The following is a 274,021-nucleotide window of genomic DNA, read 5'->3' as shown; positions in this document are numbered from 1 at the left end:
TGAAAATCAAATATGGTATAGGTTAGACAGTTCAGTATTTTCTACTTGACAAGTATTGATCAGATTGTTTAGTTTCAGCTGTTCTTCTAAGACAAAAAGCCATTTCATTGGATTTTAGCCAGCAGGTCTTTGACGGAAGATTGTTTTTGTCATGACAACAAAAACCTTTATGTCTGGAGGACCAACTAAATGGCCTCTCCAGTGATTTCTTTCTCACGTATTTAAATTTTTGTGAAGAAGTCTGATTGTAAACATTGACTTTATAAGAGACATGGACAGAGAGAGTGTAACATCATCCATAGAAAATGATTGCCTTTGGTTCCAATGGAATGAACTCACTTTAGTTGCCATGTCGGTACCAGAAATCATCAGTAAGCAGTGATTGGTCCGAGTCATCTGAGTCAAGGTTTCTATGGCAACCATCAGTCAGGAGTGAGCTTGTTGGTTGTCCACACCCCTACCACTTGAAAGCGTGCTATACAAATTCCGTCAATCAAGTTGGTAAGTTAAAACCAAGTTCTCAAATAGAATTTAAAAAAAGCGGGAGCTTTGAGGTGTGGTAAAGACAGATCTGGTCTATTGCTACATTCACACCATTAATGCGAAATGTTAAAAGCTCCTTCCTAAACACACATTGAGCATTTGGTGTTCACATTGGACTGTCGCTACACGATACTACAGCATAACCACTACTTACATCTGAAAGAGACTTGGTCCAATATGTCAAAGCGGTGCAAATCTTGTAAATCTTGCTTTAGGCTTTTTCTTTCACATCTCTGTTCTGATAAATGAAAGACTTGGTGTCATAGAATTCCAGCCAAGCAAAAACCGCTATTAATAATTTCTCATTTATGAACAATTTTCAAACAGTTGGCCCTTCTGTGAATTGAAAGGGACGCCATCCATACGTCACTAACAATCTGAGTCCCCGATTGGTCAATGTTCAACCTTGTTTTACTTTCTATGCGGACTCAACAGCCGCACGTTTTATACGTAGAGCCTAAAAGCAGTCATTGACACTTTGAGCGGCACGTGAATGTAAGAGTTTTGAATGCGGAAGCCCAAAACATGCGTTTACATAGAGTTTTCATTGAAGGTGGTCGCTGGGACACGCATTGCCAAGGGCAGCGTGAACGTAGCTTGAAAAGCAAAACTTACTATTTATAACATAATCTACATTGTTATCCACATATACTGTATATGAACGTAACTTTAGAAACAATATCTGGAGCTGGGTTGAGACCCTCTGTCCTTTTTAGTGGGGTCCTTTTAGGCCTTCATAGAAATTACCCCTCTTGACTGCCTTGGAAAGATCTTGGTGTCCTCCCTAGAGCAGCTGGAGGAGCTTGCTGAAAGAATGTGTGGGTCTCTGCTCAAACAGTTGCTCCTGTGACTTAGTCCCAGATAAGTGGTAGAGAATGGATACATGGATGCATCCAACCATGTAGTGAATTTTGCATGAGCATTTCCAGGCCTTTTTCCTGTTATCTTAATGGCTTTTTGGCATTCCCTATACTTAAAGGTCAAACTTTTTCTTTCTTTTTTTATGTTTTTTACCTTTCTGCTTCATTTTTGTTCAGTGTCATGGCACCTTTCTCCTTACAGTAGCTGTCTCTGCTCATTGCCAAACCCTTCCCTCTTGTCGTTGTCATTTCAACTTTGGAACAGATTTAATTTTTTCTTGTTTTTGCTCCTTATTCAATGTACGTAAGATAAAAGCCATGTTTATGATTTTTTCTTATTTGCGGTTTCTTCAAACATGGAAACTATTGTATCAATTTGACATGATCACTTCTGGGGGCCTTAAATCGTGGTTTTTAGAGACTATTAGTGACTCTCATGTAGTGCATGTTGTACTGGTCAGATTCATCTCCAGGAGCAATGATGGGGTTCCTCCCACATTTGCTGCATACTCACAGCTCAGACTCTGAACTGAAAGGCAGATCAGTCCTCCTGCCGCACTTTCTCCCAGGAAACATTCTCAGCTCTGTAGGTACCATTAGCCCTTGATTCAAAGTATAAATGATGGCATGCAAGATGCCACTAATCCTGATTCAAGCAGAATGTAAATATGAAAATGTACAGTTCAATATAAAGCTGAAAAACTAAGAATTGTATGCATGCAAAACATGTGCAAATTATTTGATACACAAGTAAATGTGTTATAAAAGGGAGGCATTGAATATGAGACAGAAAACAGAAAACAAACCAATAAGGACAACCCAGTTACTTTCCTTAAAGAAATTTATAGTCGGTAACTGTCACTTCAGCCCTTTTAGCCTCTCTCTCTCTCTCTCTCTCTCTCTCTCTCTCTCTCTCTCTCTCTCTCTCTCTCTCTCTCTCTGTCTATCTATCTATCTATCTATCTATCTATCTATCTATCTATCTATCTATCTATCTATCTATATATATATATATATATATATATATATATATATATATATATAGTAATTTTCCTTACTTATGTGGGCACAGAAGGCGCTGTACTGTAGATTTGTGAATCAGTACAGTACAGCAGTAGAGAAGAAGATGCGCCACCCAAAACAAACACACAGGAGAATCGATTATTCCCCTCTGAATCCCGTTTGGTGTGAGCGCAGCATTACGCCAGGCTTGGCGGAGTTGTTTAGAAACATCAGACTTTTCCCTCCAAAATGTTTTATTGACTTGACTGCAGCTTGGAATTTACTTTCAGAGCATTTTTTGTGTTTGCTTTTGTTTGTTTTTTTAAATAATATTTAACTTACCTAATTGATCGAGACTTAGTTTTAATCTGGGTTAATCATTAACATTCAGATTTTTTTCCTGCAGGAGAAGAATTGACCTCCAACTTCCAAATTCTCATCATTGATCTGTTTCCCTGAAGTTTATTTGTCTGAGTCAGTTTGTTTTTGTTGTGGTCTTTCATCCTTCCATATGTGCTCTACGTGATCTGTGCTGGGTAACGATCCTCTGCTCACTTGTCCTCTCGTAGACACGATGCAGTTTTAATGCACAGGTTCCTCTTCCTTAACTGATGTCTTTTAATTTACTCTCAGTCGACTTTATGGCAAGAAGCGTGGAAGTTCACCTTGGGGGTAAAAAAAAAAAAACGACTTAAATTTGGTGACCAACATGCCATAATAAAGAGAGATGTCTGTTATTAAGACCAGATTAAAACATAAGCTGTATTAGGTCATTAGAGTGTGCATTGGTCCTTGTAAATATGAGAACATGACTGATGTTGAGTACGGATACGCTATATAATGAACATCTTTAGACGCCGTGAAGCACAAGGTTCTGCTGAGAGGACAGAGTCACGGGGAGGAAGTAACTCTGCAGATTGTGCCCTCCATTTCCGAATTCTATTGTCAGCACTCCATATAAAAACATAAAATATTGAAAGGGTGCATTAACATGGGTCAGGAATTGATGGCTTTCCTGGTGTGTTGCAGAGTGAATAAAGTGGCCCAAAAGGCAGCAAATGCTTCAGCTGGACTGTAAGTCAGCTACTAAATAACTTGACTTTACTGACTTCAAGGAAAGTCAGTCTTTGTGATGCAAATGATGCAATGATTCAAATTTAAAAAACATAAAATCTGTGTTTTGAACTGTGGACTTTGGTTTTTCATTAAAACCTGCCATGAAGTGACAGCTGAATTCAAAGAGCTGCTCTTTTGCAACAAAACATTTTAAAAAGCCTCAAAGTGAAAATGGTTTTTAACATGTACTTGTAGCATTTTTCTGATGAGTGAGGATATAAATTAAGAAAATTAAGCTTTCGCGCACAGACAGCACGCACCCACCTTTAAGGGCATTACCAAAAATGTTTTCAAGTTAAAATAAATTTGACTTTTTTTGTTAGCATTGGGGTGCAGAGGTAAAGCAGTTGAGCTCTGATCGGAAGATGGCAGCTTTGCTTTCATGACCGCCCATGTGTCAAAGTGTCCTTGGGCAAGACACTGAACCCCTCGTTGCTCATGGTGGTTATAGGTTGGCGCCAGCGTTCGACGGCAGCAGTGTGTAGGGTTGGGGGCGTGCATGGGTGAATGGGACTGTGTCCGTAAAGTGCCTAGAGGTGTCTAAGAAGGTATATACGCTAGCGGTCACCAACGCAGTGCCCGCGGGCGCATGGTTGCCCACAAGGTCCAATTTAACTGCTCGCAGGGTTGCTTTAAATCTGAATTGGAATTCAATATAATTTTTGAAAGTTTCAGTCATGTTTGGAACAAATTAGGAGTGCAACAGCTCATGTACCGTGTGCATAGTTTAAATCAACTGTTTGTTTACAACGCAATTCGTGTCTCAAATTCACATACACCGTCTTTGTTTTAACATGTGTCAAAGTTACTGCTTGTCCAAAAGTGTGTTAAACCGAAGCTCCCGCCGTGTGTGGGAGGAGCTTCCGTCAAAAGCTTTTGTCAGCCTCATAGCTGAAGACACGGATGATGGGAGATCAGGTTTCTTTTTTCTGCTGTTCCTATGGAATCAGTGGGAGGGGCTTAATAGCAGCAGGGGACACAGTTAATGAATGTACAATTCTGATATCCCCTCATTCTCTTACTTTAACATAAAAAATGTCTTCAAGATTTTATGTCTAATTGTATTGCAGACTTTTTTCATGAGGCCTGTGAAAAAATCCAAGAAAGTAAATGAAGCTTCGTTTAGAGCTGCACGCTTTTTGATGAAGAACAAGAAAGCCAGTTAGGCCTTTATGTAGGCCTCCCACCTGCAGAGTAAGTGAGCAGACAAATTACAGATGAATCTAACAGCATTCATTTAAAAATGTTGCACAAAATGTAAAATTTGTTCAAAAAACTCCAGAACTTGTTTTGACAGGAAGATTTCTGATTTCCTTTTTTTTTTTTTTTTCTTTTCTTATTTTTTCCCTCCCTTCTGATTTCCTTGGCTTAAAAATGTTAGAAGGGATTTTTTTTTACCATTAATACAACTAGTGTCCCTCCTGACTTTCAAATGTTTGAGCAGAGAAACAGAAATAAATCAATGTTTCATGTTTTTCTCGTCGTTTCTGTTGTGTAAATCATTGCTTAGAATTTAGAATTTATTTGAAAAATTAATGAATTGGGATAAAATAACAACTGCTAATTATTATTATCATTAGGATTTGTAAACAGGTCCCGTGTAGCCTTTCGTGCTACTCAGACCCCATAAAATAGCCCTCGTCCTCAAAAAGGTTTCTGATCCCTGCTGTACGCCATTTGGCATTCTGGTGAAGCAGCTACAAATATCCATATTTATGACATTTTGGGGGACAAATCCCAGTGACCGCAATTTAAAAATAGAAAATAGATGATATTTTTTCCATGACACTTGAGACTGAGAAAATGCAAATAAGTCTAATGGTATTTACAAACACGCTTATAAAATACAGGTTAAAAAAAGAAATTGTGCTCAAAACATATTAACAAGATATCGACAAGTGGCTCGTTTGTATATTTTCCTTGTTCGTTTAAGGCTGCACATAGAATGTCTATGGGAACATAATGTGTTGTGCTCCAGCCTAATGTTTTTTGGTTTTTTTCTGTTCCAGTCAGGGTCATCCGTGTGATTGCTCTTTTTTTTACTGCCTGCACTTTGTGAAAGTTATGGCCTAAGTGCAGCACTGACAGGCTATCAATGAAGCTGGAGCTAATGTAGATGCTCTGCTGTCCTCTGGTTTCTCCTGTGTAGCCACTTCATGATAGGTTGTCCTGTGAAATCCACAGAAAGAGGGCAGGGGGTGCTGGCTCTGACTGCCCACGTCTTGTTTCTTTAAGATCCATTTGTGTCGACCTTTAAAAAGAAAACAGCGTCTTTTGCTTGTATTTGACGCCGATGCATGATTATTCTTTCTCAGTTCCCGTGATTGACTTTTTGGTGGGGAAGCAGCAAAAAAAATGCGATGCAAAATGAGACCTTTTCTTTTGTGCCTATCTGAAGGCCGTTGTGCATTCTCACATGTGATTTGGTTTTGTACAGTCAGTATTTGTGTGCGTGTTGCTTGCTTGGTAGCTGCAGGGACATGATGTGAAGTCATGCTAAAGGCCCAGCCTTTTTTCATCCGTTTTCTTTTTTTATTTATTTATTTTTCAATAGGAGAGGAGGATGAGGAGGAGGGAGGCTGAGTCCAGAGTGTCGCTCTTGGCTCTGCTGCATCAAGCTTCCTGTAGCTCCTAACAAGCCTAGCTAGGAATCAAACAGACTGCCCTGCCATCTGCTGACTGATGTCTAAACTACAAATTTGCCCTTCCAAAGCAAAAAAAAACAAACACACACACACATACACAAAATCATAACAACATTAATAGATGTATCAACAAATGTCTGACAAACACAACTGTGATGTGCAGAAAAGTCTGTCACCAGCAAAGAATAACCCCAGTTTGGATCATGTCTTTCTCTGCTTCTCTCCCTTTCGTCAGTTTGCCAGCAGGGAAACAGTATCCATGGTGGGTGGATGATTAATTCTGTGGAGGTATTACATGGAAACCTGCTGGAAGTATGAGCGGGGCACAGTTCCCAGCCCTTCAGCAACCTTCATTTGACTGTGTGAAACAGTTTAGCTCATGAGGATTCACTGTTTGTGCCATCCTCACCTTTAAAGGCAGGTGGAGGCGTCACTGGAGCAGGACGCAAGTCACTCCAATGAAAAATGGTGTTTTTGGCACGTGATTGTAGCACTTTTCTAATGATTTGGGGACAATTAAAGGAAATCAACCTTGAAATCAGATTTCAGGAATCAGGACAAGCTAAAAAAAAAGCTGTTTGAAAAAGCTTGTAGTTGTCTTTAAGGTAACTACAATTGTCAGTCCACAATATCCCTGCTTTGCTCCATTCTGATGCATCCACTTGCAGACAAATAGATCCACATACGTATTTGTTTTCCTCGTCTGAGCTGAAATCTGGATCTAAACTGTACGGCTGGATAGCTCCAATATTCCTCACCTTTGTTGTTGCTCTGCTAATGTTAGGTTGGGGGTGTGAGGGGCTGTAAGATGGCGGGAGAGAGTGTAAACAAAAGGATGATGGGAAAACAAGGCACGCTCACTCAGCACCAACAGTCCCGCCCACAACTCAGAAGCCAATTTCTAAAAAACTACTACTGCTCTGCAGAAACTATGTCCTCGAAAACAACACAGGTGTTTTAAAGTTTGGCTAAAAAAGCCGTAATCAGAATTAAAAGACCACTGGGAACACTTTGAAAATAGATCAAAAGAAGATCGGATTGGCACTTTAAAACTTCAGAACTTCAAAGTGGTTTCTAAGGAAACAACAAGGATTCAAAAACAGTTTTGCTCAAAGAAAGACTTTATGTAGCAAAAAATAGGATCACAATATGGTATTTTTCACTCTATAAGGTTCACCTAAAAGCCTTAACCTTTTCCAAAAAACACAAGTGGGCCTTATAATCCAGAGGACCTACTATGTGGATTATTTCCTGTTATGCTTACTGATGCTGAAGAGATCTTGAGAGGTGCATTTTTTTATGGTTGACGGTTTTTATAAATACGAGAATGCAGCAAACATGTAGTGCTGTTGTACCTTTTTTCTTACGTGTTCCTAACAAAGTTGAGAGTTAGCGCAGTCACAGTGACGTTTGTTTTAGCGATCTCAATCTGGATTTTTTTATGTGTTGCAATAAGGTTGGGAGTTACAGCTTTGTAAATACGCTAACATTTCTAATGTGGCTAACGTGTAGCGTGTTACAAACAAATTCTAAAGTTACTGTGAGCGCAGGTAAAAAAGTCTGACTGATATCTTTGACTCTTTTGTCTCACTTAATGCGCCTTATTGTTCAGTCGACCTGATATATGACACAAAGACCATTTTTTTGACATTGTATTTTTTTTGCATTTGAATTTTATAATCCAGAGTGCTCTAAAGTGCAGAAAATACAGTAAAACATACAGTGGTACATGTTGAACCTTGTTATAGCTCTGAAAAGCCTATTCTATTATCTGCTCTTCATTTAGACCACATGTACTTTGCTTACATTATTCAAACTCAAGGCAAACCAGTGTCAAATTACTTCTCTTTTCCTAAAGTTTGAGCTCTTTTTTAAATTAATTGATGATTTCATTTAGAGGCAAAACCTATAAGTAAAAAGAAACACAAACGAACAGTGCTTTTGTTGCTCAAGAAATCACTGTCATTCATGATTTTTTGTCACTTTACATTTGTAAGATTAGGTAAAGACCCACTTAAATGAAAATGGTGTTTTGGTGTTTTTTATGTGTTTTTGTGGCATTTTTCTGATGATGGAGGACACTTGTAAAGAAAATCAAGCTTAAAATTGCATTTCTGGGTATGTCTTCATTCCAATTGGGAATCAGCAGCAGTCGTAAAAATGCTGTTTGAAATAGAGTTTATCTGTGACATTGACAAAGTAAGCTGTACGGCTTACAAGCAGCTTCGAGCTCTCAGTAACAGAGAGGGGAAGGGGGGATGGGGTTGCTTCTCACCAATGATCCTGCCTACAACTTAGAGGCCAATTTCTGCCAAACTACTGCTGCTCTGCAGAAACTATGTCCTAGAAAATGACACAGGTGTTGATTAGATGACTAGAACACCACTGGGAACACTTTTAAAATAGATCAAAAGAGGATCAGAGTGGGAGTCTCAATTCAGCGTTCAGGACACGCTGGAGATTCTACAAGCTTGACTGGCCTGAGTTTCCCCAGAGGAACTTGGTCTTGGATGAGCGGCAAAAAAGAAATGGATGGATGGATGGATGGATGGGTGGATGGATGGATGGATGGATGGATGGATGGATGGATGGATGGATGGATTTATGTCTTGTTTATATCTCATTTTAATAATCCTACCCATTTGTGACTTTGGAACATCTCATTTTTAACTATTTGCATAAATCCAAATAAAAGTCCAAAATAGCTGTCAAAACATGGCGACCGAGAAATAATGATTTGTGTTTGTTTTTATGTTTTTTTTTTGCATCCTCAAGTTGCGAGCGCCTTTTTTTCGTGACAAAACCATTGTGAATATTCCTTAGTCAAATGTGCCCTGCAGCTTATAGGCCTGGCTACCACTGGGTCATGCAGTGGGACAAAAATAAACATGTGAGCTGGTTATGAGTCACGCTGTTGCATTTATTTACAGCCCGGCCCCTCGTTGTGTCAGTGTGGAGTTCTGCCCAAACACACAGCTGCCAACACATGTTGTTTTGATCAAACTAATTCTAAAGACACTAAGGTCATCTCACTTCCAGGCCTACAAGCATCTTCTGGATAATGAGCTCTACATGTCTCCCTCCACCTCCCACATGCCTTCTCCCCTCCATCTCTTAAATCCCCCTTCCAGTCACCCCTGATCAACGCTTTTCACATTGTTAATCAGTTTTGTCGGCTGCTGGTAATTACAGACAGTGATTCACTGTCTCCTCCTCCATCAGCAGTGGGCTCAACGTGAGCGGCAAACGTGAAAGTGTCTTTTTTTTTCCCATCTTCTTTTTTTAAGTATGAAGCAGCACCAAAGGGAGTGCACTCGGCGGCGATAAGCAGCGTGTTGCTGTGCGCTGGCTTACACTTCCTCCAGGCGAGCGGAAAAGGCAAGGTGGAGACTAAATTACATTAATTCCTTTGCCAGAAGCTCTGACCCAGAATGACATACAAGACGAGGAGGATGAGGCATCGTGAAACTACTGCCAAAGCACCGAAAAATGAATTATCCTGCCACTTACGGGTGACAAACACACAGGGCTATTTGAAGGACATTTGTTTAAATTAAAATCGAATTTGCTCCATTGGATTTATAGATTTAAAATCAGATAATTGTCAGTAATCAAAGCACAGTTTGTGATGTGTTTTTGTTAGACACACAGAAACATGCAGGCATGAGAGGGATTGTTAGGAATTCTTCTGTGTAGAAATAAAACAAGCCTTTGCACATTTAAATTCCCACTCTGATCATCTTTTGATCTGTTCTCAAAGTGTTTCCAGTGGTCTTTTAAATCTAATTATATTGTCGTTTTTACCCAAAATCCAAAAACTTGTCGTTTTCTAGGACATAGCTTCTGCAGAGCATCAGTAGTTCATTAGAAATTCACCTCTGAGTTGTTGGTGCAAAGCAACCCCGCCCACACTCCCCGTCACACATTTGTTTATGCACTCTCCCACTAGCTTACAGCCCTCACACTCCCAACCTAACATTACAGGTTCCATTACCAGTTAGAGAACAATATTGGAGCTATCCAGCCGTACAGTTTGGAGCCAGACCAGGAAAACAAAGATGTACATGATGAAGTCGTCTAGATAGTGGAGTCAGAATGGAACAGAGAGGTTGTGGCCTGCCCGGCATACTTTCTACATCACAAATACACTCTTTTACAATCTGTATTTTTTTTCCATCCGCTCTTGATTCCAATCGATTTGAATAAAGAAATACTAAGAAATCCAGTTTTAAACTTAATTTCCTTCATAAATGTCCTCCCTCATGAGAAAAATGCAAAAAGGAGTTAAAAATACAATTTTCATGGGAGTGGGTCTTTAAAGTGCTTTGGTTTGTTTGCTGCTCTAGCCGCTGCAGTTTAAAGGTTAGAAAAACCATTTTCAATTGGTTGAGAGTTCAGGGATCCACTGTTTGAGAAGTTGGGGTTAGGAGATGTCATAAATTAGATATACTCATTGTTATAACAATAAAATAAATGAAACAATATGGATTTGCAACATGAAACATGATGTAATTAGCCATTTCTCTGACTTTATCATTACACCACTGACTAATAGGGCTGCTAAATAAACTCATCCTCCTCTCCCTCCCTCTCATTCATGGGGAAGAAAGAATTAAACATAACAGGGTACAATAACTCGGCTAAACACAGTAAAACAGCTACAACTAAACATATTTAGACAAAAACCCAAATCCGTCCAGACAGGCAAAGGGAATGGTATCCCACAATTCCTTGCGGTGCAGATCTAACAGCAGCACCAAAGTTACACCTACTTAATTGAATTAATTTGAATGAAAGTAAAATAACTGTATGATAACTACGTGTTATTTTTAAGCTGACTTAACTAAAAATAATTGATATATCTTAACTGAAGCAAATAATGAAGTTAGATCAATGTAAAAAAGTTTATCTTTCCAACATCCAAACGTGGTCTTATCATCCTCTCACAGTGGAAAAAGTACTATCTGAGCTTCTTCATCCACTAAATCATCTTCAATGGACACGCCATGCTGCTTCACCTCTCTGTAAACAAACTAACCTTGAACTAAAAAAGGGGGGTATTCCAGGAAACATGTTTAAACTAGCGTGACTTTAAGCCTGAACTCTGGCTGAAATCCACCTGAACTCGCTTACTCTGGGTATGTCGGTTCCAAAAGACCGGGTATGAGTTGGCGTAATTGCGCTCGACTTGGTAACCCTGGGTTAATGCTAGTGCACGGAAGGTTCATAAAGACATTCTCAATAGATCGCCGATTTCCGGAGTCACCATGGAAACACGTGGAGAACCAAAGAGAGCGCAATACTTTAGTGAGACGGAGTCTGAGATTTTAATGACGGCGTATGAAGATTATACGTCCATCAAAAAAGTAACATGGCTGCATCATCAGAAGAGAGAGTTTCTGCTTGTAGTAGAAGAACAGACAAAGTAAACGCACAAGTTTCTGATCTTATTTCCATTTTCCTTGTGACGCATATATATATAACTTATCCAATTTTGCCACCTTAAATGAAATACTTCTATTGGTAACAAATAATTGAGTTAAATTTAATCAACCTAATTTCTTACGTCTATAAAACTCAATAATTGTTTATACAACTCAAATTTATGTATTTATCCAACTAAATGTCATATTACTCCAATTCAATTAATATTTTTTCCATCTTAATTAATTATATTTCTTGATCTCTCATATGTCTAAGTATGTGCCGGCAGATATACTCATTTTTATAACAATTAAAAGAACGGGGAAAAAATGCACATTGCGCTCAAATTCATTAAAGAATTGTCCAACTTTGTTCATCACCCTAATGATTGGTAGGGGTGCTATATAAACTCATCATCCTCTCCTTCACTCTTACTCATGGTGCAGAGACATAAGCACAGTGGGACAAGATAACTCAGCAAAACATGGCAAAACACAGTAAAACAGCTAAACAACTAAAAAAACTTGGTCAAAAAGCCACAATTAAACCAAAATCCGTCCAGACAGGCAAATGGTATCCCACAATCCCTTGCGGTGCCGATCTAACAGCAGCACCAAAGTTACACCTACTTAATTGAATTAATTTGAATGAAAGTAAAATAACTGTCTGATAAATACGTGTTATTTTTAAGCTGACTTAACAAACAAATAATTTATCTTAACTGAAGCAAATAACTAAGTTAGATCAAAGTAAAAAAGTTAAATTTTCCAACATCCATATGTGATCTTATCACCCCCTCTCATGGTGGAAAAAGTATTATCTGAGCTTCTTCATCCACTAAATCATCTTCAAATGGACACGCCATGCTGCTTCACCTCTCTGTAAACAAATTAACCTTCAACTAAACCTGCTCCCGACCAGGTTATGTTCAGAGCATGAGTTGCCATGGCAACTTGACCTACCCTGAAACATACCTCAATTTCTGAAAACCGAAAACTGAGGTCATCAACTTCCTTAGCCTCAAACTGACCGTGGTAGCTAGCATAACCTGCTTCCTGGAATACCCCCCTGATCCAGACCATATCCTGAAACATACCTCCATTTTTGGAACTGAAAGCTGAGGTTATCCGCTTCCTTAATGCTCAAACTTACCTTGGTAACTCGCATAACCTGCTTCCTTTCTGGAATACTCCCCAGGTTTAGTTTAGTTTAGTTTAGTTTAGTTTAGTTTAGTTTAGTTTAGTTTAGTTTAGTTTAGTTTAGTTTAGTTTAGTTTAGTTTTAGTTTTAGTTTTAGGTTTGGTTTTAGTTTTAGTTTTAGTTTTAGTTTTAGTTTTAGTTTAGTTTAGTTTAGTTTAGTTTAGTTTAGTTTAGTTTAGTTTAGTTTAGTTTAGTTTAGTTTAGTTTACTTTAGTTAAGCATTCAGCCATTGTATTTCATAACTGATTTTAGGTTTTTGTATAATTACTGGTGTGAGACAACTGTGTTGTGACATTGGACTATATAAATAAAATTGAATTCAACAGAATAAAAAAGACCTAAAGTCCTTAGTTGTCTTTTTTGTTTAGATTGATAAGGTTGAGATGACCAAAGGTCTGCTTCTGATTTGAAAAAAAAATACTCAGAAATGCAATTTGATGCCTAATTTTCTTTATAAATGTCCTCCATTATTTAAAGAAAATGCCACCAGAACATGTTAAAAACACCAAAAACAAGGGGGGCACCAGTCAATTTAATGGCACTTTCCTGCCCGTTTCTGCTGAGGGCGTCTGATTTTTTTTCAATCTATAGAACATCACAGCAGAATGACTTTCAATGATCTGGAAGTTAGCTCAAGTTTTGAGGTGAGCTGTACGTTCAGCCACATGAATTTTCCTTTGTGTTACCTCTGCTCGTGCTCTGAACCACCTGTCCGGACTTGAGCAAACACACGTGTGTCCGTCGTCGCTCTTCCAACATGAACGCGGCTGCCCTGAGTGATGCGAAAAGTAGTGGTGCGTTCATTCAGTTGGAATCATTTCATTCACTCGGTTACCAGGACAACGTGGTAGGCAGCCCTCAGTATCTTCAGTAGTTTCCATGGTTACTCCAGCAGTCTCCTCATTATCATTGCTGGAAATTAGAAGAAGGCTGCGACTGCAACCTTGTTCTGCATACAGAACATATATCAGCATCTGCTGCATGCTAACCACAGCATTTTGTCTGAAACCGTTCTGGAGGCAGTTTGCTCTCTGAGTGGAATGCATGTCATGAATATGCATGACTGCTCTCATGCTGATTAACATGGGATCAAGGATGATTTGATCAACTTATTCCTGCATACAATTAGGATGATATTTTGGAAAATGAGCTGTATTCCATGAATAACAAATATGTATGTAAAGTCCCTGCAGGATGTCAAAAATGTTTGAAAAAGGAAAAAAGAAAAACAACTAAAAATAATCAAACAACTTGACTCTGGAGAGGACGTGTTATGAAACCAAGACCCTTTTGTCATGTAGGCAATTATTTTAAACCACTTTTGGCTCAACAAATGAATCTGACTGTCAATGTCGCTTAGTTATTTGTTTGATTAGCAGAAAAATACTTAAGCTGTCCATCTCTGCATTCAAACTTATTCAGCTTTAACCCTTGTGCTATCCTATGGGGTCCAGATGACCCGATCCTTACACTGACGTGTTATCCCTAACATGACAAAGGTGGATAAAGGTGAAGAGGATTTCATGTAATCCATGGAAACCAGTGAAGATCACAAATCATTGAAGAAAAAAGGTTCAGCGCACTGTCTAGTGGGTCTAGATGACCTAACTCCCAATGTTAAAGTGCCTAGGATACCACAAGGGTTAAATTATGCTGCATTCACTGTTGTATGGAAAAAAAACCATCCCCTTTCGTTTTTGTTTTGCTAAAGGGAAATTAATATTCAAAACGCATTATTGGATCAAAAAATGTGAGCAAAACTAGACTTTAAATTGTCTGAAAAATTGCTATGTTTTTGCTTTTGCATGATCATATTTGAACTTTCAATGCAGCGTGGTGGTGTAGCCCCTATCCAAGGCACTTTAATATTGGAAGTGGGTCATCTAGAACCCACTAGACAGTACGCTGAACCTTTTTTCTTCAATGATTTGTGATCTTCACTGGTGTCCATGGATTACATGAAATCCTCTTCACCTTTATCCCCCTTTGTCATGGTAGGGAGAACACGTTAATGTAAGGATCATGTCATCTGGAACCCATAGGATAGCACAAGGGTTAGTGTTAACACTTTCACTTCACAGCAAGAAGACTCTGGTTTGAATCCCAGCTGGGTCCTCTCTGTGTGGAGTTTACATGTTCTCATGCTGTGGGCTTTCTCTGGACACTCCCACAGTCCAAAAACATGCTTCATAGGTTGATTGATCATTCTAAATTGTCCCTAGGTGTGAATGTGTGGCCCTGCAACAGACTGGCGAAGGCACACCCCACCTTAATCCATCTTTGTCATGGTAGGGAGAACACGTCAATGTAAGGGTGGGGTCATCTAAGACAGCACAAGGGTTAAAAACATGAACAGTGTCTGCGGCCCTGAGGCTCTCTGGGAGGCTGTTAGACATGCGAGGTCCGTAAAAACTGAATGTTTTTGTTCTAACTTTTGGGATAACCAAAAGGCCTGTATCAGAGGACCTCAGGGTCCGCTAGGGCTCATACTTTAAAATCATGTCTGATAAATATGAAGGCCCGAGACGATAAAAACATTTACAAACCAATAAAAGAACTTTAAAATCAGTCCTGAGGCGCACAAGGAGCCAATACAGCGATTTTAAAATGGGTGTAATGTGTTCCCGCCCCCTAGTCTTCGTCAATACGCTTGCTGCTGAATTTTCTAGCAGTTGAAGGTTTGCTATTGTTCTGGGAAGACCAGAGAGCAGGGCATTACAATAATCTAGTCTGCTGGTAATAAAATCAGGCATTAGCACCTCTGTGCTGGCAAGAGAGAGAAATGGGCAGACTCTGGCTATATTATTTAGATGATAAAATCCTGTTTTCGTGATATTTTTAATTTGTGGGATGAAATTCATCTCAGAGTCAAAAATAACAACCAGGTTTCTCACACACTGAGAAGTTTTGTAATTATTTCTCTTGTCTTCAGAACCGATCACTAAAACCTCTGTTTTGTCCTGGTTTAGCTGTAGGAAGTTCTCTGCCATCCATGACTTAAAGTCTAAAATGCATTTTAATAGTGTGTTGACCGACTCTTCGTCATCAGGAGACACAGCGATGTAGAGTTGAGTGTCATCAGCGTAGCTATAAAAACAAACGCCAAGCCTCCTGATGACGTCCCCCAGTGGCTGCATATATAGATAAAGTAGTGGGCCTAAAATTGAACCTTGGGGGACCCCACAGTTTATGTCAAAGACCTTTGAGGAGCAAGTATCCATACTTCGATCTGTGGCACCAGAAGAGAGAAAAACTAAGCATAATGTTAAAAAAAGTCAGTTTTATTCTTTTTTTCTTTTCTTTTTTTTGTCACATTGACAGCTCTGCCTTCATTAATTTAGTTTCCATTTCCCCTGTCAGTTATATCTGTAGATTTATACACAAAGCTTTGTCTGATTAAATGGGAGAAACAACCCGTTCCTTCATGAACGGTTTAAACGTGGAGTTGATTACCGGGTATGTTGACCACCAATAAAACCACAACAAGGAAAATGACTTGAGTAGTTTTACTGCACCGTATCATTTGTTTGCTGGATTTCTGATGACAAACTGCTATTTTCTCCACTAATCCACTGAGCTTGATTAGTCATAGGTTTCCCAGTATTCTATTCAAGTGTTAGTATTTTATTTGAAAAAAGACAAATAAGAATTTGCTAACTTAAATTATTTTTATTGTATTATTTTGATTGTATTATTTATTTTAACTTTTCAGATTGTGGAGAAAGTGGTCGCTAGACTTGAAATCTGCTTTTGACACTTGGATCGTAACATTTTAGTAAAATGTCTTCACAATGACTACAGACTCTCTGGGTCAGTTTTTATATTGGTTTATTGCCTATCTTAGTGAAAGAACTTTCAATGTGGCTGTTGGTTCCTCAAGCTTTGTATATGAAAAAAACAACTTGTGGTGTTCCCAGGGGTCTGTACTTGGAACTATTTTATTCATTTTATAAACAAAACAAAAAATGTATTGAATTGCTTAACAAGCATTAAAAAATGGCTGAGCAATCATTTATTCTCTATTCCAAGAAATCTGAGACATTAATTTTTGCCCCAGATCATAAATTCTTGTCATCAGACACCGCCTCGGGTCTCTGAGCTCTTCTGTCCAGTCAAGCCTCAGAAATCTTGGGGTGTTGTTTGACAAGTCTATGTTCCTGGAAGGTAACTCGAAACGGATAATAAAAAACAGTTTTTATTATCTGAAGAACACTGCAAATCTTTTTACCTGTTTTAACAAACGTTCCCTAAACGGTCTTCAGCTTGTCCAAAACTCTGCAGCAAGGCTTTTAACAGGAACCAGTAAACAGACACGCATCACTCCTCTGTTGTCTGCTTTACATTGGTTCCCTGTCAAATTTCAATTTGATTTTCAGATTCCAATTTTAGTTGTTACAGCCTTGCATGGTCAAGCTCCGACGTGCATATCTGACCTTTTGATCCCATACTCTTTGGCCCAATCCTTGAGGTCTTCCAGCTAAAATCTTTTAGGCGTTCCAAAAACCTGCTTTAAGACTGGAGGAATCTCTCATTCCAAGCCGTTGCTCCTCATCTTTGAAACTCCCTCTCAATGTCATTGAGTCAGACTGACTCCGTTGAGTGTTTTAAATCTCAGGTAAAGACTTTTTTTTTCAGTAGAGCCTTTAGTTTATTCCTTGCTTTACTACGAATTAATGTGTTTTGTTTTATCATTTTTATTGCATTTTATTATCTCTCTGTGCTTTGCTTTGATGTTCCTTTTGTAAAGCACCTTGGCAAAAGTGCTATATAAATAAAGATATTCTATTGTCTTCCATTCTAAAAAAGGAGTTCTTGCCAAGGTATAAAGGATCTTGCAGGACCAAGGACACAACATTAACTCCATTTGTCCACTAGAGGGAGCGCTCGTCCGGCTCAGGAGTCTTCAGATCTCCACGGCAACCAGTTCAAGCAACCTGCATGCTGAAAACCCACTGAAATCATTGATCGAGAGCAGCTCAGTCCTGTTTCCAGGGAGCTTTTGCCATAATTATTGTAATTTCATCAGTTTTTTTTTTGTAAAGTATATTCTGATATTAATCATTTGATTGTCTAAAATGTCTGATTTTCATTGTACACAACAATAAAACCCATTTTATGAACAGTATGTTTGCACTTGGGGATGATGTATGTTAACTATGATCTAGTGATGATTCATGCTCAAAAGATCCAGCTCTGAGACCCGATGCTTTGGCGTAACTCCCAGTTTTTGTTTCCTTTCGCTGCTCAGCCTGAGTTCTGCTGAAGGCAGAACTTGGTTTTGATTGATCAGCAATCACCTCAAGGCTCCAGTTTTTCCATACCGAAGGAAAGTGATGGAGGAAAGACTGCACTGTGGCAATATCTGTTCCTTCTGAGAGAAGGTTCTCAAAAACAGGGCAGATACTCACTGATTAGCCAGTCCATCTCAGCTGACTTTTTGGAATTCCAGTCCTTACTGACGACATTAATTCTGTTTGAGTTTAATTCTGTTCTGTGGATTTGTTTGCCGTTTTTGTTCAGTTGTGCAATAAAATACTTGATTCAATATTAAACAAAAAGGAAAAATTGAATAAATGTACAAATTAGACTATTCTAAGGCTGTTATAAAAACTAGAACCAAAAAAGTTTGGTTCTAGTTTTGTTCTGTAGACGTATTTACAATTTTGTTTTTAGTTGGTGCAACAAAATGTTTAAAAGATTAAAATATTGAACAAAAAAGTGTTATTTTAACAGAAGACATGCAAAAAATTGGGCACAAACTGCTTTTCATAAAAATGTTTTAAAAAGGCTTTGTCAACACACAAACCACAGGTTTTGCAAAGTTATGGTAAATTAAAGGTCTAAATAAAAAAAAAACTAAATCAGGAGACATTGAGGAATCTGAACTTGGTCCCATGAAAATAGCCCATCAATACCATAATCATCCAACCAAGTATCAATTATGTTTTATTGATGCAAATAAACATTTGGATTATTATATCAGATATAAAAAGTGATCTAAATCTTTGCCATGAAACCTTTTCATACTTTCTTGTAAAGTTACTGCATTGACTCTGAAAATATGTATTTTCTTTAAAAACCAGTTATTGCATTTTTGCCTTTTTCGGTCACTTTGAACAAAACACACACAAATAAGAATAATGATACCATGAAAAGCATGTGATTTATGGAGCAGGACCAGAAAATGTCAATACTAGGAAACAGACCAACCTTAAAAAATGTCAAATATAAAAACAAATCACAGATTTTATGAGGATGAAATATATTTTAAAGCTTTTACTCTGACTGACAGCTACAGTGTAAACACAAAGCTCAGTGAAAAAATATACCCACACAAGATTCTTTATAATAAAAAAACATGGATATTCTTGATTGAACTTCCAGTTTGAAAGTCTATTTAAGATCATGTTTTAGTCTGAGATTAAATAGAATGTTTTCCTCCTTCAGGCCACATTTTGTCTGAAGGGTTTTAATTCTGTAACCGGACAAGAGAACAAACAGGAGTCTCAGTTACATTAATGTAGACTCATAAAATACATTTTAGAGGACAAATATTCAAAGAATTCAAATGTTGACTCGAGTAAATGTGAAGAAGCTGCTGTTAGTGAGGAAGATGTCATTAACTCTGTGCTGAATGTGCGCTCTTTACAAATGTGGATGCATTTAAAATAGGAACAAAAAGGATTAAAGCTTTATTGACAAAAGGGTGTGCTGCAACAAAAAGCCATTTCCAAACAGTCATTTCTGAATTTGTATTTTGGCAAATGCTTTCATCTCTTCCTGTCCTCACTTTGCATTTTTACTGCAGACGTCTGCACTTTTAAGTCCTCTAACATTTATCAAAGGTATGTGAAAAATTGAAATAATTAATATTGTATTTTATTTTATTGTACATTATTATTTTTACTGTTTTATTATATTTATTTTGTATATGTTATATGAAAAGTCTGTGACTTTAGTCTGTAAATTTGCCTAATTAATTGGTTACCTTACCATTTAATAAAAGCATTAAAGAAGTGGTTCGGATAATAAAAGCACAGGTCACTGATAAAGAAAAATTAGGATTTATTGCTTTAAATGCACTTCAGGATACATTCGCTACCTGTCATTTCATAGGATGGGTCCTAAAAACCAAAACAAGGATAAACGTAATCCAGGAGTGATTTAAATATCTTGGAATTTAGTGCCTGCTTGTTGATGGCTGTGCACGTTCACACGTGCAGTCTGAAGCCACGAGCCCTGCTCAGGACGTCATCTCTGGTCAGGTAACAGCCACAGATCTGTCTCAGGCCGGTGAAGGACTCCCTCCCGTGCAACACCCTCCAGTTATCCACAAATATCACCTTCAAAAGACAGTCCAGCGTTTAGATTGTTTATCCTTTAAACACCAGGAATGGTTGCAGCTTGTAGCATTTCTGGAGCTCTTCAACTAGAAGTGTTGAAGCTCAGTTGGAGTTAATATGGTAGATTATCAGTTTACCCTATAGATAACATCTGATGTCTGTGTTTGATGCTTTATTTTGAAAATCTAGCAGTTTCTCCTTCTCTTTCTGCTTTTCTCCCACTTTCTTCTACAAAGAACGTCAGGAATGACAACCTTTCTCAACTGGAACTCACTGCAGCCGTTCCCCATGAATTTGAGCTCTAACAGTGATACTGGAAGAGTTTCTGATGGAACGCTTTCCTTCAGCCCCACACCACTGTCTTTACCTTTCCTGGATTGAGTTTGACCCACAGCTCGTTCTCTGGCCGCCTCAGTTCTGTGGTGAGCTCTCGATGGGCCTCGTACCACCGCTGGATGACGTCATAGGGGACTGTGTTTATGACCGAGCGGTCATAGTTGTTATAGCTGTAGATAAAGGAGGCTTAGACACAACAAACCACGCAGAAGCACAGAATAACATGAAGAAAAATAGAATAAAAAGGTGGATTCACCAATAAAGATGTGAATGTGTGAAAGGATTGTGACAAAACTGGGCCAAAAGAGAAAGAAAAAATGAATTAAGGTCAAATGAAATCAAATAGGAATGTTGCTGCTGTGTGAAAACAGCTTCAAGTAATAATTTGGCTCTAGAATGAACTCCCATCATGCATCAGTTCGATTTGGTGGGCTACAAAGTGGAAATCTTCACCAAACACAAAAATCTCGGCGGTCAAACCCTCAGATTGTGCAGTTTGATGTTACACATTAAAAAAGTGTCACAGTTGGTGGATCCAGTTGATGAAATGAGTACATGAAGAAGAATGGGCGCACCGGATCAGGTAGAGCTCGTCGTTCCACGGGTAGACGTTGAGCACAGGGCCGATTCCTGTGATGTGGTTTTGGTGGCCGTCTGTATTTTCGATGTACTCGTGGCCGATGGGCACTTGGGTGAGCAGTCGGAAGCTCCGGGGCGAGCGCTGGCGCAGTTTCTCTGCGGCGTGGAAGCCATCCACCAGCAGCGTCCGTCCCCCGGTCCCCTCGTGTTTGAGACAATGAAAAACCTGAATGCTGCAGCAGGACCAGGGGTCAGAATCAGAGTCAGAACCATTGTTGTCACACCGCTAAGGGAGGATGGGGGTGTGAGGCGGTGTAAGATCGTGGGAGAGAATGTGTTTTTTGGAAAAAAACGTCATTAAAAGACCACTGTGAACACTTTAACCCTTGTTCTATCCTCTGACCCCACCCTTACATTGACATGTTCTCCCTACCATGACAAAGGTGGATAAAGGTGTAAAAGATTTCATGTAATCCATGGACACCAGTGAAGATCACAAATCATTGAAGAAAAAAGGTTCAGTTTACTGTCTAGTGGGTCTGGATGACCCAACTCCCAATGTTAAGGTGCCTAGGATAGCACAAGGGTTAAATAGGTCAAAGGTGATCATAGGGGGTCTTTAACTCTTCGGTTAAGTGAAGATGTACACTGCATCTCTCCTCCACATACCCACATGGCTCCTGGAAGTATGATGTGTCGGTATGGTGGTCCAGAGCCAGCTGGCTGTAGGCGGTGTCTCCTCTGGAAAAGTCAGATGTAAAGGACCACATCCCCCCATATGTGGTCTGCCTTATGGTGACAGAAATGTCCAGATTAATGGTTGCTGGCAGAATAAAAAGGTTTCACTAATTGCAGATCAGCAACCTTACCTGATCAGACTGATCCTCTGAGTGACGGCCTCCGTGGCCTCCACTGTCGCGGGGACCCCATCAACAAAGGCGATGCCGTACAGGAGGTAGTTCTGCAGGAACTGCCTCAGCTCAGCATCACAGCTCATGAACTTCTCCCATTCGGCGGCTGGGACGTTGGCACCTTCGTAGACGCCCGCGTTCCAGAGGACCCGTGGCTGCACCACGCCCTGCTTCTTCACTTCATAGCTGTTCGCTGCTAGCCAGTCGAGGCTGAACTTTGACACGTGACCATCCGGCCCTGAAAACGGCGGACAAATAAGCTCAACAGACAGGACGGTCGGAGCTGATTTTAAACAACAGTTGAGATCAACAAAATGAACAATGTCTGAATGTCTATGATACTACAACACCGGCAGGAACCACTGCAGAAGACAGTTTGGTCTCATATATCAAGCAAAATCCCTTCAGAAAAATTACTGCAGCTGCATTTTGCAAGATGGAATAACATTCAGCAAAGCACATCTGGAAAAACCTCACACAGGAAAGCGTTGGAGAATCTCCTGTGGGTAGTGGGTGACTCATATGTGCTTGGAGGAGTTTTCACAGCACAATTTATTAACTCTGTTTGATCAAAGCGCTCCTCCAACAGCAGCTGCGATGACTGCAGAGGGTTCAGTCTGCTCTGATAAGTGTGAACTTTAAAAAAAAAAAAACCATGTTGAAAAAGTCAACACATTCTTTGAACCTATCTAGCTCTGGACAGACAAACCCAAAATAACATTACACCACAAAACCGTCACAGTCAAACACGGCAGTGGAAGTTTCATAATTTGAGCTTGCTCTGAGACATATTTGCAGTCCAACAGTCAGACGCAAACTCACAGGTAGAATTGTGGAGTCGGTTCAAGGCCACTTGTTTGACTGCTTCCATGTTTCGGTCATGGAAAAGACAAATGAGACCAAAGGCGCACAGATCCAACCAACGGCTCAGGCTAAAACTACAGTATGAGGCAGAACCAAGAAAGAGTTGTGCGTTTGGCCACTTCAAGGTATGTCATGAAACTGGAATGTACAACTGTGCATGTGGGAAGTACATCATAAGATATTCCTAAGACTAATGTAAGTGTCTGGCCCTTTTGACGTACGATGATGGTGTTGTTTGAAGTCTATATGCCACACTCTAGTCATACGTAAGGAGCTAAAGGCGGTTCCTTACTGACTGTGTACAAATGCTGCATGTGATACGTTAAGTGGCCATAGAACACCTGTAGGGTGTCCACAAAAAACACACTCCGTGCATTTCTGCAAACAGGCGTGTGTAAGAAAGCACGGAGCGTGGGTTTTAGCACACGCTAGGGCTGCACGATATGAAGAAAACTCGCGATATGCGATATTAGTAATTAATATTGCGATAACGATATAATTTGCGGTATATAAACAATTAGCAAAACAACCAAAAATATTATTCCCATTCCATTACAACAGCTTAAAAATTATACTACAAATGACCCTTGTTGACATAGGAGGCGAACATACAACATAATAGGGCGCCATCCGATTAGTTAACAACGTGAAGGGGTCCATCTGATTGGTCAAAGGGATTCTTTCAATCCATTAAACACTTCAAGCTGCCATAAGATTGTTTGGCCACATCTAAGGTAACCATTTATTGCAAATTTGCTGTCTTTCGCGATATGCATATTGCACAGCTTGATATTGCGATAACGATAAATTTGCGGTATATTGTGCAGGCCTAGCACAATATCTTCGCCACTGGACTGTCGTATCGCTACCCGATACGACAGTCCAGTGGCGAAGAAGGTGATGAAAAGATGTGAACGCAAAATCAAAGACAGGGACAAAGCGAGATGTGAGACGACGTATCTGAAAACATTTGTGTCGTGAAAGCAAAAAAAAATGGGTTTTGAAAGCAGATGTTTAATATTTTCATTTGATACTTTGAAAGTTTGCTTTTTAAAACTGAACATTATGATTGCAAATGAGGACATTTTGATCTCAAAACTGTGACTTTTGTTCTCAATGTGGTGTCACAAATTTCCCTTCATATAATTCGGAATCTGAAGACATCATATGAAGTATATTCTATGAGTCATTCCCCGCCTCTTCTAGGCATTAGAATCTGTCCAAAAAGGCTATAAAATCTTGGGATTTGAAAAAAATAAATGACTAACTTGCTGCATGTATAATCTATAATCTGAAGGCAAATATTTACGGTAAGGAATTATGTTTAAGGCACTAAAAATCAGGTATTTTGCCTGCAGAATGCAGAGACTCATAGAAACCCAGCTGACCTTGACTGCGCTCCACTAACACGAGGAGACACACTTGAGTGTAAGCCTGCAGAAGCATGTGCATCATCACTAGCCCCTGGGGGGGGGGTCACTTTATGTAACACACAGCGCAACTCTCTTGCGTGTGCACACTGACAGCGGGACGGAGCCAGACACCGTGAGAGCAAAGAAATCCCAGAAAAACTGCTTTAGTAAGGATAAGCAGCGCTGAATAGGAAGGCTGCAGGTGTGTGATTTCTGTTTGCTTTTGGCACACCTGGACACCGTGGGGTGTTTTACCTGTCCTATGAAAACGAAAGTAGGCATCTCCTGAGAGCTGCACACTGTGCTGTAAGTGTCTACTCCATCGGAGAGAAAAGTTGGAGGATGAGGAGCTAAAGAGGGAACAGGGAGGTGGATTGCACCTGCTCTGAGAAGATGCTGGGTTTTTTATTCTGTAGCTTTAGGGAGGGACAAAAAAAAAAAAACATCTGTGGAGAAACACAACTACACATTTAAAGTCCCACTTCCATCATCTTTTGATCCATTTTCGAAGCATTCCCCGACATCTTTTCAATTTGATGATGCCATTTTTAGCCAAAAATGTTTTAAAAACCTATGCTGTTTTCTAGATCCGTTTCTGCAGAGCAGCAGTTCATCTGAAATTCACCTTTAAATTGTGGGCGGGACTATTGGCAGGGAGTAAGCCACGACTCATTTCCCATCATTCCTTTGATGAAGCCACTTGGATGAGCAGCGAAACGTTTCAACGGTGAAATAGATGTAGGTCCAGTTGCTATGACTCAACCTCAAGACTTAACTACGAGCTTTTTCAAATATTATTTTCTCATCCACTCCTGATAGAAAAGGATTTGAATAAAGACATTCTCAGAAATGCGATTGTAATCTCAATTTTCTTTATATATGTCCTCCATCATTTAAAGAAAAGGCTACAAGAACATGTTAAAGACACTATTTTTATTTAAGTGGGACTTTAAAGGAGGCAAAAGAGAAGGTAGACTCTATACCATTCAAATATTTTTTGTTGCTCTTTGTCAGATCCTTCTTGTCACTTTTGTTTTCTGATACTTGTTCCAGTTTTGATGTTCTGCTTTAATCCATCTTTAAATCTGTTATATTTTAATAATAACAATTATTTAATAAATGATTTAGGGTTATTTTCCATTCAACTCTTTTGTTTTTTTAACCAACCAATTCTATGACACTAATGAAAGCAAATGGACCACGATATTGAAATGATTTTAACTTTTTTCTTAACCTTTTCTTTTATATTTTCTTCTAGATCTGGGTATCGCTGACAATTATTTATGTTTATTTAATATAATTTTTAATGGATTTTTCTCCTTCTACCTAAAACAGTTTTGAACGGCTATGACGAATAAATTATATCATAATGTTCTGAACATAGATGCTACCTGCATAGGGAAGTTTTTGTTTAACAAATTAAAACGGGAAAGAAAAACCAAGAAGTGTAGAAGATCGTATTATATGAGTTCATATTGCATGTTGTAAAATAGCTTTAATCCTTTTAGTCTGTTTTTATTACACGGGCCTATCCTTTAACATGTACAATGTCCAGGACAATGTTCTGTACGCATAAACTGAGCTAGAATGTGAACTTTTATGGTGACATAATGAGACAACAGCGAGAATCTTCAAACAATAAAAGCATCCTCACAGGACAGGGCAAAGACCACAGCTCACTCAGGTACTGCTAGTAGTGGTTGATGTTCAGGCACATGTGGTTAATAAAACCAAACATGCAAAAAATAGGCCCCATTGCAGCAAACAAATTTAATCAACCAAAGTTTTTGCATTAGAAAAAAAAACTACATTTTAGCAGTAATAATAGTTTTCATACACACTGGATCAGTTTAATTATTATTTGGTGAAAATTTGTGAATTCAGAGTCATGGCTCCATCTGAATGATGGTCTTTTTGTTTTATTTTGTACGGAGCCCGTAAGTACGGTGCCTGAAAAGGGACATAAAAAACTTTTTTTTACCCTCAAGTGCTAGTGCCACGAGAAAGAATGTTATTTGTTCTTTTGTTTACTTCTTCGTTCCTTTAAATGCTGGATCTCCTGCTGTACTCACAGGTCAGGACGACATGCCCTTCCTCGATCCGGCTGCTTTCTGGGCGCACGCGCAGGTCTATCTCCGCGGTGTCCAGGCTCCTCTGGTTGGTGGCGGGGTTGTAGGAGCTCGCGGAGCGGCAGTGGTCCCGCAGCCACACGTAGTTAAAACGCATCGGCGTGTCTCCATACTTGAGTTCTGTGGACGTGACGCGTTTTTGGAGTGAGAGCGTTTCTGGCGGAGCAGAAGCGGTGTGTGGAAACCCCCAACTCACTCACCGAGGCAGTCGTCGAGGACACGCAAACTTGCAGCGCGAGCGTCGGCGCACGCGCGGACCTGCAGAACCCGGTGTCTCCACTGCAGCCGCGTGGCCGAGAGGGCGGGCAGCCGCCGAGCGTGACCCACCGCAGCCCTCAGTGTTCTGTTAAACATCCCAAAACTATTTGGATCGATAAATCAAACCAAATATCAGTAAACTAATACATTCGAATTCTAGGCGGCAAGTCGTGCAACAGACCGACAGCTCTCCGCTTTAGCGTATGTTCCAACCCAAGTGTAAAATTTACGGACGGCTTTATCTCCCTAAATATCTTCGTTTAACGAGAAAGTGGATGGTTAATAATTACATGAACAATGGATCTCATCTGTTGCCTCAATCTGTACCTGGATTTGATGTTTATTATAAACGGCTTAGAAGAGTTGACGCATGCGTTGTTCCTTTGTTCCAGTTTCCGGCTGGAGCACTAAAAAAAATACCAAATAGTTGACTTCTGTTATATTCGGATATTATGACGAAGTATTAGGTCCAGCATATAAGAAAAAAATATATAGATAAATATATTATGATAATTTCCTCAAATTGTATGTCAACAGTTGGCCATAATAAACATAGTGAATTTTGTCTTTGAAAAGTCACAATTTATTAAAATAAAGTTCATTTACAAAGGAAAAACAGATCCAGTAAAATTCTGGAGCATTGGGATATCCATGTTATTCATCTAAATTGCAACAGAAATTAAACAGGAAATGTTTGATTTTCTTTGTTGAAATATATTAAAAGATGCTTTTATTTTCACAAAACGAAGTCATTGAAGGGCTCAGTTGGTTAAGTGTGTGAGTGGAAACCAGGTTTCAATTCCCACAGAGCAAGATTAGCTTCATCCAGTGTGGGTCCTTGGGCAAGACCTGTTAACCACTACCCAACTATGTAGTTACAAGAGTCTTGATGAACTGCAGGGAAGGGCATTGTACATAGAAATCTCTACCAAACCACCTGTGAGACTAAGTAAAAGCTGAGCAATATGCTGAAAGGTGAACAACATTTAATTTTTTTTAAAAAGCACAACTTTTTCCTTGTAAAAGTACAACTTTTTGAAGCATAATCTTACGATTTATTCTCAAATTTATTTTTGTATATTTATTTTACACTACTACTGTACATACTCTCTTGTTGGGTAGTTTTAGTCAAAGGTTTTTGGTTAAATATAAGCGATGTGTACATTTATACTCATAAAATATATTTTTGTTCCAACTGGTAATAAAGATCAGAGGCATCCTCAAAGGTTGCTGTCCTATTATGTGAGACTTCTTAAAGAAATTGATTTTGATCTCAGGGGTTGAGCGGTCGACCTCTTATCAGAAGATTGAAAGTACGGTTCCTGCCTTGCCCACCCATGTGTCGAAGGGTCCTTGGGCAAGACATTGAACCCCACATTGCTCCTGGTGGTTATAGGTTGGCAACATTGTTCTGCAGCGGAGCCGCCATCAGTGTGTTAATATGTGTGTGTGGGTAAATGGGACTGTGACTGTAAAGCACTGTGGGCCACCAAGGAAGGTGGTAATGTGCTATAAAAGTCGGCTACACACCATTTACCATTTTAATATTTTTGTTAGTCTAATGTTTATCTTTGCATTATCTTAGAAATAGAAACAACAAAAAAGAATAAAACCAAAATTTGATTGCTTTAGGAACATGCATTTTCATCAATGCATCTAATTGGAATTTTTGTTATTATACCTTCCTGAAGGAGGAATTTGGTAAAAACACCTCAAAGAACCACCTTAAAGAAGAATGATATATCCTCAAAGATCCGGATGAACTTCTGTTGCTGCAGTACTGAGAACATTCTGTCAGGCACGGGAACTGCACTGTTTCAGTCCAGAAATCTCTGCAGAGGGTGGAGAAAACCAATGCATCTCAGGAATTCCACTTATACTCAAGAGAACATTTACAGTAAGCATTGACTCACCATGACACGCAAAATTATAAAACAGCTCTATCACGCTCCCAATAAGCTCCATATACCAGCGGGGTCCAAACAAAAAGATAAAGTGTGTGATGGTCTATCAAACCATTCAGCATGCATTTTTTAAGCCATTATAATAACATTCAATGCAAATAAACCATTTAATTAATATATATATATATATTTTTTTTTGCAATGGGATACTTTTTATTTTGTCACATAAACAGAAATATATCCACACAATTTTACCAAAATTACTTAGAATTTCTGATTTAAAAAAAAAACAGAATTCAAATGCAGAAATATTCTAATAATAAAATAACTCTGGGTTCATATAAAATGATACATATTCAAGAAACCATGAACAACTTTTAAAAAGTGCTGGAAGCCGCTAATCATTGATTTTATTGCAGGAGCCTGCAGTTCCAGTGGGAACACCGACTGGACTTTGGACATGCCTGCTCTATACCTCCTGCTGTCTGGGAGGGGCTATATGAGCCTCCAGAGCAAAAAAAAAAAAAAGAATTTTCCTCCACAGCTGTTTCTTTGCTGAACTCCATTCGGTCATACACACAATGCCTGAACACTTTTTCGCACACTGACATATTATTGTGTTGTAGTTTTTTTCTGTATATCACCCGTTCTGTTTTTAGTTTACACATTGAAGTTACTCATCACTATTAAATATCCTCCCTGTATCAAATGCATTGCACTCACCTTAGCAAAAAGCAGTGCGGTGAAGTTTTAAGACTTGTGGTTTTTGCCTCACAGCGAGAAGGCCCTGGTTCAAATCCCAGCTGTGACCTTTCTGTGTGCAGTTTGCGTGTTCTTCCCATGCATGAGTGGGTTTTTTTCTCTTACCCCGGCTTCCTCCCACAGTCCAAACATGCTTCATTGGTTAATTGGTTCCTCTAAAATGTCCCTATGTGTTCATGTGCGAGTGATAGTGTGCCCTGCGACCGACTGGCGACCTGTTCAGGGTGTACCCCAGCTTTGCCCATCAGTTTCTGGGACAGGCTCCAGCAACCTTGTCACCTCGAAAGGGATATAGGGTTAAGAAGACGGATAAAGTTTTATTAAGGATATTAAAGTTTTAGGTTTCTGCCTTGGTTTCTTGCCTTTTCGGTCCGTAAGACTAGTCACAATATTCAGCAATCAATATTTGCATTTCGTTTAACCTGTTTGGTTACATAGCTGCCGGTGAATATGAAATGTCGGGCTGCCAATTTAACGTTGACAGAAGAAACCGTTCAGTGGGGCTGGACCCAACATTAAATCATTTTGACAGACAAGCACTAGACACTAATGCTGATTTATGATTTTTTTTTCTCCCCCCATCTTAACAAGGATAGGAAGGGTATTACAAAATATCCTCACAGTTTAATAGCTTGTCAATCTTTAAAAATGGTAACACACATCCAATGCTTCAGACTAACAAAATTATAAAACACTTTCTGAGGAGGCAAACCCTACAATCAGATTAAATCCCAAATATCTTTGTTTTGTTGGATTTGAAAAGTCATGGAACGAAAAATGATTTATTTACTCGGAAAACTACAGATTGGAAGGGGGGGGGGGGTTGAAAAGGTAATGAGCAATTCTAAAGATTTCTGAGAAGGAAAATTCTGAATTGCTCATCATCCTCTCTTTTCCCCCCATCCTCTGTAGAAAACCTACTATAGAAAGAGTTTTAGTCACATCTTTACACATAATAGTAAAATGTTCTTAGCAAAAAAGTGTTTGAATGTAAATCAATTCAGCTATCAAGTTGTGAAGAGGAAGCTAAACATTTAGTCATGACAATCAATTGAGCAGGGCTTCGAAATATCTGAAGTGATGGGATTATTTCCTTCTATTCACACCTTCTATCAAGCTTTTGGATAGCTTTCATTACTTCCGGGCCATATGGGCTACCCTGTAGGGCTGAATGGGATATCATAAATGATGCATTTAACACCTGGACAATTCATGTCCTCCTTTCTTTGCAGTAACTTCAGGTCTTCCCTTGTGGTATCCTAGGCACTTTAACATTGGGAGTTGGGTCATCTAGACCCACTAGACAGTGCTCTGAACCTTTTTTCTTCAGTGATTTGTGATCTTCTCTGGTGTCCATGGATTACATGACATCCTCTCCACTTTTATTCACCTGTGTCAAGCTAGGGATAGCACGTCAATGTAAGGGCCGGGTCATCTGGACCCAACAGGATAGCACAAGGGTTAAAGAAAACTGTCATTTAACTCAGGATATGTCGTCAATCAGTCTTTTGAACATTTTGTTCCATTCACGTGTCCAAAAATAAAATAAAAAACCTGATTTGGGCACAACTTCACAAAATTCACATTTTATTGACTACAATTTTTGAAATTATTGTTAAATCATTTCTTCGTAAATTCAAATCCTCCCACGCACACTCTCGGGTGATAGTGCGGGTGACTGGGTTGTTTTGCTTCCCTGTCTGCGGATTGAACAGCCCCCTCTGACAATGCTGCGGTAATGTTGCGTTCAAGGTTCCCCGAACAGTTTTTAAATTAGGGAGTTGGTCAAACGGCCCCTTTCCTTTAACGTAATTTGAACCGTAGATTTTGAAAATGCATCGACAGCAAAAGTCTCATACTTTTTTTTCAGAGCATTTCTTAAAATCCGGGATGGGGCAGTTGTTGTTTTGTTAAGAAAAAAACAAGGCTACATATTGTAATATGTGCTCTTAACATTACCGCAAATTGATTCTAATTAAATAACTCGAATTTTTGTTGTTTTTGTTGAAAGTTTTGAAAAAACAAAAAGCACAACAACAAAAAATATGTGTAAAATATCCTTGATTAATTTGCAGGAAGGAAACATAAGAAACACAATAATAACATAAAGGGGGGAATCCGTAAACATTGAAAATTTTCGAGAGCGTGTAAAGATTTTATTTAGTACTACAGCGTCGGAATGCAGAAATGTCCGAGTTCGCGTCATAGCTTGAATGGGTCATAGCCCCGCCCCTCCTGACCAGTCTCATGTTTTCATGCTTTGTCAGCGGTGCCCCGCGGTACATATCTCATGTTCTTCACTTGCTAACGATCCAAACTTTGGACTTTCATCTCCAGGAGTGACTGGTGTCATCGTGGAGACTCGTTATCAGCTGTTTCATCAAGTATCTGGCGGACCTTGAACGGGGGGGGGGGGAGGCAGACCGGGTTCACAGTTGTTTTCTTCTTGCTAACTCTGTGCGCGATGACGTTAAAATACAATAAAACCGAGCCCGTGCTGATACAGGAGCCGGTGGCCAGCATCCGGACAGCCCTTTCTGATCTCTACCTGGAGCAGCTCCTTCAGAACAAACCGAAGGTGGACAAGGTGAGCTTTCTGTCGGGTTTCCGCCGTGTTTGTTTTCGTTTTTCATGGCTTGCTCGTGTGCTTCCGGGAAGCAGATAAAACGGGCTACAAAATTGTGCGCAACATCCCAGGATATAAAAATAGACCCCCTGAGAAGTTCCGTTGCGCAAACTGGTGCAGGTCAGCTTTTTGCAGTCTCAAAAAAATGACGTGGGCGCTTCCCAGACACTGAGTTGACAATTTCACTTCGTCTTTTCCTCACATGTGAACGTGGTCCAACAGGGTGGTGTTGTGGGGAGAAATGATCCCCTTCTCAAAGTTGATCACGAATCCTCGGGACGTTTGAGTCACATTGATCTGTGGAGCCGCATCTGCAGTTTTTCCCTCATCAGGATTTGCTTGTTTCCTAATCTGTTGGTGGGATTAGAAAAAAAAAATCTGTTTTGAACTTTAAATCTGGTGGAAAGTTCCACAAAAAGGATTAAAAAGGTACATCGGCTACAAATTAAAGCAGGATTTTTCATGACGAGGGCAACTTTTCTTTTGTTCTGCAAATCTCTGCTTTTGAAAAGTCAGCATTCAGACTGTTCTAGGGACAGAAAAGACGGAAAGCACTTCCCCTGATATCAGCAGTTTGCAAGTGTGTAACCTGAAGTTGCAGTCACACTTGTGAGGTAGCACTGATTGCAAATCAGTTTATCCTACTTTAGTCTGTAAAAGACACAATCATGTTGTTGTTGTTCTTGTTTTTTCTTTTTGTATAGTGGCTCAAAATTTAAGTTACAAGTTAGTCTGATGTGCCTCCCCAGGCTCCATCTGAGGTTTGTTTTGCAGCCTTGAGCTCTGATCCTCTGATCTTCACTTGCACTACAGGCTTCAACTGTCCTTTGACCTACATAGACTTAAATGGAGACTGTTTAGGTCTTAACTAGTCCTAAACATACTTTCAAGTCACATCTGGTTACTCCAGCTGACTGAGATCTAAGGTGTCTCTTGGATCTGAGGTTTTCTTTGTAAAACAGACACAATAAATATATTAATAAATATATTTTATTTGGAGTGTTTTGGGAGTTTTAAATGTTACTTATGAAGCGCTCGTGACTCCAAAAAAAAAAAAGAAGGCTGGGCATCACCAGACAGATCAGTAGAAGATGGAATGTTGCCGTTGAACATCAACAAGCCTTAAGGCCAAGTTTGTTCTGAGAATTTGGACTCTTTTGACTCGGGTTATCTTGATTTCTTATTGACTCAGTTCTAAATAGAGAGGACACCACAACACCCCCACCGTGGGTCATGCTTTCTGAATGGACTGTTTGGTCCAGAGCAGAGCATGCTGGGATTGCTTGCTTGCCTTAAAAGTGGGAAAGCTAACTTGTACTTCAGAGCAAAGAAGTTGAGTTGCAAGTGGATCCTGGTGTGGTTCACTTCAGTGTGAAATGCAGATGGGCTGTGCAAGGAATCGGTGAGGAGAAGAACGGGCAAACGTTAACATTTCATTGCCGAAAAACAGAAACACACAAATCCAACGGCAAAAGCTTTTAAAAATGTCACGTAAACATGATCTAAACGTGCATATATGTGAGATTTTATAGTAACTGAGTGATGATTGGTGACAGTTTGGTTCACCCTCATGACTGCAGTGAGAACACCAACTCAACATTTTCTAAACCAAATGTGTCAAAATTACAATGTTTCCTTGTTTATCATAGGGGTTATGTTCTAAAAATAACCCACAATAGGTAAAATGTACAGATGATTTGCGGCTGTAAAACCCCTCAATACACACTTTATACACTTTTCTCAGGCATGAATATTTTCCCACTTTCCTCTGTTGTTTAAACACTCAAAGTTCCAACCTTCATAGAAAAACACACCCGGTTTTAAATAATAACAACAGAAATCTTCTCCCGATAAGAGATTTGTGTAGATTTATACAGGAGACACGTCACAGAGGAGACTGATTGACGAGGTCTATAGCCAATCAGGATGCAGAACACAGCTTGTTGTAAAAAAAACAACATCCAAAATTGCACTGCAAGAGGTGAAGCGTGATATGACGAGGGACCCCTGTATCGTAACTGAATGATGACTAGTGACAGTTTGGTCCACCCTTATGATTGCAATGTCAAACCCACTTGACTTAACATTTTCTTCTCATTTATACCAATTTTTTTCCTAACTATCCTGTTCTGAAAGATTCCTTACTGACGCACATAAGACGACTACTATTTTATTTCCTACAATAAGAGAGAGATCTGATTGGTCTGAAAAAAAATCAAAAATTTCGAATTTTATTTTGTAAATCACATAAGTCCTTTTTTTTCTAATGTCAGGTAGAGGTGTGCATCTCTCTTAATGTAGCTTTTTTCTCCTCTGGGCGTCATTAGGAACCCTGTTTAGTACTTTGTTTTTCCCATCCAGAAATCCGATTTCCTCCTCTCAAATGACTTCCTGCTTCCACTCGTCCCTGCAGGGCAGTACACGTCAAACTGTTCATCAAACCTATCAGTCCTCTAAATAGAATAAATCAAAGAGTGCTGTTGTCTGTAGAGTTCTCTTGGCTCCCTGATGAAACCAAACAGCGTGAGTTAATCAGTCAAGCAGATTTCTCTTATCCAACCATTCTCCTCTGCTTAACGGTTGTCAGGAGGGAAACCTCCACTCTTCTGAAGTGGATAAACATCCGTCTTTTCCTGTGATTTGGACTGGACTCGTATAAATTACAGCTCTTGTGGACAAACTTATGGACTCACAAAAATAAATCTCTTATTCCGTAATACATGTTTAGGGGCTGACTTCCTCCTTTCAGGGGTGCATCTCCTCTTGTGCTTGTACAAAACTCTGACATCTGTCGCAGGGAAATTTCAAGTTTCATGAAAAGTTTACAAAAAAATAACACCCCCCCCACCCCCAACCTGGACAGCTGACTTTATAGGTGATGTTTATCGGTTTATTATTGCGTTGGAGCTGGAGGGCAGATAACGGCTTTTTGCTGAGGCAGCGCTGATGTGTCATTTTAATGCAGAAGCTGATGTGCTGATGCAGGTTATTTGACAATTTTGGTGATTCATTTATAAACTCTTTCATATCCACCGCATTCCACTCATTCCCACTCCTAAGCCCTGTCTTATCAAAGAACACTAAGGCAGCTCTTTGGTCTCATTTAAAGGCTTTCCTCTGATTCAGAGGAAGTCGCAGAAATACAAGTGTCCGTATTTCTGTTCCCAAAACGTCTGAACACTGCTGTGAGATTTTCCGAGGAGGCTCGGTCTTTCTTAGGTGGCTGCTTTCGCCCTGCGTAGGTCCTGCTGATGGTCTCCATGACCACATGAACCTGTTGGATCAGATGACTGCACGTGGTTAATAAAGCGTGAGAAACGTTGGGTTAATTTTCAACCGCCAACCGACATGGAAGCTGCAAATAAAGCACAGCTGTTGGCACACGCCAGCAGAAACTCTCTGCGCTTATTAGAAATATTGCAGAGATTAATGATCTGTCCAGATTAACTAGGGAGGGGTCTTTTTCCTCCCTTTTCTCTCCGTACAGGCAGCGATGCAGACCTTTGAGAGCAAGGGGGCCGAGGTTTACACCAACGGTTGCGCTGGACACACGAACGGCACGGAGCTGACCAGGATGAAGGAAGTGGTTTTTGAGAAAAGCGCCTCAGAGCCGATGGTATTTGACCTCCTCTGCAGACACAGAGTGGGTGTGGAGTGGAGCTGCTGATGGTGTGGTGTTTGTGTGCAGGGCGTCACTCTGAAATTCAACGACAAACAGCGGTGCACCGTGGCCAGAATACTGCACGGAGGGATGATCCACAAGCAAGGTATTGTGGGAAAACCAGAGGATTCCCAAGAATGAAAGCGCGCTCATGACAGGAGCTGATTTGCCCTTTTTGCGTTTTTCCTGCAGGGTCTCTACACGAAGGAGACGAAATCGCAGAAATTAATGGCAACAGTGTTGCGAACCAAAGCGTAGACCAGCTCCAAAAGATTCTAGTAAATTTCAAATCTGGTCACCTGTTTGGATATTTTTTGTCTGCTTAATAGAAAATCTTTAATTCAATGCTTCTTTACGCAGAAAGAAACAAATGGAGTCGTGACGATGAAGATTATCCCCAAAATGCAAAATCGCTCCAGGATCTGTCAGGTGAGGACGAATGGGGGACGCATGGCTTTGAGTTTGGGGCGCAGAAAGTGTTTCTGTTGGAAGGAATCCGAACATTTTCCCTTTTAAACTTCAGTTTATATGTAAGGGGAAAAAAACCATTAAGCTTTGTAAGTTAAGGTATTTTTTAAGGTTTAAAATGAACATATTTCGAGCTTTTGTGCTACTAAAGACCGCTGTCTACAGTACCACAGATTTGTAAACCCTTTAAAATCAAAGCTTTAGCTCCAGTGTTTACATCCTCTCGACGACTGTAACCCGTCAACTGTTTACGCAATTTGGGTAATTCCAGTGAATTCTGAAGCAGAGGAACTTGCTCTTGCGCTGATATGCTACACCTTATGGATGTGTTAACGCGATCAACGTAGATCAGCTGACCCTGTCGCAAAGTGTTGCCTAGCGGTGCAAACAATATGAAAAGCCGCTGTTGTTGTGGGAATTGTTGTTGTGGGAATTGGGGTGAAGGTTGAGGAGTTACAGTAGGTCAAAGAGCGTACGCTATTTAGTTGTCTCTGGCGACATCTGCGGTAATTAAAGGGTTAAAAGCAGCCAGTTTGAGCGGATTCGGCCATCTCATACTCTCTGATCCAAGCATCCTTCCTCATCCAACGTGGTCTTTTGACATCCTTCTCATCTTGTATCTCAGTTGAAGGCACAAACTGTTTTTGTTATTTTTTTATTTGATTTATTTTTACAATGGGTTGATGTTGCACAAGTATTGCACAAATTCTGCAGTTGAGTGACTGGTGAGTACTCGCACCAGTGAAGTTTATGCTGGGATCACAGTCACCAGTATGAGGGGCCGTACAAAACGTATTTCATTCTGAACCACTCACAGACCACACAAACATATATATTCACTTTCATCCACATACATTCACTCTCGCATACATACATTCTAATAACATGCGTCTAATAACGAACTTTCTTCAACGTCAATGTGAGTTCACCATTTGAACGTCGGATTGACATTTTTATCAGACGTCAAACGGAGCTGCAGGTCCAGCAGTTTTGCTTCTGTCTGTCTGTCAAAAACCCAGTCCTGGATGTCTATAGGCCTACAATGTGTCCACTATTTTATGTCCAACAATGACCTCATTTGATGTCCATTTTAGTTTAACAAAAATGCCAGATAGACATTTTAATGACCCATAACAGGAACATGCGGGACCAGGGCAGGATTTGAATTTATTTAATTTTTTTACATTTTCATGTACTGTTTATTTTATCTTCTTATAATGTAACGATTGACTGATATGTGGTAGAAAATTATTATCTAAAAATTATTTTATTTTTATTTATTTATTGAGACTCAGAATTTATTTCCCCATTTTCACTGCAGGCGAGTTATGCGTCAGTCATTTATGCTTAACTACGTAGTCAACTCCACTCTTGCTAAAACGGCCCGTCTGATCCGACCGTGCAGTTTAGGGTCTGACTCTGAACCGTAGACGTACATATGACTGGACGGAGCATCTCTGACGTCACCCTTTGACTTCTACAGTCCCCTGCTTGAAGCCTAAATTGCCAGCTCGCGGGCGCAGCTGGCTGGAGTTAACTCCGCCCATCTGGGACGTCCCAAATCTGGTGAAAAGAGGCAGGACTGAAGGAAGTTGTTTTTTTTCCCCACGCCCACGGTTTATGCCAATCCGCGATCCGCTTTAGCTATAGTCTCCGACTCGCCAATGCTGAAGTGGACCAACGTTTACATCATGAATCGTTATCAGTAAGTACTTGGTGTTTTACTCAGAATATGCAAATCTTTTACTGTATAGCAGTGCAAGATTTAGACAGCAATAAAAACATATTTTCATGTGTTTGAACAGCCGGCTCTAACACATAACACGTTCAAATATGTTATTTCTGTGGTCCTAATATGTAATATCAAAATATACTATGTTATTGTACCCTTTATATATGCAGTTTTTAAACGATACATGAAAACAGTGATAGATTAAGGTGTAAAACGTCTTAAAAGTAAGGAGTTTTTTTTTTCCCCCTTAGTTGAGCTGAATATATTATCATCAACGTCTTAAGACTCGAGCTAATATTTGACTTAACCCTCTACACACCGTCACAGGGCTCCAGTTAAGCACAATGCTGCTCTGCTGCTGACAATCCAATAGAGCGGACTTAAACATTTTTTATTTTCTGGCCTACAAGGAAGAGCAGCTTCTGATTTTCTCACTGCTGAGGATGTGAATGGGCGATGTCAGGAGCCTGGAACTGGTCACCAGGACAAAAGAGGACGTCCAGTAGCTTTGCGGTGCTCAGCCCTGATTTCCCCTTTTTTATTTTTTTTATTTTTTTTACATTTCTTTCTGAATTTTTGTTTTCTTTGGGTAGAAATGTACTTTAGGATGATTTATTAGGGACTTCAAATGTCAAAAACAGTTAGTGATGTGATAGATGATGCTTTGTAACCATTACATTGTTCACAAAAAGCTTTTTTCTCTTTTATTAATTATAAATTTGAAATATTTTTTACTCGACATGATTGAAAATAATTTCATCACACCTTTGCTCTGCGGCACACAGCCATCGTGTCAGGTGATTGCTAAAAAAGGTCCCTACTTTCTTTCAATGAAGGATAAGATGTACTGAATTGTCAGTGGTCAATGGCCATGACGTTTTGAATAATTGAATCTGTTTCAAAAAGAAATAAATGTTCAACAGACTTGACTTTGACCCAGATTACCTTTTGCTTTTCTTGCATATTGAAACAAACTGAATCAACAGAGGTGACTGGTCACTCAAATATATAAAACTTACTTTTTATTGAATCACCCTTCAGCAGGATTTCTCTACAAATGTAACAATTAAACATTGTTCTGCATTAAACTTGTAAATGTCGGATTGTCTTGGTTTATAAGTCGACTCAACACAACACGACACGTACCTGGAGAGGAACATACGAGACAAACGTGAAATTGAAATCACAAAACAATAAGTAAAAAAACTAAACATGTATTAATTGATTGCTTAAATTAAATTATATGTTCCTGTTGGAGTAGACTGAACTATGTTTTCATAGTTTTACTTCAAAAATCTGTGTGATGTCACTTGCTTTATGAGATAATTAAATATGAATTGAAGCAAATGATTAAATATATTAATGTAAAGACATTCAGCCCCCGCTTGCTAGAGTTACCACTTGGTCTATTGATGTGAGCATGTGGTGGCCTCTCAGCCAATCACAGCACGTCATCATCTGCCACTATACTACTTCTTTCACAAACATATTTACTTATTTCACACACATGTATATACATATATATACTTCTTTTGCACATATTTCTTTCACATACAGCTCTCAAATTGTCCCAAAAATATTTAATCTAAAACAACACATTCGAATTAATCAATTAAATCGATTAATCGCCAAGCCCTACTAGATACAAATATCAATTCTGCCCATATTTGCAAAATATATCTGGGAACTTTAGATTTATTTCATGGACAAAGTTAAGCTTTGTGCAACATCTGTGCAGTCCCAGTTCAGTAAGATGAAACCCAGAATTTTCACTTGTTGGCAAATTTTCTGAGAAATGTGTCCAATTTTTTTGTTGTTGTTTTTTTGTGGACTGTTGAAACCCATACAGAAACAAGGCTGTATGATTCTCAAAGGCTAAAATCCAGAAAAAAAAATACACCAACAGCCCTGTGAAAATTCTGCAGCTTTTTACCTACAATTTATTCCAAAATTAAGGAAATTGTTAGATTTTAATGTGAACAAATACTAATAACCACGTTCAAGGCTGGGTTATTATATTTTTGCTACTACATCTTTGTTGGTCTTTGAAGGCTGCTGCTGATGCATCTGTTGAGCAAAAAAAAATTCAGAAGAGCTTTTGGTTCTTTGTCCAACACAAGCACAAAAACCCTTTACTTTTATTCATTTATAAAATGTGTTTTTCTTATTTAAAAGATAAATTGTACCTATATTTGATGAGAAATTGGACAAGCATGTATCCATTTTTTATCTATTTTATTCATAGAAATACATGAAAACAGTCTTTAACTGCTGAGTTTTTAACCTTTAAGTTATATTTGTTTCCATAGATATAAACTGTGAGAACACTGAATGCAATAAGAACTGGTGTTGCAGTTGGGTGAACATGAATGTGCTGCGTCTGATGCTTCCTGCAGCTTTTGCATTACAGAGCCCTGCAGGTCTGAGTGATGCCGATTGAAAGCCTGAGCGCTGCAGCCATTCCTCTTTTTAAGCCCTGAAAAAGTTCCTTTTTTTTTTTTTTTTCTACTGTGTCTTCAATCAAACCATCTTCCATCTCAGAGTGCATGCAGAGTGTGACCAATTCTTTTCTTAACACTTGTTTGAAATGATTTTGTTCAGGAGAATCTTCTGTTAGTGTTTGAGCATCCAAGGTGACTATAATACTCATTCAAATTTTAAGACCTATCACTTACTACCGGTAGTTTAGTTCAGTAGAAACACATTAGAGACGCGTTTCTCACTGCCATCTACTGTCCACTGTATTTGTATTTAGCACCTCCCCCCCATGGCAGCAAAATGGCTGCCTCTGATTAAAAAAAAAAGAAAAAAGAATATTAAAATACTAAAGATCTGTCGCCAAATTTTATTTCATATTTGTTTAGTAGAACGTCCTCTACCTCCCATGTGGTCAGTGATGGCAACCCGCCTAAAGCTTGTAGTCTGACCATCCTGTAGCTGTAGTTGATACACTGGTGATCCCGGCGGCTCCAGCACATGCCGTGCACGTTCACACGTGTTTGTGTGTTGGAGAGTCCTGGGAAAGCCACGAGTTCTACTAACTACTGCATTAATAGTAAAAAAAAAACAGAATGCAACCATTGAAATTATTTAAAAAAAGAAACCTTAACATATTTAAAGTAGAGCATTTTTAACAGCTGTGATAGTTTATTCTGTCATCTGCGATGTTAGTACTTTATGTTTGTATGTTTAGTATTTTATTACATGTAGAAGACAGAAAAATGTGTTTTATTGAAACATAGTTTTAACTTTTCATAACTTCTGTAAAATCCAGCCTTCTGTTGTCCGGCCTATTCTTCACGGATGGCGGAAACTTTTGAAGCTTCAAAAATCTTCAGTTTTAAAGTCTTTTAAGGTCTTAAAAAATGTTAACGTTTCAGAGACCTTTGAAGCTCCAAAAACTTTTAAACCTTTAAAGACCTTTGATGTTTTAAAAAACTTGTTAGGCTTCCAAAACATTTCGGGCATCAAAGATTTTTGAAGTTTTAAAAAGTTGTGAGGCTTCAAAAACTCTTGAAGCCTCAAAGATTTTTGAAGCCTTACAGACTTTTAAGGCTTCAGAAACCTAAAAGGGCTTAAAAATTCACTTTTGACTGATCATAGTTTTTTCAGCCTTCAAAACTATTTGTGGTATCAAAGCTCTCAATGAAATGGTGACGTATTTTCCTCCAGATAATGTTCTGTTTTGATTATTTTAGGATCAAACCCTACTGAGCATTGATTACATGGCGGGTCTCATCAGTAAAGTAGCGGGGACTCGAACGTGTTTGCTGCTGTTTGCAGATATGACCATATGAGAGCATAAAAATAAAAACAAGACCATCTGGAGAAAATGTTGCCATCATTCTGATGTAGGCGATTAAGGTAGAATAAAAATGCAAAGAAATTCGAAAAAGATGGTCGTTTTTTTCTACTCTTCAATTCTATTGTGTTGGTTTCTTTTATTTCATTCTCCAAAATTCACCTTTTTAAAACAATTGCATTCTGTTTTTTTGACAAAGCATTTTGTTATTTAAACAAATTTATCCTGAGGGGAATCAAAGTCTGGTCTATATGTGACCTGTGACAGTTTAGTTTAGCTTCCATTTGGTTACATTGAAGACATTTTGTCCCCACAGTGTTGGAATTGGCAAAACTTAATAACTTTAAATCTAACTCAACTGTCCAGATCATATTAGACACAGAATTCTGCTCATCGATAAATTAATGGGTAACTTTAGAAATCCAGAAAAGGCTTAATAATTTCTAACGTCTCGTCATGTGGCTTTTTATTCTCCTTTGATGTGCTTTTGTGTGCAGGTCTGTGAAGCATTTATGTTTCAGAAAATTCCTGCAGTTTTCCCCAGCAGGCTGCAGCTTTTAAAACTGCCTTAAGGAAGACAATAAAAAACAATGGGCCCAATGATTCAAACACGTTTTAAAGCTGAATTTGTGCTCGTGTAAAACAAAACTTTGAGCTCATCTGCTCTAACTGATCATCGCACGCCGTGTTTTTCATCTGACTTACCTTATCTTCATCTGCAGATGTTCATGAGGGCACAGTTTGATTACGACCCCGCCAAAGACGACCTCATCCCCTGCAAAGAGGCCGGCTTGAAGTTCAGCACCGGAGACATCATCCAGATCATCAACAAGCAGGACCCCAACTGGTGGCAGGGCAGGGTGGAGAGCAGTGCTGCGGACTTCGCCGGGTTGATACCCTCCCCTGAGCTCCAAGAATGGTAAACGTCGCATCGCTGATCGGTCCTTTCTGGACAGTCCTCGACTCAAAAATGTTTAACTGTTTGGGTTTTTTTCTTTTCAGGCGGGTGGCCAGTAAAAGCAAAGCCAAAGGGGGGAACCCGTCTTGTAGCCCATTTGGAAAGAAAAAGAAGTGCAAAGACAAGTACTTAGCTAAACACAGCTCTAGTAAGTAAATCACTGGATTGTACTGGAAAAGTTTTAATCTTAAAGATCCACTCCCATCATCCATTGCTCTATTGTAAAACGTTCTTAGTGGTCTATTAGATTTGATAATGCAGTTTTTTTAGCCAAAATCCAAAAATCTGTCGTTTTCTATTGGACATAATTTCTGCAGAGCGGCGGGAGTTCATTAGAAATTCACCTCCGACCAACCACGCCCCCACTTCCCCAGCGAGCTTGTGGCCCGCCCAATGTATTTTTATGTCACAACTACTTCTCTTCTGCTCCTGATTGACAATGATTTGACTAAAGCAATACTCTGAAATGCAGCTTAATTAAGCTTGATTTTCCTTATTTATGTCCTTCATCATCAGAAAAACGCCCCCAAAAACGTGTTTAAAAACAGAAAAAGCACAATTTTCATCGGAGTGGGTCTTTTATAGAAACATTTTACTAAGTTACAATGACTTTTCTAAAATAAATATCACATAAATCCTATATGTTCTGTTGGCAAATGTATGTTTTTCCTTTTTTCAACTAAAAATACTCCTTTTGATATGCATTTCAAAAAGCAAGTCATTCTCTCAGTGAAGTAAAGCCGCTTTAGTCTCTGCGTCCTATAATGAATGTGAAAAATGAATTTTTTGGGGGTTAAAATGTATTTTGACCTTTCTTCTGCTACTTTCCTAAATGATTAAAACGTTTGTTTTCAGTTTTTGACCAGCTGGATGTGATTTCCTATGAGGAAGTGGTACAGCTTCCTGCTTTTCAAAGGAAAACTCTTGTGCTCATCGGTAAGCTCCGAGCAGGCATGCCGATCTACTAAAAAGAAAAAAAAAAAAATCTGAAAATTACTGATGCAGAATATTTGATCGGACTCATTCTCCCCTTCAGGTGCACCCGGTGTCGGAAGGAGCCACATCAAAAACTCACTGTTGACGAAATACTCCGATAAATTTTCCTACCCTGCACCACGTAAGTCGCTTCGCCGTTTTCCTTCCAACAAAGCAGCCGGCTTTGCCGAGCCACCCTAATACTCCAAATGTGAACAGATACCACCAGACCCCAGCGGAAGGATGAGGAGAGCGGAAAGGAATATTACTTCATCTCCAACGACGCCATGACCAAGTGCATCACTGGAAACGAGCTGCTGGAGTACGGCAGCTTCCAGGGGTACATGTTTGGGACTAAATTTGAGACCATCCAAAAGATTCACGAACAGGGGAAAATAGCTGTGCTGGATATTGAACCTCAGGTTAGTCTGGACTCAATTCCTGCACTCACCTCAGAAGGAGGTTTCCTTTTACTGCGGGAAATACGAGCTTTTTCGTCTGCCCCTCTCTCACAAAGATTCGATTAAAAAAAACTCAGAAATGCAAATTTAAACTTAATTTTCTTTATTTTTCTTCCTTTTTCATCAGATAAATGCAGCAAGAACATGTTAAAATACAAAAACACCATTTTCATTGGACCAAGTCTTTAAAGGGCCTATATCATGCTATTCTTAAGGTTTTCAGAGTAAACAATATCCATATATATGATAATATACATGACCTTTGACACACTAAAGAGGGATGTTTTTAAAGAAATGTTAGTTATTTTGGTTGCTAATTTTCCTACCCAGAGGTAAGACAACTCGATCTCTGAGGCTCCGCCTTTCTCTCCTTGTGGGTGTCGCCCATTTCATGGCGTCAAACAGAGAATCAGCCTCTGCAGCGGGTCTGCGCCTCACCCACAAAAACAAACATCTTTTGACAATTTTTTTTCCAGTATATTTTGTCTATAAAAGGAAAGCGTTTATTGACGATCACCGCTAGCTCTACGGAGAAAGTGGGTGTTTGTGTTACCCTGGGGGCGGGGCTGGCAGTGCAGACTCTGTCCCCACTTTGTGACATCACAATGTGAGAACCCTTGTTTTCGTGGGTTGGAAGGGGCTGGTGCTCAAAGATCAGGTTTTTAGAGGAATACTCAGAAATGCTTGAATAAATTAAAATACCACTTTAAGGATTGTTTTTCATGAGGAATTAACATCATAATGCACTTAAAAGCTCAAAAAAGTTGATATTGCGTGATATAGGCCATTTAAAGCAACTAGTGGTTGACTATTAATAGGAAAAAGCAGTTTTTAAAAATCCTTTATTGATTTATTACATCAATGAAATAGGCCCTTTAAGGCATCACTTGTGCATTTCTTACTGTTATTCATCAGTTGTTTTGTTCAGTAAGCTGTTGATGTTTGTAAAGAAGTTGCAGATGTGTACTTTATCATCTGCATTTCTTCTCACAGACTCTGAAACTGGTTCGGACTGCCGATTTTGCTCCTTTAGTGGTTTTCATCGCTCCAACCAACTCTGCCACACAGGTGCAGCCCCTTTTTAGAGAAAATGGTGTGCTCCGTGAACAATTGAACTGCAGACTCACCTGCTTTTTTTTTTCTGTCTTGCTTCTTTTTCTTCTTCTTCTTCTTCTTCTTCTTTCCTTCCCCCATGCCACAGACGGAAAACCTACAGATGATCCAGAAAGAGTCGGACGCCATCCTGAGCACATACGGACATTTCTTTGACGTGGTTCTCGTCAACAACGACGTAGACGAAAGTGTCAAAGGGGTGGAGGAGGCCATCGAGAGGGCCACCTCCACCCCACAGTGGGTGCCCGTGTCGTGGGTGTACTGAGAGGTGCCCGGCGTCTTCACTCCTGCTTAAAAACAGAATAAAAAAAATAAAAAACAGTGCAATATTACTCCTTTGCCATCAAAGACGCCCTAAGTACCGGTATTTACTTTTTGATTATCACAAAGATCATTTTTTTCACACATTTTGTGAAAAATAATGGGGGAAAAAAGCAATATATAGTTTCTCTCAGAATATGGAGATGCTCGATTGTGTCCGCTTTAGGCTTTTCAGGGGCTTTCAGATTGTGAGAAGTATCAGCAAAACTGGACCACAACTGTGAATGAGACCACCACTTTGACGATCGTTCTTTCTGCTCCCATCAGTTTCAGCCATGAAGTCTTTGCAGAGTCTTTGCTCGTGCTGTCTGTGTAACTGCACTCAAACGTTTCTGTCAACCACTGACCCCGTCACAGGACTCCCATCTGAATGTCACTCCGTACGGCGGTGTGGAAAAGGCACTTTGAAAGTGAATAAAGACAGACCTCCCTCTGATGCATCTTTGTCTTTTCTTCTTGATGGATCTCTGCTATTACCACTTCACTGCAGAATCTGAACCTTAAGAAAGTAAAAAGACCCGTTTCAAAAAACATTGTCTTATTTTCTGTCTTGCAAGAAAAATCATATCAAGAACGTTTTTCAATAGTAAAATAATGTAAAGACAACATAGTATGTTTTTTCTTTCTAAGACAATTTTTCTAACTCCACTGAACGATTTCTTTTTGCCTATTTGACGAAAATTTGATTTGACATATTAACTTTATTTTCTCTTGTTACAGCCATGTCTAGGGGCTTGTGACATAAGATAAAAAGAACAAATTAAATACCCCGATGACTCAAAAACTCTCATAAAGAAAAACCCAGGCTGAAAATAAGCTGGCCATGATTACAGAAAAATGACATATTTAAACAAAAACAACCAAAATACAAGGACCAAAGCCTGTAACAATCAAAGTAAATCTCTGCAGCTGCCAGCCGGGGTGCCAACAGACAATGTTGCTGTACTTAAACTCTGAACTGAAGGTCCTCATCCAATCGGTCAATTTGGGCAGCAATCTGCAAAGTAAAACGGACAGAAACACCTCCCACTGCGGCAGAAAGCAGACAGAAAAACACTCCAGAGGTACATGAAAATAAAATGATGGCCTCAGCCTTAGCACTGTTGATAATCAGTTAAGTTATATTCTAAACGTGGGACAGACATTTGTACTTATGAATTAAATGAAATTGTCCATAAGTACATACAGCACAATGTGTCTTCTTGGGTTTTATTGACGCCTCAAAGGCATTTGATGGATTTAATCAAGCTTTTTCTATAGATGATCAAACGGGGTGTACCGCGGCTACTGGTATGCTCATCAGAACATGCAGGTCAGGTGGAGATCAACGATGTGAGGGGAAAGGGTCCTCTTCGGTCTTTGTCGATGACTCGTCAGATGAATAGAATGCATGTAATACTGAATGCATAATTAGGAGTTTTAAAGTTAATCATTTGATGAACATGTAGTGCTTTTAGTCCCAGCCGTTTTTAAACGCTTGCTCCAGTCATGGTTTTAAAAATGATATTTTATACATTATACATTTATACATTTTTACATACATTTGCTCTACTGATTCGTCGTACTGAGGCTGATGTAACAGAGTTTTCTTAATTTAAGTAATACCGAGCTTGATGTCTGTCATAATGTTAAATCTCATTTTATTAATGACGAAATGATGACGATGTTCTTTACTATTGGCTCAGGCAGGCTTTGTTCATGTTCTGATCATGTCAACATTCTTTTATTCAAATCTTACTGCACTGCTTTGTACACGCCACACCTGTGGATTGACTACAGGAGGATTGGATTCAAAAGATCACAGTGGTCCGGTGCAAGTGAAATGTTTGTTTGTGCAGGAATTCACACTCTCCACACTCTTTTAAGACATTTTATCAATGGTTTTATTGTTGTTCACCTTTCGGCATATCCCTTCAGGGGTCGCCACAGCGAATCAGCTCACACTGATTCCCACAGGTGGTTTAGTGGAGATTTTCAGGCCGGATGCCCTTCCTGACAACCCAGTGCGCTATCCGGGCTGGGGACCGGCACCGGGGGATCTGGACTTGGACCCCCTTGTAGCTACATAGTTAGGCAGTAGTGTGAAGGGGTTTTGCCCAAAGACCCACACTGGATGAAGCTCATCGCGCCCCCTGGGGATCAAACCCTGGTTCCTTATACACCAGTCCTACATGCAGCCAACTGTGCCATCCAGCCGCCTGTATTTTGTCTATGATTTTATACGTCTTAATCCCTTGGAGCATGAAATTATTTTTTCACTAATGTAAAGCACACTACTCTTAAATATCAGTCCCTAATTTGGAGGTACTGTTATGGACACGTATATATTTCAGATTTTACGGTTGAAATGTGTGTTTTGTTGTTCTTAGCATTTTTAGATTCTCTGTTTGATCGTACCTTTTACTAACGTCAATTATTTTTGTTTGCCTTTATGGTCTTGTCATTTACACATTATTCATTCATTCAAAATGTGCCAATGGGGTAGGACGTTTTGACTTATTTCTAAGGGGCCTGTTTTTGCAGGGTTCAAGAAGAGACACTTTTTTAATAGCTTCTTTTTTATTTTTTTCTCAAAAGGGAAATGGTTAACGATTAAGAGCCCGTATCTGTTTAAAGAATTTAGAGAATTCACTTGGCCTCATAGAACTCCTCTCACATCCACAATGCAGAAGCAGCAGCTACAAGATTTTCACATCTGAACAAATACCTCTCTGCCTCCATCCAAAATCACATCTACCTAAAGCGTAAAAATGAATGTGTTACGGTTGAAAGACATCACAGACAAAGGGATACAACATTAACAGCCTCAAATTTATATGGAATTCCATGATTTTTACCTCAAATCTTCATTTATTTGATATTTTTTCTGGGTCCTCAGATTTGGCAGGAAAACCAGGTGTACTTTAGAGCCCCCTTGTGGTGAAGACCGGAATCTACTCTTAAGTGTCAGAGGAAGAACAATGTTCTCTGATTTTTTTTTTTTTTTTTAGGTGAAATTAAGATTTACTGAAGAAGAGCTGTTGGTAAACTTGCCCAAGAAAAGTCAGATCTTAAGATTTACCCCTATACACCTGTATTTATTTCCAGCAATGAAAACAAAATCACCTATTTTTGTTTTCATGTAGAAACTGAATTAAGGTAATTCTGGAGAAGGGGTTTGATGCATGTTTGCATAAATGGGTGTCAGGGGGTTAGATGCAAAGCAGCTTCCGTGACTTCTACCTGTAATATATGAGCACATTTGAAGTTTATTTTGCATACTTTAACACATTAATACACAATTTTAAGGCATATTAACACTGATGGAGTATATTTCATACCAAAGGTCACAGAGAGTCTTGACACAAATGTAATCAATAAATAAAGAACGTGTCAACTCTACTTGTAATTTACCTTTAATACAAAAACAAAAAGATCAAATGTGTATAACACTATTGTCTATTTTTTTTAAACTCATTTTGGATTTCTCCAACATGAACAACCTGTCAAACAGCAGAAAATGTAAAACAAGTAAAACTGAGTTACTTTGATGTTACTGTTTCTTATAATGCATGCAGGTATGCAGAGATGTGGAAATGAGTGTTTTCATTCATCTGTTCCTGTTATTGATGGTAAACTGCTGCTGTTTTCCTCGAGTTTTTCGTCTTGAGGATCCATCAGTTGAAAACTTTACTTCACCGTAATGTTTCAGTTTGATTTGTCATTTCCTGAAGACAGTTGTGACAATAAAGGTTGATGAGTTTGGAATTAAAGGTTGATGGATGATTAAAATATTCTGCAAGTGTTGGACAGGACAAGTAAAAAAGAAAAAAAAAAGATTCTGCAAGTTCACCAGGTTTATTGAGTATGGTTTATTCTTATGTTAACTACCTACATCACAAAAAATCATAAATAATGGGTCAAAAGTCAATAATAATAAATCAGTAATAAATAATGGGTCACAAGTGGGGATAGTTATACATTTATCCCATTTATGTAAAAATATCAGCACTTGTGATTATATATTAGTGTAAATACTGAGTCACCTTTAGAAAATGTAATAAAAAGATGCATTTTCTTTGTAAATTTTGTAAAAAATCCTTTAACTTTTAAAATGTTATTTTTTGTTTTAAAATGCTGGGGGGAAAGACCCTGATGAATTGATTTAGCTCAAACAGGAGCCGCAGGTAAACTGTTAAAAATGCAGCCTCGACATTGGTAATTTTCCTTTTAAAGCTTATTTTAAGTCATTCCACTTTTTGCTGTTTTTTTTGTTTTACTTTTTTCCTACATGTATTCAGTCAAATTAAACAATTTTAGAAGTTCTTGTGAGCTCTCCTAACATTCGTTGGTCTTTTATTTAAACAAGTTACTAAAATATTTACCAGATATTTTAGCCAAACAAACTTTATTTAGTACCTACCGTTTTTTTCTCCACTATCTTCATTTGTTTACTTAATTTTGCAAACTTTTCCTTTTATTTAGTTTTAAGTATTTGAATTTAGGGGGAGTTTTCTTCTCCCCAGTTTTCTATTTCTTGCTCAGTGTAGAGAATCACAATTTGTTGAATTGAACCGTTCATCTTTTAAATGGACCATAGTCGAAATAAAGTTTCATAAAACTATTTAGATAATCTGAAATAGATTTTAAAAGTGTTTTCTTATTTTGTTTTTATGAAATAAAAATTGTTCCCTTGAATAAATCCTCTTGTAGCCTATTTTTTGTGCACAAACTAGTATTTTTTGTCAAAAATGACAATTTTACTAACATTTTGTGGGCACAAGATGCTCATTTGAGTAAATAAAATGACCATTTGTACCCATTTAATGCTAAATTGTACCCACAAAATGATAATAGTACCCTCATAATGCTACTTTATGATCAGAAATGCTAATTTGTGCCGATTTATGCTCATTTGAGTGCACAAAATTTCAATTTGAGAGAACATTTTTTTTTATGTAATGTCCAGGTCTCCGTAAGTATAACTAAAAGTTTTTTTTAACATTATCCTATCTGGCAACTTCTTAGTTTGGCTTATTTTCTTTTAAAAAAAAGCCAAACTAAAATGAAAAATTATTTTTTCATTTGACACATTTTTTAATTTCCTTAAAAGCAGCAGTGCTAGAAAGAAGCCTTTTAAACCTTTGCAACATTTCTTTCCCCTTTTTTTTTACATTCTTCACCATAGAGATTGCATTTATTTTACACTTCAAGGTTAATTAACGACAGATTAGGTAAACGTTTTAATCTGTTGCTGTGGAACAACAAATGATGGGAACAATTATTCTAGGGCATTTTTTAGGCATTACAATATAAAGATGTCCTAAAATTAAATTATTTGGTGTAAAAAAAACATCCTAAAAATGTTACTTAAATGTTAAAAAAAAACATCCGTGGAAATGAGATTAGTCTCCCACACGTGAATGTTTACTATGAATGACATGCTCACGCAAGGCTGGCCACGCCCCCTTTCGACGAACGCCATTTTGTTGACATTCAGTCTCGAGCTCAATATAAACTCCTTTTAACCCGCTTTAAAGTCAACTTTGGGTCAAATATGTTAGTCCCGTTAACGAAATATTTGTTGGCGTCCATCTGAGGCAGACAGAGATCAAATAAACGCTGTCTGGAGCTGTGAAAAAGCGGCTTTGAAGGCTCTGCGCCCCCCATCTCAACATGACACTCGCCGCTGCTGACGTCACCGAGCCATCTTTGTCCACCTAATCCAGGCTGTTTGTTCCACCTTCATCAGACCCGGACAGCGCCAGGCTCCGAGCTCAGGTGCCGCAGACAGAGCAGCCCCATCTAAGAAGGACGACGGAGAAGAGCAAACAGCCAGGAAGAGGAGGCTCTCGACTGGGAAACAAAGTCGTGCTCCTCCGCGGAGAGATAACCACACGATAACCAAACCCACGGCTGCCAGAGGGTAGAGAGGAGCGCTCAATCCGCGGCCATCTGCCAGCCACTTACGCCCGCTAATATTTCCACCTCGGATTTCAGCCCAGCTGTCCCGCTAATACTGCCAGGAAAATGTAAGCACCGTGCCTTTTTTTTTAATGCTCCTAATTCAGCCTTGAAACGTGTGATAAATCTGGGCTCGTTCTTCTGGCTCGTGCCGCTGATGCGGGCGGGCTCCTCGGTATCTCGGAAACGTTTGAGTTGGCACGGAATGGCCTTTTCGAGGCATTGAAAAATCGAGTTGAATAACAGAACGTGAGCCGGGATGCTAACACGGCGGCCTGGCGCGTGACCACAGCGGGACACCCGGTTTATCTGTAATTAGCCGCATAGTGAGCCTTATTTTTCCGTCTAAACGGGCTAAACTCGAATCGTGTCGTTTGCTTTCGCCTTACTTGAGCCTGGGTGGGCACGCGTTGGTTTTTATTTTTATTGTTTGTGTTTTTCCTCAGTTTTGTTCGGATTCTTCATGGAAAAAGGACACAGTCTGTGTGATTAACAACGACCTAATTTATGGCGCATTTGAAGAAACAATAAAAAAAAAGACATTTAATAAACCCATAAATTCTGGTCTCGACGACGAAACTAATTCTAGAAATAGCGAGGACATCATTTTAAGAAATCTAAACACAACCTGTAATTTGGCTTTTTTCGCCAAATCTTCGAAAAATTCGTACGTAAACGTGACCATATCGGTGATAGTAGCGTTAAAGGAGGCTTAGGCCTAGTTTATGTGGTATTTGTAACCTACAGCGTGGGGGGGGGGGGGGGGGGGGGGGGTTATAGCCTAGCCTCCTACTGTATCATGTCGTCGATTGTCATGCGAGGGCGGGCAGCTGGGTTTGACAGTTTACAGCTTCTTCGGTTAAACCGAGTTTAAAGACTTAAAAATACTTTTATTCGTGGTTGCTAACGGGAATGAGGTTTATAAAGGAGGGGTGGACCCCCCCCCCCCATCTGTCAACCTTTCCTACGGCGAGCTGCTGCGACGCCGAAATAAATAGCCTTGTGCCAACAGACACGCCAATCAGCCGTGACACCGCGCGTGTTCACGGCTCCGCCGTGGATGTGATTTGCTGTGGGGTTTGATGAAAAGGGTCGGTGGTGGTCCGTGTTTTTTTTTTTGGGGGGGGGGGGGGGGGGGATTACGAACGATTCTGAATGAGACCACACGGTAAAAGTGGCATCAAACTGGTGTAGCTGCTGAGGCGCTGTCCAAGTGCTGAAATGTCGCTGTCCAGGTCCTGAGTGTCACAAAACATGCCTGACAGCCATAAACCCCTCACACGAATTGTTGTCCACTTGAACCCAACACGGTTAAATATTTTAAACAATTTTACGTTTTTTTTTTTGTATATATAGTCTTTTCAGTTATTATTTCCCTTTAGGGTCCATAAGACCTCTAAATCCACTCAGCCTTGTGTCAGATTTCTTCAGAAACCATAGGGAAATACTATTTTCATTCTCAGTCATGATAAAAGGCTATATTTAATTAGTTTGCATAATGAAGCTCACTTTAGTTGACTGGGAGGATTCTGAAGGAAATCCTAAATCCTTGAGAGCATGCTTTTGTCCGGCGTTTTAGCTTCCTCCTATGTGCTGAATTGTTTTCTCATGAATAAAACGGACCGCTGGAATAGTTGGATTGAAATAATAAAAATAATGGAGCGGACAGATGCTTTGGCATATTCAGGGATTCTTAAAAACCTACCGTACTCCGATCATTTTTGATCTATAGTAAAAAAAATCCCGGTGGTCTTTTAATTATGACTATTCTATTTTTTTTAGCCAAAATCAAAAAACCTGCGTCATTTTCTAGGATACAGTTTCTGCAGAGCAGCAAAAGTTCACCTCTGAGTTGTGGGCAGGACTGTTGGTGCCGGTCATTTTCCCTTCATCCATCAGTTTACATGCTTTCCTTACAGCCCCTCTCATCCCCAATCTAACATCACTGGTGTAAATGTCTAGCAATACTGGAGCTATCAACCAGTAAAACTTTGATCCAGATTCCAGCACAGATGAGGAAAACAAAGACGTACATGGATCAATGTGTCTATAAGTGGATGCATCAGAATGGAGTGGAGCAGAGAGCTTGTGGCTTGCCTTAGTAGCTTTAATGTCACAACTACCGGTACAAGCTTTTTTTAGGGATTTTTTCATCTGCTCCTGATTCACAACGATTTCAATAAAGAAATACTCAGAAATGCAATTTTGATCTTAAATTCTTTTACATATGTCCTCAATCATCAGAAAAACGGCATAAGAAAATGTTAAAAACACCTAAAAACATCGTTTTCATCACAGTGGGTTTTTGAAAAGTCTTAAAATGTTTTAAATTAAAGTTAAATAAAATAAGGCATTCTGAATTATTAAATTGTCTTAAATTCTGGGTAAATTATTTGTTATCAATGCAGTGTGACTTCCTGTCACCAAACAAAGCCATTTCAAGTGCTGTTTCATGAGGTCGGTTACTAGCTATCTAGCTCATGCTCGTCAGTGATGGAAAATGGGAACGTGCAAACTTATGGAGAATTGGCTTGGAAATAGGGACTGCTCCTTGTGGTTAGAAGAGGTTAGTGGTAATCCTTGTGAAGCAAACGGCACTGTTTGCCGAAAAATGTTTACACTTGGCATAATGGAGAACAATGGGGTCGAAAGCAGAATCTAGTTGTTTCATTTTCTTTGTATATATTGCCTTAAATGAGAATGTAAGTGTTCTTAAAATCTTAAAATTTGACACCAGTGAATCAGAAGACACCCTGAAAGTGTTTTTCCTTTTTTAATGTAAAAATACAAACCTAACAAGAAGCACTAATGAAGTTCTATTTGTCGCTATCTGATATAAAGCAGAAGAAAACTCTTGATTTATGTTCCCTGATCGAGACCGTCAGTTTTCACAGGATGTGGAAGTGTCTTAACACTGAATTAACTGTTTCCGGTGCTAGTTCATGTTTGATGGTGAATTTCTGCGACCGTCAATTCTGAGTGAAAAGACAGTCGACGGCATCACGATGAGTCCAGTTATCCTGAAAGATTTGTTACAGGATTAGTGCTTTGTGATCTGCAGGAACCGATCCTTGTCATCACATGGAAACCTAAAGCTTATACATAAATGGGTATTTTGTACACCAAAAATGACATTTTGGTTGAACTAATCTGTGATTATCCTGATCGTTTTGTGTTACTGCTGCTAGGGTTGTGGGGTCAGATTCAGCTCAGTGTAATCTGCTCCTGAATGTTTGCTTGTCTGTGTTAAAAAGACACCTTTGCTGGAGTTGTTAGTCATCTGTGCAGTTTAGCCCACAAAACGAGCTGCTTTAGAGGACTGGAAACAATGTTTTCATCTACTTTTAATAGAAGAAATCCATTTTATTGGATTTAAGGCTAAATTCCTTACAGTTTGCTTCTTTTTTGGCATTTGTTTTTATCCAAAAAGCCTTAATATCTTCCTAAAAACGCTAAATTTAAAAAGAATATATTATATAAGCAGACCTAAATTTCATATAGCTGTCTTTGAAATCGAAATAATCTCTTATGTATGAATTTACTAATAATTTGAAGGTGTTAAACATCGAGTAGAGGTCAAATTAGTTTCTTTTAACATTTTTTTTCTAATTTATTCATTTAATCTGTGAAAGTAACTAATTTTATTTTTTAAATGATTCCTATAATAAGAATAAATAGAAATGAAGCTCAGATTATCTTTTGAGTCCTCAGTTTAAACATTTAAAGTGAATTTTCTTTGGTTTCAGACATGAATGAAGAATTTGTTTTTGAAATAAGAGGACATTAGTTTAAGTAATTTCCCATTTATCTGCTTCCCCATCAGGTCTGCCCCAGCTGCCCCTGCACCAGAGGGAGGGAGTCAGGCCCCTCCCAACCTCACCAGCAACCGCCGTCTCCAGCAGACGCAGGCGCAGGTGGACGAGGTCAGTGCATCTTGATTCACCTTCACAAAAACATCAGGATTCCCAAGAAAAACCTCTCCCCCCAGAATTCTTCTGATTCCTCTCCTCTGCTCCACCCCCTGTCTCTGCAGGTGGTGGATATCATGCGTGTGAACGTGGATAAGGTTCTGGAGCGTGACCAGAAGCTGTCAGAGCTGGACGACAGGGCCGACGCCCTGCAGGCTGGAGCCTCTCAGTTTGAGACCAGCGCTGCAAAACTGAAGAATAAGTACTGGTGGAAGAACGCCAAGGTGAGGAGCTGGACACATGACCGCTTAGGACAGTCTTAGGAGGAAGTTCAGGGGTTCTTTGGGTTGAATTGACACAAAGCTTCCTGAAGATTTCATATTACCTTTGTACTCCGTTCACAACCGCCATGTGATGTGCGTTCCAGAACGCGCTGAACGGCGGTTCTTGAACACACTTTTAACAAATGGTGTTTAGACCGGACTGTTGCTACCCGATACTAGCGCATGTACCTACAGATGGAAGGCTTGGTCTTAAATGTGTGAATCTTGCTCCAGGCTTTTCCCTTTACAGCTCTGCTCTGATAAATGGAAGACTCGCTGTCTCATCATTCCAGCCGCGCTCAGAACGCAATTATTCATTTCTCCTCTATGATCAATTTATAAACAGTTGGCACTTCTGTGACTTGAAAAGGGACGCCCTCCCCACATCACTGCCAAATCGGAGTTCCACCGGGTTTCTCTTTTGACTCACGTTCAGTGACCGCATGTGTTGTACATAGAACCTGAAAATGGAGTCAAAAACTATCCCGAAAACCGTGATTGTGCCCGTTTACATAGACTTTTCATTAGAAACGGTCACTTAAACGCGCATCGTGAACGTAGCATAACTGTTGTTGACCAACCTTTGAAATGTTTGTCTTCTCCTCACAGATGATGATTATCCTGGGTGTGATATGCGTGATTATCCTCATTATCATTATTGGTAAGCATCGGGTAGTTTAGCGCCCCCACCTGTTGATTGGTGACATTTGTCAGGTCCAGGATTGGGATTAATCTTCTTCTTCTTCTTCTTCACAGTGTACTTCAGTACCTAAGAAGAGTCGCTCCTACCCCAGTCTGATCCCAGCTTACTTGCTACAGAAAAAACCCCAACCAAACCCCTTCAATCGACGACAAATTTAACCACAGATGATGAATTAATTCTATGTACGTATACCCCCCCCAAGTTAGCCTCCATATAACCCCCCCGTAGGCCCTTCAGGGCCCCCGTGGCTCCCCCACTTCCACCACCTTCTCAATAATTGTTCTGTGAGTGTGCCCCCCCCCCCCCTCCACTGCCTTCTTTCTGGGTACTCTTGGCTTTTCTAACCTGCCATGCTGAGAACCAAGCACCTGTGATGACGCAACAGCAGAGGCGGAGACAATTGGCGATAATTGTTCCATAACTGATTCTGATAGTTCTTTGTAGACTATTATTCTGATATATAATGTTTTGTAGGTGTGTGTGTGTGTGTGTGCGTGCGTGCGTGCGTTGATTTTGTACTTTTTAATTTTGGGTTTATTTACTTGTATGCTTCAGCGTAAACTACTGCCTATGAATAGAAGTGTGTATCATGCATGATTCCATCCCCCTGTGTTTTGCACAGAGGAATTCCAATCCATCTGAGGAGTTTTCCGACGGCAACACAGCTGTCAAGATTCCAAAAGAACCCAGGAGGCTGAAACTGGGGTTTAAAAAAACAAACAGAAAAGATTGAAACCTTAAAAACACACCAGAAAACTCAAGTTTCTCTTTCCCCCTGCTTGAAACGCTCAACGTTCCAACCCTCACGAGGGTTGAACTCCAGCGACCGTCGATCGGTTTCTTTTCCCGTCATCCGAGCGGAATTTGGAGTCTCTCGAACATCTGTAGTGTCTTTATACGGCCTATGGGGGGCGCTGTCTGGGCATGCTTGGGCGCCGCAGTCTCTAATGATTTAAACTGCCATAGTAGAGTTGGACCAATGTCTGTAGATGTTGCTTTGATTTCACTGTTAACGTAGTGTCTTATTTCGAGAACATTCCTTCATTGCAGTCTAGTGCAGATGCTGTTTCTGTAGCACATAGAGGGGTCAGAGATGTTGGTTATGCAAACAGAGGAGGAGAAGGTGTGGTCTATAGATGAGCTTTCAAACTCCCCAAACCCTTTTTTATGCATTTATTTCTTGTTGCTTTAGTACTTTTACACACATGAGCGGGTGGAGAAAAGCGGTCCGGTCTGAAGCCTGAAGCAGAAACGACGTATCACCAATTCCCGTAGAGCGGAGCAGACGCACAAGCCTTAGTCCTCGGGTCACTTCTTGGTTTCCAGTCAAACGCCGCCACCACGCCCCTTTTAAACACTTTTAGATTGTGCGTTGGAGGAGTGTCAAATGCACATTTGTTTTGGATGGCAGCTGCCAAAGGAAATAATGCAACCCTCCACAATAAGAGCACATCGGACTAAAACAAAAAACAGTTTAATCTTTAAATCCCAAAATAAAGGACAGATTTTCACAAGGAAGCCAGCAGCTCCCCCAACATCGATGCTGGTTAATACATTTTTAGTCGGCGCAGTGATTCCGTCTGTTTCTCCTGATAGTTGAGGCCTTTTTTTTTTTTTTTAATATAATAGATTCTATTTTTATTACAGTATATTTTTGTGTGAAACTGATTAAGAGGAGGTGTGGAACCAGAAGCCACCAACGACAGTAGTGAGCTCCTCTTCGTCTCCGCTGTGTTTTTTTTGTACTCCAGCTCTGTGCGTTATACACTGCCAAGCACTGCAGAAGGCGCCATGTCTTACTGCCGCTGTTTCTTTCAGTGGGGCCCCCCCCCTCCCAGCTTTTGACTCCTGCCAGGAACCTCACTTTTTACTTTTTTGTTTTATAGGAGAAGTCCCTTAAAAAGGTCTGCAGGCTTGAATTAAAATCATGGAGCCGCTGGCGCTCAACTGCCTTCCAGAAATATTTCAATCAAGCTTTAAATTGACCCGCAGTTTCTTTAGTTTTCTCCGGTCTGTTTGCTCAAACCACAAACTCCTGCTGTGTGTGTGTGTGTGTGTGTGTGTGTGTGTGTGTGTGTGTGTGTGTGTGTGTGTGTGTGTGTGTGTGTGTGCGCGGGTGTTTTAGTTTGTCTGTTAGAATAGATCTGTCTTGGGTTATCCTCAGTTTATCCCGATGGATTAGGCCGATTAAATCTCCGAGCGACAACACGCCGTTTTCTTGTCCGGGCCGAGACGCAGCCAGTCCTATTCGGAAACCTGGAGAAGAGTACTCCTCTTCCTCCCCTCTCTTCCTCCCACCGCTACCTTTTCCTCCGGAAACAGAGAAAAGAAAGGTCAACAGCAGATGATTACCAAAGACTTGTGCTAACGCTGCCAATTGCCATCAAAAGCAAGCAGAAAGAAACATTTCAGCCGTTTTCTTTATTTTATTTATTTCCTCCATCTTTCTTTTGGACCTCAGTCATCCCACAGTTTTAAAAGAAGTTTGGTTTGGGAGTGCCACCCTAATATATATATATATATATATATATATATATATATATATATATATATATATATATATATATATATTATATATATATATATATATATATATATACACACACACACATATACACACACACACATATACACACACACACATATACACACACACACATATACACACACACACATATACACACACACACACACATGCACGTTTAAGCAAAACCTGAGGGCCACATGCTTCACATCTCAACCATTTCCTTTGCATCCAGGTCTGAGGGGCCTCTGTAACTAAACAGCACAAATCTTTCTTTTTTACTCAAATCAGCCAGTTAGGGAAAACCCCATCTATAGAGTGTGGTGTTGTAATGTGGGGTGTTTCGGGGTATCCTGAGGTTTAAGGGATCTGCAATTTCCCCAGATATTTACGAGTATTTCAAAAAGGTAGAAGACCAGTTCCTCCTGACTAAAAGCGTCACAGATGTGGTCCTTTGAGCAGCTGAACAGGACTCAAACCAGCCGATTGGGGTAGGACCTCCGCGTCGTCATTAATCCAACTGTCGTCCTGTGAGTGCTCAACCCGTCCGGTCACAGTGGTGGAAATGAAAGCGAGTGCTCTTATTCTGTTGCTTTCTCGTCTGTCAGGAAAGAAGTGCACATCCGTTCCAACACCACGGCACTTTCTCCGTTGTGGTTTTGTTTTGTTTCTAGTGAGATGACTGATGAGAAAACTCGTCTTCTGTCGCCTTCTAGAGCTGTTCGGTGATCTCAGTGCTGTGTTCACGTCATTGCCGGGACACTGATCAGATCCACATCCAGGTTTGAATCCCAACTAAATGTCTCCCACAGCCTTCCTTCCTGATCCTGAGATGATCTGAACACAGCAACAGGAGGGAACCTATGAGGCACCAGATCTTCTCTAGATGGCTTTGAGATGTGTAACATTCGCCAATCTGTTCACTTTTTTTCTTTTTTTTTATTTGAAAAAGAAAGTTTTGCTTCTGGTCAGAAATAACTTTAGATGTCAATAAATGTGTTTGTTTCAGGACTGATAAAGATAAAGAAAGCAGGGTGTAAATGGGAGAAAAAATATTTTTTTCCTTCAAGTGTCCAGACTGCTTAGAATGATTTCAGTTTACATCAAGTAACTGTATCAATTTATTTATTTTCTTTGTTGAAGTTGATTTTATTTTGAAGGGACTATTTTAGGGGGAGAGTGGGCTTTAGGACTGAAGGCTCACATCGCCTTTGTTCCTCCGGCCTTACAGGAGGGACCTGACCGGAGGATCACCGGCAATGTGCTGGAATTCCTTTAATGTTTTTGCTTTTATTTATGAATAGTTTATTGTGCTGTCCTTTGGTATGGGATTAGAAATGACAACGTTGATTCAGCGTACAGGAGTCTGAATGAGAAAGTACATGAAAAATAATTGTAGTGTAAATCTATCAATGTCTTATTATATTGAGGAACATCATGAAATATATGTATATTGGAAAAACAGTACCTATGACAACTTGTACTTTTGTGTGTGCTTCGTGTTCTCTGTGAGTGTGCCCCAATGAGACCTTTACCTGACCTGTGTAAACAAGCATGGATTTCTATTCAGTACTGACACAGACCCTTTCCCCAATCATGACATGATGTAAGTGTGCCAAAATACATGAAGACCTGGAGCCATAAATTGCAAATTTCTGCATTTGTCCAGAGTCTTGTTTATAGTGCATCATTAGAAGGACCCAAAGTGTCTCTGAAGTTCACATAAAAATTACACAAACATTCAAACTGTAAAACATCTAAAAACAAAAAATGTTTTGACGTCAAAATGTGCGTCAAATGTCTGAATCCGGAAGTGAATAAGGAATTTCCGGTGAGTTTTATTTTGAAGTAACATTACGTTTAAGGATTAAACATCAATTAACCCACAATAACTAGTGTTTATGCTTGTTGCCACTTCCTGTCAGATAAACGTTTATACGCTTTTACAAAAACAATTTTAATGATTGCTTAATTTTGCACATCAGTTGTGCGTAGTGTAAAGTAGTTTAATTTATACTACTTCCGTAGTATAAATTACGCATGCGCAGACATTGAAGGTAAAAAATAAATAAATAGAATCAGAGCAAAGTAACACGCAATAAAAACATAATTTTACACGACTAAATAATAATGACTGTGTAGGTTTTGGTACCTACACCGCCGGATCTACTTGTGACAGGAGTTGAGCTAAACTGCACTAACGGGAGTGCAGTTTGACATTTTCACCACTAGATGTCACCATAGTAGCGACAAAGCTGCCCGGCAGCTCTGTACAGAGACAGCTGTTGATTAGCTGATTATAAATCCCAGCATATTCCAGTCACTTACATCTCCATGTGCTGACTCACTATTGAAACCTAAAAACACAAGATGGGAAAATATTTTCCTACCTTGGCATCTGGATCAGAGATTCCATTAAGTACAGCGCTCTTGCCAAATAGTTCCACTAAACAAAATCATTCATGAACGTGTCTTAAGTGATCTCCAAAGACAAGTATAACGCAATTTCTAACAGACATCCTTTGGATTTTAATGATGCCAAATGTGAGGGCCAACTCGGGTCCTGTGAACATTTATGAACTGTCACAACTCACTAAAATTGTGGTGTTTTCCATCTATCAGTCAGATGAAGGGCTAATAAGGCACAAAAAACACTTTAAGTCACATCAAACTGCACTTCTATTTGTTTGGCTGTATGACATGATTGTCACAGTCGTCGTTTTCTGAGCTGTGGGAGGGAATTTGAGAAGAACCACAATTACAGAGGAAGGCCGTGATGATCTCCAGACACAAATGTGCAAATCTTTATCAGGATTTCAACATTTTTAGGAAATAGTGTCATGATGTTGCCCTGGAAGATGATGAGAGGTTCTTTAGCAACTGCATTCGACTATGAGGGATTTAACTGGCAGTCCTCATCTGCCCCCTCGCTGCCCTCTGAATTCCCTCAAAGGAATGTGGGTCCAGCATGAAAACGTTGCCAGGAGTTATTGCAAAATCCCCCACTTTTGGCTCTGATTACTACTCAGCGAAAAGGTCACTCCGTCTTCCTCCCACACATGTAAGTGAAAGAGCTCCCCCACAGTAGACTCGCTGCATTCCTCTGCTCCTGCTGGTTTTTTATTTTTTTGCAGGTCCAGCCTAACACATCTCTAAAATCTTCTACAAAAGTCGAAGGTGCAGCCTTTTCAGGCTTTCATCAAGGTGTTTCCCTCTCTGAGGCCTGTAAAAGTCCTTTTGGGATTGTAAATCCCACAGGCAGACCTCAGTTATGTAGGCCAGAGGGTTGGCTCATCACCAAACGTCAACACGGAAAGAAAACTCCCCCCAGAGTCCTGTTCTCGCCTCGGTTTTATAGGAAAGGAATAAAAACTGTCTGGTTCTCGTGGACCCAAGTAAACTCCAGTAAAGTAAAGAAACAGCACTTAAAGGCTGCTGTTTCACATCTCTCTGGAACCTGATTGACTCTGATTTGCAGAAGAATGCAAAGGCTTAATGCCCCCCTGAGCTCAGTGTGCTGCAGGCTGCCCCTCCACCTGTGTAACCCGTTTAATGAGCGGGCGGGCACGGCGTGGAGGTAATGGCCAGCTTTCCAGAATATTTCGGAACCGCTGAGGCCGGACGTGGATTCTTCCCGTTCGATGGAGCTGATGTCCCCCCTGGAAACATCTGGCTCCAATTAAAGTCGTCTCCACCCTCCTCTGCTCCTTCATCTCACCCCCCCTCACGGCTCTTTTATTATCCTTCCAGCATCTCTGATTTTAGTCTCCGCCTACTCAGAGCAAATAGCCTCCTCTTTCGTCTCACCTCCTCTGTCCCGAAACAGTTTTCTCAGCTTTGTGTTCACCACAATGCACGCGTTCTGCATCTGTGGACTCCTGCTCGCCGCGGCGGGATGGACAACAGCCCAGCAGGTCAACCAAACCAGGTGAGGAGACGAAACACGCCCACAAGTCTGACGTTAGCATTTATAGAGCCAATTCCGAGTGAGGAAAGTTTTAGCAGGAGGAAAAGTCCTGGAAGTGGGATTCTCTCATGACTGTGTGTGTCTTTTTCCCCTCTTTGTGCTGAAAGTTTATAGTTCATGTTGCGGGTCTGCAGAACTTCAGCCGCCACAGATGTTAACACTCTGTTCTGCCCAGGGGGTCAAATCTGGACATTTTGAATTCCCTACTAAACAGAAAATTTCCCTTTGAGCTCTTTCCTTCTGTTTTTATCAAACTTTAGTTGTTTTTTTTCTAATTGTGAAGCACATTTTTGTTTAAAACAGAAAAGGTCCTCCCTGTGAGGCTCTGTGCTTCAAAATGACGTCAGCAGTAGAGGCTTCGTTCCTCGTTACAGACCAGCCTCCAGGCTGTAGGCCTTTCAGCTGCAGACAGAAGACATTTTTATCCTCGCCAATAAAAGGATTACAGTTCCTGGAAAGCTAAAGAACTTTCCAAAAGGTTCTGTCAGAACTGGAGCGTGCCTTGTCCCCCAAATTTTTTTTTTTTTACATTTTATTGTGACAGAAAAAACATTTCTCTGCTTTATAAGTTGTTTTAAATCAAATTTAATTTTAACTTTATAAAAATATTACTTAGCAAGCTATAAAATTTGATAAAATAAAAAAACACCTGTTCATCAACCTTCCTGAAGACACCCCAAAACTTTTTACTGAATGAAATAAAAAATCTGAAAATTTGAAAATTAAATAAAACTGTATTAAAAGAAGGAGGTGTTACTTTTAATGATTTGATTTAGCCTTTCTGTGTTTTTCCTTTTGGAAAAAAACACAAGAATAATGTTCTGGGTTTTTATTTTGAAGGTTGAAAAGAATTTTGTAACGATGACAATGGGAATGAGAAATGAAAATCAATTGAATAAAAATGTGCTAAAAGTGCAATTTGTATGCATTTATTACAATCCTATTGATGAGAGTCTGGAATGAACAACACATTCATTCATTCATCCTCTACTGTTTTTTCCCTTTCGGGGTCACGGGGTTGCTGGAGCCTATCCCGGCCACATGTGGGCGAATGCAGGTACCCTGGACAGGTCGCCAGTCTGTCACAGTGAACAGAACATTTGTGGACCAAATATTTACCAAAGCATTGCAACAAAACTTCGTTGAAGACATGAAACCTCCCTCACACATGGGGCAGTAATTCAAAGGTTCAAAAGAAGACTGGAAAATGTATTTCACATCGCTGAGTTCTCTCTGCACAAATATGAAATGTATTTTCACTCAAATTTAAATCTTTTCAAAATGTAATTATTGAATACGGCGGTTTTCTTACAAAAAAGGAAATCCCAAAGGGGCCTGTCTGACTGTAAAAATAATAAATAAAAACATTTAATTTCAAATATTGTAATATGAAATATAAGCAGGGAAAATAAGAAAATAGACCAAATAAATTCAATAATTTAATGCATTTTTAGATTAACATTTCGAAGCTCTTAGTCTGTCCTTTTGTAAGGAAAACACTTATGAAATGCAGGAAAATCCAGAGATTTCTTCACTTCTTAAGATGATTTTTTATTACTTACTCACTAGAAAAAATTTAAAACAGCCAAAAATACCTCCGATCCTCTGCATCAAATAAATAAAGCCAGATGGAAAAAATAAATAAATACATTTCTGACTTTACACTAAGAAAGACGCAGGTGTTGATCAAAGCTCTAGAAACCAGGTATAGAAAACCAGCAGACAAGAAAACTCTCCTTGTTTCCAGGCTGTGAACACAGATGAGGAGTAAATGAGCAGCTGTCATGCCCTGCAGGACATGAATCCATTTACATTCACTCTAAAAATGAGAACCTCCTCGTGTGACAGAAGTAAAACGTTTGAATCTTCCACCAAACTGCAGTAAATCTGCCTTATTTTGTGTTTGAAATAAATGTGGAGCTTTAGTCAGATCACATACAGAGGATAAAGGAGGAGCATCTCTGTTGAAGCAGCTTTGTTTCCTCACAGGCCGATATTCCTCTGTGGAGGAGACCTGGTTGCAGAGTCCGGTTTTGTCGGCAGCGAAGGTTTCCCGAGCTCCTACAAAGCCAACAGCCGATGCACCTGGCGCATCACCGTGAGTCACTTCCCGCCGTCCAAACGCTGAGCTCGCTCCTCCAGGATGTGACTCGCTGAGTTCTATCTGCTTTCCAGGTCCCCGAGGGAAAAGTGGTCACCCTCAACTTCCGCCTTTTTGACCTGGAGGCCGACTCACAGTGCCGCTACGACTATCTGGATGTGTACAGCGACCACTCTGCTGTGGGGAAGAAGCTCGGCCGTTTCTGTGGAACCTTCCGGCCCGGGAATCTCATTTCCTCCTCCAACGCCATGATGCTGGAGATGGTGACGGATGGGGAGACGCAGAGCTCAGGATTTGTGGCCTTTTTCAAAGCAACCCAACCCTATGGTTAGATTACACATCTCACATTGCAAAGTGATGATGAAGCCCGTTACTTTAAAAAGCATCACATTTCTCTGAAGGAAAGACCCTGAAGCTGTCATTAACACTAATTAAATGATATTTCGGATGAACCGAGAAAGGACGGGTTTATCTTTTTTTTTCTAGGAGAACCTCTGTCCTTGAAATCTGAACGGTTGACCTTTTAACCCCTTAACATCTCTTGATCCAGATATTCAGCAAACCACTTCGGCTCCAAAGTCCCCTTAATTTAGCATCAAGGAAAGCAAAAGCCTACGTGATCTTTTTTTTTTTTTTCATTGCTGGAAATAAATTCAGGCCTCAAAGGGTTAAACATAAGCACAGAAAGGACACAAAATGTTTAGAGAAGAGAGTAGAGCTCCAAAAGCATGACTGAGGGGAATGAACCGGCAACTTCCCTAAGGAAGCTCATTTAGAGGTTTCATAATAAGGAAAGTATTGAATTTCAACGTGAATAATAATATAAACAAAAATTTCATTTGAAGCGACGTTCAAGCAGCCACTTGCAATGTAAGCACGCGTTTCGGGCTCCCAAGTTCAAATTTCTTATGTTCACGGGTCACTATGCAGGGTTCTACGACCGTTTTCAAGCTCTGTGTTCTAAATGTCATAGAATGCACATGGAAATGCGCATTCAAAGTATTAAACCAGGTAATACTTTGACCAATTAGAGACTCAGATTTGGTAATGGTGTAAGGATGGCGTCCCTTTTACTTCACTGATGTGCCCAGCTGTTCAAAAGTTGGTCATGGAGGAGGAATTACAAACAGCGGTTTGTGCCCGACGGGAATGATACAACACCAAGTCTGTCAAAAATTGGAATAGAGCTGTGAAAGAAAAAGCCTAGAGAAAGATTTGACCTGCATCGTTATTTTTGCACCAAGTCTCTTTCAACTGTAGGTGGCAGACATGCGGTGGTAAACAGTACAAAAAAGAAGAATAAGCCCCTCCCTACTCGTCCAGTGTGAATGGCATACGCTAAAAGCAAGTTCAATGATGAGCATTTAGCGTTTTGTTGAACATGCGTCACATGCTTCGTGTGAACGTAGCTTGATATGCTCTTTATTTCAGTTAACATTAAGCTTTAAAGACAATGTAAATAGTGCTTCAACATGTTATTGTGGCTGTTTTCTCATGATAGAGGACACGCAGTAAGAAAATCTGCCTCAGACTTCATTTCTGAGTATTTCTTTTATTTTTAATGATTGTGAATCAAGAGCAGATGAAAAAAATTAGAAGAATTGTTTGTTAGTGCTGTAGAACATACACTGGGTGGGCCACAAGCTAGGGAAGGGGAAGAGGGGACGGGGTTGCTTCACACTAACTGTCAACATAAATGCTAAACTATGTCCTAGAAAACAACACAGGTTTTTGGATTTTGGCTAAAAACGACATCATCATCTCTGGTAACGCTTTGAAAATGGATTAAAGATGATCGGAGTGGGACGTTGTGGCCGTGTTCCAATAACGGTTTGGTTTACTTTCTGTCTAATTTCCAATTTTGGGGAAGGGCTTTTCTCTTTATTTTGTAAAAAAGTGGCTTCCAATCAGATCATCACAAAACGGCATTTGGGTTTAACCGCGTGAAACAGAATCCGCTGTGACATCAGTTCAGTTATTTAGCTCTCAGCTTCTCGTCTTTATGTCGCTGCTTTCAGAATCCCAGATCTGCGGTGGAAAGATGACAAAAAGCCAGGGAGAGATCAAGACGCCGAACTGGCCTGACGGGAAGTACCCTCTCGGGGTCAGCTGCTCTTGGCTCATCACTGTGGGACCGGATGAGGTCGGGAACTCCCTCTATTGACTTCCTTTGACTCTGAGACGACAGTTAAAGCTCTTGTTTGTGTCCGGCCTGCAGGTGATCCAGGTGAAGTTTGATAAGTTTGTGGTGGAGGCCGACACCGAGTGTCGCTTTGACTTTGTGGCGTTCTTCAACGGCAAAGAGACAGACGATTCACGTCTGATTGGGAAGTTCTGCGGCGATCAAACCCCAGAGTGAGCTGCGTGAAAGCTTTCTGGGAAAGATCTGGTTTTCAGCCTCCATGTTCACCTTTTCTCCCATCTCCTCCAGACCCATCGTCACCAGCAGCAACGAGCTGCTGGTCCAGTTTGTGTCTGACTACAGCGTCCCATTGGACGGCTTCCTCGCCTCCTACACCAGCCTCCCTCGTGGCTCTCAGCCACCGGCGGTGGGCTCCGGAGCCAGATCTGTCCCCCCAGAACCTGTGGTCAAACCTGTAGCCACGGTAAAACCCCCAATTCCCACCACCACTGCCCCACTTCCCCCCACGAAGCCACCAAGAAGGAATAATCCTAGAACCAGAGGCGAAAACCAGAGGGTGACCCCCTCCCGGCCAAACGGAAATAAGCCGAGTAGGTTCAGATTTCTGCGAGCATTCCTCCATGAGTTCCGCTCTGGATCTGATGAACATTTTCTCCACCTGTAGATCCCCAGAACCCTGTGTGTCCCAAAATCTGCAAAAGAAACGGGACCGTGAAGACCGGCTTCTGCTCCAGCGAATTCGGTGGGAAGACCCTGCAGACGCAGACCCTGCAGACGCACACAGACCCTGCAGAAAAACACAGACCCTGAAGATGCATACAGACCCTGCAGACACACACAGACCCTAAAGATGCATACAGACCCTGCAGACACACACAGACCCTAAAGATGCATACAGACCCTGCAGACGCACACAGACCCTAGAAAAGCACACAGACCCTGCAGACACACACAGACCCTAGAGAAGCACACAGACCCTGCAGACACACACAGACCCTAGAGAAGCACACAGACCCTGCAGACACACACAGACCCTAAAGATGCATACAGACCCTGCAGACGCACACAGACCCTAGAGAAGCACACAGACCCTGCAGACACACACAGACCCTGAAGATGCATACAGACCCTGCAGACGCACACAGACCCTAGAGAAGCACACAGACCCTGCAGACACACACAGACCCTGAAGATGCATACAGACCCTGCAGACACACACAGACCCTGCAGACACACACAGACCCTAGAGAAGCACACAGACCCTGCAGACACACACAGACCCTAAAGATGCATACAGACCCTGCAGACGCACACAGACCCTAGAGAAGCACACAGACCCTGCAGACACACACAGACCCTGAAGATGCATACAGACCCTGCAGACACACACAGACCCTGCAGATACACACAGACCCTAGAGAAGCACACAGACCCTGCAGACACACACAGACCCTAAAGATGCATACAGACCCTGCAGACGCACACAGACCCTAGAGAAGCACACAGACCCTGCAGACACACACAGACCCTAAAGATGCATACAGACCCTGCAGACGCACACAGACCCTAGAGAAGCACACAGACCCTGCAGACACACACAGACCCTAAAGATGCATACAGACCCTGCAGACGCACACAGACCCTAGAGAAGCACACAGACCCTGCAGACACACACAGACCCTAGAGATGCATACAGACCCTGCAGACGCACACAGACCCTAGAGAAGCACACAGACCCTGCAGACACACACAGACCCTAAAGATGCATACAGACCCTGCAGACGCACACAGACCCTAGAGAAGCACACAGACCCTGCAGACACACACAGACCCTAAAGATGCATACAGACCCTGCAGACGCACACAGACCCTAGAGAAGCACACAGACCCTGCAGACACACACAGACCCTAAACATGCATACAGACCCTGCAGACGCACACAGACCCTGGAGAAGCACACAGACCCTGCAGACACACACATACCCTGAAGATGCATACAGACCCTGCAGACACACACAGACCCTGCAGACACACACAGACCCTAGAGAAGCACACAGGCCCTGCAGACACACACGGACCCTAAAGATGCATACAGACCCTGCAGACGCACAGAGACCCTAGAGAAGCACACAGACCCTGCAAACACACACAGACCCTAAAGATGCATACAGACCCTGCAGACACACACAGACCCTAAAGATGCATACAGACCCTGCAGACGCACACAGACCCTAGAGAAGCACACAGACCCTGCAGACACACACAGACCCTGCAGACACACAATGACCCTGAAGATGCATACAGACCCTGCAGACACACACAGACCCTGCAGACACACACAGACCCTAGAGAAGCACACAGGCCCTGCAGACACACACAGACCCTAAAGATGCATACAGACCCTGCAGACGCACAGAGACCCTAGAGAAGCACACAGACCCTGCAGACACACACATACCCTGAAGATGCATACAGACCCTGCAGACACACACAGACCCTGCAGACACACACAGACCCTAGAGAAGCACACAGGCCCTGCAGACACACACAGACCCTAAAGATGCATACAGACCATGCAGACGCACAGAGACCCTAGAGAAGCACACAGACCCTGCAAACACACACAGACCCTAAAGATGCATACAGACCCTGCAGACACACACAGACCCTAAAGATGCATACAGACCCTGCAGACGCACACAGACCCTAGAGAAGCACACAGACCCTGCACACACACAGACCCTGCAGACACACACAGACCCTAGAGAAGCACACAGACCCTGCAGACACACACAGACCCTGCAGACACACACAGACCCTAGAGAAGCATACAGACCCTGCAGACACACACAGACCCTGCAGACACACACAGACCCTAAAGATGCATACAGACCCTGCAGACGCACACAGACCCTAGAGAAGCACACAGACCCTGCAGACACACACAGACCCTAAAGATGCATACAGACCCTGCAGACGCACACAGACCCTAGAGAAGCACACAGACCCTGCAGACACACACATACCCTGAAGATGCATACAGACCCTGCAGACACACACAGACCCTGCAGACACACACAGACCCTAGAGAAGCACACAGGCCCTGCAGACACACACAGACCCTAAAGATGCATACAGACCCTGCAGACGCACAGAGACCCTAGAGAAGCACACAGACCCTGCAGACACACACAGACCCTAAAGATGCATACAGACCCTGCAGACACACACAGACCCTAAAGATGCATACAGACCCTGCAGACGCACACAGACCCTAGAGAAGCACACAGACCCTGCAGACACACACAGACCCTGCAGACACACACAGACCCTAGAGAAGCATACAGACCCTGCAGACACACACAGACCCTGCAGACACACACAGACCCTAGAGAAGCACACAGACCCTGCAGACACACACAGACCCTAAAGATGCATACAGACCCTGCAGACACACACAGACCCTAGAGAAGCATACAGACCCTGCAGACACACACAGACCCTAAAGATGCATACAGACCCTGCAGACACACACAGACCCTGCAGACACACACAGACCCTAGAGAAGCATACAGACCCTGCAGACACACACAGACCCTGCAGACACACACAGACCCTAAAGATGCATACAGACCCTGCAGACACACACAGACCCTAAAGATGCATACAGACCCTGCAGACACACACAGACCCTAAAGATGCATACAGACCCTGCAGACGCACACAGACCCTGCAGAAGCATACAGACCCTGCAGACACACACAGACCCTGCAGACATAGACCCGGCAGAGGCATGTCTGTCTGCTCAGCTGCAGCCGTCTAACGGAGGATGCTTGATCTTTTTCAGTCATAACCGGTCAGGTGACCTCCATGGCTCCTGGGCCCAGAGGAACTCTGGTCGTCAACATCTCCCTCATCAAAGCCTTTAAAGCCGGACGACTTACCATTACGCAAGCGGGAGAAACCATGGCGGTGAAGCTGGTGTCCCGGTGCAAGAAATGTCCCCTGTTTCGCCGCGGTGAGAGCTCTGCAGACTGACATTTAGTACGGGGTTAAATCAGGATCAGCTTCAAGTGAATGAAAAAAACTCGTAAATTATCATTTGAAAAAAGTTTTTAACTCAAAGTAAACATTGAAAACTTAAAGGAATTATTGCAAAAATCTAAAAAATCAAATTGTAAATTTGAAATAAATATATTTAAACTTTAAAGTGAAATTGAAATAAAAATTTAAATTAATTACTTTGGTTTTAAAAAAAACTTTCAACCTAAAACGTAGTTATAACAGCTGGTAGTTTGTTTTTACAACTTTAGTTTTTTTTTTCTTTTCTTTTTTGCTTTCAGTTGTAAATTTAAAATTTAAGTTCAGACTTTTTGATTTCGGAGTTGACCCTCGTTTCATATGGGGGTGGGGATGTCAGCCCATTTGCTACTGGGACATGATTGAGATCGGGTGAGAGAGAGTATGATGATGTCATTTTCGCTCCAAAACAGCATCTGTTGTTGGAAGAGCCTTGCCACTAATGTATGCTACATCCCATTTTTAATATTTCCATCAAGTTTACAATGTTTAAAATGTACAAATGTTCTAATTTCTTTTTTTTAAATTCATATTTACATATTTCTAGTTTTTTTTTCACCTCAAGCCGATCCTGATTTGACCCCAAACTTAAAAACCAAAATGTATATTTTTTCTCATTTCACAAAAGAGTAACTTTGCGGCACAGAAAAAGAAGAATGTATTTTATTATTCTAATGTAAGATATTATTGTGAATGTAATCTGATTACTTTGTCTGATTTGAAGGCTCCAACTACATCATCATGGGTCAGGTGGACGAGGAGGGGCGCGGTACCCTGGAACCTGGTGCCTTCACCGCTCCATACAAAGCCCCTCACCAGAAATTACTGATGAACATCAGTAAGCAGCCATGTTAAGGCTCACCTTGAAACACTTTACTCTTATTTTAATTTTTTTTCACATACAGTTTTAAATTAACTGTTTTATACAAGCTTTGGTCAAACTTTGTGTTTGCTATTTATACCTGAATAAAGACTATTTTATAATCACTTTGACAAACTTAGATCAAACCTGTTTGTTCTAATGTCCATGTCAGAGCGGTGACTCTGGCTCCACCTGCTGGACGGGAATCGTGGCAGCAGGTTGAGTGACGTCATACCTCAGCAGTGTGCTGCACCTCTGTGAATGACTGACCTCTGATCTTCTACGGGAATGAAGGGCACATTTTAAAAATAAAAAAGCCTTTAAACATGGTCTAGTAAAGTCTGCAAAACAGGAATCATAAACTGGATTTTCACTCCAGACGGGTTAAAGAGATGAAATAAAAACTGCATCTTACATCGAGAAAAGGCAAAATTAGATGAATACGCAATTTATTTTATGTTTTTTTTTTTTTTTTTTTTTTTTTTTAACTTGTCCTGTCCAACAGCTAGGCAAACAGATGAGAGCTGAGGGCCTCATGTGTTGGACATATTTTATTTTAACAAGAGGGGTTATTCATCTTCAGACAAACCAAAGGTATGTCTGAATAAACCCCTTTTGTAATTGAGGCCAAAATTTATTAATTTCAATCATGTCTGAAAATCTTTGGTGTTGGACCGGACAGAAAAGAAAAGAGGGGAAGAAGAGAGAGGGACGCTAGAGAGATGGGGGGGGTAGGAGGGTGATAATAGGAGGGGAGGGGGGTAAGACCATGAAGCAGCATAGAGCAGACAGGTTTACTGGTTGTTTATCGTTACGGTACGGTTCAAATGTAGTACAAAAAGGGCGGGGCCTGTTCACACACACTCAAATATTATCAACACACCTGCTAGCCGCAAAAATGTCCACATGTCAACATGCACACAAAACAGATAGTGTTCACGAACGCATACCTATGCCTTTAAACCAACTAGTGTGAAATCTTTCATTCATTCAATCATGCAAACTATTAGTGCAAAGGTGAGCTAACACCTGTGCTCAGGTGAGTGTTTATGTTCTTCTAAAATGGATGGTGGAATGTGAAAAGAAGGAGGAGGAGCGCCCAGCCACCCCCACACCCATACCCCCGCCGCAGCAGCAGCGGCAGTCGGAATTCCCCCAACGCCACACGGGAACAGGCAGGGAACAACCGCCCCCCGGGCGACCAAGACCGCCACCCAGGCCAGGGCCAGCATTGAAAACATTGAACAGTGGGTCCTGACACGATATTCTGAGAAAGTTACATTTTTTGAACAGAATTGTGGAAATGAATGCACTTTTCTATGATTTTCAAATTTTTTGTGTATTTTGTTTGTCTTCTGTAATATTTTTGTTTTGATTGCTTGAAATAAACCAAATCCAAATCTGAGGTTAGGGGAGATCCCGGCAAAACAAATAATAAAAAAAGACTTTTAACCTGCTAAGATGCAACGACAAAAGCTTGTTGCTTTTGAGAGGCATGTTCTCACAAGAGAACTAGAGGAAGTGGGACTAAAACTGTGCAGCTTCAAGAAAAGCACCCAGAAATTATGGATGATGCACATTTATAAGATTTGGAGGTGATGGAAGAAGAGGAGCTCAGGTGAATGGGTGCACCTGCAACCATCCTTCAAACCCAGAGATCCATCATTTGATTGATTGTGAAAACATTTATCCAAAACTCAGCATTCAATAGTCAGTGAGTCACTTTATTATAAAAAAAATGTATAAAAAGGAGTTAAAAAAAGGAGATACAAACAGGATTTTCAACAGCTTTAGAGGGATCAGTGACAATCTACACATGACAGATATTTAAAACAGATTTTTTGCAAAGAAATCCAGCACTGATTGGCTTTCCAAAGGAGCCGTGGGTGGGGTCCTCTCCTAAACCCAAACACTGCCCTTCCCATCCCGCTTCTTCACCTGCTGATGCCCCCAGCAGCCGGGCTTTTCCTGGCGCGGAGGCAGGTTCTTGTAGACGGCGCGGCTGTAGGGGATGAAGCACATGCCCAGCTGGAGGTGGCGGGCCAGGCGGCAGTAGGCGGCCAGAGCCAGGACCAGCAGAGGGGTCAGCAGAAGGAAGCCCACCACCAGCAGCGCCACGCAGGCGGTGTCGTCCAGCAGGTCCGAGCAGAACAGGGACGTTCCGCTGGGCTGGACCTGTAGGCGAACAGGGGACCACAGAAATCTCAGAGGATCAGTCGGTCTGCCCACAATGCATTGCTGCAAAGAACAGCTGCAAGGAATTACTATCACCCCCCCCCCCCCCACACACACACACACAAGACAAGAAATGTCTGAAAATAGTGTCAAATGGCTGAAAAAACAGAGGTTCTGCTGACATTCCACCGCCAGACGTACAGGCTTCAAAATACCCCAGAGGGGGGTGTTAATCACTTCAGTGTGGGGGTGTCTGCTCTTACCGTGGAGTGGCAGAGGAAGCCAAAGATGATCATGGTGAGGGCGGGAGTGAGGATGATGCCGAACAGAAGGCTGGCCAGCGCGCCGTTGATCAGGGCGATGAGCAGGTTCTGCGCGGTGACCAGAACGGAGCAGGCCCAGCAGTCCAGGGACCCCCGCAGCTCCAGGGGGGCGTCCGCCGCCTCGCTGCCACCCAGCGAGTAAGGAGGAGGCACCACGACCCCTGACCCCGCTCTGGAGGCAGAGCGGGCCTCTGAGCGGGCCGGCTCGGACGCCGTCTTCTCCAGCGTCCCGCTCCGTGACAGACTCATGGTGGCTGCGGTCCAACCTGCAGGAAAAAAAACGGCGGTCACGCTGCGTCCACGCAGGGCAGAGCCCCCACCAAGTTCCCACCAGAGTCCAAACTCTGCCAGTTTTCAATGGCTTCTTACATAAAGCGATGAAATGTATGGAGAGTCAACACAGATAAATGGAGTCGCCGTGACTGAGGAGGAAATGGGCTCCATGACTCCACCTTCCCAACCCACAGGATAAGCATAATCCAGAACAATGAGGGAGAGGCAACAAGAAAAGGCCCGCTAATCACCAAAGTGTCTGAGAAAACCGCCAAAGACTTCTTTCCACATTCCACTCCACTCCCTCTGATATGCTAGAATCCATTAATAGACAGTTTTCCTGTGACGTAACCATCAGAATGGAGTTTCAGCAAACTTCCTTCAGTGCGTCGCTTTCTGTTCAGGAACCATGCTGCTCATTTGGGAAAAAACTACACAAGTGGCAACGTCTGATTTAGAGAAACAGTTAAAAAAAAAGTGGTAACTCCTTGCTTTCCATCATCTGCTTCCTTTCCTGACGTCATCAGAGTAAGCTGGACTCCCCTCTGCATTCAGATTGTGTGTGGGACTCACCTTCGACTGTAGCTGCAGATGTTGGGAATCTGAGGAATTTCCTCCCGATTTGAAGAGTTTCCCTTTGTAAATTCCCAGATCTGGAGGGGGTGTGTGTGGTTCAGTCGATCCGTTTTTCCAGAAAGTCCACAGACGTTTGCCCGACTCCTGCCTCGGACCTGTGCGTCAGAAGAAAAGCCACAGATTTCCCACTTCCTTCCCTGACATTCTGCTTCCTTGCTCCCAGTCCAGATGGAGAGTCGGTGCGGCTGTATCCTGTGCTGAGCAGTCTGAGGGACCCGCTTCTGGGGGGCTTTATGTAACGACCCCTCACAAGCAGGGGGCGGGAGGACCAAATGTTTATTGGCACAGATCAGAGTAGTCAGGTTAGGCAGCCCACTTTTCACTTTCCCCCTCTTCTGCTGAATCTCCCAAAGGAGGAGTCAAACCTTGGAGCAGGTTTTCAGCCGTCTTTTTCACAGGGAGTCCAGCAGCTCTGCAGGATCTGCATTTACCTCGGCTGCTCTGCAGTGAGGCTGAGGTGACAGAGCGGTTTGTAGAGCCAAGCAGCAGCTTTGGCCTCTGACCTCGTGATGGAAAACAGATCTCCCATGTCAGAGGGACCTAAGGAAATGAGGACGAGGGAGGGCGCTGACTAATTTGGCCATCAAGGGACTGATAAGAAACCAGAGGGGCTCAGTTCAAAGAGGGAAAAATTAAACTTTCTTTTGAGATTTCATCTTATTTTTTAACTCTGTTTATCTTTTTTCTTCTCTTTTTATATACCCTGATGACAATAATGGAGCCTCAATATCTGCTGCAGAGGAGAGATGATCAAAGAGTTCATGCCAGTAGGGCTGGAGGACGTGGGAGCAGAGGGTGGGTTTGTCATTGCCAGAGCGTCCGTGTTTGTGCGGGTGCTGCTGTCTGAGCGGGCCGGTGGAGGAAGAGCAGGCTTCCTGTCCTTGGAAGGGGGATATCCGCTGCTCCATCCTCACAGTGGATCTCATCTGCTTTCAACCCCCCAAACTCTCAGAGTTATGGATCACCTCCTGCGCTGCTTTTCAAACATGCTATAATTGGATGTGTCACTGCTTTGTGACTTTAGTCTAATGCAGGGGTCTGCCATCTTCTATAGGTCAGGACAGCAAAATTAAAAAACATTTTGACAGATTGTTCCACAGAAAAGCAGTTGAATCAGTTAGTTCAAAAGGGGCCCAAGTCCACAATTGTTCAAAATAGAGATATTATATGTTCTATGGTCTTCAAAGGAAAAGCTATCTGATTATTTGCAAAAAAGTCCCAAGTCCGTTGTAATGAATTGACTATACTTGACATTTAAATTGCATTAATTGCAAAATTCCTAGACTTGGGTCTCTCTTGCATGGGTTTTGTTTCAGGGCCCAAGTTCAGAGACTTTAGTTTGCTAGTCCTCTGAAATTATAAAAGTCATATTAGTATTTGTAAGCTATGAACTGGTGCTAAATCTGGGTAAAGTATTAATCATTTGGTGTAGCCTCCCTTTAAGCTATGCAATTAAAATCATTTCCTGGAAAAACAAACCTCTTGGACTTGGGCCCCTTTTGAACTAACCGATTCAACTGGAGGTCGGTAACAACCAGAATTAAGGGACACCAGATTAAAAACAGATTCTGTTTTTGAACAAATGTAAGAAATTTAAGTGCATCTTATGGTTAAAAAATACAGCTCTCCTTTATTGCAGTAAGATAGTTGGTAAAATATATATATATTTTTAATAATCATTGCTGACATCAAACTACCTACTATTACATTTGTAGCAGTGAGATGATCCTATGTGACACAGGGTGTCTTTTATTTTGAAAGGAAGTTTTGTGAACATATTTCAAAATATTTCCAAAAAGGCTTTTTTTTCTCTTTATGTTTATCATAAATCTTAACAGTAACATTGACATAAATGCAAATAAGTGTTTTCTTTTCTATCAGTGAGAAATCGACCTGAATTGGGCTTTAAGTGTTGACGCTTGCAGACTCCTGGTCTAGTGGAAGATTTAGGTTAATGGAGAATACGTTGAGCAATGCTTTAACCCAGTGGAGCCACTCAGTGGTCATGACTGTAACAGAAGAGCAACCCGCAAACTCAACCTAAATCCATATGTCCTCCAAGAACTGAATAAACAAATTTGCAGATATATATATATATTGTTCAGTCCATGAAATATTCATTTTATGGATGTGAGAAAAAGGTTGCAAAGGTGTTAACATTTCCTTTACATAAAGCTACTCAGTTTATAATAAAGTTATTGTAAATATTTTGCTTTCAGATGTTTCTAATCAAATGTGAAAATTTACTGATCTGATCAGAATAGAAAGGACAATGAAAGGAATGTTTTAAAATGCTAATATTCTCCATCATTCCTTTGTTTGCACTCTCTCCCGCTAGCTTACAGCCCCTCACATCCCCAACCCCAACATTACAGGTGCAACAAAAATGGCGATCAATATTGAAGCTACAGTTTGGATCCAGATGCCGTCTGGGATGAGAAAAACAGACATGGATCTAGTTGTCTACAAGTGCAGGCTCTTTTTCAAACGGCTTTTTTTTTTGTCTGCTCTTGATTCACAATGATTAAATAAAAGAAAAGAATCAGAAATGCAGTTTTAAGTGTGAATGTCTTTCTAAAGTGCCACAACAACATGTTAAAAAACACCCAAAACACGCCTTTCATTGGAGCGGGTCCTTAACTTCAGTTAGCCTATTTCAGTTTTACTTTCTGCTGTTCTTACCTAAAGGATAAATCCCATCTAACCCTTGTGCTATCTTAGATGACCCCACCCTTACATTGACGTGTTCTTCCTACCATGACAAAGGGGGATAAAGGTGGAAAGATTTCATATAATCCATGGACACCAGTGAAGATCACAAATCATTGAAGAAAAAAGGTTTAGCGCACTGTCTAGTGGGTCTAGATGACCCAACTCCCAATGTTAAAGTGCCTAGGATAGCACAAGGGTTAAAGACCAAACAGAATCTGAGATCTCCAGTTTGAAGATTGCTAAAATTTACAGTTTCGTTAAAATTGTAAAGAGTATCTGTTTCAGTTTTAGTAAAAGTACACTGCTTTTCAGATTGTTCCCACTAGACACAGACATCTATTAGATATCTAAATCGTGGCTATTTCAACGTTTACATGTACAGATGTGCGTCAATTCCTGGAGGTCTAATGCTCATCGCTGTTTAGACAACTTTCCCACAGCTAATTTTGATGCAGTCCCATCATGCTTTGGGCCATTTTTCTCAAGATGGGTTGGGTTAACCCTTGTGCTATAGGCACTTTAACATTGGGAGTTGGGTCATCTAGACCCAGTAGACAGTGCGCTGAACCTTTTTTCTTCAATGATCTGTGATCTTCACTGGTGTCCATGGATTACGTGAAATCTTTCCACCTTTATCCACCTTTGTCATGGTAGGGAGAACACAAGGGTTAATCCATCTGTCCATCCATCTTCCCTTGATAGCACAAGGGTTACAAAGTCCAAAGTGGACTTTTGATCTGCAACATAAAAAAAAAAAAAAAGATGTTGATTCCTCTGAATGAGTTTACTATTCACACATGAACAGAATTTAGTGATTACTAGTTGCCTTTGATAAAAAAATAAAACTAAATATAACATTGCAGGCTGCACGGTTAGTCTCTGGTTCAAATCCCAGCTGAGTTTTTTTTTTCTTTCTGTGTGGTAGTTGCATGTGAGACTTTTTTCTGAGAACTCTGGTTTCCTCCCACAGTCCAATGTTCGTAACCCTTGTGCTATCCTAGGCACTTTAACGTTGGGTCATCTAGACCAGTGTTTTTCAACCAGTGTGCCGCGGCACACTAGTGTGCCGTGGGAGATGGTCAAGTGTGCCGTGGAAAATTGCCCTCATTAACTGATCTAAAAACATTTCCCATCTCCAGGATTTCAGCTCTGTGTTCATCCAAACAGGCCCTGATAAAACACTGAGGAGTTAGGAATATAAAAGATCGTAAAATACTTTTTCTTTGCGTTTATTTTATTTTATTAAAGACATTTTGATAAGAAGGACGGCAGCGCGATTCAGCTGCAGCTCCGGCTGTATTTAGGAAAGGTCCCGCCCCTTTACCTGTCTCCACCAATCATTCTTGAAGGCTTGATCACATGTCATCAGTCTGCCCAATCAGAAGTGGTTAAAGTCTTCACTTCCTTGTCTCGATTTAGCTCGTAAAGTCGCTCAGTTCTAACAAAAATACCAGCTAAAGCTCGTCTTTAGCGGTGTAGCTTTCCACAGAATCCGGTATCAGACCGTGGAACAAGTGAACAAAACCATGAAGCTCCGAAAAGCGATATCCGCCGGCCGTTTTTATGCACTACATCTCCCATGATGCATTGGGTTGTGAGAGTGACAGCGTAAAAGGAGTTCTGTTGTTAAACGTCTTGAAAACAACGAACACACTTCAAACTTTTTTTAAATCTTCTTAACTTTTATTGCATCTTTTAGAAAAACAGCTGCAGCTTCCAGCTTTTTCTGCAATAATTATCACAAAAATGCATGTGAGATTGTGGAGGGGCTGTAGATCAATACAGACTATGAGTTTCTCCTTTTTTTTCCATTTTTGGATGCTGGTGTGCCGCGGGATTTTTTTAAGCTTAAAGTGTGCCGCGGCTCAGAAAAGGTTGAAAAAACACTGATCTAGACCCACTAGACAGTGCTCTGAACCTTTTTTCTTCAAGGATTTGTGATCTTCACTGGTGTCCATGGATTACATGAAATCTTTCCACCTTTATCCACCTTTGTCATGGTAGGGAGAACACGTCAATGTAAGTGTGGGGTCATATAAGATAGCACAAGGGTTAAAGACCCACTCTAACGAAAAAGTCACTTTTGACATCTTCTTGTAGCCTTTTTTCATAGTTAATAATTGAAAAATTGAAATCTAAAGATATCTAAAGATTAGACGGCTGCAGGTAGATGTGGAAAGGGAGAACTTTATATGCAGAAATCTTTCAGAACACTTTTGGTACAATGCAGAGACGTCTTTATTCCATCATTTATCAAAACATTTTTATTTTTATTATCTTGAACAACAATACAATATGTCACAGAAAATCACAGAGGGATTTAAGACAGGTCTGGCTCAGGTTTTCTTTTTTTTTTGTCCATGTGAGAATCTTTTGGAAACAAGTGCAGCATAAATCAAATAGACAAACAAAAATAGTTGTTAGGTCCTCCAAATAATACTGATGAGGAGGACGAGACGGGAGGAAAACCTTGACGCCATTAAAAAGTCAAATCCCTAAAAGTCTCTGCAAAAGTGTCAAGAAGTACAACTACGGTTAATGCTCATCGTAAAACCACTAATGCCACAGAAGAAGGTTATGAATTTCATACAACAGAAAAGAGATTTGAAAAAACCATAAGCGGGATCTGGTTGTTATACAGTACAAAGACGTGGTTCCATTGGTGTAATGGCTGAACTGCACTAAAACAGCTCCAAGCACCAGATTGTTGCTTCGAATAGCATCTTCTGTCGATGAAAGGGGCATCGGGGCAAAGAGGGGGTCTAGCACCATGAAAAAAAAAACCAATAAATTCAACTGCCCCCCCTGATTGCACTGCCCCTGTCCACACTACCACCACACTACAGCTTTGAAAATACCTTGTAGCCCCTCCTCAAGTGAAGCGTCCTTTGATATGCAATAAATATTTCAGAAACCAACCATTTACAGTATAAATAAATGTGACCATTTACAGGGTGTTTTCATATTCTCCATGAGGAAAAAATAATAATCCAAAAGACTGAGAAAAACAACAACAAAAGGAGGTATAAAGGAGGGGAGGAATGCCCCCCCCCCCATGCAGTAATTTAAACAGGATCATTTCCAGCTCGTGTTAGAAGAGAAGAAAACAAAATAACTTTCTTTTTTTTTAAGGAAACAGATCCAGTATGTACATGACAGGATGTGCACGGATGAAGGAGGGGGGCAGAGGTGTGCTCACAAACTCACCGATGAGGGGAATTCATCCAAACTGCTGCAGAAAAACAACAACAACAAACAAACAAAAACAGCCGTCTGTTCAGTTTATCCAGCTGTTTTCAGAACGTCTGAGGTTCCAGTTCTGAAAACAGGAAAAGGGGGATTCCTGGTACAAAAGAGGACTGGGGGCTGAAAACAACTGCATTTGTTTATCAGATCTTAAAAAGCTGGATTCTGTTTTTCACAGATGCAGTTGGCTTTTTTTTTTTTAAACATGAAATGTGTTAAAAAGCACGTCAGCAGTGGATCCCCTCCCCTCTGCACCCCATCCATCCACACCACAGTGACTTTCAGCCACAAGTTACAGTTTCTCACTTTCTACCGGAAGATTCCACACATGGAGAAAAAGAAACTCGTTGTTAGGAAATTCTGACATTTTAATCAGATTTTTATTCTTCCAAACTAACTTTTTTCTCAAAATTCTTGGATTAAAGTCAATTTATGATCATTTTTCCAAAGAAATCTTAAACCAGAGACAGATTTCTTTTAACTTAATCCCAAAATTCAGGGATTAAGGTCAATTTCTTAAAAATTTTCCCTAAAAAACTAAAACCAAAGTAAGAATTCTAACTTTTTCTCACCAAAATTCTTGGATTCATTTTTGGCCATTTTTCTTAAAAAAATCTAAAACCAAAGTCAGATTTTTTTTAACTTAATCCCAAAATTTAAGGATTAAGGTCAATTGTCTTAAAAAGTTTTCCGAAATAATCAAAAAAATTGGACTAAAGTTACATTACTCACTTTTCACCCCAAGATTTTTAGATAAAGGTTATTTACTTGTCATTGTAATGAGGAAATCTAAAACTTGTCACATTTTTTTCCCCTAAAATTCAGGGATTAAGGTCAATTTCTTACATTTTTTCACCATAAACCATTACCTGAAGTTTGATTATCAATTATTTGTTCAAACGTTCTTGGATTAAAGTCATCAAAGACCAATTTTCTTAATAAAATCTAAAACTTAAGTCCTTTTTTCTCAAAATTCAGAGATTAAGATCAATTTCTTACACATTTTTACCAAAACCCTAAAACCCAAGTTATTATTTTTTACTTTTTTTTAAATCAATTTATGACCATTATTAAAAAAATTAGAACCAAACTAAGATTTATAACCTTTTTTTTTCTCCAATTTCTTGGTTTAAAGTCAAATTCGGATAATTTTTCTACAAAAACTAAAACCAAAGTTGGATTCTAAATTTTTCCCATGATTTTGAGCCTAAAGTTTAAATTGTTAAAATAATTGTCAAAACATGTGAATAAGATTCTCACTTCTATATTCATTCATTTAGTCTCTGACATTTAGTGACTCTGACTCTAAATTTCCTTTTGTAAACGTTTCTTCAGATTTCTCAAATGAAATTAGAAATCATGACTTTTTAATTAGAATTTTGAGAATAAAGTTAGAGTTAGAACTATTCCTTTAAACTCTTTTTCTAAAATCTTTAAAAAGAGAAAATCAGAATTTCCTCACATTTGTTTTCTCCAGTGACTCTAATCTTCCTCCGTCATTTTGTCATCTAGAAACATGACCACTGTAATAAAAGAAAAGAGGTATAAACTTGGGATGTTTTTCCCCATTTTAAGAGTAAAAATGACACAAGTGTACGTCTGTTTTCTTTGTGTGCCATACAAACCACATTGAACATCACTTTGCTGGACACCAAAAACATGTTTTCTCGTTAAATACTTGATTTCCAACTAAGAATTTTAGTCCTTTAGGTCACCCGCATTTCAGAGAAACTGACAAAAGGTTTCCAATTCTTTTTTTTTTTTTGTGTCTAATACAAACATAACACCTCATTTGTGTATTTGATCTCCTCTAAATACAGTTCACAAGGCCAATGTGGTGTACTTGTAGGCTGGTAAAATGTTTTTTTTTTTTTTTAAGAAGAATAAATAAGATTAGATTAGCACCTCAAAGAGAGTTTACAGACAGGAGTTAGAAAATGTCAGAATTACCTGAATATGTAAAAAACAAACCAATAAAAAACATGAACCATTACGATGCTAAAGGTGACAATCAGCTACTTCTGTGTGAAGCCGTTCCCCTGCTGGTACGTTAGAATCACAGCCAACGAATGGACATGTGGAATAACTAGATTGGTGTCAGAATAACAACAATATTAAAAAGTTCTACTGACTTTGCATAAAAGTACCTGAATCGACACACAGAACCAGCTACTCGATGCTTCTGAATCACAGCAGTGTCCGTTGAACATACAGTATTTGACCTGATATTTCTTGGTTGAGGGGAACCAGTCTAGTCACTCCAATTGAAATCAGGCGTCCGGACTGCAGCTGGAACGGGGAAGACAGTGAGCTGCAGCCGGACCGGCTGAGTCTCCGCACCAGGATGTGAGATGTAAACGTGATTGGCTGATTGAGGAGAGTGTTTGCAGGAACGGAGGGAACGCAACGCAACGCTTGTGCTGCCGTTAGAGTTTTGGTTTATGGCTGAGAGGCGTGTGACGCTGGAGGCTCTCACTTTGTAACCGGGGGAGGAGCCTGAAAAACAGACAGCATAGTGGAGGAGTGGTTACCAACGGAAACAAACGCCTTGGATTCACATCAGTAAAGCCCAAAAGACCCACCAGCATCCACTGGTACCTCCTAAAAAAATGTGCTTCTCATGATCAAACAAACACTTTTAGGGCACAGGTTCGTTACAGTCCCACTCTGATCATCTTTGGAGTTATTTTCAGAGCGTTCTCCAAACTGGAACGCTCAAAAGTCCAGCGGACGTTTGGTTACGATATTACCATGTTTAGTCAAAAAATAAACAAAAACTGTTTTCTGCAGTAGTTCTTTCCAAATTCACTTCTGAATTGTGGGCGGGACCTTTGATAGGGTCAACCCCATCTCGCTTCACCCTTGCTGTTGCTGAGAGCTCTCTGTTTACACACCCTATCCGGCCGTACAGTTTAGAGCCAGATACCAGCCCAGCGGAGCAGGGAGCTGGTTGCCCCACCCATCGTATTTTCTACCTCAAAAATAAGCTTTTTTTTTCTAACAGCATTTTTCGTCTGCGCCTGATTCACCATTTGAACAAAGAAATACTCAGAAATGCCATATTCAGCGTAGTTTTCTTTTTCTGTGTCCTCAGTCATCAGAGGACAAACAAACTATGTTTTGTATTTTGAGCTGGAGGGTTTTTCCTAAAGCTGGAATGCAGCAGCCAATAAAAACAGCCTCTGTTGTGTTTTCTGGTATCCATAGATTGAAAATGTTGACATGACCAAAGGTTAAAAGACTAACCTGGATCCTATTAGGAGTAAGCTGGTATGTTAAAAACCTTCTCCTTCCATCCAGACCTCTAGCGTATTTGAAAGCAGACAGGAATTCCTGATGGGATCTTTGGGGGTCTGTAGATGTGGCCTTGATAAGCCTCTGCTGCACTTCTGCTTCTCTGGATTTGGTTTCACTTCTAAACTTTCACCGTCAATCAAACATCTTTGCTGAGAAGATTGACCTTCTTCAAAAAAAAAAAAAACTCCAACATTTAGATAAAACGAACCTGAGGTCATTGCTCTCTGCGTATTTGTTCAGTGCAGCTAAAAATAAAGGTTTGGAGCCAAACTGCTTCTGTCAGCCTACAACTTTGGGAAGTTTCTGATAGTTGGCCAGTGAGTTTTATATCAAAGCCGTAACAGTACTGCTGGAGTCGGTGGTTCAACGCCACAACTGACTCTACTGAGGTTCAAAGACACTAAAAAAAAAAGAGGCTTTAAGTGCAGAACAATAAAAGACTTTTCTTCTAAACAAGAGCAGCTTTTGAATAATTGTCCAATTATAAACAATTATTCTGTCTTCTTTTTCTGACAGAAGCTGACCTGAAGTTGCACCGAAAGTCATTTTATAAAAATCCCTTTCAGCATTTTTCAAACATTTGTCAATTGAAATAAAATGATTACACAAAAAAATGGAAAAAAAGAAGAAACAAAATAACTCAATATTTAACTAAATTATGAAAAAAAAAAAAAAACGATTCTAAAAAGTCTTCAATTTTGAAACACGGACTAAAAGGTACAGAATCTTTCCAACCCATAGAAACCCAGATCCAGTTTTCCTTAAGAGGATATGGAACAGACGACAGACCAGGTGGAGACCAAAGAACACATTTCTGATGCTCTTCTGTTACATTCAGGTCACCATGGGCTGAAAAGATGGAAAAATTAACAAATGATAATGTCTAAATGAAAAGAAAAGGGATGAGCAGCTGAAACGATTCTTATTCAATTTAAACAGTGCTTCAAAATGTAGCTAGTGCCAATGCTAAAGCAGAAAAAACAAATATTGAAATACTAAATATGAGCCGGAAATTGAAAATACATTTGAAATTTGTATAAAAAGTTCCAAAACTGCTTAAAAAAATGATCCCTAAGTTTCAGCAAAGGCACGAAAGACTTTGTTAAAGAAAGTTAAAGAACCTCTAGTGCACTAAAAACTAAAAAATAGTTCATGTGAATAAAATTTCAACAGCAGAAGTTCAGAAATGGTCAAAAGTTGTTTATTGATTCGCACTAAGAATAAAAAATGCTAAAGGTTAAATTAGCTTTAAACCATTTTCCAAAAGCAAAAACAACAACGGCAGCTGAGAAAAGGCTCCATGAAAGACTAAAAATGAATCAAATGATGGAGGAGAGTTGAGGACGGCTGAAGGAAGCTAAAAACATTTGAAATACATGCTCCCTGTGTCCAAATGTGTTTATTTTTATTGAGAGTTAAGTAAGGACACAGAAAAATATCAAATTCTCTTGAAACAGTTATTAGGCCAATGATAAAACAAGTTAATCACATCTGAAATCAAAGTTTTTGAGATGAAAATGTCAAAACCCGTAAAAACATTTAGTTTTTTATGACAAGGCAGAAAGTAAAAATGAACATTTTGACAATATTTAACCTCCAAACTCCATTTGTTTGGTACTAGTGTTGAAGTTCATGCTTCATGGGTTTTGGACACTGCTAGCTTGAATCAGTAGCTTATGATGCTAAGGAAGTGAAGGGACACGGTGATACTAACCAGCACAAAGTTGTCGTAGATTCTCATCAGATCCTCCGTTCGATATTGTTCTAGCACCACGACTCCAGCCAGAGAGGAGCTTTTAGCTCGAGCGCAGTCCTCACAGTGCACCTCGTAGGTCCTCTTAGTGCTGCTGTCAGTGGTCACAAACAGCAGGTTGAACACCTCCACCTGCACAGAAACAGCTCTGTTTGTGGTGCATTCAGGAGGAGGATGATGATGATGATGGAGGAAGAGGAGGAGGAGGAGGAGGGACTCACATCGCATTCGTTGCAGTAGTAGGCTGGTTCGTCCTTCACACGGGGCTGGAAGCAGATCTTCTTTCCGGCTGCCACCAGCTGCTCTCTCAGAATCTGGATGTGCTTGATGGACTGCATCAGGCAATGTCTGCGAGGAACACGAATGAGAACCAAGCAGTTCAATCATGCAAGAATGATGCAGATGAACGCCTTACTTTATCATCTTGAAGGTGTCCTCATCGGTGATCTTGACCAAGCGAGCCACATTCCATGAAACGTGGATCATGGGAACTATTGACTTGACCTTTTTCACTTCATTCCACTCAAAGCGCTCCAGGGCCAGTTGATATTGGTACGCTGTGGGAGCAAGAAGTCAAATAGTTTAAAGATAGAAAAAACCTTTTATCTAAAGATGTATGTTTTTGGATCTTCCTTGATGGAACTCACAGTTGAGCGGTCCGACATTCCAGGCGATGTTGTTGCACCAGCCGACAGCCTGAACCCAGTGAACCGTCCCTGCATTGATCCAAACCAGGTCCCCCGGTCTCTGGATGAAGCGGTACACGGGGATGTTGGAGCTGTAAAGATCCTCAAGTACTGGCCACCAGGACCCTGTGAGGTAGTCCACTCCATGCCTGTACAAAAAAAAAAAAAAAAAAAAAAAAAGCATTTGAAGAGGTTTATCACTGCTGTAATTACAACACTAAACACCAGATGGCAGTATGGAATCTTTTTCTGTTTCCAAAGGAACCTAAATAAAACATTCATTTAAAATTGAAAAATAATCAACTGATAAGTAACTATTAATTGGTTTGAGCAGTTACACCAGAAACTCTTCTTTCTAAAAGCCATTGTGGGATTTTTAAATTTGTATCATTTGTGTATTGGGGGGGGATTTGGTTGTTTTTGGTGCTTAAAATTGTACATTAAAAGTTACATTTAAAGAAGTAAATATACTTCTTCTTCTAAATGAATGGGGTACGCAGAGCGCTGATCGCATGGGACGTTAAAGTCAACATTAAGAAATAGGCATATTGAGAAAATAATCATAAATTGATCATTTATTTTACAAAACCAATAAAAACATTTTAGACCAAAAATAGTGTGTAAAAACAAGACAGCGTGGCCAAATAAGTCACTTCAATTTTTGTTTGGCTCTTTTCCCTCCTCTGACTTTTGAACCTATTTTTCTTTGCTCATTAATTGCGATTAATTACAGACAAGTTAGCGCTCAAAAAAAAAAAGTTACTTTAATCTAATTTTTAATCTATAACTATTTTTGAGTTGTCAAATATAAGAAGCCTAAGGTCCAGCTGTTTACTTGCATGAACGTTTTAATTGAACTCAGCTGATCTCAGTGCACGTCTGTGTCCCTGTCAGTGGTCCGTGTATGCAGCATGTGCCGCGTCGCTGCTGTGCCCTCATCAATGTGCGACTTTGTAGTTCTTCACAGAACTCCCTCAACGCCAAAAATGTTATCTATTATGTAAGGAGTAAAGCCCGATAAGGTGTTCCTTCTAAATGAATGGGGTACGCAGAGTGCTGATCGCATGGGACGTTAAAGTCAACATATATTTAAAAAAAAAAAAAAGTCAACATATATTATGGATTTAATGTTGTAGTTTGTGGTCAATATTCTGTGGATTGCTCAGAAAGATTTCCAACTGTTTTTATCTGTTAAATTAGAGCACTCTATGCCTGATGTTTTGTTGTTTTTTACTCCTAAATATTTGTGATAATTAAAAACCCTTGTTGGTGTAAAAGCAAAGGTTGAAAGTTGCTATATTAAGAAAACTTCATAAAGCCACTTTTTTGTTGTAGTTTGATCTTTTCCTGCACCACAATGCCACAAATTTAAATGAAAAGACCTCAAAATTAGGCTTTTCACAGCAATTATTAGGTTAGAATTAAAATAGTTTTATTAATCGCACAAAAATGTATTGCATGACAGCACTACAGTATCGATATATCTTAAGGCTTTAAAATATAGCCATTTTTTAATGTGGGCGACAGTTCCTTAATAAAAAGAGATTCCCTGTCTGAAATATTAGTATAAGTCGGTGTTTGATTTATGGCACAACTTTGAGCTGATTTTTTCTTGCAACTATGAAGTAACAGAATGTCCAGAAGCTGAGTCAGCACTTTCTGAACTCACTTTTCACAGAATTTGTTTATCGTCTCCCAGTAGTTTTCATGGACCGCAAACCACTCGCAGTCGCCAGGTCCGATGTTGATGTTGACGGAGCAGAAGTTGTTGTTCTCCTGATGACCTGGAAAAAAAAACAAAGCTGCTTAATGAACAATATTCCTTTTTATACACTCAAACAGACAACACTTTTCGCTAACCTGGCGTGCGGCTGCCCGGCACCTTCATGTACAGCTGAACGGTGTTCATGCCCAGGATGGTTTGTCCGACCAGACTCAGCATGTTGCTGTTCGATTCCACTCTCATGAAAGCCGGCAGCTTCAGCAGCTCCTGCAACTGAGCCTTCCACCTGAACGAACAAACACGCTCAGTAACGCGATGAACAAATCACACCGCAGTAAGCTGGGCAAAGCTGGTCTCACCTTTTAGGATCAGAAAGGTCGATATTGGTACCGAATTTAATGATCTTCCTGCTTGTTTTCTGGTCAGAGAAAAAGCTGCGGAGAAAAGTGATTTTCCCGGTTATTGCTGCATTCAGAGAAGATTCGGACGGAGCGGCGGGTGAAGGGGTCTAACCTGGGCGTGCTGGTCACATGAGGGGCAGAGGTGGCCTTGTTGGTCACTGAAGGGGGATTGCCTTTGCAGATGGTGAGTGTTAGAGCAGCCTTCACAGTCTCCTCCTCTTCATCTTCACTCTCACTTCCTTTCTCCTCCTAAAACACATCTGCATGAGCTTAGCGGATTGCTGAAAACTTCCAGCAGCTTTGCACTAAAAACCTACATCTGTGTTGTGTTTTTTTATATAATCTGGTTAACATCTAAAGAGATTTCAATCTCAAAGGAATTGTGGGTAGATTATGGGTCATCAAAAATTAACCAAAAAAGATTTGTTTTTTCCCCCCAATTGTAGTCAGCCAATCTTCGTCGCCCTGAAGTACGTCACTTCATTGACGTGTAGAATGGCACACGCGTGTTCCCACTACACTAAACGCTCCGCTAGTATATATGGAGTAAATTCCAGAAAGGTGTGAGCGTTCAGCGACAGACTCCTGACAATGGATGTTGCCACTAATGTGCCATGATTTATTCTTTACTGATCCGCTCAAAATGAACCTCAAACATTATCAACAAGCTGTTTAAGGAAAAACAACAGAGGACTTTATGTTGTAATCTCAAATATTCATCAAAATTGATCAACCTAAATAATTCAGAATATATGGTCTGACTCAGTTTAAAATCTAATTTTCATAATAAAGCAGTGTAATTTATTACATAAATATAGATAGAGTGGGTCAAAAAAGTATTTTCTGATTTTTACAGAATTTACATTCTCCAAATCCTCTTCTGGATCATCCAAATGCTCTCTAGCAAACTTTAGACGGGCCTGCACATGTCCTGGTTTTAGCAGGGGGACACGTCTGGCACTGCAGGGTTTGAGTCCCTGGTGGTGTAGTGTCTTACTGATGGTAGCCTTTGTTACTTTGGTCCCAGCTCTCTGCAGGTCAGTCACTAGGTCCCCCTGTGTGGTTCTGGAATTTGTGCTCACCGTTCTTGTGATCATTTTGACTCCATAGGGTGAGATTTTATAGGGAGCCCCAGAGGGAGGGAGATTATCAGATTTCTTGTATGTCTTCCATTTCCTAAAAATTGCTCCCACGGTTGATTTCTTCACACCAAACTTCTCATCTATTGCAGATTCAGTCTTCCCAGCCTGATGCAGGTCAACAATTTAGTTTCTGGTGTCCTTAGACTGCTCTTTGTTCTTGGCCATAGTGGAGTTTGGAGTATGACTGTTTGAGGTTGTGGACAGGTGTCTTTGATATAGATAACCAGTTCAAACAGGTAACATTAATACAGGTAATGAGTGGAGGACAGAGGATCCTCTTACAGAAGATATAATGTACAAATAAATTCTGTAAAAATCAGACAATGTGATTTTCTGGAGTTTTTCCTTTTGTCTCTCATAGTTGAGATTTACCAATGATGAAAATTACAGGCCCTTCTCATCTTTTTAAGTTGGAGAACTTGCAGGATTGATGGATGACTAAATACTTTTTGGCCCCACTGTAAATTTATAGATTTTTTTGGAGCAGGTCATTTCAACAGTAGCTAGGACGCCAAAATCAAGCAAAATTTGATCGATTTCTAGCGTTTGAATATAATTGGATCCAGTTCATTCCAGAATAAGTCTAGCATGTATAAAATGTTTCATTATTATAGGAGACAAGACCAGGATACACCAAATGTACAGCATGCACGATAAAAATGGTTGATTGTGTTCAGTTAAAGACAGCTGTGAAGGGTCTGGCCTTTTTTAGGCCCTAAAACCCCAAGGATGTGGGAGGGGGGAGACGCAATACAAGTTGCTTGGTAAGATAAGTAAAAGCCACATTTGCTTAATGTGAGAATGACTAAAAGTCTCAGATAAAGCTGCCAAATGTGTTCCTAATCTGCTCTTTTTTATTTCTGGACAGAAGTAAAAACTGAAAACAGTGATAAATTCAGGAACTTTGCAACATGTCTGCAGACAACAAAACACACTACGTTTAAATCCTAAGAAGTAAATGCACTAATTTGATGACTCAGGATGAAAATGTGCTTGGTCGGAGAAAACGTCTTTACCTGCAGGCTCTCCTGGAAGCTGGAAGCCTGGTATTGGGCGTATTTTGAAATGGTGGTGTGCGAGCGGCTGCTTTCACAGGGCCACGTCTGCACAGAGCCACTGGTGTTCCAGTTCTCATCAGCGGGTTGCTGAACTTGAGTCCTCACCTCCACGGCGTGATCCGAATTAGCTTCCACCAGAGATTTGGTGGAGAACAGACCGAGATCTTAAGTAGAAAAACATTCATATAAGTTAGGAGGAATCCTTTACTAAAGACAAATACAGCGCTCCCTCTTTTATAGCAAAGACGTCAACTTGATTTTTTTACAATTATTACTGAAGTTTTAAAGTTAAGACAGACACGAACATTTTCACACTTTTCTCTCTTGTTTAAACTCTCAAAGTTCAAGATTATAGAATGAAACCCTGATCATGATAAAAGATGTATGTAAATGTGTTAAATTCTTACAGAACATAAGTGCTGTAAGAATAAAAACAATCAGCGAAACAGACCTTGAAAGGTGAACCGTGATACAGCGAGTGAACCCAGTATGCCCTTCTCATAGTTCAAGACACTGAAACTTTTTCTAGAGCAGATTTATCAAAGATTCAGGATTTTCCATAATCACCAAATAAACCTTCCTTCTTTATTTTTTATGTAAATCAAAGACATATTGTGGATTTAATGTTTGGCATCGTTTTTCTTTTGCAGGTAAAATCTCTGGAATTAGATGGGCAGGGTTTTGGTTGTTGTTTTGGCCTTGGTTCACCTTGAAGCCTTTTTGCTTCACCTCCTTAAGTTAATGTTTGTTATATTTTATCATTTTCCTTGTAAATAAATTTCTCACCATTTCATGGAGACAATCTTTTGGTGGTTTTTGTTAAAGTCAGGACGAAAATTCTGACTTTAATAAAGACACAAACTGAAAGCATGGAAACGCTGCACCAAATGTCTTCAAGTATGAAGAGACCTGGAACTTTTTAAGACCAAAGTGACCCTTTTTGGCCCTTTGTTTTGGTTCCGCTTGGTACCACAGGGGGGAGATGTGGACCAAACATCTTAATTGCACCTTTCTTAGATTAAGGAACTTCATGAACCATTATTGACTTGAATGGGACAAAGCTTTATGAGACATCAGTCAAATTTTGTGCCAATCTTTGCATTCGGATTGTTAAGAATAATGTGATTTAAAAAACAAATAAACAAAAATTGGTTCTGTAAAAACTTACTAAGGCGGAGGGACCCAGCCAACCCTCGGATGACAGTAACAGGATTTTTGGGATCGGTGCAGAACTGAAGCAGAATGGGAGAAAAGGCGTCCCTCTTGCTCTCCAGCTGCAGAAACAGCAGAACACAATCATAAATTTTACGCAAACAGACATGCATTATGGAGATGTTACTGAAGATATTTACGTCTGAACCTAACTTGGAACAGGAAAGAAAACCATATTTTGGATATTTTTTAAACTCTTTTTATTTATTTGTAGTGTTTTAAAGTCACACTAACCAGTCTTAACATCAAAACAGGGGTTCACAGTGTTATTTTAAAACTTTATATTGGTTGTATTTTCATTCGCAAAACATTTATTCTTGTCAACAGTGGATGCAGAGATTGGAAAGGATGAGGTTAGGAAGGCTCTGAAAAGGATGAAGAGCGGAAAGGCCGTTGGTCCTGATGACGTACCTGTGGAGGTATGGAAGTGCTTAGGAGAGACAGCAGTGGAATTTCTAACAAGGTTGTTCAATAGGATTTTAGAGAGTGAGAAGATGCCTGAGGAATGGAGGAGAAGCGTTCTGGTCCCGATCTTTAAGAACAAGGGTGACATGCAGAACTGCAGCAACTATAGAGGAATAAAGTTGATGAGCCACACAATGAAGCTGTGGGAAAGAGTAGTGGAAGCCGGGCTTAGGAAGAAGGTGGACATTTGTGAGCAGCAGTATGGTTTCATGCCCCGTAAGAGCACCACTGATGCCATTTTTGCTTTGAGAATGTTGATGGAAAAGTACAGAGAAGGTCAGAAGGAGCTGCATTGTGTGTTCGTAGATTTAGAGAAGGCGTATGACAGGGTGCCGAGGGAGGAGCTGTGGTACTGTATGAGGTCGTCTGGAGTGGCAGAGAAGTATGTCAGAGTAGTTCAGGACATGTATGAGACAAGTATGACGGTGGTGAGATGTGCTGTAGGTCAGACAGAGGAGTTCAAGGTGGAGGTGGGACTACACCAAGGATCAGCTTTGAGTCCTTTTTTGTTTGCTATGCTGATGGACAGGCTGACAGACGAGGTAAGACAGGAATCTCCCTGGACAATGATGTTTGCGGATGACATTGTAATTTGCAGTGAGAGTAGAGAGCAGGTGGGGGAACAGCTAGAGAGGTGGAGGTTTGCTCTGGAAAGAAGAGGTATGAAGGTCAGTCGTAGTAAGACAGAATACATGTGTCTGAACGAGAGGGATCAAGGTAGAAGCGTTAGGTTACAGGGGGCTGAGGTGAAGAAGGTGCAGGAGTTTAAGTACTTGGGGTCAACAGTTCAGTGTGATGGGGATTGTGGAAAAGAGGTGAAGAGGCGAGTGCAGGCAGGTTGGAGCGGTTGGAGGAAAGTGTCAGGAGTGTTGTGTGACAGAAGAGTGCCAGCAAGACTCAAAGGAAAGGTGTACAAGACAGTGGTGAGACCAGCTCTGCTCTATGGGTTAGAGATGGTAGCAGTGAGACAGAGACAAGAGGCTGAGATGGAGGTAGCGGAGATGAAGATGTTGAGGTTCTCCTTAGGAGTGACCAGGTTAGACAGGATAAGGAACGAGTACATCAGAGGGACGGCTCACGTTGCCTGTGTTAGCGACAAAGTCAGAGAAGCCAGACTGAGATGGTTTGGACATGTTCAGAGGAGGGATAGTGGATATATTGGTAGAAGGATGTTGGAGATGGAGCTGCCTGGCCGGAGGGCAAGAGGACGGCCAAAGAGGAGATATATGGATGTCTTAACAGAGGACATGAAGTTGGCTAACGTTAGGGTAGAAGATGTTCATGATAGAGTGAGGTGGAAAAGGATGATTCGCTGTGGCGACCCCTGATGGGAAAAGCCGAAAGAGAAAGAAGAACAGTGGATGCAGTTTATTTTTCAGAGGCATGAAGGTTTTATTGTTCATTTGGAGCCATACGTGAGAACTGGACTGAGTGACCCCTCCCCCCTCAAGTTCCAAATAGGAAGTACCCACCTAAGCAATAATTCCACAGCCTTCTGTAGAGAAATGATCGGCTGTCATTCTACTCATCAAAATAACAATTCTTGCAGATACCTTTTTTAACATTCTCTTGATAATCCTACTTTTTTTCGTGATACTTTTTGTAGTTCCAGTTACTCAAATTATAAACTGACCAATCCGATGCCTCAATAGAAGTAGGTGGTCCCACATCAAAAAATCGAAACGTCGGATTGACATATTCTCCAGAGCCTGCTTCCAACAAGCTCACTTCTGATTGGAGAGAGTTGATGCCATAGAATTGTTGACTCAGACAAACTTGGACCAATCACTGCTTACTGACTCCAACATGGCGGCGTTCACAATGCCAAGAAAGGCGACTAAAATGAACTCATTTGGTTGGAGCCAAAAGTATGGGTCTAGTTCTCATATACAGTCAGTGGTTCAAACTCAAAGATCAACAACCATAAGTCAGAATCCCTAAGATGTGGAGCGGACTCACATAAATGCTTGGTGTTGGAGGGTTCAGCTTTTCTCGAGGGATTGGCGTCTTGACAGCAAATATGGGTTTCACCGTGAGGCCGGGAAGCAGATACGACTCCTTAAATTTCCCCTCCTTGACTGCCCCCCTGCAAAAGATAACATGAAATTAATAAAAGATCGACGACACGAGAATGTTTTAGGAAAATCCCTCACCTGCATGCTGTGATCAGCTCCCTGGCTGTATTGTCAATACTGATTTCGGAAAGCGGGATTTTTCGCTCCTCCAGCTCCGATATCTGGAATGTTTGCCTTCCGTTGTTTTTCATTTTAACCAGGACGATCTTCACCTCCTTCAACAAGCCCATAGACGCTGCTTTGAGTTTCAAGGGATCCACTGAAGCTGCTGAACTGGGAGCTCTGCTGGACGATGACGGACAGCCCGACTTCAAAGTGATCGTTCCAGATAAGGCAGATTCCGAGGCGTTGGTGTCCGAAGTGGACTTCTTCTTCTCTGATTCTCCAACCTCCATCTTCTTATCTGCGGCTATTTTTTCATCGGCTCTGCAAGCCTTTGATGTGCTATTGGGGTTTTGATTTTCCTGAGGAATCTGGCCGTTTGCGTCTTCAAAAAGACGTTTGGAGGACTTGACCCACAGCAGGGACACAGCACGCTTCGTCTTCAAGTCCTTCGTTTGCTTACGTTTAGTCTTGTGTTGCTCAGATTTTGTCTTGTGTTGCTCAGATTTTGTCTTAATCTTGGCGTCGTCTCGTCCTCCACTGTTGGCCTTTTGTTTTCTCTTCCTGTTTGTGGCTGTGCTTCCCGGCTCCGCTCTGCTTTTTCTCTCTTCCTTAGTGGTGACGGTGATGACGCTAGTTAAGGACGCCGTATGTGTTGTGGTCACTCTTAGCTCTGCACTCAGCGACCCTTCCAGAAGAGACGAGTCGGCTCGCATTTTCTTGGTGCCCATCTCCTCCGGGTTCATTTTAGCGTCCATGTCCATTTCTCTCTGCTTTTCCTTGATTCCAGTGACAGGCTCACTTAAATATGGCAGACAGTAGCTTTTCAGATGTGAGTCTGAGGTAGTGTTTGGTGGTGACTGATTACTGGAGTCAGAAGACGATGTGGGGGAGGGTTTTAGGGCGAGTTCCTGATTCTCATGCCCATTAATCTTTGGCACTAGGGTGGATGAGAACTTGCCTCCTCGTCCCTGTGCTCCACCGAATGGACCGCCTCTATACGTGACCCTCTGGCCTCCGAGGAAATTGGCGAGGTTCTTGAAGACATCATCCAAACCATTTTTATGTTGGTGGAGCTCAGTCAGAAGCGTTCTCTTGCTGTTCTCCTCATCTTCCTCTTTTATAACTTCTTTGACTGCACTGGGCGCCTCACAGAGCTCAGTTGTGCTGTCGTTCGAGTCATCATCAGGTGTTCCCTCGAAGGCCTCCTCCTCTTCCTTGCTTCCGTTCTCCGGTGGCGAGGAGCAATGGGTGGGGCTCGGCTGCAGAACAGGTCTGCTCATCATGCCCTTTTCGAGCTCTTCCTCATCTTCTTCCAGATCGGACACCGGCGAGCCCTGCCAGCTGAGGACAGGAGGAGTGTTGGCCAGGCTCTCCCCAGGTTCTGCTGAGTTTCCCAGCACAGGAACAGGCTGAAGATCTGGAGCACCAAGACCTCCTGTCCGTGGAGCATCTGTGCCGTGTGCGATTTTCTCCAAACTACTAGGCGGTTCTGCACTAACGGGTGCAACGTTTTTACAGAGGAGGGACGGGAACTTTATTTTTGGCTCTTTGTCTGACTGGGAGTTGTTGGAGCAAGGATCCTTCTTTGGAAGAGGGCCGTTTTTCAGTTTTGAGGTCTTCTGTTGGAGACCACGGCTGGGTTGATGAGGTTCTGACTGCATGGGATTGGGTTTACAGGTCGGCAGTCCTCGACTCCGTTTGGCGTCTGTTGGAGCAGAGGAACATGCAAACTCTTTTTCTCCAACTTTATTCTTCAATGCTAGTTTTTGCTCTCTCTTGATTGATTTCTCTTTCTTGTCTTTCTTCTCACTTAGTCTTTTCTCTAATTTTTTTCTCCTCCTTCTTTCCTTCTCCTTCCTTTTAAAGTCACTCCTTTTTTCTTTTTTCACTAACTTGTCTTTTTGTTTGAGCTCAGGTTTTTTGAGTTCCTCCACGTTTTTCTCAAGCTTGTTTTCCTGGAGCGTTTGAGAACTCGAGAACATCTTCTTGCTCTTAGGATCTGAAGACCTAGATTTTGACCCAGTGTGGGACGTGTTTGGTGCCAAGCTGGGGCTTCGATTGGGGCTTGCTTGAGATGTCTGTTGTTCGCTGAGGCTGGGACGGCATGGTATGATGTCAGAGGGGTATTTTCTGCCGCTGGTCGCAGGGTACGAAGAACTGGTTGGAACAAGTGGACTGCTGGGAACAGGACTTCCATCCTTTGGACTGCAGACTTGAGATGAAAAGGGATGAAACTCTGAGACCGAGTTCTTGGGGAGGGATGGATCCTTCGAGTTTCTTTTTGGGTGTGTTTCCTGCAGATGTAAAATACGCGTGTCATTATTTGTTCTTTTGAGTTGTAGTTGTAAGCTTAATTTCAGTTCAAATCAAGGCCTGCTGAATCCCGATCCTCGACCAGTAAGGTGTGTGACAGTGAAATGCAAATCTTCTTAACTATCTTAGGAAAAAACAGGATTTTGCTGATAATTAAAAATTGTCTCTCTTTGAGGGGAAAGTAGAGAAGGAAGTCAAGTTTCTGAGCTGCGCTGTGTTTAAGGATAAGGATTTGTAACAACCACACTGTCACTCTGTTGCTATAGACAGTTTTGGACCATTGTCTTACCATATATTAGTACTTGGGGACTAGTTCCTAATGTAAAGCTGCCCCATATCATGATGCTTCCACCTCTGGGCTTAAAAACTGCCTTTTTTTATTTTTATATGCGGGTAAGTTTTAGTTTCTGAGGGAAACTAAAAGTCAGTTTGCAGGTGTCCATGCACTGCAAGAACCTCACATGAAATGCTAATTTACTAAGAAATTTCAATCTACACTGGTTATGAAAACCAGTGTTTTAAAGAAACCAGATTACTCGGTTAATCTGGTTACTTAACCGCATCTAACTGCACCTCATGATGATTATACCAAAGAGTCAGTTCAGCCAGACCACAGGAGATGTTTACAGTCGTGCGTTTGAGCATTTCACACCATGGTTTGTACTTTTGGGATGCATTAGTCATCACGCTCCCCAACAGTATAAGAGCTGTGTCCTCCAGCTGTTTGTTACTGTTTGGACAGATGCTTCTGCAGGTACCTGCAGACTTTACTGTGCATCACATTTAAAAAAAAAAAAACATAAAAAAGAGAAGACATGTCTGTGTGTAGGGGAAACCGCCTAAGCCTTTTACTGAATGTCAGATGACACTGCATCCCTGTTTGGGATGATTGTGTTAATGACATTCCTAAATGATCCCGGAAACTTCCAGAAACCACTGACAAGAAACACAATTTAAAGAATTATGAGCTGGTCGTTTGTCCAGAAGAGTATTTTTGCGAATAAAGACTCATTCAGAAAAGACAGTGTGGGAAATGGTTCAACCCTCAGAATCAAATTAACGCTTAAACGTCAATGGTGGGGGGTACTTAAGGGTCTACAGAAAAGACCAAGTTGCATATTTTCTGGCAGGAACATTGCATCCTGAAAGACGGCCTTCAGCAGACAACTTCTATTCAGGAGAAGTCGAGGTTTGACTGCAGCTAGAAGAGCGAGGCTCGCTGCAGAAGAGTCCAGGGGCCTGAATCTACCTCACTGCAGAAACAGGCCCTCCAGAAATCAGTCAAAAGTTTTTCCAATTTGTAAAAATGTCTTTAAATAAGCACAGAAATCCCCAAAAGGGGTAAGAAAAAAATGGTCTTATATCGATTCTTAACAAAATAATTCTAGCCACTATGACATGTATTCTTAAACTAAGATTTTTTTACCATTAGAACACTTTTTTGCAAGACAGAAAATAAGACTTTTTCTTAGACAAGGGTCTTTTTACTTCCTTCAGATTCAGGCTTTGCAGTGCTGCAGTCTTGGCCTTTAATGACACAGAACATTCAGTCCATCTGAAACTACCAAACGTGTCAAAGACAACCACCGCTGGAAACAGTCCTCAAGAAAAAGAGGCCAATGACGCCACACTGCGGACTGAAACTCATTTAGTGGCTAGAAGTTTGACTCGTTTTAAGTGTGTTGGATGGTGTTTATGTTCTGTTGTGAATATAATATTCATATAATTTGATAGTGTCTTTTCAGCTGAGTTTTAGGGCCACCAAAACAACAAAAGCAAATTTACGAGATTTAAAGTCAAAGTCCGGCAAGTGAACGCCATGCGGCAGCAGAGCAGACCGACTAGACTCAGTTGAACAGGTGAGCTGAATGTTTATTGATAACGTTCCAAATGGAAGATCATTTGTTTGATTTATTAAGGTTTAATATATTGATTGGTGGTTTGCAGGATCCCTCTGAGAAGGCGCACTTTCTCAGAGGGATCCTACTCTGGACAATGCACAACAGACTATTTTTATTCATCTTTGTTGTTTTATGTTGAAACGAGAAGTTTCCTTTGGAGGAGGGGACGTGTGTAGCACTGTTTTCCTTCCCCTTTGGTGTGCCTTGAGGAGACAAATGGACTTCTGGTTATGTGAATGAATAGGGAAAATACAGTAGTGGTTCTTTACACCCAAACGTGTCTCTGAGCTCCTTATTTTACATATGAAACTCCACTTTACCGACACAGAACACCGGAAAGCCGGAAAACCTAACAATAATTTAATTTTGAGTCGACAAAAGGTTCAGAATTTCTTTGTTTTTTAAACCTATCTGGAAATAAAACTTCTCAAAATGCTCCACATCTTTCATCTTCAAGCACGGCTCCAATAAACAGACAACTTTGGTGTTTTTTGACATTTTTCTCTAAAATGTACGTGTTTTAAAGTCGTACATTTACAACTTTTCTCGTAAATTTAAGACTTTAAAATTGTAATTCAAATGAAAAAAAAGTTTGTAAACTGGCCCTAAAACTCTGTCGCTTGTCTTCGTTTTTATTTTATTTAAATTAAAATCTGTCCCAACACTAGTCTGAACAGTTAGTAACTTACAGGGATGGATACTGTTTGGATTTTATCTGGTGCTCAAACATAAAAAAAATACCAGTTTTTTCCCCAAACCAATTTAAGCTCGTTTTTCGTCACCCATCGCCGGTGTTGGCTTCTTTTTTTCGGGGCACTGTACACGTCCCTCTCATCCATCAAGTCACTAAATTCGAATCTTTTGCTGTAAAGAACAGCTATACCAGGGGTCGGCAACCTTTTTTACTCAAAGAGCCATTTGGTACCGCCCCTAATAAAAAAGAAAGCACCCGGAGCCACAACCCGTTTTGACATCATTATATATATTATGCATGTATATATTATTCAAAGGTGCTCATTACGTCGATCGCGATCGACCGGTCGATCTTCAATTACATGAGTGTTGATCGCGGGCCAGAAAAACAAAAAAGAAGTACCGGTACTTCTTTAAAATCCACCAAAATCCTCACTGAGAAGTACGGGACTTTATTGACATGTAGATTGGCCAATCGGACATCGTCTTAAGCATACGTCGTGCAAATGCACATTGTGTTCTTTAAAGGGTGATACCGCGGCCGCAGCTACTGGTTCTGGTCTGATCGCTGCATGGAGCGATGTGTTTATCAATGCATGGAAGACACTGAAAATGTGGAGAGATCAGGTTTATTATTTTGAAGAGTTCTACTTGGTAATCATGTTTCCATGTTTGAGTTCATAAAATCATCCCAGGGAAAGTCTCTGCTTCAACTCCTGGAGGGAAAGCCGCGTCTCAATCTGACGCCCGTGTTTTCATCTCTCTGAGAGTTTGAAGCCAAAGCCCCTCCTCCGCCTCTCCACCTGCTTTTCCTCTCTACCTGTTCACCTGTTCACATCCTCTGTAGCTGGGATTTGTTTCCCCCGCGCTCCTCAGTGTGTTCTACACAGAGAGCACAAAATACGGTAGTCGGGGCGCTCCAACAAGGATGAAAGAGCCGGACGCAGGTTATAGCGGGGATAGAGCGGGTTAAGAAAATGAATGGAAGAAGGCGGCCTGCTGAAGAAATATTCAATATTGTACACATTTTATTAATAGTCAGAACTATCTTTTATTTAGAAAAATCTTTTATTTTATCAGTCCAGTATGAAAAAGAACATCAACAAAAGCTGTGCTGGGCAGTTTTTGGCTGGGTCTGGCGGTTTTCAGATGACTTTTCGGCTGGAAAACTGTGACTCTATCTGGCAACACTGGCGCGAACTCTCTGTCATCAGCGAGTTGATCTCTGCCCCACGGCACGTCAAGTTCCCGGCAGAAGATCGGAGTGTTTATTGAAGCCGCCCCGCGTGCCTCTCCTTGCTATCAGCTCTGCACGAAGCTTTACGAAGCTGTTTTTTACGTGGCTCGCGCTTCGTACGGAGCCATCAGCGCCTTTGAAATGCCATGAAAAATGAACAAACTAAAATAAAATTTAATTATTATAAAATACTCATTATTTTCCAAAGTCACAGGGAGCCACAACAGAAGGATGAAAGAGCCACATGTGGCTCCGGAGCCATGGGTTGCCGATCCCTGAGCTAGACCTTCGCTCACTTCTCTTTTTGCATTTTTTGAAGCTCTGCCCACCCTCATGGGTTCACCCATTCTTGTATGAATCGTGGAAAGGTAGGACGATTGCCTAGAACTGTTCAACAAAAGTGAGCAGAATTCATGTTTCCGAAACACAGCACCAAAATGAAGTACAAGTCCCAACTTGGCACAGAGTTTCAGTAGTTCAGTAGTCACTCATTCGTCTTACTGTGCTTTGCCGGTGGTGATGGTTCCGTGAGTCCCTCTCTTCCGGGGGGCAGGGTGGGGCGCTGTGCTGTGCGTCTCTGGGGTGGCTTGGGTGCCTCTGATGGTGGTTATGATGGTTCTGCTGGCTGTAAGGCACACGGGTGTGGTCTGCTGGTGAAGGGGGGCTCTTCCGCTCTACCCTCCCTCTGTCACCGTAGTGCGTTAATCTGCCGCCACAGCTCTGGTTCGGAGCTTCGAAGTTACCGAAGCCTTGGCCTCCCATTCGCAGCTTTGCACTTTCCTGGTAACAGTTTACAGCTGTTAGACTCCATAAGCGCGACGTTCTTCTTCGGATTGTTCCCGTCATCTTACCTGTGGCTGTGCTGCTGTGGTTCTGTGGTCAAAGAAGTTGTAAGAACCGGCCCTGTTGTGAAGAGTCTGCCTGTCGTCTTGGCTGCAGCGGTAGTGGCGAGGGGGGGTTGTTGGACGGACAGGTGTAGGCAAATTCCTTGATCCAAAATGAGATGACTAAACAGAGAAAATAGTCCTATCAGGAAAGATTTCACCAATAGGTGGGGCTGCTGCACCGGAAGAAGTCTTGCCTGATCTGGGTCCGAGTCCCTTCTCCTCTTGGCAGGACATGCATCCCGTGGAGACGAATGGTGCTGTGGGGGTGGACTGTGTCGCTGGTGGCAGGCCGGCCGTTTCCAGGGTCCCGGTCTGTTGTTCACCATTCTTCCTGGGAAGTTTCTTCGGCAGTCGTACGAATCCCATCTCTCCTGCTGGGACGGGAGCTCCCTGCTGTTGCGGTTCAGCCGCGGACCTCCATGCTATAAAAGAAACACGCGTTACCATTATCAAACTGTCCGGCTCCTAGTCGGCGGTTCTCACCACAACTGCTGACATTGCTGTCCCAATCTGCATAGTGCTGTCCTGCAGCTGTTAGGTAGCCGTTGCTACTCCCAGCTTGACTCTTGAAAGGGCGCGTGGAGTTGGGATGCCAGTTCTGGCCCTCGAATTGCGGTCCTTTACCATCCCAGATTCGAGGTGGATGTCGATGACCCTTTGAGATTCCCTTGTCCTGCGCATGGCTGACTGCTCTGTCTCCCCTGGACAGAAAAACACCCAAACTCAGCGTCTAGTTGAGAATAGGTGTCCTGCCGCACAAACACAAGCGGTACCCAATAGAGATGCTAACATTCACAGTTTTATGCCGAACTGTATGTTGCATTGTGCTAAATTGAACATGTTCAACATTGTTTTATTATGACACCAAATTTAATAAAAACCAACTGAAGGGGCTTTTGTCACTTTAACTTGCTTAATGGCGAATTCAAAAGAAGATTTTTCTGAATTTTTATATTTTGTTTTGTAATACAGTGTTCCCCCGCTTATTCATGTTTCAAAACGCGCTTGAAGGGGAGCAGAGATGAAGAGCACGTCGGCTTCCTTGCCGCCTCCTGAAGAATTTTTTTTACAGCTATTTCCACCGGTTCCGGAATCGCTGTAGCCGAAGTTTGTGCCCTTGCATGGAGAAATGACATCAGCTGACTCAGAAACGTCCAGAAAATACCCTGATATAGTGAGAAAGATGGTCACGGAGAATAATTAACATCAGGAAAAATGAACGATGGATGAAACCGGCCTCTTTCGGAAGAAGCGACACTCAAAACAGGCTGCTGCCGCACCGACCCGCCATGCCAGACGCTCAAATCGCGCCGTCGAGGACCTCTTGCACTTAAGTAGTGAAGGTGGAAGCACGGACTACTGGTTTTATGGCAGTGACACTCCTAATGTGCGTTATGAAGTACACTACGATATAGTCTATTGCTCTAAATAAAAAACAAAAACTCTTTATGTTGAGTAATATCCAATGTTATTTAATAAACAAAGCATCATAAATGTTTCAGAAGGGTTTTTGATGAGTAAGGATCAATGACTGACTTTCTATGGCCGTGGGGGTGGGGGGTTATCCGTATTTGCGGATTCTGCCCGTTGGCAGGAGTCTCTGGTCCCTAACCCCCGCGAACACAAATCATCAATCAAAGCGGAATAGAACCATTTCCCAAAAATTGAGGTTTGAACCGAACTGTTGGGAAAGATCATCGTTACATTCCGAGTACTCACATCCAACATAGCGTTAAGTGAAGAACAGAATACTTTTAAAGTAAAAACAGGAGCACAACAATCCTGTCTTTAAATTACAAAAACACAAACCGACAGGTTTACACTGACCTGATGACAAGACGATTAGACAGTGAGTGATGGGACTGATCACGCCCTTGTACGCATCTGCAGAATAAGACACAATAATGTATGAAATACAAGATTAAAAAAATGACATTGGAACTTTTCCCAAACATCATCATGGCTTCTTCAGTTGGCCAGCAATTCAAACGGAAAAGACTATCAAAAATTCGGGTAATCAGAATTTAGCCTCAAAGGTTGTCATTTTTTAAATATATTTCCAAAAACTTCTCATGCTCTCTGACTGATTGAACATCTTTGGGAACGGTCTGAGACCCTCCTGAGGAAATTAAAAAACTGCAAATGTGTTTCTATGTTTAAGAAAGCTGCACTAAAACATCATTCTTAATAACGTCTGCTGAAGACCCGTCAGACAAAAGCCTCACATCTGCAGAGTTCCATGTGAACACAACCTCTTAGTCACATGAACGCATTAGTGTATCCGAAGTCGCTTGAGGTGTCCCACAGCTAAAATTAGATCAGAAAACCACTCACTGAACCAAAACAGAGGAGTAGAGCAGGTGAACAGAAAAAGAATGAAGCGTGGTTTCTTTACAGCTTCATAGTCAGAACATGAAAAAAAGGTTTTGAATAAACAAATGGCAAACTTCAAAGGGTAACTTTGAACAGAAAAGGGCGACATTGTGCCTCCTACACAATATTATTGAGTTATCTCTGCTATAAATGGTTTCACAAACTGCTGTGGGTTTTTCACACAATATCTTCACCTTCATTTTGCTTTGAGAACATCCCATACTGTTTCAAACCCAACTAATTATCTGCCCGGCCTCAGATCTGCCTTTATAGGTTTCTTCAAACCTCATTTATATAGTAAACAGAAACATTCTTGTCCCCAACAATAACTATGAGCACCTTTCTATGGCAGTCTTTAAACTAGCAAAGAATCAGACACATGGGTGTAAAGGCTCGGCTATGTCATTGAAATAAATATAAAAAAATAAATCACAATTTAGAAAGAATATATTTGTTTTTTTGTGAGGTTACATAAAATTGCATATTAATAAACTGAAGGGAACTACAGGGTAAAATGTCAAATAATTTAGTTGAAAATTATTATGGAAAACTAACTTAACTTTTATTACAACTTTTAGACAAAACAGCAGCAACTTCCATCTTTTTTTGCTACAATTATCACAAAAAGGCATGTGAGATTGTGGAGAGACTGCACATCAATACAGACTATAGAGTTTCTCCTTTTTTAATTTTTGGATGCTGGTGTGCCGCAGGATTTTTGTCAAGGATAAAGTGTGCCTTGGCTCAAAAGAGGTTGAAAAACACTGATCTAACCCTCACTAGCTTCTTCCACAAATAGAGCATCTTTTTGTTTGGCTTTTGTTAACTTTTAGCTTTGGGCTTATGACTTAGCTAGCGCTCCACGCGACGCGGTAAGAAAACAGGATGTGGTGAACAGAATCCGGTATTTTTCCAAAATAAAACTTCCTTCTGAATTAGAAAATAAAAAGTGGAAAGAATCAAAGCATTTTTTTTTCCTGTCTGCGTCCCGGTACCAAGCGACCCTTGAACTGCGGACCAGTACCAGTTTACGGCCCGGGGGGACCCCTGATTTAATAGGAACAGGCAGCACGTCGAAAAACGATCAGTCAGGGACACCTTAAACATCAAAAAGTGACGTGGAGGGAGCCCCGAAAAAACATCCATAAATGACGAGTTGGGAGTGAGAATGTTGATTGCAACGACAACAAGAGCTGCGCCATTTAAAGTAGAGGTGCCATTATATTAGTCAGTGGAGCTTCAGGTCCAGAGTTTGTATTCTTTCGACTAATGTATCCGTCTGCGGAGGAATCAGCTGATTTACGCTGATTGCATGGAGAAAAGCGGCTTTGTATCGTTTTGCAACACATTAGTAAACCGGTGCAAAGCTGATATAAAAAGTTGCTTTTCTTGATCTGACAGACCGGCTGATTCACGTTAATTGCGTAAACAGTCAAAGATGTACAGTATGTCAAAGGGTGTGTGTTATTTAGGTGTTGCCGGCAAAATCTATGGTGTTAATGGGTTATTAAATACTACTGCATACCATCAGAGGTTACTTTTAACCTACTGTTTAGCAAATATATAGAGCTGTAAGGATAATTCTAACATTTTGTGATTTGAAAATAAATTCTGAGACGACAAAGGGACTTCTATCTTTTTTTCTCTTAGCAGTGGCAGTCCCAGAATTTCCATTCATCCAGAACTAAACAGTATTAGAGCTGAAGCTCTAGTCAGCTGCTGCCTCCTTCACCAGAGCACTGCTTGTTGATGCTAAACATGGACTCATTCTTCCAGCTGCAGCTGAAATGGAAGCTCCTCATGAATGGGCTCATCAGAGCATCAGCTAATCAGTCATCCTAACAAAGTGGAGCTTATCCTCAATCAGCCCAGACTTCAAACTGCTCTACTCCCTGGAACAATACTGGAAGTTGGCCCAACTTCCTCTGATTTTCACTGATGTTGCTTAACATATAGGCCACAGTGTCACCCCTAACATTTACGCTTTTCTCATCACAACAAGCCAAAAAGGTTTATCATTCTCTTCGAATGGGGGCCGTGTCATTTTAAGCAATAAAGGCTTGATCTTAATATATGTGCTGGTCTGATTGTGCGTGTTTTGACAGTGTTGCTGACCTTTGTGTTTGGTTCCAGGGACGAGCGTTTGCAGGCCCCCACTGTCCTCTGTTAGGTCCTCCAGCTGGATAGGAGTCCCATGTGTTGCGGCCAGAGTAGAGCTCTGCTGGGGGATACATGCAGCCTGGAATACAAATGTGGCTCTGTGAACATGGTGCACGTCGTAACGATGCTCAACCTGAATGAACATGTGGCAAATGGCGTCAATGGTTAGCAGCTTAAAGACACACAAATTGTAGAATAAATGCATTTTAAACCGTGATATGATTCCAGTGTGTATAGTAGGACTAAAAAAAGGAAACATTCGTGGTGTGGGGTGATAACATCTTTCAGGAGAATTGCTTTAGGAATGCATTCAGTTCAGGGGCAAGTGAAGAAACTGGTGCAGTTACCAGTCTTGGTCCGTGTTTTGGAGGCCCTCCACTTCACACCTGAGAGCAAGAGGCAATCTGCAGGGTCAAAGAGACAAGCCTCTGCTGTGACAACCACTCATTGTACCAGACAAGGAAAGCACACATCCCTGACCCTACCAGACGCTCCTTCCTGTGCTGGAACGTTATTTATCGTGCAAGTCTGTGTTTGGGCTTCATGTAAATGTTGCACTTTCCGCTGTATCCGTTGGAGCGGTCATATCATCAGTCTGCCAGAGCAGAGCTCTGCACTCTGCCTCTTTCTAATCACCGCTTCCCAGCAGCCACCGCAGCCAGGGGGCATTCAGTGACAGAGAAAAAAAAAATGTATGGCAGTAAAACCAAAGCCCATGGCAACCTCACTACAAGATAGAAAACAACATGGTGCTGCGGCTTCCCCGTGACATTTTTCTTCACCTTTGGCTCCAGTCTACCAACACAAAGCTCGCATTTTTGGGATCAGGCTGATCGTTGTTGTCGTTTACGCCAAATATTCTGCTGCAAGTCGTCCACAAACACGACTTCCTGTCGTCACTGAAGTTAATGCATTTGTGTTACAGACCCACTTTGTGCATACCGCAAACACACACGTGCGCTCCCCAAAGCTATTTATAACTCACACAAAGAAGAGCCGTGAACTGCCTCACCACTTCCCTTATTGCTTCGCACGTTTGCTCCACAGGTTTGCTTGTGGAGAGGCTGCTGCAGCTGTGCTGCGCTAACATTTGTCTGGATGCTGAATGAGAGGAGGAGAGCAGCGTCTCTCCAATTCAATTCCAAACTGTTGCTAAAGCAACCAAAAGCCAGACAGTTTGTGGCTTTGGGTTAGGGCTGCACGATATGAGTAAAACTCGCGATATGCGATATTGCTGCTTAATATTGCGATAACGATATAATTTGCGGTATATAAACAAATGGCAAAACAACCAGAAACATTTCCATTTCACTGCAACAGTTTAAAAATTAGACTCCAAATGACCCTTGTCGACGTAGGAGGGAAACATCAAACATAAAAGGGCTCCTCTGATTGATCAACAATGTAAACGGGTCCTTCCTATTGGTTAAATGCATAGAGGGATTTATTTCATTTGTTCAATATTTCAAGCTGCCATGAGTTTGTTTTAGAACATTCAAGGTAACCATTTATTGTGATTTTCGCCATCTTTTGCGGTATGCATATTGCACAGCTTGATGTTGCGATAATGATAAATTAGCGGTATATTGTGCAGGCCTACTTTGGGTGTTTTAGGCTGCTCTAATCAAAGGAGGAAATAAACAGCACAATGGAGAGCCAACACCAATGAGTGCACTTTAAATCTTCAGATGTGCAGATGACAATACTTCATGTAAGTCCCACTCCGGTCTTCTTTTGATCTACACCCAATGGTCTTTCAACCATAATTATGCAGTTTTTAGCCAAAATCCACTAATCTGTGTTGCAGCGTAGCAGTAGTTTATTAGAAATTCATGTATGAAGCTATGTTCACGTCGCCCTCTGCTACACGCATTCAGGCAGCCACACGTATGTGCTCGTTTAGAACTTTTTGAGACAGTTTTCAAGCTTTGTGTATTCTTTGGACGTGCGTTGAAAGTTAAACCAACCACGGACTCAGATTTGGCATTAGCAACAGATGAGTAGTGTCCTCTTTAATTCACAGAGGTACCAACCGTTTAAAAATACATAATGGAAGAGAAATTAAGTATTGCACCCGGTTGGAATTCTATGACACCAAGTCTTCCATTTAACAGAAGAGAACTGTGAAAGAGAAAGCCTGGAGCAAGATTCACAAAATTTGCACCACTTCAACATTTCGCACCAAGTCTCTTCCAACTGTAGCTACATGTGCTGGTTTTACGTGGCTACAGTCCCACCATGTGCTAAATAAACACGCCTTCTTGAATGCGCGTCACATGCCCGGTGTGAACGCAGCAAGAGTTATAGACGGGACTGTTGACGCAGATCAACCCTGTCATCCATCTCCCTCTAGCTTACAGCCCCTCACCACTCCAACCTAACAATACTATATTGGAGCGATCTAGCCGTACAGTTTAGAGCCAGCTTAGATGAGGAAAACAAAGTGATACGTGGATGTATTAGTCTACAACTGGATGCATCAGAATGGAGCTTGTGGCCTAGCTATTTTAGCTTCTATGTCACTGCTACACGCTATTTTTAAACGACTTCTTATCATCTGCTTCGAATTCTCAACAATTTGAATTTAAAAAAAAAAAATCTCAAGTTTAATTTTGAGCTTAATTTTCATTATAAATGCCCTCCATCATCAGAAAAATACACGTTAAAAACATCAAAAATACAATTTAATTAAGACTCAGACAAAGCATATTTCAGACATTCTCATCCAAAAATAACAGACATGCATCGTGCTGCCTTTACAGTGGGTGGGATGTGTGCTCTTCAACATGCAAACCAAGCTGACTGCACATGCAGTTTCACAGGCAGACAAAGGCATGCAGTTGCAGCACGAGGAGAGACCAGGGCCGACCAGCTTTGGTGCAACACTGCACAGACAGACCATCTGTTGTTGACTCTGCTGCAGACTAGAACACAGACTTTTGTTACAGTGTTGCTGGGGGTGCTGTCAGTCAGCAGCAGCTTCAAACCCACTCTGTGCACTGCAATGGTGTGTGTGCGCCTACAATATTAAACCCATGTGTGGCGGGTTGATGCAAGACATCTGGACTTCAGCTCTGAGGCCAAATGATGTCATTTGCTAAACGGGTTAACTTGATGGGGAGTGAACATCAGCATGCACAAATGATATTCCTGCACAAAAGGAACTTTAATGCAACTGCTTGTTGATTTAGCAATCCAGCTTAGAGCCCCTGACACGCCTCTCTAGGTTATTTGTCACCCAGCAGTTGTTGCTTTGAAATGCAACACCACGGGGGCTTTGCCAGTCTTACCTTGCAATGACTGCTGAGAGAGAAGGGCGACAGACAGACCCCCAGGTCCGAATTCAGTGACGGCGTCAGTCGGGGAAAAGGAATATAACGGATCTGTGCAGACTCTTCAGGCCCTGTGAAAGGCTGGCACAAGCAGACAGACGTGGTGAGGAAACACCATGAGCTTTTTACTGTTTTCAATCAAAAGGGTGCCTCAGGTGTAGCTGTAACTATTCTTATCTCCATTGTTACAAAACTGTCCCCTCCAGACAAAGAACCAGACTAAAACCAGCAACTATTGACAGGCTTGCAGGCATTCTTCCTCACTCATGCCTTACTACTTGTTTCAATGAGTTTTTTTTCCCCCTCTGATACCCAATATCTCGGCCTCTTGCTTTCCCTTTTTTTTCCCCCCCCCCCCCCCCCCTCCTCTCCAAGGCAGAGTGTATGGCTCTGCCCATGCCTCGCCCTCCCTTTTTCTCTGCACGCTGTGTCCTCGTATCCCGGCAACCGATGATATCATTTCGTCCAGAGCTGGGAGGAAGGCCTCCAGCAAAGAGGGGAGTGTTTGCATTTGTGTGTGATTTTTGACATGGAGAAAGCAGGGGGGGGGGGGGGGGGGGGGCAGCCAGACTGTGTGTGTGTGTGGGGGGGGGGGGCTTTACATGTTAAACTCTGCTCAAATGCCGGTTGCATCTGCAGGGATAAACACTGCAGGCTGGAAGTGCAAACTTTGCAGCTGGTGTCACATCTACTGCATTGTTTTAGCTGCGTTTGTGCATGCACTAACTGGCAACTCTACCATATAAGGAAGCAGCGGCTGCAGCAGACCAGTCATGTCTCTAGTGGCTCCTTCATAGACCAGCAAGAAGATTCAACTGCTGTGGAGCAACAATGTTCAGTGACGGACCGGGCAGCAAATTCCACCAGGAGCAGGAATACGCATTTGTGAGACGAATATCAAATTTGTTTCTAAAAATACCACCCTGAGCCTGATCCCCTTTCTCCATTTTCTACAGCTTCCCAGCTCCATAAAGCGGAGCCCTCAGAGGGGTGCTGGAATGTACCAATGCAAGGTCAGGAAAGACAGAAAGAGGAGCTGGAAGGAGGAGGAGGAGGAGGAAGAGGAGGAGGGCAAACAATGCAAAAAAATATATACTCATTTTAGTGAACAAAGAGGCAGGTTGGCAGATTTAGGTGAGACTGGATGTGCGCGCGTGCAGTGGTAACCTAGAAAGGAAAGTAGTCCCCCCCCCCCCAGCTGAAAGAACACAGCTTCCTGACACTCACCTTCTGTTTTTATGCATTTTCACTTAAAACAAAATAAAAGCAGGCTTTTGTCGCAAACGGAAGCGACATTAAAAAGCGTTGCTTAGAAAAATAAAAGGCCCGGTTTTCGTGGAGAATGAGTGCGCGAGGCGGCGTTTTGAGTGGAGTCTGTAGTCCCGTGCAGTACGTGACACAGTTCAGGCATCACTCTGAAGGAGGGTACTAGCTTCCACTCACTGCTGTGGAAGCACACCGGCGTGTCACACTCATCAACAAATACAAACATGCGATTTATTACAAGATTAGCCAGATAATGCCGCTGCTACATCGAGATTTTTTTTTTTTTTTACATTTAATGTGTGCTTGTGTGTGTGCGCGTGCGCAAAGCCTTACGCTTGAGTGTGCAGCAGTTAGCAGACAGACACCCGCAGTGTTGCTCACTCAAGGCTTAAATAAGGCGAGAGTTTAACCAAATGTAAACACACACCGCACGTCGGTCGGAGCGCGCGCGCGCACAGTATATTTCATCCAACTTTCCCCATCTTTCCACGGCCCAGGGTTTACCTCCTTCACTCCTCTTTGTCTGTGGAGCCCTCCTGCTCCCCTTTTCACTCCTCGCCACCTTGTCTAACCCGGTCCTCTCCTCTATCTCCTCTCTTCCCCTCGCCTTCTCTTCCTGTTTCCACTCCACTCCGATGCTCGGGCTCAGGCTCTCATAGCAGAACAGACTAATCCACGTGCAGCGGCCGAGGGGGCGGTTCCAGAGACCTGCCAATCAAGAAGACAGTCAATGAGAATCGAGAGGGGCTTTAAAAAGAGGAGGTGGGAGGGGGAGTGGGCTTCATTCCCTTCCCGTGTGTGTTGTGTGAACGTTCGCGTGTGTACATGAGTGTGTACAGTTGTGAGTGCGGGTGGGTGGGAACACAGCCAGTACAGTAGAAGAGATATTTAAAATCCCTCCGCAGATGTGAGATAGTCCCGGCGAGTTGATACTGACAATTCCCGCATTGACTTGTTCGTTTTATTTTGTACACTAGTTATTCACGTAACGCTGTTCAAGCAAGTATCTCCTGGTTTTTTATAAAAAAAAATTGTGGGTGCCATGTTTTACGACAGGAATCGCTAAAACCTTCACATAAAACATCTTTCGTGTATTTGTCATATGTGACTAACAATGCGCGTGCTGTGGTTAATTATTACGCCTTTATTAGCCCTGCACATTCCTTTTTTTTTTTTGAAAGGAGAGACAAAAATGGTGACAATATGGACTGCTAGTCTGAGCTTGATGAGAGGTGACGGGATAACCAGCGGGGGCGGGGCTACGGCCTGTGTGGCACACAAAGCAAAGGAAGCGGTGACTCCTCCGCTAATTCCACTCTGTGCCGGCTAATTAAAAAGCAGACGGAGGCGTCGGGCTGGAAACTCCACCAAAAGTAAAGATATATGGAGGGCGGAAGAAAACATATTCATGAGCAAGTGTGAAATGATGGAGGAGCCTTATCACTTCGTTTTTATCCTTGAACTGCCTTAGCAACAGCTCCTAATCAGCTCAAACTCCATTGGTCAGCTTTCAACCCCGTGCGGGTATTTTGACCAATCAGCAGGCGCTGGGGCAAAAAGAACTGTAGGACTCCTTAGTACTGAATGTGTCTCAATGCTCCCCCTGGTGGTTAATTATTGTACAGCACCTACCTCCCTGTTGAGGTGTTTTATAGTCATTTTTAAATAGAAAATATATTTTCGTTTAACAGCAAATCTTAAAGATCCTCCTGAAACGCCTTTTGTCCTAATTTGATTCGAGTAAAAAAATATCAGTAAGAAAAAATAGATATTCTAACCTTTAAAAATATGTTTTAATTAAAAAATTATATTATGCAGAGTAAAAAAGAAAACTCATTTTAACTTGACAGCATTTAAATCCGCAGGAGTCAACATTTTTTCATTTTTTTGTGGAATATTTCATACTACCGAAAAGAGCAAACCCTGCATCTTCTTGTCTGACATCGTTTTTAATGGTGTCATACATATATAAAAATACCATTTGTATTGGAGATGTAAATGTGCTTTTAAATACAGCTTTCACTTTGAAATGTGGAAACTTATATTCAAGACTTTACTCCCTCCATGAGGAGAAAATGTGGAATTGCACACAGTCCTTTAAGCAATTTGACATTTCCATGGCAGTTTTTTAATGCATGAACTGCAGGATTCTATTTGTTCTTAAAGATTTTTCTGAACAATACTTTAACCATATATAACCATTTATATTATATTTGATACATGCATTTCTGAGACCCCTTTATCATTAACATGATCCAAACTTTCCCTAAAAAGCCATTTTATAAAGCTTGTTCTCTGCCCTGTAGTTCATCTTCATTCCACTAGGGGCAGTCAAAGGGCTTTTCATGCTCATTTTAAAATGGCTGCTTCCATGAAATCTAAACTCTTGGTGGGAAAAGTTGAGCTAATTTTCATCTTTTTGTTATTTATTTTTTAATAAATACTATGTGTTGAAAGAATGCAAAATTTGTTGATTCTTCATATTACATACATTGATCAAATTTGAAACTGTGGGTCACCAAGGAGCTTTTTTTCCTGAACAAATGCAACATTTTTGCATCTTCAGTTAACACTGTGCTGAACAAAACCTGCCAAAATCACACCATGTCTCATAATTGATACCATTTATATCTCAAAAAATAGTATTTTGCAGAATTTTCTTATATGGAATAAATCAAAGGTTTCTAAAAAAAAAAAGTATTATCCTGAACATTTCAAAATTTCTGTCAAGTGTTTGACCAAGTGGGCTTTATAGGATTAGGCTGCACAAATTCGACACACCTTTGGTCACAACTGCCCTTGGATACGAGCTCTCTGAAGGCAAAACATAGGCAAACCTGTACAGGGAACCTGCATTCCACCTTATAGAGGCCCCTGCTCATTGAGCAGTCGTAGACTGCTCTGTGAACCCGTACACTGACAATGTTCATGCACATTTTATTCAACAGACGTACTGTGAGTGACAGACCCTGGCAAACACCGGGTGCACACCAGGCTCAGAAACATGCATTGAAGCAACAACTTCTAATGAAAAAGTCCATGTAAACGCGTGTATATGTGCATTTCAGGCTTCTGCGTTCAGAGCTCCAGTATTCATGTGTTGCTATAAGCAATTTTTTAGTCCGTTTTTGTGTTCTACACACGAAATGCATGGATATTGAACATGCATCAAAAGTTAAAACAATTGAATTTTGACCAATTAGGGACTCAGGTTTAGTAGTAATGTATGGATGGTGTCCTTTTCAGAACACAGAAATACCAACTGTTTGAGAATTGATCATGGAGGAGAAGCTATTTATTGCGATTTGTGCCCGGCGAGAATTATATGACATCAAAACTTTTATATATCAGAATAGAGCTGTGAAAATAAAACCTGAAACAGGATTTACGAGATTTTCACCGCTTGTACATTTCACGCCAAGCCTCTTCCAGCATATGTGCTAGTATTGGGTAGCAAAAGTCTAGAATGAACACCGTGTGATAAAAGAACATTCAAGGATTCCCATTTAGCATGTTCAAGAACAATGAGTTATATCGCTAGAAGAGACACGCCCGCTTTAGAAGTCTGGCCGACGGTGGCGGAGCGCTACGCCATCTTGGTGAGGTCGACGACGCCCACATGACAATGATTTCTATTGCTTTTCTATTACTACTACTACACTACTAAAAGCAATATTTCTATTGCTTTTAGTAGTGTCTACGTACTAACTATATATATTTTTACATTTATATATATTTATACATATATGTAAATATATTATTTTTATATAGATAATATATATATATATATATATATGTACATATAGATACATCATTTGTTGTTGTTAAAGAAGAGAAACAGTCAGCCTTAAAAGCTCAAACTTTAATGAAAATGCATTGTTGCAGGACTTATTACAAATAAAAAAATTACAAAGAATTTTTAAAAAATTATTTCTAAACATTAAGAAGTTTCAGACCTCTTTTATTATGTAATTTAAATTATTTAGAAAAACGCAACAATAAGTCAATAATAATAATAATAATAATAATTCAATAGTAAGTCAATACAAAAAATAAATAAAAACAACAAATAAATAATAAGTCAATAATAATAAAAACATAAGTCTATTAATAATAATAAAAAATAAATATTCAAAAGAAGTCCAAAAGTGAACAATAGATTTACCCTAAAAAAAAACAAGAAAAACAATAGATTTATACTGATTCATGTGAGTGATCAATTTGTTTAACACAAATGGTATGGTGTCGGATTTCAAGCAAGAAGTCTGGCCTCTCATTAAAATCTGTTTCCACAAAATGTTTTTAACATAGCCAGACTGTATTACTAGTTGGTACCACAGTGATCCATCTGGGTTAGCTCTTTTTATTGCTAAGGCCCACTTTTTCCTAAAGTCTGAATCCAATGGAAACCTGCAAGAAAAGTTCAGTCACTGAGTCAGAAATGTATAAATCTATATTACTATAATAGCCTAGTATGCTGTATACAGGTTTAGCAAAATAAAATGTACATTTATGTCGTCAGCAAATTATACGTACATCATGCAGCATGTTGATAATAGCCCTGCAGCGTCATGCATGTCAACATGTGTACGATTAATGAAGCCCCTGCAGCATAAAAAGAAAAAAAAAAATCAAAATACTTACCGGTGAAATGATATACCTTCCTCCTTCATGGACTCATTTCTCTGATTTTGGCAGTTGAAACCCGCACAATGAACTGGTATTATGCAGAAAATGTGTTCACATGCATGCACTGCAGTAGTAACTTGACCTCACCAAGATGGCGGTGCTCTCCTCCCATGAGGAACCACATGATGTCTCCTCTAGCGATGTAACTCATTGTTCAAGAATGCGCATCACATGCCTGGTGTGTATAGCTTGACTGTTGGAAATGAGCCAGTACACACATCATACTAAACGACTAGAGTTTGGTATTAGGGCACCGTGCGACAGCATCACCTGTACGTCGTAAGTGCATGCAACTTAGATTATCTACAAATACTTTCTGATACACTTACCACATGCAAACAATGGAACATTCCATTTTCATGACGTCCCTTAAACCCTTGTGCTATCCTAGGCACTTTGACATTAGGAGTGAGGTCATCTGGACCCCACAAGACAGTGCGCTGAACTTTTTGTTCAATGATTTGTGATCTTCACAGGTTTCCATGGATTACATGAAATCCTCTCCACCTTTATCCAGCTTTGTCATGGTAGGGATAACACGTCAATGGTCATCTTGACCCCGTCAGGTAGCAAAAGGGTTACGGTGGCAACACGCTCCCATTAAGAGATGACTGCATCTGTCCATGACCCTCTACGGGCCCAGACAACACAAAACCCACCTAACAGGTCAACCACACACAGGTGCATGTGACTTGGGCTTGAAATTGATAAACTACAACCATTCCAAAGCATATTTTTTTCAACTTAATGTTAAAAAAGTTAAGATCTCCTCACCTCCAGCAGAAGAGCTGTAGTAATGCTGATGACTGAAATATCTTTGCCCTGCGACGGACTGGCGACCTGTAGGACATCCCCTGCCTTCTCCCATTCTCCATGTTTTAGACCTTTGAAATCTTCTTTATGTGTCCTTAATTGTGAAATGTTATTGATCAGCAAGCTTTGGATCAGGTGCCAAAAATCCACTACTGATCAGTTAACCTGGACACAGAATACTTTGGTTGTAAAACTACCCAAAAATGAACTAACTTATTGATAATAAGGATGATCATAACTAGCAGTGCTGGAGAGAAATGTGTGTGTAGCCTCAAGGCGTGGAATATGAGGGGATGATGAAAGAAAGAGCAATGCAAAAAAAAAAAGAGGAGAAATGTTCGCAGTAAAGCTTGTTCTGTTGAAACCTTGATGATGAGACACCCTGGAAACAGGAGGATGCCTTCAGATGGTTTAATTGCTCTGCATGCAGAATGACGAAGAAACAGGTCAAGGAGCCATCCGGATTACAAAATCCACCTTTAACTGACTTCAAATTAAGGCATTTTTCTTTACAAGTCGTTTGAAACCTGTCAACATTTAACGCAATTCTTGCTTCTTTGGGTTGGGAGACAAAATGATTTCAGCTGGACCTTTGCTACTTCAATGAATGGAGAAAAAAAAACTTTTCGAAAAAACAATAAAAGTTACTGATCTTCTCATTTACTCTGATAATTTCTTAGAGCAACAGCAGGTGATGAGGGATGCACAGAGTTTTGCATGTCAGCACTATGAAGTGAAACTTTCATCCTTTATCTTACTTTTGTGAGCTTATCCTCCGCTCTTGCTGAGAAGCAGCGTATCTCTGAGCCACACTGGCCTTTTGTTCAAACGCAGACAGACAGGAAGTTTTGCATTTTACACGTTCAACCGTGTACTACATGCCCTCATATGATGGATGAAAGAACTATGTGATCCTATCTGATTTTGTAAGTTTTCTCACCAAAAAAGAAACTGACAGTCCATCATCTTAATGGAAGGTTCATCTGAACAGTGAGAGATAGAAATCAACTTTAAAGAATTCATATAAATGTATCTGCATTTTATTGAGGGAAATAAGCATTTGCCGGAAAAGACTTAGCACTTTGTGGAAAAACTCCTTAGAGGTCAGTTGTTTCTTGTACTTGATGATCAGGTTTCTGCGCATATCAGGAGGAATTTTTGGTCCACTCCTCTTTACAAATGACTTCTAAATCACTAATATCTGGTGGCTGTCGCTTGGCAGCTCTGAGCTTAAGCTCTCTCCACAGGTTTTCTATAGGACTAAGATGGAGACTGGCTGGGCCACTCCATGACCCTGATCTGCTTCTTCTTCAGCCATTCCTTGGTTGACGACCTGTTTTATGCTTATGAAAGGAAGGAGGTTCTCACTCAGGATTTGACTGTACATGCCTCTTCATCCTCCCATCCGCACAGTAAAGTAGACCTGTGCAGGAAAAAACACCCCCAAAGCATAATGCTTCCACCTCCATGCTTATGGTGTTCTTGAGGCAGCATTTCCTTTCCTCCAAACATGACAGGTTGAGTTGATGCCAATGAGCTTAACCCTTGTGCTATCTTAAATGACCCCACCCTTACATTGATGTGTTCTCCCTACCATGACAAAGGTGGAAAGCTTTCATGTAATCCATGGACATCAGTGAAGTTCACAAATCATTGAAGAAAAAAGGTTCAGTGCACCGTCTAGTGGGTCTAGATGACCCAACTCCCAATGTTAAAGTGCCTAGGATAGCACAAGAGTTAGTTTTGGTCTCATCTGACAAGAGAACCATCTCTCAAACACTCTCTGAATCCTGAAGGTGTTCATTGCTAAACTTCAGGGGGGTCTACACATGTGCCTTCTCAAGCAGGGGGACTCTGCAAGATGTGAAACCAGTACGACATAAAGTCTTACCAATGGTTTTCTTGGTGACTGTGGTGTGCAGCTGCTTTAAGATCATCAACTACTCACTGTTCTCATGGTCCTTGACACCCAGTCTGGTGAGATCTTGCTTGGAGGCCCATACCCAAAGATGGATTGATGGTCAAGTTGTTATTCTTGTTTTTTTTGCTGTTATCACCTTCCAGCTCCTTACTGAAGGTTTTGTAGTCCATTCCGGTCTGGTGCAGGTCTACACTCTACTCCCTTAAATCCACTGAAAGTTCTTTAGTCTCCATGTTGGAGAGTTTGGAGTCTGACTGATAGAGTGATTCTGTGGACAGGTGTCTTTTCTACAAGTGATCAGTTCAAACAGGTGTCTCTAGTTCAGGTGACAGTTTGATCAGGTGAGTCCAACCAGTCTGTGTGAACCGGAACTCTTTATGGTTACTAGAGGATTAAATACCTTTTTCCCCTCAGTGAAATGTAAACACTTTTACATCCATTCTTTAAAGTCAATATCTTAATTTTCTATCAAATACTTATTTCCTCCACTGTGTGCCTTTTTTTCTCACCAGTTTCCAGTAAGTTCATTAAAGTTAGGCTTTTGCTGCTGCAGGTGTTAATAAAGTTTCCATCTTTATTATGAATCCTCACAGGAAATATGTAGGAAAAGAAAACACACAAAAATGCAAGACATTTTAAGTACCTTGATGTAAATGAGGAGTTTAGATGTTGGACACTTTTGCACACTGATACCCATATTCATGCACTGGAGGCCTGTCTGATGGCTTCCACTCCATCTTTGCATATCAGCAGGAACATTTAAATCCTGACTGCAAACGTTTTGTTTCCTTGTCCCAGCTTCCACATCTCTCATTTCCAGAGCTTTGACAAGAGGCCGAGGATGTCGACTCCCCTGGTTTTGACTCTTCTGTTTTGTTATCCGGCCTCAGCGATGGTCGTCAATGATTTTAACCAGGTGGAGCAATGCAAGAACTCCCTGTACATGGGGACCCCACCGCGGGGATTCACCAGACCCACGCTGAAGAAGATCTGCCAGTTTTACGCAGACAAACCTCGATATGTGACCCTGTACGATCCTCACGACAGGATCCCGGTCTATTCGGCTTACACCTTCAAGAAAACCGAGGGGGACAGGCGTGTGGATTATCCCTGGATGTACGAGCCACAGGTTGGTCAGAAACACGAAAAGACTTTTTAGTTTTTCAAAGTTTTGTTATGTTTATAAAGTTGTGTTTGGTAAAATTCTATGAAGACAATCAGGGCCATTGAAAAAGAAGAATGGATACAGATTAAAAGATGATATAACTTTTCCTCTAAACTGAAATTCTCACATTTGAATTCTAGGGAAAATAGGTTTGAATTCTTTTAGAAAAAAGGAAGGACAATATCTACATTTAAAGTTCAAATTCTGATTTACAAAAAATAATTGGAACTTTGACAAGTATAGTTAGATTTTTCAGGGTGGAAATTATTTATAATAATAACAATAATAATATTGGCAAAAAATGTATGTAGAAAAAATTAAACATAGGAAAAAACATCATAATTTGACAGAATTCTAAGAAAATAGGACAACATTTCAGAATAAGAGACAGAAATCAAAGCAAAGAAAGACTTACTTGTACACAAATAAAGTCTGAAATTAATTTTACAAAAGGCAAAATTTCAAGATTATGAATATTTATGAACACTTGTTTCTGGTTATTGTTGTCAAAATGTACACATTTTAAAAAAAAGGTAGAATTCTAATCAAAGAAGTAAAAATTTGAAGAAAAAAAGTCTGAAATATGATTAAAAAATTGTACATTTTGTGTCAGACTGTTGGACTTATCAGGGAAAAACTCAGAGTTGAAAAAACCCCCAAAGATGGTCCAAATTCAGCTCTGTAGGAAAACACTGAATATAGAAATGTCTAACATTCTAACTGTAACAAACAAAACATCTCAGGATGTCGAATAGGACGCCATTTTTTCCTACAATGTTTTGAGTGTCAGTGCAGTGAAGGAGTTGGTCCTCTATCTCCCTTCAGCTTGCAGAAATGGACGGAAACGGAAACATGCTGCCCTTCCCCACCGGTTACCTCCACATGAAGTTCGAGGACAGCCAGGCTGTGCTGGATGACTACTCTGACGTGGTTCTGTACGAAAGAGGCCACCTGAACCCGGACCAACACCAGTCCACCCCCCACGACCGGGCTGCCACCTACACCCTGACCAACGTGGTGCCGCAGATTCGCGAGTTCAACATCGGGCCCTGGCGCGAGTACGAAGAGCGGATCAGGGTGCGCCTCAATAACTTCTGCCGTGGCACCGCCTTCATCGTGACCGGAGTGACCACCACGGGTCACGCCATCCACCGCAACAACCAGAGACGCGTGGGCATCCCAGAGGACATGTGGTCCGCCTACTGCTGCACAGACTACGACAGAAACGCACCACACGACGTGCGGACCCTCTTCCCATCCCACGGGGCCATGGCCAAAAACGCCAAAGAGGGCAACAGCATTCACGAGATGACAGTGCAGGAATTGGAGATGTTCCTGATCAACCACGTTAATGTGGATAAGAACCTGCAGATCTTCTATGACAACTGCAGAGCTCCGTCACCTCTTCCTGTGTACCTGCAGCACACTATCTAAATCTCACGTACAACTCCACCCTTTTGACCATTTTGACTTGCCGTACTTTCTTCCATTTCCTTCTGTCTTTGTCCTGAAGAAAAACACTTTCAAAGATGCTGAAGAAAGAAAATACTTGTATATGGGAGGAGACAAGAATTGACTAATTTAATAAAATTTCTTCATTGGCTCTCTTGTGTTTTTCCTTTTTTGATAGAAAGATATTTTAAAAGATTTTTTTTTAACCAAATACTGAAGGACAATTCCTCTTTACTGTCCACACAAGGGGGAAAAACAATTTAGAGTATCAATAGTAATGTTTTTTAAAAGTATGTGAGTTTCGTCCAATTTTTCACTTTATCCAAGTTTTCATTTTTTTAAAAATCTTGGACCAGAGCTATCATTTAGATAAAAAGGTATCTCCATTCAGCAAAGAAAAAAAAAAAAAAAAGGGGGGGGGGGGGGTTTGCTGGTCGATTTAATTTAAATTAGTGTAAAGCATTTGTTTAAAGCTCCACAGACACTTTAAATACATTCCAGTTATCCTGCTGACCAGCATATGCATTTTAAATAAATGACCAGGGGCATAACTGTTTTCCCATTAGGGTTTTAAAACTGGATTAGACTTGTATTGCTGCCTAACTGGGTGTCTTCTATTATTGAGGTTATCTACAAGTGATTTAAAAATTAATAAAACCTAAAAAAAAAAATCAATTGATGACCTTATAAATTTGTTAAAAAGACGTACAAACCTATTTTCTAAGAAACCAATAAAATTGTCCCTGTGGACTGCACAACACTGCCATCTGGTGGTGAAACGGAAATACTACCTAAAATTAATGATTGAGGTGATGTAAAAAGACTTATACTCCTGCAATGTCAGCTAGTGCTGAGAAGAAGGAGCTCAGTTGTTGCTGGATTACATTTAGCAAAAGTATGGATATTGAGAGGGAAGAAAATAGTGGCATGTTTGCTGTTATTTTGTGCAGCAGCTGAATAAACACAGATGACTGGACGGTCCTCAGCACAAAAGCTGTGTTGCCAGGTTCTTTGGAAATTAAAGTCATTTAGACATGAACAAACAGCATGACAATAAGAGTTTTATTTGGGTAAATGTCTGTCTGGAGGCCGCAGCAGTAGAACTGAACTTGAGAATTTGTTATTGTTTTTATAAATGACTTTTATTTTTGTCAACTTGACTGTTTTTTAAATGGCTACAATCCTCTCAGTTTTACTTAAAAAACCTCCATCTGAAGCTTGGGACGCGCGTTCTTGAAGCTAGCCCAGGATTTTCACACAGATCTGTGGCTACCCAACACTAGTGTACATAATCACAGTTGGAAGAGGCTTAGTGCAAAATGTCAAAGCGGTGCAAATCTTATGAATCTTACTCCAGGCTTTTTTGTTCACAGACATAGGTGTCACATAATTCCAGTAAACCTTGCATAAACATATATTTACATAGACTTTTCAACAGAAGTGGCTGCTTGAAAGTACGTTTAGCGTGGTGTTTTCTCTCAGCCCCTTGTCAGGGTGGGGCCCACCTTCCTAAATTTCCTAAATCACTTTGAATTATGGGTAAAAAAACTTCCACAGAGATGTCACTGTTCCTAATCTCAACACGTCTATGACATCCAACATGATCTGTTCCTCTGATGTGTTCATTCCTGATCCACCTTTCTTCTCACTCGAGCGAGTTGACACTCTTGTCATACATCCTAACCTTCCTCCACCCATTCCAACGTTCTTCTGCACACCTCTTCTCTTTATTAATCTAATTACCTAAAAGTCCTCCACCTTCTCCACCTGTAACCTCACAGTTTCACTTGAGTTCCTCTCATTCACACATGTGCTCCGTCGTGCTGCATCAGACCTTCATTGCAAACCTCCAACTGTTTAGATCTTCCTTCACCTGCTCCCTGCTCCTGTCTAACCTCATCTGATGATCAAACTTTGAGCCATTTGGATTTCCTGTAAGCACTGACATGAGAGCAGAGAAGGCTGCACGTTGAATTTTTGGAGGGCAAAAAGAGGAAAATCTTTACAGACAATGATTTTTCTTCTCCAAAAAATAAAAATAGGTAAATGAAGCTGCCCTAAAAAAGAATCTTATTACTTTAACATTTGAGTTTCTTCATTTATTTAAAAAAAAAAATTGTCTTCAAGTTCTTCAGGTTCAAAATAATTGTTGAAGCAAACATTTTCAAGCTTTAAAGCTCAAAACAGTCAGTGTTGCACTTGGAATAATGAAATCACTCCATATCAGAATCAGAATCTTTTATTGTCACCGTGCAGTGCACAAATTAATTATTTACCAGCAGCTCTTTTCAATAGACACCTATACAGGTAAGAAAGACAGCACATTAAAATATTAAAAGTGCCACCAGAGCATGTCACAGTGTATTGGCGGGGATCAGTGGGTTATGTTAAGTTTGTGTGTGTGTGTGTGTGTGGGGGGGGGTACAAGTGTGTAATTGGGGGAGGGGGGGGGTGGATGGACTTCACAGCTCTGGGGAAAAAGCTGTTTCTCAGTCTAGTAGTGTGAGTTCTGATGCTCCTGTATCTCTTTCCAGAGGGAAGAGGTACAAATATGTTCCGGGTGAGTGGGGTCTGCAGCTATGTGAGCCCTCCGTCGGACCCGGCTGTCATACACTGAGTCGAGTTGTGGGAGAGGTCCTCCCACAATCTCCTGTGTGGTTTTCACCACCCGGGCTAAGTCCTTCCTGTCTTGAGTGGTGCAGCTTCCGTACCACGCCGTAGCACTCAGACAGAGGATACTTTGTAGAAGTTCCCCAGAAGTTGTTTTGAGAGTCCAGTCCTTTTAAGCTTCCTGAGGAAGAAGAGTCTCTGTTGAGCCCTCTTTCACCAGATGGGATGTGTGAAACAACCAGATGAGGTCAGAAGTAAAGTGCATCCCCCGGAACTTGATGCGGTCCACCCGCTCCACCTCCTCCCCATGAATGAGGAGAGGTGTGTGTACCACCTTCTAAGACCTTCTGAAGTCCACAATAACCTCCTTGGTGGTGGTGTTCAGGTCAAGGTTGTTATCGGCAGACCCTCCTACTATACTAGACCTACTACGGTGGTGTCATCAGCGAACTTTACAACCATGTTTGTGGGATGGATAGCAGAGCAGTCATGGGTGAACAGAGTGAAAAGGGCCAGGCTGAGGACACACCCCTGTGGTGTTCCTGTACTCAGGATCAGTGCGAACTGATGACTGTCCAGAAGAGCAGGGATGATGTCCTTGATGTGGCTCAGGACGATCCTCTCGAAGCACTTCACGATCACTGGTGTCCGAGCGAGAGGCCGGTAATCACTTAGGCAAGAGACAGAGGATTTTTTCAGCACAGGCACAATGATGGAGGACTTGAGGCACACAGGAACTGAGGCGAGCTGCAGGGACCGATTGAAGATGTCCAGCAAAACACCAGCCAGCTGTTGTGCACATAGCTTCAAAACACGACCTGACACCTTATCTGGTCCTGCGGCTTTGATGGGTGGAGTTCACCTGATGTAGCTGCAGGACGAGAGGCTGGGACTGTTCTCCAGCTGTAAAAGATGACCAGTGTCTCTGCTGCCAGGCGTGTCAAAGCGTGCAAAGAAGGTGTTTGAGGTGTCAGCCAAAATGGGGTCATTGCGCATTGTTCCTGTGGTCTGTGATGGTTCTCATGCCTCTCCACATCTCCCGTGGATTGTTATTAGCAAAGTGCTCCTCCATGTGTTGTCTGTGCTTGCATTTGGCCTTGCTCTGTGCGTGCCCTGCTGTAGGCCAGCTTGTCACCTGACCTTTAGGCTGCACACCGAGCTTCGAGCAGAGACCGCACTGTGCCACCAAACCATGGTTTCTGGTTTGGATAAACTTTGATGGAGTAGTGGGCAAAACATCTTTGGTGCAAAACTGCACATAGCTCAGACAGACAGATGTTGTGGAGGCCTCAAGATCTGAGCCATCTTTAACCCTTGTGCTATCTTAGATGACCCCCACTCTTACTTTGACGTGGTATTCCTACCATGACAAAGGTGGATAAAGGTGGAAAGATTTCATGTAATCCATTGAAACCAGTGAAGATCACAAATCATTGAAGAAAAAAGGTTCAGCGCACTGTCTAGTGGGTCTAGATGACCCAACTCCCAATGGTTAAGTGCCTAGGATAGCACAAGGGTTACACACCTTCCAGTCAGTAAGTTGATGAAGAAGCCTCGTCAGTCCATTCCTGAACTGTTTTGGTGGTTGGTTTAGTCCTGCTGATCAGAGGTTTGTATGTTGGTGATTAGCTCTACAGAGATGTGATCTGAGGTGAGGAGCTGCTGCAGCCTTGTATCCACCTGGGATATTGCAAGTAGACTTGATCCAGTGTGTTGTTGTCTCTGGTGGGAAAGTGTATAAACCTCTGAAATTTGGGGAGCACTGCTTTGACTTCCACGTGATTGAAGTCTCCTGCCACAATCACAGCTGCTTCTGAGTTGGAGTTCATCTGCCTGCTGATCAGACAGTAGAGCAGTAGTTTGTTGGCGGGTGATCTGATGTTGGTGAGGAGGAGACTAGGAAGAGCTGGTCGATATAAGCAGTTGGACCATATTAAAAATGTGTGGTTTAAATTTGAGACACAAAAAACTTACCAAATCACCCAACATACCATAGTTGATACTTTCTAGATCTTATATAATATATATATATATATATATATATATATATATATATATATATATATATATATATATATATATATATATATATATATATATATATATATATATATATATATATATATATATATATATATATAAAACGCTTGTGGATATCAAGAAAAGGGTTTAAAAAAGCCATTTAAATATAAAAAAAGGGAATTTTCTGTCAATTCTTTGATGCAGTGGCTTAACATGGTTAACTCTGTGAAAGAACAACTCAAGAAACACTAGTTTAAGAATGTCTTTTAATGTTTTCCGGTTCAGATACACAACATACAGTGTGTAATAGCCTCTATTTGAAATAGAAATATGAATTTAAATTGGTTTAACTTCCTCCTCTCACAGTTTCTTGCTCCTCAGGTTACTGTATCAGACTAAATGAAACAGACAAACAGGTGCAAGCTTTCATTTCAACACTCCGCCATTAAACATCATAACAAGAGGATATTTGGATCAGTGGGATGCCTCCCCCCCCCCATCATAAGCCAACATCACATTTGGCGTGTAAACATGTAAACTTAGTGAGTGTGCTTCCGTTAGCCATCCAAGACCCCTTTTTTTCCCCAAAAGAGGAAAAGACAGAAGGAGAATTTTGTCATTTTTGGAGGAAATTCACAACAAACAGCTGCGTCACTAATCCCATGGACAGAATGTGCAGACACAATTGGAAAAGGTAGCAAAGCAACCACCATGATCAGAGCCTGAAAGAAGACTAAATGGACTACAAAGGATTTATTTTATATATATATATATATATATATATATATTGTATTTTTTTTTTTAAACCCCCCTCCGGTCACACGGTCCAATAACACCCGAGACGACTTGGAACAAAAATATGATTCATTCCCTCAATGTCACAAGTTAAACTCAATTTTGTGGCTTATTTTTGACCACTTTAATGACACCATGTTGTTTCGCTGTCTGGAGTCCTTCCTTGTTCCCCTTCATTCATCCTTTCTCTGCAGCTGCTCTTTGGCTTTTCACCAAAAAAATAAATAAAATAAACTAATTTTATTCCAAAGCTGCCTTTATGATTGATGGGATGTTGCCAAATGTGCAGGTTATGCTTTAAACAACCTTTCCTTCGGTAGGAACATGTTACTCACAATTTAGAGACCACCCTGAGCCAGAAATATTCCTTTTTGAGTTTACCTCATCCATGCTGTGGTTTTTTTGTTTTCTTTTTTATTTCTTTTTTAAATTTTTTTTACATAGACTAAAAGATGTGCCCAAAAACCTACTGAGAGTTGAGGTCAAGAAAATGAAACAGGATCAAACAAACCGTAAAAGTTCTCGTAAAGTCGTCTTGAACTTGCACCTGTTGTCCACAAAGAAAAGACCCAGCTTATCACTCAAACCAAACGACAAACGTAATATTTACAAATTCCATGTTGTTCTGTTACACTTAAAAAAATGTACAGTTTGTTTTCTGAGTTGGTTCTGTCCTTGCAGCTTGCTCCAGTCCGGCATGAGGCATGGCAGTCCGGCTCCAGAGTGCCTGAAGCAAATAGGATGCTGAGGAAATACTCCCCCAGTTTTGCGGTGTGAGTAGTGTCTGTTGGATCAGATTTGTAGACTACATCCTTAGTGACAGATCAGATTGTCCAGTGTTTATGTCACAGGGCTTTTCTTTTCGTCTCCAAAATTGTTCAGAGCACAACCTGTCTTTGTGTTCACTTGTGCGAAAGGTGTGACATACCAGGCTCCCTCCTCCTCTGACCACAAATATGTAATTTTTCCTTCTTCTGACGTGCAGAAGCGACACTCATCGGACGGCGAAAAAAGAGCGGACGAAAAGACGAGGCAGGTCCTGGGACTCCCGAAACGTTCATGTCAGTCGCAGACGAAAAACCGTATTCAGAATAATCACGAAGAATCTTTTTTTTTTTTCTTGAAACGGAAAAAAGTGCTATGTTCAGGTGCAATTCAGAAACACTGAGAGTGCAAACCTGCAAAGGATGAAGAAAAGGAATGAAAAGCAAACTAGGGGGGAGGTTTTTTTTTTAAAGTCAGTCTTGGAGGGGAACGGGGGCGGGGTTGCGGCACAGCCTCAGTGTTAGGAAAAAATAGAGGGAATATTTACTCTCTTTGTTATAATTATAGTTAAACACAATATTTATCTCTTTATATACCTTCTGAAGTACCACAAAGTGCTGCTGATATTAAAACAGAAAATGAAGATAAAAAAAAAAAACTTAAACAAGGCAAATTCTGAAAGTGAAAAACATCTCTCTGGACAGATTTCAAATAAAAACCTAAACAAAAATCATGCAATCATTCCACACAGAAACAATAATATATCAAGTTCCCTGTAATAAAAAGAAAGATAACAAAGAAAAGTGGTTAAAAAAATGAAGAGGATTGGCACTTTTTCTGATGGTAATTCTTTTTGTAAGATACAGTCAGGATGAACCTCTCCAGGCGGTCCACTGGACGCCGGCGAAAGAGGAACTTTGTCACAGTACTTGGCACCAAGAATGCTGGTAAAAATGAGATATCAGAATATGTTTTCTTTTTCATTCATATCCTCACAATTTATTATTAATACATCATTTACATTTGTGTTTTTGTATAAAAGACTCCAAAAGAGAAAGGAGAGTCTTAAAGTGATTGCGAGGAAATGGGTTATGTCAGTGGTTTAATAAAAAGAGCGATAAAAGCAGATGCAGAAGGTGTGGGGGGGGGGGGGGGAAGAGAAGTGTGAGAGGAGATAAACGAGTAGAAATGGAGAGTAAAGACAGAGAGATAATGAGAGAGAAACAAATAAAGTAATGGACATGATTAGAGCGTGTGAGACGCAGGTGCAGCGAGCTGTAACGGGCAGCCTGGATTCCAGGTTGCATCCAATGTACGGTGGCCCTGAAGTGCCAACAGGCAAAACAATATATTTAAGATCAAAACGACAGTTAAAAGATATAAGCAAATGAAAAAACCCATTGCATTTTAGAAATCAAAACAAAATTTCAGAAACCAAAACAAGTCCAAAACAATGAATCGGAATATAAATTAAACAAAACTAAACTAATTTTCAGAAATCAAAATAAAATGTAAAAAAATAATAATAATAATAATAAATTGGAAAAGGAAGATACTATAGGACATCACTGATTTTATAGTAAGATTTAAACTCTTTTAAATGTGTCTTTAATGTTGGCAACAACTTTAAAGTAAATACCAAAAAAAAACAACTTTTTTACGGAAACCAAAAACCTCAAAACCAGAATGTCAAAAATCAAATGTCATCAGCGACGTCCCATAGTACCTACCTTGTCTGGTTCCTTATTGGTTGTGGACAGATTCTTTCACTACTCACTTCATGGTGCTCTATATAGCTCTCCTTCTAGTACAGCTGTCAGAATCTACAATTACAAAATTGAGTGTCCTAGAAAACTACTAGAAGTCTCTGCGAAAAACCAGAGTGCTTCGATTCTCACTAGATTGGCGAATTTAGACCACAATGCATTTCATTTGAATTGAGTTTTGAATTGTGGAATTTTGCTTTGATCTCTAAAACGTCATTTAAAAAAAAATGTTTTCCTTTTTAATTGTCAATGTGATCTTTAATATGTTCTTGCGTTTAATTATTTGTGGATGTAATTTGCACTTCTGGGCCACCGTACCGAATGGGATTCAGTCATTTACTGGTCTGCCCAAGAGATGAAGCCCAAATCTGGAAGTGTTCTAAATGCTGAGGCAGTGAGTGAACGGATTCAATGAAGATAGAGTAGAGTGATCCCAGCAGACATTTTGGTTTTCTTGTTAGCCTTGCGTTGCCATCAAATAGGCTTCCATCTCTGCTAATTGATTTCACGCTGAACAATAACCTCAAACTACAATGCACACACAGCTGTTGGGGTTTGTCGGGGGCCAAATTTGACTTCCAGATTGGGCCTTTAAAGCTGCAATTTGTAAGTTCCAACAAATCGGGCTTCATGAGAGACACCTTGTTCGGACATATGTTGCCCCATACAACTCTGCTTGCTACTGAATCGTCATTTTGCAAACAACCCCCTCCCCCTTCCCAAAAAATGCATATTTGTGTTGCTTTGTTAAACACAGTTTTACACTGACACACTCACAAAAATGTTCAAAAACACTTGCGCCCAACAACTAGGCTACACATCCAATGTCTGGCTGAATGATGAAACCCAAATGAGGGAGCTACAAGCTTAAAGCTTAGCAACTTTTCTAAGCACCAAATATTCATAGAGCTAACAGGGTAAAGCAGTTGTGGCGCACTGTGACAGAGTAGCTTTCGATACAGTCTCTCTGAGTTCTGTTTACAGTTTGGAGGAAATCCTTTGCCTCTTATCTTACAAACTGCAGCTTTGTTTGAGGGCTTTATGAGAAAGAAGATCGAACGAGGAGAACATAGGTGATAAAAGTGACGTTTGAATGGAGGAGAGTGAGCTCAGAGAGGGGCAGCAAAGCTTGTACCTGCTCCTATACACGGGTGGTAGAGTGTTGGTGTGGCAGGGCATTGTTGCTGTGGCTGGGGACAGGTGTAGAAGAAGGGGTGGGGATGGGCGGGTATGTGTTGAAAGGGTGGAGGGGCTGCATGCTGCTGATGGTGCTGGGGATCATTGTTATGGTGTTGGCGGTCATAAGTGGCACATCCTCTGGGGCTCGCCTCAGGGCCAGCGTATAGTCAGGCGGGCACCTCAGGGTCTCCAGATCGCCATGGACGCCGCGCGAAGGGAGTGGTGTCCCGTGCTCCAGCTCCACCCTCTGTTGTTTCATCTGCAGCGACATTAGCTCCTCCTCCTGGCTCAGCGCCAGGTCGTTGTGAGGCGGGGCGCCCACCACTCCCATGCCAACGCCCATTCCCGCTGTCGTGCTGCGGTGAGGGGACAGGCGGCGGTGACGCCTTTGCATGAGTTCGTGCCGCTTATCTCGTTTGTAGTAAAGCGCGGCGAATGCCAGCACGTTGAGAAAAAGCAGCGAAGCACCAACAGCTACCGTCACACTCAGCTCGGTCGAGTAGTCCCTTGTCTCACTGGGAAAAGGAGAAAAGCGGGGTCTTTCAGAAACATCCGGATCAGAATCTGGTGGGTAAGTAGAGACCACCGGGTGTCGTGTGGAGCGGGTCCCGGGATGAGAGGGCTTCCTTCGGTTATTGGGTGGCAACCGAGTGGTAATGGAGCTAATGATTTCCTCGTGTAGGCTGTGGAGATGTGGCACCAGTTCGAGCCAAAATGCCACCTTGTTGGCACGGTAATTATCTCTGACTCGAGGCTTTAGGCCAATATGCAAGTACTGCTTGTCTTTGGAGCTGAATTTTGTCCAGATGACCTCTTCAAAACGGTTCGGCTTCGTATGGATAAACGTGGTGTCCTGAGGAACTGGCAAGTTGGGATCCCTGGAAAAAAAAAAAAAAAAGGTGTAGCCTATTAATGTTTTCTTATCTGTTTATATACAATTGTCCGTTTTGGTATTCTTGACATTTTTGCGGATATTTCAAAAGCTATTAGGAAAAACAAGTTTACGTTCTGGAGATTACAAAAATACATTTTTAACAACCTTTCTACAACATATTTAAAAAAGGCTTCCGACTCTCATTCGCTGTGAGACTCACACATTTGATTGGTCTCTCACGTTCTCACGCCACACCTCTATTTCTCACGAAATACACTTAAAGTCACTTTTTCCAGTTGATCTTTTTAATGAATTTGTTAAGGTCTGGTTAAGGCTGAAGCAACACTCGTAGGATCCATAATTTAGGCTTGAGGAGACTGTGGTGATTGATTAGGCAATAATATTAAGTGGGATTCTTTGTTTACGCGGATGTGGACGCATGGTTTCTGTGAGTGCAATCCACTACTGTGACACACTCATTCTCAAGTTAAAACATCAACAAAATTCTATCTACTTTGATTTAACATTTTCCAGGTATGTATTTGAGTTTGAGTGGTAGTAAGTTCTAAATATTATGCACTAATGTCTAGAAAGACTCTCATTCATCCAGGTAGACTTCATCATAGTAGTAGGTTTAAAGGTTGTCATCTGGAATTGGTCTTTAAAAACCAAGTCCAGAGGACAGCCTTTAAACCGACTACAATAATAATTCACTAATTTTAACACCTCAAAACGTTTATACCTTTTTGAGAATCTTGTTAAGATAATGTTGAGACACAAGTCCTGTTTTTTTTAATTATTGAAACGGCTCTGATAAGTGCCCACGGGATCCCCATTGGACGCACACACAAACTACCCTCTGATTGTCAAATGTTCTCATTTCGAACACAAGACTGGCCCTTAAACAGCACCAACGGGCTGCGCAGGATGGGGGGAGAGATGTGTGAGGAGGGATGGGGGGCACTGTTCTGTTTCTGTTCTGTTTCTTATCTTGTCTTTCTTCCAGCACTTTTGGAAGTATGGCAACACATTTCTTCCTTTCTCTTTGCATTCTCCTGTTTTTAATAGCCACTTTTTGACACTTTTTAAAAAATCTCTTCGAATCATTTCATTTCTGCCAGTGTTGCAAGATAGAGTCATGGTTTTCCAACCCAAAAGTCATTTGAAAACCACCAGACCCTTAAAAAAAGTGAACGAGTTATAAATTAATTAGCCATAATTAACAGTAATTATTCACCTATTGTTTTATGTCCTGGTTCACTTGAAAGTCCGACTTTGACACATTTTTAATAATATTACATCGATCCAACATTTTTGCAGTCAGTCAGACAGAAACATTAAATAATTGACTATTACTAAACTTTATCAGCAGCTATGTTTTTCTCAAATATTAAGAAAAAAAAAAGGATTTTTTTAAATAAAAAAGTAGAATAAAAACCCAAATAAGGGCAAAAAGCGTATTTTCAGCACAGCTTCACGTCAGATCTTAAGACTAAAACGACAGAGAAACACAAAATAAACGGTAAATACTTATATCCCTTGTGCTATCTTGTGGGGTCCAGTTGACCCCACTCCCAACATTAACGGTCCTTGGATGGCCCAAGGGTTAAGTAGAGTTAATGGCCGACGAAGTGTGCGTTATTACTTTTTAACGCACGCCGTGGAAGCCTGAACCGTCCGACGCGAAGTGGAGGACTGTTGCTTCCGCAAAGTGCGTTAAAAAGTAATAACGCACACTTCGAAGACCATTAACCCACTTATATCATGGTCACTTACAAAAGCAATAGATATTAACCAGTTTTTAGACCTTAATTCTTGATTTTTTTCCAATTTGGATCGCTTTTCTCACAAAAAGTGGACTATATGTTACGTGATGCTGCGCATTGCGATGTGACAAATAGTCCGCGTTGCACCACACCACCGCTGCAGTCGAGATTCGGCGATATATATATGCTGATCGTCCCGATGGGTTGAATAAAGCATCAGTTCGGAGAGAAAGTTCACCTCTTACTGCTTGTTTTTGTCCAAATGATGAAGCAAAAGGTTGTTTTAAAGGAGCCGGCGCAGTGATATAAAACATTTAAGCTAGCTAACCGGAACTTCTTTTTTCACTGTGGGGTTATCATGTTTTAATGCACAGCCAGCAGCCAATCAGAATCGAGTGTTCACCCGGACCATGGTATAAAACGCTTTACTACCTTCTTAAAAGTGCTTTAACAGTCCCAGTCCTGCACACGCACATTGACAAACTGATGGCGGCTCCGCTGCTGAACACTGATTGGTCCCTGTTGGTCTTAGTCTCCTTTTTTAATGTTGGAATATTCCATTGCTGCAGAGGGACGGGGGTGGACAAAACACTTTTACATGTGATTTGGGGTCGGTTTGTTTTTATGACAGAGTTAAATAATAATGAACGTTAAATTGATTTTTGACCCTTTTCTTAGTTGTTCAACTCGGGGGCCCAGAGTGTTGGTGGCCCCAGGCAATCACCTACCTTTTACTAATGGTAAGTCCGCCCCTTTAGTGAGTAAGGCTTAAATCAATGTGTTGCGTGCAATCACACAGCCTCGAGAGCATCACTGAAATCGGTGCAGCCGTTTGAGGGATGCGCAGGAGGCGATTACGTCATCAATTTGCACATTTGGAAGAAACACAGTGTTACGTGCAGAGCCAACCCAAACTGAAATTTGAGATCTATGACTCATGAACTGTGAGACTGCAGGGAGATGGACAATTTCTGGGCTAAAATGGGGATCAAAGAAAACAGAAAAAATTATGTCTACCGAGATCCAAATACAAAAGTTTTTCAATAATCATTGTTTTGCGTTTTTAGATTATGTTCTTTGTCTTTTAAAACCCATTGATGCATACTGTAGTTCTGTTATGGTGCTTTTTGTTTTGTATCTGTATTTTAAAGTAGCCTAATAAATGGGTGTGATTGCCTGTATTGGAGAACTGGACTGAGTGATGCTTCGCCCCTGGTGTTCCAAACAGGAAGTACCTGCTGATAGAAACCATTCTGTTTGTCAAAATAATCCTTCTTGATCTGATACCTTTTTTTAGCACGTTTTTGATAATCCTCACTTTTTCACAATATTTTTCTGTAGTGCAATATTCGAGCTGTAAACTAGCCAATCAGATGCCTCTATGAAACAAGGTTGTTTCATGTCAATGCTCAAAAGGTTTGATTGACAGATTATCCAAAGCCTGCTTTCAGTGGTTCAGACCGACTCGAACCAATCACCGCTTACTAACGTGGTTCCAACGTGGCGAAGTCTATATCACAGAAAAATGGCGACTTCAATTACTTTATTTAGTTTGAACCGCTGGATGTTATTTATTTCTCCCAGCTTACATGTGCCAGATTGTTCCAGAGGCTTGCCACCATGGCAAAGCTGGTCCTGGTGCTGCTCCACTCAAATGCAAAGTGGGCCTAAACAAAACCAAGACCAGGAACAGTTTGGCCTTGGATGAAACTTTAAGGTAGTAGGCCCTGAATCAGGTTTTTTACTGATGTCAAAGTAATTTTGAGAGGTACATGGCGCTCTGTCAAGTGGGAGTCAACTAAAATTCTCAAACCTTCAAAAAAGGCCACAAGTACTTACAACAAGGGACAGTTCTAACCTTTTTCTCTAAATGCCTTGTATCTTGTCTTGTCTTAGTGTAGTTTGTTTGTTTCCCATGTTATTAAGCTGAACAATTATTTTGTGTTGTTCTTTAAAAAGTCTTTTTTTCCTTTTTCCTTTTCAGTTCATGATTTTTTCACCTTATTCGCAAATACACTTTCACAAAACTAAACTTGTCTAATCTATATGCAGTATAGAGTGACTTCTTTTTTCTGACTCTCACTCCAAGCTTTCATAAAAAGTTGGCAGCCCTGCTTTAAATCACCATATTTTCTGCACTATAGGCGCAGCTAAAAACCTTATTAAAAAAAAAATAAAAAAAATTTGACCTTATATATGGATTAATTCTGATTGTGCTTACTGATGTCGAAGCAATTTTGGTGGGTACATGGCGCTCTGTCAAAATGCCAATCTTTTAATTTTACGAATTGCAAACACGGTTGGTTTTTATTGTGAATCTGATATTCCGACTAATGTCTATTTTTTTTGTGTTACTACCAAGGTTTGGAGTTAGCATAGTCACAGTACGTTATCGCCCCACCTTGTTAGTAAAGAGGTTCTTATGGAGGCCCGAGCAGGCTGGCATCCTGCAGTGGGTCTCTGTCTGCCCACCAGCTGGCCTCCCAAGAGCCAGCATAGTGATCGCCATTGCTCCAGCTCCATGGTCCCTATGCGACAGACTGTCCAGGGTATAGCCGCCTTTGCCAATTTGGTTCAGATTTGTACCAAATTGCACCATGCTGCTGAAATTGCGTTGCTGCCAGACCTTTGCGCACAAATCGGATCCTTTGGGTCCGTGCGGCCAAGAAAAAGGTTCAGCGCTGGCCGCACGTAACACGCCGCTTGCAGAAAGGGGGATCAAGAGCAAAGCTACTCAGCTCAGCACCAATTGCCACGCCCAATGTAGAGGAGATTTTGGAAACAGAGGCTTTAGATAAACATGAAATATTGCTTTTTAAGACATTTAGGTTGTGGGATTTTGGTTAAAAACCTCATAATCATAATTAAAACACCACTGGGAGCGTTTTCATAAAAAAATTGTCATAGGGGGACTTCAGCATCAGTTTAGAGAGAAAATTCACCTCTTATCGCCTGTTTTTGTCCAGATGATGAAGCAAACGTTTGTTTAAAAGAAGCCAGCGCAGTGAAATATGACATTTGGGCTTGGGATTATCATTTTTTTATCAAGACCCAGCAGCCAATCAGAATTGAGTATTCACCCAGACCATCGTATAATTATAGCCAATTTCATTTTTACTATTATTTTTAAGCTCATTTTTAGTCTGTATGGTTTAGTTTCATTCATCCATCCATTTTCTAAACATTTTCATCCCATTCGGGGTTACTGGGATGCTGGAGCCTATCCTAGTCATTATTGGATGAAGGTGGCGTCGAACAGTTCGTCAGTCCATTGCCCTGCCTATAATTTAGTTAGTTTGGATTCCAAACAACTTTATCAATTTGGAAAAGTGCAACTTTATTACAATATGACTAGAACCACACAAGAAAACCAAGCTTACACGGAGAAAAATGGGCAAGTCTTTAAAGGTGGTTCCTGTACGTACCCTGTCTTTGCAAAGTTGGTCCAGTACGTCATGACTACGGCGCTGAGCATCACATCATTCTTGGAGAAGTTACATGGAAACAGGTCAGTGGCTCCGACCATGGGAATCCCAAACACATAGGGGATCTCATCTCCGTGGGCAGCGTCGGCCCAGTCAGGCCTGGCCTCAGTCTGACAGTGGTGGTGGAAAGTATAGAAGTAGACGGGTGACTGAAACTCAGCGTGCAGCTTGGCAGTGGCGACAGCTGGGGCTACCCATTGGTGGTCGGTGAACAGAGCCAGGAGGGTCTTCCTACGCATGTCACTGTTGTCCCTGTCAGCCCAGTCCGTGTACATGAACTTTATGGTTTCCCTGAGGATATCTTTACCTTGGAAAAAAAAATTAATTTCAACATGAGTGTGCATGAATTCATTAAATTAAGTATCCACTTTTCTGCCTTAATTATAATTAAAATCCTCAAAACCTTTTTCATTTCGAGCTGTGCTTTTATCTTGTAATCATGACATGCTCTCTGCCAAACATTTCTTTATGAATATTTCACTTCTTAAGAGTTATTTTTATTTTTTTGCAGTTCTAACACTTTTGGGTCATTTCCATTGCACAAATGTAAAGGGGACCAGTATAAAATGAAGGTCTGAATACTCATCAGAGATAACCACATACGGTAGTAAGGATGTTAAAACCTTGACATCTGATTTTTGTTAAAGAAATGTTTTTTAACGGTCCTTTGGCATTTTTCTGATGATGGAGGACATATTCAAAGAAAATTAAGCTAAAAAATTGCATTTCTGAGTATTTCTTTATTATATCGTCATACACATTGAATGGATAAATAACATAGATGGAAAAAAGGGTAAGATCTGACCATCAGGATATCCATATAGATTATCCACAAAGTTGGAGATGGTGTAGTCAAAGGATGCTGCTGATATTCCATCTTCTCCCTCACTGTCATCCACAAACTTCAGACCTTCTCCCTGGTTGACACCCAGCAGAATGTCATAATTGAGGAACTCGCCCTAAGAACAAGAAAGACCAGGGGTGTTAAAGAGACTTTGATGAGTGTTTACACAACACATAGAAAAAAAAGGCTGTTAACCATTATATAATGAAGATGTTGACGGTAACAGCTAGATAACACACACCCTTTGACGTGGTGAAACTCTTTGACCTTTTATGCGATCAAAGTGAATGAGTGGATTCTGATGTGGAGAAAAGCAGCTTTTCGTACAGCTTTGCACCGACATGGAACACATACTACTGTGAAGTGTTGCGTAATTTTGCAAAGCACATTTCTATGCAGAAGAATCCAGTAATATATTATTTACCTACATGGTTGAAGAGTTACTGTAGCTGAAGGAATATACACACTAGAGCTAAGGCTCCGGTGTTATGCTATATTCACACAGGGGATGTTTTATCAAGTACACGATAAAACACTGGACTGTCGTCATCCCATACTAGCGCACGTACTTACAGATGAAAAAGGCTTGGTGCAAAATGTCGAAGTGGTGAAAATCTTGGGAATCTTGCTTCGGACATTTTCTTTTACAGCTCTATTCCAATTGATAAAAGACTTGGCGTCAAAGAATTCCAGCCGCGCACAAACCGCAGTTATTCATTTCTCCTTCGTGATCAATTTTCAAACGGATGACAGTTCTGTGAATTAAAAAGGACGCCATCCATACATCACTACAAAATCCAAGTTCCCGATTGGTCAAAGTTCAACTGGTTTAACTTTCAATGCACGTGTGATATTTTGTCTGCAGAGCGCAAAAACGAATTAAAAACTAGCGTAGCGACGCGTGAACACCAAGTTTTGAATACGGAAGCCCAAAGCACGCGCTCACATTTAAATTGAAATTGGTCGCTTGAACGTGTATTTGTCAGGGAGGTGTGAACGTGGCTTTGAGGGTTAGACTCTGCTCAGGGGCTACCTGCTGCATGAGGATCTCAGGGTCGTCTGGCACCACATCCCCGTCTACCACAGGCCCAAAGGCGATGTGGTAGCGTGCGGGCTGGATGTCTTGGTCCACCAGCTCCCGAAAACTCTTCCTTCGTAGACAATCGACCAAATCTGCCATGTCCCCAAAAGAGCAGCCCACCTTCTTTGCCAGGATTTTGGTGTACATCAGCGGCCGATAGTTGACCGACCAGCTGGAGATGGCCGAGCCGCTCTGTGCGATGGCCCTCTGGAACAGACCTACACAATTGCACTCCCACACATTACAATATGCAAGTACTAATTCCCTGCCAGTTTTTATTTTTTTATTTCTAACACTTTCGCCTGCAGTTGCTGGAGTTTGCAGGGCTCTAGAGTGTGACGTTTTAAATAATGTACGTCTCCGAGGAGGAGCATTGGAAAAGTACAAAGCAGGGGGAAGTGGCAGCATTTAACAGCTGGAGAAAATCATCGGGATAGTTTGTGTGAAAAAATGTGTTTTCCATTACATGCAGAGAGAGACAACAGCAACGAGAACAGTGACAGCTCTGCAAACGGCGGCGAGGTTGTTGAGAAATGGCACAGAGACGGAAAAAAAAAGAGGAACTTTTTTTTCCCTTCTCGCTCTGTTGCACCGTTGCACTGTTATGTAAAGTGGCTTGCTGTCCCTCTGTTTTATCTGCAGATTCTGTCATTAATAATTAAGCCCCCCCATATTCTGCATGCGCCCCACCCCCGCTCGTCTCCCTGTGAAATCAATTAGGAAGCTTCTCAGCTGCAGCTCCCTCTCAGCTCCTCATCTCTCCTCTGCAAACACACGGTGTACCTTCAAAAACCGTTCAGCCCTTCAACTTCTTCAGCAATTTTTTTTTCAAACAGTAGCAAAACAAAACTAAGTATAAATGTAACAAACTTATTTCCTTTCCCCCCAAAAAACTGATATAATGTTGGATCATCCTTATTTTAGATAAGCATCCTTATCTTAGATAAGTGGTTTTTCCCAATGACTGTATATGACTTGGACTGAGTGACTCCTCCCCCCAGGCGTTCCAAACAGGAAGTGCAAGTTGGCTCCAAGAAGCCAAAATCCCATAGACCTCTATTGAGAAACAAACAGCTATTACTCAGTCATTGTCAGAATAACCATTCTTGCTCTGAAACCTTTTCTTAACATCTTACTAATCCAAATTTTTGTTTCATATTTTTTCTTATAGTGTAGTTAGTCAATTAGTACTGTCCAATCAGATGCCTCAACTAAAGTATGTGGTATCACGATGAACATTCAAAATTTTTGTTTGACAGATTTTCCCAAACCTACTTTCAATTTAGCGATGTGGATTTCCAACAAGCTTATTTTTGATTGGCCAGAGTGGTAATCAAGAGTAATCAGAGGAACCAATCACTTAACCATCTGGTTCCAACATGGTGGCGCAAAAAAAATGGCAACTGAATTCACTATTTTTTTTGGAGCCGAAAGTAAACTATTTTCTACACGTGACATCACACTCACAAGGTCCAGTTCTCCTAAGCCTCATTTCCACTGAATAGTCTGGTATTTTGAGTGTTTCCATTATAAAATTGACCCATTGAGCCAGACCAATTCGTACCATTTTTGGGCTCCTCCTTGGTTGTAGGTCCATAGAAAAATGGAACGGGCGGAGATACTGTCACAGGATGAAACCTGTTGATTGGCCAGACTAGCGCCAGTGTATTCCTCTTCGCCGTCCACAATCTTTTCTCAGACAACATTAAATGACTTATATATACGAAGTACCAAACGCCAAGCAGAAGAAATTGGGCTGCTGGATGAGCTCCATTGATCTTGATAGCTTTGTTTTGTTGTAGTCCCACTACTATGATGCAAAGGTACACAATAGGTCTACACTCCACCCCGCATGAGCCGTGACTGTCCAACTTTGAGGACAGGAACAGACCATCCTGCTCAGTGGAAAAGAGGCTTTGTAGTCAATGTTTTTTCTCCACACACCCCTGACCTATGAAGGACCATCTGCCTTTCAAAGGTTCTGATTAGGTCTGAAGTCCAAACTGGTTCAGAAAAGGATTCTTCACTTTTTCTATATCGTCATCAATTAGCATTTGACGTCCTGGACTTGGTTTGCCGAGTGTTTTGTTCTTCCAATTGTCAAACATTTTGACAGAAAATCGCACAACCAGACAACCAAGCGCACTATTTTTTTTCTTTTCTTTTAAATAAAGATTTAACATGTGCCTTACAGTGCAAAAAAAAAAAAAATCAGCAAAAGTTGCTATTTATTTTTAATTTCTTTCAATTTTTCGCCATGTTTGGCCTTTGGTGGACAGAAAACCATCATACGCTCAAATTCAGAGCAACTTTTCGGGCCGTATCCCTTAAACGGACAGGTTTTATGTCCATTTTTAGAAATTCTGTCTTGATAGTGGCCACCAGGGAGCTTCAAAAGGAGCTTCAGAGCTGGCGTCAAATCAGTCAGTAGGCCACATAACCACACCTGTGCTTTCTTTAAAGTCAGTCTTTCTGATGTGCCAAACTGGTTTCTGGCATCCTTCCCTCAAAAAGGAGGAGGATGCAAAGTGTGGGCGGACACCAGATTTTTTTAAAATCAACTCCACGGAAAACATTCTTAAATAAATAAATAATTTATTTTTCACCCTCAATCCTGTAATTTCTTCATATGTAAGAGACAGAAGAGCTTTTATTATTAAAAAATTGTCATATCTGCTGAGTTTCTGACTACCTAATTTTAGAAGATCAAACTCTTCCTCCAAAAAAACAAAACAAAAAAAAGTTCAAAAAGCTCCTTTTTATTTTAATGTAGGGCAGTGGTTTTCCAATTATTTCTAATAGAAAAAAATATATATTTTCCCACAAAACAATGAATCTTTTGACTGATATATTTATGAAAAAGTATAAAAAGAAATTCTTCATGGCGTCAGTCAAGGTCAAATCACTTAATTACTTTTATGATGGAAAGCTCACATCTGTCTGTTTGCTTTAATCCAGGTGATGACCCTCTTTTAGGCCTGGCAGAGTAGTTTAATCCATGAAAAGATGCCAGGATCTTCCTTAAAATGACCCAAGCCTTGTCAAAAGTATGACAAGAACTTTGGCATAACAAGTGCCAGCAGTTCAAATTTAAACATTAAACTCAGATTGAATTCTGAGCGGAAGACAGTGCCTGTCCTTGCCTTTTGAGCATACAAGACCCTTTTCGCTGGCAACACAACAGCACCTGAGATTTGTTTAGGTCTGCCTAATCAATGAAACAAGGTTGTATATTTTCTTGAATGCCTTCTCTGGCGAGATAAAAGATGTTTTTTCTGCACGCATGAAGGATTCGCAGCAATGAAGGATTCAGACATTTTAATCTTTCTCCGGTCATTGTGGTCAGTGTGAAGGTTAACGGTAATAACATAATCTGAATTCTTGGTAAAGTTTTAAAACCACATTTTCATCTTTCATCAGCTCCACAAACAACCCTCACATCAGAGGATTAGTAAGCAAACATCTGGCGGGGTTTTTTTTTCAGAGACGAGAAGGTGTGAGGCAATTACTTTTTGGCGTTTGGTAGCGTTAAAAAAAAATAAAAATAAGCGCCTGTCTGAGACATCTTGTGTACAAATCAAAACCATCGGAAAAGGAGCACGGAACACAAACCTGATGACCAGCGACTCCTTATGCTGGGAATTTTGGCGTCTCCCTACCTCGTGAGAAACAGGCATGGCGCCAAAAAGACCAGCTTGCCACGCAGTATGCCCTAATCTGTTAACATGGAGAGTCAGAAAGTTCTGCTGTGAACCCTAAAACATTGCAGAAAACACTGAAAAGTATCAATTAGTGGTTGCTAATATTATTCATAGTCGGTTCAATTTTAACAATCTGATTTACTGACCTAAAATGGATCCGGACATCTTTAGCCAAAACTTCTACCAGTGTGACTCAGAGGTAAATATGCAGATACTGAACCTAATGTTCCTCAATCCAAATGATATTTCCCAAAATTGCTATGATTAATTTATTTCATTTTTTAAACAATTCTGTAATGACATAGGTCGACATAGGTCGATAGGTCGATTGTCACAGACAGAAGGATGTGGTCGGATCGTAAGAATATAAACCAATTCCTTGATTAAGTCGATTAATCGTCACACCCCTGTAGACTGTTATTTTAAATGACAGCCTACAGTTTAAAATCAGTGCTTCTTTTTTTACTCGTGTGTCAAGAATGAATGTAAGTTAGAGCTTTACAAAAGCAAAGGTGAGGGGGTGCCGGATATAGTTGATCTTTTAAAAGGTTGGTGCCATTGCTTTAGGATTAAAAAAGAAAATGACCTGAGAAAAAAAGAGATGCAAGGCAAGATATTAATGATCTTTCAAACAGTTTAGCCTCTTACAATTTGATTTATTTATTTATCCATATTTCTTTTTATGTATTTACTTAGTCCTAGACTTTGACTAAACAGAAAACAAAATAATATGACAGGCAAACTTTTTTTTGTGACATTGAAAGGGCAACAGACAAAAAAAACAACAAACGTATTATTTCTGCCCCTTTTGCTAAGTACATTAAACTATTCGTACAATTTTTGTCTCTCTAAACACTAAACTAACAAAACAAATTACAAAAGATAAAGAACGCCAAGAAATGTGGAGTTTTTGGTTTAAACACAAAATATAACTTTAAAATATAGACAAAACAACTAACAATTGGTATTGTTTTAATTTTAGAAACTTTACATTTGTAACATTTCTGTTAAATATATTTTATTATTAAGCCTGTTGGATTTGTGGTTAGAATCATTCCATAAACCTCATACTCTAAATCACATCTTCCTTTAACTTTAGTGAGTGGAATAAATTGTTTTTTTTTTTTATTTGTAAACATTAAAACAAAAAGTTCAAAACCTTCAAATGGTCAAAAAGGCTGCAGTTTCAGCACTTTGGTTAGCTGTGTTTTCCAAGCAGAGCACCTTGTTCCTGGTCTGCAGGGTTACTGGGTATTCCCAGAATTCACAGTTCTGGGATAAGACTGCAGAATGAACTTCCTGATTGTGACCCTGAGCCACACGATCAGTAACGCCTCCAGACTTTGACTGCTAGAGTTCATTGTTCAGGATGGACAAGGCTTTTTCCTCATTCTTTGTCTGATTTTCTCTCATCTATAAAAGCGTACAGTGTCCCCCGCTTATTTGCTGTTTCGAGTTTGTGTATACATCCCGCAAAAAGAAAAAATTAAAAATGCATACGATTTACGTAATAATTGCATATAATTGCATGTACATAGTGGCTGTGTGACACTGCCTTAAAATGAGCATGCAGAGTAAGCGTTAATGAAGGGAGGCTTTTCATTTAAATATTTTTGTGAGCGAATCCTGTCTGGATCTTTGGAGAGTAATGCCTCCAAATGCTAAAAATTCTTATCAGCTAAGTCTTCTTTCTCCTTGAATGCTAAGACAGGACTGACGGAAGCTAACGTACCCTCGGAGTGGTGGGAGAGGATGAGGAGGTTCACACAGGCAGCTCCAGCCCCCGAGCCAAAGATGGTGATTCTCTCTGGGTCTCCTCCAAAGTGGCCAATGTTTTCATTGAGCCAACGCAGAGCCTGGATCTGGTCCAACAAGCCATAGTTCCCCTTTGCAGACTGGTCCCCTGTGCTCAAAAACCCTGCAGGGGCAAATAAAGCAAGCAGAAAGAGAGAAAAATACAAATGATCGAGGAGTTTTTTGAAATCTCAGGGTGTCTGGGCATTATGCTGCGCTGTTTTTTTCTTACTTTTTCATATTGTCCCATGCAAATCTAGAAAGCAGTGTGCTGTCTTTGTCATTAACTTCTCAGCCTCCAGCTCACAGCACGGCTGAGCGTTCCCACTGAAGGCTCATCAAATTACTAACTTCAAATGCCCACGCTGAAAGTTGGACCAAACTTCTCCGCAGAGGGAGGAGGAGAGTGGCAGAAGGCAAGTTTCACCCACTTTCCGGACACGCAGCAGGTGCACACCCACAACGAGATAAAATAAACTAAAAAAAAAACCACAACGATCCAAATGGACAGAATACTTTGTTCCTGCACTAGAGAATGCCTGTTCACGTGTCTTAGAGCAAGCTGAAATTCAAATATTGCGTTAACGGACTTCATAATCCGCTCAGCTCCCACTGTAAAGTCTGCAGCAGGGCAGGAAGGCAGGACAAAAAGAGAGCCACTTCATCATACATGCCCCGGATTTGATTCAGCCGCCTCGTCTCTTGATTTTCTCACCCGGACGGTAAAAAGATTCAGCGATTATTCAGGAGAAAACACACCACTGCCTGAGGTGCATTCATGATGTGTGGCGCCATCAGTTCACACAGCAAAAAAAAAAAAACCTGCAGGGTTTTCTTCTTTTCACTTATTTAGTGAGACTTTTTAGTGTGTTTTCTTTCTTGTTGTTTTGTTTCTGGGTGAATATAGTACACTGCTGACTAAAATTTCAACATGCTAATTTGTAAAATAACTGCAACCAGGAGCAGTTTGAAAAGTGTCTCATTAGAAGTGCTTCTCAAGATTTGCTTGCAGAGAACCTCAATGAGGTTTGTAATGTTCATCACAGATACAATTCAACTGTGAGAGACCGAGTGTAAAAAAGAATCCAGGAAATTACATTGTTTGATTTTTAAAGAATTTATTTGTATAATGAAGCAGAAAATAAATGTTAACCTCCTATAAAGAAGCAAAAAAAAATTCTGTTACTTTTTCAAGAAGCTCTTTTATCCTCCACTTGGTACTAATGTCAGCTATTTGAACTGGTTATCTGAATAAAAGACGCCCGTCCACACCCTTAAACAGTCAGTCTGCAGCCTGTCCACCATGACCAAGACCTCAGAGCTAAGAGACAAGACTGTACACCTGAACAAGACTGGGAGGAACCAATGAACAACAAACAAGCAGCTCGATGAGAAGAGATCCACTGTTGGAGCAAGTCTTAGAAAATAGAAGATATAAACAAGATCACTGACAGTCTCCCTCCACCTGGAGCCCCAATATTGGGAATCTCACCTGTTGGGAACAAATGATCCGAAGAACGGTAAGGAGACAGACCAGGGGCCTCATTTATAAACGTTGCGTATGCACAAAAGAAGGCATACGCCACTCTCTACGCAAGAATTGAGATTTATAAAAAGCAAACTTGACGGGAAAATGTGCGGTCCTTCACGCAAGCTCTGACCCAGGCGTGGACACAAAAACGGGTGAAATGAGAAACGGCGACACCGTCGGCAGATGGAAGAAATACGTGAAAGTGAAAATGACAATAGTGCCTCTCATAAATAACATGAAGACTTCACAAAGCAAGTCTTACAATTAACAGCCTACACGAACACCCGTTTGATCGATCAGCAGTGAAACAAATAAAAAAAATCAAACGAAAATTACAACAGAAATTCAAATGAACACTTATTTGCAGAAAGAAAAGTGAAATATGTTCTGCTATATTGGCATGTTGTGCAATTCATCCTCATAAATAATATAGTTAACAGAACGAAATAATGTACAAAACTGATATTCTCGTCAGTGTGTCCGTCTGGCGGAGCAGATATAGGTGCAATTAGACAGACAGATGGATAGATGGAGAGAGATGCATTAATTGTCCACTGGGGAAAGTTGTTTTCATAGTAAAACATTTATTCATAAGATATGGAATTATGGTATTCATGCATATGCCTTTAGTTTGTTTTATTTTTGATAAAACAATGTATGGCGTACGTCTCAACCATTCAGAAAGCAACAAGAAATTACATTTGCGCTGAACAATTTCCCATTTCCACGTCGATTATTACTGACATCTGTAGCTTGTCAGATGTAATTAAATGGAGGGAAATAAAATGCCCCATCACAATGCGTAATGAGTGACGCACAATGGCTGATCTTGCGCTCTTAGAAGATGTGGCAAATAGAAGAATTCGGAGTGAACGCATCTTTAGACTGCAAGAAGACTTGCTGGCAAACGAGGACGAGTGGCTTATGAGCCGGTTCCGACTTCCTTGAGGCGTCTTGTTGGACCTCTGCAGGCTTTTCATTTCGGCCACGGTCCGAGGTTGTGAGGCTACAGCATTTGGCGTCTGCCACCGTTTGCCACTCAAGTGCCTTTTTGGCATTAGTAATGCCCACACTGTGCCCTCCAAACAAAATTTTTCTCTAATAGCAGCGTGGCTGGATCTTCCAACATGACAATGATCCCAAACATATCACCCGGGCAACAGAGTGGCTACATACAAAACCATTTCAAGGTTCTTATTGAAAATACCACAATCTGATTTTTTAGATGGTGTCTGTCACAGCTGAGGTGAACATTACAGAGTTCTCATGTTTTAAAGTGGAACACTGTGCAGAATTGGTGACAGCTGAATTCTGTTGTCCCCTGCTGTAATGCCAAATAAATTGAAAAAAAAAAGTTTTTCAAAGTCCTATCAGCTTCAAAAACAACCACAATATCCATGACTGGAAGTTAGTCTGTTAGTTTTTTCTAGGAGTTTTTCTATATTTTCCTCAATCGTTCAGCCGGAATTTGTCTTCGTATTGAACCTCTTATTTTGAAAGGGTTTCCCCTTGTTCACTGTGTTGTGCTTTATCTGCAGTCATTCTGTCTCACCTGGATTCTGTTTCCTAAAAACACATCAGTTGTTTCTCTGCTGTTGATCTTTTAGTACCTATCATTCCAGATCACCATGTTTTTATTACAAAATCCTCCTCGATGGATTCTCTAATGAGCTTCTACTGCTTTTTTTCCCTTCAAGTTCCAGTCTTTTGTTTTACTTGTTCTTTATTTAACCTGGAAGAGCTGCTTCCCCGATGCCTTTTGTTTGCCTCAGCCCAGTTAATAAAACACTTGTCAGTCAACCAGCCGCCTTCCAAATCAGACAATCGCTTCTTCCTACTGCTGCCAGGCGTGAAAAAAAAAAAAAGCCAGAACGCAAACAAATTGAAGAATATGAAAAACAAACTTGGGATGAGAGCAAAATCATTTTCAGATGTTTGTAGAAATGTTTTGAAGCTACAACTGTTGAGGAAGATTCACCAGAGTAATTGTCATGGGTACTTTATTTTCAAAATTATGTCCCATAATGGAAAATGTATTAAAAAAAACCCTATGCATTGTCTCTTGTGAGTATATCAGCATAGCCTGGTCTGTGTCGATTCTTTATGTTACTTAGCACAGAGAGCTAAGACTAGTTGGAACATTCATTCTCTAATCATAGCAGAAGGTTTAGGGGCTGTCATCTGGACTTAGTTTTTAAAGTTAAAAGATGTTTCACCTCTTATCCAAGAGGCTTTGTCAATTCTGAATTAGCTAGTAAAAGAGCTGGTATATATGCGCTCATGGGGGAGGAGTCAGACCTGAAACTGGATAGTATTGTCAACTTATAACATGGTCCGGGTGAATACTTGATTCTGATTGGCTGCTGGGTGTGCGTTAAAACCTGATAACCGCACGGTGACAAAAGAAGTTCCGGTCACGTAGCTTAAATGTTTTGTATTGTTGCGCCGGCTTCTTTAAAACAACCTTTTGCTTCATCATTTGGACAAAAACAAGTGGTAAGAGGTGAACTTTCTCTCTGAACTGATGCTTTATTCAACCAGTCTGAAAGATCCGCATATATATATCGCCGAATCTTAACTGCAGCGGTGGTGCGCCACGACGGGGACTATTTGTTACATCGCGCCGCATCACGTAATAAATAGTCCACTTTTTGTGAGAAAAGCGATCCAAATCGGAAAAAAAACAAGAATTAAGGACTAAAAACCGGTTAATATGTATTGCTTTTGTAAGTGACAATGGTATAAGCGGGTCAATGGCCTTCGAAGCGCGCGTTATTACTTTTTAAACGCACTTCGCCTACATGTTTTTTTTTTAAAAACTATAAGCGAACATGCACTTAGCAATAATCATAACAAAAATATAAGCCCGTTTAGAAGATCATCTTCTAGCTCTATGTCGAAGCTTGGTTTGTTTACAACGGAACTTCCAATGTCTTCAAACACGCGCTGCAACCAATGATGATGTCACATTACTTGATTGGCTGTACGTTGGTCTGATGACGTGTGAGATAGTGATTGGTCTGGAAAAATTACGGCACAGCCGTGGAAGAAAAAAATTGGAAGTTCTGTTGTAAACAAAGCTCCAATATAGAGCGAGAAGATCAGTTTAAGATACAGTCAGTGGTAGTAACAATTTACAATTCCTTAAACTCCTTAAACAAAAGTGCTTTAAAAAGTTGTTGTGCTGCATTTGTAAACATTTTACTTAAGGTAGATGAGCCTTTAGTCTTACTCGGTTTTATTGTGTTGTAGTTTTCTCAATAATTTTGTTTTATTTGCTTTAGTGGTATAATACAGGTGACGTTGTTGTTACCAGACTATAAACCAATAATAAATGGTCATTTTTGCTCAATTTTTGTTCAATTTTTTTTAAAATTATAGTTTAGGAATGGAAGTATTTCAATTTTTGTTTTTTTCTTACTTTAAAAAACTCCTGTAGCTCAACTCTTAAGGTGTTACTCTATATTTGCATACTTTCCTTTATCTCGTTGGAATATCTTTTCTAACATCGCACATTTGACTGTAGCACAACTTTTGGACACCTGCCTCTGGCAGTCAAAACCGTCTCTAGCATAGCATACATTTATTTACATTTCTCACTCCTGCTTTTGGAGGATTTTTTTTTATATTTTCTTTGAATTATTATCATTTGAGAGCTTAAAAAAAAGCTGAAAAAGTACACACAAATACTTAAAGTTTCAGGTAGTAAATGTGGTGTAGTGAGCAGGTTAAGGACTTTCATTGTTTTATTACAGTCAAAGAATCGGCACGTTTTACCTCTTGGTCAGTTATTTTCTCGGTGATAACGCCCCCTATTGGAGAGACGTTGTAACTGCACAACATTCCCAGGATGTTTGTTTATTCTCCAGAGGAGGGTGCGAACAGACGGCAGCCTGAAGTTAGATTATCAGACAGATTTGACATTTTAGACATTTTTTTGATGCATTGCTCAAAAGGAGATGGATAAATTCTTTCTGTAAAGCCGTATGGAGGACCAGAGCTAACCACACTGTGTCCAAAAAGAGAAACAAAAAAAACATTACACACAAACAGGAGCAGCATTGATAGCAATGTTACTGTTAGGATGTCAAGATAACATATTTTCTGTTTTTAAATGCACCAATGAGATCAAAGAGAATGACAAATAATATAAAGGAAAGCTGCAGGGGGGTAAAGCTGTTTTAATGCTCTGTTGGTCCCCCTGAATCCATACTGTAACTCCTCATGAAAAACCATTCCTCCTTAAATGAGCGATCTGTTGTTTTTAGACAACATTTTAAAAGGATTTCACACAAACACAGGTCTGAAATCGGCTAACACATTAGGATGGAGAGTGGGCTTTCCAAGCAATGCTTTAATTAAAGCTAATTTAAAAGCCGTTGGTACATAGCTGGTCAATACAGAAAGATTAATCTAAGTCGGGAGGTGTTGATAAGTGGTGGAACATCCTGTAACAGTTAATTGGAACGTGGTCCAATGATGTTTTAGAACCCCCCTCGCTACCATTAGTCAGGCAGATCGATCAGGAATAAAAAAAATAAAAAAAACAGTCAAATGAGACATTTAAGGTTTTTTTTTCCCCCAAAGACAAAATATCAGAGATACAGTTTCTATTTACCATTGATATAAGATCAAAATCTTAATTTTATTGTTTATTCTACAAACTCAACTTGTCAATAAATCAGTCCATAAAATTGTTTATGTTCAGCCAGGATTCTAAGCGCTGGAAGTTGACTATAAAGTAAACCAATGAAGCGTTTTGTTCCTTTAAAGTGTGAAGCGCTTTACAACCTGCAGCAGTTTGGCTAATTTAAGGCAGACTGAATAATTCTTTAACGTGGGAAGTGGTCATTTTAAAATTATGACTCTGTAATTTATGCACATTTAACCATTATTTTGTACAATATACTGTGTATTTAATAATAAAAAAAAACTTTAAATGATATTGTATATGCAACATTTCCTAAAGTCATTTTCTGTGTCTGAATTAACAATTACATACAGTCAGGATCATAAATATTTCGACAGAGACACATTCTTTCTAATTTTGTTTCTGTACATTACCACAGTGAATTTTTAATAAAACAACTCAGATGCCATTGAAGTGCAGAGTTTCAGCTTTTATTCCATGGGTTGAACAAAATGTTTGCATAAAAATGTGGAAAACTAAAGCATATTTTAAACACAATCCCTTCATTTCATGGGCTCTTAAGTAATTGGACAATTGACTTCCATGCTATTGCATGGGCAGGTGTGGGCAATTCCCTTGTTATGTCATTATGAGCGAAGCAGATAAAAGGCCTGGAGTTGATTAGAGGGTTCGTGCTTGCATTTTGAAGATTTTGCTGTGAACAGACAACAAGCGGTCAAAGGAGCTCTCCATGCAGGTGAAAGGAGCCATCATTAAATGGAGAAAGCAGAAAAAAACCATGCCAGAAATTGCTACAGTATTAGGAGTGGCAAAATCAACAGTGTGGTACTTCCTGAGAAAGAAAGAAAGCACTGGTGAACTCAGCAACGCAAAAAGACCTGGACGTCCACGGAAGACAACCGTGGTAGATGATCGTGAATCATTTCCATGTTGAAGAGGAACCCGTTCACAACAGCTAACCAAGTGAACAACACTCTCTAGGAGGTAGGGGTATCAATATCCAAGTCTAAAATAAAAAGAAGACTGCATGAAAGTAGATGCAAAGGGTACACTGCAAGATGCTAGCCACTCACAAGCCTCAAGAATAGGAAGGCTAGATTGGACTTTGCTAAAAAGCCTCTAAAAAAGTTCTGGAGAAACATTCTTTGGACAGATGAAACCAAAATCAACCTCTACAAGAATGATGGCAAGAGAAAAGTATGGAGAAGGCGTGGAGAAGCTCATGATCCAAAGCACACTACATCATCAGTAAAACACGGTGGAGGCAGTGTGATGGTCTGGGCGTGCATGGCTGCTAGTGGCACTGGGACACTAGTGTTTATTGATGACACGACACAGGACAGAAGCAGCCCAATGAATTCTGAGGTGTTCAGAGACATCCTGTCTGCCCAGATCCAGGTGAATGCAGCCAAACTGATTGGGCCGCATTTCATAATACAGATGGACAACGACCCAAAACATACAGCCAAAGCAACCCAGGAGTTTATTAAAGCAAAGAAGTGGAATGTTCTTGAATGGCCAAGTCAGTCACCTGATCTTAACCCAGTTGAGCATGCATTTCAGGCATTTAACTTGTTGCAGACTAAACTTCAGACAGAAAGGCCCACAAACAAACAGCAACTGAAAGCCGCTGCAGTAAAGGCCTGGCAGAGCATCCAGAAGGAGAAAACCCAGCATCTGGTGATGTCCATGAGTTGAAGACTCAGGCTGTAATTGCCAACAAAGGGTTTTCCACCAAATATTAGTAATGACCATTTTGTTTTCAGTTATTTAATTTGTCATATTACTTAGGAGCCCATGAAATGAAGGGATTGTGTTTAAAAATGCTTTAGTTTTCCACATTTTTATGCAATCTTTTTGTTCAACCCATGGAATAAAAGCTGAAAGTCTGCACTTCAATGGCATCTGAGTTGTTGTATTTCAAATTCACTGTGGTAATGTACAGAAACTAAATTAGAAAGAATGTGTCTCTGTCCAAATATTTATGATGCTGACTGTATTCTGTCTTTCTTTAAATGAACCCCATATAACCAATAATATCATATTTCATAAATGTATTTCAGAGACCCCTATCTCATTAGCATGTTATTATCTTTACTCAGAGAGCCTATACCATGCAAAATCTAAATTTTTGAGCTTTTGAGATTATCATAATGTTTATTCCACACAAAACAACCCCAAAGCGGTATTTTAGTCCATTCATGCATTTCTGAGTATTCCTCTGCAGCCAATCAGAATTGAGTATTTCACCCGGACCATGGTATAGGGTAAGAGTAACTCATCTATTGATAATCATTTCTTTTCAATGACTACTTGCTGTATTGAAAGAATCCAAAATGTGCTGATAATTAATTCCTTTTTGAAAACGTGTGTATCAAATTTCTGGTTAAATTAGGCATTTTTATGTCGGTATTTGTGAATCCTAATAAAAAATTTTCTCAGCAAAAACTTTCTTCAAAAAAAAAAAAATTGATTGAAATAAAAGTCACATTTTTGTCAGTTCTTTAATGTAGTGGGCCTTAAGAGTATGGCCGTATAAAAAACCTCTAGACCCTCTAAAAGTCTCCCAAACAACGATTTAGCTGTAAGAGGACAATGATCTGTTCTCAGCAATAATGATAATGTGATAATGAACATAAAAAACACAAAGTGTGATTAAACTGTGATGTAGACTTAATAGGATTAACTAGTTCATGAGGAAACCACATCTGCTCCCAGCCTCCTCACTGCAGTGCTGAAAAGGTTATTAAAAACAGAAATCTCATTATTACCGTGTATAAATGTTGCAGAAACGTGTGTCTATCTAGAAAGGAATACATCAAGTCATTAAGATAATGTTTACAAGTTAGCACTGACTGAACCCGTCCCAGTAAACGCTTTGCTCTTAGCCTGACGGGACTCTGACCCAGTCATGTATCAGTACTGACCCGCACCGCCTATCAAAACCGCGGGCACGTGTCGACGGCCCAGCCATGCTGGGCTGCCAGCCACAGTTGCCTGGCAACGGTCCAAGGCCTCGGGTAAAATGAAATGGGTAGACACTCACAAAAGCACTTCCATACTCATATTTAAGCAGGAAAACAACAACATGCAAGCGGACATAAACTTAAAGAAAGTAGCCTCACGCTGTTGAGTCATAAGTACGAGCTCAGATCTGAGATTGAGCTTCGGCCTCCTGCAGCTCTCAATGAGGGATCAACTCACAGAGAGATTTTTTTTCTTCCTTTTTTTCTGGGTTTATCTTTCAGCATTGAAGCCAAACACACTCCTTTCTTTTTCCACTCGTTCTTTTGCAGCAAGTTTTCTTTCTGATTCCTCCACCCCTTCTGCTGAGTTGGGGCTTCCTCCTGACTTTAGCGCTGAGAGCTGCAGTTTATGATGCTGCTGCACTCATGCATATTCAAGACTCGCTTAAGGTAACGGCTAAGCAAGTGTAAGGAGAGTCATCAAGGCCCGCGCTGAACAAATACATGAAAGAAAAACAAGAGAACAGAACTCATGATGGAGGGACACGCATCACTGCAGCCATTAGGAGTTTTTTTTCATTGAAAAAAACATGTTGCATTCTCAACTAAAATTAAAAACAAATTTATTTCAAATTGATGAAAGAAAAAAAAGCTAATACAATTTTACATTTACATGTTTCTATGAAATAAACAATCTGGTTTCAGGGTTTGCCAAAAATGTATTAATGTTCCCGTTTTAATGTTTTTTTAAGGCACATTGTTAGAACATTTTCTTCAGTATTTTTTCACCATAATTAGTATTTGCCTGTTCATTTTATTAGATTATATATAAGCCTGCAGAGAATCTCACATATACTCCAGGAGACTGAACCTTTAACAGGAACCTCAGCAGCCTAAACCTCGTCCAGTTCCTGCTTTTAGAGCTTTGAGACGTCTCCAGCAGGAAGAAATAATAGCGAGTTCCAGACGTCTGCACAGCCAGTTAGCTTTTTTTTTTAGTTTACTGTCAGAGAGGAACAGGGTTAGGTGAACTGGGTTTGTCTACAAACTAATGTCAGAGTACATATTAGTAATCCAATTTATAATTTCATAAAATGTAATGAAGAAATAACAGCATTAATTTAAAAGTCTTAAAATAAATAGGGAATAAAATAAAACAATGACTTTTCAATTCATCTGAACTAAAAACATAAAATAAAAACATAGAATGCTAAAATGCATTTTTGGACTCTAAGACACTCCAGCCAAAAAAAGCATAATAAAGAAAGAAAAGTCATTTATAAGTCGCACTTTTTGGATACATTTATTAAAGAAAACACAGGAACATGAACAGACATTTCCTCTTGAAAGGCAAGTCATAACAACGAAATCGATAACAATAATAGTTTCTGTTGATGCTTTACTAATGTAACACGTTCATGTCTATTTACTGGGATGAAACATAAGAAGAATCTAATAAATTTACACTGCAATTGAACAATTATTTAGATAACCATACCATAAAGAACACGCTAACAAGTCAACTAAGCACTTTGTATCACTTAAAATGACTAAATCTTTTGAAGCTATTTACTTTGAATAAATAACATATCAGTTGCACCTTAGTATAAGTCACACCCCCAATTTATACTCAGAAAAATACAACCAATCTTAGGGTATATTTAAATTGAAATTTCCTTGGACCAGACAGAGTCTAGCATTAATTTGGTCCAGAATGAGTCCTGAACCTTGCGTTTGGTCTGTATTCATCTATCTATTCATCTATCTATTATCTGTATTCATCTATCTATCATCTGTATTCATCTATAATCCTTTCAACTATCGTCTATTGAAAATTTCTGTATTTAACAAAAGCTTGTAAACGAAACCATGTGACTAAATTTTAATGAGTTACTGTGTCTCCACGTTTTTTGTCGGTGGCGCTCTGTTTGCCGGCTACGGTGGCTGTTTTGGTTCAGTTGTTCTGCTCCGAGCACGAACATATTCAGACTGAGTACGCTCAAAGCGAAATGGAACTCAGCGATTGGAAACAAACCGAGACCACCTCGAAGGATGGGTCAGAGAGTGGTTCCTGGTATGGGTCAGGTAAATTTGTTTTGAATTATCAGGGGAATCAAACTCTGGTTCACTTTAAGAGACCCAAATGTGTCCAGTCTGAATTCACCCTTATTTTCTTTGCAAACTACGGCTTCACAAAAGTACATTTATGTACCTTTAATCTTCTTTTTGAAACAGAAACAGCATTATAAATTAATGCCTTTAAAAAAAGTAATTTCCCACGTTAAGTGTTTTAGTTACTATTTCAATATTTAAATATCAGCAGAGTAAAATGCTGCACAGGAAAAAAAAGAACTACAAATGCAGAAGGCAGGGATGGAGTGTAGAGTCCTGGGAAAGCAGGGATTAAAAAAAAAATCCACTGACATGAAACAGATATTAAAGTGAATATTGCCCTAAGCTAGTATCAGATCGTAACTGAAATAGGTAAGAGGAGTGTGATGAAGGACACATTATGCAATCTCCCAGTGACGTCAGGCAGAGGATGATCAGACATGTCATAAATGGGATTGAAAAAGGAAATGAAGCTTTCCTGTGATTGTGAAGGTCTGCCATTCAATTACAAACAGAGGTACTATTCCAAAAAATATACAAAACAAAACATTGTGTGAAAATTATTTAGACACATTGACGGCCGGAATGGAGTAGAAGGGATTCATTCAGTATTGTCCAGAAGATAATATGCAGTCTGTAGGAGGTTGATGCAGATTATGTTCAGGACAGAAAAACACAAGTAAGAACTAAGGGTCTTTCAAAGATTCAAGTATTATTCAAGTCATTTCAAAACAGAGGTGAAACCAAATTTGTGACTCTGGTCCCGGCCCAGCTGATTACAGTGCAAAGTATGGCAAGAAAAGATATATAGAATATTTTAGCTCTTAAACTTCATTCAAGTCCACCTTAAAAGTCCACCTGCTGGGAATATGAATCAAAATGTATGCCATGTAAGCACAAATTCCATTTAATGTTGGAGGGCCCATCCAATAAACCAACATGATTCCAGTACTTCATGCTTGCATGAAGTCCTCCATATTTCCCCCCTTATTGAACTAAAATTAAATCTTTATTAAACCAAGGACAGAACATAAAGGATATTTACAACTGTGGCCTGGAGATGTGCATAAAGATGCTCAAGGAAGTGTTGCCACAAGGCCTTTTATATCAATGATTGATAAAATCAGCAATTTGTCAGAGTAAAAGTGCAAAAAATACATTTGGAAGAAAGATTTTGACCTTAAAACTGTTATAAGTAACTGTATTATTCGCACTATGATGCACAATATATAATTCAATTTATAATCCAGAACGCCTTATTGATGAATTTTGGTTGTGTTTTAGCTACTGATGTTGAAGGAATTTAGAGATGTACACAACCCTCTGTCAAAATGTCCGTCTATAGTTATTTTAAATATGTTAACGTGTGGCGGTGTCAGACTATGATGTCATCGATTTCACAAAGTTAAAGTCCAATTGATATGAGCATTTTGCGACGATCATTTATGAATCCACTGTCTTTTAAAGATGAACACGTCGATGGTTTATTAAAAAATTAAGTCAAATACATTTCTTTTGCAAAAATTGTTCAGATTCATTTCAGACTCACGCTAATGTGCCTTGACAGTGTGCCTAATGGTCCACGATTATTGTCTGTGGTAATTGTACCGTAATAACTCAGGCATATTTGAAACAAAAGATTTGGACAAAAAATTTGGTTATTAAGATACTTTTGTAATAAAAAAAATTTTTTTTGCCAACATGAGGAACCAAAATGTTAACTGCTTTCTTATGGCTAATATTAAAACTTTTTTGTGCATATTTATAACTGACCCAAATTAAACTGACCCAGATTAGTGAACCTGGTTGAAAATGCTGAAGCAAGACGATTTATAATCTTATTTATTAGCTGTATGTCGCCAATTCGCAAAGTCGCTTCAAATTACGGATTTCAGTTAATTTAGCATCACTTTGAATAGAAAAAACACTGAAGAATATTTATTTTCATGATTGGACATTAAGTCAGGCACAAAGGGGTTGACGATGGAACATATTCATAAAAAACGGTCTCAGAATTAAAGTCATCATGACAGTGAAAGGAATCCTCCAAAGCTTTATATTTACACTTAAATAAAAATATAAATAGATGTGAACATATTACTAGGCATTAGAAGCCTCATAAGTCTGCGTTCTGGGAACAGATTGCAGGTGGGAAGCTTTAATGTTAACCTCATGAGCAGCAACAGATTGTCTCATTTCTGCACATCAGAGTTATGACGATCCTGCATTTAACTCTGCTGTTTATATTTTTATTTATCTCTTTTAAAAATCTTTCTTTGTTGTTTACGGAGTCCCTCTGTAGAAAAAAACTCCCATATTGATTTCAGTTAACATGAACCGTGAGCAGACAACTGACTTAGAACTTCCTCTCACATGCCGCACTGTTGGAACATGAACAAACACAACAACCTTCAATTGAGAAAACCTAAAATGTTGATGCAAAAATACAAATAACCCCTAAACAAAACTAATTTGGCAATTATGAAAGAATGATTGAGGGTTTCCTTGCGGAGTAGAGGAGTCTTTTCAAGCTGTAGGTCTGCCGCTTGTGTGTTTAGATGTAAGAAGGCATAGAAGGCTGTAATTAATTGACACGCTGCCTAACAATACAGTTTACTGTTATGCCTAAAAATGTGGATCTTCCGCACAATGTAAGCTCTCTTCTGAGGCTCACTGAGCCAAGCAAGCAGATCCTGCTTTATTTTCTGTGAAAAAGGCACGGGCATGTGAAATTCAGTGTACTCAGTAAATAATAAAAATGGTACTTACCAGTGCGTTTTAAACTGAGCACATAAACACATCCGTTTGGGTTACATGTTTTTAATTGCCCAATCTGCATTTAGCGGGCAAACCAGGCAACCGTACTTATGAAATATATTTTAATTAGTGGCACAAACATTACACCCAATTCAGGATTATGGAGTGTTATACTGTTATACGAGGTAGGATTTATATAAATGCAGAAAATAAAGTGTTTATAATTATATCTATGTAGGTGAAAAGTGAAGTAGTTGGTTGCAAGGAAGCCCATTTTGTTCTAGTAAGGCCAAAACGAAAAGCTGCAATGCCTGCTTCCTTTAAGAACAAAAACAAAAAAAAAGCTGCTGTATTTAAACAAAAGAAGTGTTGCAAATAGACTGAAGGTCTGCTCAGGGTGTCCTTCGCCCAACAGTAGCTGGGTTGACTCCAGCAACCCTGTGACCTCAAAAGAGATTCAGCGGGCTCTGAAGATGGATGGATGGATGGATGGATGGATGGATGGACGGATGGATGGATGGCATTGTTCCACAACAAACATTTTTAACCTTCCAGTTCGTCTGTCATAAGCAGGACTACAAGTTTTAACATTTTGATCATTATGTTAAGTAATGTTTACTTATATAGCACCGTTCCCGGACAGCAGTCACAAAACATTACACATAAAAATATGTAAAAATAACACAGAAAAATCCAGCAAAAATACATTAAACTGATAAAATACAGTAAGTTGCCAGAGGCCCATTCAATTTGACTGGTAAGCTTGATTGTAAAAATGGGTTTTGAGTTGGTCTTTAACAGCATCAATCGTCTGTGTATTACAGACATAAAAAGTCTAGAAATTAGCATGCAGTATAAAAATGTATCAATAAAAAAAGGAAAATGTTCAGCTAAATGCATAGAGAAAAAGTACTCACTTAAACAAAACACAATTCTACTTTTTTTGGAGGAAAAACTGAAAAAGCTTCCCAATTACTGAATCCCTCACCCAACAATGAGCTTCTGCTACAAATTAAAGACCAGAACTGAGAACTGAGAGTGGGATTTGACTCAATCTAATTCTACGTTCACATCAACTATGCATCTGCTGCTTCTCTTTGGATGAGAGTCAAATTCGCTGATTGATGCTTGTTCAAAAATATGATCTATAACTTGACGGACCAAACGCATGTTGGAGAAGCAATCGTTAAAGGTTTTTAGCCTCATTGGTACATGGAAGTAGTTTTTGTAGATCTTATGCACAGTCAATACATGGAAGAAATGGATTAATTGACAGGCTCTACAAAAGTATCTGTAATCATGTCGCCATGTCATGTCATGAGTTCACGAGGTCATTCAGGGACTCTCCTTGTTCGGTGAGGTTCACCATCTACTGCAGGAGTTAAATGACGGCCGCTGTCAGCACTTTCAGCATCACTGTGACCCATTTTGAGGACTCAAAAAAAAATAATTTAAAATTAGAAGAACTTTTTGTTATTGTGTCAATACATAAAATTTAAATATTATAAAATTGGTTTTGGACTTCACCTACTGATTGACACGTCATGAGCCAAAGCTGAGTTCCTGATTGTTTGACACAATGCAAAATTCTTCGCCAAAGTTCAGATATCTATATTCTGAAAATGTTGTGGCGTGTCATGGCACTGCTGCCTGAACACCACACCACACCTGACGCTAAAAAAACACCACAGGACCTGTCATCATATCTGTACATTGACTTATCATTGAAACTGGACACCCCTGCCGTGCGAATCGTGTTCCGTGCTTCAATTTATAGAGATGACCATTTCATGTTGAAACTTACTTCTTTATTTAATTAATTAAAAAACACAGAGGACATTTTGACAGACTGCCCCCACTTGTAGCTATTTCAGGCCTTGGAATTGTCCAAAGCACCAGCTTTAGCCTAATGGGGGGGGGGGGGGGGGGGTGAGCTCTAAGGTCAAAGTGGCATTACCATTGGATAAATAGAAACCTGAGAAACCTCAAAAAGCACAGAATGTGATTATTAGTATTACCGTTATGAAATCCCTTTGGGGGACTATTTTTGTGGCTTAAAAATGATAGTTTTTGTAAAAGTACATTTATCCAACTGTCTGTTTTCTGCTTTAGTTATAGCTGGGCTCATGGTACTTGTTGGAGCCTCTCCCTACTGTCTTTGGGAGAAGACAGAGTTCAGTCTGAACAGACTGGCTGTCCATCACTGGACGTGCATGATAGATGTTAATCAATATTTTTCTAGAATCTCATTATTACTGTCACACTAAAAGAGATTAAGGCTGAAACTGTTGGGAACATTTGAAAATTTATCGGGATATAAAATTAATACTTCAAAAACTCAGACTCTAACATTCAACTATGTTCCCTCTGAATACATTAGAAACAACTTTAAATTCAATTGGAATATGAAAAGTATTAAATACTTAGGAGTAGAAATAACACAAGACTTTCAACATATAAACATTAAAAATTATTCAGAAGTACAAGACAAGATAAAAAAAGACATAGAAAGATGGTCAACACTCCCACTAGATTTCAGCTCTAGAATCGAAATAGTGAAAATGAATATATTGCCGCGGTTTTTATTTTTATTTCAAGCTCTACCAGCACAGGTCTCCAACACTCAATTTGCAACGTGGGATAAAACAATATCCAGATTCATATGGGACAATAAAAGATCCAGAATAAAATATGGCACCCTCCAGCTTCCAAAGAACAAAGGAGGTATGGCTTTACCAAAGCTAAAAGAGTACTACATCGCCTCACAATTACGGTACTTATGCTGTTGGTGTAACCCCCATTATACTGGAAAATGGAAAAATATTGAATGTGAAACTTTACAAGAACCTATTCAAAACATTATTGGTGATAAAGAGTTATATGAAACAAAGAAAAGGCATTTAGATCCCATAACAAATCATACACTAACTATATGGTTCAAACTACTCCAAAAATACAAAATCTTAAATAGTGCAAAAAAATTAAAATGGGTAGCATATGACAGGCAATTTAAACCAGCAGAATATGATCAGACCTTTAAATATTGGACTACAAAAGGAATAACAGCATGGTGCTTGCTAGAAAAGGACGGACAGCTGGAGAGTTTTGAGAACTTAACTAAACAATTTCACCTTGAAAAACAGGATTTTTTCAGATACTTACAAATGAGAAACTACCATAAGAAAGCAATACAGAGCGACTCCTCTGGGGATGAAGGCGGGATAGTTCACACAATAACAAAGACATATAAAGACAACAATACTAAATGGATTAGTATGCTATATAAATCATTGATGGAATATGACGAAAACACAACTTTGAAAGTAAAAGATAACTGGGAAAGAGAATTAAACATAAGGATAACTGAACAGGACTGGTTAGATATGTGGAGACACCACCATACCACTGGATCTCGAACGTGGAGAGAGTTTGCCTGGAAGAACCTTATTAGATTTTTCATAACACCTAAACTGAAGAACAAACATTTGAAAACAAATCAGAGCTGTTGGCGCGGATGTGGAGAAATAAATGTTGACCACTCTCATGTATTTTGGAAATGTCAGAATGTAACAGGTTTTTGGAAGATGGTGGGCGATCTCACATGCAAAGTGCTGGGATACAAAATTCCTTTGTTGCCAGAACTGTTTTATCTGTACATGTTTTCAGGAAACCTAATCCACCAAAGTGACAAATATTTATTTAAAGTCATGTCACTAGCCGCCAAAAAAAACAATAACCAGAAACTGGGGCACTACGGAGATCCCTTCAAAGGAGCAATGGACTTCAACAATCAACAACATATATTCAATGGAATTAATAACATACAGGCTGAAGCTGCAAGAGGCACAATTACACCGAAAGTGGAAAAAATGGACACTGTACAACAGATAGACATGGGGAACACCTAGACTTGACCTTTTTCTTTTCTCTCTTGTTTTTTTGTGATGTTGTTTGAGATTTGTGTTCATGTAACAAAAACTAATAAAAATAAAGTTATAAAAAAAAAGAGATTAAGGCTTATAGCTAAGCATATCTTTCAAAGCACTTCAAGGTTGTTGATTTGATTTCCATTATTTATGCTCTTTTATTTATTTGCACACCTGCTTATTTTAACACTTATATGTAATACCACATCTGATGTCTAGATCTACACCTATTTTACTTGAATGTACTGTGTAACTTTTTGACATGTTTTATAAAAATTTGACCTTGATAGAAAGCTAAAAAAATTAATTAAATTAATTAATTAAAATTAATTAAGCCTGTTTTTCAGCTCAATACTACTAGCACTAATACGAGTCAACTTTTTATAATGAAAGAATGACAAGCCTAGAGTCTAAATAAGACTTTATGGTCTAATTCTAGAGGTCAAGGGGTCAGGATAACTGGTCTGTGGGTCTGCTAACCCACAGCTTACACCTTGACAATTGTTAAGATCAGATACTCATCAACTTTTCTTTTCAAAAGCATCTTGCAGAAAAGTCCTTTTGATGAACCTCTGTATATCCAGGGTCCAAGCCACCATTTGGTACCTAGCTAGCTTAAAAAGTGTCACGGTGCCTGGCGGTCTCCTCCCCCCTCCAGCTCTGCCCTAATGTTCCTGATTGCCACCAGCTGCCATCACTCTCCTGATCATCTTCTGTGGATTCAAAAGGAGATCAACGCCACTACTCGACGCCAGTTTGTTACCCCTTATGGATCCTACCGCTCACGAGTGACGGCAGCACGGACCTTCCATTCTACGCCTCAGGAGCACGGAAACTCTCGGCAGCCGCTAACCGCTTCAAGACCCTCCAGCCACGCCACAGCCACGTCTAACCTGGACACTCCTCAAACCAGCCATCTTCACATCTGGAGCAAACAATAAATCCATTCTCATCCTCCACTTACCTGTCTTCCTTCTGGGTTGCAGCATCTGGGTTCCTCATCCTTGTGAAATCATGACAGAACAAACTGGCGAACTTCCGGACCCAGCTGATCCAGAGGGACTTCGTTTTGCCGTCAGCCAGCAAGGCATCGCCCTGGGCCGCCAAGCCGACGCTCTGTCGCAAGTATCCTCTGCCCAACAGGAACTTTTTCGGCGCCTGGATGGTCTAACGCAAACTTTGATGAATTTAACTGTCCAGGGGGCTACCCCCGCACCATCACCTCCCGCTTCCAGCATCGCCGCAGTTTCCGCTTCCGGTCCGTCACCTGAAAACTACCGACTGCAGCCGGAACCATTCTTCGGCGACGTCGAAGCTTGTGGAGGGTTCCTGCTGCAATGTAGTCTCCTGTTCCAGCAAGCCCCGAGGTATTATGACTCCGACCTCAGCAAGATTACCCTGATCATAAACTCACTCCGCAATAAGGCGCTGCAGTGGGCTCAGGCTTTCCTGGCCGCCAATCCTGTCACCCACCTATCGTACGAGCACTTCATTAATGAATTCAGGCTGGTTTTTGACCAACCCCGTAAGCGGGAGGAAGCCTCACGAAAGCTTCTGGCTCTTAAGCAGCGAAGTCGCTCAGTGAGCGACCACGTCATAGACTTCAGAATCCTGGCGGTGGAAGCCGGCTGGACGGATCCAGCATTGAGTGGGGTCTTCTATCAGTCTTTAAATGAAGTCATTAAGGACCACCTGTGTTCGCAACCAGAAACCCACTCTTTTGAGGAGCTCGTCACGGCGGCTCTCCGTTCGGACACCCGCTTACGTGAACGACAGCATGAAAGACCTCAGCCTCCACGCAGAAGTCCTGCTAATCCACCACAAGGTACGGCGGCACACATTTCTCCTATAACCCAGTCTGAAACCTCTCGCAGTCAGACCGACGAGCCCATGCAGATTGGACACTCCAAGCTTTCCGCAGAGGAGAGGCAGCGACGCCGGATCGAAGGGGCATGCTTTTACTGCGGAAAACCTGGACACCAGGTACACCAATGTAGCCTGCGTTTAAACTCCAAAACCCCCCGCTAGAGGACAGGCCGCGGGCGGGTCAAGTCTTGTCATCTTCTAAAGATTTTCTCCGCATTCCTGTCAAGTTAAGTCATGTTTCTGAAACTCTGGATCTCCACGCTTTGATTGACTCCGGCGCTGAACAGAATCTTATAGATCACAGCCTAGTTACTCGTCTGTCCCTGCCTACAGAGTCCCTTCCTTCCCCTATTAGAGCCGCTGGGTTGGGGGGTCAACACCTTTCGGTGATTACTCACCGTACGGAACCGGTGTTATTAATTACTTCTGGTAATCATAGAGAACTCGCCCGGTTCTTCGTAACTCAAACCCCCCAGAACCCCATTATTCTGGGGTACTCTTGGCTTCGTCACCACAACCCGCAATTTGATTGGGTCCATCGTCGTATTATTGGTTGGAGCGAGTTCTGCCTCGCTAACTGTTTGCAATCCGCTGTTCCACCCGCTAATTCAGCCTCCGTTAAATCTCCTGAGGAGATCGATCTGTCTAACGTGCCTAGTTGCTACCACGATCTTCACACCGTTTTCAGCAAAGTTAAGGCTGGTGCCTTACCTCCCCACCGGCCTTACGACTGTTCAATCACTTTATTGGACGGCGCTCCTCTCCCTAAAAGTAGGCTGTTCAATCTCTCTGGCCCCGAGAAAGCCGCTATGGAGGTTTACATTCAAGAGGCACTTTCCTCGGGGCACATTCGTCCTTCTTCCTCCCCTGTCGGTGCAGGGTTTTTTTTGTCGAGAAGAAGGACAAAACCCTCCGACCGTGCGTAGATTATCGAGAACTAAATCAGATCACGGTAAAAGACAAGTATTCCCTTCCGCTCATCAGCTCTGTCTTTGACTCGATTCAGGAGGCCCGTATCTTTTCCAAGCTTGACCTACGAAATGCTTATCATCTCGTACGGGTCAAGGAGGGTGATGAATGGAAAACCGCTTTCAAAACTCCTCTCGGTCATTATGAGTATCTCGTCATGCCATTCGGGTTAACAAACGCTCCTGCCGTGTTCCAGCGCCTCATAAACGACGTTCTACGGGACTTTATCGACCGCTTCGTTTTTGTCTACCTTGACGACATACTGATCTACTCTAAACATCCTGATCAGCACAGAAACCACGTTCGTCAGGTACTCCAACGATTGTCTGAAAATCAGCTTTTTGTCAAAGCCGAAAAATGTCTGTTTCATTCCACCGTCGTCCCCTTCTTAGGGTACATCTTCGAGGCAGGTAGCATTCGACCCGACCCCGCTAAAATCGAGGCTGTCTCCAAGTGGGAACCCCCTACCACGCGTAAGAAACTTCAGCAATTTTTAGGGTTCGCTAATTTCTATAGGCGGTTTATTAGAAATTACAGCTCCATCGCGGCTCCCCTCACGCGACTCACTTCCACTGTTCGGGCCTACCAATGGAACTCGGATGCCCAAGAAGCTTTTGACACTCTCAAGAACCTCTTCGTTACAGCCCCCATACTAATACAACCCGACCCAGCTAGACAATTCGTGGTCGAGGTTGACGCCTCCGACTCAGGCGTCGGGGCAGTATTATCTCAGCGGGAAGAGTCCTCCAACAAATTGAAGCCCTGCGCTTTCTTTTCTAAGAAACTGACCCCTGCTGAGCGCAACTATGATGTGGGCAACCGTGAACTTCTCGCTATTAAATTAGCATTGGAAGAATGGCGACACTGGCTGGAGGGTGCGGTTCATCCATTTATTGTCTGGACTGATCACAGGAACCTTTCATATCTTCGCTCCGCCAAGAGACTGAATTCCCGTCAAGCCCGCTGGTGCCTGTTCTTTGACCGTTTCAATTTCACCATAACCTACAGACCAGGAAGCCGCAATATTAAGCCCGACGCCCTCTCACGGAAGTACTGCTCCTCTGATGACCAGGACGGCACCACGAACCCCATCATTCCCTCCACCTGCATCGTTGGAAACGTTACCTGGGACATTGAGAATAAAGTGATGCAAGCTCAAGGTGAGGAACCCAATCACCCAAAACCTCCTGACGGAACACTTTATGTACCCCGATCTCTCAGGTCCGACGTCATCACGTGGGCCCACGCCTCACGTCTTGCCTGTCACGGCGGGGTCACCAGGACTCTCTGCCTCCTCCGTCGGCGTTTTTTCTGGCCCTCCATGACTAAGGACGTTAAGGAGTATGTGGCTGCCTGTACCACCTGCGCCCGCTCCAAGACCTCCAACTCACCACCGTCTGGTCTCCTCCATCCGCTGTCCACTCCCGGGCGTCCTTGGTCCCACATTGCCCTGGACTTTGTAACCGGTCTCCCTCCTTCTCAGGGAAACACGGTCGTCCTCACCGTCATAGACCGCTTCTCTAAATTTGTCCTTTTCATCCCGCTCCCACAGTTGCCCACGGCCACCGAAACCACGGAGATCCTGGTCCAGCATGTATTCCGTCACCATGGTATTCCTGTGGACATTGTCTCGGATCGGGGCCCCCAGTTTGTCTCCCAGGTTTGGAAGGCTTTCTGTGGGGCCTTGGGGGCCACAGTCAGCCTGTCCTCAGGCTATCATCCCCAATCTAACGGCCAAGCTGAAAGAGCTAACCAGGAGCTCGAAACATCACTGCGTTGTCTCGCCGACCGGAACTCCTCTGACTGGTCCAGGTATCTGGTTTGGGCCGAATATGCACACAACACTCACCCCTCTTCTGCCACAGGCCTGTCCCCGTTCGAGGCTGCTCTGGGGTTCCCGCCTCCGCTGTTTCCTTCCCACGAGTTAGACCTCGCTGTCCCCTCTGTTCAGGACCATCTCCGCCGATGCCAGAGCATCTGGCATCAGACCAAGGCTGCTCTGCTCCAGACTAAGGAGACCAATCGCCGTACGGCCAACCGTCATCGTGTGGTGGGTCCTACATATCACCCTGGTCAGAAAGTCTGGTTGTCATCCCGTAATATTCCTCTTCAGGCCACCTCCCGCAAGCTCGCCCCCCACTTCATCGGTCCCTATACTGTGGAAAAGGTCATCAATCCCACCTGTGTCCGCCTCCGCCTCCCAGCGGCTCTCAAAGTCCATCCCACCTTTCATGTCTCTCAGGTCAAGCCTGTCGTTGACAGCGCGCTTTGCCCGCCATCCGCCTCCCCTCCACCCGCCCGGCTCATCGATGGTGCCCCGGCTTATACGGTCAGTCGGATTTTGGATGTCCGCCGCCGGGGTCGCGGCCACCAGTTCCTCGTGGATTGGGAGGGTTACAGTCCGGAGGAACGCTCTTGGGTCTCCCGTTCCCTGATCCTGGACCGTGCCCTCCTTGCTGACTTTTTCCGTGCCCACCCGGATCGGCGTCCCTGACCGCCTGGAGGCGGTCGTTGAGGGGGGGGTACTGTCACGGTGCCTGGCGGTCTCCTCCCCCCTCCAGCTCTGCCCTAATGTTCCTGATTGCCACCAGCTGCCATCACTCTCCTGATCATCTTCTGTGGATTCAAAAGGAGATCAACGCCACTACTCGACGCCAGTTTGTTACCCCTTATGGAACCTACCGCTCACGAGTGACGGCAGCACGGACCTTCCATTCTACGCCTCAGGAGCACGGAAACTCTCGGCAGCCGCTAACCGCTTCAAGACCCTCCAGCCACGCCACAGCCACGTCTAACCTGGACACTCCTCAAACCAGCCATCTTCACATCTGGAGCAAACAATAAATCCATTCTCATCCTCCACTTACCTGTCTTCCTTCTGGGTTGCAGCATCTGGGTTCCTCATCCTTGTGAAATCATGACAAAAAGATCCTTAAAAACATTCGCAAAATCTGGAAAAATAAGTTAGCAAAGTTTAAAACACGGAGAATAAATGCCGGTCTTAATGGATACCTATAGGGGTACATTTCAGCAAAATAAAAGGACTGTCATCAACACAATATCCCAAATAGGTTAGCTGCTCACTTAAGAGTAAAGCAGCGTTTCATCTCCCTTCCTGAGGTGAAAAATGTTCTCAGAGCCCACAACGGTGGGCCTTTCCCCAGAGTTCATTAATTAGTTAATTAGTCTGAACAGATGGTTACTCAACACAAATCAGAAGGCTGTCTGAGCCCGGAGCGAGAGAAAGGTAGAAGGAGGTGAAGAGCACTGAAGTCCACCTCCGAACCTCTAGACCGAGCTGTGCACCGCAGACATTTTCTTCTCATTCACCCATTTCGTGGCACAAAGACAGGCGTTTCATGAATTAATAGGCAAACTCTTTATGATTTATTGGAAAATGGTGCAAACTTTGCCGTGCGGAGGAGTGACATAGTGGACGGAGGCCCGTGGCCGCATTGATGGGAGGGTTTTATTCGAGCGAATACCTTCCATCTCGGCAGATTTAAAAAAGCATATCTAAGGTTTTATTTTTAGACTGCTCCCATCTCCCCCCTTCTGTTTCCTCTCCCCTCACCGTCTCTCTGTGCATCTCCCTAGCTCAACTGTCTCTTTTTTCCCTCTTCTCCGCTCTTCCCTTACTCCTAATGCTCCGTCGCTCTCTTAAAGGCGCAGTTGCTGTATGAAATGAGGTTGGCATGTGTAAGCTCCTGCCAGTGTAAGTACAGGATAATGCTGAAGATTAGAACGTAAAACCATTAAGACAGTTTGTACCTCTGTTTCTCACTTTGACTCAGGAGCGCAGCGTCAGAGAGGAGAGGCCATTAAATATTCAGATGGATGCTGCATTATTCATGTCTGCATTCCACACAAGGCAATTAGTCCACGAGCACTCACAGCAGAAGTAACGCACAATCATGCGTGTCACATGGAACACACACAAGGACAGTTGTCTTAATGAACACAGCAAGTGCACAAGATCTAAACCAAGGTATTGGAGTGGAGGTCTTCCATAAAACAGAGCTAAATCTCCATTCTTTAGTGACTTCTTATTTTCATTCACCTCAGTCATTCAAATAGTTGCATTTGTTTCTATATTTATGAAGTTGAAGTCCATCCTTCCATTTTCAGAACCTGCTCAAGGTTGCTGGAGCCAACCCAGCAACAGTTAGGTGAAGATGGGGTACACCCTGGACAGGTTGCCAGTCTGTTGCAGGGGCACACACTCACACCTAGGGGCAATATAGAGATTTGATTTTACCAACGAAGCATGTTTTTTGGGAGGAAACCAGAGAGCCTAGAGAAAACCCACACATTCACAGAGAGCGCATGCAAACTCCACACCGAAAGGTACCCAGCCAGGTTTTGAACCAGGTCCTTCTTGAGGCAAGAGTGCTAACCACTGCACCATTGTGCAGCCACCAGAAGCCCATCTAATTAAAACCAACAATCCTACAAAGATGGGATTCGCAGTCTGACTCTGACAGTTGGTTCCAAATGCAATGACTTAAAACTAGGGATGTAACCGACAAATTTATTGAATAACCCATGGACCTATTTTTGGATTATTTGATTAGTCACTACCAAGCCACACCAGTTGGCGTCGATTTTTAGTCATATTTGAAAATTAATGTTTTGAAATTTACTTAAACAAAGTGCAGCTTCTATGATTCGTCTTACCTAAGGTTTCAGCTTCTTTTTAAAAGTATAAATACAAAACACATAAAAAATACACAGTCCGACTCTGTTAAATGTTAGCTGGGTTAGCTGCATTAGCATATCATCAATAACGCCCAACCTTGTTTGTAACTTGTAAAAAAACAAAACAAAAAAAAAAAACAGACAGAGTGCTGTTTTGACAGAGTTCCATGTACCTCTCAAAATCACTTCAACATCAGCAAACACATCCAGAAATAGTCCATATATAAGGTGCTCCGGATTATTAAGCATACGGTTGTTTTTTGAATGTAATTCAGGCTTCATGTGTGCCTTCCAATGTTAAAAAAAAAAAACGGTAGCCTACGCAAAAGCTTTGAAGTCTGAATATTATTATTTGGCTATTTTAGACAACTGAGAGATTAAGTTTTATCAGATTTAATTTATTGGTTACCAGCTTTTATTCAATAAAATGTAAATTATTTTCCTCTGTCCAAATCCATTCTAACTTAATATATCTGCATCAGGTGCGCTCCTGTGCATAACTTCCTGTTTGACAGTACTAGTGCAAACAGCATTTACTTTGCTTTTTAAAAATTTGTAAAAAACCTTTAATTTAACTGAAGCACCTTAATATATATATATAAAAAGGGGAATGCTAATGCTTGAATTTTGTGTTAGGAAACTTGCATTGACCATCTCATTGAGTGATTTGCAGCTTGCCTGTCCTCAAGACACTTGAGAATTTGTAAATAATGCTTTCTTTGTTGGTTTTGGTACATAAAACTTTGAGTTTACATAGGTTGAGAAGTCATGTTTTCTTACGATAAAGTAGAATCAGTCTCTGAAAAATTCAGCTGCTATCTTGTACGGACAGTTTGCTTCTTTATGCACAACCCAGTACTTTTTTAAGGCTTTGTGCCTTACAAAATTTCTGACGTCATTTGACTTTTTTAAATTTTTAAAAACGTTAAAACTACATAAGAAATACGAATAAACCACGCAAAAAACATGTAAACCAACGTAGAACATGAACAGTGCATGATTGCGCTGTTTAGATGCAATTCATTAGTGATTCGTGCGTCTGATACCTAATTTTAATGTGAGTTTAAAATGTGCCGTATACGCAATTTAAAAGTTATATATCGACGTTAGATGCATGAAAAGTCTGTTAGACCTTGGAATGGTCATGTAAAACCACGAACGTGCATATACGTCTTGCAAAACCTGCGCACAATTGTTTAAGATTTTCATAAAAAATTGCGCATAAAATATGTAAAGTACACAAAATTTGGAACATCTCAAAACTAAATTAACGTAAAGACCCGTCGGCCGAGACCCTTGACGGACATCTGCGCACATGGATAAATGACAAACGTATGAATTTCGTACATCACGCATGAATCATGAAAGATTCAAATTTCATACATGGAAAACGCGCAAAATGTAAGTAGTGGCTGTGTGACATGGCCTTAACATTTAATTAGGCAGTCGGGGGAAATAAAGGCCCATATGACATTTGGAGTCGGCTCTCCAGGTGAAAGCAAATGTGTAGGGATATATTTTTATAAATAAATGTTGGGGGAGATGTGAAACCAATGTGAACCCCTAAAAATGGCTCTTTGCCACTGAGCTAATAGTCCTAAATGTATCCTTTTTTAACATTAGGCATTCATTTATAGAATTTTGCATAACGAATTGTTTTATGGTAACACTATATTCAGAAACCTTTTTTGAAATCCTTTTTTCTGGGAAGTACAATTCAGTAGCATGTTTAAACCTATAATCTTTGAATCATTTTTAGCAACGGTTGATGCCTTATCCTAAAAGAAAATTATATAGAAAAATAAATGCTCTAGAAGGCATGAATATATGTCAAAATTTTGGGACTTCTTTTGAATTCAAACAATAAGTTGGAAAAAAAAACAAGCTTTCTAACAGCAATAGTTTAGGTGAAAACCATGAAAAAGGCTGTATAAAAAAGAAAACAGTGGGTCTGGGTCATGCTGGTAACTCTCTATCTGTCCTTGTGCCTGCCTGCGCCTCTTCACTCACACTGTCAATAGCAGCATGTATCAAGTTGCCCTCTGTTAAAAGTCGCCGCCACCGCTGGACTCTATCCTAGACAACTCCAGTTCCTCTGTTTATCATTATTGTGATATGTTGAAACAGGCCTGATGCAATAAACAAGATCTGATTACCCAAGCTGCCAAACTCAGTGACTGCCACATATGATCTGTGAGCAAACACCTCCAAAAGATGATGGCGAATGTAAATACTTCACTGATATCAAGCAGCACAAAGGGTAAGGACATTCGATGATCGCTGGGCTCAACTCACAGGCACAAACTGGGTTATTGCAGCTGCAACGATTGAAGAGGACAATTTATTGTACCTAAAGTGGAGGAAGGAAAATGACGAAAAAATGCATGGAATTTCATATGATAAGAAGACGCCATATTAACAAATTCCCTCTGAGTTACAGTTTAGTCATTTTCCCTTTTCAATCTCTTTCTAAATTTGTTTGAAAATGTCTTTGTCCTGAGGTTGCAGCTGATTTACATAAAAAAAATTGAAAAGACAACAGCTCTGTGGTAAGATGATGGCCTGACCTGGGGTGTATCCGGCCTCCAGCCCCATGACAGCTGGAGCTGGCTTCCACCCCCACCTTTAAACCCTGATCAGGATTAAGCAGGTATGGCAAAAGAAATGAACGGAGGCAGACAGCGTGCGACCACTGTACCGCACTAACCTTGCAATCTAATCATAAAAGATGAATAAAATACAGGCAAAACACACCTTGGAGTTTCAAGTGTTTCCCATCACTAATTCAGGAAAAATAGTCAGCTTCTGCAAAGGTCAACATTAAAAAAAATGTCCTATTTCCCAATAGCATCGTCCTTGTCCCATTCTTGTTTTTATTACTACGGAAGGCTTTTTCTCTCTGTCATGGAAAATATCCATGGAAAATGACCATGAAAATCTCCAGCAAACAATACTATTCTGTAAGCCGCATTCCCAACGGAGCAATCTCACCCTGTGAAGTGTAACAGGGCAAAATCCAGCTCGGTGAACTGCATGTGGGCGGTAGACTTACCAAGCACACCAAGTCGATAGTTCATGGTGACGACGATTACGTTTCCGTACGCAGAGAGGACGCTGCCGTCAAACATGTTCCCTGAGCCCTCCATATAGGAGCCCCCATGGATGAAAAGCATGACCGGCTTCTTACGACGATCCCGGACATCTGTACAACAGAGACAGTCATTTATTACGGAAGTCAGAGCCAAACTGGGAATCATTAAAGAAATATTTTGAGGTAATTGGCGCTCAAAAATGTAAAATTACTGCAAGTCAAGACTTCATAGGCAAAAAAAGACCACTGTAGAGAGAATTCAACATTTTCAGGGTATGTAGAGTTGGAGTCAAACACTTTGTACATGTCCCATTGGGTTTATCATCTCCATTTCTGTCTGTGATGTCTGTTTGGCTTGTCTTATGCTGCTATGGTACGTTCCCAACAGTTGTTCCCCTGTAAGTGCAGAGCAAATGGTGCAGGCAATTCTTATGCCTTATCTCTTATTGGTGTCTTTGTGCCCATCAGTATGTTGCTATGGTTCACTCTGTAAGCTTTCAAACCCCCCCACGCTCCACTTCTGCCTCCCCCGGTGTCTGTGGTACGTTCTGAGTGTCTGGATGAGGCTGCGAGAGCTGCCAGCGCAGCCCAGTTAGGCAGAGCGTCTGCACTGTGCAGGTCCTGTGGATAATTTGTATGAAAGGGAGACCAAGTGGAAACATAAATAACAGCCACAGCATCTGTTTACCCTGATGAGCTTCAGAGAAGGGGGAGACAGAAAGATAAGAGGAAAGGAGAGAAAAAAGGATAAGTGGGGGAGCAAAACAGCAAGAGGAAGAAGAAGAAAATAGGCCAACACAAAAAGACTGGCAGAGTGTGTGTGTGTGTGTGTGTGTGTGGAGGGGGTAGAGTGAACCAGGTTTAAGCCAAAGAAACATGCATCCAAGGACAAGTCAAAAAGGAATGGTATAAAGTAAGTCACACATAGCAAGGTGCGCTAATGAACATTCAAATTCGCACAGGATTCACACCATATTCATAAAAAGACACACACACCACACACACACACAGAAACTCTCGCATAGGCAGCTGCGATGCTGAGTCGCTATGGAAACTGCTTCTCTCTAATAGAAGTGCACCAGCCATTCCATTGCACCGATTCACTGAATGCCTGTTGCCGTGGTAACAAATTCCACTCACGTATTTGCACACCCGCCTGCATCACCACCTGAATCTCAGGTTACACATGCACTTGGGTGAGTCACGCGCAGTGGCGAGCGCACACACTCGAGCGAATATGGCAGAACGCCGCACATGGCTCGTGTAGCAGCATATACGTTTAATCTGTCTTAGATCTTTTATAGATCATATGAGAGACACGAGCAAGACTGAGAAAAAAAACGGAAAAAAAAAAAAAACGTTTGGTTTGAAACTCTAGTGTGCTGCTGCTCTTTTTCTTATCTGCTCTGGTCTTCTCCGAGCATTGGCTGATTTCCCGAAGGATATGTAAACAAGTTCAATTATCTCTGCGTTACCAGGACGGTATGGAGGAATGACGTATCAGCAGGCTGTCATCAGCCACACTCACAGCAACACTTTAACTGTAAATTTAATCCTGAGACATGCAACTCAAGCTGCGACATGGGTCTACATTTTTATTAAGTGCAAACTCAAAGAAAATGTAGATTTTTCTTCTCTTTTAGAAAATGCATTAAGGTGACATTTACTTCAATCAAGTCAAAATGTTACATTTCTAATAAACTTTGTCCTCCTCAGATATTTTCTTGATTTTTTTTAGCGCTAGAATTTTCTGTAGCATGTAGTTAAAGAGACTGCATGGTGGCGCAGTGGTTAGCGCTCTTGCCTCACAGCAAGAAGGCCCCAAGTTCAAGTCCCAGCTGGGGGACCTGACACATAACATCAATGGGGGACCTTTCTGTACGGAGTTTGCATGTTCTCCCCATGCATGGGTTCTCTCTGGCTTCCTCCCACTGTCCAAAAACATGCTTCATAGGTCAATTGGCAGCTCTAAATCGTGTGATTTAGAGCTGCCAATTGACCTATAAATGGGTGTGTGATTATGGCCCTGCAACAGACTGGCGAACTGCCTTCACCCACAAGTGGCCAGGATAGGCTCCAGCAGCCCTGTGAGCCCAAAAGGGATAAAACGGCAGAAGATGAATGAAAATAGGAAAAGATAAAACATATATTTCCATTGTTGTCATAAGGCCATTAAAAATAAAGCTCACAATATTCATATAATTTATGACTTTGCAACAGTCCCTCCTCTAAAATCACCTTACATCAATGTGGTTTTTATCTTCAGGATAAAGGTTTGGAACCCTAAATGACAGAAGATCTGAGGCTGTGATGAGCCAAAAAAATCTCAGAGGGGTGGTTCTGCTGTACGCAAAAAGGTTGGTTGCCTAAATAGAATGAAATTTAGGATTTTTTTTCATAACACAAGACTTTTGTCATGTTGGCCCTGAAGCGCTAATCACTTATCCCAAAAAGATAATAACAAAAAAAAGCCAAACAAATACTTAAAAAACAACAATGTTTTTGAAATCAAAAGAAAATTCCAGAAATGGAAAATGGCAAAATGGCAAATGGCGTATACTTATATAGCGCTTTCTACCTTCTTACGAAGGCCCAAAGCGCTTTACAGTCACAGTCCCATTCACCCATGCACACACACATTCACACACACATTCACACACTGGCAGCGGCTCCGCTGCCAAACACTGGCGCCCACCTCCCACCAGAGGCAAGGTGGGGTTCAGTGTCTTGCCCAAGGACACTTTGACACATGGGCGTGCAAGGCGGGAATCAAACCTGCAATCTTATGATCATGGGTCGACCGCCCTACTGCTGCACCATGGCAAAACACAATTCCAAAAACAAACAAACAACAGAAATAAAAAAAAATGAAACAGTTCAGAAAACAAAAGTATTTCCAAAAATCAAAAGGAAATGCTAAAAAAGAGAACACAATATGAGACCAGAAACGGTAGGTACTATGACACATTGCAGATTGCATAATGATGTTTGATTTTGTACGTTTGAGTTTTTTTCTGAATGAGTCTTCAATGTCAACATACTATTAAAAGTTTAATGAATAGTACAGCAGTATAGCAGATAACTTTCACTTGACATGATGGACGAATGGTATCTTCCAATCAGTGATGTTGCATAGTACCTGTCTTTTCTGGTTTCTTCCTTTGTGTCATTTTTTAATGTTTCATATTGATTTCTGCTAAATACTTTTGTTTTCTGAAACATTTCAGTTTCATTTCTTTCTTTTTTTTGTTTTTGTTTTGGTGGTGTGTTTTGGTTTCTGTAATTTTTTTGTGATTTTCTAAGACACATTTCATTTTTTATGATTTGCTTTTTCAATTGTGGTCATGATCTTTCATTGTACTTTATGAGTTTATTGAGAGGATTGATAAATGTGGTTTTCCAAACTTCATCCAACTGCCCGGTTTTATGAATGTTTCTTTACTCCACTGCTAAGCAAAGCAGCAGGAAATTGACTAACCTGATGTTCAGCCCATCAAATGTGCTGTATTTTTTACATCTCACAGAAATAAATACATAAAGAAGAACATTGAACATTAGAAAGAAAGATGAACGTTAGGACTGACTACTTTGCTCTGGTCTCATCTCGACATGACTTTAGTAGGGGAATAGATGGAAAAATAGGATTTTCTGGTCCTTCTACAATTTTTTTCCAGAAACAAAACCATTTTCTAACACATTTCTAAATGACCTTTAGTGAGTCTGCTTCAAAGGCCTTTTTAAATATCCTCTTGGTTTCACTTTGCTTCATTAGCAACAGCACTGTTGTAGTTTTAGAGTATGTCACTTTTTCTTTGCATAATTTGGGTTTGACTCTATGTCCACTAGTGGTGCGAGTTCTTGAAAGCGCTTTTAGCATATGGTCTTCACACTGGACAAGCGCGGGGGGGGGGGGGGTCTTCTTCTTCTACTGTTTGATGAATTGAATTGTTTGCTACCTACAATTGGAAGAAGCTTGGTGCAAAATCTCAAAGTGGTGCAGATATCATGATTCTTTTTCCAGGCTTTTTTCTTTCACAGCTCTATTCCGTTATATGTCAGACTTGGGTCATATCCAAATTACCTCCTTACCTTCCTGTCTCCTCACTACTGCTCCAGTTGTAGCGTAATTTGAAGTTGTAGTGGTGTCCAAAGGTGTTTAAAAAACAAGTGTATTGTAAGGAGGAGCCATGGCAACTTAGGGCAAGGTTTCCCTCCGCCAGTACCTTACTCACCAATTGTTAATTCCTCCGCCGTGATCAATTTTCAAACAGTTGGCACTGAATTAAAAAAGGACGTCATCCATATGTCACTAAAAAATCTGAGTCCCTGATTGGTCAAAGTTCAACTGATTAAGTTCAGTGGATGCATGTTTTGTATGTAGAGCCCAAAACCTAAAAAGTTGCCTAGCGTTGCGTGACAGAGTTTTGAACGCAGAAGCCTGAAGTACGCAAAAATGCATGTTTACATAGACTTTTTGTAGACAGTGGTTGCTTGAATGCACTTTGCAGAGGCCGGTGTGAACGTAGCATTGTACTACTACATTATACTACAAATAGGGTTTGAGCTGATTATGTTTTGCGGGTTTCTCCACTCAACAAGGAGCTCACCATCTCATCCACTTGCCTCAAAGACAGTGTCACATTATTCACTCCTTTCAGCTCCACCTGACCTGATCCTTTCTGATTTCTAACCACCTCCCTCCATTCTCAATAGTAATGTCTTTCATCTCCACAGGAAGTGCCTACCATCTGATTTTCCATTCCTCTGATGCCCTCTCATTCATTCCTTTATGGTAATTTCGATTGATTTGGGTGTAAAAGGTTTTAGCCTGAATCAGCACTTAAATACTTTCTTTAAACGCAAACCAGCACACAAGCAATGGCTGTTTCATTCCAAACAACTTTGGAGTAAGATGCAAATACCACATTGTTTAGGAGCCCCCTGTCCAATCCATACTTGAGCGGTTAAGTGAAGATTTCGACTGCACCCCAACCCTCCTGATCCTGTCAAGATCCATCAGCTGTCGGCATAAATGTCAAGCTCTTCCAGTGTTCTACTCATCCACCCTCTCACTCTCTATTCCTCCACATTTCTCTCACTTTCTGAGCTCTATAAATGTCATTTCATCACGCACTTGTCTTCATTATGATTGTTATTTTTTTTCACCCTTCTTTTTTGCCCTTCCCAGTGCTTTCTCTGTGCTAAGCTTTTCTTTTTCTTTCATCTCTGCTCCATCAGTCTGCTCTTCTCCTATACCTCAGGACCCCATCCCTCCATTTTCACTGTTAAGAATCCGCACAATTGGATTATCTGCATCTGTCTCTTTTTAAAGCAGGGCAATTAGAGATGCAAGGAAGCGACGGTTCAGCACCCAAATAGAACGCAACACAGTGAACAAAAAAATAAATACAAGAACAGACATTCAAGAGTATGCTTCCTTTGCACATCTACGGAAACAACATTGTTTTTCCACTAGTCCGTCTGCGGGGCGTCTCCGTTGCGTTGACACACAAATTATAGAAGGTTCCTTAACCAATTGGAATGTTTACATCGCCTCGTGACTGACTCCTGTCACTCCGCAACGCCAGCTTTATGTGGAAGTTTTATTTCCAGTCTGTCAAGGTGTTAAAGCCAGAGAAACAGGAAACATGTCCAAGTTTCAAAATAAAAACTTCCGTTGTACTTTTAACAATAAAATGTAATGAAATAATATTTTATTTTAATGTGTCGTGACCACGGGATAACGGCTGTTATCACTGCGGTGACCATTTTAACCATGGCCAATAAAAGTTTTACTTTGGAAGTACAAAACCATAAACATCATTCTGATACAAAACATGCATTTTATAGGAGAGAGTATGGGGCTTGATCGCTTAAGTATTGGAACCACTCCTTCGGACACCAGGGGGAGGGGAGACGGACAGTGTAAACTAAGGCTGCTCAATTCTGGTCCTTAAAATCTACCACCCTGCCTGTCTCTCCCTTTATTTCTTGCTGCCGATTCCCTGGATCAGGTGTGTTCAGTCAATCAGAATTAGGAGACACCTGAGTCAGCAAATTTGCAGAAAGCTGTGAAAAGAGAACTGGAAAACAGGCAGGGTGGTGGATATCCAGGACCAGGATTGAGCAGCACTAACCGACGGTCGTGAGACGGACTCCCCACGCTACACAAGGGAGGCACACCGCAGATGGACCAGGGTAAATCAGGGATTCAAGAGTGCAGCACAAGACCGAACCGATTTTGGCCGCATCAGTAAAGAGTCGTGAGAATATCACCCTTTGGCCGCAGCCAACCTGAAAATGTACGGCAAGAGCAGAAACATGCAGAAATACATCACTTTTTTTCCCCGTTTTAGGTCAAACTTTGAGTTCAATCTTAAAGCCAAGAACATTTTTTCCGAAGGTTGTTTCATGAGAACTTCAGAATAAAAGCCCATGTGAAAAAGGACAGAATATTGATTTTTTTTCCTCATATAGAGATTCATCATGAGAAAAGCAAGAAATGAGAAAAGGGTTTTCTCTACAAGCAACCAAAAAGCAATTCTGATAAGAACTGAGGAGAAGGGGTAAAGGGCCGAACAGCTAAATATTTAGGTAGCTCATGCTTGCCTGTGACAGAGCGCTTCAAAGTGGGCTGTGTAATGTGCACAAAAAGGGTGATCATTAATTCACATCCAAACACTTCAGTCCCTACGGATTTTAAAAAATAGAGCACAAGGTAAAAAGAAAGGCAAAAAAAAACATGCAATTAAAATACCTTCATCCTTTGGTCTGTTCATTGTAGACTCATCTTGTTTTTTTGTGAGCGGACCTAAGGGTTGGAAAATGGGGGAAGGAGAGACAAAAGACAAAATTCAAAAAGATTGCATCTGCAGGAAATTCCCTCACACAAAAAAAAACAAAAACAAGAAAGGCTTCGAGGAGGAAAAACTGGCAAAGTGTGAGGCACCGTGCTCCATTTCACCTCAGCGGCTGTGTACAAGCATTACACACTGTTTCCTAAAAAGATAACCACAAAGTCATCTGTTTTAGCTGTTTGGGATCCTGTCGAGGTCTGCCTTTGTAAATGACCTAAAAGACTTTTTCTTCCTCAAGCCTTTTCACAATCAGTCCTCACATATTGCTGCCTTGAAAGGAAAATAAAAGTAAGGAACTGAATCAAGCTGTCACTTGTTCCTGATGACTTTTCTGACTGAATCAGCCCAGTTTACTATTGCTATTTTTCACATACTGTATTTTACCCACACACATGGGAAACGTTCATCCTGTAATGTTTAAAATAAACGGCTCCGATTTCCCCCTTCAAGGTCAAAGAGGGGGCAAATTAAGGCTGAGTAATAAATTCAGTTAAGGCACAGCTACTAAACCCAGTTTATCTTAGTGACTGACTTTTGTCCTATCGCCTCTTCCTTTGTCAGACTTTCACTAAGAAGAATGCCATAAACCTTTTGTTGGGATGGAGTTTTCCATAAGCAAACAATTAACCACTGGATTTGAGATGGCCTATTAGGACTGCCTTCAAGAAAAAGCATCTTTTAGATCAGGAAGCCCTGATGAAATCGGTTCATTATGGCTGGGATCGTAAAATCTTTGAATGTTTTGTTTGGTTTTGCCTTCACACTGCACTTTTAGGCGTGGACCAACCTGAAGATATTAGAGCTGCTCATATAGTACGACACTGCCTAAAAAGAAGAACACCTGCTGGTTTTTATCCATCTTGTGATGATCTTGTACCGATTAGAGCTTTCACTTTGTTACTTCATCATAGTTGTTGATCCGGCAATCAATTTTTGGTGATTTAAGCTGCTTTCACAACAAATGCACTTTCCCATGGCACGGTCGCCCAGTTTCAACATTAAATTCATGTGTAAATGTGATCTGAGGTCCTTGCTTTTTGAGAGATGGTGTGGTGCGGCTTGGCGGGAGCGCAGTTCAGACAGCACAACAGTGCAGCACGGCAAAGTTTTTGTCATGTTAACCAATCATGTACAAGGCTTTGGCCTGTGATCAGCAGATGGAATCCAAAACCAACAAGAAGAGGTGATCGTTCTTCCTCTGAACTTAATATTTTTCTTATTTGTATTGAGACAGCAATAAAATTGTCCTATAGTTTTATACTTATTTTTTCCCTCCTCTGAAAATACAGGAGAGAAAATCCTCAAATTGGGTTAGCGGGACACAGAAGTACCGCTGAAAGCAGCAGTCATTCAGATGCAGCTCCTGCAGTAGATGGTGGAGCTCACAGTACTGGGAGAGGTTCTGAATGATCCCATGAACCCAGACATGGCAGCATTTTTACCTATACTTTATTCAAGCTTTTCAAATTAATAAACCTGATCTCTCGATTTCATCCGTGTCTTCCATGCTTTGTAAATAATATATACAGTCAATGCTTCCATGTAGCCTTGAGGCTAAAACTTTGGACAGTAGCTCCTCCCAAACTCATCTAGTTTATGAACATATTTTTGCACAAGCATCAAAAAGTAACATCCCTGCACAAACTCAACAGAGTTAAAGGATGCAATTTGCGAATCACATTCAGTGTGCAACGTTACACTTCTTATGATGTTCACTTTGTACTGTTATAGCTTCTTTTGTATCCTGTCATGTGCAGAGTTAAAATCTCTTCCTGTCGTTTGGTTTTTCTTCAACTTTTTAGTTTGTTGGATATTTCAGGTATGTTCCCATGCTTTAAGTCCGTGTCACACAACCACTACTTACATTTTGTGCATATTTGAAACTAGTCATGCCTGAATGTTCGTGGAAAAAGTGAGAAAAGGTGTGGTCTTTAAGTGAAATTTTCACAAATGCATCATAAATAAATCGCAATAAAACCACGGAAGAATTACGAAAGTCCTGTCGGCGGTAACCTTGACAGAAATTCTGCGCACGTTGACAAATGGCGAACGCAAGAAACACTTATGAATTACGTATTTCACACATGTATCACAAACAAACACGTGGAAAGTGAGGAAAATATACGTAGTGGCTGTGTGACACGGCCTTTACAAAAAAGAGGACCATGACAGATATCAAGCTCTGAAGCAGAGCAAACAGCTCAGTGAGAAGTCTTTGAGAATAAAACCAAAATCATAGAACATAAAACTGACTGACATCTTTAAAATAAATTCAAAGCAATTAAAAAAAAGTTAAAAATTATTATCTAAAGTTTAAAGGTCATCTCAAAGGTCCAGTGATCATTTGAGAAACTGTGACATTTTGCGTGTCTTGGTTTGCTTCAATACTATAATTTAATTGTAATATATTCAACTTTTTTTTAACTTGTTTATTTAACTTTAATATTGTTGTACTGGAGGACAGTCAAGAGCTTCCATATGCTCTTCCTTTGTGCTGTGCATCAGATGACAAAGTTGACAAAGTTTCTGTGCACTCTACCATCGTTATGCTGCTCTTTTATCCATCCATCTTCATAAATATGGTTTCCTGATATCAAATGTTTATTGTCAGTCCTAATGTCTGAGAATCGATGCTTAGTGGATCTGCTGTCTCCTTTCAGCATCACTGCAGAAGCCTGATGCTGAGAGCACTTACTGCCGAAGCAGCAGACGGCACAGGCGTTGGTCCTGTGCTGCAGAGCAGACAGGTGAACGGGCCAGTAATGGATAGAAAGGCCCATTAACTTGCTGTCTTGTCAGCACTCCCTCACTACTTATCACCACTCAAAAACCACACCTTTCTGCTTAATGGAGACTCCTCCAATTTCCCTTCACTCTCTAAATTCACATGCTATTTTAAGGAAAGCATGTAGCCAAACACATAGGCGGCAGGTTGGCCAGTGATCGAAGGATCGGCGGTTCAATTCCTGCTCCCTCCAGCCAACTGTTGTTGTGTCCTTGGGGAAGACACTTCACCCTCCAGGTCTCCACTGTGGTTGCACTGGTGCATATGAATATCCCGGTGATGGCCAGAGGGGCCCTAGGCGACGCACCTCTGTCAGTTTGCCCCAGGGCAGCTGTGGCTACTGATGTAGTACCATACCACAGTTCCATCACCAATTATGAATAATGAATGCACATTGTAAGCGCTTTGAGCATCTGGAAAAGCACAGATAAATCCACTTCATTATTATTATAGTAAAGTGAGTCAATGGTCATATGGAATTTTGATCACTAAAGCAAGACACAAAATGGAAGCGTTGGACTGTACCGGCCCATGGGGTTGACCATCGAGCTTTCTTAAAATTCTGTAATTTTGGTGTTTGTTCAAGACCCGATTCCTTGCTTCAATCCAATTGGTATAGGCCGTGTTGCACAGCCACTTTAAGCATTTTCGTGCATTTTCCACGTAAGAAATTTCTGTCTTTTGTGATACATATACGGTATACGTATTTCTTTAGTGTTTCTTACGATCATCATTCGTTAATGTGCGCAAATGTCCGTCGAGGGTTTCGATGATGGCTCTTCACGTGAATTTGGGTTTTTGAGATGTTCAAAATTTTTGGTCGGTTGAGAATTAAGCAGTTTAACAGTATTCTACCAAATTTATATACAATTATTACACAAATTGTACATAATTTTTGCCAGATGCATACCCAAATGTGTGGCTTTCCACCACCGTTCTAAATATGTCTAACGGACTTTTCATGCATGCAACACTGATGTATTTCTTTTATTTTGCGTAAATGACCCAATATAAAAGTGTATAAATGACGCACATAACATGCTAAAATAACGTAATTGACACACGAATCCCTGATGAATTGCAAATAAACAGCACAATAATCACGCATAGTTCATGATCTTCATTGATTTACGTATTCTTTGCGTGGTTTATTCGTACTTCTGCCGTAGCTTTAACGTGCTTCATTCATGATACATCTGGGAAAATTTCACCTAAAGACCACAGCTTTTCTCACTTCTTCCACAAATATTCACGTATGATCAATTTTCATCTTGTATCATGTATGTAGTTGCTGTGTGACACAGCCTTTGGATAAATTGATTTTTACTCCTACGATCAAACCAGATCGATCTGTTTGAGGCAAGTTGTCAATCGAATTTTAACAAATCGACCTATACCAATATAAAATCGTTTCAAAATAAAATAAAATAAAACACATTGATTTTGGAAAATACCATTTGGATGGAGACATGGTAGGTTTATTTTACTACAGTATACTGTAAAAACGACCAAGTGCATCACAGCAGACAACACACATGTGATGTCAGCAAAAACTGATCAATCCATCATGCCAGTCCAATGTGTGGAAACACTTTGAATTTAGCAAAGACATGTGACCATACAGTGTGCTAGAATGTTCTCATAATATTCCCTTTGGATTATTTGGATGTGGAAAAACAACAGTAGACTGAACTTTAGGAATCTAAAATCTGAATGTATTTGCCATTTTTTTTGCCAGTTTGTAGACATGTTTAAGTTACACTTGATTATCTTGAAGAAATACAAGGAATCTGAAAAACTTCACCTGTTCAGTACCAGATATCTATTTCTGAGTCACACTGGTAGAAGTTTTGGCTAAAGATGTCCTGGATCCATTTTAGGTGTATGAAATAGATTGTTTAAAATGATCCAAAAGCAAATATGCATTGTATCGTAACCCCCTAATAATGATTTTAATTGAATTGTTATTAAAATGATTCATTACACCGCCAACTCCAAAACATCTGGCAAAGAACTCTGACTTCTTTAAGGGTGTTTCCATCTAGAACTTCTGCTTCTGCAGCAGCATGTGGCGCTAAACTTCTACCGTGAACAACTTCAAAGAATTATGTCCAATAAAACACCTATCGAGACCCACTTTGCATAAAAGTGCAATGCAGTCATGGCTTAGGCTGCAACTAGGAGGACAGAGAAACAGTCACAAGGCGTTTGCAGACATCTCATGTGAGAGATGGCGGAGCTTTGTAAAGGCTTGTTGGCATAACTCAATTTTATCCAACCCGAAACCGTTCAGATTGAACAGACGCTTTTAACCAAAGCGATTTACAAATGAGGGCCGCAATAAGGCTCCAGAAAGGCAGTGTGATGAACTGCAGAAATCAATATCAAGTCAGATGAGGGGTCAAAACTCAAGTTATACACGTGGAAACAAAAGGGAGCAGTAAGAAATGTAAGGTCCTACAAAAGGAAAAGAGAGAGCCGGTATTGCAGCTGGTATTGAAGAAAACCTCCATCATGGTCATAATTCAATTTACTAAATATGATCATTAATCACAGTTATACAATCACTCACATATACATATTGATGTGCACATAACCCGTTGCAAAAAAGGTCATTTTTTTCCGAGTTCTGTAGCGCCTGCAGCACACATCCAAAACAAAAGTCAGCATCTACTGTGTACTGTAAAAACAACGGCGTCTGTTTATAAGTGGAGTGTTTATGCAGTGGAACTACAACACATAGCTGAGAATGGTGTTCATACATGCATGATGTTGTGATTTAAAAACACTGTGTAGGGCTCAGTCCCGACGCTAAAGATCATTCACATTTATAGAGATGGGTAAGACCAGATGGATCAACTCCAACTTAGTTATCATCCACAAAAACCTCCCTCACTGTATTGGGGTCTCGTTTTTTTGCAGCTTTTTTGAGCGCAACTTTGCAGGTTCTTTTTTTTATTTATTTTATTTTATTTTTTTTACAGTGCTGCTCTGTTTCCTCTTTGTGGTGTCTCTTGTAAAGAATGTGTTCAGCTTGTCAGAGTTACTTAAATCTTCGTTCACGAGCTTTGTTTTCCTTCTATAATACTTGACTTATTTCCTAAAAGATTTTGCACTTTGAGTGTTTCAACAAATGAAAAAAGTGTGAAAATTCTCAGACATGTCTGTCTGAGAAAACTGTGTTGTAAGGAGGTTTACAGCCTTAAAACATTTGTAATCCTACGTCTCAGATTTCATCTATCGGTGGTTATTTTTAGAACGATAAAATAGAGGGAACACTGTAACTATAAAGCTCACATTTCTGCTAGGGGGTGCACAACCTTGATGAACATCAAACCAGAATTCACTTGGTTCTACTGATAATTCTGGAGACTTCATATACATCATATCAGTGTTGTCAATTCAGTGGCTAAATGTAGCTAACTTTGACTTTGATTAACTATTGTTACGACTTTTTGATTGGTATTAGAAAATAATGCAGGCAAAGCTGTTTCTTCAGTTAAACAGGTTTCAACTACAGACCATTGACTGTAAATGACAACTGGATTGAGTGACCCCTCCCCCCTCACGTTCCAAATAGAAAGTACCTGCTGGTCCAAAAAAATAAAATCCCATAGGCTTCTATAGAGAAATAAGAAGCTATTACTCAGTCATTCCATTTGTCAAAATAAAATACTTCCTCTAAAACCTTTTATTATCTTTTTACTTATCCCATTTCTTTTAATGATATTTTTGCTGTAGTGCAAGTTATTCAAGTTATAAACTGACCAATCAGATGCCTGAGCCTGAGCGCGGAATAAGCGCATCTCTACTTCCCAACATCCCCCTGTTTACACTCTCACCCGCTAGCTTACAGCCCCTCACAACCCCAACCGAACATTAGCAGTGCAACAAAAATGGCGAGCAATATTGGAGCTATCCAGTTCTGATCCAGATTCCAGCTCAGACGGGGAAAACAAAGGTGTTCATGGAACTATTTGTCTGCAGGTGGATGCATCGGAATGGATAGGAGCAGGGAGCTTGTGGCTTGCCGTAGTAACTTTACCTCACACCAGCAAGCTTTTTTTCAACTGCATTTTTTTGCCTGCCACTGATTCATAACGGTTTGAACAAAGAAAAATGTAATTTTAAGCTTAATTTCTTTATTTATTATTATTATTTTTATTTTATATTTATTATATTTATATTTATTTATTATTTTAGATGTGCGTCCGCCATCTTCAGAAAAATGCCCCATGAACATGTTAAAAACACCAAAACCACAGTTTTCACTGGAGTGGGTCTTTAATAATGACATATTTTAATTACATTTCACTGGATTTAATTACTAGTGATGTGCATTTTGTACTGATAGGGTTTTATATTCATTATTTTTCACTGCAAATCAGGCAAGGCTGTAGATTTTATGAGCATGGTTGGGTTGATCCATTGTGAGGTAATGCTAGCATCAACTGAGCAGCTGGAGACACATTTCACCACTTTCAAACTGTCATCATGCTGCTTACCACTGAAGAAAAAACTAAATTTGAAAGTTTGAAAGGTCCAAGAACAGGCTAATGACTACCAGCTAAGCAAAGTTTTACAAGTTGTTGCATAAAAAAAAAAGTTAAGCCAACCACAGGCGGAGTTTGACCCGCATCAACCCCATTCTACAAATGACTGTGAGGAACTGGACCAAAGTGAGTGTTCAAGAAGGTATCTAGGTCTTGATGGCTTTTTAAGGTCTGGAGAACTACTAGAGTGCATTATCAAGGAACTAAAGTAGGATGTGGCCTCGGGGAATTTAGGCTTGAAAACATCTTCCTCATCCTCTTCAGAACAGAAGCGTGCCGGTAGGCTGACTGCCACATGATGTAATGGGCCACTGCTCAGGGAAATTCAATGGTCTATGAAGAGGCATTCAGTCCGGGCTGTCCCAGGACTGTACTGTTTGACCTAATGTGACTCCATCTCTCAGGCAACTGCGTTTCTCTCCGGTTCAGTGCACCAGCAGCCAGCTGTCTCCCGTCCCTCTCCATTTCCTCAGCGCGGTAAACGGCATGAAGCTGCAGTATGTCATGTCCACGTTGCCCCGTCTACTTGACAAGGTGTCAGACACAGCTTCAGCTCACCCACCCCATCCCCATTCCACGCCTGCAACTTGCAGGACACGCATTTCTAAACTGTTTGCTCTTCATCTTTTCTAGTGCATCCAGCTCGGTCCTTGCCCCCCTCCCCACCCCGCTTTGCCTTCCTCACGTCTTGTCCCTTGAAATATGTTTTTTAATAAAGTGCACGGTAAATGGCTGCTCTAGAGGTAATAAAAATGAAGGATATGAGGCCTTTGCCTGGGGAGTGTCTTGAGGAAATGGGAACACAGTGAGACAGTTCTCCTGCCTAACAACCTGATCACACATTTAACACAGCAAAGCAGGTGGGAAGCAAAACAGAGATAAAAAGAGGGAATATAACTGACTTTTCAATCCAAAAGGGCATTTGTGTTAGTTGATAAGTTCTCTAAATTTCCCTCAAACTTGAACGGGTTGCGTGATGCCCTGGTGGGGAAGGGCACTGAGCTGATTTGCATTCAGAACAGTGACCCCTTCTACTGCCATCTGCATAAGGAGCAAGAAGAAAGAGGAGAAGCAGAGAGGAGATGAGGCAGGCATGGTTTGAGAAAAAAACAGAGCGAACAGATGTGGAGTGAAAAGAAGGCTTTGATTTTTTTTTTTTTTTTTTTTTATCTGAAGAGCAAAGTCGAGAACATGGTCAGGGAGAGTATTTCTGGGTATGAGAGACAGAACAGGCATGGCTTTAACTGGAATGGGAAGGAATTAGGTAATGTTCTACTCTGAAGCTTAAATGTGTTAAGGTCATGTCATGCTGAGAAGATCTGACGCCAAACACCTGATCAAGGCTGAGAGGAAATCTGCTCTATACCTCAGAGCACAATAGCTGCACCTAACTTTTCTGCACATGGAACCATTAAAGTTAAAATCAAAGAGCAATTTAAAAACTGCTGTCCTGTGAATGTGCATTCCATTCACAGACTCTATGGTCAAATAAAAAAGAAAAACATAAACGTGGTTAACGTTAAACACAGCACAGTGGCCAATGACATTAAGTCTAGCCACAAAGGTGTGTTGTGTGTTTTTCTCATGCATGCCACTATGGGCAAGGGGGGGAAAGTCTGGGTGTGCTGAGTTTGGGGTCTCATGTCCCTCCGGGACCCTAAAATGCAAAGAAAACAAAAAAGTTCATCTATCTATAAATCAATCTTCTCCTTTAATCCATTTGATAGGCCTTATAGGTTTTATGTTGAGTGCTCTACCCGACTGCATTTACCGGGCTTGGGACAGGCACAAGCAAAGCACTAGTTTGTCCTCTGTTGAGGCTGTATTCATCTTCATTTTTTCGTGTTGTTTTTTTTTTTTGCTTGTTTGTCAGTACACCTTTTTTGGTGTGGTGTGGGGCTTTTTGGTCTATTTTTATTTATTTATTATTTTTTGTTTGTTTTTTCTTGAAAGAATGTGGGTCACAGAGACACGGAAGTTACCGCTGAAAGCAGCTTTTGCGGCCGGACGGAGAGCGATGTCGTGTTAATGACACGAATTAATTATTTCGAGGGAACGAAATATTTGGTGGGAACGGAATATTACCTTGTGGGAACTGAATATTATTTTGTGGGAATAAGATATATTTTAGTTTTTTAAAGTCAGGACACGGGCTCCGTACGTACGAGATGAGAACCACTAACGTTTATTTAAGTTTTGGGTCACTTACTTAAACCCCCCCTTTCCCACTTTCCCAAACCTGTGCCAGCATCTGGCCTCCCTAAAAAATAATCTAGATAGTTCCGCCACTATAGGGGCAGTTACTTTATTTACCATGCCTATATCTGGTCAATTCCTTTTTCCTCCCTAGAAATCTTATTTTACCTACTTAAGGTATTTTTATTAGGGAGAAAATGTTATAAAAACCCATTTTTACAGCATTATAGCCTCAAGAAACATAAATCTGATTAACCAAAAAATGTTTAAACTGAGAAAGATATAAAAAGGATTTTCAATTCGTTTTTTTACTCTTATGCCACATTTCTTTCTCTTTTTCTCTTCAATTATTCAACAACAAAAGCCATAGATATTTAATTATTAACCAAAATTGTCTGTCTGCTGCTGACATTTCAAGATAGAACAGAAAGAATACAATATATGTAGGTTATACACAGACGGCTGTAGCTGACATGTTTATTTATTGTTTAAATTACAAAATCATCAGATTTAATGAAAGTTCTACTGATAAAAACCTCTTCATTGTCCAGAAAAAACACTTCTTCCAACTGTCCTGAATGGAGATTTTCCATAAAGTCTTAGTATTTCTATGTGTCTTCACACATGAGACACGTCAGAACCTCTGCTGTGCGTTTTAAAGAGCTTTAACAAAACTAAAGGATTTTCCCCCAGACCAAATTGAATCAATCCAGTTGCCATTTTTTCTGATACGCTCGCCGACATGCTGGAGCCAGAAGACGTCGGTCTGAGTCATAATTTCTATAGCAACTACTCTCGTCAATCAGAAGTGAGCTCGTTAGAAGGCCACACCCCTACTACTTGAACGTGGGCTTGGGGGAAATCAGTCAATCAAACGTTTCGAACGTTCAACGTGAGACCGCATACTTTTATTGGGGCATCTGATTGGTCATGGAAGTCTATGTTATCTATCTTATAGATCAGTGGTCCCCAACCTTTAATGCCACGGACCGGTATGACAGCAGACAAACTGTTCACTCATTAATTGTACGCCACATCTTTAAGATGTGGCGTACAATTAATGTAGCAAGGTTTCGACAAAGGTGGAACAGAGATGTGTCAAGACGCATGTTGAACTTTTATTTTGACATGCATGATATTGTACATCGCACAGGTGTCATCATCCTCTCCCCTTCCCACACTCATGGTGCAAAAAAGAAGTACTGTTTATTAACCCCTGTGCCACCTTAGATGACCCCACCCTTACATTGATGTGTTCTCCCTACCACGACAAAGGTGGATAAAGGTTGAAAGATTTCATGTTATCCATGGACACCAGTGATAATCATAAATCATTTAAGAAAAAAAGGTTCAGAGCACTGTCTAGTGGGTCTAGATGACGCCACTCCCAATGTTAAAGTGCCCAGGATAGCACAAGGGCTACATGTAGCTTTCTTTTTTTTGGAAGTCGAAGGCTCCTCTTTTGCCTCCTGGCTGGGTGTTTTCCCCTTGGCAAAGACACTTTCCAAATAAATTTGTTTTTTACTCATTTTGCTGGCTCCTGGGTTTTATTTTAGCGGTAACCTATCACGGGACCAAGAAGAGTGCCTTGGCCTGCGTCAAGGTTGGCATAGACGGATGTAACAGAGAATCAGGCCATTTTTCAAAATAAAACCTTTTTCCGATTCCGAAATAAATAAAACGGAAGTAATGTAAGTTATTTATTCCTTCTGTTTGGCCCCGTATCAAATGACCCACGGAATGGTACCGATCCGTGGCCCGGGGGATGTGGACCGCTGTTATAGATTATGGAAGTCTATTGGATTTTGGCTTCTTGGAACCAAGAACCAACCTGTTTGGAACGCGAGGGGGGAGGAGTCACTCAGTCCAATTCTCACATACAGTCAGTGGCTAAGATGCTTCTTGACCACATGGCTCCAGTGAAACTGCTCAGGCTAAGTCCATTGGTTTCTATTTGAATTGTTTTGTATCCGCTTTCATTCTTGATCCCTATATAGTGGGCCTGAAGCTTAAGGATCGTGTTTCTTCATCACTCAGGTTAGGCAGGATACTCCTGGAGAAGTCCTGGTGGTTACAAACTTCTATTTCTGAATGATGCACTGGCTCATGCAGATTCACTTTAATGCTGTAGAAATGTTACTGTACATCTACCTAAATGTGATCTTTTATATAATCCTGTCTTTAACGTCTATATATAATTTATGGGACTTCAAATTTTGACACACATCAACTCTAAACAAGCAGTGGACTCATTTCCAGAATGATCACTAACAGGATACAGCAGGGATTGTTTCCGTCAAAAACACTTATGTGCTTGTAAAAATGTTTTATTTTTTTTATCTCTAGCACATTTCTAACAAGTTCAACACACTCCTACTGTCAATTTGCAGTGTTTTAGTAGAAGTGTGTCCAGCCTGTTTAAAACCGTGTAAAAAGAGCTTTGAATACTCAGAACTTACTCATTATCGTGCTTTTCTTAAGCATTTCAGAGTAAATTATATCCATATGTATGATAATATATTACATTTGGCACATCAAAGAAGGATTTTTCAGTGAAATATTAGTTATTTTCTCGATTTCTGAGGCGCCGCCTTTTTCTCCTTGTGGGTGACGTCAACCTAGAGTCGGCCTCGGTAGCGTGTCTGCGTTTTTTCTCACGAAAACAAACATCTTAACTTTTGCAACGATGGATGTGCATTTAAAATGAAAGCGTTAAGCCAATCACAGCTACCTCCATGTAGAAAGTGTGTGTGTGTTATTCTGGGGGCGGTGCTGGCAGCACAGACTCTTCCTGGGAGGGGCTGTTCCTCAACTTCATACATAAGAAGTTAAGTTTCATGGGTTGGGAGGGGCTGGTGCTCAGAGCGCAGATTTTCAGAGAAACACTCAGAAATGCGCGAACGGATCAAAATACCACTTTGGGTTTTCTTTTCGTGAGAATGAACAATATAAAAAACTTAAAAGCTCAAAAGGTTGATTATGCATGGTATAGATCTGGGATTCTCAAAGTTTTTTGTAGCGGAGGGCCAAATTAGGAACTCAACATTAGAGTGGGGGCCAATTTTGGTTAAAAAAATGGATAAACAGAAAAAATACATTCCTTTTACAAACTCCCCGTCACTTGCTTGAAATGCTTGCTACGCCGGGCCATTTCCAAAGCCACGACATCGCTAGCTTCTGTCACAGCTTCACTGGATTTAGCCATTTTTGTAAACATTATCTGCTGTGCAGCATAGCCTCGTTGTTGTTGTTGTTGTTGCGCTCCTCGCCGGTAAATTTGACATAGTTTTTATGATTTGTAACATAGTGGTGACTTTTATTGAATTCGCTGAGCATTGCATTTACCTGCTTGCAAATAAGGCACATGACTTTATCCAGCCCTTGAGGTACGACAAAGTAAGCATTTGTCCACGTAGCTTGAAAGCGCCTTTTCTCCTCGCCAACACATTTTTCCTCAAAGGAACCTGCTCTGCCTCTATTTTATTGTGGGCCCCCGGGCCGCACTTTGAGAACCCCTGCTATAGATGCTTTAACTATTAACCTTGCTTCAATTTAAGGTTTCTCAAAATGTGAAATATGAATGTCAAGTCCAAAGTGAACTTAGCATTTCATCAAGAAATACTTATTTTTTTAACTTGGCAACCCAAAGAAATAGATTTGTGGCAACTTCAAGGCATCCAAAAATCTTACACAGTTAAAAACAGTTCAGAGAAATACAAGACAAGTTCCCATGTTTAGAAGTGTACTAAGCTTGTTCCATTTCTCCTCTTTCATAGCTTTTGTTACTCTTCTTTTTTGGCAGGTACTGTATAGTGAACCAGGTGGAGTGCCTTGGCAGATCCATATTCATGTCTTTGCACAGATGCTCCATCAGGTTCGGGTTAGTTTTCCTGTAGCTGCTACTCTACTTACTTTTTTTTGGCTCGTGGAAACATTAACACTCAATCTGCATCCATATTTGATTCTACTGTATCCTGAAAACCCTCCAGACCTAAAAAAAAAAAAAAAAAAAGAAGAGGAAGAAGAAACCAGTCCCCACAGAGTGACGCTGCTGTATTTAACTGTTATTAACAAGATGAAGCTCAGTTTCTTGTTTCCTAAAAACACAGTGTTGGGGGTTGTAGCCAAGTAGTTGAGTGTTTGTTCAAACTCCCAGTGGGCTGTCATGTTCCTTTTAGTAAGTAATGACTTCTGTCTGACCACTCTACCATAAAGGCCTCATTGGTGGAGTGCTGCGCTGATGGTTATCCTTTTATAAGAGTCCTCCATTTCCACAACAGAAACCTATTTTTAGTGACTGTACTCCTACTGGTTACCTGACAAAAGCCTGTTTCTCTTATTGCACAGTAAACCTGCAATTCTCCTTCATTTTGAAATGATGAGGCCTGCTGTGGCATCAAATGCTGCACAACTTTTTTGTATTCTTTAGTCAGTGTCCTGAACATAAAAACCAAACAAAAACATTTGATGACCTTAACACTTGCCAGATTTTTTCTTAGCTTTCCTTTCCTAAAGAAATTGTACACTGAAGTCCTATAGGCAGGTAGGCTCTCTTGTATCTAGTTGATCCTTTTCTATTTAGCTTTTCATGTTCCTCCCTACATATTTCCTCTTTTGCTATCAACTGCTCCCCTCAGAAGTCACCACAATTAACCCTTGGCCTCTTTTTTACACTGTCCTCTGCATCTTCTTCTCTGACTTCTTCCAACATTACGTCATAAACATCCCATCTGGCAGCGCTGGCTTCAGCACCCTTCTACAGAAGAATTTACACCTGCTTCCTTTTCACCTGGTCTAAATTCTTTCTCCACATCACGTCAGCAGCTCTCTAGTCCCGTCTTTGTCATAGTCTGTCATCTTCCTTCTGTTTTTCCTCTGTCAACAGTCCGATGTCTTCGTCACATGCACCTGTACGGGTCAACCTTCCAAATAGTTGCATGTGACTAGAATTGTGGGTTGTCCAGGACCGTACAGGATTGTACAGAGAAGCGGATGGATCTTAGGGGAAGCACAAGGGTGTCTTGCAGTTCCCTTGAGGCTTATATGGCCACCTTAAGGGAGGGAATGAAAATTGATTGTATCATTCTGAGCCTGTGGTAAGTGTATCATGAAGTATCTGTGATGCCATGTTTACACCGGGCATTTGATGCCTGTTCTTGAACATGCGTTTAGCTAATGGTGTTCACACTGGTCTGTCCCGGTACTAGCGTGTGTCCTCCACCTACAGTTGGACGGGGCTTGGTGCGACATTTTGGAGCGATGCAAATCTCAAGAATCTTGCTCCAGGTATTTTCTTCCACAGCTCTATTCAAATATATGAAAGACTTTGTGTCGTAGAATTCCAGTCCAGCACAAACCGCAGACATTCATTTCACTTCCATGATCATTTTTCAAATAGTTGGCCCCTCTGTGAATTAAAAGGGACGCCGTCCATGTGCCACTTCCAAATCAGAGTCCCTGATAGGTCAAAGTTCAACCTGGTTTAGCTTTCAATGTGCGTTCAATGGCCACACGTTTTGAACTTACGTGGCGATGCTTGAATGCGAGAGTGTTGAAGCCTAAAACGCGCATTTACATGTCCTTACATAGTCTATTAAGTGAAAATGGTCGCTTGAACGCCTGTTGCCAAAGGCGGTGTGAACATAGCTTGAGGATAAGTTGTGCGCACTTATGACGTGCGGGTAATGCTGTTCTACGGTAGCTTTATGCTGCACTCTAGTCATTAGTGAGGTTCTAGTACTGGCTACTTACTGATCACATGGTAATGACCACACCTAGGGTGTACGTAAGTGCCCGGAGGACGTGTATAGGGTGTCCACGCAAACTTTCATTTTGATTGTTATGATTATCAAGCTGAACACAAGCAGCGCGCATGGTTTGGGGAGTTGAAAAAAAGGGACATGTTTCACATTGCCTGTGGGCCACCTGTGTGCCCCGTACAGCTTTGCCCATTTCCCCCTCACATACAGCCCATATCCACCTATAAGGGCAGTTGTGACTAAGGCCTTCCAGTTACTTCAGCATCAACTGCACAGACGCTCTGCTATGGCAGTTGCTTTTGTGATTAGTCTTTGCGTTGTTTTGTTTTTTTGGCATTCACCTGGAATCTTACACCATACTACCCTATTGACACATTACAATATAGAAAGTACCTTCAAACCCTTACATAAGATAGAGACTCAGAGTCAGGCTTTCTACCATCGCATCCAACACCTTGTATAAAACTTGTTGAAATATTAGATGCAGCTGCTCGGGCATCAAAGCCTATTCCACCAAACTGAAGACCACAGGGAGTCTGAAGGTCTGTAGAAAAACTTTTTTGACCCACCCTCCAGCATCTGCTGACTCGACTTACAGATGACTACCACTTTGTGGCTAATTTGGTGTCACACCTTTTGTTGCTTCCACTTCATTATGGCACCACTGACAGTAGACATTAAGAAGCCTAAACATTTTATGAGTTGATTATCACTGTACTGTGTCAAAACTTGGAGTTCCTGAGAGAAACACGTTCTTTCAGAGATGCAGTCTGCATGCTTGAATGCATAATATTATTCACCTGTGATAATGAAGGTGACGGTAACACCTGAGTTCAATTATGTGGATTGGTAAGTGGCTATAAGTGGCTGTAAAAAGTGATGATGCTTATCGGCTCTCTTTTAGGTAGTTGATTGCTTAGGCCTTAAACAGTCATCTTTAAATTGTCAAAATCTCAGGTTTGACGAACATCAATTTTTGTAATGGGTATATTAGGACCTATCTCCAGTGTGGAGTAACAAAAAGTCACTTTGAAAAAAAAAGTATTTGCTGTGATCTATACCTATATTTAAATGTGCTTTTTTTGGTTTTAATTGTCTTTTAACCAACTTTTGTCAATGAAGCTTAATGGGGTTTACCATACGAGTGAAATGACAAAACAAAACACAGTTTTTTTTTGTTTTTAACCCTATAGGTTAACCATATTTAACCATTTGTATTATATTTTTTAAATGTGCTTTTCCTGCACATTTCAAAATGGCTGCTTCCATGAAATCTCCAAAGCACTTTGGCGGGAATTTTTGCTAATTTTCAAGACCTTATGGTGAAAATAACTCAACTATTGTTTGTTTGTTTTTGAAATGACTGCTTGCTGTATAGAAATAGTGCAAAATTTGTTGATATATAATTATTTATGGTACAGTTACACCATGTTAAAAATGTGTGGATCAAATTTCAGACAGGGTAAATGTCAGTATTTTTGCATCTTTAACCAACCTCTTTGTAACTTACCAAATCAACCATCGCATTATAATTGATACTATCTCATAAAAAAGTGATTTTTAACACTTTTAACAGGGTTAAAAGATGGACCACAACATATCAATTTGTCACAAGACTTCCAAGAGAAAGCAGAAGAGAAACAGTCAGAATATTTCATTAAGGTTATTCGGAGGGTAAGTTTTAATGATCTTTAATTTATGCTAATGTATAATAAAATATATAAACAACTTCTTCATCAAACGCTTTTGTAGCTTTAGAGCATAAAGAAAACTCGATCCCCTGCTGGGAATGATAATAAACCTGAAATTAATGATGATCAGACTGATGCAATCAAACCGTTTGATCAACATCCAAGAGGATAACTTCGTGCAGTTTAAGAGAAGGTATGAACCCCAAAAAGTGCAACAACATTCTCTTCAAACATTTTGATATTCATATGACAAATGTTTTCAGAGACACTGGTTTTTACATCTCAATCTTCACTTTTCCATTGTTGTTTCTTCTTATCACCAAAAAAACAAGCATTGGACTACTGCTTTTGAATGCCACATGGTCACGGAGATGTCTCCAAACATGGGAAGTCCTGGATCCTATAAGCTGCTTTCTAGAACCTTAAAATCTATGTTAAACGAAGCGGCATCAATGACATGTGTAACGTCCATTGACTGTATAAGAGAACTGGACTCAGTGAGTGAGACGTCATCCATTGAAAAGGATTTACACCTGGCTCCATTAACAAATGAAGTCAATTAAGTTGCAATTTTTCCGTGATACAAATGCCGCCGTGTTGGAGCCAGATGACGTCAGTAAGCAGTGATTTTTCTGAATTGGTCTGAGTCATTATTTCCATGGCAACCACCGTCGCCAGTCACGATTGTGCTTGTTGGAAGTCCACACCCTTTCCATTGAAAGCAGGCTCAGAGAATCTGTCAATCAAACCATGCTTTTATTGAGGTATCTGACTGATTAGTTTACAAAGTGCACTAAAAAAAATCATGAAACAAAATCTGGATTATCAAAAAAATGTTATGGGGCTTATGTGTTGTTATGCCTTCAAGAGTAAACTGTATATAATATATTACTTTAAGCATACTGTAGAAGTGGCAGGGTAGCTCCGTCGATAAGGTGAGAGGCTACCATGCAGGAATCCAATTCCCGGAGGGAAATGAACAATGGTAGTGAAGCAATTACCATATCAATGGCAAGCAATTAACATCACCGAATGAGGGCCCTCAGGCAAAACCCTTAACGCTACTCCCGAGGGCGGTTCGGTTGCAGCTCACTGCTCCCCCAGGGGATGGGTCAAATGCGGAGAAGAATTTTCCCATTGTGGGATAAATAAAGTATCAATCAATTATTTTTTTTAAATATGAGCTATTTTGTGATCTTATTTTGGTACTCGGAAGTAAGATGACTCAATCTCTGAGATACCGCCTTTCTCTCTTTGTGGGGACCGCCCATTCTATGACATCCTAGAGCCGGCCTCAGCAGCGTGTCTTTCGCCAACGAAAACAAAAACCAAAGAATAAAGAAGAACTTTTGCAAAGATCGCCCAGTGGGGGTGGGGTGGGGGGTGGGGGGGGGGGTTCGATTTGTGGGCCACAAAAGGTTCAAAATTTGATAGAAGGGCCGGACCAGGAGCAGATCCATGGAGTGTTTTGGGAATACACTCCATGGATCTCCATGAGAATAGGGAAAAAATAACATGAAAGCTGGAAGAAAACATGCTTAATATTGAATACAAATAAACCTTAGACTAACCTTAGACTCATGTCTGGCTCCCATGTTTTGGTCTCTCGTTAACTTTTTTTTTTCTGCCTCAGGACTTCATGCCACAAGAGTTACCTGAGTCAGACGCTTCCTCGAGCAGCCGCTACATTAACACAACAAGATCTTTTCCGACGCCTGGACGGTATGACACAAACACTTTTAGAATTAACTTAACTGGACAATTTTCTAACTCCACTGTTTCAGCTCCGCTCCCATCTTCTGGCAACATCCCCACTTCCGCTTCCGTCCCCAAACCGGAAAATTTCCGTCTCCAGCCTGAACCTTTTTTTGGTGACGTCGAAGCATGTGGAGGAATTTTATTGCAGTGTCAACTTTTATTCCAACTAGCCCCCAGGTACTATCATTCCGATAACAGTAAAATAACACTAATAGTCAAATCCCTCAGAAACAGAACTTTGCAATGGGCCTAAGCTTTCTTAGCGGCCAATCCCATCACGCATCTTCCCTTCGATCGCTTCAGAGAATTCTGATTGGTCTTCGATCAACCAAGAAAGCAGGAAGAAGCCACCTGATGATTGCTGAGCCTCAAGCAACGCAATCAATCGGTCAGCGATCACGTGATCAACTTCCAGATTCTAGCTGTGGAGGCAGGTTGGTCCGATCCAGCGCTAAGAGGGATTTTTTTTATCAATCTCTTAATGACACCATCAAAGACCATCTGTGCACACAACCTGAAGCTCCCTGTTTCGAAAAACTTGTTTCTGAAGCTCTGCATTCTGAAACCCGCCTCAGAGAACGCCAGAATGAACGCAGTCATCAGACTCGTAAGCTAACTCCTAGCATCCCTCAGCATTGTACCGCCGCTAATTCGTTTCCTCTGTCCGAAATATCTCGCAAACCTCCGGAAGAGCCACTGCAGATTGGACATTCAAAGTTATCCGCTGAAGAGTGTCAAAGACGTAGAGAGGAGGGTTCATGCTTCTACTGTGGAAACCAGGGCCACCAAGTTTCGCAATGCTTTTTGCGTTTAAACTCCAGAGCCCCCCGTTAGAAGACAGGCCGCAGGTGGGCCATTCGGTGGTTTCCACTAGAAAAGATTTTTTATATATCCCTGTTAAGATTTGTTACAAGTCAGAGGTTTCTGACTCCCAAGCCCTTATTGATTCCGGCGCAGAACAAAGTTTAATCGATCACAGCCTTGTCAAGCAACTGACTTTGCCCATAGAACCCTTTAGACTCTCCTATTAAAGCTGCTGGTTTAGGGGGACAACACCTCTCGCTTATCACCCATCGCACTAAGCCTATATTACTCATTACTTCTGGTAACCACAGAGAATTATTTCAGTTTTTCGTCACCCATTCTCTTCAAAACCCCATTGTCTTAGGGTTCTCCTGGCTCAAACTACCCAACCCCCAATTTGATTGGGTTCATCAACGCGTTATTAATTGGAGTGCGTTTTGTTTGGCTAACTGTCTCCAGTCAGCCATTCCCTCCGTCACTTCTCCCTGTGATATTATTTCAGAAAATATTGATCTTTCTAAGGTTCCTTCTTGTTATCATAACCTCAAGGCCGTCCTCAGCAAAACCAAAGCCAGCTCACTACCGCTTCATGGACCCTATGACTGTGCCATTGACTTACTATAAGACGCTACTCTACCTAAGGTTAGATTGTTTAATTTATCCGGTACCGAGAAAGCAGACATGGAGAGATACATCCAAGAGGCACTTTCCTCGGGACACATCCGTCTGTCATCTTCTCCAGTTGATGCAGGGTTCTTTTTTGTAGAAAAGAAGGATAAGTCCTTACGTCCCTGTATTGATTAACACGAATTACACCAAAAACTGTCAAAGACAGACAAATATTCTTCCTCTCATCAGTTCCGTGTTTGATTCTGTCCAAGAGGCTCATATATTTTCGAAACTAGATCTCCGCAAAGCCTATCACCTTGTGCGCATAAAAGAAGGTGATGAATGGAAGACTGCTTTCAACACTCCCCTTGGTCATTGCGAGTACCTTGTAATGTCATTTGGCTTGACCAATGCACCCGCAGTCTTCCAACGACTAGTCAATGATGTCCTCCGAGATTTCAATCGTTTCATGTTCGTCTACTTGGACGACACCTTAATTTATTCTCAAGACCCCTCACAGCACGAGAACCATGTAAGCCTAGTTTTGTCTACATTATTGGAAAATCAACTTTTTGTCAAGGCCGAAAAATTTGAATTTCATGTTTCCTCCATTCTCTTCCTGGGGTACATTTTCGAGGTGGGTAGACTCCACCAATATTGAAACTGTTGCCCTGTGGGAACCGCCGCACACTCGTAAGAATTTACAACAGTTTCTGGAGTTCGCTAAGTTCTAGCCGTTTTATTTGTAACTATAGCAGCATCGCCTCACCATTAACTCCACTCCCTTCCATCTCTAAACTCTATAAATGGAACCCAGAAGCTCAGGCCGCTTTTGACACCCTCAAAATACTCTTCGTCTCTTCTCCTATTCTCATTCAACCTGATCCCACAAGACAATTCATTGTGGAAGTTGACGCCTCGGATTCCGGTGTTGGAGCAGTCCTTCTCAAAGAGTCTTCAGGCAAGCTCAAACCTTGTGCTTTCTTTACATGTAAACTGTCCTCCGCAGAACACAATTTCGACGTGGGTAACCGGGAACTCTTAGCTTTCAAGCTTGCCCTGAAGGAGGGCGACTCAACAATTCATCGTCTGGACTGACCATAAAAACCTGGCTTATCTACGCACCGCCAAAAGACTCAACTCACGCCAAGCCTGTTAGAGTGTATTATTTAAACGATTCAATTTCACCATCACATCACCGCAACATCAAACCCGACGCCCTCTCTCGTGAATATTGCTCCTCCGAATCACCTTCCACCACTACCATTCAACCATCCACCTGCATCGTGGGAAGTCTCACTTGGGACATCGAAACTCGTGTCCAGAATGCCCCACACCTAACCGCCCTGGTCTCACATTGCTGTGGATTTCGTCACCGCACTGAGAGGGTTACGGTCCAGAGGAACGCTCCTAGGTCTCCTGTTCCTTTATCCTGGACCTTACCCTCATCAGCGACTTCTATCGTGCCCAGGACCGCCAGGCGGAGGTCGTTGAGGGGGGGGGGGTTCTGTCATGATGCCTCTGTCAGCTCTCCTCCCTCTCCCCTCTCTGCTCTGCTCCTGACTCCACCAGCTGTGACTACTCACCTCATCAAGACTCTGCTTTACTTAAGGAGACCCAGCTCCAGCATTCTTCACCAGTTTGTTCCCCCTGATGGTGCTAGTCTAACCTTAAACTCATGTCTGGCTCCCATGTTTTGGTCTCTCGTTAACTGTTTTTTCTGCCTCAGGACTTCATGCCACGAGAGTCACCTGAGTCAGACGGTTCCTCGAGCAGCCACTACATTCCTGAATCTCCTGAGAGAATCATTCCTCGTCAGACCCTTCAGTCATGCCATGGATCCCGAACTTGCCAAGATCTTCAGCCACGCCACGAATCCTTTTTTTTTTTTTTTTTTTTTTCTTTTCTTTAACTTGTTCTGTCCAACAGCTGAGCAAACAGATTAGAGCTGAAGGCTTTTTGTGTTGGACAGGTTTTACTATCACAAAAAGAGGTTATATAGCTTCAAGAAACTAGAGTGTAGATTTGTATAAACCCCTTTTTGTCGTATTATTTTTTATTTATTTGTTACATTTAGTGTGTGTGGGGAGGGAGAGGGGAAGAATGTGAGGGGAGGGTGGAAGAGAGTAAAAGGAAGAAAGGTGAAAAGGTGGGGGATACAAGCACTGATTTGACTAAGTTATTAATTTAAGCTGTAACAATTATACCAGATCTGCTGGAAAGACGAATGTTACATCAAAGGTGAAAATCTGACACTAAGATGAGCGAGAAAAAAAAACTGTCCATCAATACACTGTAGGTAAAAAGCGGGGAGGAGGGCGGGCGCCAACGAGAACCCAGAGAGGGGCATCCCCAGTGAGCCCCGCCAGCATACCCCTCCCATCCAGATCCCGGGGCCCTATGTGCCTGTGTGCAATATTTGTTTGGGTGAGAGCGGGGAGGAGCGGGCGGATGGGCACAACCGGGGGAGAAGGCTCCCCCGAGCGACCGGCCCCCCAGCCGGCCGCGGTAGGCGCCCCCCCTCCCAGAGCGGCCGGGCAGCCAGAAACGCCAAGCCAGCCGCAGTTGGAGGCCAGAGCCTCGCGGCGCCGAGAGACAGCCAGCAAGGAAGGGTCCCGGTGCCAGAACGGGGGGGCAGGGGGTCCAGCCCCACCATTCATACCCTGGCCCCCCTAAGGACTAGCACACTGCCCCCCCAGGCCCCCCCCCCCCAAAAAAAAATAAATAAGTAATAATAATAATAATAATAATAATAATAATAATAATAATAATACTAATAATAATAATAATAATAAAATAATTAATATAATAATAATAATAATAATAATAATAATAATAATAATAATGAAATAAACCCACCCAAGTGAACCCATTAACCCCTGCTGTGACTGCGGCGCCGACCCCCGGGGGGCCAGGCCACGCGCCAACTACCGGCCACGGGCGAAACACCGGCCACGGGCAGACGACCCCAGGCCCCAGAGCCCCAAGCCCCCCCCCCAGCCCCCGCCACGGCGACCAGCCACCCAGCACGGCACCCGGCCGCCGTTCCCGGCGGCCGGGTGCCGTCGGGAACGGCACCCACTAACTTCATCGGAACCTGCAGCCACGCCACGAACATCAACTTCGCCAGAACCTCCAGCCACGCCAAAACTCCCAACCACATCGGATCAAAATAATCCTAATTACTTACCGTACTCCTTACCTGTGTCCTCCTTCCAGGTTTCAGCAACTGGGTCTTCCTCATCCACTGGTCATGACATTTTGATCATTTAATGTACCTAGTGTATGCATTCATGTGGTGTTTGAATTGGAAAAATGAAAACAAATCTTACATAGCAACCCAACACCAAATGGATGCACAGTAACCTTCTGCACCTATACAATGGTCATCAATCATGGTTATCAATCATTTATTCTAGTTTGGCGGGCCAGATTAAGTAGTTTAACAAACTGTAGTTTATCAAATGGCCCTCGCCGTAGTTTGTCCAACCCTGCTCTATAGCAGGGATTCCAAATCTTGTCTTTCTAATATGGCTTTTTTCTTCTCTGAAGCCTCTTATATATTTCATTGCGAAGCACTTTGGAGCCCTCAAGGAGTTGTAAAGTGCTATATTAATAAAGTTTTATTTCATTCATTCATTCATTCATTCATTCATTCATTCATTCATTCATCTTTTAATAAGATAAACAAAATTATTTATAAAAATAAAAAAATAACCAAATAACCAAATAACTCTCTCTGTGATTTTCAAAGAAAAAAGTCAAGAAAAAAATATACGAATATGTAAAAAATACCCAAATATTCAACCCTCTCCCGTCAGTCCATTTATGACTTTGGAGGGCTGCGGCTCTTTGCACTCTTATTGTAAAGGGCTGTTCCTCAGTTATCTATGTCCCATTGTGAAGCTAGTACTCAGGCTGCAGGTTTTAGAGGAATATTCAAAAATGCGTGAATGGATCAAAATATCGCTTTTGGGTTGTTTTTGTGAGTAATTAACGTAACACACCTAAAAGCTCAAAAAGTTGATTTTGCATGATTTGGGCCTTTAAAAAAAACAACAAAAGATCAAGAATTACTATTTTGACAAAATCAATTACTGAGTAATGGCTTTTTTTCCTCTATGGAAGTCTACAGGATTTTGGCTTCTTGAAACCTGCAGGTATTTACTGTTTGAAACACGAAGGGGGAGGAGTCACTCAGTCCAGTTCTCATATACAATCAATCTTCAAGGAAATGTTTACTTTTTAAGTTTTCTTCTGCTCCACAAATTTGCTTTTCTGTTACTTAAATAAATAAATATAAATTTTTAGAAAGGCCTCATTGACACTTGACTATGTACTTTTGGATCATGTACAGTTTTTCTCTGCACAAATTTGAAAGCTCTGGCAAATGACAGCATTTCTCCTTTTTTCTGTTTATTTTAGAAATACAAGTCTTTTCCATACATTTGTACAATTGTTTGATTTCCTGCAACATACTATTGATGTTTTTGTTTTTTTACATAAAGCTACATGTACATTTAAAGCACACACATACACACTCCACTGCAACATTAAAGTAAACCGGTGACGCACAGATTTCTTTTTTCTAGTATCAATAAAAACTTCCAAGATCATTACTCTTAAAAGTCTTGTTCTTTTCTCCTTTTTTTAAGTCAGTTTTTTTGTTTCACTGACTTTTACAGTAAAAACTAAATTCCCAGGCTTGAACTTGGAGTTCCTGTTTTCTAAGAACAAACAGATGCAGAAGGTCCACCTCTTTAAGCAGTTGGGCAAGCAGGAGACACATCAGATCCATGGGAAGGAAGACTTACAGTAGAACAAGAACCTAGTTCTGCTTAAACTGAACAGCAAAAGGCTTTGAACAACGTTTATATGTGTGTGTGAGTTAGTCTTTTTTTTCTAAATACAGGTCATTACAACAGTTAGCAGTCAGAAAAAAACAAAAAGTAAATTGTTTCAGTTTCTTTCAAATTAAAAGCTGGTAAAATGTGATTTATTGGTATTGATGATTTCATTTTGCTAAAATTGTCAGTATGAAAACAAAGACAAGCCCTTCAGCAAGTAAAAGTAGCAGCATTGCAGCTTTTGTTTTCAAAATAAATTTTACACCTTTAAAGACTTGATTTGATTGTCAACATGCTGTATGAATTTCCCCTTTAATACCTCATCTCTACGGTGGCCCTGAAGTTCAAATCACATAAATTAATCACTCAACGCAAAAACACATTAAAGATCAATACGACAATCAATAAAGCAAAACAAAAAAAAACAATTATGTTTTTGGGATTAAAACAAAATTCCATAAAACAAAACATATATTTTCCATAAATCAAAATGAAACAAAATAGGAAACAAAGAGCTAGGTATTATGGGATGTCATTGATTGAATGATGATGTTTGAGTTTTTAAGAAAAGAGAAAGCCGGAGGATGTTCTTTTGCCTCAACTCTGGTAGAGTTAAATGACAATCACCTAACATTTGCAGTGGGTTTGGCCAGAAGCTTAAAGCAAAATCTTCTGTTCAAGTACATTTTCATGCCAAATAACTTCCTTCTGAAATGGTAAAGAAACATCATCATCCAATCAGTGATGTCTCATAAAATCTACCTTTTCCAGTTACTTATTCTTGTTTCATTTCAATTTCTGGAAATGACTTTTGTTTTCCGAAATGTTATTTTGTCACATTTTTTGGGAATTGTGTTTTGTTTTTTTGAAATTACGTTTTGGTTTCTGGAATTTTATTTTGATTTCTAAAATATGTCTTTATTTTATCTTTGCTTTTTCTGATTGTTGTGATCTTTAATATGTTTTGGTTTGAGTGATTTGTTGATGGGATTGACCCTTCAGTCCCAACCCTATATCTGGAATTAAAAAACTTCCCGTTTCTAAGCAAATGTTCGGCATGTTTTCCTTAGTAAAACCTTAAATAAAAAAAAGGTTTTCTTCTGTCCTGCTGTTTCCTTCATATTCTTTGAAAGGCTCATATATCAGATGAAAAAATGGCCAAAGAGACATTCCATAGCTAGAATAAAAAAAAATATGTTCAAGGTGGCATTTTGTTTTTAGCCCAAGCAGGCAAAGAGTTAATGTTGTAAAGATTATATTGTGGTTAATAAAAAACGGCCCTATTCACCGTTTATGTAAAGTTAAGTAATAAAGGGTTAAATAATTGGAGCAATCCTTACAGATTGTTAGAAAGCAATGAGATGTTTAGTGACCTGAAAATGCATCAAAATTATTTACATATTCCTGAATGCATGGGATTTAAATTCAACATTTAAATCAAGAAACATGGGAAATTATATTACAGGATTATCACAAAACTGCAGGTGAAGCTCTGAAGTTTGGACTGTCTCCAGCCTCCAGAGCACTTTACTCTGCTCCACTCTTTTTTTTTCCTCACGGATGGCAAACACGTCCTTGGAGACTGCATCTGCATTGTGTAAGCAGTGACCCCTGACAATAAGTGACAGATTCTGACAAGCAGACCGGACTACATGTAAAATCTGTCTCACTCATTTGCACACCTTTCCTACTGGGAATAACATAGAGGACTAAATATCCCTCTGTTTGTGAGTGTGTGACATGTACAGCTTACACAAAACTACAAGTGCTTCAATGCAATGTTGTGCCTCATAAGCAATCAAGTGGCCTGACACTCAATATGTGCCGTAATTTTTATCTAAATGTTTCTTTTTTTCAACTTTAACATTGACTTTCGTTTTTTGAAGTGAAAAAAGTCACAAATTACAATTATATATTCAATAAAACACAAAAAGCTTTTCAATAACTCCTTATTTACAAGATCTCAATCCAATTTCAGAGGATTTTTATCTTCGTTTGGAAGGGAAGGAATGAAGAGTCGCATTCCAAGACCCAGTGTGAAGCACAGGTGTCAAAGCATCAGGCTACTTTTCTGCAAAGAGGAAACTGATTTATATGAAAGGAAAGAATGCATGGGGTCATAAAGGGGGAGATTTGGGGCGAACACCTATCAGTGATATGTCAAACATCGGCGTGGCAATGAAGGAGTGACTATGTAAAGAGCATTTCAAGGTTCTGGAGTGACCTAGCCTGTCACTTGACCTTAATCCAATAGAGAATCAGTGGGGGGAGTCAAAAGTCTGTGTTTCCCAGCAACAGCCCCAAAACATAACAGCTCTTGAGAAGATCTGTATGGAGGAATGGACCAAAATAGCAGTTACTGTGACAACATGGTAGAGACCTGCTGGAAACCTTTGGACTCTGTTATTGATAACTACAGTTACATTACAGGGATTGAGGTGAACTTTTTTCATTGACCAACTTTTTTTGCACATATATACAAATAAATTCTTTGAAGTCCCCCTATTACAAGTTTTTTAAATGTGTTTTAATTATGGTTATGAAGTTTTTAACCAAAATCCCACAACCTAAATGTCTTTGAAAGCCATATTTCATGTTTATCTGAAGCCTCTGTTGCTAAAATCTCGTTTACATGGGCGTGGCCATTTGGTGCTGAGCTGAGTGGCTCTGCTCTCAATCCCGTCTTTCTGCAAGCTGCGTCTTGCATGAGTGAAAGGCTTGACACAAGGCAGGGGCACAAATGACACCGACTGACAGTCTCAGAAATGGTGAAAAATGTTTCATTCACTTGCAGAGCAAAAAAAATGAAATGCCAGAAGGAAAGTGACTATTTGGATGTAATTTTCCAAATACGTGCGGCCTGTGCTGGACTTTTTTCCTTGCCGCACAGACCCAGAGGAAGGGTTAAGTTTAGGATTACAGGTTACGGTTAAGCTGCGTTCACACCAAACGCGATTTACGCAGCAGGGGCAGCCAGTTTCAAAGTTAAGTCAATTGTACAGATGCTATCTGAGGTCCAGCGGCGCGATTTGAGTGACCGTCGCGGAGCGACGGTCTGGCAGCAGCACGATTATGGGGGCGGGCCAGAGTTAAAAAATCTGAACTCTGGCAATCAGGGACTCAATTTTGGACACATGATGATTTCAGTGATAGTGGGATAGAAAACACATCCAATATGGTGGATTGATCCGATAGTAGTTCTCCTGAGCTTCCATCCATTTTCTGAACCCGCTGTCTCCTTTTTGGGGCAGCGGAGGTCGTTGGAACCTATTCCGGCTACTATTAGGCAAAGGTGGGCATCTATGCCGGCTCCCGGGAGGCAACTGGCGGCCAGACAGAGATATGCTAGCCAGCTTGTCCGGTCCTCCTGAACATTATGATATTTTTCTTCTTTTTATCGAGGCAATAATATAAAAGGTCGCCTAAGTGCGTTACAGCTAATGGGACTTAAGGTTTAATTTGAAAATACATATGTGCCACCCGTAACAAAATCCAGCCTTGGATGCACTTAAAATGCGTGCAGGGAATGCAGCAACATATCATCTTCCCTTCTCCCGCACCTGAGTTTCTGCACGTGGGACAGGGCAGATCAGGGAACTGTTGCAAAGCACATGCACTACTGGGAAATTGTGACATCACAACAGTTCATTAATTCAAACCAAGCGCCTCTGCGACAGTTTGATTGACAGCGATTTAAAAGGAGAAATACTCAGAAATGCAAACATTTTTATTAATTTTTTTCTCTTTCATTAGAAAAATGCCACACTTACATGTCAAAAACTTAAAAGACATGGTTTTCATCGGAGGGGGACTTTAAAAATCAAACAATGGGATTTTAGACAACCTGCTTTAAGATAAATTGATATTTTCGTCCAGTTCTGATTTAAAGTGATCCTTTTTTTTTTAACTACGTCATTAAAAGGTGTTTAAAGCAGCAATGTGACCTGAAAAACCCTAAAAGACTTTTAAAAAACGTTTCAATCTAACTAGGATATATATTTCACTGTGGAGCACAATGGGATATTTTAAGACTGACACATGGGCTGTTCAATTTTCTCCTGACCATGTCAGTAACGTGCCACTTAATTTCCAACCTACCATGCCTGCAAGTGTGAATGGCATTTTATGCAGACAGCTAGAAGACAAGTGCTGCAACAGCATTCGCCACAGTTGGTTAACTGGAAAGGAACCAGCAGTTTGTGACAAAACTTTGCCTGAATATTATACCGAGAACGGTGTGGTTTAACATCCGTGACCTCAGGTGTTTTGAGAGGAGAGGCAGCAGTGCTGAATATGGTCTGTAGCAGCTATTTTAAATACTAGGGTTACATAATGTTCCTTTGAGGCCGTGTAACACAGAAACTATGTATATTTTACGCATATTGCATGGATGAAAATTGGTCATAAGTGAATAAACTTGGAAAAGTTGTAGTCTTTACGTGAAATTTTTGAAGATGTATCACGAATCAACCACGTTAAAACCACGGAAGAAGTCAGAACAAACCCAGCAAAGAACACATAAATCCATGTACATGAACTGTGCAATTATTGTGCAATTCACTGGTGATCCGTGCGTCAGTTATGTAATTTGAATGCGATATGTGCGCAGAATACGCCATTTAAAAGTTATACATCTGTGGTACATGCGTGAAAAGTCGTTAAGACGCACGTGGAACAATCGTGGAAAGCCACAAATTTGCAAAAATCATGCACTATTGCATACGATTTATGTAATAATTGCGTACAAACTATGTAGAATAGGAGTGAATTGTGTAAATCTCAACCGACTAAACATTTTTAACAGCTCAAAACCAAATTCATGTTGAGATCCGTTGGCCGCAACCCTCAACTGACGTGTACAGTGGTGGACAAAATTGTTGGTACCCCATAGTTAAAGAAAGAAAGTCCACAATGCTCACTGAAATGACTTGAAACATTCAAAAGTAACAATAAATTTAAATTTATTGAAAATTAAATAATCAAAATCAGCCATTACTTTTGAGTTTTTGATTAACAGAAATATTTAAAATAAATAAACCAATGAAATAGGGCTGGACAAAAATGATGGTACCTCCATAATAGACTGAGAACTAATTGCCCAGGGGCTCATGATGAACCCAGGTATGTCCTTTAATTGACATCACAGCTGTTTTCAAACCCATAATCAGTCTGCCTATTTAAAGGGAGACAAATAGTCACGTTGCTGTTTGGTGAAAAGGTGTGTACCACACTGAACATGGACAACAGAAATCGAAGGAGAGAATTGTCCAAGGACATTAGAAACTAAATTATAAGCAAACATTGGAAAGATAAAGGCTATAAAACCATGTCTAAGCAGCTTGAAGTTCCTGTGACGACAGTGGCACATATTATTCAGAAGTTTAAGACCCACGGGACAGTAGCCAACCTCCCTGGACGTGGCCGGAAGAGGAAAATTGATGACAAATTGAGGAGACGGATAGTTGGAACTGTATCCAAAGAGCCCAGAACAACCTCCAAAGACATTAAAGGTGAACTCCTAGATCAAGGTACATCAGTGTCAGATCGCACCATTCGTTGTTGTTTGAGCCAGAGTGGACTTCATGGGAGACGTCCAAGGAGGACACCACTGTTGAAAGGAAATCATAAAAAAGCCAGACTGGAATTTGCAAAAATGCATGTTGAGAAGCCATCTGTCCAATGGAAAAATTTCCATTGGACAGATGAGACAAAACTGGAGCTTTTTGGTAAGGCACATCAGCTCTATGTTCGTAGACTCAAAAATGAAGCATACAACCAAAAGAACACTGTCCCTACTGTGAAACATGGAGGGGGCTCAGTTCTGTTTTGGGGCTGCATCTGGCACAGGGTGTCTAGAAGTTGTGCAAGGTAAAATGAAATCTCAAGATTATCAAGGCATTCTGGATAGAAATGTGCTGCCTAGTGTCAGAAAGCTTGGTCTCAGTGGCAGGTCATGGGTCTTCCAACAGGACAACGATCCAAAACACACAGCCAAAAACATTCAAGAATGGCTAAGAGAAAAGCGTTGGACTATTCTGAAGTGGCCTTCTATGAGCCCAGATCTGAATCCCATTGAACATCTGTGGACGGAGCTGAAACATGCCATTTGGAGAAGACACCCGTTAAACCTGAGACAACTGGAGCAGTTTGCTCATGAGGAGTGGGCCAAAACACCTGTGGACAGGTGCGGAAGGCTCATTGACAAATACAGAAACCGTTTCATTGCAGGGATTGCCTCAAAAGGTTATGGGTACCATCAGTTTTGTCCAGCCCCATTTCATTAGTTTTTTTTTTTTAATTATTCTGTAAATTAACAACTCAAAAGTAATGGCTGATTTTGATCATTTAATCTTCAATAAATTTAAATTTATTGTTACTTTTGAACGTTTCAAGTCATTTCAGTGAGCATGGACTTTATTTCTTTAACTGAGAGCAACAATTTTGTCCACTTCTCTATCATAAAAGACTGAAATATCAGATGTGGAAAATGCATCTGTGTGACACAACCTTAAATGAAATTTTAACCAAAATCAAGTGTGTTTGGAGTATAAGTTGACTGTGTAACATGATTTATCTTGTAGTTATTCAAAAGGGGATTGCAGACAAAACTGGTACAATTCCTAAAGCTTGTCTTTAGGATTCCTCTGACATCACAAACTTCTGTCTCTGAGTTGATAAATCAAAATGACCCACTTTGTGGGAGTCAGAGTAGAAATATTGAAGAAAGCACAAGCTGTCGCATTGAGAAAGGGTTTTTCAGCCTAACAATAGAGATGCAAAATGATCTTCGAGATATTCACAGTGACAACCAGGATTTCACTCTGACACCATTCTAAATGCAAAGAAGTGCTATGGATTCCTGGACTCCTGAAATCCTGCATCTATTTATACAGCTCTCTGTCAAAGTGCAAACTTACCGTCTTCTGTCGGCACATAAATGTTGAGGTAAAGGCAGTCCTCGCTCTGGTTCTGAACATAGGTGGCTGCTGCATCCAGGTTGTCAGTGAACCACACAGGTAGCATGATTTCTGGTAACACGCCGTGTACATTCTGGGGACACACGGGTGCGAACTGAGTGGCGTTGCGGATCTCCTGCCAGGAGCCGGGCGCTTCGGGAGGCTGGAAGCGCCGCTCGCCGACAGGAGCGGTGGCGTATGGCACACCTAAAAACTGTTCTACCGGGCCCAAAATCTCATTGTTGAGTTCCTTCCTGATACCACGGACCTTTCCGTAGACTGTGGACACGATGGGGTACTTCAGGTCAACTCGCTGAGAGGACGACAGCGTTAGGTGCAGCACCAGTCCCAGGAGCCACAGTAGACAGGGTTTAGCCACCTGCCGAGACATGTTAGGCCGCCGCCCACCACAGCCTTGGTGGCTGGTGCCATGAAACAAAAGAAACATGTCCAAAATAAAGACTGGCACGCTCAGATTGCAGGGGCGTAAGCAAGGACAAGAATGGGATCTAACTCAGGGGGTTACAGGAAATGACAAAGGCAAGAAGAGGGATGGTGGAAGGGGAGCAGTTAATAGGGTTTCTAGGATGACATGGTGAGCCGGAGGGACAGGTAGCATTCTCAAGTAGCCTCTGTGGTCTCATCGGTTCTCTCCATTGAAATTCCCATCGGGTCCAGCGCAGCAGTCTGGACGCCAATTAAACCTGAAAGACACAGACAAGTTGCAGGTTTCAGTGCACGTCTGTGAATAAACGCTTTAAGCTGCGTCAGTGTGCTTAAACGGCTCAAGGAGACACAACAGGTACATCGATTTTAGCCAAAATGAAGTCTTTGAAGCACAGAGGATATGGATTTGAATAGTGCACTTTACACAAATCTCAGCAGACGCTTTGAGATTCTGTTTCTTTTATATCAGGAACCAAATAATCATTTTTTTATTTATCCTTGTTGGGATGAAGGAGAAGTTATTGGTGAAGCTTTTCTTTTGAAAATTCAATTTGGTACCAGAGTTTCATCAAAGTGACCTGAAGAACCCTTGTTGTTTGACATCGTGAGTGCCCTTCCCAGACTCACAAATGCCACATAAAAAATACTGCATTTCCTCTTCCAATCAAAGAACAATGAAGCAATGCAATGAAAACCCTGTGGTACAAAACATTAAAAAAAAAGAAAAGTAAGATCATAAAACTGCACAGGCAACAGTAAAATGGGTAAAATTGATTCTGACAACAGTAAAATGTTACTGAAGAACTTCAATATTTTTTAAGGAAATTAATATTAATATACTCTAAAAGCTTTTGGCAACCATATTTTCTTATCCCATCAAGACCATTTTCTTAACACACCATATCCCTGTCGGGGTCACGGAAAGGTTGCCAGTTTGTTGCAGGCCACACCGTCCCTCCCACACACATACACAATCAATTAACCTTATGAAGCATGTTTTGGGATCTGGATTGCCCGAAGAAATCCCACGCATGCACAGGGAGAACATGCAAACTCCATCATTTTCTATGAAAAGTAAAGAAGTTCTGCAGAACCAGCATTGGATTTTACAATGCAGCCCAGCTATGTTATAACCTCTTTCTTCTAGTGCCCTCTGGGAGGCGATATGGAGCGTCACACACTCCAACAAAGCAAAAATTAGAAGAAAAAAGAAGAATGAACTTAATTTAAAATGGTTCACCTTTTACAGTCTCACTGTTTTGCAGATTACATACCGGTTACCATTACTGTTTACTGAAATCATAAATGAAGGTTTTCTCAAGTAACTTGAAAAGAATCTATCGGATCAGAACCAGATTAGAAAAACTATTTTAACTATAACATGAATAAACAAAGTGGGGTGGGATTATATAAACTTGCTTCTGCCCACTCCTTTTCAAGCAGAAAAATCAAGATCTATTTAATATTACTTAATGATCACTATATTTAATTACGCAAATGTGGTTCAAGTGTCTTTTTTGTTTGTTTAATTTTCTGTTTCTTTAATCAATGCATTTCATAATTTCTGTAATGAGTTTGATTAATCTGTATAAATTCCTTATTGATCTGACTACAATGCTTGAAATAAATAAATCAAATGAAATCTAATTTTCAAAAATATTACAGGAATTGATCTCAATTCCAAACCTCAGCTGGAAAAATATTTTTACGGGAACCGTTTTATTATATTTTAAATTATTTATTTATGTCATGTTAACCTTTGACATTCAGCCGTGGTGCAGCGGTAGGGTGGTCGACCCATGATCGTAAGATTGCAGGTTCGATTCCCGGCTTGCACGCCCATGTGTCGAAGTGTCCTTGGGCAAGACACTGAACCCCACCTTGCCTCTGGTGGGAGGTTTGGCGCCAGTGTTCGGCAGCGGAGCAGTGAATGTGTGTGTGCATGGGTGAATGGGACTGTGACTGTAAAGCGCTTTGGGCCTTCGAAAGAGGGTAGAAAGCGCTATATAAGTATACGCCATTTACCATTTACCATTCACAACAATTCCATGTTAACAAAGTAAAAATGTCATTTTGAAATGCATACTAGCATAACTTCAAGGAACTTCAAACAAATCTGAATGTGGACTGTTTACTTGAACATTTGACAATGGTTTGTTTCATCTTGTTTTTAAAAAGGTGAAGATAATCTTTTCAAAAAGTGAAGCTTACTTGAAGCCTGTAAAACAGTGGTGGAAATGATCTCCCCGATTCCCGTGGTCAGAACACTGCATCGGCCCTTCGTTCCTCTGTGTCGGTTAGCGTTCTCCCTCTGATCTGTTCAGTTGCCTTCACACCATTACAGATGAATGGGCTGAGCTTATCTCACGATAGCTTTGGGAGTCGGAGCCCTTTAGGCGTGATAACAGCTTTATGTATCGCTAACTGTAGGCTCCATGCCACCTCATTCCTTCAGCATCCAAACCCTGCGCTATCAATCCACTTCATTTACAGACAGCTGCCGAAATGCAGAGGTTTAAGAAGATACCAATGTGCTTTTTGGAAATGCATGTTACACATAAACGATCTATGTTGAAAAAAAGATGTGCGAGTACACAGACATGGTCAAAGTTAGCATGTTGGTAACATTCACATGTCTGCAGGCCTTCAGTAGGAGGTTCACTTTAGACAATGCAAGCTACTGTTTTTTTCTTTTTTCCCTTAGAAGTTTTTAACGTATAGTATGAACGTTAAAGTTGCCAAGCAATCGGCAACATTCAAATTTCAAATTGGGTCAGAGGCGCAACATGTTCTTTGTTGTTCTTCTGCTTTATTTTTTTCTGTTTTGCTTCAGTACCTTAGTGCAGAAACAGGCCCCATAGAAATAAACCAAGAATTCTTCAAACTTAAAAAAATATCTTTAAAGAAGCAAAGAGATCTGTCAATTCTAGTCACAAAGACATATTTTCTCAAAGACCATTTTGCTTTTGAAAAACCTTTATATGTTTTTTTGCAAGATAGAAAATAAGACATTGATGTATGTTTAATTCAAAAGTTGCATCCCAAACTAAATGTGCTCTTGAACATTAACCTAACCCTTTCCCTAACCTGTCCATCTGCCGGGTCAAGACAAGAGTACAGCAATTCAGAAAATTACATTTGAATAGTCATTGAACAGTCATCAGATAAATCTATGGGATTTCAAGACTTTTAGCAAACAACAGACTGTACCTTTTGATCCTTTGCGCCTTCCAAATAGCACACGCTCTATGACATACCGTATTCATTGACCATTTATCAAATAAATCAGCTGATTCTGATGGCTTCTCATAAAGCCACTTTTCTTGACAGAATCACAAGATTTACGTTGATTGCATGACCACTTCACTACTGTAAAGTGTTGCATATCAGCACAAAGCCACTTTCCTCTGCTTCAGAATCGACTGCAACTGTCAATAGTTATTTGCGTCAGCGATTGAAGAATTACGGTACTCGATAGTGGAGCTAAAGGGTTAATATTGAAACAGATGTCAATAGAGAATACATGAACGGAAAATAAACACAATTAAAGCTATATTGAGTTGAATTCATAAGCAGACTGTGTTTATCCTTTTGCATCAAATTTCTGCTATAAATCAATTTAAGTGATTTAGTCAAGATCTCTGGAGTGTGGGCTCATGCATCATTTTGTACATATATTCAATGTACATTTAAATTTAAATGCCCATTGCATGTTTTTGCTTCATTTATGAAGACATTTTGGTTTTGTTGGAGACATCTGTGTTTGTATTCTTCTGGTAAATGTAAAGGAACATATGGCACAAGCCCAAGGTCAGAGCCCCTTTAGTATGCACAGTAGAGGCAGAGCTGAGATGTGTCCTTTCTAGGCAGTATCACAAAATGTTCGGGTCAAATGTTCGTAGCCTGTCAGATTACTCATGTATCCATTGCTGCCTTGCATGCACAAACATGGACGTACACGCATGTGCACATCACGCAAATGCAGAAAATCCAATCAGGCACCAAATGTTCCATGTGAGTAGAGCCTCCATTGTCAACTTCCTACATGTAACTTGCAAGCGGTGACACCTTGATATTCTTGCCATCTGTTTGTATCCACCATCCATAAGTGGAAACGGGACTGAACATGCACCTCTACACAGAAAATGGGATGAGCTGACACACAAATCAAAAGGCTGATGGGAGACGTTTTCTGCTGCGTCTTATGTAATACACTGCCCTGTCAGCTGAGGCTATTGGAGAAGGTAATGCCACTGGAGCATTTTTAAGGTTATGTTTGAATTGATATGGTCAGAGTGGTTTATGAAAATTTTTACTCAATTCTTGAGAAGAATGCTTGCTGCCTGGTCTAATCTTTGTCTGGTAAAATTAGATCCAGTTTCAGCTGCCAGGATGTGTTTCTCTGTTGGTTTGGATGGAGCTGATTTTCGGGGGGGAAAAAAACAACAACAAAAAAACGTTTTGACTAAAACTTAATGCAGCTTAAGTCTGAAGGTCCGTACACACCGGGATTCGCCGACGTTTAACGCCTCGTGACTAAACAAAGGGCACCAATGTGAGTGTGCACACCGACGTGAAAAAACGCCACGCGTAAAAGTGTCACTTTTTAAAAAACGCCTCGGGTTCGTTTTTTTGGTTTGATGCGCCGCGTCAAAAACTATACGACCAATGAGAATGGCGCTTTTGCACACGTGTCTGGAGCTTCTGAAGTTACAGTAAGACACAACTTGGGGGCGCTCAAACACAAAACTGTCTTGCTGAGCACACATACGTCACGGCGAAGAAGATATATGCCAAGTAGCGTCTACACTCCCACGAAGAAATAAGACGAAGAAGATGCACTCACTAACGGACATTCTAAAATATCCCCGAAAACGCTCTTGATACATTTTCAGCTCTTGTACCAGTCGATAAAACTCCCCATGTTCTTCTCTTCTCTTAACTATGGGATGTACCCAAAATCGACGTCTTTTCCGGCATCTTTCATCATTCAACAGAACAATTTCTTCATCGCTGGAACTGGAGCTAGAGCTACTGGTGCTTGAAATATTCATGTTTTCTTTGTTTGATTCTGACAAGCGCGTAAATACTTGCTCTCTTCTTCTGAGGGAAAAGCGACTTTAAGAAGCGTGAAGTTGCGCAGCGCCACCTTGTGTACAGGAGTATTTCTGTTTTACATTAAGCGCCATCTAATGTCAGGGAATGAATTGCATGTTCGCTCGGCTCATCGTCAGCGAAAATCGCCTGGGTGAGAACACAAAAAACGTGGCGAAAAACGCTGGCGAATATTCGTCCCGGTGTGTACGGGCCTTTAAACTCCAATTATGCAAAAATATTTGTTGAATCAATATTAAACTAAAATCAGTTCAAAATAATTCAACTATTTGCAAAATTGGCAGTGAACCTTAAATTATTCTGACAATGTTTGGAATTTAATTTTGTGGATTTTATATTTTTCCAGTTAATTTGGAATCAATCCTGTCACTTCAAACACACTTCAAAGTAAAAGAATTTAGTTCATCAACTATATTTTCTACCATAACATTTAGTTCACCCTTTCTAAATAATCGATTTATCAGTGTTTTCAAGACTAAATTAGGTCAGTTCAATATAAAACACATTACACATCACAAACTCATAACCTAAAAGACTGCTTGAATCAAAAAATGAAGTATAATAAATATCTCTGTACTACAAATGTAGATTTTCATAGTAAATTGATCTTTGGAGATTTCATAGAGTATATTGTGGGGTATATTATAATATATTATTTTTGAAAACGTCTTCATTAAAACGGCACATTAACTCTGTCTCCAAAGGAATGTTTCTTTCAGCAGGTACAGGGAGAATGATTTATAGTGTTTGATATAAACTGATGATTATTAGGCTCAAAGTGTTTTCAAGAACCTTTAATGAATCATGAAAGATGAATAAGTCCCCCTGTTGATGAAGTGAGAAGCTGGAGACTTCCACTTGTCAGGCTGCAAATGCACGCTCAGCCAAATGGTTTTTCTTCTTCCTTTCTCTGCAAACACAGAGTCCGTACACCATCCAGCCAATACTCCTGTCCACATTTGATGTAGGCTAAAAAATAGGAAATAGATGTAGATTTACATTCTAAAAAGTACTATCAGGATTTACTCAAATAAATACCAGTGAAAAGATCCAACCGCCTACTTTTGGAAATGTTACCAAATAAAAGAAGCGTCTAAGAAATCAAGAATAAAGAATAGAATATAGAATAAAATATATATATATAACAATCATAAAACAAAAGGCTTTTAAAACATGCAGGTCTAGGTTTGGTACTGTGGTTGTTGCCATCTTGCCATTTGTATTCTTCTTCATCCTCAAACAACATTAAATGAACCAAGTACCAAAAGCCAAAATGAGTCGTTGGATGACCTCCATTGTTGTTAGCTTCAACCCACGTGAGCCGTGATGGTCCAAGGTGAGTTGCCTAGACTATTCTAAACCAGACTTGACCACACCAAACCATACCAGTTTTTAAAACACACCCAGTAAGACTAGTTTATAGCTCAGGATTTAAAACAACAAACAACTAAAAGACCACTCAGCAGCACAATTTCAGATAAGAAAACAATATAGGGTTCTCATTAAAATAAAATATTTATTTTGTTAGTGAAAGAGTAAAATCAGAGCAACAAGGCTGAAATCTTGTGCTGCTTTATCTTATGAAAGTAGTCAATATATTTTTTTGGTTTAACAAAAGAGTCAATGAGGAACAACCATAGACTGTATATGAGAACTGAGTATGATGTCACACTTTGAAAAGGACTTAATTCAGGATCCAAAAATAATAATCCAATTCTGTTGCGATATGGATGCCGCCATGTTGGAGCCAAATGTTTTAAGTAAGCAGTGATTGGTCCAAGTGGGTCTAGGTCATCGTTTCTTTGGCAACCACTGTCAAGTTATCATGCCCCACTTGAAAGGGGAAAGCATCCACAGAGTTTTAGGAGCAGGACTTCACACACCATCCAGACACACTTTTCCTTTTGTTCTGTTTTATTCAATTTCCTGAGAGGTTTCAACAGTAATGGCGAGGTGTTGGTTATACATGTACGTATGGTGAAAAACCTAAACAAGACATAATATTTTATCAATTTACCACAATAAATACAACAATAAATATATAACATTAATCAACACGTAAATTCATGACTCTATAATCAATTCAATTTGCACAATTACTTTGTTAAAAAGTTAACTTCATAATGACGGGAATTCATTGAAAATACAGCTATACATATATTTCATAAATAGCAGTGCTTGTATAAATGACATTCAATGATAGACTAAACAAACATATAATGACGTGGCAGCTGACGCGGATACGCGCAGCCGGCGCTTAACGCACAGCAGATCACACCAACTATGCCCCGCACTACGACCGAAGCTTACCGGCTGCCTCCGTGGTTTTGATGCCTTTAACCAGGTTTTTGGACTAGTTTTTTGAGATGGATCGCGAGTTTTCCGATCGCTCTCGAGCTCTGCCTGATCTGGCGCTACGCATGCCCTTCATCCAAAGACGTCGCCGGTGCGCACAGCTGAGCCCGTAATTAACACCGCGCCCACTACAGACTTAAACTTTCCTTTTCCTCTCTTTAATTTTTTAATTACTTAAATTAAATTTCTCTCAAATTTAACAGAATGTACTTTAATGCATTTTTACTTTACATTTTTATTTGATTTTTTTTCCTGTTTTTATTTACTTTTAAAATAAAATCACTTGAAACATCAGTTTCCTCAAGTTTGATCTAACAACCACTCTCACTAATCAGGAGTGAACTTATTCGGAGTTCAAACATTTACTACTTGAAAGCAGGCTTGGGGCAATCTGTGAGGATTCTGTACCTGGATTTTGTGGTGTTTTTGTCATGTTCTGTTTTGCTTTTCAGGCTCACCAGTTTCAGGTTGATCATTCAGAGTTGGCATTATTTAGTTAGTCACCCTCAGTCTATTCAAGTATCCAGTTTTCAGTTCCTTTGTGTCCGGTCATCTGCTTTGCCACCTTTTTGTTATTCTAATGGTTTGGTCATGTTTCAGTTGATTTATCAAAAGTTTTATTTTCTGACACCAAACCCGGTCACCTGCATTTTGGATCCACCACCACCAGTTCCCGACAGAATCTCTCAAACAAATGCTTTAAAAGTTAAATGTGGGACCACATTTATTGAGGTTTCTGATTGGCCAGTTAATAACTTGAATAAGTTGCAATAAAGAAAAAATGTCATGACCATTAAAAAGACTGAATAATAGCTGTTTATATCGCTATAGCGTCTATGGGATTTAGGCTTCTTGGAACCAACAGGTACTTCCTGTTTGGAAACCAAGCGGGGAGGGGTTACTCAGTCCTATTCTATACAGTTAACGGAATTTAACTTTGTTTTAAATAGCTGGTGAACAGCCCATTATTTTCATTTGTAGACAAGCCGCAAAAACGGAAGTCATGGGATTGTCACTGAAAGACAATCTTAACTGGCTTTAGCGATATAGGATTAACATAATCTGCAGTGCAGCTAAAACGTTTTTTCATTATATCATTTAAAAAAAAAAAATTATAACATGACATACTATTAGCCACGCGCTAATAATATTATTGGTCACCAGTTGAAGACACCATAACTACAAGTCGATTTAAATTTTTATTTAACACTGATTAACACTGAAATATCATTCAGCCATTGCTCAGGGTTTCTTGCTGAAAACGTATTCAACAGATTCGAAAAGAGTTTGAGACACCAGGACTTTGGAGATTCTGAAATCAGTTCTGTCTTAAACGTTCCTTGATCATCCTCAAAGAGATACAATGATGAGGTTTTTCAGGTCCTGAAAAACTAAATAACAGAAAACCCCCTCTAACCATTTCAGAGACTCTACTAATAACACTCAATAATAACCTTTGAAAATCTGTACACATTTCATTAAGATGTCTTGTTTTTTCCAAGTGTTCCACCTTCAGGTATAACGAGGGAGATGAGATGATGGACAAACCTTTATTATTTAATTTAATGTAATTATTTAACATCATATGACTGTACTCACAATCCGCGGAACAAAATGAAACAATGATACTGGTGACAATGTTGACTTTAGGTTATTCTTAGCACATTAGCTCTGTTGCTTCTGTTTTTTCAAAGAAAGGCTTCCACTCTTCCATTCTTATTTTATGAAGAAAACAAGAGGCAATCCTAAGGGTGACCATGATATCAGAACAGCCCTTCAATGCTTTAAAGCAGTGGTCCCCAACCTTTTTAACGCCCCGGACCGGTATGACGTCACAGAAAACTTCCATGGACCGGTCTTTGAAAAGTAGGCAGATGAATATTGTAGCAATACTACGATGACGGAGGTACAGAGACGTTACAGACAAAACCCTGAGCTGTTATTTTGACACGCATGACATTGTACATCGCACAGGTGTCATCATCCTCTCCCCTTCCCACACTCATTGTGCAAAAAAGAAGTACTGTCTATTAAATGTAGCTTCTTTTTTTTTTTTGGAAATAGAAGGCTCCTCCTCTGTATCCTGGCAGGGCATTTTCCCCTTGGCAAAGAAACTTTCCAAAGACGTTTGTTTTTTACTCATTTTGCTAGCTCCTGGGTTTTCTTTTAATGGTAACCTATCACGGGACCGAAAAGAGCGCCTTGGCCTGCGTCAAGAGTAACATAGACGGATGTAACAGAGAAACGGGCAATTTTTCAAAATAAAACATCTTTCAGATTCTGAAATAAATAAAACGGAAGTAAGGTCAGTAATTTATTCTTTCTGTGTGGCCCGGTACCAAATGGCCGTTGGGGATCGCTGCTGTAAAGGGTTCTGCTGTAAAGGCCTAATTAGGTGTCCAATGCAGTCCTTTAAAAAAAGACAAACAGCTGTGTGTTAAAACAGCTGTGTGTTAAAGCAAATCTCCATACAAACTATTGAGGAACTTAAAGATAGACTATGCAAACTATGCAAAATTAAATTAACTTTTACTTTACAATGACAAAACAAAGGAGAAGCAATCTGGTTCTATATTTTTTGTTTTTATAGCCAAATAGTGCCTGATTTAAACACCTTTGCCTCTCAACTTATTTTTTTCAGTCAGACACACCATAAAGAATTTCCTTTAATACAAACTTGACCCTATAAAATATTTAATTTGAAAGGTTTTAAAAATGACTATTGCATGTTCTGCACGATAGGGCACATCAGATTATAAAGCACACCTTCAATGAATGGTCTATTTTTGAATTTATGTCATGTATAGGGACACTTTAAGCACCTTATAGTCAGTCAGTCACACTTTTTTTAGCTCCATTCACAGTAACTGTAGAACTTCTTTGTAACAGGCTACATGTTAGCCACGTTAGAAGAGTGAGCTGCATTAAAAATATCTGTAACAAGATGGTCAACTTTTTATTGTTTTTATTCTGGTTGATGCAAAAGACTGGCGCACTCCTCATGTTAAAAAAAATGTTTTATCCGCCCGGCTTCTCAGATTGTTTGACAGGACTCTTAAGTTATCTACATTAGCATATTTACAATACCATCAACTCCCAACCTTGTGAGTGAGATGTAAATAAATCTGACACGGCTACATGTTACCTGTTTTAGCATATTCAAAATTACCCAACCTTGTTTGAAACTTGTAAAAAAAAAAAACAGACAAATGCTTTGACAGAGCGCCCTGTACCTCTCAAAAATTGGTTTGACATCAGTAAACACAATCAGATTTAATTCAATTCAATTCAATTCAATTTTATTTGTATAGCCCAAAATCACAACAACAGTCGTCTCGATGGGCTTCGAAGTAAAACATGAACTCAAAAGGATCACGAATACAAAGAGTGCAATAGTAAAATACTAAAATGAACTAACAAACTGACTAAGCTATACTGGCATCCCTGCCCTTAGACCCCCCTTCGCGGTAAGGAAAAACTCCCAAAAAAACCGGATTCCGGAAAAAACGAAGAAACCTCAGGGGTGCCCACATGAAGGAGGGATCCTCCCCCAGGACGGACAGGCGATTTACCAGAAATCTTAGAGAAGAATTAACTTATCTAAATCTACAACTACATATATAAAAGTCCAGCAGACGAGCTTCATCCAGCCGTGGTTGTGGGGACAGTCAAAGGCGCGAGTCGAGCCGGAGACAGGAACCACAGCCAGGTGTAGGAGCAGGAGCAGAGGCGAGGTACTCGGCAGAGGCGAGGTACTCGGACAGGTACAGGGCAGAGACGAGCCAGAGATGAGCCAGAGGCAGGATCCACAGCCAGGTGTAGGAGCAGGAGCAAAGGCGAGGTAAACGGTCAGGAACTGGAGCACGGATGAGCCAACTGGAGTCTGGAAGCACTCCCACTCCCCAGGAGGGGAGAGGAAAAGAGGGACAATACATGAATCGCACTGCACCAAACAGAGGCATGGAGAACTAAATGATAAATTATGATCAAGAATAGAGGAGAGGAAGGGTAGAAGTAAAAAAGGAAATAGGACATAACCCCAGTACACCATAGTTACCCCAGCTTCAACTTCTAGCAGCCTTTTAAAAGAAATAGTTATTATTAAGTTTAATTTAAACAAATTAACATTAAGTTAAATAATCTCTGAATACTAACTAGTCTGACAATAAGCCTGTCCAAAGAGGAATGTTTTCAGTCTAGCTTTGAATGTAGAAACTGAGTCGGCCTCTCTTACATGAGCTGGGAGTTTATTCCATAAGACAGGGGCTTGGTGACTAAACGCTCTACCTCCAACCGTACTTTTACTAATTCTAGGAACCACAAGCAGTCCTGCATTTTGCGAGCGAAGTGTTCTCATTGGATGGTAAGGGACTATGAGGTCCTTAATATAGGACGGGGCCATTCCATGTAAGGCCTTATAGGTTAACAGGAGGATCTTGAACTTGATTCTGGAATCAACTGGGAGCCAATGGAGCGAAACTAACACAGGAGTGATGTGATCTCTTCTGCTAGTTCCAGCTAAGAATCTAGCTGCTGCGTTCTGAACAAGCTGGAGACTTCTTAAGGAACTCTTAGGACACGCTGCTAACAAGGAGTTACAGTAATCCAGCCTCGAAGTAACAAATGCATGGATGAGTTTTTCAGCATCACTCTTAGAAAGTATATTTCTGATCTTAGCAATATTCCGCAGGTGAAATAAGGCAGTTCTGCACGCCTGAGATATGTGAGCCTTAAATGATAAATCCTGGTCAAGTAAAACCCCAAGGTTTCTAACTGTGGAATTGGGGGCTATACTTATGCCATCCAGGGAGACTATCTGAGCAGACAGAGTATCTCTGAGGTTTTTAGGACCAAGTATAATGACCTCAGTTTTTTCTGGGTTCAAGAGGAGGTAATTAATTGTCATCCAGGTCTTGATGTCACTGATGCAAGCGTTCAGTTTCTCTATCTGGTCATTCTGGTCAGGCTTCATGGATAAATACAACTGCGTATCGTCGGCATAACAATGAAAGTTAATGCTGTGTTTCCTGATTATGTTTCCTAGGGGTAGCATATAAAGCGTAAACAGGATCGGTCCCAAGACTGAGCCCTGTGGGACTCCATAGTTGACTCGAGTGCACTGAGAGGAACGGCCATTTACATTAACAAACTGGTACCTATCGGACAGATAGGATTTAAACCACTGGAGAGCAGATCCTCTGATCCCTATGTCCTGCTCTAATCTATGGAGTAAAATACCGTGGTCGATAGTGTCAAAGGCTGCACTGAGGTCCAACAGGACCAGAATAGAAAGTAGTCCCTTTTCTGAGGCCAATAACAAGTCATTAGAGACTCTAACTAGTGCAGTTTCCGTACTGTGGTGAGGTCTAAACCCCGACTGAAAGTCTTCAAAGTGGCTGTTGCCCTGTAGGTGGCAGTAAAGCTGCTTAACTACAACTCTTTCTAGGATTTTAGAAATAAAGGGCAGGTTTGATATCGGTCTATAGTTGGCCAAGATGCTAGGATCCAAACTGGGCTTTTTCAGAAGAGGTTTAACAACTGCATATTTAAAAGACTGTGGCACGTAACCCGTTTCCAGAGAGGCATTTATCATTGTTAATATGGGATCATTAATTAGGGGAAAAGTTTCTTTAAAAAGTCTAGTGGGAATTGGGTCTAACAGACACGTTGAGGATTTGGAGGACGTAATAATTGATGTTATTTCCGCTTGATCCACAGCAGTGAAGCAGTCCAATGTTACAGAGGTTTCTATGGATGCCTCCACTTCTACCGCTTCAGCCTGCTCTGGGCTGATAGTAGGAATAACTTGATTTAACTTATGTCTAATATTTGAGATTTTACTGTCGAAAAATGTAAGAAAATCATCAGAGCTGAGAGAAACAGGAACATGTGGTTCTACTGAGCTCTGACTGCGAGTTAATTTAGCAATAGTGCTAAAAAGAAATCTTGGATTATTTCCATTCTCTGATATTAAGGTTGAATAGTACTGGCTTCTAGCTCTACGCAGGGCTTTTTTATAATTTAAAAGGCTATGTTTCCAGGTATTCAGAGACTGCTCTGAACCGGAGCGGCGCCATTCCCTTTCCAACTTACGGGTTTCTTGTTTAAGAGAACGAGTTTCAGCGTTAAACCACGGTGCTACTCGGTTTTGTCTGACGAACTTAGGTTTCAAGGGGGCAACAACATCGAGTGTACTCCTGAGGGCTTGTAAGGCATCATTAACAAAGTGGTCATTTATATTAGGACTGATAATATGGGAGCTGGTCTCAGAGTATTTTCTCAGAATATCACTAAGTACTGGCTGAACTGTGTGTTTAAACTCAGACACAGAACGGTCAGTTAAGGTTCTTCTAAGCTGTTTCTTATTCACTGGGACAGAAGGATGTTCCAGTGTAAACTGGAAGGTAATCAGAAAGTGATCAGAAATGATGGGGTTAAGAGGAAGGACACTCAGCTGGCTGATCTCTATACCATGGGTTAGAACAAGGTCCAGGGTGTTTAATCCAATTTCAAGTTCTGGATTATCATTTCTTGAAAAAGAAAACCAAGGCTTATAAAATGCAAATTATAGACTAGAATATACAATATTTCTTACAAGAAGAAACAAACTACTATCTATCTTTTCCCAGTCATTTTCATCACTATGCAGAAAAAAATGATAGAGTTCTTCTGCACTGTTTTTTTTCTCAGGCTGGAGTATGACAGCCATGATCTTTTGAAACAGGTTCATTCATTGTTCCCCAGAGGACATTTTCATTGATCTTCATGACCCCTGGTTACGCTCTTGGCAAGGTTTTTTAAAAAGATACTGCATAATTTCCTCTGCATTTGAAATGCATATTCACCATCCCCACTGTCCTTTACAACTAATGAGGTCACCATAAAATGAAAAGAGATCACTTAATGCATGCTAACGGAGAAGAACGGCGCTTTTTGGAGGCTGCTTGTTTGCTGTAGTGTCTCGCCTCAGGCCAAAGGAAAACTTCACAGCCATGCTGATCTTCACTTCTGCCAAGAGGATCTCCATCTACCTGTTCATCCAACCACCTACCTACTCCATTTGAGGCTTTTTCTTTTGGTCAAAAGTGACCAGACTTCCTGCCTCTCTGTCATCTATGTAGGCACTTCCAGAGAAAATGAGACCCTTTAACTCTTGTGCTATTTTATGGGGTCCAGATGACCCCACCCTTACCTTGACGTGTTATCCCTACCATGACAAAGGTGGATAAACGTAGAGAGGGTTTCATGTAATCCATGAACACCACTGAAGAACAAGACAAAAATAAATAAAAAAAGGTTTAGCGCACCATCTTGTGGGGTCCAGATGACCCCATTCCCAACTTAACGTGCTTTGAATAGCACAAGGGTTAAACCAACTGCGATCATCTTTTGATACATTTTAAAAGCACACCAGAGATATTTTAATTTTACACCAAAATAAATAAAAAAAACATGTTGTCATGGTGGCCTGTCAGTTACTCTCCCCCTCCCCCACCTTCTCTGCCTTTGACGCGACCAGCTGTTCTCACTCACCTCATCACTGCTGCAGCCTTCTTAAGGAGTCTGTGGATCTTCAGCCGACGCCAGTTCGTTGTTCCTCCCATGGTGCTTAGTCTGACCTATCCTTGCTCCTGTTTATTGCCAAGTTTCATGTCTTTAATTATCCCTCTCGATCTGCCTCAGGAATTATCCACTCTGATACTCACCTGGTCGCAGTCCTCTGGTCACTCGTGCTTCGCTCCTGGATCTCCTCGTCAAGACGCCTCCAGCCAGCTGACGCTCCACCTTCTGGGAAGACGCCAACACTCATCTTCAGCCCAATTAAAATCTACTTCAGACTTACCTCCTGTCCGAGTCTCCTTCCGGGTTCCAGCACTTGGGTCATTCAGAATCTGCGTCATATATTGACAGAACGAACTGGCCAAACTTCTGACCCAGCTGACCCGGTGGGGCTCCGTCACACCATCACCCTGCAAGGAAACCTCCTGAGTAGTCAAGCGGACGCTCTAACTCAAATGTCCACAGCCCAGCAGGATCTATTTCGCCGTCTCAACAGCATCTCTCAGACACTGTTTGAATTAACCAGTCAATCCTCTTCCCCTGCAGCCGCTGCCCAAGTTCCTAGTTCCGGCAACAACCCCACTTCCTCTTCCGCCTTCGTCCCGGAAAATGTCCGTCTACAGCCGGAACCTTTTTACGGCAACGTTGAGACCTGCGGAGGGTTCCTGCTTCAATGCCAACTAATCTTCCAACAGGCCCCCAGGTATTATCAGGCCGATCACAGCCGCATATCTCTGATTGTTAATTCACTCCGCAGCAAGGCGCTTCAGTGGGCTCAGGCTTTCCTAGCCACCCATCCCATCACACACCTACCTTTCGACCGCTTCATTGGGGAATTCCGTCTAGTGTTTGACCAACCCAGAAAGCAGGAAGAAGCCACCCGGCGGTTACTGAGTCTCAAACAAGGTAACCGCCCGGTAAGTGACCATCTAATCGACTTCCGCATTCTGGCGGTTGAAGCAGGTTGGCCGGATCCCGCACTCAAAGGCATCTATTATCAATCGTTGAACGATCGCATTAAAGACCACCTATGTTCACAGCCAGAAGCGGACACCTTTGAAGACCTTGTCGCCGCCTCCTTGAGGTCCGATGTCCGGTTACGTGAATGCCACGTCGAACAAAAGCGTAAGCCTCCGCCGCCTTCAGCTACTCTCGTTTCCCCGGTTAGGATTACCCTACCATCCAACCGTGATACTGCTACTTGCAATCTTGACAAACCCATGCAAATTGGTCACGCCAAGCTTTCCTCTGAAGAAAGACAAAGACGTCGTGATGAGGGATTATGCTACTATTGTGGTCAGACTGGTCACATTGTCTCTCAATGTAACGTCCGGTTAAATTCTCGAACCCCCCCGTTAGTTGACAGGCCACGGGGGGAAAATCCTGAACCAGCACCTAGCTCTAAGTTCTTGTTTGTTCCTGTCAAAGTCAGTAATAAATGCCAAGTATTTGAACTCCAAGCGCTTGTAGATTCTGGTGCAGAGCATAGTTTAATAGACCAACGTCTTGTTCATGACCTCTCGCTTTCAGTCGAAGACCTTTCCACGCCTATCAACGCGGCTGGGCTGGGTGGAAAACAACTAACTCGCATTACTAAGCGTACCAGTCCTTTTCTCATTCTGACCTCCGGTAATCATCGTGAATACTGTCAGTTTTTTGTCACTCAGTGCCCTCAAACACCCATAATTCTTGGCTTCTCGTGGCTCCAGAAACACAATCCGCATATTGACTGGGTTTCACCTCGCGTCGTTAACTGGAGCACCTATTGTATGGCCAACTGCCTACACTCGGCCATGCCCATCACTAATTATCCCGACCCTGGTCTAGGGAAGGATATCGACCTTTCTAAAGTCCCCTCCTGTTACCACGACCTTCGTTCGGTTTTTTCTAAATCCAAAGCTAGCGCTCTGCCCCCTCATCGTCCCTATGATTGCTCCATCGAGCTGTTAAATGGGGCTCCCCTTCCCAAGGGGAAGCTATACAATCTATCGGGACCCGAAAAAAGCGCCATGGAAAGCTATATACAAGAAGCCCTCTCTTTGGGTCATATCCGCCCCTCTTCTTCTCCTGTCGGCGCAGGGTTTTTCTTTGTGGAGAAGAAGGATAAGTCTCTCAGGCCATGTATTGACTTCCGCGAGCTCAATCAAATCACGGTCAAAGACAAATATTCCCTACCATTACTCGAATCTGTGTTTGACTCGGTACAACAGGCTAAGATTTTCTCGAAACTCGACCTCCGTAACGCTTATCACTTGGTACGCATGCGTGACGGAGATGAGTGGAAAACGGCGTTTAACACCCCGTTGGGGCATTATGAATACCTTGTTATGCCGTTCGGTCTTACCAACGCCCCTGCGGTCTTTCAGCGACTTGTAAATGACGTCCTGAGGGATTTCCTTAATAGGTTTGTTTTTGTTTATTTGGACGATATTCTTGTTTATTCCACCGATCAATCCCAACATGAACATCACGTCCGTCTAGTTCTTGAGAGGTTGCTCGAAAATCAGCTTTACGTCAAAGCAGAGAAATGCGAGTTTCACGTGTCCTCCATCCCTTTTCTGGGCTACATCATTGAGGCTGGCAATATCCGCCCTGATCCAGCTAAAATTGAGGCCGTCACTCAATGGGAGATACCGCAAACTCGTAAAAAACTGCAACAGTTCCTTGGGTTTGCCAATTTCTACCGCCGGTTCATACGTAATTATAGCAGTATAGCTGCCCCACTCACCCAACTCACCTCCATAAACAAAGTTTACGCCTGGAACCCGGAGGCTGATGCCGCCTTCAGAAAACTCAAGTCCCTTTTTGTGTCTGCTCCCATCCTGATTCAGCCCGATGTTACCAAACAATTCATCGTGGAGGTGGACGCCTCGGACTCCGGTGTAGGAGCTGTCTTATCACAACGCGAGGACACCGGTAAACTCAAGCCCTGTGCTTTTTTTTCACGGAAACTAAGTCCCGCCGAACAAAATTATGACGTGGGTAACCGTGAACTTTTGGCCATAAAATTGGCATTAGAAGAATGGCGTCACTGGCTGGAGGGAGCAGAAAAGCCTTTCCTAGTATTAACTGATCATAAGAACCTGGCCTATCTTCGCAGTGCCAAATGACTCAATTCCCGTCAGGCCCGGTGGTGCTTGTTTTTTGATCGATTCCATTTCACAATCACCTATCGTCCTGGCAGCCGCAACATCAAACCTGATGCCCTATCTCGCAAATACAACACCTCCGAGACTACCTCTGACTCTCCTATACTTCCTGCTTCATGTTTTATCGGCAATCTTACCTGGGAGGTCGAGAGCAAGGTACTCCAGGCCCAAGGAGAGATTCCTGATGGCATCTCCTGTCCTCCGGGCACTCTCTTTGTTCCAGACGCCCTAAGATCTGAAGTCCTCACATGGGGACACACATCCCGCATTGCCTGCCATGGAGGAGTTTACCGTACCTCCCGACTACTCAAGCGTCGTTTCTTTTGGCCCACCATGGAGCGCGATGTCAAGGAGTATATTGCGGCCTGTACCACCTGTGCCCGCTCGAAAACCTCCAACCGGCCTCCCTCTGGACATCTGCTACCCCTGTCCACGCCCAGCCGTCCCTGGTCCCACATAACGGTGGATTTCGTCTCCGGACTACCACCGTCCCAAGGCCATACGGTAATCCTGACTATTATTGATCGTTTTTCTAAAGCCGCTCAGTTTATTCCCCTGCCTCAGCTGCCTTCAGCCTCTGAAACGGCCGACGTCCTCATAAATCATGTTTTTCGTCATCATGGAATTCCCAGCGACATAGTGTCTGATCGTGGACCTCAGTTTACGTCGCAAGTTTGGAGGGCTTTCTGTTCCGCCCTGGGAGCCACCGTGAGCCTCACATCGGGCTACCACCCCCAATCTAATGGACAGGCAGAACGGGCGAACCAAGAACTGGAAGCGGCTCTCAGGTGTCTGGTAGCCCAGAATCAAGCTGACTGGTCCAAGTACCTGGTGTGGGTGGAATATGCCCACAATTCCCATTCTTCCACCGCCACAGGCATATCTCCTTTTGAGGCATCCTTGGGTTACTCACCCCCTTTGTTTCCTTCTCAGGAATTGGTTCTGGCAGTGCCTTCGGTCCAGCTCCACCTCCAACGGTGTCGGAACATCTGGCTGCAGACCAGGGCGGCTCTCCTTCGCACTAAGGAGAGCAACTGCCAGATAGCCAACCGCCACAGGGGGGTGAGTCCCAGTTACCAGTCTGGCCAAAAGGTTTGGTTATCTGCCCGAAACATTCCTCTCCAAGCCTCATCCCGTAAATTGGCCCCCAAATTCATCGGGCCCTACACCATTGACCGGGTCGTCAATCCCGCTTGTGTCAGGCTGCGTCTCCCGGCAGCCCTTAAGGTGCATCCCACGTTCCACGTTTCTCAGGTCAAGCCGGTCACTGAGAGTCCGCTTTGCCCGCCGTCCACTTCCCCGCCACCCGCCCGTACCATCGACGGCGCCCCCGCCTTTACGGTCAGCAAGATCCTGGATGTCCGGCGCCGTGGGCGGGGTGTGCAGTTTCTGGTGGATTGGGAGGGGTATGGTCCGGAGGAACGTTCTTGGATTTCCCGTTCCCTGATTCTGGACCATACCCTCATCGACGACTTCTACCGGGCCCATCCGGATCGTCGTCTTGGACCGCCAGGTGGCGGTCGTTGAGGGGGGGGTACTGTCATGGTGGCCTGTCAGTTACTCTCCCCCTCCCCCACCTTCTCTGCCTTTGACGCGACCAGCTGTTCTCACTCACCTCATCACTGCTGCAGCCTTCTTAAGGAGTCTGTGGATCTTCAGCCGACGCCAGTTCGTTGTTCCTCCCATGGTGCTTAGTCTGACCTATCCTTGCTCCTGTTTATTGCCAAGTTTCATGTCTTTAATTATCCCTCTCAATCTGCCTCAGGAATTATCCACTCTGATACTCACCTGGTCGCAGTCCTCTGGTCACTCGTGCTTCGCTCCTGGATCTCCTCGTCAAGACGCCTCCAGCCAGCTGACGCTCCACCTTCTGGGAAGACGCCAACACTCATCTTCAGCCCAATTAAAATCTACTTCAGACTTACCTCCTGTCCGAGTCTCCTTCCGGGTTCCAGCACTTGGGTCATTCAGAATCTGCGTCATATCATGACACATGTTTCTTTAAGAACATAGTTTCTGCATAGCAGCTTTAATTCATTAGAAATTCACCTCTGAGTTTTGGGCAGGACCAATGACGGGGAGCTCCCCCACCCCCCCTTTATTTTCCTGTTGTTGAGAGCTCGGGCAGGGAGCTGGTGGCCCCGCCCAGCATGTATTCTACATCATTGTTACATTAAATTATATCGTTATTCTCTACCCATGATTTACAGTAATTTGAATAAAGAAATACTCACAAAGGCTATTTTAAGCTTAAATTGCTTTATAATTAAAAAAATGCCACAAGAACATGATAAAAACAATTTTTTTGTCGGTGTGGGTCTTTAAAATAAGTAATATTTTTTTGTTTTGTTTCGTTTTTGGCTAATTGCAAATAAAATGATATCACTTTGATTGGATAGTGAAACATTTTTTTAAAACCCCTGTCTTGAGTGTAACACAGAAACTCCCCTTGTCAGCCTATGTCTGTCTCCATACTGCTTTATCAAAACTGCTGTGGAGAACAGCTTCAAATAACCATTAATCCAAATCCCTTCAAATTCCATGTTGAAATTGTTAATTTTATAGCAATTCTGTAATGTTTTAGGATGCACTTTTTTCCACATACAAATATAAGATTTGGACATACTTTCATTGCCTTTGGCTCTGCTGCATCTTTCAGTTCAGTCAGATGGCATTGATGCTAGTACACCCTCCACCGTTGTATAAGGGAGCAAATTTCCAGAGGGTAATAGTACTTTAAGCTTATTATAATTGCAATTAACTTGACAAATTGCAGTGCATGTGTCATTCGAAAAGAAAAAGATTTTGGACAGCTTCTGAGTGGGCACCAGAGGCCATGCTCCATTTAAATATCAGGTCAAAACAAATTAAACATCTTTTTTTTTTTCCCAGCTACACTTAAGCTTGGACTCACGGCATGAAAAAGCATATGAAAAAATAAATAACTAAAAAGAGTTCACCAGTAGTCCAACAGAAATTAATTAAAGGTGTCCTAATGAAGCATCAATGCAAGTTACTAAAGCACCGCAGGGTTCAGAGAGGAGCAGGAACCAGGAGCAGATAAGAGATGTTAGACAAAAGGCCTTTTGTCACTGCTGGACCAGAAAATCAATATGTTGCTGTTGGTCAGTGTCTTTGTTGTCGTTGTATTTCTGTTTAAAACCTGTGGATTACACAGAAACCCGTTTATCTCACACCTCTCTACACCAAAAGAGAGACATCTTGACAGCTGCTGGCAGCCTCCCTTAAAATAGGCTATGGGTGAACACTGGTGCCTTTAGGGGGCTGCTACTTCTTATTTAGCTATTTTCTCAGTGCTTTTGTGATTGCGAGCAGGAGAATGTGTCATAACGACACCAAGTAGAGTGCAGCGTCTGGTGACAGATTAATTAGGGATGATCTAAGTGAGATGTTAGCTGTTTTAGCTCAGATATCTGTGGGTGATGTACACAGTTGGGGGGGGGGGGGTGCAACCATGCCTACACCTTCTCAATTCTACAAGCGAGGTGGTTGGAGGCGCACACATGCTGCAGCTATCCCTTGAAGCACCACATGTTTCAGAACTTACTAGACATGTGCTTTCAATGTGTGTCTCGTGTCCCCATCGTGGGTGTTACGAACATTTCTTTGGCAAACATTTACGTCTAAGTGATTCGTTCCCGTCTATGACAACCACATTCGACTGACAGGCGGATCTCTCCCGCTTCATTTGGAGGAGGCCTGGGTGGTAGGACACTGAGAGGCTGCCTGTTAAATCCATCTATCCACTTTCTAAACCCGCTTTGTCCTGTGCAGGGTCATGGGGGTCGCTGGAGCCCGTCCCAGCTACATCAGCCCCAAGTCGGGATTCACCATGGAAAGCCTGCCGGTCCATCATGGAGGTACACACACAAAAAAAAACACAAACTCACAACTAAAGGGCGATTTTATAACCATCTACCACCTATGAAACACATTTTTGGATAGAGGGAGGAAGCCGGAGTGCCCAGAGAACATGCAAACTCTTCTCACTGAAACAAAAGTGCTAACCACTACACCGTGCAACCCGCCTTGAAATCACGAGAAAAAAAGGATGCCATGGTAACAAAGACTGACAAGAGTACAGAGGGCCTAACATGCAAATGGTTTAGCATATATAGTTCTTCAGGGTGTTTTCTAAAGCTTTATCTGTTCTGGCATGACCTTTATTACATTCAGTGTTGCTTTGATCTTGTTGGGCTGCAACAGTTTCTAACAATATATTTAAAAAAAAAAAAGGTCAAAATATTTGGTGGACCACTCGATATGTTGGCATGATTCACAGCACCTTGCTGATCACGTTAGAAAAGAAAAAAAGAAAATTTAAATTCCTCCTCCAATAATCTTGTGATCTATTTTCAAAGTGTTCCCAGTGTTGATTGTGCCGTAATCCAAAACTTGTGTTGTTTTAGAGGACATCGTTTCTACAGATTAGCAGCAATAGTTTGTAAGAAATTCGCCTTCGAGTTGTGTGCAGGATTGTTGCTCTCTGTTTGCACTTTCACTGCTTGCAGCCCCTCACAACCTCAGCCTTACATTAAAGGTACAACAAAAAGGGTGAGCAATATCCAGCCGTACAGTTTAGAGCCAGATTCCAGCTCAGACGAGGAAATCAAAGACGTTCATGGATCTATTTGTCTTTAAGTGGATGTATCAGAATGGAGTGGAGCAGGAAGCTTGTGGCTTGCTGTTGTAGCTTCAACTTCACTGCTGCAAGCTTTTTTTTTGTCTGCTCCTTCTTCACAATGACTTGACAAAAAATACACAGAAGGCACTTTTATGCTTAATTTTCTTTAAATGTGTCAATCATCAGAAAAATGCAACAAAAACATGTTAAAAGCCTCAAAAAACATGATTTTGATAGAAGTGGGTCTTTAAAGTAGTTATAGAGAGCACCTTTAATCAGGTCTAGTTTAAGTCAAAAAGTAAAAAGTATATATAGATGTATATATTTTTGGTGGCTGTAAGAGTTTTGAAACTATATAATGCCTGATTAGAGGTAAAAGCAGAGAATCTAACCTTTTCAGCTCACCTGTGCAACCTCTGTGTACAAAGTTCCCAAATGTTACAAAGTGCGTGACAGTCAATGTACAGGTAAATATTTTCTTCTATTAAATCTCCTTTTTAATGTCCTATTTTATGATGGCTAAATAAATAAATATATAGTTGTCGAATAACTTAAAAAAAAGCAGATCTTTACATCTCCCCATTTGCCGCATTTGTTTGTTTGCAACGGAACTCGCTATTCCTTCTTCTACAGCCGTTTCCGGTATTTTAGACAGTTCTGCGCATGTCAAAATGATTTATTCCGATCGAAAGTGTGGGGTATGTAAAGGTTTGTTTTAATCGGATTAGGTTTTTCAGGGCCCATGTAAACTGTAAACTCTAAACTGATCTTTGATCTGATCAGACATTTTGCACTTGTAACACTTGTTATGTTTTAACCTGTTTTTTTTTTTATCTCTTTGCTTTTTCTGTTAAAGCATAATGTGCTCTACTTATGAATGATGAAAGATGCAATACAAAGACAGTAAATTGATTGATTAAAGATGTACTCCAAATAACCCTCGTCTAAATATGAGGGAGGACTCTACAATAAAAGGGGTCCATCTGAATGTTCAAATGCGTAAAGGGATCTATTTGATTCATTGGATTCTTCAAGCTGCCATGAGATTGGATTAGCATTAAGGAAACCATTTATCGCAGTTTACGCCATCTTTGGCGATATGTGTATCGCACAGGCACTCATCGAGATGGCGATAAATTAGGGATTGTGGAGGCCCAGTGGCAGAGCTAGAACGTTTCATATAGGAGGGGGAGGGATGGGGGCAGAAGACGTCGGAAGGATGACAAATAAAAACAACAATAAAAAGCCTTTACAAATGGTCAAATGATCAAAAATACATACTCATAAAAAATACGTAATTTTAGGGTCTCAAAATTGTGTTTAAAATATTATTTGTGTTATTTTTGCAATGACTATAGAAGCTTGATTTCTTAACTGTTGTCAGTAATAATAATATTGACTCAAAAGTTGGGGAGGAAGTTGCAGGCTAATTATAAACAAAGTTAAAAATATGTCAATTAAAAAAACAGGTTCCAGGTAAGTTTGAACTTTAATTTTACTTAGAATCTGTGTAACATTTCTGTATTGTGTTTGTGCTTTTGACTAGACACAAGCTTTCACAGTGCAGCTACACACAAGCCATTATGTACAGCAGTTAATATAGTTGTCCGGCTTTAGCGGTAGTTCCATTAGAAACCCTTTTTGCTGCTATAATCAACAATTTAAATCTATAATTTTCTGAGAAATGCAAGTTGACTCCTCAAATTACTCCTTCAGCTTTACTGAAAAGCTTAAAAATGTTGGCCTAAACTTCCAGACTTGAGCGGATGCTTTTGTACCTTTCATGTTTGTGGGTCTCGCCGGGATCCATTAAAAAGGTGTCTGATACAAGTGGTACAGGAACACAGCCCCGATATGAGGTCATACGGAAAGAGCAAAGCGTGTGGCTAAAATAAAGTCGAGGAGGAGGTCGGCTTAAAAAAAGACAAGGAGAGAGGAGCCGACTGGGAACAGTTCGGTGAAAACAGTCATGGCTTCAAAAGAGGCAGGTGCAAAGAACAAGGGTGACATGTTATTAAGTGCTTTGCTGGATGTCATGCCGCACTTCGTCCTTCAGTCTCCTTCCATAAAGCTCCACTGTCCTGACCCTTTGTGAGTAAAGCGTCTGCTGCCCATTCATTTAGCTGCTTTTACAACCTAAACAAGCCCCTTTAAAGAGGCTTTTCATGGGATATAATAAACATCCGTCACTTGTTAGAACCAATTCACGACTGATCTCATTTAGTACGGTCATCAGACTTGACGACCTCGTCCTGCACTGACATCAGATCGCGCCTGTTAGAGGTGAAACCTTTAAGGCACTCATAGGCGACTCGTTTCACACTAAATCTATCATGTTAAGAGGTATTTTGGACAGTTGTTATCATACTATATAACTTCCTAATTGTTTTGCTTTCATTTTTTTTTGCAGTTATAGGTGTGTTCAGTTGCCGTTTTAACAATTATTTGATGCAATGATTTGATGCTTCTGGACTGCATTCATTTGTAAACAGCCATTCTTCCTTAGCTGCTTTTATGCTGCTTATTTTAATCCAGTCAGCTCAAAAAGGATGGTGCCGTGAGTTTAGGTAGAGTAACGCAAGTTTTGCCAAAACGGGTGTTAGTTAAATGTTTAAGAGGATATAAAATGTGCACTTGTGGTGGAGAACCCCTCCAATTAGCAAATAATTTGTGCTAAATATTAGTGATTTAACAGGGGTGCCAGTATCTAGGCTCAAGGGCTGCTGCTGCTGGTTTTCCAAAATTCCTGCTTTATATGCATTTGATTACCTGGATCAGGTGTGTTTAGCCAATAAGCAGCTTTTTTTTTAACTTGTCCTGTCCAACAGCTGAGCAAACAGATGAGAGCTGAAAGCCTCTTGTGTTGGACATATTTCACTGTAACAACGGGGGTTATGAATCTTTCGACACACTTGGTGTTTGTTTGAATTAACCCTTTTTGTAATTTTAGGCTAAACTTTATTCATCTAACCCAGGGGTCGGGAACCTTTTTGGCCAAGAGAGCCATAAATGCCACATATTTTGAAATGTAATTTCGAAAGAGCCATACAATAATGTAGTGTCCCTTTCCCACACTGAGGCACGGAGACTTAACCTCTTTTAAAGTTCTTTATTCCGATTACTGCAGACCGCAACAAACGCCGAACAATTCATTCAGCAACTCCTGAATCTCTCCCGCCGAGACGAGTGCGCTTCTCCCAACTTTATATTCCCCTGCTACCGCTGCAGCCCCTCCCATTTCCCTTATTCGGCCAATAGCTGAACCCCATTGGTCCAAACTACCTAACAACAGGCTGAGCGACAGAACTGAGGGCCAATCAGATCTCTGCTTGACGCGTTCAATGAACTCCAGAACTTTTAACGCGGCCCAACAGCCATCCAACTCAGTCCGCGACAATTTGTTTAAAACTAAATATACAAGTGAATGTGTGCATTTGATTTAATTTCAACATTTTTAAAGTACAATAAGTCTGAGGATTCTTTTTAATAACATTGTTATGCTGTTGCTAATAAATGGTGAGTATTTCTCGTGGTAGTTTTGCTGATGGTTTAGTCCGGTTGATCCGTGGTGAGTTTCTGCTTCATGCAGGCGTTGAGACTTTAAACGTGATTGTAGGTCTGAATGTTCTGTAGATGTGAGACAGACTGATCACATGCAGACCTGGAGTCAAACACACACTCACACGCTGCAGTGAGTGACGGGCAGCGGGTTTTACGTTTTTACAATCCCTGCGCGATTCACCTGCTGCCTGTCCCCACAACACCTCAGCCCCACCCTCTGCTTTCTCCCTCACACATCCCGTCCCCGCATCTGCGCGCTCTTTCTCAGAGACGGGAGCGCGCAGTTTTAGGCACGGCAATTCACAAGTTTCCAGCTGGTACAAACTCTGTGAAATAATAGATAATAGTAACTGATAGCGCTGGCGCAGATTTTTCTCTCTAAGCACTGCTACTACTGCGCGCCTCTGGCATCGCATCGCGCCCGAGAAGGACTGGTCTAATGAAAAAAAAAAAACTATAATTAAAGATTTGTCTGCGAGCCACATGTGACCATCAAAAGAGCCATATATGGCTCGCGAGCCATAGGTTCCCGACCCCTGATCTAACCTATATTAAAACCTTTTTTTGGTTGGACAGAAAAGAAAAGGAGGGAAGAAGAGAGAGGGACATGGGGGGGGGGGGGGGGTGATTATAGAAGGGGGGTAAAACCATGAAGCAGCATAAAGCAAAAAGGTGCTGGATGGTTATAATCTCTACGGTCAGGTTTAGAAGTAATACAGATCTAGAAGGGGCGGGGCCTGTCCACACACACACTCAGATGTTAGAAACATGCCTGTTTACAATAAGCAGCTTTAATGGCAGGTTGGTCGGAAAATATATAGGTCACCAGCCCTTGAGGCACCCAAGATCTATGCCAGGGTATCGAAATGTAGATACCCGTAAATCACCGATTTAGGTATTGACAACGCCATTAAAGCATTGATTAACAATTAGTAAATGAGAAAATAAAATGTGCATGTGTTATTTCTAGATATTTTTGGTTATACGGTGAGCTAGTCTAGTGTTTTGTGCCAAAACATCCCCCCAAGCCACAGGATATAGAATTGTCTCAGTCCCATGACCATGACTAAAGTGGGCTACACAAAATTTGTCTAACGTTTCAACGTGAGAGCACCTACTTTTATTGAGGCATCTGATAAGTGGAATAACTTGCAATACAGAAAAAAGGTCATGAAAAAATGTATGATTGGCAAGAACATGTTGAAAACAGGAAGTAGAACAAGAATGGTTATTAGTTCTCCATAGAAGTCTATGGATTTTTGACTTCTTGGAACCAATAGATACTTCCTATTTGGACTGCGAGGGGGATGGGTCACTCAGTCCACTTTTTATATACAGTCAATGGCTGGATGCTGACTGTTATTTTTAAAAAGTCACTAACAGGGTCTAAATAGATAAAGTACAGTGAAGTTTATAGATAAATAAAAACACTGGGACAAAATCAGCTCATCAAGCAGACTTCAGATTAAGAAGTCTAGTTTGAAATCGTGCAATTATTCTTCGCAAACAAGTTCTTATGCAAAGGGCCTCCAGTCTAATCAAGCCTCCTCCTGCTGGGTGAAATCACTTTAATTTGAAATGCCAATCCATCCATCTCTCATACCTGCTCAAGGGTCGTGATCACTGCAATCTCCGTTGTCACAGCAACAAGCATGCCCTTGAATTATTTGTGCCATATAATCAAAAATGAGTCTGAGCATTAAAAAAAAAAATACACCGAAGATATGACAATGTCCAAATGAAGTTACTCTACCCACCCCCCACCACCATAAAGTAAATTGGATCATTCTTTAAGTGTGTGGCTGACAGACACATGTCAGCCACACCTGCTCTTTTCTTATATAAGATCGTGTGAGTTCCGAAGAAAAGTGGGCTAGAAATGGCTCGTGTGGCTGATAATGTACGGCACATTTACACAATTCCCCACAGTGACAGAGCTGTGAGATCGTTGGGGGAGGGTGGCAGCTGCTGATGGGATATTGCACCATGGTGGGCAGATAAGAGGTGTGCTCCAGAACCGATGCAAGACTTTAAACAATGTGACATGAAGTGTTGCAGGAAGGGGGGAACATATAGCTGCATTAGCGACACAGAGTTGTATGTGGATTTAATGAGACAGTGAGAGTGTGATGCTCTTGTGGCTGTACTGGCTGAGATGAACTCACAGGAGGTGAGAATGAGCAGACAGTGTGGCACACAAAGGAACGCAATTGCATGGAGAAATCTTTAGAATTTAATCAAGCAAGAGCAAGCTATAGCTGCAACACTTTGTTTCTTTTCTTCTTTTTTTTTTTTGCATCAGTATCAATTTTGTATTGTGAGAAATGGAGGGCATTGTGTGCTCCTGAGAAGGAGCATGAATTTCCAACTGTATGACATACAGACTCTCATGAGACAGGTTCGGGTTGAATCTTACATCATAAATTGTTGTCCAGTTAGTAAATGATGCAGCCAGGAAACAGACTGCAAGACATCAGTCACCAAGTTTGTTGGAGTACAGCATGGCAAGAGCAATCTCTACATAAGAAATAATGTTGGGTGTTGTCTACTTAGTAATATTTAAATGCTGCAATACTATTTACAGAAAAACAAACATTTACAAAAATATCTGAACCTGGTGTTTTATTATTTTTTAATGCTATTAAAGGAATAATCATCAATATTTTTGCTTATAATTAAATATAAACCACCGCATGAGGCACAAGAACATATTGACAAAGTGTTTAATTATTTTGATACCTGCTGGTTACACTACAAGCATAGAAACTGTGGCTGTCGGCCCCAGAGGTTTGGTCATTACACCATAGCTGCAGGGTTAACAGATTCTTTAGTCACTGCAGTTGCCGTGGGCCGCGTTTCCATTACTGTCTCAGGCTTGTTCTGTTTTCTGATTGCAAAAAATGTCAAATAAGTACATTTGAAATATACAGCTTGTACAGTAGACAAGCATAATGAAAAAGTAATATTTGGTTTTTGAAAATGACTATGGATGTGTTATTTATTGGCCCTTTAAAAGGGGAGATGTAATGAGTAATGTGTAATGCAACACATTATGTTAGTAAATGCAACACTTTACCTTTAAAGTAATTGCGTAATTGCATAAGCACTTCACTGTGTAAAATGTTGCATATCAGCACAAGGCTGCTTTTCTGTGCTTCAGAATTCACTGGAGTTAACATTAATTAGTAAACAGTTGAAGAGTTAAGGAAGTCAAAAGAATGTCAGCACTGGAGCTTTAAGGGTTAATCTGCAACCTCCATGCTAAACTCAAATCAAATTTTTCGGAGTACAAGTCGCAGATTTTTGCATAGTTTAGCCTGGGGTGTGACTTATACTCAGGGGTGACTAAGTGATTTTTCAAAGATAAATAAGAACAACCACAAGAGGGCACTGTGTATATTTGTATCTGTAATTGCTACCGACATCAACACAGAAGAAGACCTATAATTCAGGTTCAAGCCGGGCTCAGCAGAGTTGTTCCAAAGTGACATAGAGAATGAAGAATTCAACAGATTTAGTGATTTGAAGTGATATAAAGAGTTTAGTTGACTTCTTTAGCATGTTCTTTATGGTTATCTGGATAATTGAACACTAAATAAGCATCAATGTGTTACAGTAGTGAAGTGTGCAGATATTCACTCTATTGTTTTCTATTCTGTTATTACGGTTGACCTTTAAAGATGAAATGCCCGTTCTTGGTCCCACATTTTAGTACTTTTCTCCCAAATCTATGACTCATACTCAAGTGCGACTTGTATGACTTTTTATTCTTTATTATGTACTTTTTTGCTGCTGCCACTTTTACTCTGGAGTTACCTGTTTTCAAAAAATCTGACAAATAGTGTATCATTCCTCTGCGTTGCTCATCGCCGTTTTGACAAAATGTGGTTTCTATTAGCATTAGCATATTAGCTGTCATTACAAACATAGACGTTTCTTCAAACAGTGTGATACAGCACGCAGGTTTCTTTTTTTGGTCTTTTTCTTTCATCAAATGTCAGAATTTACCTACATCCCACGTTTTTGTCCACCTCCTCTTGAAGTCGTGAAAGCTAGAAAAGTTGTCTAGCTTGGCGCTGCAGCTTCTCGATTTGTGGACTGAGATATTGTCAACATTTGCAAAGATGAAACATACGGAGGCAGATTTAAGCACATTATGGTTAGGATTTGAGTCATTCAATTTTCTTTGAAGAGTCACGCACCAAGAAGACAGAACACGTCGTGGTTTATGTACTCCACTACTGTCTGTTGTTTATTTTGCATGTCTGTGCCCTTCTTCACTGAACTAAAAGATGGCGAAGTCTTGTTGGAGAAAAATGTCAGGCATTCTGTATTTGAAGCACTTATTGAAATGTGTCTAACATCAATAGCTTTGCCCAAATGAAAAGAGACTTATATTTGAAGCATAATTTTATTTGGCCAAACTAAAGAATCAAAAACATGGTAAATGGCATATACTTAATTAGCGCTTAAACACCATCTCACACACACAATCACACACAGATGGCGGCTCCGCTGCTGAACACTGGCGCCAACCTATAACCACCAGAAGCAACGTGGGGTTCAGTGTTTTGCCCAAAAACACTTTTACACTGTGATCTTCCAATCAGATTTTGACCACTCTGCCTCTGCAGATCAGTCAACTTCTGATTCCTTGAAACATCCTTAGTACACTCCAAATGCATTTTTCGAGTGTAACTTGATTTTAGACCATGAAAAGCTATATTGCACAAAGAATGGTAAATTCGCATAGGTTATAGTTGGACACAATCAAAAATCCTCGTATAATAACCTTTCTAGTGTTAACCCTTTAATACCAGAGATACCTAGATAACAAACGTTCCTTGACACACCGTAACTCCTCGACCATTTATGTTATTAACGTGAATAAGCTGATTCTGACATGAAAACACGTGGCTTTGCACCAATATACAGTACATTACTAACATAAAGTGTAGCATATTAGCACAAGGCTGCTTTTTTCTGCTTCAGATTCCACTGGAATTATGATAATTGTATAAACAGTTGAAGAGTTACAGAAGTTGAAAAAGTATCAACTGAAGCTTAAGCACTGGTGTTAAAGGGTTTAGTAAATGTCTTTCAATTTAATATCATATATGTGACTACGATTTTTTTTCTGAAAAATAAAAATATTTTTAATAAGGTACAACTGGATTACTTCCAACGTAGACCTTTTAGCTAAATTTTGCTTCACCACAGACATATACACGAGAACAATAACCTTAGTTAATGAGAAAGATCACAGGAAGGAAGAAAACAGCTTGACTTCTACAACCAGTAACTTTTTTAAAAGAAATGCAACTGAAAAAAAGGCTCTTACTGTAGTTTCCACCAAATATACACAATGGCTTTGCTGCTGAGATGTTGCAAAAATGAAACAGAAGGAAGAATATTTCCATCAAGTATTTATTGGGATATTAAATGGTAAAATGATGTGAATCATTTTCATATGAAGAGGGGGGAAAACTACAGTAGAATAGTTTGCATTACATGGATGACGTCTTGAATTACAAGTGCTTGGTAAAATACGTTTTAAATATAACCTTTTTTTTATTTGTGTGACTTAGTAACTATGTTTATTAAAGTTACCGGCTGTTATGTGTTCGCTTTTTGTTGTCTCAAATAAAGACACACCTCTTTTTGCTGCTGAAACTAGCATCAAATCACTGTACTATTGCACTCAAGTTCAGTTGTGTTCTAAGAATCCAAACAAATTAATAATTTACAGATGTTTACAAGGGTTGAGGATAACAAGTAAAGTGACTTGGGTCTCTTGGAAAACACTCAACCGTTTTTCTTTCTCCCTAAAATAAACCACTAAAGGTTAATGGAGTTGCAGCTTGGTGGAGATCTTTTAGGTATCAAGGATGGTCGAGGTATATCATGAATTTGATCTGCCATATTTTCTGCACTATAGGGTGCACCGGATTATTAAGTGCACCATCAATGAGTGGGTCCAAACTTATGTCATATATAAGGTCCAGTAAATTATGAGGTGCATTAAACAAGACAAGGACGTCTAGTTTGTACATGGTGAGGACATATCGCTGAAAAATTGCAACTGAATTGACTTCATTTGGTTGGAACCTGAAACAAGGTATTTTCTATGGTTGACGTCACACGGGATATATCCAGTTATATATTACACAGTCAATGCTCCCAATATTGTGAATAACACGTAAAAAACAGATAGATCCCGCTAAAATAAATGTTACTGTGACTACGCTAAATCCCCAACCTTGTTAGTAAGACATAAAAACCAACCTGATACCGCTAAAAAAAACATTACTGTGATTAGGGGGTGGGAAGTGGGAAAGGAGTGGGGGGCTGTGCGTAGGTACAGGGAGGGGGCCCTGTTTTTCAATGTCTGTGCTTATTTTAATTTTCATGATTGTTTTTATATTATTTATTTTGTTTTGTTTTAATGTAAAGCACTTTACGTTATGCTAACACTAAAATACCGACTGATACCACTAAAAAAAATGTTACTCTGTGAGTACACTAACTTTCAGCGTTGTCAGTAACATGTTAATAAAAAAACAGTCTGACACTGCAACAAGTTAACCGCGTTAGCTGCGTCGTCTTCACAAAATTTACAATAACTCTTAACCTTATTTGCAGCCGGGTCAAGTTTACATAAAAGCATGATTCTAATTTTATAGAATTATTACTTTATTACAGGGAGGATGGAGATAAAGAGTAAAAAAAAACAGAATTTAATTTTGACAGAGCACAGTGTACCTCTTGAAATAGCTTCAACATTAGCAAGCACAACCAGAATCAATCCATATATAAGGCGCACCGGATTATAAAGCATACTGTAGCTTCAAAAAAAAAAAAATCAAGGCTTTTAACTGCCACCTATAGTGTGAAAAAATACAGTACTTGCTATAAACATTGCTAAAATATGCCAATTTAGGACGACAATTCTACAAATTTCTGAACTATATTTTCTTTAGAACCTGTAACCAAGGATTTAAAGATAAATGTTTCATACGAACACAGCTGTTTAATAGTCATCTATTCAGATAATGATCAAACACGTCTACAGGTGCCAACTATCGACCCTTAATCAATGAGTACAGATCTCGAAATCATCCAAAAATCTTTAGCAACCACAGTAGAAACAGTGACACCCATTTTGTTCCACTTTAATCAATAAGGCTTCATTTATTTTCCGATAACATCTGCACCATTTGATCTAATCAGCGCCTCTCAACAGTCTCAAACTAGTCATCACCGGAAGCTGGATGTTCGATGAAGTCAGAGACCCCCTATCCAGCAAACATATCAGTAAAAACTACTCTGATTACTTCAGATCTCCCAATAACCATTGATAAAATTGAGGAAAACTATCTTAATGTACAACTTCTATCTTCTTGTCAGTGTGGATTAGGCAAAGCATGATCACCACCAGCCTAATATAGATTACAAACAGTCACTACCTATTGAGACAGGACCCCTAAAAACCCATTAAGGTTTGCTGTGATATTTCTGTGATGGATTCCAGATCCATCCTGACTTGTTTGCATCTCTGCATTACCTAATAAACTGCAGTTCATGCTATGTTTTCTGTCAAGGTAGTGTTAAAACCAGCACTGATTTCATCAGCTTTTTAGACATTGACACTAGCTCAGGGGTCTGCAAACTTCAACACCTAAAGAGCCAATCGGGATGATTTCTGATGATTTTCCACAACCCAGTAGGAGCCACTAAGTCTAACTTCACCCTATAGAAAAATGAGAAACATATTCATGTTATTGGTACTTTTATGACAAATACAAATTAACTGTTGGTTTCTGTTATGAATAAACATAAGCATAAAAAAAATCATCTTTTTTTCAAAATATAAAAAAATGTATGACTTGACTGCGGTTAACATGACTTCCTTTCAAAATAAAATACATCCTGCGTCACATGAGATCATTTCAATGCAGCAACATAGTAGTAGGCTGTAAAAACACATCAGCTTATTCTACTGTTTGTGGTGCACCCAGAAATCTGTGGATCTAACAAACCCAAATTAAATCAAAGCTAATTGAGAGTCCCATACCATATTTTTCGAACCATAAGGCATACCTAAAATGTTTGAATTTGTTAAAAAAATTAACAATCTGCCTTATAATCTGTTGTGCCTAAATTGTGGTTGTTTACTGTATTGTCTGTGGTGCACAATGCACAAAATCTGTCAAAATGTTTTAGTTATGAAACATGTGAAACATGCTGTTCTTCAACTGTTTGTGAATAAGTTGCTTTTTTTTTGTTACTTTGCTACTTACTTTTTATTTTACAGTTACTATTTAAAATCAAAACCATTTTTATTTTTCTAACCCAAAAAGCCACAATGGAAGGGTAAAAGAGCTACATGTGGCTCTGGAGCCTCAGGTTGCAGACCCCAGTAGGGACTAGTGTGAGTGACTTTTAGTAAAAGAAAAGTGTTCATTAGAGGTAAACATGTTTACGGATAGGATTTCTGGCCAATACTCAGAAAACTGTAGGAAACAGCATCTGGTGTTCATTTTGCCTGTGTTTTGACAACAAGCCTGCCCATGTTAAAGGCAAAGTCAAAACCACTATTGGCCATCCTAATGACAGCATTCCAGGAGAATCCTATTCAAAACTGTCGTTTTGGAAATATCTTATCTAAGCCCAACAAATAAAGGCCATTATCAGAATCCCATAAATCCTTTGTATTGTTTTTTATTTTTTGCATTGACCCTCTTTGACATCGGAGCATTCGACTATCGGATCTTTAACCGTCTATGCAACAAACGTAATTTCAGTAAACTCTGTCACGGAGAAAAGCAGTTTTGCACCGTAATGCAACACTTACCATTAGTAATGTGTTGAATAATGGCATTTAGTCGTCTACAAATGGATGCACTAGAATGGAGCAGAGTAGGAGTGTTTATGGCTTGCCTTAGTATCTTCTACCTCACAGCTACCAGCTTTTTCCAACACCATGTTTTGTCTGCTCCTGGTTCACAACGATTTAAATAAAGACATATTCAGAAAAAAAGCAATTTTAAGCTTAATTTTCTTTATAAATGTCACAAGAACAAGTTAAACCAAAAACACAACTTTTATCTGAGTGGTTCTTTAGACACAGTCCGATATGTTGATTTTTAGGACCTTTTTAAAGAAAGACTCTATAAAGATCATTGAAACGCCAATTCAACTATTAAAATCCCTCATATTATTCAGATTCCTATTTTCACTAAAACCCATTTATTACAACCAAAACAACAGGAAAAAAATCCACATCTTAAATGGCTTTTCCATTAAAATAAATCAAATCCGTCTTTAAACTGTCAATTTATTTCATTGGAAGAAAAAAAAACCAATCAGATTTCAGAAAATGAAAGATGACAGAAGACTTCACAACTTCTCTTTTGGGTACAAAAAGGGATTAACAGTCAGTTAAATGTGTTCACACTAAGGATGGCAGCCATTTTTCCCCACACAGTTTGGACCTGTCCACTAGTTAACACATTCAGGGTGAGAATCATGTGAAAAGCTTTAACCCAGAGCTGCAGAAACCTCTGCTCACTGCCATGCTGGTTTCTAAGGGGAAATCTCAGTGTGTCAGATTACCGCAACACTCAGATTAGACATTTTCTAGACTGATTTAAATGGTTAAATGTCACAGCTCTGCAGCAAAATAAAGCTTGTTCGCTAATCTAATTTCCAAATCCTTATTTTGTTTGCAACAGAATATTTTAGTCATGATACAATTTTTTTTTTCCTTTATGATTAGAAATGGTTTATTTTAAGCAATCAAATAAGAATAATGAACAAAACAATACAATCAGTCGTTATACATTCATACAAATATTTAGGATAATTTAGGATAATTAGACATAAGATTGTTTGAAAGGGATTGGAAGGAAGCAAATTAACATAATCCCACCCCTGATCTACCATACTATTTTCAATACATGATTTATCAGTATCAGGTTCATAACTTATCAGACAGAATTAAGAATCCTGAAGTATCAATAATTCCCATGACAAAGATGAATTTCTTATGTATGAAGGAAAATGGAGATGGGCAAGTAAATATCTGGTATAAATTCATTTTAATCAGAATTTTTATGGTCACAATTTAACAAAAATATATGAAAGTGTTTTGATTTGATTTTGTGTGACTTTGAAGATTTAAACTAATGGTTAAATTTTGTGTTTTAAAAAAAACATTTTTAAGGCCCTTTTTTGTAAGTAATTGCACCTTTTTAGGAAGGAATAGTGATACTTTATTAGGATTTTGCAGAGTAAGATCCTTTAAAAAGTGTGAGTAATGTATCAAATATGAAACAATTTTGTTCTCTCTGATTTGTTTTTTTTCTGAAAAGGATATATAAAAGACTTCATTTTTAAAGTGAAAAGAGTCACAAATTAAAACAGTGGCTAATACCTTTTTTTCTTCTTTGTGGGCAGTGTTCTCCTTTTTCTTTTTTTATGTTTCTTTCATTTTTACTTAAACAGTTATTCACAAACTTCTGAGATTTTCAAGGATCTTTTTTAACAAACTCCTAAACAATCACAGTTTTGAATAAAGTTGAAAACCTCAAATCAAATCCAAAAGAGAATAGCTTTTATAGTGATGAGTAGAAAATATTTTAAAACTAGAATTTGAATTACCATAATATTGGATGGTTTTTATTGCAGACAACGTCTAGAATTTTTCTTATTGTCCTTTAACTAATTAAATCAAAACTCTGATCTCCATCCACCCAGTTATACGGTAATAATTCTATAAAATCAGTGTCATGCTTTTATGTAAACTTGACCCGGCTGCAGAGGTCACATGATGCTGGACACAACTGAAAACCCTGTCATGCAGCTGCACAGTTGGAAACACAGCAGAAGGGCACTTGGCGTTTGTGTTGCTGGAGCAGCCAGATACCCAGGCTCTGTTTTAATAAAGACAGGAGACAATAGGAGCTCTGTCAACATAATGTTCCAATTTTATGCTGCAGAAGGACACAGCCAGGTTTTCACGCTGCAGCGGGGGGTTACCTCAATAAGGAGTCACTAATGTGCAGCCTGCCACCTGCAGCTTTTTATCTCTCTGTTGTCTCCTTCTGTCCCTTGCTGCTTTGCAAAAAACTCAAAATGATGTGTGTGGGGTGGGGGGGGGACAAGAGTGATACATTTTTTATTGGGAATGAGTAAAAGTGTGACCTGCTTCCAACAAATGCATTTGGTTTTGCATGTTGACTAGTTTTAGTTCCTTCAATCAGGATATTTCTCCAGATTTAATTGTCGTGTCTCCACCAAATGCAAGTCTCTGACTGGTCAAAGTTAAATTGGTTTAACCAAACATTACCATTGCAACAAAGATGGCGAGCAATATTGGAGTTATCCAGGCGTACAGCTTTGACCACCAGAAATATCAAAATCTTGTGAAAATGTAATCACGTCAGATTTGACGGAATAGGTCATAAAAATGACATGAATTTTATTTAAAACCTTTAAAAAGCTAGAACTAATGTGCATGTAAAGGTTTTTGGACTGTAGTAAACCACAAACGCACGAGAGCCGTTTTTAGATCAGGTTGCAGCTTTGAGGAGTGTCTTCAACAGCCTCACATCATCGATTTAACTAGTCCAACCCCAAGATGAACCCTGATCTTTTTCCTATTCAGTCATTCCTCTGTTTATTTGTCGCTGCGCTTTGAATCACTGTCCTATTGCGTGACCCAGTTTCAGCTAAGCTTAAGCTACAGACAGATGGCCTCACACTTCACGCTGGAATACTCTGGTGTACAAAGGAGTTCAACTTACTGACTGTAAGGTGTCCAGGTCCAACCAAACTAACCCAAATCGACCCTCCGTCACTCGTAAAGTATTTTTTGATGTAAAACTGTCTGCTTTTAGCCAAATGGTGCTGGGTGTCCAAGCCAAATGATGCTGCTCACCAGACCAGAAATCTTGTGGTTTGCATGCCGTATGTAAGCCACATGCTCCTTAAGCTCAGGTTTACTGTACATGTTCAGCACACGTGCAGTCTTGCAGTCTTTCTTCTAATTGTGGTATCATATTGTAAAATATTTAATATGCTCCACAAGTCCTGCAGGGTCTGAGATGGAGCTTGAGCGTTTTATGTGCAAACTTGAGCATCGCACAGTCTGACCTTGAGGTGAACTTTTTTTTCTTTGCAGAACAGCGATTTCTAAATGATTTGAAAATTGTTATGTTTTCCCAGGTTGTATATCTGCAGCAACAGTTGCAACGCTGATGTAATTGTTTGAGTATTTCCCTCATGGCACCGTGTTCTCGCACACAACAGAACAACCTCAAATTTAACAAAGTATGTGCATCTGCTGCTGCTGATGATGATCAGTTCAACAGGAGTTTAATATTAGCATCACCGAGCTCAGACTTACCCTCATATGAAGGCACTTTGGCAGAAAGGTGCAACTTAAAATTTTTGAGGTTATTCTATGTCTTACCCACCATTGATTACCTAAATCACGTACTACTGAAGAATAGGGCTACCTCTGCCAGCAGTAAAGCTACATTCACACCAGGCATGTGACACACGTTCACATATGGTGTTCACACTAGACAGTTGCAGCCAGATACTAGTGCATGTACAGTTGGAAGAGGCTTGGCACGAAATGTTGAAGCGGTGCAAATCTCGTGAATATTGCCCCAGGATTTTTTCTTTCATAGTTTGATTCTGATATATGAAAAACTTGGTGTCATACATGTTTAAAAAAAGGTAGCAGAGCAAGAATGGTTATTCTGTTAAATAGAATGACTGAGTAATAGCTATTTATTTCTCAATTGAAGTCTATGGGATTTTGGCTTCTTGGTGCCGGTGGGTACTTCCTGATTGGAACCTCAGGGGGAGGGGTCACTCAGTCCAGTTCTCAGATACAGTCAATACAGTCTGATTCTGAAGCCGGCGCCCCGCCCCTTCACTGAAATTTGGACTCTGCCCCCCCCCCATTCCTCGTCATCCTCCATCCTCCGTCTGCCTCCATGTCCTCTGGTGTCAAGTTTCTGCCATCATCCTGCCTGCTCTGGTCCCCTTAACCCTTGTGCTAGCCAAGGCACTTTGATGTTGGGAGTTGGGTCATCTAGACCCACTAGACAGTGCGCTGAACCTTTTTTCTTCAATGATTTGTGATCTTCACTGGTGTCCATGGATTACATTACTCTTCACCTTTATCCACCTTTGATATGGTAGGGATAACATGTCAATGTAAGGGTGGGGTCATTTGGACCCCATAAGACAGCACAAGGGTTAATAAACTCTTACTCCTGGATCTGTCATCTTTTGTTGGTCCTCATGACCTGGTTCTGAAAAAAAAAACATCTTTACATTGGCTAAATCCTACAAGAATTGTGTTTCTTGTTGCATTCAATTTGATTTACTTTTCAGTATAAATTCTTCTTTCTTCATATTTGTCCAAATTCTACATTTCATGTTTGTCTGAATTCTTTCTTCCTTCATGTTCTGTCTAAATTCTTTATTTTGAATGTTATGTTTTGTTATTGCTGTCTAGAAACTGCAGATATAAATGTGCTTTTTAGGAAAGAGATTTTGACTTTCCAACATTAAACCAAACTTAAATGTGGGGCTGTCTGTGGTGCAGTCTAACCTTCAGAGGGGTTAGTGAACAAAGTCGTGTAATCCAGTAAGATATGAAGCAGCTCTCAGGATTACTGATTATTATATTCTGCCATGACTCTGTGAAAACAGTAAAACGTTTTAATAATTTGCAAACTACCTTAATAAAGAACATTTGAACCTCATTCCATTTAGAGAGAGGGCACAGATGGAGTAAGGACAGAGCTGCCTTTGTTATTTGACAATAGAAGCGCAGCATATAGTAAACAGGGCAGATTTTAAAATAGAAGTTCAATCACTAATGGAAGAAAAAAAATGATATGCTAAATGTGTGGCAGAGCTGAAAGCATGGTGTTTGGCCATAAACAATCATAATAATGGACAACACATTTCCCATGTCATGCAGCTGCTCCTAAAGCTAACAGAGCCGCTTGTCTTTATTCTACATCAACAATAAACCAGCCGAATTGTCAACACTGGAGGCATTCTGACACAGAATCATCACTCATCCAGGTTTGCTGTGATTTTAAACCAAGATCATTGTGACAGTTGTGGAAACTTTGACAGACAGACCGACTGCACTAATGATGTGTAAGTTAGCGCTGAGTGGTGCAGGGAGTTATAATACACGTTGGGGCATTGAAATGATTTATATGCCATCTAGAGTTGAAAAGGCTCCCTGTGCTTCAAAGGTATGTCCCTGAGGTCAGCTGAATAAACGATAAAGAGCGCTGTTTTCAATGGGCATGTTCTAAATACAAACGTTCAAGAAAGAAAAGTGTTTTGTAAGGGAAAACTGTGACTTTCACCAGTGATCGGTTCTGAATTTAAACTAGAATGTAAAGTTTCAAGTAAAATTTGCTCATTTTCTTGTGGTCTAGAACTATGTAAGACAACGGCTGAATCCCAATTGCTTCCCTACCCCTCTGGCTCCTCCCTATTGCACAAAATGTAGCTGTAGTGGTGTCCGAAAGTTTTTTTTTTAAGGGGAACTTATGGCTGGGTATGCCTCAGCGAGAAGGGTGATCCATGTCGTGCTTTGGCGTGGAGGAGAAATGCATTTATTCTTGGTGGGCTCTGAAGCACGGACGTTTACGTTTAAATATTTAGTTTTTGCTCTTTCATGACTTTTTAAAGTTAGAAAACTGATATTGTAATGTATTTTTACACCGCTGGCAACTACAAGCTAACATAGATCACTAGTGATGACGTCACCAAGAAGTAGAAACATCCAAATTTGAAGACAATATTCTTTCCATAACTTTCCACTTAGAGTGCTAAATGTAGGGGTAGGGAGAAGCCGTAGGGGTAGGGAAGCAATTCGGATTCGGACAACATTTCCATGATGTGGGGGAGGGGCCACATTTAAACATGTTCCTAACAACAGCAGCCACCTGCTGCGGCACGCACAAGAAGAAAAAATCATCAAACCTAAAAGTGTTCAACTAATAACAGTAATAAAGAGACTGTGGCACCTTCTGAAACAAAAATCTGGAGTCTGTGTGGAATTCTGTAGCATCACATTTCATCAGGTTAGTAATTCATTCTTACGGCTAGTTCTTACTCCTCAAGAAGTAAGATGTATGTTTTCCCACAAGACTTCAAGTTAAAGTCCCATTAGTTGTGACGCACATAAGTGTGTGAAATTTTTTTCCCCCTGCGGTATTTGGCAGATCCCCTGGGGGATCAGTAAGCTGCGGGGACAGTAGTACTCTGGAACCATTTGGTGGTTTAAATCCCCCCAATCCAACCTCTTGAAATATCTTTATTGTCAATGTACAGGTACAACGAATTTACTCTTACTTTTACAGTACTCTTAATACTGAGAAGCCTTGGGTCCCATTTTTATAGTCCTTGGTATGACTCGACCTGGATTAGAACTAAGGACAAAATTCCTAGCTACAAACAGAGCAACATTGTGTACTCTATCCACTGCAAAGAGAACTGCAATGACCAATACATAGGAGAAACCAAACAACCGCTACACAAGCAGTTTTACCAACATCGAGTCTGCCCTGCACCTCCACCTGAAGGCCACAAACCATTGTTCGAGGATAGTGAAGTCCGAATTTTTGCCAGAGAGAAAGGATGGTTTGAGCAAGGAGTGAAAGAAGCCATCTTTGTCAAGAAAAAGAAACATTCTCTTAATAAGAATGGTTGTCTCAGGTTTATTCTTCCATCCATCTACAGCAGTGTTCTGAAACCCAAACAAACTGAACCGGTTTTACCTAGGTCATTGACAGCTGAAAGAGATGACCAGGTTGGGGAGGGTAGTTACTGTCGCCCCAACCCCAGCTAAGGACAAAGGACTCTTAACGACCCGAAACTATGTAGTCCAAGTAGACAATACTATCCAGTTTGAGGTCTGACTCCTCCTCCATGAGCACATATAAACCAGCTCTTTTTACCAGCTATTTCAGAATTGACAAAGCCTTTTGGGTAAAAGGTCTTCAACGTTAAGAACCAAGTCCAGATGACAACCTTTAAACCTACCACTATAATATACACCAATATGCAACACTAATGTAAAGGGTTGAATAACCATGCAAAACCGCTTTTCTCCACAACAGAATCAGCTGGTAGATTGCGCAAACACTTCACTACTGTCCAGGTTTGCATATCACCATAAGGCTGCTTTTCTGCGCTTCATAATCTGCTGGAATTACATTAATTCCTTAAACGGTTGAAGAATTACGGTCGTTGAAAGAATGTGAACACTGGAGCTAACCATCTGATGTTAAAGGGTTTAACATCTAAAGTTGTAGGGTTATGACTATGAACAAATAGTCCTCCTCCATTTCAATCATTTTCTTTATCAGTCAACTCAAAACCTGATGTTTCTGTTATTGTTGCCTTGCTGTTGGGGTACAGTTGTCACAATGCTGTTGACATTTCATTTGTGAAATGCTCCCCAAACGCAATCATCCATCCATCCATCCATCCATCCATCCATCCATCCATCCATCCATCCATCATCAGAACCTGCCGAATCCTTTTCGGGGTCATGGGGCTGCAGGTGCCAACGGCATCTACTGTTGGGCAAAGGAGGAGTACACCCTGAACAGGTCGACAGTCTGTTGCAGGGTCATACAACAACACATGGACAACTAGGGGCAATTTAGATTCACCAATTAACCTGTGGAGGCTATATTTGGAATGTGGGAAGAAGCCAGTGTGCCGGAGAAAACCCACACATGCGTGGGGAGAACATGCAAGGCTCCTCAACCCTGGTTCCCCCTGCCCTTCTCTTTAGTGACTGGATCAGGCATTTTCAGTCAATCAGAATAGGGAAGCCCTTAATCCAGCTAATCAGAGGTGAGTAGGGAAGAGATGATGAAAAAAAAAAAGCCAGATGGTGGATCTCAAAGACCAGGGGCAGCATTGTTCAGTGTTTTTATTGAAGCATGAGAGGGTATGACCAGCTTGAGGAGTCCTTGTCCTGTTGTTCTCCTTTGCGTGACTCATATTACTGTCTGACGTAAATCCGAAAGCACAGCACCAGTTTTGAAAATCTGCTTTCCATGAATCGCCCTCATTCTCTCATGTAAGCACCTGACTGAAGGGTGTGACATTTTACGGGATGACTGTACTCTAAATTCACACAGGCAGTGATAGTCCATAATTTACCCCAATCCGTGCTCATCCAAGCTTTCAAAGCAGTCTGTTACAAAATGCTGAGTGACAGTTCTTCCAGGTTCATTAGACCCAAAACACCTTGAGTGACAGACTCTTAGATCAGAAGATTTTAAGAAGATACCAAAATGTTTAGTTACCGATAGACCAGAGAGCTGTGTCAACAACACACAACTTGACTATAATAGGTTCAGCAGAGGTTGCATTCAGAAAGGAAATGAGCTTCATTGCATGAGGAGAGGTTTACTACTTGCATGGACAACATCAACTCACTCCATTTTATGGGGGGGGCATATCAAATTTGGAACGGTGGCAAATGAGAATATCAGAGTAGAAAGCCATGACAAAGAAAAGAAAAAAAACGTTTCTGTAAAAAAAACTCAAGGGTCTTAAAATTTCATTTAAAAACATTGCTATTGTGTATTTTTCTAAAAAGAAGCTTTGTTCATGATTTCCAGATCTTTTTCATTAATTAAAGTAATATTGACTTAAAATTTGGGAGCCAAGTGGGGTAAGGGGAAAGCTTCTTGCCGTGGGGCAAAAGCCCCCTTTACCCCCCTATAGCCATGCCCTTGTTGGAGAACGAATCTGTGGTAGAGATTTTCTCTTGTGTTGTACAATGACTTGAAAATAAAAAGCTTTTCACTAAACTCAATATTCTAATCAAATAAATCTTGTATAAACAATATTTTTAATTTGGAGAAAATGTTGTTTTTCTTTAGGTAAAACCTACAGTTTTTCCCAACTATTAAAACACCAAGTGCCTTTCTCTATACCAGTCGATCAACTGCTTTAACTCTTTTCTCAAAAAACATCAGTCTATGATCTAAACCTAAAACGCAATTTGCAAAACCCTAATCTACTCTTTGCAGAACACATTACACAAAATAATAATTTCTTCCTGGTTTTGATAAATGTCAAAGACGAAATGCCCGAGATCTGAAATTAATTGAGCAGGTTAGGACCACATTTGAGTTGGGTAATAGATTTAAACCGCCCTGCGACAGACTGGCGATCTGTCCAGGATGTTCCCTGCCTTCTCCCATGAGTGGCCGGGATAGGCTCCGGCAGCCCCGTGACCCCAAAAGGGAAAAAACAGATTAGAAGATTAATGATTGAATAGATTTAAACCATGCTGACCTTTCTTATGTATGAACTTTTAATCACCACTCAGCGACTAAAACAAGGATTTTGATTTAATAAGGTCCTGAAGCAGCACATCTCAGAGAAGTGTGGGAGCAGAGGACTTCCTCTGTTCATTTGAAAGTTGACTTGCTGCCCTCATTTAGGGTTACTTTTTAATATCCCCCCCTTTAAAATTTCATGAATTCAATTTTTTTTATTATGGCAATGAAAACACTGTCCAGGCTCCATGTGGGCAAAAACTTCATTGATATATTACAAATGATTTGGGATTGGCCACAAATTGGCTTCATTCCCTTAAGCGGGGGTAGTGTAGTAATAAGGGACTTAACTTTAGAATCTTGAGGGAGAGATTCAACTTTGTTGTTGTTCTCAATCTTTGCCCCATGCCTATGGATACAAATATGCATCAAACCACTTTGGCTTCAAAATTATTTTAATTTACTTGGAGGCAAAAACACATGATTTTTTTTTTTCATAGCTGAAAATAAATGTGGAAAAAGCTTGTAGTTGTGACATGGAAGCGACAACGGCAAGCTCCCTACTCCGCTCTATTCTGATGGGTCCACTTATAGACAAATCCATGTACGTCTTTGTTTACCTCATCCGAGCTGGAATCTGGCTCCAAACTATCCGGCTGGATTACTCGCCATGTTTGTTGCACCAGTAATGTTAGGTTGGGGGTATGAGGGCTGTAAGGGGATGATGGCAAATGAGTCCAGGCTTACTTCCTGCCATTGGTTCCTTTCACAACTGCGAGACAAATTTTATGTCCAAGAAAAATTTGTTTTTTGGGGGCAAAAATGCCATAATCATTACTAAAAGACCACTGAGACAATTTTACAATTGAGCAAAAGATGAGCGGAGTTGGAATTTAGCATGAAATCTGTCCTTAGAGTTTAGATCTTGGATTGGACCTTCCCTCTTCTGAAATCACACTCCTCAGAGCTTCAGCTCAGCCGCTTCCCTAACCTATTACACATCCATCGAACCAGACCTGAGCCTACTTACCTCCTGCCTTTCCTCCGCTCCTCTTGTTCCACTTGGGCTCCTCACAAATTTCTAATTACATCAATTGAAAACAATTAACTTTTCATCAGGTTTATTTATTTTCAGCATCGAGTTCCTCTGCCCACTCCACCATGACAGCGTCACGACAATATCAGCCTAATCAGAAAATTCCTGCTGCTGCAAACTCATGTAAGAATTTGATTCAAATGTTACCACATCCAAGAAAGTTCTCTAAAGAGAAATGGCTGTAGTTGCCTTTCTGTTTTACTGAATATTCAGAGTGTGATTATGGAAATGTGTTTATTCTCAAAGATGCATCATCTTTTGAGAGGGGGCAAATAATAAGGCCTGTGCTCCAAAGCAAAGAGGACAGGGGCATGCGGGATGACGATAACCCAGATAGCAGCTATAGCATCTCATTCTTTGAAGAATGTCCGTTGTTGTTGATGCCCGTTCCTGTAAAAATTAAGAAACTACCACACAGAGTCAAATATTACCGCAACACCTGCTGGCAGCAAATATTAGTGTCAACTTTCATCACACGAGGCATTCTGTTGAGGCAGTAGAGTCAGGTTTAGACAAAAATAATGAATATCAACTATTTTAGCAGTAAATTAATGCAGGAAAATGAATTTCTTAGTTTGCTTTGTGTGCTCATGGTGTGAAAGGACCTATTTCTCTCAAAGCAGTGAAGTGTGTCCAGATTTTAGCATCTAGAGGGTAGAAGGTGGTGATAAATTCCCTTCACTGTGATTAAGATGATGCTGGGATTGGTGTTGAGGTAAATCATCCAATCTATCCTCAGAGCAGCAGACTGAAGGGACATGGTAGTGTTATAAAAATAAGGGTCAAGTTGTAGCCTGTCCCCTTTTTTTATTTTTTATTTCGTTACCACTTTAAGCCAAATTGGCTGTAGTTTTAGGGCTCATGTTTTAGAATCTAAATCCTGGTTCCATCACACCAAGTCACAACTGCACTTACAAGTGGATACAGACCATCTGTGGGTGAAAAATGGGCAAACCTGTACAGTTCTCGCATGTGGCCCAGGCAAAATATCAAGGTCGTAGGCCATCTTAATGTTGACGCACATGTTGATGACGAGCCGTAGTGAACCCTTCAACAATATGTCAGGGTCAATAAAGGGGAAGTAGGTTTGACGCAGGCACGTCAGACAGATTTTTCTTCTTTTTTTTTTTTTACCGCCTCAAATCCTGTAAATTGCGCGTGGAATCTGTAAGTGCTGCTCACGTGATAAATGGGCACTCCTTCCGTGCTCTGTGCGTTAAGCCGGAATGTTAAAAATGAGGAAATTCAACAATCAGGGTGTTGACTGTGTTTGAATCGTGGGCACTTTCATCACCCGAACAGCCCATGTGTGCAGCATTTACGTGCGGTCAATAAGGAGCTATGTACTCGCACTTTACTCTCTAAGCACCAGCCCCTCCCAATCCACGAAAACAACTGGGGTCTCACAATACCCGTGGTTACGTGCGCAAAATATCTTGATCGGATCAATGGTCGGATTGAAATCCAACCGTGTATATGGGATCGGAAAAACTTTTTCCGATCAGAACGAACGTTCACATGGTCACACTTTTGGTCGGAATAAATCATTTGGGAATGCGCAGTAGCGTTGAAAATACAGAAAGAGGAAATGAGTCCCGTTGTAAACAAACCTTGCTGTATACATTTATGCAGCAGCTCAGTAATATGTGAGATGATCTTCTAAACATACTTTTATTAATGTTATGAATATTATGAAGCGCTTGTTCGCTCATCATTTTATTTTTAATCCATGTGGTCAGTGTTTTTTTTGTGGAAGAACAGAGCTGGTAGAAAGAAGGGTTAGGAGAAGGCTAACATGCGCTAACAACATTTAGCCTTTGATGAACATAAAATCCATAAATAAAATGCTGCAATCTGCATCTTGGCTGCACGTAAATATGTGTGAATAACATCAGCCTTTATTTAATCGGGACACGACTGGAAACACAAATCCACATGATTGTTTGAACAGTTTCTAAGGACTGAGCTGCATTTCTGTTTTGAAAAGCTCCAACCGCCCCAAAGCCACCGTGTCAGCTGGAAGTCCGAGCTCTGGTCGGACACACGGTTCTCCTGAGTCCGGCAGCCACTAACCCAGAGCGACGGGACGGATCGCGGTCCGAAGTCTCCCACACATAACAAAACGCACACGTAACAAAGCATCCTTCCCTCCTCTCAAACACAAAGTTATAAAACCGGCTGCTCTGCTCAGAGACACAGTTCGTTCGGTCCACCGGCACCCGAGACCCGGACCGCGATGGGTTCATGCGTCACGGGGCACGAAGCGCTCCTCCCCGCACCCACCTTGTGAGGGGTGTAGGAGAGGGGAGAGGTGAAGAGGCAGCGGGGGAAAGGCGGAGCGGCGCTTCGCACCGGGCGTCCAAAGCTTTCTCTGGAGCGTACCACCGTCTACGCATGGCATTAAACCAGGGCAGTAGTGACACATGATCGGAATGAAATCTTTACATGCACAACGATCGGATCAACAATCGGCATAACCCACCTACCTCGATCGGAAAGAAATTTTGATCTGAACGAGTCTGATCGGGGCAGACTATTCCGAACGGCGTGTTTACATGACGCATTTCTTTTCCGATCAGGCGTTCTTTCCGATTACTTTTGTTCATGTGAACACAGCAATTCTGTCATAGATAAAAGAAGAACATCCCCATCCAGGAAGCGTCTGGCACCGCCCCAGGATAACACATACACGCCCACTTTCTGCATGGGGCTAGCAGTGTTTAGCAAAACACTTTCCTTTTATATATGAACATCCATCTTTGTAAAAGTTAAATGCTTTCTTTCTTTTCTTGGGGGGGGTTGCAGACAAGCTGGCGAGGCAGACTCTGGGATGACGTCATTAAATGGGCGACACCCACAAGGAGCGAAAGCCAGTGCCTCCAAAATTGAGTCGTCTCACTTCCAGGTATGAAAATGAGCTGCAAAAATAACTCATATTTCATTTAATAATGTGTTTTTTAGTGTGCCAAAGGTAATATATTATCATATATAGGGATATAGTTTACTCTGAAAGGCGTAAGAAAAGCATGTTATAGGCCCTTTAAGGTCATTTGAACCTGGATGCGGACAACAAAACGGCGGCTGGACATCATCAACTGGAACTAGAAGTTCACCCCAAAACACTATATTTTAACTGGCGGCATGTAACAGTACATACACAGTAAATCTTGTACATTTGTTGTTTCAAGCTGTAAGACTTTAATTTTTTCATTTATACATCTTCTTCCGTTTTGTCCCTTTCGGGGTCACGGGGCCACTTGTGGGCAGAGGCAGGGGACATCCTGGACAGGTCATCAGTCTGTTGCAGGGTCACTTTATCACACACCCATCCACACTCACATTCACACCTATGGACAATTTAGTGTGACCAATTAACCTGTGAAGCATGTTTTTGGATGGTGGGAGGAAGCCGGAGTCCCCGGAGAAAACCACAGGGAGAACATGGAAACTCCACACAGAAAGGTCCCCCACTGATGTTCTTTTTCTGGTCCCCCAGCCGGGACTTGAACCAGTCCATAAAACTCCTCTCTACACACTTTATACACTTTTCTTTGACAGACAAGAACATTTTCACACTTTTTCTCTCAAAGTTGAAACCTTTGTAGAAAAATAAGTTGAAAACATAGATCTGATCATGACAAGAGAAAAGCTGCAGAAGAAAATATGCACAGGAGACAGCACGGAGAAGTTTGATTGACAGGGTCAACAGCCAATCAGGAAACACAACGAAGTATGCTGGGAAAAAATGGGCACCTAAAATCACACTGAAAAAAATCTGCAAAATAGCGAGACTGCGAAATAGCAAGGGAAATAAAAAAAAGAGCTTCAGCTTCCGTCTGAAGTTGAATCATTTCCGCCTTCAGCCAATGATGTGAAGAACCATTTTGTTATGTGTTTCTTTAAGGTGGACCCACGAATCTCAAGGGGAACTGCAAGACACCTGCACTCCCTTTAAGATGCGGCCACTCTTCTCTATGACCCTCCATGGGCTTGGACAACACACAAACCTGTACGGATGCATGTTACTAAGGTTTTCCTTTGCAGTTTCTTAAGTTTTAGGTAATTACAGGTCAAATAGGGTCTTTCTTTTTCACAAGCAAAACAGTGAAAGCAGAAGAACCTTCCTGAATGAGGTTGCAGATGCACTGAAAATGAATTTGTAACCCTCTCAATTTTTCCAAAGACATAACTGTAGCCGTGGTACAAAGTATTCGAGAGGGCTGTGATCTATGTGAAGTGCATTTCTTCTTTGCATTCATCTGAGTACTCCCCCTGCTTCCCCAGCTCGCACAGGCTTCAAAGCTCAGCAAATAATGACCCATCGCCATTCAGCTTCATATGAAATAGCATTTAGAACTTGTGATATTTTAAAGGTGACATTAACACCAAGGGAGGCTCATCCAGGAGTTCTGTGGGCACTGCTTCCGTGATAGGTGATCATGGGGAAATGCATGGAAAGATCAAGGTAAATCCTTGGTCGCAGAATATTTTAGAGAGGACAAAGTGGGTATAAATGCCAACAACTTTTAACACCATCCTAAAAAATAATAAGAGGATAAGTTAGTTTTTATCTTTTTATTTTTACATTTTTAAAATGGGCTGTACTCATTTAGGAGAGCAAAACAAACTGAACGTTTCATTAAACGTCAAGTTTAGGAGCCCTCAAGGTCATTTTTTTAAAGCATGGAAACGCATTTTCAAAATAAAAGTATCTGATAATTAGCACTCTTTATCAACACAGATCACCCTTTTCTAAAAAAACCATGTCACAAATTGATCACAGCAGCACCAAATATTTTCCAAGTGTGAAAACCAGATAGTCGAATGTTGCAGCACCTTTAACGGATCACATCTGGAGAGTTCGTCAAACGTCACATTTAATGGTCTTAAGCTTCTGCTGCTAATAAGAAACGCACTACATCACCTGATTTTCTAAATGGGGTCTGCTGTGACATTCTCCTCAGACCCCACAAAGCATGATGGCACTTGTGCCAGTCTACTTTCCAAATGGCTATTATGTGTTGCCTGTTAAAGAAGGCTGCACAAGGCAGTTGCACAAATGTTTTGTAGGCTTCATTTTGCTTGCAGATGAAGGGTTCGGTCAAGCAACTATGTAGCTTTTCCTTTTTTGTGACTGGGTTCTTTCTAACCTCTTTTTTTTTCAAATCTCAGCCAAGAAATGAAAGGCTTTACAGCTTAATATAAAGAAGTTGGTTTAAAAACAATTTGGTTAATAGATGCTCCCCATTTTGACACATTTTTAACAATACTACCAACCTTATTTTTATTCAATTATACCTTTTTTTAAAGTAATTTGGGAGAGTTCAAAAATGTCATAGGTCAAATAACATGCCATCTGCAGCTACCTTAAGAGGTTGTCAGGGGGACTTAAAGGGTCATCAAGCACACAAACTACATGATATAAAATGTCCGGACATGATCTTAAGCTTAAGGTCAGTCGTGACCAACATGTATGTGCATATAAGCGCCCTTTTTTGTTTTGTTTATTTGTTTATGACCTTACAAAAACTAAAATAATTAAAGACATTCTAAAACTTCCTGGAAGATAATTTATCGGTAAACAGCTTCCTGTGCGTATCTTGCGTCTTATTCGGAATTTCGTAGTCTTTTAAATGGCTGTTTTTCTTCTCAAACAATATTATTTTTTAAATGACAGTTTATTTTTTGCTGTAATTTTGGAGCAAGCTGTCATCTGCCTGTTTATTTATCCAAATACAGAGATGTAGATTTTCTTGCAATCTGTCTTCAAATAATAAATTATCTAAAAGAGCTAAAAAGAGGTTTGAATAAATCTAAAGAGATCTGAACTGGATTATCTCAAATGTGTTTGCTGCTTGGTAGCTTGCCAAGCAGAGCGACATATTTTATATTTTAAAATAAAACCTTTAGTTTCTCCTGTCTGTTTTTTTCTTTTTTATTATTCCTCGGTTTCCACTTGTCCGGTGGGAGTTTAAATTGAGTTTTTAAATCAGATAAAATACACAAAATAGAGAACATGGGGTCTCAAACAAAGATGACAAACTCTCCAACCTTTGCACACAGACAACTATAAACAAGCAGCCAATGAAAAAGCAGTAAGCTAAACCTCACAAGCTGGGTTGCTAACTTGTCAATTTGTCGCTATTTAGAGACATTTCAGACCCCACAGCAACTCTAGTTAAAAAAATAAATATATTGTCATATCTTGTTAGAGATTCAACGGCTATTTTTTTTGTTTTGTTTTTGTTTTGCCAGATCTTTCATAATCATCACAAACATTTCTTTTGGTGATTTTTTTATGTTAGTTTTTTAGCTTTATTTTTTATTTTTCCTTTTCTAGTCCATTGAATACATACTTGTGGGGGAAGTGGTAGCTGGTAAAATCTTAAAGGATTCTGGGTAATTTATTTGAGCTCAAAAAGGGTTTTGATTGTGCTTATTAATGTAAACAAGTTCATTGACACCTAAAAAAAGGGAGTGGGTAATTGGAGGCAGATCTTGCATGAAGATAATTGCAAATGCTGGGGGGGGAAAAAAAAAAAAAAAACTCGTAATCTATGAAGTAAGCTCTGCTTTTATGAGAAAATGATTCCACTGAACACTTGCCTTCCTCACACACCGCCTGCCAACGACGTCATTAAACATTAAGACACATTTGACACATTTTGTTCTGCATTGTAATTCTCCACCTCGTGTTGTCATCCAATCCATTAAGCAGTCATTCTTTATTTTACTTTCCATTTATCTTCACTTATCCACTATTTTTTTGTCCTCTCTGGAAACCAACAGACACAGCGTTCTGTCCAAATTTGCTTCAGCTTAATAGGACGCAGAATTCAAAGAATGCTGGTGATCACTTTTATCTTCTTTTGAATTACAAATGACCGTGGTACCTGCAGTACAGATGTCATTGCATGAAGACATTCTGGCTTTGGCAGATGGAGTCCGATTCTTCAAAAATGACCTGTACTTTGACATCTGGGCAAACATAGCGGCGGCCTGGAAGCCACACGCCAACTAGAGTAATACAGAATCCTGGGAAAGTCAACAAAAGCACTTTATTAGTTTTCTGATGGATTTTTAAATGTCACTCCAGCATGGCTAGAGGCGCTGCATCTTTGAAAGAGCAGAAACATTCACTCTCCTAAAAATGAAAATACACTATTTCTCATCAGTGACCTGTCAGAACAGAGGTCCTGTTGTCTGCCATTAACCGAGCACAGACCAACCAGCACTGCATATCAATGGAGTCTTCCCTGGATCATCAGAGAGTGTGCATTTAATTCACCATCCTGACTGCAGCGTCCAAAGCCTGAGTTTGTTGATTACAGTGCAAGGCCTGTCACACTGTTTCAGATTGGTTATATTGCAGCACATATTAATATGTCATCAATCAGCCAGATAATAATAATTAAAAAAAAAAACAATCAGTGTAATCTACACCTCAGCCCAGGGAAATGAGAGCTTTGCTGAGAAGAAAAAGCAGCCTGATTTACAGGAGGAGCCAGCTTCAATTAAATCCCCCTCATATCCAGCGGCTGCTGACGCCGGATGCACAAAGTAGACGGGTCAAGTTGAGACGTGACAGTTTATCAACAGGCAAGGCCAACCGACAGCTTCTCGCTGAGAGGAAGAAAAGCAGTGCTATAGCAACCAAGTGGCGCCTGGATCTCATCCCCCTGTTACGGTGCGTCAAGACAGGAGGAACGTGCGCAAAGTGCGAAGTCACCAAAGCATACATTTTGCGCACACTTTTCGCTCCTGACAGATGGGCAGTAAAAAAAAAAAACACATCTGTCATTGGAGGCTTACCTTGAAGACAGATGATGATGATGATGGTGATGATGGTGATGATGATGCGTCCACCTAAACACGATTCTTCTCTCTGTCTGTCCTCTGTGGATTTTTTCCTCCTCTAACTAGGCCATTTCTTGTCGGACCGCAGTTATTTCTCAAGAGGGCACCGCGTCGCAGGCTCTCGCGCGTCAGTACACCTTCTCGGTCTCCGTCTTTCTCCGGCTTTTCCAAAAAAAGCACACCTCATACTGCCCCCCCTCCTCCTCCTCCTCTCATTCCTCTTTGACAACACCCTGCTCTTTTTTCCTTCGCCACAGATATTTGACTTCTGCGGCAGCCCGCTGACTTTAGATTGCGTAAAATAAAAAAATAAAATAAAAATTTAATTAACAATTTTAAAAAAAACGATAAAGGCTGCAGCGGCAGGATTCGGTGCGTCCTCTCTCCTTGACGTTAGTCCATGATAATCCTAGGTGGGATATTTGGCGCGTCGCACCGTGAGGGCCTTTAAATCACCGGCTTGGAGAGGTGGTGGAGGGTTCCAAAAAATAAAAGAGCGCTCCAAAGACGCTCAGAATCAGGTGTCCAATCTGTCCGCTACGCGCGTGCGTGCTGCTGTCTCTTGGATTCAGTTGGCGTGTGATGCTGTGAGCGCAGAAGAGGGGCTCAGCCTGACACACTTCCGCTTCCACCTCATGCTTTCAGAGCGGAGCACGAATGAAACGAAGGCTGATGCAGGGATTCTATAGGAGCCTTTGGGACGGATGGAAGGATGGATGAGGAAAGGAAAAAGAAGAAGAGCCCATGGCGTGAGCTCCAACAGCTCTCCCGCTCACGCCTCTCTCCGTGCGGCTTGGTCTCTTCTCATAGGACGCCCAGCTGTGTGAGATCTTCAGATCTCACAGGTTGGGTTCGTGACGCACAGACGCTGCTGCTGCTGCTTGGAACAGCCTGTTATCTAAATGTTCTTTTTTTGACAGTTCTTGTATTTTTTTCAGGCTACGATGAAAGAAAAAAATCGTTTAAGCTTCACGTACAACAACATTTTATTTGGCAGTAAATTTAAGAGATAAAAGTGTTAACTTTAACTCATACCATAATTGGCCACTTGGGGGCGCAAAAATAAGTTAAAAAAAAACATTGTACGCGATTGCTGCGAATATTTAAGAAATATATTTTTTTCCTTAATTATTCCAATAATTAAAAATAATTGAATATTGTACTAAAATGGCAAAACACAGATAAACCAAGTTGATTAGCATATAGAGAAAAATGTTAGAAGATACCATCTTCATGACAGTGTAAATATTCATAACCACGAATAGACTTTTTTTGCAGTAATACATAATAAATTCATTGAAACATAGCCTTTTAGGCTAAAATTTCCTTGCCGGTTTCAACAACATAACATTACTTTTTCAAATACATAGAGTTATATTATTAATGATTGCCAATAAACCATTTTCAGATTTACAAAATAAAAAAAATCAAAAGTTTTTGATCAACAGGTCTAACAGGAAACATTGTTTCCTGGAATGAAAACTTTAGTTGTCAACAGAGTCTTTTTTTTTATTTAGCCTCTCAAGTTACAGAAATGCGTATGATGCATGTGATGTGCGTTTAGTCCACGGTGTTCACACTGTGCTGGGAAGGGCTTCTTTCTTTTCTTCTTTTTCTTTGCAATTGTTTAGTATAAGTCCAATACCTCGAGTTGGAAGAGGCTTAGTGCAAAAGGTAAAAATGGTGCAAACCTCCTGCATCTTTTTCCAGGTTTATCTTTCACAGCGCTATTCCGATATATAAAAGACTTAGGGCATCTTCAGACTGGACAAATTTGGTCTGAATACATCTAAGCAGACCCTGGTTTGGGACCAAGAACCACTCTCTGACCCATCTTTAGAGGTGGTTTCAGTTCGTTTCCAATCGGACTGAGCTTAGGTTTGCTCTGAGATTCCTCAGTCTGAATATAATCCACCCTCGGAGCGGAAAAACTGAACCAAAGCGGCGACTGTAGCCGGTGGTCACGCGATACAAAAATAAACAGTGTACCACAATAAAGCAGCGATTTTAGTTTTATCAAAAAAAAAAAAAAAAAAAAAAAAAGAGTACAACTGTTTATTTGTTAGAATGCTTTTTTTAAGCACTGCTGAAAACGCTTCTTACATGCTTTTCGTGTGTCTCATTACGCGGCACACGCTGCCGTGACGTCATCCTAACCGCTCTGTTGTAACTTCCTTAACACAGTTCTTTTATAAACAATGTCATTACACCACAATTATGAGACACAGCAACTCATTGAAGTATGGTCGGATGAATGCAATCAATTTTCATACAGTTGGCACTTCTGTGAATTAAAAAGGACCATCCATAAATCACTAGGTTCAAAGTCAAAGTTCGACCTGGTTTAACTTTCAACACACGTTCAATGGTCACACATAAATACATAAGCAGAGCCCAAAAACAGTTGTAAAAACTTGCGTAGCTACACGAGAACAGTTTGGAATGTGGACGGCCAAAACGTGTATTTACATAGGCTAAACATTGAAAGTGGCCATCTGAGCACGCAATGCCGAGGGGGTTTGTGAACGTGATTTCATAGGAAATAATCATCTATTGTGGATCTAATGTGGTGTGTATGCAGAGAGTAAAGTGGCAAGCCTGACATTCTTCTAATGTAAGGTAAGTGCCTGGGTTAGGATTCAAATTTTAACAGGTGATTTGGTGGAGGTGAATGAACAGGGTGGGATGAGACTGCATGGCTTATCCATCTTTCAGACAGGAGTGCATTTCTGTGGGGCGTCCATGATGATCCATCACAGGCAGAAATTCATAACGATCATAGTAGTAGACCATGGTTAGTAGTTCATTTACTGTTATGCCCTTATGTCTGTCTCTGGAATCTAGCTTAGACTTGCCCCAACTTTAAACCCACAACAAAAATGAATAAAGCAACAACAATAACTTAAGAAAGTGAAGCAAAAAGTCCAAAGCAACAAACAAAACATTCTAAATCCACACATTTTTTTACCCAAAAAATGTAAGAAGGAATATTGTGACATCCTAACAGGAGAAAAAAACATGGTAGCCCACCCTTACTGATGTGGTCATTGTACTTTGGGGTCTATCTTCTATATATTTTTTTTCTGTTTTTAACTATTTTAATTGCGTGTCCTGTTTTTTTTAACGACTGATGCACTTTTTATCTATAGCCACTAATTTAGTGGTTATATTTTCATGTTTTCAGGGACTGAATAATGGACTTTTATTTATTTAGTTGTCATTTTTTTCATGTTAAATCATTAGTATGAACATTGCATCGATCAAAAAGCACTTTTTAAAATGTCATCTTATGAGTGACATCAACAAAAAAAAATTCAACCGTTTATCCGGATGCACTTCAAGTACAATCAACACAACCAGAACGCTAAACAGCGCCGTAAACAAAAAGCCACACCTGAAAGGCAGCACATCTCCAGGCATCACAATTTAGAGACAAGTGTTGGTGCTGAAGACAGGTTGCAGCAGAATTCCCCTTTGAAGGACTGGATGTCCACATGGTAATTTCATAGACTGCTTTTACCACCTTAACCCCACACCTGAAAATAATCAACACAGAGACTCATAGATCCACAAAAATAGCAAGGTTCCACTCCAACACATAAAAAAGTACACAAAACACAGAATAATAAAAAATAAAAATAATGTGACCAAAGCTGTAACATTAAAGAAATACGTCCAAACTGTTTTCCTGTTTTCATTCTATGTGATTTTATTTGACACAGATTTCACATTTAATTCATCTTTGATGGACAAGGATGAAAGATAAAAAAAATTCTGCATAAAAAACAAATGAAAGGGACTAAAAAGGAACATTCAAGCAATAATTGCAGATACAACCTGTGTTAAAAATCACAGTTTGATCAATGCGGGAGCACATCTTGTTAGCACAAACCTTTTTTTTCTATGATAGAGGATTTGTATTACCCAAAGGAAAAAGAAGGGGAAATGAAAAGGAGAAGCACAGCTCCAAGTTACAAAAGGAAAGTATAGAGATATACTGAGAGAGTTCAGAGTAAATGAAGGCATCTTTTTGTTAAAGGGAGCCAGCTAAGCCAGTTCAGAGATCTGATGAAGTTAACTTTGGACTTACATCCATCTTAAGGCCTAATTTTATCTGGAAAGAGATCTTGAAAACACAAAGTGTACACAAAACGCAAAAACAAACTCGGTACGTGACCAACAACTATTTTTTAAGCAGGGAAAAGAAGGGCTTGAGGAGGGAAGTGTTTGACAGGATATGTGGAGGAAAATGGAAACAAATAAATAGATTAGTTAAAAAAAAATGTTGTTTGCATTTGCAAGTGCATACATTTGTGCACATCAGTTTACATTTGAACATTCCAATCATCATCTGGAGGATTTTCAAGTCAATGTACGGTAAGCTCATTTTCTGTTTTTAATGCAGCAAATGCAGCAACATTTTTATTAGTAATTAAGTGTTATTTTAGTGTTATTTATTATCTATCTGTTATTAGAGTTCTGGTAACAAGGTAGTTTCCCTCACGTGGGATCAATGAAGTTCTTTTCTATTCTTTTTTATTCAATTCTATTCTATTCTATTCTATGAATTAAACAAAAATATCAAACATTTCTTGTTTACAAAAACAAAGATATGTTTTAATGTGATCATTGGTTGTCACAAATAAAAACAAAATGCCGCGATAAACTTCTGTTAAACACTTTATTCATTGAAAATATGGCTAAATATGTAAACCTGTCATAAGAAAAAATATATTTTGTTTTCTGCTCTGCCATTCTGAAATTGTGTCACAAGACAAAGATGAATAGAAAAGATTGGATTTGATCTTTGTTTTACACCATCATGAAAAGCTGTTTTAGTAAAGAAAAATGTGTTTATTTAACTGTTTCTTTATTTTAAAAAAAATTGTGCTGATGACATTTAGGATCAAATACCTTTAAAAATTTGCTTTTTGCGGAGGAATTCTCAGGTTTTCATTACAAATTATATGAAATGAACAAAAACATATCTGACTTGTGTGACATTTACTTTGCATTGAAACTCTGTTTTAATTTGCTCTTTTCTTCTACTCTTAAGTTTTTAATTGGTCAGTCATTTGCCATATTAGCCATTAGAAAGTGCTCTTAAACTGGAGTGCGGCTAATCTCCATGTTAAAAAAAAGTAATCTAAAATCAGAAATCTTAAATAGAGAAAGCAAACACGTAGTCAGGGCTCTAAATTAACACCCGCCAAATGCAGATCAAACTTCAATTTGACGAGTAGAAAAACAGTTTCACTAGATGCTTTGCCAAGTAAGGCATCATTTCTGACAGGGGGTCAAAGTCACAACCATGAATGTTTAGTGTTAATTCTTTTTCTTTAATTTCTTAAAAAATGTTCAAGTTGTAAATAAATGAGCATAAATATAAAACCTGACATTAGGCTACACGTCCAATTATTATTTCTTTGTTTTCGTGAGTGAATAATCATCAACTGAAACTTTAGAAAGAAAGGGAATAACTGTTTTGCTTTCAAATTAAGATTAAGATTAATTTTACTAATCCCATAGGGAAATTGAATTGTTGTAGCATATTTCAAGCACACCATATATTTATATACTTAACTTAAATTCAGAATACATAAATTATGTTGAGAAATTTTTTGGCTAGTTGAGCCCTGCATGTAGTTTTTTTAACCAATTTTTTTCCACATTATTAAAAAAAGAATTTGATGTTTTCAAGCTTTAGTTTTTAAGTTTCTTTGGAAATGTAAATCTCTTTTAGGAAGTTCCATCCATCTTCTGAACCCCTTAAATCCCTTATTGGGGGGACGAGATTACTGGAGCCTACCCAGCCACTGTTGGGCGAACGCGGGGGACACCCTCAACAGGCCACAAACTCACAATTATACGTATAGCAACAATTTAGAGTCACTAATTCACCCATGAATCATGTTTATGGACTGTGGGTGGAAGGTGTAGAGTGGAAAACCTACACTTACACAGGGAAAACATGCAAAGATCCCAGCTGGGATTTGAACCGGGCCTTTTCGCGGTGAGTTGAGAGAGCTGCTATTTTTGATTCTGTCAATAACATCAAATGTAAGGTATTTAACATTGTTTTGTTAGAACTCTCACTTGAACCTCTTAAGTATAGTGGAACTATTCACTTTAACATTAACCTTTTCACGTTTTTATATATTTTTTATTTAATTTTGTATTTATTTAAATTGTTGTTGTTGTTTTAAGTGTTTATTGTATTTTATACTGTATACATGCTGTGCGGCGACCTTGAGTGCCCAGAAAGGCGCCTTATAAATAAAATGTATTATTATTATTATTATTATTATTATTAACTAACCCTTTACACAAGTAGTCACAGGGCCCTAGTTAAGCAAAATTAACTATTGTGGTAATGTGACCCAAAATGTGATGTGATGCAGCTGGACACTGGGTCTGAAGAAGTTAAATGGCTTTTCTCTTTTCACTAAGGTGTTTACCTATATAGCCCCTTTCTACCTTCCCTGAAGACCCAAGGTGCTTTACAGTCACAGTCTCATTCACACACCTATGGCAGCTTCACTGCCAAACACTGGCACAAACCTTTTACCCCCACAAGCAATATGGGGTTCAGTGTTTCACCCAAGGACGCGTGGACACACCAAACTTACGATCAGCAAAGGCTGACCGCTCCACCTCTACACCACAGCCAGGATAATTAAAAAAAAAACAAAAGAAACAGTTGCCTAAAGAATACTGCTTTGCAATGAAGAATAAAGGTGTAACTCCAGTCAAAGAAAAGAAATTTGGTCAAACTGATCAAAGGAAGCAGCTTTTTTTAGCCTTAATGTCAGAAAAGCTTTCAAGTGATGGAAGGAAAGTTATAAGTTCTTGTTGTAGAAAACAAACCTGTTCCTGATGGTTGTCCTGAGGATGGGAGTGCGGAGAAATCTTGTTAAAGTTAGCACTGACATAACATCGACTAAGAATAGTCATCAAGGTTTTCAGCACAACGGCTGCAGAAGCTTGATGCGCTTACTGACTATCACTGGGAGCAATAACAAAGAAGAGTCTGACCAGACTGGGTGTCTGAAAAAATCACAATGAGTGGGAGGCAGTGTGTTATTTTTTCCTGGATTGCAGCACGAGATTGAGATTTCCGTGGGCGAACCATGAGCATTCTGTTAGCTGAAATAAATGCTGAACTGACTTGCATTCAGATGTTTGCTTGCTATCGCCATGTCACACTATGAACATTTTACGCATTTTCCATGTCGGAAATGTCAGTCTTTCCATGCGTGACAAACGTACTCCATAAGTGATTTTTGCGTTTGTCATTCGTCGACGTCCGTTGAAGGTTTTTGCCGACAAGTCCTTACCTGAATTCGGTTTTGAGCTGTCCTAACTTTTTGGTTAGTTGGGAATCACACAGTTTATGCTACATTTAAGTTGTTTGTTCGTTAGCATTATATAAATCTGACGCAATTGTGCGTGATTTTTGCAAGAAGCATACGCTAAGTTGTGGCTTTCCACGACCTTTCCACGTATCTGTAACAGACCTTTCACGCATGTACCACCAATGCTTAATTTTCTACTGCATATCCGTCGCACATATCACGATAAAATTTTGCAATTGATGCACATTTTACTAGTGAATTGCACATAAACAGCACAATAATCACGCATGGTTCATGTCCTGCTTTGTATACGTGTTCTTTTTGTGGTTTATTCGTACTTCTTCCGCGGTTTTAATGTGGTTCATTCTTCTGTGATAATTTCACCTAAATACCACAACTTTTCTCACTTTTTCTACATATATTCACATATGACCAACAGTACGTAGTGGCTGTGTGACACGGCCTTTTAAAAACAAAGGTTGTGTCAGTAGATGCCACGTCCTCTTATCGCAACAAGCAGAAGGCAGTGTCGCAAGTAGCTGTTTTTGAGCCACAGTTTTCATGTTGAAGTTTGTAATGAACTTGAAATGCCAAAACACAAGGCTACGACTAGGTGCTAAATGCAAGAAAACCAATTGGTATTTTGTCAGTGGCCTTTTGAAAATTATAAATGGCAGGTACTCACACAGCATAGTGCTTTCTTACCTTCTTCAAGGCCTAAAGTACTTCACAGTCACAATTTCATTTAGACATATACATTCGCACACTGATGGTGGCAGATCTGAACATGCAAGCTGCTAACCAGTGGGAGCAATGCGGGGTTCAGTGTCATGCCCAAAGGGTCAAACCTGCAATCTTTCGGTTAAAGGGTGACCACTCTTCCCATACGTCTTTCCAACGGCCATCCCTAAATTAGATCATTTAGAAACACAAAATAGGAAGCAGTCAGCATTAGGGATCAACCTGATGAGAAATACGTCATAAAATCTGAGAAACAAGAAGATATGGATTTGAGC

General features: G+C 40.7%; 8 protein-coding genes across 13 annotated transcripts; 4 read left to right on the top strand and 4 right to left on the bottom strand.

Moving 5' to 3' along the window:
• Nucleotides 1-19,833: 19,833 nt before the first annotated feature.
• On the bottom strand, nucleotides 19,834-28,987 carry tmlhe (trimethyllysine hydroxylase, epsilon). Its single transcript, XM_023962789.1, has 9 exons — nucleotides 28,970-28,987; nucleotides 26,949-27,028; nucleotides 26,564-26,706; nucleotides 26,307-26,483; nucleotides 21,917-22,196; nucleotides 21,717-21,836; nucleotides 21,044-21,280; nucleotides 20,500-20,638; nucleotides 19,834-20,132 (listed from the first exon to the last, which is right to left on the bottom strand). Exons 1-9 carry the CDS (start codon nucleotides 28,985-28,987, stop codon nucleotides 20,001-20,003), a joined length of 1,326 nt encoding a protein of 441 aa, XP_023818557.1. The 3' UTR covers nucleotides 19,834-20,000.
• Nucleotides 28,988-31,517: 2,530 nt separating this feature from the next.
• Nucleotides 31,518-45,840, top strand: mpp1 (membrane palmitoylated protein 1). The gene is made up of 12 exons (XM_004076576.3): nucleotides 31,518-31,874; nucleotides 35,401-35,529; nucleotides 35,602-35,680; nucleotides 35,767-35,852; nucleotides 35,935-36,003; nucleotides 42,299-42,495; nucleotides 42,579-42,682; nucleotides 43,390-43,470; nucleotides 43,571-43,651; nucleotides 43,729-43,931; nucleotides 44,964-45,038; nucleotides 45,172-45,840. The coding sequence occupies exons 1-12, from the start codon at nucleotides 31,752-31,754 to the stop codon at nucleotides 45,346-45,348; spliced, it is 1,404 nt and encodes a 467-aa protein (XP_004076624.1). The 5' UTR covers nucleotides 31,518-31,751; the 3' UTR covers nucleotides 45,349-45,840.
• A 5,048-nt stretch (nucleotides 45,841-50,888) lies between these two features.
• Nucleotides 50,889-57,775, top strand: vamp2 (vesicle associated membrane protein 2). The gene is made up of 5 exons (XM_004076575.4): nucleotides 50,889-51,415; nucleotides 55,171-55,270; nucleotides 55,381-55,539; nucleotides 56,188-56,239; nucleotides 56,335-57,775. Coding segments are annotated over exons 1-5 (330 nt in total). The 5' UTR covers nucleotides 50,889-51,413; the 3' UTR covers nucleotides 56,352-57,775.
• A 4,722-nt stretch (nucleotides 57,776-62,497) lies between these two features.
• Nucleotides 62,498-72,093, top strand: LOC101165090 (procollagen C-endopeptidase enhancer 2). Its single transcript, XM_011483702.3, has 9 exons — nucleotides 62,498-62,733; nucleotides 64,762-64,870; nucleotides 64,948-65,200; nucleotides 66,892-67,016; nucleotides 67,092-67,228; nucleotides 67,305-67,606; nucleotides 67,681-67,758; nucleotides 70,864-71,034; nucleotides 71,821-72,093. Exons 1-9 carry the CDS (start codon nucleotides 62,657-62,659, stop codon nucleotides 71,949-71,951), a joined length of 1,383 nt encoding a protein of 460 aa, XP_011482004.1. The 5' UTR covers nucleotides 62,498-62,656; the 3' UTR covers nucleotides 71,952-72,093.
• A 1,568-nt stretch (nucleotides 72,094-73,661) lies between these two features.
• On the bottom strand, nucleotides 73,662-75,796 carry LOC101159459 (transmembrane protein 88). 2 transcript variants are annotated; one of them, XM_004076574.2, is made up of 3 exons: nucleotides 75,303-75,796; nucleotides 74,397-74,722; nucleotides 73,662-74,133 (listed from the first exon to the last, which is right to left on the bottom strand). In XM_004076574.2, exons 2-3 carry the CDS (start codon nucleotides 74,703-74,705, stop codon nucleotides 73,858-73,860), a joined length of 585 nt encoding a protein of 194 aa, XP_004076622.1. In that variant the 5' UTR covers nucleotides 74,706-74,722; nucleotides 75,303-75,796; the 3' UTR covers nucleotides 73,662-73,857. The 2 variants fall into 2 exon arrangements, with proteins under 2 accessions (XP_004076622.1, XP_020564673.1); XM_020709014.2 differs by lacking the exon at nucleotides 75,303-75,796 and adding an exon at nucleotides 74,826-75,170.
• Nucleotides 75,797-80,314: 4,518 nt separating this feature from the next.
• On the bottom strand, nucleotides 80,315-112,049 carry LOC101164833 (lysine-specific demethylase 6B). Of its 2 annotated transcripts, XM_023962751.1 has the most exons (22): nucleotides 111,907-112,049; nucleotides 110,095-110,217; nucleotides 107,152-107,208; nucleotides 106,760-106,883; nucleotides 104,099-104,155; nucleotides 102,768-102,972; nucleotides 102,466-102,693; nucleotides 102,236-102,391; nucleotides 101,886-102,164; nucleotides 95,214-97,534; nucleotides 95,020-95,146; nucleotides 92,552-92,657; nucleotides 91,342-91,547; nucleotides 89,296-89,432; nucleotides 89,142-89,216; nucleotides 88,920-89,068; nucleotides 88,729-88,843; nucleotides 87,021-87,208; nucleotides 86,789-86,930; nucleotides 86,595-86,721; nucleotides 86,335-86,505; nucleotides 80,315-83,819 (listed from the first exon to the last, which is right to left on the bottom strand). In XM_023962751.1, exons 4-22 carry the CDS (start codon nucleotides 106,876-106,878, stop codon nucleotides 83,796-83,798), a joined length of 4,932 nt encoding a protein of 1,643 aa, XP_023818519.1. In that variant the 5' UTR covers nucleotides 106,879-106,883; nucleotides 107,152-107,208; nucleotides 110,095-110,217; nucleotides 111,907-112,049; the 3' UTR covers nucleotides 80,315-83,795. The 2 variants fall into 2 exon arrangements, with proteins under 2 accessions (XP_023818519.1, XP_023818520.1); XM_023962752.1 differs by lacking the exons at nucleotides 104,099-104,155; nucleotides 106,760-106,883; nucleotides 107,152-107,208; nucleotides 110,095-110,217; nucleotides 111,907-112,049 and having other exon boundaries at nucleotides 102,755-102,968.
• On the top strand, nucleotides 110,736-121,593 carry LOC101159037 (endonuclease domain-containing 1 protein). 2 transcript variants are annotated; one of them, XM_020709010.2, is made up of 4 exons: nucleotides 110,736-111,021; nucleotides 111,093-111,149; nucleotides 119,624-119,954; nucleotides 120,816-121,593. In XM_020709010.2, exons 3-4 carry the CDS (start codon nucleotides 119,667-119,669, stop codon nucleotides 121,422-121,424), a joined length of 897 nt encoding a protein of 298 aa, XP_020564669.1. In that variant the 5' UTR covers nucleotides 110,736-111,021; nucleotides 111,093-111,149; nucleotides 119,624-119,666; the 3' UTR covers nucleotides 121,425-121,593. The 2 variants fall into 2 exon arrangements, with proteins under 2 accessions (XP_020564669.1, XP_020564670.1); XM_020709011.2 differs by lacking the exons at nucleotides 110,736-111,021; nucleotides 111,093-111,149 and adding an exon at nucleotides 118,642-119,166.
• Nucleotides 121,594-126,326: 4,733 nt separating this feature from the next.
• Nucleotides 126,327-266,477, bottom strand: nlgn2 (neuroligin 2b). 3 transcript variants are annotated; one of them, XM_023962099.1, is made up of 9 exons: nucleotides 265,606-266,477; nucleotides 211,468-212,210; nucleotides 179,449-179,502; nucleotides 172,653-172,802; nucleotides 144,063-144,248; nucleotides 138,582-138,847; nucleotides 137,510-137,663; nucleotides 136,645-137,011; nucleotides 126,327-131,457 (listed from the first exon to the last, which is right to left on the bottom strand). In XM_023962099.1, the coding sequence occupies exons 2-9, from the start codon at nucleotides 211,952-211,954 to the stop codon at nucleotides 130,542-130,544; spliced, it is 2,580 nt and encodes an 859-aa protein (XP_023817867.1). In that variant the 5' UTR covers nucleotides 211,955-212,210; nucleotides 265,606-266,477; the 3' UTR covers nucleotides 126,327-130,541. The 3 variants fall into 3 exon arrangements, with proteins under 3 accessions (XP_023817867.1, XP_023817868.1, NP_001188436.1); XM_023962100.1 differs by having other exon boundaries at nucleotides 136,645-137,005; NM_001201507.1 differs by lacking the exons at nucleotides 179,449-179,502; nucleotides 265,606-266,477 and having other exon boundaries at nucleotides 130,542-131,457; nucleotides 211,468-211,954.
• Between the last annotated feature and the right edge of the window lie 7,544 nt (nucleotides 266,478-274,021).

The sequence above is a fragment of the Oryzias latipes genome, chromosome 14, assembly GCF_002234675.1.
Source record: "Oryzias latipes chromosome 14, ASM223467v1".
Lineage (NCBI taxonomy): Eukaryota > Metazoa > Chordata > Actinopteri > Beloniformes > Adrianichthyidae > Oryzias > Oryzias latipes.
The sequence above is the reverse complement of the archived record's forward strand: the minus strand, read 5'-3'. Positions and strand labels throughout refer to the sequence as shown.

What these genes read in the sequence shown, in the direction of transcription:
- tmlhe (XM_023962789.1), bottom strand. An exon ending in CAGAGGATCAGTCTGATCAG is followed by an intron (nt 21,837 to 21,916) that starts GTAAGGTTGCTG and finishes TGTCACCATAAG; the next exon opens with GCAGACCACATATGGGGGGA. An exon ending in TACTTCCAGGAGCCATGTGG is followed by an intron (nt 21,281 to 21,716) that starts GTATGTGGAGGA and finishes GTCCTGCTGCAG; the next exon opens with CATTCAGGTTTTTCATTGTC.
- mpp1 (XM_004076576.3), top strand. Translation starts at nt 31,752, where the DNA reads ATGACGTTAAAATACAATAAAACCGAGCCCGTGCTGATACAGGAGCCG. An exon ending in CTTAGCTAAACACAGCTCTA is followed by an intron (nt 42,683 to 43,389) that starts GTAAGTAAATCA and finishes GTTTGTTTTCAG; the next exon opens with TTTTTGACCAGCTGGATGTG. An exon ending in GAAAACTCTTGTGCTCATCG is followed by an intron (nt 43,471 to 43,570) that starts GTAAGCTCCGAG and finishes TCTCCCCTTCAG; the next exon opens with GTGCACCCGGTGTCGGAAGG.
- vamp2 (XM_004076575.4), top strand. An exon ending in CGCAGGCGCAGGTGGACGAG is followed by an intron (nt 55,271 to 55,380) that starts GTCAGTGCATCT and finishes CTGTCTCTGCAG; the next exon opens with GTGGTGGATATCATGCGTGT. An exon ending in ACTGGTGGAAGAACGCCAAG is followed by an intron (nt 55,540 to 56,187) that starts GTGAGGAGCTGG and finishes TTCTCCTCACAG; the next exon opens with ATGATGATTATCCTGGGTGT.
- LOC101165090 (XM_011483702.3), top strand. Translation starts at nt 62,657, where the DNA reads ATGCACGCGTTCTGCATCTGTGGACTCCTGCTCGCCGCGGCGGGATGG. An exon ending in CAGCAGGTCAACCAAACCAG is followed by an intron (nt 62,734 to 64,761) that starts GTGAGGAGACGA and finishes GTTTCCTCACAG; the next exon opens with GCCGATATTCCTCTGTGGAG. An exon ending in CTTCTGCTCCAGCGAATTCG is followed by an intron (nt 67,759 to 70,863) that starts GTGGGAAGACCC and finishes GATCTTTTTCAG; the next exon opens with TCATAACCGGTCAGGTGACC.
- LOC101159459 (XM_004076574.2), bottom strand. Translation starts at nt 74,705, where the DNA reads ATGAGTCTGTCACGGAGCGGGACGCTGGAGAAGACGGCGTCCGAGCCG. An exon ending in GCTTCCTCTGCCACTCCACG is followed by an intron (nt 74,134 to 74,396) that starts GTAAGAGCAGAC and finishes GTTCGCCTACAG; the next exon opens with GTCCAGCCCAGCGGAACGTC.
- LOC101164833 (XM_023962751.1), bottom strand. Translation starts at nt 106,878, where the DNA reads ATGTATCCCCCAGCAGAGCTCTACTCTGGCCGCAACACATGGGACTCC. An exon ending in GACCTTTCTGATCCTAAAAG is followed by an intron (nt 89,069 to 89,141) that starts GTGAGACCAGCT and finishes TTGTTCGTTCAG; the next exon opens with GTGGAAGGCTCAGTTGCAGG. An exon ending in GCCGGGCAGCCGCACGCCAG is followed by an intron (nt 88,844 to 88,919) that starts GTTAGCGAAAAG and finishes TTTTTTTTCCAG; the next exon opens with GTCATCAGGAGAACAACAAC.
- LOC101159037 (XM_020709010.2), top strand. Translation starts at nt 119,667, where the DNA reads ATGTCGACTCCCCTGGTTTTGACTCTTCTGTTTTGTTATCCGGCCTCA. An exon ending in CCTGGATGTACGAGCCACAG is followed by an intron (nt 119,955 to 120,815) that starts GTTGGTCAGAAA and finishes ATCTCCCTTCAG; the next exon opens with CTTGCAGAAATGGACGGAAA.
- nlgn2 (XM_023962099.1), bottom strand. Translation starts at nt 211,954, where the DNA reads ATGTTTCTTTTGTTTCATGGCACCAGCCACCAAGGCTGTGGTGGGCGG. An exon ending in GAACAGACCAAAGGATGAAG is followed by an intron (nt 172,803 to 179,448) that starts GTATTTTAATTG and finishes TCTGTTGTACAG; the next exon opens with ATGTCCGGGATCGTCGTAAG. An exon ending in TCTATATGGATATCCTGATG is followed by an intron (nt 137,012 to 137,509) that starts GTCAGATCTTAC and finishes TTTTTTTCCAAG; the next exon opens with GTAAAGATATCCTCAGGGAA.